The sequence below is a fragment of the Vanellus vanellus genome (assembly GCF_965231255.1).
Source record: "Vanellus vanellus genome assembly, chromosome: 5".
NCBI lineage: Eukaryota > Metazoa > Chordata > Aves > Charadriiformes > Charadriidae > Vanellus > Vanellus vanellus.
In genome coordinates this window covers 50197151-50445899 of record NC_138910.1, presented here as the reverse complement: position 1 = coordinate 50445899, position 248749 = coordinate 50197151, and the positions used below count along the sequence as shown (strand labels likewise).

General features: G+C 45.5%; 2 protein-coding genes across 3 annotated transcripts; both read left to right on the top strand.

Annotated features, from left to right (window-relative positions):
• Positions 1–28493: 28493 nt before the first annotated feature.
• COP1 (COP1 E3 ubiquitin ligase) lies at positions 28494–157457 on the top strand (the record flags this gene model as incomplete). Its single annotated transcript, XM_082483356.1, has 20 exons — positions 28494–28855; positions 35941–36000; positions 37558–37655; positions 39036–39112; positions 42173–42292; positions 44302–44370; positions 53558–53617; positions 55556–55632; positions 62210–62267; positions 65899–66013; positions 69567–69702; positions 84261–84404; positions 92891–92999; positions 94793–94874; positions 101313–101429; positions 119458–119575; positions 123242–123366; positions 124484–124644; positions 154299–154343; positions 156321–157457. 20 exons carry the CDS (start codon positions 28494–28496, stop codon positions 156336–156338), a joined length of 2151 nt encoding a protein of 716 aa, XP_082339482.1. The 3' UTR covers positions 156339–157457.
• Positions 157458–218772: 61315 nt separating this feature from the next.
• On the top strand, positions 218773–248494 carry TNR (tenascin R; the record flags this gene model as incomplete). Of its 2 annotated transcripts, none has more annotated exons than XM_082483298.1 (21): positions 218773–219268; positions 222034–222510; positions 222967–223230; positions 224033–224148; positions 226737–226887; positions 230260–230529; positions 232302–232487; positions 235376–235465; positions 235565–235828; positions 236488–236754; positions 236863–236982; positions 237531–237674; positions 238300–238419; positions 238995–239132; positions 239723–239853; positions 240854–240986; positions 243992–244143; positions 245112–245208; positions 245994–246155; positions 247765–247928; positions 248375–248494. In XM_082483298.1, 21 exons carry the CDS (start codon positions 218773–218775, stop codon positions 248492–248494), a joined length of 4062 nt encoding a protein of 1353 aa, XP_082339424.1. The 2 variants fall into 2 exon arrangements, with proteins under 2 accessions (XP_082339424.1, XP_082339423.1); XM_082483297.1 differs by having other exon boundaries at positions 238989–239132.
• Between the last annotated feature and the right edge of the window lie 255 nt (positions 248495–248749).

Below are 248749 nucleotides of genomic sequence, written 5' to 3'. Positions count from 1 at the left end.
GAGGCCCCTTCCAGGGTACAGGCTTTAAACCAGCGATGCAAGAGGGAAGGGATTTAAGAACAAACAGCAGGAGCTGGCTGTGTGGGGCTGGGGTTTTTTGTCTTCTCAAGGTGGGAGGGTGATGAGAGAAGGGGGGGGCTGGTACTTTAGTGGGGGAAGATAGAAAAAAATAGTGCTGGAAAAACTTGAGGGTAAGGAAGGATGAGCACAGTCCTTCGCTGATCCCCTGGGAAGGAGGAAGGTAGGTGTAAGCACACAGAGAGGTAAGGGCATGGCAAGGCTGGGCTGGACATGCCTGGAGAGGAAGGGAGGACACACAGGGGATGAACAAGGCCAGGCAGAGCAGGGATAGCTCATGCAAAGGACCTCAAGCAGCTCCCAAGGACCTTTGGGGCATGAATGACATCCAAGCACAACACAAGCGCCCATCACTCACGTGGAGGAGGCGAGAAGAGGTTTGCACCAAATGCACCAGTGCCCCTCCGCCAGTGGTGGGGATATATGAGATAACCCAGCTTGGCACGTGGCACTGGTGAGGTGGTCCAGCAACAGTGTTGTCATGGGGCCAAGGCCAGCAAGCATTTCTTATAATGCGTATTCATTCAGGAATGAACCGAGTTCCTGATAACCCTGTCTACCAGGGCCTGATAAGAGAGGATCCCATGGGATGGCTTATTTTGAATGGTAGTGACCTTATTAAGTGGTTATTAATCATCTTGCCACACAACACCCTGCCCTACACAGTCATCAGACCGGGTACTCCAAAGAAACAAGACCATGAGATCTTCAGCAGCGTGTGCTGCCATCCAAGAGGTTCGGCAGTGCTGCCTCCTTGGGGACAGCCTGGCTGGGATGAATCCAGCATCAGAGCAATAAAACCCTCCAAAAATGCACCCAAATGAGGCCTCTATATATAGGCTCTGGCCTGGGCTAAGCCACTCGCTTGAAAAAATTACACACACAAACAAATATCTCTGCTGTCCATTGGGCTGGTGTGGAGCAGGAGCTGCAAAGGAGGACTGAAAGCCCACCAAGGAGCCCCCTTTTTGGAAGGGAGATGGGTGAAAGCAGAGGAAGGCTCCTTGCCACGCCAAGCCCATGGCTTCTCCTGCCCTGCCCACCCAAGCCTGAGCCTGGCCAGATTTAAGGAACCACCCGAGCAGGCAGCTGAGTGCATTAATCATTACCCCGTGCTGGCTCCAGCTCAATCCACACGCAGGCAGGTTTCCCTCACAGCCGCTGCCAAGGTGGGGCCTGGAGAAGGCTGGTGAAGATGAGCAGTGCAGGACCATGGGGGCACCTCACCGGGCTGGGTCAGCACCTGGGGAGCAGAGATGCTGGGATGCTGTTCCCATCCCCAACACCACTGCGGGCTACAGAGCAAATCCCTGTCATTTTGGTAGTTTTCCTTTCTTTTCCAAAAAATAGGGGCAATTAGCTTGCCCAATGTGATGATTTCGCCACACGTAAAGCAAAGACTGGCCCCAGGGATAAGGCAAGGCACTCAAAGATGTCAGAGTGGTGGCAATGCACCCTCGGCGCATTATCTGTCTCTCGGGGAAGTAAGTAGGGCATTTGTTGGAGGTCCCAGCTCAGAGCCGGGCTGCCTTGGCCAGGGAATGCAACAGCCCTGCATCTTCCAGAGATCTCCTCATGCAGGATGTGGATGGAGATGCTCACCCCAGGCAGGGTCAAGCTGCAGTTCAAATCTGCTGATGGTCAGGAGTGAGAGAAAGGATGCTGGATGGGAGGTAGGAGGAGGACAAAGTGGTGGCAGAGCATAGGTTTGGCTGGATATTCCTCATCCCTTCCCCGCACGGTTTCCTTCCTGGCATGTCCCTGCTCTTTGGACCCTCTGGACTTGCAGGTCTCTGCAGTCGGGGTTATTGGGCAGGGGACACACACACACACACGAGTGAATCAGGCAGCTGCTGGCGCTGGGCAGGAGCAGGGAGCCCGTGTCAAGCCCCTGGCCAGGAGCCTCTGGGAGAAGGCAGGGGGGAATGGGGGAGAGCCCCATGTGCTCATCAAAGCAAGGCACCAAGCCAGGGCTGTGGGGTGACCCCAACACTGGAGCGGGGTTCCCAGTGAAGGCTCAGTCCATGCCAGGGGAAGGTGAAGAGCAGCATTTTATGTGGAGCAGAGGCTGAGACATACTTTTCCCCACGCCTGTCAAAAGCCATCAACAAAAGCCTTCCTTTCCCTCCACTCCTCCTTGGGAAGCCACCGGCGATCTCAACATGGGAATAAAGGCTCTGGGAGAATCCAGCTTTTTTGTTCGTGGCCAGGCAGCCAAATCCTGTGAGCCCAAGACAGCAAGCCTCAGCAATCAAAGCTGCAAGCGACAACGACCCAGCTCAGGGCACAGCCCCAGCCCTCCCTCCTCTCTCTCCGGAGTTTGCCTGCTTTTCCCAAGCAGATTAGGAGTCTGTTCAAACGCGCAGGACCCCTGGAGGTCAGAGACGCTGGCCTCCCGCACCAGAGGTTTGCTTGGGAACTCACTGAGTTTCCTGCTTCTGGTAGGTCTGGAGATAAGCCCTGGTGTGAGGTCGCCGCCGGTGCCAGCGCCGGCAGGAGTCCGCAGCCACACACTGAAAACCCAGCTGTGAAAATTCTGGAGCCCCATCTCTTGTGTGTTTGTGCCTTGCAGTTGGGCACATCTCATAAGGGACAAGAGACAACTGGGGAGCACTCCCACAGGCTCTCTCACTGGTATTCTTCAAGGTCTGGTATAAAGGCTTGGCTTCCCCCCCCCCCCCCCCCCCTTCCCTGATGTCTATTAGGGTTTCCCCACAGTGTTTGGTCCCATGAGTTTGGTGACAACAGTTTGTCCAAAACCCTGTGCTGAATTTGACTATACCTGCCTCAATAATTCAATGAGCCATGTACACAACCTCGACTGCTTTGGCAACGGAGCCAAGGAATGAACTTTAAATAACAGCAAAGAACAACCAGCCAAGGATATGTCTGCTCCATCATCCTCACACCTCACATCTGCCTCCCCACCTCTCCTCTGAGCCACACAGCCTGCAGACAGCAGGTGGCACCCCCACGGCAGCAGGGATGGTAGGAGCCCATGGAGGAAGCCAGCTAGCCAGACACTCATCAGGGCATCAGCTGAGGCACTTTGAAGCTGGTTTGGTGTATCATCATCAGGTGCAGCTATTTTGGATCAGCCTTGGATGTCATACTGGAGCCCTGAGCTGCAGCAGAGCTGTGCTTTGAAAGGCTCTTTCAAGCCTCCACTAAAAACCATTCACTTGCGGTTGGGAGGTAAGGACGATGCAGATGCTCAGCAGCATGCTCACATCTCTACATAGGAAAGCGTTCCCTAGACAATAGCCTCCAGGGGTCTTTCCGCACCCCAGAGTTTTGCACTTAAGAACTTGCAGGTGCTAAATTAAGACCATCCGGAGAACAGAGCATGACCTTTGCCAGATGGGGTGTCTCAGATATTGAAAATTATTCCAACTGCTCACAAAAGGCAGAGACTTAATCTGCCTTTACGTAATGTAGCTCTTCGAGCAAACGTGGAGGAAAAGCATACAAGAAAAAGCAAGGGGAGAAAGGGAATCAGCCTTTCCCTTCCATTCTGCCACTGTCTTTGAGGAGTTTCAGCCCCATTAAGTCAGGATTGTTCAAGTGCATCTCCTTATCCCAGCTGGGTGGGGAGCTTCTGCCAAAGAGAAGAAAGGTACAACACCACACGGCTCCCATGCCAGAGGCAAAGGCAGGATCCCAGAGGAGGACAGTGAACTCTGCAGGCACCTGCGGGAAGAACACACTGGTAAAAACACAGCAGGGACTGGGGCAGTCCAAAATCCCACCTCCAGGAGAGCACCACGCTCACAGCAAATTCACTGGTAAATCCAGGTGCAATAATTACATGACCTTGCTGCGTTTTCACTGTCCTCATACACGATAGCATCTCTTCCCTGGTTGAGCACGACTTTTCTTGCAGGAGCATCAGAGCAATTACTTGTACAAACAAGCCTCGGCACCTCCAGATAGCCTTCACTCTGCCTCTTGCATTTATATACATTTTCCACATGTTGCCCAGGCAGAAAAGCCCTTTGCTAGAGCCAGTCGATAAGACAAGAGTGAACATTTAATCTGGCACAGGTATCTGAAGGACAAGGGGAGGGGGAAAAGGCTCGTGCCACACCAGTGCAGCGGCTTTGCAGATGCAAAGCTCAGCAGCTCCTCAAACTCCTATTTTAACATCTTTCTATCTGACCTGAGCCAGGGAATGGCTGCTGCAAGAAGAAATGGAGTAGGAGCAAACAAGCACGTTGGCTAGGATGGGGGCAAAGGGGCTGTATTTGTTAACTTTGCTACCTCTGTCCTCAAGGTCAAGCAGTATCTTTTGGCACTGGTCGGCCCTGTGAATTAGAGGTGCCTCCTGTTTGCTCGTCCAAAACACACTGTCCTGTGTCATCCTCTACCCTGTTCCTGGGCCAGCGGGGAGAGCCTGCTTCATAATTTGGCAGCAAGCGATAAAAAGAAGCATGAAAGAGTCAGACTCAGCTCTTAAAAGCTGGCTAGTAGGGTTTTAAGTATTTGGGGTTTGGACATGTTCATCACAACAAGGAAACACCTCTGCCCTCCCCACTCATTTTTAGAAGAGGCAAATAAAAATAGACTTGCCAGGAAAGCCACAGGCAGGGGAGTGAGGGGGAGGAAGCCACGTGCCAGATGCCAAGGCAGCCCACAGCTTGCATCTGTGCCATGGACTGCACCACCCGTTTCATTTGTGTTCCACCTCAGGGCAGGTAGGAGACCTGGTGGAAAGGTGAAAGAAAGGAGGAGCATGCACACACATATGCTCTTCTCAAGCAAGAGGGAAAAGTGGTTATCCCAGGCTGGGGAAAAGACACCTCCTGGTTTTCACCGGACCAGGAATGAGATCAAGAGATGAACTCTGGCACCTCTCGTTATCCAGCAAGTTTCCAGTTACTTCTTAGTTTGTTTGCTGGACATTGCCTGCATGACTTTATAACCAGTTTGGTTTTGCACCCACATTGTTGGAGTTGACAGCAGCCTCAGGTGTGCAACCCCCGGCATACAAACACTCTTGCCAGCAGCATCCTGGTACCTGTGAGTCTACACAAGTAGTGGGAGCTGGAGGCACCAAGTTCCCCCAGCCTTTCCAACCAGAGTGTGTACCTCCATTTGCTGGAGGACTCACACTGGGACGTACCCTGCCACATTGTGCTTTCTGTGCCAGTTAGCTGAAGCTCACATAAGCCCTTGAATCTTTGGCTTCATGCTCCCAAGCCCTTAGACTTCAGTGTCTCTTTAGCAATGGGGCCGTGGTCATGGGCCACTTCTCTGGCCCACCTCAAAGCACAGAGACATCTTCTGAGAATGCTTGGCACCTTTGCTCCTGAGACTTTTGCATTTTTCACCTGATCCCAACCCTGGTGCCATCTCAAGACCATCTCAATCCAGAGTGCTCATGCTCACCACAGCTGTTGATCAGAGGATGGCAAGGCATGGGCATGAAAGCTTTGGTCAGTACAAGGTCCTTGCTGGCAAGGACCACCGCTTCCAAACCAGTGCCTTCCTGGGTGCTAAGACCCATTGCATCTTTGTAGCCTGCTCTTGTAGTCTTTATCTTGGCTCAGCCAGACCTAATTAGCTCTTCTAAGTTTCATCCCTAGGTCAGGCTTTCCCCTCAACTGTTTCTGTGGCTTCTTTTTGGAGCTGTAGATACCCAAGTGGTCCCTGGTGTACCGGGAGTTACTCAGGGCAATCCCTGAGCTCACTCCCGCGCTGCTGTCAGAGATGGCCGGCAGCACTTCCAGCTTCTGCCAGCCTTGCTGTGCCGGCAAGAATCACAGGAGAAGAGTGGGAGTCCTGGTCCAGGGTGAGCCAGCAAAATCAGTAAGATCACTTTAAACGGGTACAGACCCACCAGGCAAGGTCGTTCCAGTTAGGCATGGAGATGAGAGGGTGTTTGCTGGTATGCCCTTCCCGTGCAAGCCTCCAGTTCCTGAACCTGCTCCTCAAGAGTCTCTTGCAGCTCAGTGTGCCCCCTCAGCAGAGACCTATGCATTATCTCCTTCCTGCAGCCCACACCACTGTGCCCAATGCCTCAGCTCCACCAGCATCACCCAGAGTGGTCCTTTCCCTCCTTGCCTTCACCCGGGCCCTGGAGAATCTGGAAACACATCATATCCCACACTGCTCCCCACTATAGGGCTGGGGGCACTGGACCAAGCTGGAGGCGCTCCAAGGATGCAGCAGCCCCTTGAGGATCACCCATTGCCCAGATGACTCACCAAAGGCGTCCGTGGCTGGGTGCAGCCCCTTGCCAGAACATGCATCTCCAGCATCACTGCAGGGGACTGCAGAGGAACGTGCTGCTCCACAGACTAAAGGCAGCTGGGATGAAGGAGGATAAAGCTAAAGCTTCATCTTGCTGGGATATCGGTGTGCCGGCACTCATGTGACCTTCTTAGTTCAAGCTGGTTAGCAGTGCAGAAAATCTCAGACCAAACACATCCAGCAAAATCCCTTAGTATATATAGAGTTGTCCCCATAAGGGGCCATTTGGCAGCATCGCCGTCCCATGCCAGTTTGAGGGATTAAAACAAAAAGACCCTTTTGCTGGTACGAAGGTCCCCTGCCTTGGCTGCCTTACTCCTGGGAAAGGTGGTTAAACTGTGCTGGGGAAAATGTGCTTTTCCAGCTGCTTCTACCCATGGGCTGAGACGGGGTCCTGGCTAGATGGGTTTTTTGGCTAATCCTCTGCTGTTGCAGCACTCATTTCTCCCGCCAGCCTGCCAAAGTACCACCAGCAATCTGGAGGCTGAGACATGTCCCCACCCCACCATGAGGCCACTGTGAGCCCCGTGAGGGCTGGTGAAATGCCACAGCGAGGGAAATCCTCAGATGCCTACGTCCAAGGTGGGCAGTTGTCCAAGCACATCATGTGCACCCAAGTGCGGCAGCACAGTGGGGACCCCGACACCTACCCGATATCCAGCAAAGGCACTGCAGTTCTTGGTCTCCCCCCAGTGACCAGACCACATATAACAAAGCGGCAGGTCTGGCTCATGCAGGGGAGGTTTCCAGCCCCATGAGCAGAGCTCCTGGCTCCCAGAATGGGTGTATTATAACCAGGTAATTATACTGATAATTATTTCCCCGAATCCTCCCCATGAGCGAATCCCTCTCACTGGTGAGGCATCTTGCTTTTGCATTTTTGGAAGCAAGACCCTATTTCCCCCCATACACCAACATTTGAAATGTATGTATTCATTCATTAAGGAGCACCGACACTGCTGTGGCAAATGACCTGTCAACAGATTTACAGCAGGAAGTAAGTCACGGCCTCCAAGCCTGCGCTCTTAATGTAATTAAAGTCCTCTGTTTGGAATTCGTTGCTAATTAATATTCATGCTCTGTTCCCCATCTGCCATTCCTGCATTGCTGGTTCCTTCTGAGATTGATCAGAGGGTTATTAAGGCAACGAGCAGACAGAGAAAGAGGGGGGCGGCTGGTGGGAGGGGGCTGGATCAGCTTCTGGTAATGGAGCAGAATTGCACCCAGGACCCCAGCTGCTCTGGGAAGTGATGGCCAAAGCATTGTCCTGGCTTGCTCCATCACTGGGGGGAAATCAAAGGCCTGGTGGGAGTGGTGGATCAAGAGATAGATACCATTGATTGGCTCCCAGAGTCTTTCAGGGCTTGCTTCAGCCCTGGGATGAAGGTGAGAAGCATCTCTGGAGCTGGGATGCTGAAGACAAACTGGCAGCTGGTGGCATGAGCAAAGCTTAATTGAGATAGAGCCTAATTGCCAGCTCTTGTTGTTTGGCATAGGGGAGCGGCCATGGCAGCCCAACGCCATGAACCAGACCCACCAGTGCAGTTATTTGGGGGTGGAGTGTCAGAGGGAGTTTCTAATGAAGCCATACTCACCTGGGCATATGTAGGGAGGCCACAGATGTATGGGGTGTTCATGGGCACTAAGAACTTGCCTCAGCCCAGTATGGGGCATGAGAGGACATCTGCAGAGACACCCTGGCCAGCTTTGTGTGGGAACAGCCCATGCAGTGACAACACACCAGGTGCTCCTGTTAAAGCAGGTTGTGGGCTGCCCCTTGCCCTGGGTGAGCACTGAGAGCTTGCCCCATCCCTGCACAGGCTGGAGGTCTTGTTCTCCTCTGACCCGCAGCTGCTGTGGCACTTCCATACATCCTCAGCATGATCCTGAGAGGATCAGACACCCACAGGAACAGCCACAACTCCTGAACCAAAAATGCTTTCAGCTGAAACCGGGCATACACTGTCCACCACTTTGGGTGAGAAAGATGTCCTCATGTCACAGGCTGAGAGCCTGAGGGGTGCCACCCCACTGAGCACACCGGCTGCTGTGAGTAAATGCAGTGCTCTGCAGCATGAGGAGGCCAGTCTGGAGACATGTCCCCAATGATGGCCCTGTATCACCCCACCACCCCATCTCCAGATAACCCTGTATCACCCCATTATCTACCCTGTTCCCACTCAGATGCTGGAGATGCCAGAGCTGAGCATCCTTTGAAATTAAGGGCACTGCATGCGCTGCAAAACCTCTTGAAGACCCCTCCTGCTCTCAGAAGGCAACCCAGGATAACTGGTGGTCTGTGGTCAGCGCATACAGGTAGGCAGCTGGAAGGCGGGTCTTGCAGCCAGCTTCCCTTGGCAGGAGGTCACTGCCTCTCTCCGTTGCCTGGGCACCTCTTCTTCCCAGGAAGGGTGGCATGGGGACGTGGCATATCAGGACAGAGGTTCCCAAGGGACCAGAGGAACTGGGGCTCTTGGCACAGCCCTGAGTGCTGAGCAACTCTGGCTCTGTCACAGGAGCACTATGAGTGGGGTTTCCTGAATTAACGAAGCCCATTTCAGACTGCTTTTAGATCCTTAAACACAATTGTAGGGCACCCTGCTTGGATTCACCCCACTTTGAAAGCTAAGTCCCACTGGCACCTCCTGTTTATATATGAACAATCAAAGTGATTTATTCATCTGCCTAAAGCACGGTTGCTCTTTGACCGTCCATCCATTATCCTTATCTATCTGTCCTAGTTAGGAGCCAAGCAATCCATCTTACCCAACCTAATGTACGCCAAACGACTCCGCAAGCCGCCGTGCTCCAAGTGGGCTCTGCCGGGGCAGCCGACATGGGCCTGGTTTTCAGCAGCGCTAACGCAATTGCATTGACGTCAACCGGAGCTGCCCGCCATCACCGTCCTAGAAAATTAAAGCCCAGGATGGGCAGACCCAAGGCAGGTGCTGAAGGGATCTATGGTTGCAATCAAGACTGGATCTGCCACCAGGCTCGCCATGCAACGTGCAGACCCCATGCCATCAGCATGCAAAAAGCCCATTTAACCTGGGCTTCTCGTTTCTCCTGATTAAATTGCAAAAGGAGTGAGGTGGTGCAGTCTTGGGGCAGCATCTTCTCATTCATGATGGGAAGACCACTCTGCTCTTGTGCCACATGAGCATGCAACAGGGGTAGCTGCACACCGGGTCTCCAGCTATCGCCACCTGGGGTGTTGCAGAAGGGCAGCATCTTCTGCAATCAGACCTTAGGGGGTGTTGCAGGTGATAGCAGGCTGCAGACATCCGATCTCCCGGGGGAGAGAGGTTCCCCACCTTGTAGCAAAGGAGTAAGTGAAGCACCATGTGAATGTCCCATCCCTGGAAGTGTTCAAGGCCAGGTTGGATGGGCTTTTGCGCAATCTGATTTAGTGGAAGTTATCTATGGCAGGGGGATTGGAACTAGATGATCTTTAAGAACCCTACCAACCCAAACCATTTTATGATCAGTGATCTGTGACGATGAAAAATTAGCTCAGAAAATGTATTGCCACCTCTTCTTATCTTTCACCAGGGGCAAGCAGTTGTGACAGGCTGAAGGTGCCTGCAAGCCTCTTGTCTGCAGCAGGTGGGTGCCCAGCAAAGAGAAAGGGTTCCCTGTTCTCTGTCCCAGTGTCTGGCCCCATCCTGGGCTCTACAGGGACTGTTCAATCCCATGGCCATGGATGGGAGAGCACTGAGGCTCAGTCATGCAGCAGACATGGAGGGTCTCCATCCTGTAGGAGGGACAGCTCAGGGAGGACGGCACTGGAGCTGCCTGCCGTGCGCACCACTACAGTGCTGCCTGCACATCTTGGTCTGCAGGTCAAGCAACTGTTGCTGAGACTTTAGCTAAGACATAAAAGTCTACAAACTTAAATAAGCTGCAAAGGGCATTGTGCTCCTCTAAGGAAACCGGCATGGTTTTGCAGGTGAAAAAGGTTGAAAGTATGGTCCCACCGAGAGGGACATCCTTTGCCAAATTTCACCTCCCCACGTGAAGCACAGGGTGTCACATCTTTCCAAAGGAGGTTTGGGAAGGGCATTAGGCCGCAGACAAATTAAATGGCTTTCCCCTGGCTTTTCTCTTGGAAAAAGGTGACCCGATTTGGCTGCAATTTTCTGGAGAAGTTCAGGTTAAGGCAAATCCCAGGCAGATAATTTCTGCATTTTAGCATTGTTCTAAGCAATGGGAAACACAGTCCTGTAATGGGAAGTATTGGATAACCAGGGTTATCTACCGTGTCTACAATAAAATAATTAATTCTCATTAATTTGCCCTCTTTGCCTTTGAAGAGGATTTCCAGACTGAAGATAAAAAAGCTAAAAAAAAAAGAGGAAAAGAAAGCAATGGAATTAGCCAATCCCCTCCGGACTCGAATCACTCCAGATCTGTGCAACGGCATCTGGCAGAGCAAGGAGAGGTGTTAAGTGCTGTGGTTAGGAGATCTCTGAGCTCAACTAATAAACAAGAAAAAGGTTCGTGCCGACACCGTCTCTGAGTAGGATCTTTGATGGTTGGGTCATCTCAGAAGAAGCTCCTGGGTCATGGAGGAAAATCAAAGGGTAGCAGGAATAGGGCTTTGGCACTTCCAAAAGACACAGTCCTGGGGAGGTGAAAGCAGGTATTTTCACAGTATTTCAGACACCATTTTCATCTGTTCAGAGTGGGCAAGCAATGTTCTTGCATAAGAATTCTCCGTAACATCCATGAATGGGGTTCACAGCCTATCTGAAAGCAGGAGTCACGACAGTCTTGCAAAAGAGCCTGTTTTTGAAAGACTTCCAGCCCAAAAAATTCATGAGGTTTGGATTATCCATAGAAGCTCCAGGTAAGCATCTATAATTTGGGGAACCAAGGAGACCCAGACCCTCAATGCCAGTGCCCACAACTGGGTACCAGGATGCACAGTTTGTCTCCCCAGTTCTGCAGCCAACTTAATAGGTCAAAGTGAGGCAAGATTACCTCCCTGACTATGCCCCTTCTCCGCTGTTGCCCTGGTTGGATGGAGACATAGATACTGAGCATCAGTGCTGCCAACACTGCTGCAGCGCTCAAGCAGTGTGACCCAGTGAGCCACCAAGATGTTTTGAGCCATGATTGGTTGTCTTCTGGAAAGTCCTGGCCAGATCGTGCCAAAAGATCACTCAGATTTGACAAATTTAGTTTGCTGTAGTGTGGGATGACTATGCCTGCAAGCCAGGGTGCCTTGGTGTGTGCTGGTGTGAGTGTTGGGGCACTCACCACGTGCTTGGAGAGAAGTCCACAAGCCAAAGAGGTGCTTTTGTGCAATGAAACTATTTTCACTGAGCTTAAGTCAAGCAATGAAATATTCATAGGACACTAAAGCAGTGGGCTCACTGGCTGCCTTCTTATGGGAATTCAATAATACTGGAGACAGCCTTAATTCAATATTCAAAAAGCCTCTTTCTCTTTCCCTCTCTCTCCATCTCCCTGCTGTCTCTTTGGGTTCAGAGATCTTTTCAGAAACCTCACTTTTATGTTCTGCATGCATTAGTGGAGAGAGAACGGCGGAGAGGAGAAACAAGGGGAGAAGGAGTAGAAGCGCAAGGATGGGGACCACATGCAGGACAGCTGGGGATTTTGGGTCCCCAAACTGCCTGGTGATGCTTGGTGGGATGATCTGAACCAGCTCTTCCTAAAGGCATGTCTGCAGGACTTTTGGGGGGCCAGACCCACGCTTGTGTTCAGACATGGTTGGTTAGAAGTCAGCTCTGGTCCAAGAGCTGTGTAACCCTGGTCCCGTGGTCCTGTGCTCCCACCAACAGACCCACTGAAAACAGCCTGACTGGATTAACCATGGTATGATGCTAGCAGGACTGAGGCCATTTTTGACTCGGCATCTATCCTGTGAAAAAAAAAAAAACAAAACCAAAAACAAAACAGCGGAGATGGAGCATGGACTGGAGATTGGAAGAGCTGGGCCTAGATGTTCACGAGGGTAAAGAGCTGTGGCTCCAATGACATGGTTGCTGTTCATGTGGATGTTCACCCTCGCCCAGGGTGAGGAGACAGATGCTGGCAGGGCTCTAATGAGCCATTTTGGTGCTCCTGGCTTGCCAGGCTGTTGCTACAACTCTCGATCCCTGTCCTGGAAGAGTAGTGCTGACATCCTCCTTCCCGTTGCAGAGAGAGCAAGGGCCAACCTGTGAACCTCTTCCCAGAAGTCATGTTTTGGGTGGAATTTCACTGAGCTAATCCCCAGAAGCCAATACAGCCTGACACACAGCTACCCCATGGTGGGAGATGGGCACTGCTTCGTGCTGCAGCCATGTGGGAGAGAGCTGTAACTCTGCTGGTAGAACCTTTCTGTCCATTGTGGGGAGGAACGATACTCAAGGATGTGACCAAAGCTCCTCCAGCCATTGAGGTGAAGGGACTGCTTGCTGCCCCTCTGAATACAAAAAAAGGGGCGGCACCAAAGGATACAAACAGCAAGAGGTGGCTTTCCACACCATCCATGGACACCACAGGGGCAGGATGTCGTGGGTGCTGAAGTTTCACACAGTTCAGACAAATTCAGGGAAGAAAGTCCCCCCACAGCAACCCAGTTGTCATCCATAGCTTTGGATGGCAATGCTCTATGCGCTTTGCAGCAAAAGAGAGATTTAGAACAGCAGCTTTCCAAGCACTTAGCAGGTTTGGTTTTTTTTCCCTCCCTCATAAGATCCTTTCCCAGAGAGTATTTAAAATCAAATGATTTACTCCACAATGCACTGGTTATTTGGTTTCTTCTGGCATCTCCCCATCACGAATGCCCTCAAGCAGATCAGTTTCAACCTTCAGAAAACCTCTCTATTAGCATTTGATCTTGTCAAGCTCTTTATATAGCCACTTTTAAAGCTAAGTGGAAGCCGCTCGATGGCTATCTGCTGCGCTGGGGCATGCGGGTAGATGCCAGCTAGCACAGGCAGAGCACAGTCCCCATGCAGGAGGCTCCAAAGCACTAATGATGGTACAAATGATGCACAAAAATTGTTAGAGATGCACAAAAATTGGGTCCATGTTCTCATGCTGGTGTGAGGATTGGGAGGTCCTTACTGGTCTGAGATGCTCCCCCTTCTCCAAGGCCAGGTGGGAGCCCTTTGGGAAAAAGCAAGATGCTCCATCCCATTGCAGGGAGGGTGGCTGTGTGCTTGGTGGGTGCTAGCACCCTGGCTTGGGGACTGTGCTGGTGCATCCTGCAGAAGGAGAGGGTGAGTAGAATGCCTGCAAGTCCTTTCACACCTTTTGCAAGAGCCTGGCTTTAGCAAGGCCCTGGCCAAACTCTAGCAGGGACCTGACATGCTTGCCTCCCTTTCCTGCACTTTTCATGGAAAAAAAAAAAAAAAAGAGATTTCTTTCTTTCTTCCTTATTCTAACATCTCCAGACCTGACGCTGATCATGTAAACTCAGTGAAGATACTCTTTCTCCCTGTTGATCCTCTACAGATTCCAGTTCCAGCTGTACTTGGATTTTTTTTTATTTTTTTTTATTTTTTTAAGACTTTCTGGCAAATCACCAGTCCCACAGATGACTGTTTTGGAGCAGATGTCCCTCTGCATTTGGAGCCTGCACAGGTCTCCTGATGGGGTCTCAGGAAGCTCTCCTTGTCTCTTTGCTGGTGCTTCAGGTGCACCCCAGCCATGTCACCCATAACACCTGCTTCCTACCCCATCTGCCAACAGCTTGGGGCCTCCCTCTCCCTTTCATGTCTTCAAGCCATGTGGACCACATTTCCCAAGGGGCACAGGGGCCTCCTGTTTCTGGGGTACTTGGCACTGCCTAGAGACACCTTGTCCATGGAAATGAGCAGAGGTACAGTGCACCCAAAGGAAGCTCCCAAAAGGTACTGCCAATTCACTGTCAAACAGGAATTTGATAGTGTCTGGCTCAAACATTTCCCTGTCTGATGTGATATCTCAGATACCACAACCCTACCATAGATACAGCTATAGTGCCATAGCATCATTGTGTGTCCAGGCTGAAGAGGTAAGGCAGGAATTTTATCCCATGCCAATATGTGACTGAAGGTAGGTATTTAGCTACTGGAAAACTAGTTGTTTTCTGTTGAACAGAGATGAAGCTTGGTTTTCTCCAGATTTTGAGTCTTATACTTTGACTTCCAGTTTTAGAGCCCCAAGCTAGGATTTTTCTGTATTTGTGGTGTTGATTTTTTCATGACGACTCTTGGTGAACAGCAAGAATGTAGTTGATGGATCTCACAGACCACATTGGGAACTGAAATCAGAGATATACACTGATGTTTCAGGTGGGAAAGCAGGTTATAAAGCAGGTCTAAACAAGGTTACACAGGCAGCGTGTGACAGAGCAGGGACAAGATACAGGGTCTACAATAACGCCCACCACACCTCACCTTAATCCCTTTCATCTCAAGGACAGTTTGAAAAACCCAAAGGTCCCCCTTTGCCCAAAGCACCTATTGCACCATGGCTTTTGGGTGGGTGAAGCACTAGCTCTGCCCCCATGCAGCAACATGTGCCAGGGTGGTCCTGTGATGCCAGCTGCTCCCAGCTTCTCCCTCGATGAATCCCCCACAGGTGAAACCACCTGCAAACCCATAAACCTCCCAAGAAGACCTCTGCAAGTAATAACATCACTGATGGATGTTGCCTGTCTGCGTGAATTGTCTGCCAGTAGGTCACGAATTACTCAGATGTGTCTGTTATTCCGAATTATTCCCTGATTCACACAGCGGCTTACGCAGGAACTCCTTGATTAGATTCCTCAATATCGAACACCCTGGCTCATTGGCCTGACCTTCTCATCCACGTAAGCCTCCAGGCCATAAACCATCCTTATCCAAAATCTTGACCTCACATTTAATTTTATCTCCGTTGACGTTAACGGAGGTTAGTTAGGCTTGAGCACGCACTGGAAGTTAAGCTTTCCTGTACCAGGGCCTCCGTGCATTTCCCTACACTGACTGATGACCTGAATTCAAGGATGCCTTTTCCCTGGCTTCAACAGGCTTCAGCTTGGCACACGCATAATTCCTGGAATCAGTTCTCCACCACTGACGATGATGAATCAATCATTTGCTTTCTGAACGTGTTCCACAGAATTCCCTCAGCCTTCAACGTGCTGGCAGGCTTTTCCACTAGAAAATTAGTTGGCTCAACAGTTCTTGGGATAGTGAGCACCCTGAGTACAGTTCCTGCCTTGAAACAAATGGGTTTAAACTTTTGAAGTGAACTTTTGTGGGATGACCTTTTCCAGCAGTTCCTTGGTGAGAATCAGACTCAGCAAAAATGGGTTTGTGGGCAGAGGGTGGTTGAGGAGAAGGAAGTGTGCATGAGGGTCAGGGTATGGACATTGGTAAGCCCAGAGCAGTCTAGAGAGGATTTTTACAGGTTCAGTAGACCCCTGGATACCTGACCTCACCTGGGTGGTTCCATGGAAAATCCCTGTAACACTCAGGTTGAATTCATCAGATATCTGTACGGTTGGTTGGTTTTCTTGGTTATCTAAAGCAAGCAAATCCAGACACCCTCTCTGGTGAGTGAAGACATGAGCAAGAGTTCAGTCCAGAGACTGATTTATCCCAGGTATCTGAGGCAACTGGTTTAGATGGCATGAATCATTCTCAGACAGTTGCTCTTTCAGTCCTTTGGCCCTCAAGGGATCTTGGACAACAGTTCTTGCTGCAACAACTAGCTTTTGGATGGCTGAAGCTACCTAAAGTGAATCCTGCCCCTTGGTGCCCACCTGTACCTTTGCAAGTCTCCTCTTTTTTCCAAACATCCCTGTCTCCAAGATCCTTTGCCACACATTATCCTTCACAGCTGCTGCATGAGGAAGGACCAAGCACCTTCAATGAAGGGACAGAAAAGGAAGCAGCAGGGCATCCCAGTTCATGGGGCAAACCTCATTTGGCATTTCCCCCTTAGGTGCTTCAGCAGCAAGGTTGGATCCTCCTGCCAGCAAAGGGGACTCCCCAAAACAACATCTCCTATGGCTTCACCTTTTTTTTCTGTGGCAGAAAGAGGTTTCCTCAGGTCTTCCTAACTCATTTGCTTCAGTTTAAACCAATCACTCCTCACCCTTTCCTCAAGGGACAGTTTATTCCTTCTCTGGCAGTTTTGGAGCCTGTTTCTGTGCCCTCCCCTCAGTTGTCTTTGCTCTTGGCAAAACTGTCCCAGCCCCCTGGCCTCCCCATGCTGGCTAGTTTTTCCATACTCACACAGTAAGTTTTCAGTGTTTCTGAGACAGCTGAAAACATTAAGTTTGTTCCAGCGCCACAAACTGATTGTCAGCATCCAAAACAGGAGCCCGAACTCAGATGAATTGGTTGAGAACAGCACTGCAGAGGAGGACTTGGGGATACCGGTGGCTGACAAATTAGACATAAGCTGATAATGTGTGCTTGTAACCCAGAAAGGCAGTTGTGTCCTGGGTGCATCACCAGCAGGTCCAGGGAGGTGACAGTCCCCCTCTACTCTACTCATGAGAGCCCACCTAAAGTACTGCATCCAGCTCTGGGGTCTCCAGTACAAGACAGGCATGGGCTGTAACACGTCTCCTCTGAAGAAAGGCTGAGAGAGTTGGGGTTGTTCAGCCTAGAAAAAAGGAGGCTCAGGGGAGACTTTATGGAGGCTTTTCAATATCTAAAGGGGGTTTATAAGAAAAACTGAAACTTTTTATCAGGGCCTGTAGTGATAGGACAGGGGGTAACAGCTTTAAACCAAAAGAGGGTAGATCTAACGAAGAAATTTCGTACAAAGAGTGTGGTGAGACACTGGCACAGGTTGCCCAGAGAAGCTGTGAATGTCCCACCCCGGAAGTGTTCAAGGTCAGGTTGGATGGGGCTTTGAGCAACCTGACCTAGTGAAAGATATCCCTGTCCATGGCAGGGGGATGGACTAGGTGATCTTTAAAGGTCCCTTCCAACCCAAACCATTCTACGATCCTCAGACCATGATTTAGACTTTAGATAGACGCCTTTGCTTTCCTAAAGATGCCCAGCTCCAAAGCCTAGTAGGGAAGCTCATTGGGGCAGGGGATTCCCAGCACCTCTGGCAATCACATCACACCAGCTTGAGTGCCAAAATGGGGCTGGGGGAAGCTGAAGTCTCAACATTAGTCCAGGTGTGTGTGTTTATGTATTGGCATAACATAGAGCATGTTTGCAAAGAGGAAAGAATCATTTTTGCCTATCAGTTTAATTGTTGAACATTGCCTCTCTCTGCAAACTATTCACGAATAGATGACAACTTTCTCTAATTTAGTCATTAGTCCTAATTATTCACTCCATCTCTCCTATTAATAACATGCACTCAGCAGATTGACAGTAAACAGCCCCGTGCAATTATTTTGCTCAGTTAAGTTTGAAACACAAGCTGTGCCAGGTATTTCTGATGGGGCACAGATTGCATGGCGCATCTCTGTCTACCCACCGTGTGGCTATGAAATCCTAGAACTGCGTTTCTGGTGTGAATGCCCCTGTTTGCAAAATGAACACGTGCCAAAAAGCTGCTGGTTCCCAGACTCAAAGGCATTTGTTTGAATATCTGTGAAAAGTGAATACAAAGAAGGACCAAAGCAAATATATTTTAAACAGCTCAATAAATCATCAGTCTCAACTTTGCAGGAGACGGCTTTCTTTAGGTCCATGGTGTATCTTTATATTAAGTGACAGTGAGAGAACTTGCCACCTGAAACTAAGAGTAATTTATTGCAATGGTACATGAGGAGCACCTGATATTTAATTAGCACAATGTTAATTAGTTACATCACATTGCTTTCTTCCATCCAAACCATGACCCAAGCAGAGTCAGGCACCTAAGCAGTATGTGCAGCCCTCCACCTTTCTTTCCCTGTGTTACCTGGGCAAGGATCCTGGACAACACCAAACCATCAGCAAGTTACTTCGGGCTTAACAGTTTTAAGGCCATTTGAGGTTGTAGCCCTAGATTTCACCCTTAGTAGAGAACAGAAATAGGAATCTCCTTTATGAACATAGAGACCTAAATTTAAAGCCCCATATCAGGCAATATTGACAGCTCACAAGCATGCCCTCCTCCCCTGGAAGGGGCAGCTGCAGCATTAACTCCAGACAAAAATCCCTGCTAGAGAAAACATATCGACTTCTGGTGGGGAGAGCTCCTGTCTTGGTTTTAAATTCACTCGAGATGCAGAGTTTATTCAATTATCAGCCATCTAGAGAATGAAACATGGCTTCACTCCAAATACCAACTGGGCAGGGGAGAAGATGACAACCAGGTTAACCCTTCATTTACCCTGCAGCTAAACAGAGGGTGGGCAGCAGGATGGCACTGAGCGATCCTACATATATGCATCGTGCATCTCCAAGGTTAAAGCTATTGGCTCAGTCCCCCGCATGCAGAAAGGGCTTTTACACTGGCTATGCCTAGGAGGGCAGGTGGGAAAAAAAAATAATCAGTTTGATGTGGTACCCAATGGGAGGATGCTCTGTTCACAAGCCCCCTTTTGTAAGGGGACCCCATGTAGTACAAAGGGCTCTCTGTCCTCAGGGGAGACCCACGGCAGTAAAAACAAAGAAAGACACCGGGAAAGCGTCTGGTTCATTATTCCCCTCTGAAAAGCTCTCCAGCGTCAGGCTTTTTAAAGGAAGACTCTGGCCAACGAGGGGGGTGTGAATTAAGAATGAAATTCATTGGAAGAGGCAAAGGGGGGAGCTGGCAAGATGTAAATCCTCACACGGAGGGTCTTGGGCTGGCAGTAGGGACAACATGCCAGCACACGGGGCTCCTGGGAGAGGTCAGAGCTGCAGCGGTATAAAGCAGTTTGCTCCTCTAGGATGCATCTGAAGCACTTGAGGGGCACGATTCCCATAGACATTACCTTAATGCCACTGTTTTTGCTGGGGCTGTGCAGCCACGCTCACTGGTGGCTCTGGAGAGCAGCAATATGTTGGATAGACAGCAAGCAGCAGCCAGCACAACTTTTCCACACGCTGCCTAAAGTTAATTCTCAGCCATAAACACAACGTCTGCTGGAGGAGAAGGTGGGGAAGATTATATTGCATTTGGGATGCTAAAGCACGAACCTAGTGCTTTCTGTATTGCACTGCTGTGACTTGCAGTTCACAGCATCATCCTTGTAACTCGCTGCAGGCTGGGACATTCCTGCAGATCAAGATTTGCTCTCTGGAGAGCAGAGCCCTTCCTGGCAGCAGGCAGAGACGAGAAGCTGGATCTGTCCCCTGCGAGAGGGGCAGTAAGCGCCCTCCCTTTCCTTTGTCATTACCTGGAAGCAGCATCCTGGTAGAGATGGGTCTGGGAAGCAGCGGGCCGCAGTAACAGGGTATGGAGCATCTTCGCCTGGGCTGAGCTTGCCCTCTGATGGTAAGCCCTGGTAGTGAGAAGCAGCAGGTCTCTCCCGAAGCCATCCTTTCTTCTGGCGTCTGGGGGGGGGGTCCCCATCCTCAGCTGATTCCCCCGATCCTAATAAAGCATTTCAGTGCGCTTCTGCCATGAAGGCATGCTCAGCTCCTGGGATGAAGCTTTCCCAGTAAGGGCAGCTTCTCCAGGCAGACCCTTGGCTATGACATCCCAAGTTGTTCCCTACCTCAAGCAGGGCTGAAGAGACAGGGGCTGGTAGAGGGCAAGTGAGGCAGTGCAGGGATACTGCAGCAGCTCAGAGGGGGCAACAAAGCCACCAAATTATTTTTTTAAGCCCTAGTTTAAAAAAAGGAACCAGGGAACATGAAGGAAAAGAAGCAACTTCTGCTAGCCATCTACCAGCTTACCTGAACCCAGCAGCTGACTCTTTTGGATTAGTGTCCTTGCAGCACTAATCCCTGTGACCTGCCACCCACCCACCTTAGCTAAGAGAAAGCAGGCAGGAGAAACAGCCAGTGCCCAACCACATCTGCAGTTGCTAATGTCAGGGAGCAGAGGGCTGCCTCATGCAGGGGGACAAGCAAGGAGCTAAGGGTGACTCCAGCACAGCCCAGCACTCACCAGCAAGGGTGCAGCCTGAACACAGCAGGCAGGGCTGGGTGCTGGTAACAGGGTCCATCAACACCCTCAGACATAGCAAAGGAGTCAGGTCCTAGGTCCATCCAGGAGCAGCAGAAGATGAGGCAGGACTGGAGACCAGCTACCTGCAGTACAGGCACCAGGTCCAGCCAGAAGACAGGACTAAGGATAAGCACCATTGCATTACATCCCAGGCAAGGGGAGAAGCCCAGGCCTGACCTTAAATACAGCGCCTGGGCCAATGGCCAGAGTGTGGGGGTGGAGGTTCCAGGCAAGACTGCTCAGGGCAATCAAGGTTCTTTGGTACCCCCGGAGTCCGGGCAGCTGGCATGATGCTGCATGGAGGGGCAGAGCTTAACTCACCCCCACACCTTTTGTCTGCCTCTTCCCTATTTCTCTGCTGAAGGTCAGATCCCAGGGCAAACCTCCACAGTGACAGAGCTGTTGGCCCCTTGCTTTTCATTGGAATCTGCTTCCAAAACAGGCACTAAGCAAGGACTTTGCTCCCCTCCATGTTCATATGGGGGCAGACGCAGAGGATTTGACACCTGCCAAACTTTCTCCCGTTTCAGATTGAAGGAGAAGAAAAGCAGCCATATGAGCTCAGAGGTTGCACAGCCAGGAGAGGGTGATCCACGCGTGTGTCTGGGGACTCTAGGGTTGGACCTGGGGAAGAAGAAATGTATAGGGGGCAGTAAAAATGAAAGGGAGACCTGGCTGGGTTAGGGTGTTGGGGGTGTAGGTCGGTGGGTGAGGGTCAGGGGTGGTGAGGACTTTAGGTGCTGTGTTTTGCACATAGTCCCTGGCACTTAGCCTGAGCATCACACTGTGTTTCTCTGGCCATGTGTGCAGGGAAGGATGAGAACAGGCACAACTTTATGTCTTTTTTTAATGATGGCAAATCTGTATTGTATCTGGCCTGTGAGCCACAAGACAGCATCACCACAGGTCATCCTGGGCTGCAGGTGACAGAGGTGATGCAGGAGAGCAGACCCCGCTCCAGCCAGGCAAAGGAGCGAGCAGAGGGCAGGAGTGGTGCGTACCCATCAGCTCAAACACGGGCAAATGTGTATGGATCTTTGGGTTGGTTCAGACAGCCACTTTTATTTGCCAACTCCAAAGGCCTTAGGATGATTTTTCTCATCAGATAACCAGCAGAGACATCATTTTCCTTCCTACTTGCAGGAGGAGATGCGCCAGACTTTTCCTTGTGACAAGCACAGGTTTGATTTGGACTACGAAGAATAGCACATGGGCTAGATGAAAAAGCTCACCTGTGTGGACAGAGTTCATATCTGGCAGAGGCAACAGGGCAGCGTGAAATTTCCCAGGCTGGAAACCATCATTAGATCAGTGGATCACACCTTGAAATGCTCTCGCTGGTAGGTGCCTTCTGTGGAAGGGTAAATTTTTCAAAATCCATTGGTCTGCACCGGAAGAACCAACCCCAGTGAATGAAAGTGGACTGGAAAATATTCTGGTTGGTCAACCCTACTATGGTCATTCAACAGGCTTGAAAATACTGACATTTGAAATAGATTTCTCTATATGTGTTTCACTTCCTGATTTTTTTAATTCTTACAGCTCACTTTTTCTGGTCTGCCCCTATAACAACACAGGCCAGGCACCCACTTCCCTAAAAATGCCACAGAACAACATGGCTCAGGCAAACACCAGATCTAGACAGTTGGGGCTGCAAGAAAACATCAACTCCTACAAGCCATGTAGTAAATCCTAACAGGTGGACACTAAAGACAGATGGCTTTTGCTGTCCATAACATAACGGAGGGAGTTCACGGGAGATAGCAGCACATGCTAATGCTCAAAATAACCAATTGCAAGCCACTAAATAGACCTGCTCCATACTGTAAAGCCACATAAACTACATCATTGTCAATCATATTTTGTGGGAAAGAAATCACCCTGGACAGAGATGCCAAATTCATCTTTATTAAAATGATTAGTATAGTTACACAAGGAATTAATCTGATCATGGATGTATGTAAGCATGGCATATTAGCCGCGAGTGGGAGCAATAACAGGGGCTGAGTTTGGCCAGATTTAGGAGCAGGTACACCAGGTAAGGAATGGCTGAGCCTTGCCACTGCACTGCACGAGAACCAGCGAGCTTTGGCAGTGCTGCAGCATCCTGAGATGGACCTGGGGTTGCACAAACCGAGGGTGGGCCAAGCCTGTGTGAGGGAGAAACCGCCTCTAGCCCTGCTTACGCTGAGTGGAGGGTTTAGTTAATATGTGCCTAGAAAGCCCACTCTTTGAATACAAGGTCAAAGAGTCTCAGAGCAAAAGGACATGCCATAAGGGAACCTTCACTCTACCTGTGGGCACAAGCATCGCAATGTGGTGTTTAATAACAAGATCGTATCTTTCTTTTCTCCTTGTAAGGGAATTTCATAATTCTTAGCAGTGAATCAGGCATTTATGCTTGTGTAGGTCAGAAACGAAGTCTGGCTCCTCTGTAGCTTTGCCTCAGTGCACACACGTTGAAATGGCTGTTGCACATGCATTTCTCTTCAGGTCTCTGTAGCACCTGGAAACTTTGGAGACAGTATTTCACTATTACAGAAGAATCATCAAATCATTTTAACCTCATTTTAGTTCAGTCAAGTCAAATGCCTCTTCAGAAGACCTGAATGATGTGGTTTGCAGTGTAAAGATGACACTTCTCCGAGATAGCCTTTTTTTTTGCTTTAAATGGTCAGAGCTTTTTAAACACATTAGTAAATGTTAATATTTTATTTTGCTGATTCTTCATTTCTGAAAATGCTTAAACCATTTTTGCTCAAAATCTCTATGCCAGCTTGGAATTAGCCTGAGGCTGATGCATAAAATTCCATCTGCGAGTGGCAAAGTCGTTGTTATCAAGCATAGAAAAAAATCCTTTTTTTAATAACTCTGTATAATCTTAACTATAATAGACGTCACTAAGCATCCTCCCTCCTAGCACTACTTGCTACTGCACTATTGAACTAGAAAAGAAATTAAAAATACAAGCAACCAACCCGGTCCCCCACAGTTCCTGCTGTAATTGTATCCCAAGCAGCCTAAGTTAACCTAAATTGTATATTTTAATACACAAATATTCTTTCACAGTCAATTTTCAGGTGAGGTCCAGACACGTACCTGAGTAGCTATAAGAGCAATTAATTCCTACCCCTCTGTCAAAACCCAGTCATTAAGTGCATCATGTCCCTTTCTCGGTGGCTTTCGCCTGCAGGCACCAGGTGGGTACTGCTGCCCTGCAGAGGAGATGTCTGCTGTGGGCAGGGAGTGCTGAGCTCTCTTCCCTCGTCTAACCATGCCCTCCAGATCCCCATGTCTCTGTGTCTGACTGCAGGAATTGAAATTCAGAGATGTATTCAGGTTTCTCCCAGTAAACTGAGGAAGGAGTGTACCTGATGGGTAGGAACTGGGTCTCTTGGATAGCTTTGCTGCAGGTTAGCTGCAAAGGTGCTGACAGCCTAATTTTCAGATTTATGGAGCATTAAAAGCTCCCATTGACTCTGTAACCATGTGATGGATCTGTCTACACTTCATTTTTCTCAGTTATAAAATGAGAGAAATGGCATTTCTGTCACTGGCTAGCTGGGAGGTTAATGCAAAGATTATTAATAAAGCTCTCTAATGACCTCTGGAGCGGCAATTCCCAAGCCAGCATGGCAGTTCCTAGCAGGGGTTGCTGCGCTCTGAATGGACTAACAGACCCAGTAGAAATCAAATGGGAGCAACAGGCTCAGAAAGGGAAGAAGAAGTAATTTTCTGAATGAGTCACCAGCAGTCAGGACCTGGGAGGTGACAGTCACTTCTCCCAAACATTTGGCCCCTGCGTCACTCTGCATGAAAGTCTCAGTGTCCCTGCATGGTGATCCATGCAGAGCGATCTTAATGATTTCTGCGGCTGTGCTACCACTGAGCATCACAGCTGCAACTGCCTGTTGCACAGGTAAATGGAGCTGCAGTCATAAAAATCACAAACTTGGGGCTTATAATAAGTAGGATTTATGTACCCAGAAGAGCAGAACCTGTATTGCTATTAAGGTTCATTCATCCATAGACAGTACTCGTCTGCTGCTTCCTTTAATGTCATGGTTAGCGCAGCATCCCTCCTTGCACAACATCAGAACTGGTACTTCGCCTTTTAGGACATGGTGAGTGAGTGGCTTCGGAGGCTGGAAATGCAGGACAGTAAGAGTCGGATTCCTACAGACAGTCTTCCAAAATATACGTCTGTCATAAACATCAGTTTCATTGTATAAAGTAATCTCTAAATTTTATATCTGGAGGCAGCTTATCCCAGAGTAACTGATTTGTTTTCAGTATAAGTTTCAGGCCAGTCAGGCATGGGTTGTGTTTACTGGATGGGTAGGAGGTGCTTGCCTTGCTGTGCTCCACATACCTTCGAAGGCAGAGAGGCATAATATCTCCTTTGAGAGGAGGTACAAGGGTAATACCCAGATTAAATGAGGAAACACAAGCAATCCTTTGGGGGCAGGTTTGAACCTGAACAGGACCCTAGGAAGGGAGTGCTACATGAGGGTGCAGGCGTCCATACACCAGGACTCTCCCCTGCATCCTGAACCCAGCAGGAGTTGTGCTCAATAAGGGATCCCAGCCCCAAGGCAGTGTAGACATTTGGCACACTGCTGGCTGGAGGAAACAGAGAAAAAACTCTCACAGCTGATCTATTGTGTTTCACTCTTGTACCCCTGCCACTGAGTCTAATAACAGCATTGTCAATATTTGGACAGTGGCAAATTAATTCTTCGAGCTCATTTCATGCTCACGGAGCCTGGAAGATAACTGACGCACCACTGCTCCAGCTGCAGTGAACTTTAAAACCGGGAGACTTTATCCATGTCCTTTGTCCCACTACAATGCACAGGTATCTCCGGGAAGCAGCACCTAATCTTCCCTTAGGCTGTATACATTGATCTTGGAACTGGTAATGCCAGGTAACCCCAGGAAAGAAATGTCTCCAGAAGCCAGAGGCTGTTCGGTATTCACCAGGGCAGTGAAGAGAAGGTCTTTGCTTCAAGGGCCTCCAAGAGCTTGTAAAAGCTCATGTATTAGGGAGTAGGTCTTTCAGTGCTGAAGGTGCTGGGTGCCACACTCACTGCCAGGCCTGTGGATGAAGGTGTTGTTGGGAAGGCCAGTTACATATAGGCATAAGTGGGCATATATTTGATCTTTAACAGCTTTTGCCTGTGTCATTTATGCCTTCCTGGAGCACAAGCCAGTAATGGCATCCAATGATAGCAAGAGTTTTCAAGGACTGGCCAGTATTTCAGTAAGCATAAAGCATGTAGACATGCTATTGCCAATACTACTGCTTACTACTACTATGTTTGTTGCTTGGAAACCTAAAAGTCTATTGCAGACACTCATCCCTAAAGCTTTTGGTCCCTCTGGAAAACAAGGAAATGAGACTCTCCTTTCTCTTAGCAATAGGAAATATAATGCATACAGACACCAAGATTCAGGTTCAAAGAAAGGTATGTAGGCTTTTCTCTTTTGTTCCCACTGGAAACAGGGGGAATCAAAGTGTTTCAACATCTTTATGGAGTTAGTCCTGAGACCTGCCAGTCAGAAGGCTATTTATAGAAAGCAGGGAGCACAATGGCTAAAAAAAAAAAAAAAATCAACCCCCCAAAACCCCAAAAGAACCGCAAAAACTACAAAAAGGAAACTTTTTGATAACAGCAACTAAGACATAAATCATGGGAGAGACTATAATGGCAGATGTCAGCTTTTTAAGGTAAGACTGTATCTCAAAGAGAAGCTGCCTTTGAATTTCCTGGTTTCTACCCATCTACATTTCCACACTAACATTGCTCAGACAGACAGACTGGGTTTTGTTGACTGTCTTGGGTTTTTTTTTCAACATTAGGGGTAAACACACAGAAGCAGAAACCCAACAATATTCAAGCACAGTCAAGAGAGGAGGTCAGGAGGAACACTCCACAGCTCTCCAAGTGCAGCAGCATCTCCAGAGTAAATGAAGAGCTGTCTTTTGCTGGGTTCCCTGTTATGGTTTGAGAAACCCATAACAATTCATTGTCATTTAGAGAATCATTCTATCACCCAATGATCCTTCCCCACCCAGGAAGGGGAATCGGGAAAAAACAAGGAAACCTGGGAGTTGACATATAAACAGATTTAATAGAATAAGATTAGATAATTAACATCAATAGCACTAAAGAACCAATATTGATCCTGATACCAATACAGAATATGCAAAGATTGTATTCAGCCAATTATATCAGTAGGAAGCTGTGCACTCCCAGCAGTGGACACTAAATATCAGACACTGTGAGTGCTACAGCGTCGGGAGGAAGGGAAGACCTCAGGGGTCCGGCCCTGGGGCAAGGAGTTCTCAGGATGGCAGCCATCAAGGGATAGAGAGAGCTTCACAGCAAACTTTCTAATTTATATTGAATGTGACATTCATGGTATAAAATAACCCTGTTGGCCAGCTTGGATCAAGCGCCCAGGTGTCGCTCCTCCTAATGCCTGCACCTGGCAAGCTCGAAAACACTGCGACCTTGAAACCCACACACCACAGCTAGCTATAAAGTAAATATTTTCACAAATTCAGACACTAAAGTCTTCTAAAAGTGCAGTCTTCCCAAGTATTAGAAGATAAATTAGTCCTGCGTCACTCAAACCAGGACAGTTCCCTTTGGGACATTTGTGATTCGGTGTCCCTGCCACCCTGCTGTGTGCCAGAGAGGTCTCCTGACCAACACTGCCTACCTGAAGCCACCTTTTTTTCTATCAGACCAGTTTTACCAGCTCTTATACTGGTTTTACAGCCCACTGAAGGCTCACTCTGCTGTCTGTACTGGGAGGAGTGCTGCAGACCTGATCTCTTTGGGCGTTTTCCCATACCTAGGTTTAGGATTACCATCCTCAGGGAATGCCCTTGAGTTTCACCAGCTGCCTCTTTAACCCTAGACAGGTAAAACTGACTGCAGACAATACAGTTACTCAACGCAGGCAATACGTTTCTATAGGTTGTTGGAAGACAAATCAAAGGGACAGGTGTCTCTGCAGTGCTTCTGGCCAAGCTGAAAAGTTGGCAAGTGCTGTGTTTCATGAACCCTTTAGTTTGGGTTGCAAAAGTCTGGGTGTAGGGGCAGCATTTCCCTTAACACCCAAAACGTCTTTGGGGTATCATTTATTACCACTTTACTCATTAACTTGTGTAGAAAGCTGTCTGCTCTTGCGTCCGTAAATCCATAGGCTACTGTAGGGAAATGGGAACACGCTGTGGGCCTGGTTAGTGGCATTCCCACCTGCCCAGGCAGCCCAAGCCCAGCAAAAACTGTTAACTCATTACTGGACACCTTTTGGTGGGGCTGGACAACGTTCTGTACCCAGAGTAAAGCTCAGCAGGTGTAGAGCTGCTCTTTGGGGTACACATCTGAGGTGACAACTGCAAGCGAGAGCACCCTGTGAGACACAGATCAGCCCTGCGCCTTCACGGGACCCCCTCTGTGGAGCTGAGGGGCTGAGAGGCCAGGGACGGTCTCTGAGGGAGAGCCTGGCAGCCTTCCTCCTCAGCGCTGCCGCACTCTCCGATGGAGCTGTGGTGTCAGGGAGGAATGCCTCCCCGCTCACAGCAGGATCTGGGTTGGCCCCGTGTGGCCCTCACCGCGGAGGGGGGGGGGGGGGGGGGGGGGGGCAGGCTCCACGCCCACAGCCCCCGCGCCGCCCTGTCACACGACCCCCAACCTGCTGCCGAACCTCCCGGCGCGGCGGCTCGCCTGGGCTCGGCGGCACCTCGGGGGTGCCCGACCTGAGGAGCCGCTCGGCAGCCCCGAGGGAGCCGGGAGCGCAGTTCCCGCGGCGGTGAGGGGAGGCCGGGCCGGGGACTCCCCCGCCCCGCCCCGAGGGGAGCCCGGCCCCGCCCCGGGCCGCGCATGCGTGGCGGGCTGTCCGCTTGTCAATAAAGCTTGAACAAGCGACCGGCCGGGGACGCGCGGGCGGGCGTGGTTTTTTTTTCTTTCCTCTCTCTCTTTTTTTTTTTTTCTTTTTTTCTTTGAACGAACTTTATTGTTCCTACAGCGCCGCGCGCGCGGGGATGCACTGAGGCCGCTCCGCCGTCGGCCCCGCTCCGCCCGCCCCGGCCCGGCCTCGGCATGTCGGGCAGCCGCCCGCCGCCGCACCCCGCCGCGCCGCCCGCCGCCACCCCGGCCTCCTCCTCTTCCTCCTCCTCCTCCTCCTCCTCCTCCTCCTCCTCGGCGGCCATGGCGCCGGGCTCGTCCTCCTCGGGCGGCACGGCGGCGCGGCCTGTGCTGGTGGCGGCCGCCGTGTCGGGCTCGGGCGCGGGGCTGGCCCGGCTGGCGGCGGCGGCGCGGCCCGGCGGCGGCGGCGGTTCCTCCGCGGGAGGCGGTGGTAGCGGCGCGGGCGGCGGCGGCAGCAGCAGGAAGAGGCCGCTGCTCACCCCGCTCTGCAACGGGCTCACCAACTCCTACGAGGACAAGAGCAACGACTTCGTCTGGTGAGCGCGATATATCGCGATAGCGGCACCGGCGGAGGGAAGCCGGGGGCGCCGCCATGCCGGCGGAAAGCCCGGAGGGGAGTGTAAAATACCGGCGGGAGGACGGAGCAACCGGCAGCGGCACCTCAGGGGCTTTCTGAGGGGGAAGAAGCGTTTGTATGGTCCTCGAGGGGTTATGGTTTTGGGGGTTCCCCCCCCACCTTCCCTTGTGACTGTCTGTCTGCTTTTTCACACTGTGTCGTAGCCTTGCTTTTACCCTCTGTTTTTAAGCAAAATCAGGTTATTCCCAGCAGGTTCCTCCTTGGCAATGCTCCAGAGCAGCCCAATTTATCGGAAAGGACCCGCAACGCAAGGTGTTTCCTCATAACGTTTTGACATTGCAAGCATATGTCCTGTTTTCCTGGGTGATGTAGCTTCAGCAGGGGCCGGAGGGGCTCTGGCCACTGGTGGGTGAGGTGGCCCCTCCGCTGCCCCGCTCTCTCCTCTGGAAGAGGAGACAGCAGAGGATTTTGTGCTCCTGTGGACGGGGATCCAAGGAGTCTCGTGGTGGTTGATAGGTCTAGCAAAGCTGGCGTGGGTTTGCCTCCCTCGCTGGGAAAGGTTGTCTAGTTTGAACCAGCAATAAGGTTCGTGTCAGTCTGGCACCTAAAACCAGATGAGTGGGAAATTTCAGCATTGATAGGATAAAGATTTTTTTCTGAAGCTGTTCAGGTGCTGTCCTTCTAATGTTCGGCCAAAGCTGCAACTCGTAGCTGGGAATATGCTTTCAGCAGAAGTGGTACACCAAGGCCCACTACTATGTGTGGTTTGAGAACTGTTGGTAATTTGCAGTTTAAAGACAGCCCATTGCTCGTGGGTTTCAAACCTCCTAACATAAGGAGTAGGTTTAATTTTTATTGCTGGTTGGATGTGATAAAATGTGAGAACAGAAAGTAGGGCTAAGTGTTCACATCTGAGAGAAACAGTGAAAAGATACTGGAAAGAATCTTAACTTGTAGGAAAGTCATGTGTCGGAGATAAACAGGGGAGGGGGGAAAAAAAAAGGAAGAGAAATGGGCCACAGCTTCAAAGATGACTTTGTCTGACAGCTCTGACTTACAGGTGAGGGTTGGATGTTTGGCATCTCCACAGGACAGGCATTCTCTCAAAAACCTGTAGACTTGATTTTACAGCTTTGTCTAGCAAAGTAGATAGGAAATATCCTTGCTATTGAAGTGAGAACCTGAAGCTACTGAAAAGTTAGTTGCAGAAAAAACAGTAACTACTTCTTACTAGTAATAAGCAATAATTTTTTTATTATTACTGATTACTATAGGTAGTCATTTGCTCAGTGGCAGAATTGGGATGAGAGCACAGCTGTAATCAGTTGATGTCCTGCTCTAGCTGAAGGCTGTAGGCCATGTTAGGTGGATTTTAGGGCACTTGGTGTGGGAGATGGCTGCATTGCTGTTGGTCATGGAGGATAACTTGATTGCAAATGCCTGTGCCCTTCTGTTCCCTCTGTGGTTATACTTTGGCAGTAGTGGTCTGCAACCATTGCTCCCAGTCCCTTTCTAGTCAGCTGTCACTTCCCATTTTGTTGTCTGTCGTAGAAGTGAGGGTGTTTGAAGGGAAATGACACCCATTACCAGTTTGTAGACCAGTTGAAGAATTTTAAGATGGTTCAAAAAGCTGAGTTTCTTGTTGGGTTTTTTTTGTGTGTTTTTTGTTTGTTTTTTTTTTTTTTTTTTCCTGCGGGTAAGTACTGTGCATGCTTCAAGGGCAACATGTAATTAGCTGTTTTCTCCTCATCGAGGAGTGCTGCTGGCTGCATAAAGTGAGAGTGGTATTTACAAGAGCCACATTGGGCATATTGAACTGCAGGTCAGAAGCTTTAAGAGCAGATGATGGTTACAGTTAACTTATTTGTGTTCTTAGCTGCTGTGTATTTCTATGGGCTGTAGGGCTTGTTCTTGCTTATGTTGCCACTAGCTTCAAATCATAGTACTCCTCTCTTTGAGTTAGCAGTACAGTCAACTGGGCAACTCTGGAGTTTTGAGCAATGTCCAAGAAGACAGGTGTGTGTGGGGGGGTTTAAATAATTGATTTAAACAAGTTTTGGATATCCCAGTCTGAGAAGCAGAAGTTTTCTGTATGCCATTTTTGTTTGTTTTTTCCATAAGGACACTTGCAAGATGCTGCCAGCTGCAGGGAACACTTGGTAATTTTTCTGAACATGAGCTGTGAGTTGCTAGCATTAGCTACAGCTGTAAATGCAGTGGTAGATTCTGCCTGTACCAGATCGAAGGTGGGAAAGAGTAAAGAAGTTTGTGTGAGTTTCAAACATCAAGGTGCAAGTGGAAATCCCGTAAACATTGTTAATGTGTGCAATCTCCCTGCCTGTCTTCTGAAAGTGCTATCTCAGCAATGTGAGGCCTAGGCTTTAACGTAAATGTTGGCATATATTTCTAGTTTGGGTTGTGAAATGTTTAGCAAATGTACTCTCAGGAGTTTGCAGGAGTGTACCCTTTGTGGTGTATCAGCTTTTGCCTGGAAATGTGTAACTCTAGTCAGAAAGGCAAATAGGCCTGACTTACTGGACAACTTTATTACAAAAGGGGAAACTTTGTTTCTATTAGTGCAGGATAGAATTTCATGGTAGAGTTTGTGCTGCTCATGTAGCCAGGCCTGTTCCCAGTGGCCTGGAAAGTACCTGAGAGGGAATCCTCTAATCAGAGGATTTTCTTCTGTCCAGCAGTGTAATTGTGTATGGTTTTCCCAGGCCTTACATTAACCCTCCCAACTAGTGATTGACTAACCCTCTTTAAAACCAGTTATTATCTGCTTTGCTCACTGGACAGAGGGGATCTTACTGTAGGCTCTATTCAGTGGCTGCTTCATACTGGTGCTTGTTTCTGAGCTATGGCATAAATAAGAACATATGGAAGAGGGTATGTTACATACTGACCTGGAGAGGTACACTCAACAAACTCAGGTGTGGGAAGGGCTGTGTGCGCTACATTTAAAGATGGATTTGCACGTTCATGGGTTTTTAAAAACAGTCCTTTCCTCAGGTGGTTACCTGTAATGCCAGACATGGCCAGAGTGTAGTTGTTCACATGTTTAATCTGGCAAACCCCTTTAGTTTGGAATACTGCAAATTAACCCTGGAGGTCACAGACTGAGCTGTTTACATACCATGTACAATGATGGCTTTATAATCTATTGTTATATTGGAGCTTCATGTTGAGTACATAGTAATGGCAGTGATCTTTAACCTGGCCACCTTGCACATGAAGGACAGAGCCTGCAGCAAGTCCCAATCTCTGCGTAGACCAGAGAGGAGCCGAATAGGAGGGTGAAACTGTAGTGGGTCTTGTTTCAAATTTCCTCCTGGGCCAGAGCAAACATGTTTAAAGTCCATAGTGACCACTTCAGCCAGGTGTTTGGGTAGCAGTAGTGTGACAGTAGCACTCTTGAGAGATGCCTTAAAAACAGCTGGCAAAACATAGAGGCGTAAACTTGGTTAAAATGATTTTAAAAATATTTGAGGTCTACCCCATAGAGAAAGAATGGTAGACCTTTGCAGTGCTGGATAGAAACCTGTTTAGTAAATAAGGCATCAATATCTGGTAAAGAACAGTGATATTTTTGGCTTGGTGAATGTCCTGGTTTGTGGTAAAACAGAACCAATTTTCTGTTCAGTAACTTTACTTTTTAGCTAAGCCTCTTCTAACTACTGAAATCAACAACATATTGTGCAGAAACTCTACGCTTTCAGAGTGATAAGACTTATGTTTATAGCTGATGCCAAGGAATGGTATGCAGAGAGGCTCTTGCTTATATTTATTGCTGTAACAACCAAGGCCAGCTAACTCTGCCCCATTGGAAAGTTGGAAGTGGAAAAGCGTAGAGGGGTCCCACCTGTGGGGAGGAGCGGACAGGACAGGTGACCCAAAACTGTCAACAGAGTATTCCAGCCCATCTGCCTCGTGCTCAGTATAAAAGCTGAGGGATCAAAGGGGTCAGCCTCTTTCTTCAGTGGACAGCATCTGAGGAGGACTCTGTCTGTTTGTCTGCCTTTGATCCTGAATCCAGATCTGGAATTCGGTTCTGTCCAGTCTGGGACTTCCCCAGTGCCAGCCAGTGACATGATTGTCATCCTGGGAGCTTGATATGGTTTTGTATATATGTCACTATTTCCTTTTTATTTTATTATTATTTCATTAAAGTAGTTTTCCTTGTAAACTCGTAAGTCTCTTTCTCTCTCTCCTGCCTCTCTATGGAGAGAGGTTGGGGAGAGCATCTATTGTTCTGCCCGGTGGCCAATCCAGCCCTAACCATGAAACTGAAGTAATTTGCATCCTTTTTACCTAGCTCTGCTGCTTAAGACAAATAGAGAATAAGAGGTATCATGCAGAGAAGCTTTGATTTCACCATACCTGTGCTTCTCAATTTCAGTGTATACTACAAGCCATAGTATGTCTCAATTCCCCATCACTCCACAACTTTTTAAACCTTATCTCTGTGTTAGAATAACTTAACTGGTGCATAGCAACTTCCATGTGTTACAGCCAGCTTGGCTTCAGTAGGTATTAAGACATCAATCTTGTTTGCACTTGTAAATCAGTGAACATTTTGGGGGAAACAGTTCTTAATGGAAACTTCAGGCTCTGTTAACCGTGACCCTGGCACTGAATGGCTATGTTTGCTGGCTCTGATTGCTTTTTCTCAACTATTTTGGCTCTGTCACTTCTCCAATCAAACTGGTGTGAAGAAGGAAAAGTTTAGGAACAGTGGTCTTCGGTGACTGTTGTGTCAGAACGTAATCTTCCTCTTTTTAGCTCTAATTTGTGATGTCCTGTTGCCGATGGGGAAGCATTACAGCCGTGTTGATTGCTGTGCTTTTTGGAGACAAGGTATTAGGAACATGCTAGAAAAATTGCATCTGGCCCTGTGGGGAATAGCAGTTTTTAGCTTGATACAGAGAATGGGACTACATTATACAGCATGACTAGAAGGCGGTGAAAAAATTAAGCTGTTCATCACCAGTGGGGAGAAACCAGCCTCAGACACGCAGATAACCATAAGTCTTTGACTTTCTTTTTTTTTTTTTTAAAGCCAGCTAATAGAATGCACAGATGCATAATTCTCATTTTATTAATCCACCCTTATTGGCTCATAATTTATTCTGACTAAACAGTGCCTTGAAACTAAATAACTTCTAACTTGGAAACAGTGACTTGAGTAGCACCAAATTCAGGAATTAAAGACAAATTATGTGCAGAGAAGGGTGGAAGAAGGACAGGTGTGTTAATTATATTGGAGGCTTATTTTGAGGAACAGAATTGGTGGCTCAGTTGGTTCAGAGAGTAGCATTCTGGTTTGATTTGTTTGCCTTTAGGTTGTGTTTTTGCAGATGATTTGGTGGAATATTTAAGACAACCTGGTTTGTATGTGAGGTTGGACAGCTCTTTCAAGGCATCCATGTTTTCCAATTTGGTCATTTGGAGGGGGATTGTACTGGCAGGGCCCACAGCTTCCCCTCTATGGGCTTAGAAATTAGTATTTAAGAGATGCTTCCTCCTTCCTATTATTAAATGCCCAATGTGGTAACAAATGTTAGTACCCTCTAAAATAGATGACAGAAAGGGGGAATGACTTTTGTGGAGTGCTAACAAGTGGAGAAATTGAGGTGCTCTCCTCCCCTGCTCAGCCAAGCATTGCTTATTTCAGTCTAAGATCTGGGTTTTTGATCTTGGATTCAAAAAGATTCGTGCTTTTCAAAAGCTGTTAACAGTTTATTAACAGCTCATTGTGTGGGAGCTGCCTTGTTGGCAGAAGGTGGGAGGAGGCTGTTTCTGAAGAAAACAAATGCTGGTGAAAACTTCTCTGAACTTGGAGTGGACTTGTGGGAGTGAGAGGAGAGCATCTGGATCTCTGTAAGGGCTTGAAAGCAAGGTGAAGCTTGTGACACAGCTGATACATGTGCTACGTGCAGAACTGTGATGTTGCTATCCACAGCATCTCACTTGATAGCTGGCCAAGACCTGAAGGTGAGTATGTATGTGGCAGCATATCTTACCAGCTATCAGGGATAGCAACTGTAGGAGTCGCTGGAAGTAAGACGCATCTCTCCCCTGCTTTCATTTCTATTTCATTTTCTTTTCAAACATGTCATAGCCACTTGATATTGAGAGGGATTTCTTCCACTACCCATCTCACTGAATTCCTATGTCTTTTGTCTTGCTCAGGTTCCTGTGGAATACTACTTGCTTGCACATCCTTCTTTTCACCTCTTTGCTTGGTCCTTGGTGATCCCTCCCAGAGAGCTGGCTGCACTCGGGTCACTAACTAGTCTGTCTTATGAACAGTCCCATCTTCTACCTTTCCTGTCGTCTTTGACTTTGTAACACAATGCTTGACTGTTGGTACCCTCTTTTGGTTGCACCATACCTTCATCATGCTCTTCAGCAGCCAGCCTGCTCCCTGGCAGTGCTCTCCAGGCACACCCCCTCGTTGGCACCTTCTTTCTCCTCCTGATTATTAATTCTTGTTCTCATGACATCATTACTATTTCTGTTCTGCTCTGCTTCTTTGCATCACTTTTTTTTAATCATGGATAGCTATTGGCTGAAAAAAGAAAGGATGAACTAATTTTGGTGTCATGTATAAATACTGTATGTCTGTTCATGTAAAAAAAAAAAAAAAAAAAAAACAACCCCAAAACCCAGGCTTTTCTACATTTTCTTTAAGACCTAGTATAGGTGGTTAGGAGGTGCTTCTGCAGCCTTGATTGTTGAAGGTATTCTGGCTTTGTTTGGGTGGTTTGCAGCTGTTGAAAGCTTCAAGAGTGAACACTCACCTGGTTTCTAATTGTAGCAAACTGCAGTATCATTCTGAGTTCAAAGAACTGTTGATTGCCCTTTTGATCTTTATACTGCCTGATTGCTGTTGTGCTTGTGTGTCCTCTTTCATTTTACAAATAGAAAATACTACCTAAGTGTGTTGAGGTGGCTGCTTTAAATTATTAATTTCCTTCATTTTTTTAACATAAAAATACATTGTTGTGATTTTTTTTGTTGTTGGCTTTGTTTTGTTTTCAGCCCTATCTGTTTTGATATGATTGAAGAAGCCTACATGACGAAATGTGGACACAGCTTCTGGTAAGATTTTTTTGTATTGCGCAAAATGTCCATCTCTTACAGCGTATGATGACTGATGTTGCTGTGAATTCCTTTCCTTCAGAGTTTGTTACTTTTCTGTCTTCTGTCCCTGCACTGGAGAATGAGGTTGAAATAAAATTTTAAAAGATGGGTACCAGTTAGATTAAAAAAAATCTTATTAGTGTTTAAAACAAAAAATATTTTGCCACCATATTTCCTCTGTAAAGAAATAAAATGGTCATAAACTGCTTGGTAGCACCCAGTACCTAGAGTCAGAACAGTCTGTCAACTTATCTCTATTGGAAGTGGAAGATGTCTGTTACCACCTGAAGCAATGGATCCCACCTCTGTAGAGGTCATGGGAGTGAATGTTGGTGTTGGGAGGTCCTCCTTGCCTTTGTGCAAGACCATATACAGTTTGAAGTGGCTTGCACTTTGTCTATTGCAATTCTCTTAAACTTTTTTAAGAGAGGGTGTGCTTCAGGTTTGTTTCTGTTCCATCGAATTGGTCCAAGGTCCACTTATTTTTCAGTGTGTTATCTCTGGCTGTCATGGGGAGTAAATGTTTCATGCAGAAGTACAAGAACCCTCCAGGGGCAGGTGTGGAACTTTCTGCTGCTCCTACTCTCAACTAGTGATTGGAATAAATGTTAAACCATGATATTTTAATGTCCTGTGGACGTTATATTCTTATGGTGTTAACAAGAAATAAATTGCCTACCTCTTACAAGAAGTAATCTTTTAGTAGCATAAAGCACTTCCTCAAGCAGCAGATTTAGTTAACTTTCAGAAATTTTTTGACATGCAACAGGTAAGGTAACAGCTGATTTTGTGCCCTCTATAGCAACACTTTATCCCTGTGATCTGTAACTTTTTTTAAAAAAATCCATGAGAAGCATTCACATATCTTTATTTAGAAAGAACAGAACAATGTTGTCACATGATGTCTTTACCAGTGGTCAACATGAAGCTAGGTTCTGAGTAAGTTGCTTACACTTTAGCATCAAGTTTATCTTGTTACTCTGTCCCTCAAATAGCTAACAGCTCAACAGAGCACCTCTGAAATCACTTCTGGTAAGAACAACAGCCAGGGGATGGGGAGAAATGTGAGAAGTTGGTGAAGGTATTTCTTCTGTGTTCAATTACCCAAAATGGGCGATTTCAATGTTGCTTGATAAGTATTTGGCTAATCTAGAAGAATTGTCTCTGAATAATACGGTCTGTTTGTTAGCTCTGCCTGTGGAAGAGGGGCATAAATTTGAGATGGAAGTGTGTCTGAAGTATCCATGTTGCCACAATCCTCAGGGAAATAAGAGTAAAGTTCTTAAATACCTTTTGTAATCCTTGCCAAGAAACTTTGCTGTCTTTCTGCTGTAGCACGCTCTGAGTTAATACTGGAACATTTTGACTCCACTGTAAGAACTTGGCAATGCAGCTGTTAGCTGGCAACACAAAGTACACATTATCTAAGGTTGATATTATTTACCTTGTGTTTATGTTTTGTTCCTTCATGTTTGTTCACTTCTTTTGTTTCTTGTTTCTTATGTTTTTGAACAGCTATAAATGTATTCACCAGAGCTTGGAGGACAATAACAGATGTCCCAAATGCAACTATGTTGTGGACAACATAGATCATCTTTATCCCAACTTCTTAGGTGAGCTTTAGCCTCGCTTGCACGGGAAACCTTTTAGTTGTTAAGGAAGGCAGGCAATTGTAAATTCATCCTATAAATAACTGGCTTCTGGATATTGAAAATAAAATCCAAACATCAGTCATTTGGTCAACTGTGGTTTTTATTAAACAAAAAAGTGGTTAGTAGCATAAAGTGTTAATACTCCATTGCCTCCAGTGGTTCTGTATGCTGAGTTACAGTAGTGAGACTGACTTGCTGGTGTTTGCACACTAAGAAAAGCAAAATGAAGATGATGTTCTGATGTCTAGCCATCAGAAAAACAGATTTGAATCTGTTTAATTACTTTTGTTTTCTTGCACTGTTATCTGTCTAATAATCAAGAACATGCCCTGTTTACAAAGTATGGACACTGAAAGAGGGAGGCTGAATTACGTATTTTACTATTTTGGCTACTGCAGTGAGGTCCATGTGATGTATGTATGTGTGTAAATCACACACAGAAAAATATTCATACGCATATGTATATATGCAGTCCTAATCAATTGCTTCTCAAACAGAGGAGGGAAATCTTCCTAACTGGAAAAAGAGTTTTAAACTTTGTTATGGGGAGAAAAGATCAAAGGAAACACATTGCAGTGTGAAATATCAAAAATTAATAAAATCTGGATTTCATGTGTTGAGATACCCATTTAAGAGTAAAAAAATTAAAAGCCACAGTAGCCAAGGAATGCTTCAGAAATGGGCATCCTGATTTAGACCCAAGTGTGTTGTGCTAAAGGTGGTGCTGAGGCAGGTCTTGGAGGATGTGTTAGGCCATAGAGTGTTGCTGCCGTACCACCTACATTCAGGGGTTTGAGAGATGTACTGAGGGGGAATAACAGACATGAGAAGGGGGAAGAGCTTGTAATTGTGTGTGAAAGTTTGAGGTTATCTTTCTGTCTTTACACCACTCACTAAATTAGTGTTGAAATAAAACTGTAGCAAAAAAAATTATCTTCTAAAAATGTACATGGTGATTAAAACAAAAGCGTTGTTCAATTTACCTGCAATTGGTTTTGGCCTGTGATAAATCGGTTAATGTTTTCTCTCCCTCATACTCCTCTGTGACGTACTTCTCCCTTGGAGTTGAAAAACTTTGTCAAAGAACCATGGGTGCTTAGAAAAAGGAACTGAAGCAATTTGGGGAATGTGTAGGCATTGTATTTGATTTTAAAAAAAAAAAAATCTTTACATACTCTACAAAAAAAAAAGAAATAAATTGGCAAGAAAAAAAACAGACCTCAATTACTGAAACTTACTGTGGAGTTAATAATTAAAGTAAAAATATTAAGATTTTTTTTGTACTTTTTTGTGAACTTTAAATCCATCTCTTCTCTGACATCCTGTTTATTTGTGTTTTAGTCAATGAACTTATTCTTAAACAGAAGCAAAGATCTGAGGAGAAAAGACTCAAACTGGACCATTCAGTGAGTAGCACCGTATGTTCCAACTTTCTTACTTTATATTTATTTAATGGTTCTGTATTGCAATTGTGTCATGTGGCTTAATTTATAAGAAATTATACTATTGAACTGATGCTTTAACTTGCTTTACAAGGAAATAATACCATTATTAGTGGCACTAGATCCCTTCAACCTTATTAACTTGTTCTTTCTGCCAGCAATATAAATGTAGAGACAAGCTGTGTTAGCATAGCTGATTGTCATATGATGTATTGACTATAACCTGGGAAACTATCCATGGAAGCACACTTGTTTAAAGGTAATAATTTTCATTCTGTACTGGAAATTACAGCTACAATGAGAGTAATGGATGATTAGAAGTGCCACGGGCTTGTCTGATCACATGTGAGAAGCTGTGTTCTACAGGGAAATTTGAGGAAGGCTGATACCAACCACAAGAGGGAGAAGGATGCATTTGGAGTACTGGCGTTTTGGCTCTGATGCCAGATAAAACTGCTTGGATATCTTCTAGACTTGCTTCATGTCACAGAATTGGAGCATGATCTGTCTTCTCAGTTCATGAAAACCCCTGTACAGCAGCAGTGGATGCTCTCGTACATTAAGATCAAAGAATGACACTAACCAGGAAACTTGCATATTTGTCTTGCTTCTTGTCTGGCTTCCTTGGCTTCTGTAATTCATAAATAAGGTTGCAAAGTAATATTAAAAATAATGGAGACCCTGTTTTTTTCAGTGTTGTCATTTAACCCTAGCTGACAACTAAGACCACACAACTGCTTGCTCACTTCTTCCACTGCCCCTGCAGTGGAATGGGGAGAGGAATCGGAAAAAATAAGGAAAACTTGTGGGTTGAGATAAAAATGGTTTAATAAATAAAGCAAAAGCTGTGCACACGAGCGAAGCAAAACAAGGAATTAATTCACTGCTTCCATCAGCAAGCAGGTGTTCAGCCATCTCCAGGGCAGCAGGACTCCATCATGTGTAATGGTTACTTGTGAAGACAAAATGCTGTAACTCTGAATGTCCCCCTCCCCTTCCTCCTTTTTCCCCTAGCTTTACATCCTGAGCGTGATGTCACATGGTTTGGAATATCCCTTTGGTCAGTTGGGGTCATCTGTCCTGGCTGTATCTCTTCCCAGCTTTTTGTGCACTCCCAGCCTACTTGCTGGCAGGGTGGCATGAGGAGCAGAAAAAGCCTTGACTGCTTAGCAACAACCAAAAACATCAGTGTGCCATCAATACCACTCCCATCCCAAATCTAAAAGACAGCACCACACCAGCTGCCAGCAAGAAGGTCAACTCCATCCCAGCTGAAACCATGACAGTCAGTTAAAAAAAACAACTCTATTGAAGGGTTAATTTAGGGGCTTCACTGCAGAAACCGATGCTTTCAGCAGTTGTGTGCTTTAGAAAAGAGCAGGCTTTAAGGATTCTTTGGTTTACTCACAGTAAGTTTCAATATTCAATATAAAATGTGCGTATACTATATTCAATATAAAATATGCATAAACCGTACCTGGTTTAAAATGCACACAATTGACCTGAAGGCATGTACAGTAACTTCTTGGAAATTGGTTCTACTTTCTCATGGCATACCTTTAAAAACGATGCCTGTAAATGCATCCATGTTAGATAACTACCACTAAGTGGAAATCTACCATGACTTTGTGCCCCAGAAGTGTTATGTTTACCTCTCAGCAGCAAATAAAAAAAAAACAACAACTGGCATCTCTAAAAACAGAAACCTTGCTGTTGTATCAGCTCCTTAATGTGCCTGTTCTCCTCTTGCATTACTTCCAGTATTAAGAGAAATCATTCAAGACACGTTGCAGTGAATGCACAGTTTCTTGGTCATGGATTTGTCTCATTAAGAAATCAAGTTAAGGCATCTTTGAAGCTTTCCAAGTAGTTTAGCAGTAGTACATTTAACTAGTACATTAGTATGTTAAAGTTTGTCTTAAATCTTGTTGACTTGCTTAAAAATGATATTTTTGTTGTTCCAGATTGAAATTGAGCTTTTGCCTCTGTGGTTTCCACAGGTTCTGTTGAGACTTGTGTAAAATGTTGTGTTCTATATGGATGTTACACTTTTTATTGTTGATTTGCATTGGCTAGATTAAAGCTAATACAAATAAACTACAAGCTCTTAGAAAATGTCTGGTTTAGACTGGATGATGGCATTTCTACTTCTTGCAAATTTAAATATCTTGATCTAGTGTCATAGCTTTTATAGAACAGGATTTTTTTAATCCAGCTTTGTTTCTTAGAAGGCCTAAAGACCTTTCTGGTGTTCTTTTTGGTTCCTGAGGCTTTTTTTCTGTAAGGCCGTATTAGCATTAACCTATTATTCGGGTTTTTCCTGTGCTAAAAGATACTTTTTCGGTTTTTTTTTTTTTTTTTTAACCTTTTACTCACAATGAGAAGAGCAAATAGCCTCTAGGGAAGAATGGGCTGCATGTTAGTATGCTGGCTCTCTGAGGAGTCCTCCTTAGCTCTAACAGGTTGAATGCGAAGATCACCCTGATGAGCTCCGTCTTCTTTCCTGTTCTCACGTTTCCCATGAAAATACTCTTAAGAGGAGTAGTGTGGGAGGTGGGAATAGAGAGAGAGAGAAACTGATACTACATTCTTCCATTTGAATTCAGCATGAGGGCTTTACCTATTATTTGGTTAAAAAAATTAAAAGGTATTGCATCTTAACAGTATTTCAGATAGATGTCATCCAACTAAGCTTGGATAAACATGTTTTTTCTTTCTCCCCATAGATATATGTTCTCAGAAACTAGGGCACAAATCAGATAAAATTGTGGCTGTGAAATAATCTCTTCCTAGCAGCAGCAGCTATGCTCTCATAAAGTGTAAATATCTTTCAAATAAGATAAGCGGTTACACAGTGGGGCAGAAGAGCTATATCCTGTACATGTAGGAGTATTGGGAATTCTCATTCCTGAAAATTGTTTTGAAAGTTTTACAAAAGGATGAAATATTGCAATGTTGTTTTAATAGCTGTTGCTGGATATAGCCCTGGATGGCTTGAACTCAGTGTCTCTCCAACATCTCCCGTTTTCTTTCTAGAACGGCCATAGGTGGCAGATAATTCAAGATTTATTGGGAACTGATCAAGACAATCTCGACTTGGCCAACGTCAACCTGATGCTGGAGCTCCTGGTTCAAAAGAAGAAGCAGCTGGAAGCAGTAAGAAGTCTCTCTTATTTAAATGAACACTGATGTTTAGTTAGCTGTTTTTCTTTTCGTGCTTTTATCTTCTTGAAGTAAGATTCTATTGCTGAAATAATTGCTCAGAATTTTCTCTTGCATTTTGGTGTCGAAAAGTTGGCCATCTTGATGACCTTTGTAGCAAACTAACATTTCAACTGTGACACCCATAACATGCTTGTAGTGTTGTTACTGGCAGGGTTGTATAAACAAGCAGGGAAAAGGATAAGAGAAAGTGGCTAGAAGAACAGAGAAATGCATATGCAGATGTTTGCTAATTGACTGTTGCACAAGTAAATATCAGCTTTCTTGGTAATAAGTGTGAAGAAGTCTAAAATATAGGTTAAGCAATAAACTCAATGAGCATCTGAAAAAGATCACACCTTTTAGTTTCTACTGGAACTGGTTGAACCTGGATGACTGCCATCCCTGAAGACTTTTTTAGTATTTAGTGCTTGAAAGAAAAGTTCAGATGTTTTGTTTATGAGGCTGGTTTGAAGATTTATACAATATGAAGCAAGCTGTTCATATGATTTAACTGAAATATAGTTGGTTTGGGATAGTTCTCGTGTATTCGGCCATTCCATGCTGTTGGTCTCAAGTGACCATTTTCCAGTTATGAGAGCCAGACCTTCTAAATTAAACTGGATTACAAAATTTGGCCTAGTGAACTTTGGGTAGGAGACTGGGTTTCAATAGTGCTTTAAAACAGGTGAGGAAAAGTTGTATTGGAAATGGCTAATCTTATTTAATATTCACACAACTTGTGATTCTGATAGAAGGAAAGTAACCCTAAAATGTTTACTGTCTCCTAGCAAAACTGTTATGTTGCGTTACTGCATTGGGACTTGTACATAACTTTTTTTATTGTGGTTCAGTGAAGATATGGTGGGAGATGGGTTTCTAACTTCACAGTAAAACTGCCTTTTTTTTTTTTTCCTCAAGCCTTTTTGTGTCTTTTGTGACAAATTTGAAACAAAGGCGGCACAGGAATGAGTGTATGGGTGCTTTTGAGTAGGAATATATTTTAAGGATGCTAGTCCTTAAAAAACAAAACCACACCTGATACTTAAAGAACAATTTAAAAACATTTTTCCTTTCTAGTTTTACTTGCTTCACTTTCATTATCATTATAGGGGTGGGGAGGAAGAAGTTAATCTCAAAAAGGTAGTGGTTTTGCATCCTAATCTCTTTACTTGTTCTGTCCCATCTGCCTTTAATGGATTCTGCGTGCTCCTATGTCTTGATCCTTTTTGAGTGTATGTTCACAGTCCTTTAATAGTAAATATTTTAGTAGGTTGTGGAAATAAGTCTCAGAATGCTGGGATAGGATTAGGGCTATATTAATGCTGGAATATAGGTTTTATTTTTCTCATGCTTCTCTTATCTTGCCCTGTCAAGTTTTTGGCCAATTTGGGTGAAAATACTAAACTGATGGTTGAGATAAATGACCTGTTATGGAAAGACTGGAAAAGGATGTTTCAGTTTCATCAGTGACTTTATTGTTGTCTTCCACCCTGAAGAAATCTTCAGCAGTAATCTCTTTACATAAACACAAATGTTAATTTTGGTGGGAGGTATTTTTTTTTATATGAATACTTCATGCTTTAATATGTTAATCACAATGGCAATGCTAATGATCTTTTAAGGTAGAAGATGAGTCTGGGAGGAACATCTATTCCAAAAGCACTTTCAGATGCAGTAGTAAAAATAAAAAAGGCATTTCAACTTATTAGTAAGCCTTCAGTAAGGCATAAGCAGGAGCTGTTACAATGATTTCTGCCTTCATGTAAAAACTTGTCATAAGCCAATCAAAACCTTTAAAACCTGTGAGGCAAAGTAAAGCTACTATTCTTTAAACTGCCTTAGTAAGCTATTTTCTCTTCCTCACCTCTCTGTGCTAAGTGTGGACTTCTGTGTATAAAATGAATGTCTGTTTCTCTTTACCTATATCTAAGGGTTACACTTCCATATTTACTGTGTTACAGGAGTCCCATGCTGCCCAATTGCAGATCCTTATGGAATTTCTCAAAGTTGCCAGGAGAAACAAACGAGAGGTAACTTGCTTTGTGTTTCAGTGGGTGAGGTGGTGTCTGCTGCTTTCTACCAGTTAATTTCTGTTTAAGTGATGTGTTAGCCTGGCATTATCTCTGCAAAGAAAAAGGCAAGGCATTTTGGGGGAAATCTCAGGCAGAGGACACATGGGTTTCAAGGAAAATTAATCTCTTTACATGTGACAGTCTCAATTTTTGATCACTTGCCTTTTTGTCTCACACTGGTGAAGCATGTGGGAAGAAGGGAACTTGAGGATAGAGATTCCCCACTGTAAATTTACATCAAATTCTTGAAATGAGATTATTTTTCTTTTTATTGTGATGGGAAAACCGAAAGATGGGGAAGGAGTGAAATTGTTGTCCCTCTATTTATTTTTTTTTTTTCTTTTACTCTATCAAATACCATTACTAATGCTGTGTCATAAAAGAGTGAATATTCGGTGCTCTTTCCTTATTTGTCTCAAAATGGGTGTCTCAAGGAATAAGCAAGAGTTCCCTAATCACGTGCATGGTATTCCATGGTTTGGGACTTATCATTTATGCAATGTATAAACCCTAATACCAAAAATATCCCACAAACCCAGAAAAATGATCATGGAAACAGCAGAAAGACAAGCTTTCTTGGAGGTCATGGTTTCTGATTAAAAAAAATGTGAAGAATATAAGACCCAACAGTGTGACTGTAAGGTTAAACTTGAACCATGTAAAGGCAATGAGTCTGGACAAGGCCACTTGTCCAGAATGGATTGAGGGTCTGATTGTGAAGTCATACCAAAGCAAGTCCGTCCACCAACTAGATATCCATGGCCTTCTGAGCAGAACCAATAGGAGTAATGGAAAGGAACTAACCAAAGGGGAAAACTTGAGTCCAAGATAAAGTTGATACTATCTGTTTGATCCTTCAGGGTTCAGAATAAAATGGAGAAATATGTATTACTGTTACTTTTTGCTTAAACAGTAGACACAAGTGTTGCTCCAAACCATTGAGGTATCTTTCAGCTCTCACTTCTTGAATGCTGGTAGAAGTTATTTTATGGCAGCTTAATCTACAAATGCTTCTCAAATCTTCAGAATATCTACTTCCATTTTCTTATATTTCTAATATTTGGTATTATACAGAGAATTTTAGAGCTTGACCCATCTTCACTGCAGAACTAATGCAGGCTCTGGCCATTGTCCATTGGCACTCATTAAATGCCTTGCACTGAACCCTGACAGAGCTTGAAGGGACCATTAAGATATTGGGGAAGTTCCCTGGTAATGTTGCCTTTTTCTAGGAATCAAGGAATAGGTGCTCAGGAGGTTCATAAACAGCTTAGCTAGGGTGCTCTTTCTTGAGTAATCCTGTGATGATTCAAGTGCAAGGGTGTTTGAGGCAGTGCCATAAAGTCAGTGATGACTTTGCTTTCTCCTCCCTCAGCTGAAACTGAGTTAGAACAACTCTTACAGAAGGAGGGGCCGTTGATGCCTGCTTTAGTTTGCATGTGCTAAGTGGGAATGATGAAGGGAAGGGAAATTGCATAGCTTCTGGTTTTTAACATACTATAGCACAATGTTCCAGCCCTGACTATGATTTTCAGCACCTGGGAAACCTTTCCCATCTCAGCTGCACCTGCCCTTGACTTTAGTAATAACGTACAAGGATAGTGTCTCTTTTAAGACTAAAGAAACTTAATTTTGGCTGCAGATTCTCTGAATACAGCCTTGGGAACATCTTGAAGTCTATTGGGACACATAGCTTATTTCAGATCCTCTCTGTCCCTGCTTATGGGTTCCCTCTGTTGCCAAGATTTCATCTGATGTTATTTCTTAACCCCTTTTATATTCCAGTATGAAATGCAGACCATCGCATCTCAAAAAACATTTGTGCAGGCCTGTAAGTTCTGTCCTTGCCATAGTGGTTAGCATCTGGCCTTACCATTTATTTTGAGGGAAATAAGGACTTGTCAGACTAGCTAGCAATTCTTCTTTTTACTGGATAAGGATAAGTCAGATGAGAACCAGTGGGTAGAAGCATGGAAAATACAGACCAGTCAGTAGGATAGTTTTAGAAAGATACCAATATCTGTCTTCAGCAGTCAAGCTATACCTATAGAGTAAATTAAGTCAGTTGATGCTTCCTTTCTAGTAAGTCCCAAGGTCTTCCCTGTAGCTGGTGGAGCGTGTGACAAGTACTCCTCTTTGAAGGGAGTTTTCTGTGTGGATAATAGAGGAGCTACTGTTTGTGAAAGGGCACGGGTTATGCCAGTGGTGAAGACGTATCTAGGCTGCAGAAGGCCTGAGGTGCTAGTTTGGAAGCTGGGAAGACGGGTTCAGGGCGCCACCTCAGTGCAGTAAGCCATAGCTGTAACGTTAAGTTCTTAATAAAAAAAACTTCTTTTGTGTGTGACTGAGAGTGCTTGTTTCAAACTTTTGGCTTAAATATTTAAAGGAATGTAATATTGCCTGATAACTTTGTGTCCTAATATGCCTCTTTGAATATAATTTATTGCATGATATTATTAACAGGTTTTATTTATTACATACTGCAAGTTCTTACATAGAGAGTAGATACTTTGTTAGTACAGATATTGTCTTAGAGTTAGTGCACCTGTATAATATTTCATAAAAACATGTTCAGAGCATATAGTTAGCTACCTGTAACCCTCTTTGCTTACTTCACTCAAGTTTTGGCATTTTTTTTCTCCTGCCTTCATGAAATAGTGACTTCTGAGTTTATTGGAGGGGGTTTATATCTAGAAGAAAACTCTATCTTTATAGACTTGTACTTAAGAATTCAGAATATTGCTATAGTCAAATATTTTGACAAATGCCTCTTTCTTGTACTTTCATCATTTCTCTAGAAGATAAATGTGAGGCTCAGCACCTGCAGAAGTTTCTATTAGAAATCCTGTTTTGACGTGTTCATAACTTTCCAAAGCATTGATCTCTCAAGCTGAAATTTACTGTATGTTTTTTGCAGAAAGGTATTTGCAAGTCCTTTTTCTTTTAAGTTTATATATTTTGTTTTCTTTTTGACCTATGGCAGTGTGGCAAAAAAACAAATCCTTGGCAATAGTAATAGAAAAAAAAAATTGCTACTTTGAAAAAGATTGAAAACAAATGGCTAAAGCTTGAAAATACTTTTTCAACAAAATAACAAATAGTTTTGGAGGGGAGAAATGTATTGATCGTCCACAATAGTTGGCTGTCTCTGAGGCAAACTTACCATGGCTGTGTGCCTTTCCATATGTGTGCACAGTTAATTGAATGCACACTCTCCATCTTTTTTAATTTTTTTTTTTTGATCCAGCAGTCTCTTCTGTTGAAATCAAAGATCCAAGGAGTCAGGAAGGTCAAGTTTAATAACGAAAATACTTGACTTTGGGTTTTTTTTATTACTGTTTTCAAGGGAAACCAAATGCAACAACTTGTGACTTCTAAAATTCATATTTCATGCCAGAGTTTTAATGCTGTTAGCTTAGCTGTGTTGCATACTTCTGCAAATTTAACTTTTTTTACTTTTAAATGATCACATGTTCTTTCATCTTGATCACTTTGTGAGAGAGCTGATATGAGTTAATGCAAAAAAATCTCACCACTTTTGTATTCATTACTTTAAAAAGAGGCCTTACTAATTGTCTTGTCAGCATTTGGATGTTACCAAATGAAGTTAGACACCACCATACATACATACATAATTTGTCCTAAAACATTGTTAACTTGGCTACCTGATGGAGAGTGCTATTTCTGTGAAATAGCACCATTGCTTACTGAAGGAGGATATTAAGCTTAACAATTAATACCACAAATCAGATTCTACAACATACAGGTGATATTCCCTAAAATGCATTCATGCTTCTCTTGGCAGCTGTCACTTCATTCTTACATTTCGTGGGCTTTTTCTTTTTAGTAATGTTGTATTAAGTCTCTCATATCTAACAAACACGACCTCATTCATGCCTGCCAAAGCAAAGGGGCCGTTTTCAGCTGGTGGACATCCTGGGACAGAGAAGTAATCCTGCCATGTCTCAGGTTTGCTGCACTGAGTTCCTGCTTAGCATCTCACAATCACTGTTGTTCTTTTCAACCTCAAATGTACATATCTATCCAGCTGTCTTCACTTACTCCATATTGTGAGCATGTTAAATACTAAAAATAAGAGAAGTTATTAGTTATTGTGGGATAATTGCAGGGAATTATAAGCATGAATTCTCCAGGGATGTCATTACCTTGTGTTAATCACTTCACCTGTCAAGTCTTATTGTTCTGCGCATACACACATGGATGAACTAATGAGTAAGCAAGAGGAGGTGACAGAACTAGAAATCAGTCATGCTCTTATGTTGTCATATATTCTTGATTACGTTCCAGGACTCTTGAGGTGAATTTATAGCTATAGTAATCTCTTTTCTCTCTGCTGCACTTAAATAACTGGTGTTTTAAATCTATTTGCATTTCTAAGCTACTCAATGAGAGATGTGAGCTCTGACTGCAGTGATAAGCCAGGGATACTGCTAGTGTATGAGAAGCAAGCTAGAGATTATCATGTAAAAACCAGCATATAACAGCTGACTCTCCTTACTGCAGTGGAGAGATCTTTCCAAAGAAAAAGAGAGGGCAACCTAGTACTAAGAGCTAAGCAGCATGTACAGTAATATATTAAACTCTAAGGCAATTAATCTAAAAGCTATCTTTCTCTTGTGACACTTTTCTATTAGACCCTATCAGTAAGTCTTCAAAGCATTAGTCCTGCAACCCAAACTGGAAGATTTAAATAAGGAGGAGGAATATTCAAGATATGAAACACATTTTTGATCAGCCAAGCGTCTCCTTCCTCATACCTGTAGGAATGAGGACTCCAACCAGGATGTTGATCTCAAACCATTCTGCTAGCTCTTCCCCAGTTAATAGGAAACAGTTACCATTTGGAGGAAGTATTGATCAGAGAGATGAAATACTCCCTGCAGATGAATCTGTTATAGATGAACTACCCATGTGTCTAAAAGGCTTGGATGCCATATTCCACCAATGAAAGTAACTTGTGGAGGCTCAGGTGTTCTTGTCTTCATACTGAAAGAATCCTTCCATGTTTTTCCACTTGTGGAAAGGCTTCGTGACAGTGAAGTGTTATGTCCAAATAAGTGAGATTTGCAATTAATTTAAAAGGCTAAAATCTCTGTAAACTCTGAAGATTACTTCCTTGCCATAGTTGCCCTGTATGTTATAACAGGCTCTGTATCTGATGCAATAATGGAAGGAAAACCCAGAGACAGACAAGACTTCCAACTGGTTTCCAGAGAGAGAAATTGATCTTGCTTGCTGTAGTTGTCATTGAGGTATTGAGTTCTTTGGGAAGAAATTAATTTCACTGGGTACCTTTAGGAGAGTTTCAGCTCTTCATACCTAGGTTTACACTCAAGTTTGTTAGAGCAGTAGTTGATGGAAAAACAAGAAGTAGGAAGACATTGTGTTGGATGGATGAAGTTGTGGGATAGAATGAAGGGATTATCTACAGAGAATGCCTGATTTATCCTCCTCAGCTGGACAGATGATATTTTTTTACCCTGTCCTGGTTGGTGAAATGGCTATGCGTGTCTGGGGAAAAAAAATGCTTCCTCTGGTAACAGTCTCATTTGTTTGTCTTGATCTACAGTGTATATTATGATGAATGCATGAGGATATTGGATTGGAGCCTTGAAGATGTGTGATTGACCATAACATGACTTGTGACTTTCAAAAGTGTGAATCCAGATGCTCTGTTTAAGCTGCTCAGTGGAATAGCATTGGTGATTTCACAGTATTTCTGTAGAAAATAACTTCTGCTGTTCTTTGCTTCTGCTTTTTCTAGAATTGGAAAGGCAGTTGGTCAAGGGTACATGACTTCTTCCCTCACGTATTTTTCTAGGCTGTCTCTGTGGCACGAGGAGGCTCTGAGCTTTTAGTTTTTTGTAAACAGTTAGAACTGGCACTAGGAGACCCAGTCAGGACCACTTGTGTTTGTACAGCACAGACAACAACAAAGGATTGAAGTCAATGCCCCCTGAGGGGCACTCTGTCCAGAAAAAACAGGAAGCCCAAGAATGAAAACTCAGCACTGTGCCCAGCTACGCTTGTTAGTAGACAGCCAAGTGAAAACAAACCGAACATGACCTGGTGTTAACACTGTGTAAGTTCAAGTCAGTATTTCTACCCAAGAGTCTTATGTAGAAATTTAGTAGCATGGTGGGGTGTGTCTGAGCAACTCTAACCAGGGGATTTCGCTTCAACCACATAGTCCAGGGCTGAGAGTTGTCTTTGAAGAACGCTGTGTGTCTAAGATAGCTTCAGCCTCAAACTGGAGAGTTTTTGGGAGGACTGCCTTGTGGGTGTCAAAAGGGTTTGGATCTGAAAGATTACCTAAAAAGAATGATATGAGAGTCTGCGTTTCCTACTGTGGTAGCTTCTTGACTTGAATGTCTCAAATCCCTTTTCCAGAGATTATAAGAAGCATAGGCTATTTTGAGGTCATCGTTTTTCTTTGGTAGGTATGTGTTTGTGTGTAATGCAGGACCAACTTATTGTAGTTCATTCAGTGCAGTTGAGATTATGAGGTTTAACTGCTGAATTAAAGCCTTCTCCTTGTCCACATTGGCCTTTTCAGTTCTGGGAAAGCATCTGTGTCTGAGAAGAGAGTTTATAGTACATGCACGCTAAAATAGCAGCATCTCAGTGTCTGTTCTAAGTGTTTCTGCTGACTTAATCTGAAGTTTGACAGGTGTGATTCTGCCCATCGTTGGGACAGGACTTGGCTTGCTTTCTGTGCCCAACATAGTGAAAATCAGATTAAGGGCCCATAAATCTGGATATACTGCAAGGACTATAATTCATTTAGCTTTCGTTAAATGTCCTTCAATGGCTGGCAATTATAAATCAGTAGTCTCATTTTTCAAAGTTTAATTGGAATGAATATGGACTGATTTAAGGTCTTGAAAGATTAAAGCTAAACCATGAAACACTTGAGCCAACCTACCAAAAAAAAAAGTTTTAATGTGTGCATTAGTAACTCATTTGATACTGACAGTATGAGAAGACTTTTCCTAAAATAAGCATGAAACACACTTACCTAGTTTTTAGACTTGCTACTATCAGATAAGTTTATGGTATGTTCAAATTGCTTGCCTTACTGTAACTAGAAGGAAGAATTAGTAAATGAAATCCCAGATCTTGTACTTTTGACTCTGGCCAGCTTTTATTAACTACTGCACAATAAAAAGAAGTCTCTGCTTTTGTTCCTGTAAAAGGCCTCTTGTTTGTGATGTCAACCACTGTCAGTTATTTTTCCATTGTCCAGTTTGGCTGTAAGCCAGTATGTTGTAGAATAGCTGATTTCCACCTTCTAAGTGTTTTTGTAACTTTTTTTTAAATGGGATTTATGAAAGTGGGGGACTAATGGTATTTGTCTGCTAGAGCTGAGTACAGGCAGGACCCGTGCTGTGCAAGTGTCACTTAACTTTACCACTAATCTTGGAGCTATAGCACCACCTGCTATTCTTGCTGTAGGTTTCGCAAGTGAAAATAGAATTATCTGTTATGGTATAGTGGTTTGTAAATTATCTGTGGCAGTCTAGTTTTAAACCATTAAACTTCTGCTCTCTGTGACTCAAATTAAATATAAACTGAAACCTTCAGAGTAGAGAGATTAGGATATAAACACAATGTCATCTCATTCCAAGGAAGAAGCATCCATGTTAGAAATAGGTGTGGACACAGCAGTCCTTTCCCCCGTCTTCAGGGACAGAAGCTTTTTTAATGTTGAAAAGGTAAATTAAAATGGTGGATTATCTAATGCAGACCACACAGATATTTGGAATGCTGATCAACAGTAGAGATTTAAGGGGTGGGTGTGTTTTTCTTTAAGCAAAACTTTCTGCCATTTAAAGGATCAAGCTTTAGCACTCGAGGGAATAAGTGAGAATAGCTTGCCAAATGTTCTTGGGAATATGTCATGCTAAGAGTAATACATCTTGCAATACAAGTAACTTCGACTTTGGGCAATTCGATATTCCCTTGTAAATTCAAAATGACAAAGATTTGTCTGGCCTTTAGAGAATGTGTTGTGCTTAATAAGCTTTCAGTGGACTTGCCAACTTGGTAACAGCTTCTGGTCGCATGCCACAGTGCTAGTTGTCTGTAGGTTTTTACTGTGAGTTGAGGAGAGTCAGGTGGACTTTCAGTTCTCAATGTATTCGTTAGACTCGTGTGTCTTAGTGAACCAGACTTGCCTCGGGCCTGGGTTTTGTCTGTTTAGGTCCAGACTTGGAGCTCTCACCTGGAGAAGTGCATGCGTTTGAGTCGTGCAAGGCTGGGTATAGTATCTGTGGGTGTTTGGGTGGGACACATCTGCTGAATGAGGGTAGGAATTAGAGCTGGTAAGCAGATGATGCTTTTGCTTAGGGGTAAACAATCACCAAGTCTGGCTTCACAGTTGCTAGAGATGAGCAACGCTAGGTTACTGACTCACTGAAAAGGAAGTTCAAAAACCTGTAAAACATTACGTGTGACACAATGAGGGAAAGGGGATGTTGGCTGGTGAGAGGGGAAGTCCCATTCTGACCCTTTCAGGGATAGCCCTCAGATTGACTGGAGTTTATGGTGTAATCCAAGGTAAGTATCACACCTTTGAAAGAAATGCCTTGTTGTGCTAGCTTGGTGCCTGAAGCAAGCATCTCTGGTCTTAAGAGGTGTTTGCCAATCTGAAAATTTTGTCGATAACTTTAAATTGGCAATTGGCAGATAAACTGCTAGCAAGAGAAATACTCTTAACACCTTTTAGCAAAGCACTTCGTGCTTTGTTGAAGGGTGACATGATCGTTGTCTTGTTCGTGGTGCTTTTTGCTAATTATGTTCAGTGTTTTTAAACCAGTTATACCTTACATGGAAGATGTTAGAGGAGCATAAAAGTATTCATTTGAATAACATGGGTCTCTGATTGATATCAAAGCACCTCATGCTTATTTTTGTACTGTTTCACAATAACAACTTTGTCTTGAGTGTGGTTTGTGTGCACACTTATGTTAATCTATGCATATGAACTTCCTGCCTAGTGACTTTTGAATCATGTAGCATGCCAGTTAAGATAGTTCAGGTTCCTTTCTGAAAAGATTGTAATTTATCTTGTTGGTGGTGCAGTGCAGATTGATTTAGACTTCTCTCATTCTCTTATCCACAGCAGTTGGAGCAGATCCAGAAGGAGCTAAGTGTTCTGGAAGAAGATATTAAACGAGTAGAGGTGAGGTGCCCAGACATTGTTCTGACTCTGGCAATTTTTCATTTTCATCAAGCTGTCTGCCTTCAAGCTGTCTGCCATCAAGGCCCCCTTGTGGGGCTGCTGTGTTAAATTTATGGCATTTGAGTCAGTAATGGGAAAACGAACAGGTGATGGTCTGTCTTTAATTTGTTCATTTAGGTGATGTCTGCAATCTGCAGGTTGGTAAGAGGGGACATTGTTGTAACCTAGCTCTTATATAATCATATATTTCTATTTGTTTCTGTTGGTAGTAAGTATTTTAGAATAATTGCTACAAATCAACAGCTGGTGTACTGATCATAACTTAGAATTTTTGTGTTGCAGTGTTCTGGCTATTTTCACAGGCTATTTAAATCTTAGCAGCATGCCACTCTTAAAATGGAGAGGTATTGGGGAGTGTACAAGAGAGCTGTAATACAGAGACTGGGTAGGAACAGTGCCAACCTCTGCTGCTTGTCAAAACAGCAGTCTGCTGCCTCCTGATATAATTTTCTTAATTCCTTAATGATGGGGATCTCCTGAGATTTTTGTTAAGAATTATTCTCCAAGTATTTGTAAACTAGTCAGCTCAATCCTTCTGTCCTCATTGAGTCCTTAAGTTCCTCCTTTGTCCTTGTCTGTAATCATTCTAGTGTTTTGATCTTGGAGTAGGAAACTGATGTACAGGAATGCATCAGACTGCCACCTCTCAAAATAGCATTCCCTTGAATCTTCTTGGGAATCAGTTTGCAGGTCTGCTTCTCTCTTCTTGCTCATCTTGAGCAGTCAGCATGAGCTCTCAACCACTGCCCAAAAGCCATTTAGATTTCTTCACTTCCAATTTATACATATACTGTTGAATTATCAAAGTATAAATAGAACTGACAACTGCAGGAACTTCCCTTCAGCTTATAGCTATGCAAATTGTAACTTGGTAGATAACAGCATTTTTCAGACCTATTTCCCTAAATGTTTCTCAGCTCATGGGAAATAAATACACCTTAGTGTGTTTCCTTGAGACTGGTAAAATAGGTCATCAGATCTAGGAGAAGCTATTCCCACAGCTGCGGGATCCCTCGCAGAGTATCTAGCTACCTGCTTTTCTGCTCTTTAATCAGGCACTTCAGTGGACTGCAGCTGGGGTATGTATCTGTTGTGTGATAGTGACCTTGGTTCTGACCTCTAAAGCCTGGGATCTCTCTCATCACAAATATCCTATTTTCTACCTAACAACTAATGGGCACCTAGTGGGAATTTGAAAAGCACCAGTAATGTTGTCCTGGAACACTTTGCCCCCCTAACTAATGAGCTGCAGCATCCTGCATAGCTTCCATTTCTTGAACAGATGAAAAGTACAGTCTCACACTGGGTACACAGCAGTGATTTAGTCTGGCAGTGACAAAGCCAAGTTTATGTGCAAAGTTTTCTCTTGTGCATTTGCCCCACAGAAGACTGATAGATCCTCTTTTAAGTCTGGAGCACGCTACCACCTTTGCCCTGTCGTCTTATGACTGTTCTTGCTGTGACCAGCATTATTTTCAGCTGCAAAGATAAAAGCTTGGATGTATCTCAAAGATGCAGTTAGAGCTTGCCTGTTCTGCCACGTTTAAGGGAGATGCTGGGTTAAAAACAACTGCATGATAACCAAATCCATTGATTTTTGGAGTATGAACTCTGGAACTGCCTCTTTTGGGGCAAAAAGCACTGCATTTATAGGATTTCTGAAACCCAGTTGAAATCATAACAGGGCAGAGGGAGAATCTAAGAAAATCAGTGTTTCTTCAGGTGTAGTAAAGACTTCTAGGTGAGAGTTGAATAAATGTAGATACAGTTGGTTATCTGCTTGGAAAACCAAAAAATTACTATGTGAACACCGTATATTAGACAGTGCCTACTATTCATATTTTTTCAGCTTTGCTGTGATGTGGCTTTCTGTTTCAGGAAATGAGTGGCTTGTACTCCCCAGTCAGCGAGGACAGTACGGTGCCGCAGTTTGAGGCTCCCTCACCTTCACACAGGTATGGAGCTTGTAACTCTGAACTTGGGTTTCAAGCTATACATATTGCACTGTACTTGATAGTCCTCGCCATGCCAAAAATACAAGCAAAACTAGTTTTTGAGTGCCATACAGTATTTTCCTGTTCTGTTTTTGATTGGTATAAACTTTATGTGAACAAAGCAGCAAAGAAAAAGCTATCTGAGTCTGTAGTTGGATGAAAAGTCTATTTGAAACCAGATGCTGTGGAAAGCTGATGGTTTTAAATGTAGTGTGGATGAGTTAACTTGAGTCATAAGCCTTTGCTATGGTATGAAATATTACTGTTAAATACATGTTACCTGAACGTTATGCAGTTCTGCTTGGCATATGAAAGGTCTTAACTTTGTATGCTATTGGTGTCCTCTGGCTTCCCCACTCAGTGTGAATGGCTAAAGGTATGGGTTCACAGGGTCAAAATCTAAAATACACAGCCTATTGATTCTGTTTATCTGCTGTCTGTTTTGATTTAATGAAATGTCTTCCCAGCAACCTATTTTCAATGTGTTTTTTTTTGTCTGGAATACTGTGTAGTCTGGTTTCTTGATAAAATTGCAGATACTTCTTGTGTCCAAGTTCCATGTGCCAAGGTTTGAAGTGCTCTACTTCTTCGTAGCTGTGCTTTTTGGTTGTAAGAAAGCTCTGATTTCACAGGGCCAAGTTATGTTATTATTATATGATCATCTCTCCTACCTTTTAATAGTAGGGTTCTCTAAACTGCTGGCTTGTTTTATAAAATTGTACTAGTACCTTTTCTGCAATTAGCAGCTTTAAACCTAATAGGCCAGAAGTAAGTAGGAAAAAAATGATCAGATTTCCTCCCCTACAGAGATTTAGATATAGTGCTCTGGTAAGGAGCTTGGCAATATTGGTTGGGATTTCTTACCAAAGTGCTATTTCTGGACACTGAGACCAGAATCTCTAATATTTCTATGAAGGTCTGGCTGTCCCTGAGAGAAAGGACAGCAGTATGGCCAGGATGCATGGGAACAGTTATTCTGCTCTTTTCTGCTTGTTTAATTTTTTGGGTGCAGGTGCATTTTTTTGATGTGGGTAATTGCTATTTTGCCAAGAAGAAGTTGTGTGAAGTTGATGGGATTCTTTTCAGGTCCTACTAGTTTTCTGGTTATTGACTATTAAGTAGATAGCTTGTTGCTTGCTTCATGGTACTGCTACTTGAGGAAAACTTGAGCACTGGTTGGGCTGAATTTGTTACGTGTTGAATGCCTTCAGGCCTAGAAACCTTTCTTTTTTTAACAGAAGATTGTACTTACAAGTAGAAATGTATTTCTATTACTTGAGCCAAGCTCACAAGCAAGCTCCCAAAGAACTTTTTTTATCTGTTGAAAGCTGGAATAACATTTTAAGCCCAAGAATTTTGGTGAAAGAGTTGGGGGGAAAAAAATCTGCTGTGAGACCTATGCTGGTTTCAGTCTACTAAGAATTTCTTATTATTCCTTTATGCCTGTTCATTTCATGTCCTAGCGTCAATCATTCTCAGTTCTTGCTTTTGAAGATGTAAGTTAGCGTCCAAAATATTTTAGTGACTTTGGATTCATGTGCTTCACCTGAGGTCTGCTGGGAGATGGTGGTGGGTGAGACCATGGCGGGTGCGGAGACCATGGGTTCTCTCTTTCTTGCCCGATCTTCTTAGAATGGTTTAGGTTGAAAAGGACCTTGAAGACTGAGTTCCACCCCCCCTGACATAGGCAGGGACACCTCCCACTAGACCAGGTTGCCCAAGGCCACGTCCAGCCTGGCCTTGAACACTTCCAGGGATGGGGCCTCAACAACTTCTCTGGGCAACCTGTTCCAGTGCCTTACCACTGTCAAAGTAAAAAACTTCTTCCTAATGTTTAATCTGAACCTGCCCTCTTCCAGTTTAAAGCCATTCCCCCTCGTCCTATCGCTACGTACCCCAGTAAAAAGTCCTTCCCCAGCTCTCCTGTAGGCCCCCTTTAGGTACTGGAAGGCTGCAATAAGATCCCCCTGGAGCCTTCTCTTCTCCAGGCTGAACAGCCCCAACTCTCTCAGCCTCTCCTCATATGAGAGGTGCTCTAGCCCTCAGATCATCCTCGTGGCTCTCCTCTGGACATGCTCCAGCAGGTCCACGTCCTTCTTATTTTGGGGACTCCAGACCTGGATGCAGTGCTCCGGGTGGGGTCTCACGAGAGTGGAGTAGAGGGGCTTCCTTTGACCTGCTGGCCGCACTTCTGATGCAGCCCAGGATATGGTTGGCCTTCTGGGCTGCAATCGCACATTGCCGGCTCATGTTGAGCTTTTCATCAATCAGCACCCCCAGGTCCTTCTCCTCAGGGCTGCTCTCCAGCCATTCCCTGCCGAGCCTTTATTTGTGCTTGGGATTGCCCTGACCCAGATGTAGGACCTTGCACTTGGCCTTGTTGAACTGCATGAGGTTGGCATGGGCCCACCTCTCTAGCCTGTCCAGGTCCCTCTGGATGGCAACCCTCCCCTCCAGTGTGTCTACCTCACCAAACAGCTTGGTATCATTGGCAAACTTGCTGAGGGTGCACTCAACCTCACTGTCCAGGTTGCCGACAAAGACGTTGAACAGTACAGGTCCCAGTACTGACCCCTGAGGAACACCACTCGTCGCTTGTCTCCACTTGGGCATCAAGCCGTTGACCGCAACTCTTTGAGTGTGACCGTCCAGCCAGTTCTTTATCCACCAAGTGGTCCATTTGTCGAATCCACGTCTCTTCGACTTAGAGACCAAGATATCATGTGGAACAGTGTCAAACACTTTGCACAAGTCCAGGTAGATGACATCAGTTGGTCTTCCCTTGTCCGCTGCTGCTGTACCCCCTTCGTAGAAGGCCACTGAAATTGTCAAACATGATTTGCCCTTGGTGAAGCCATGCTGGCTGCCACCAATCACCTCCTTGTTTTCTATGTGCCTCAGCAGAGTTTCCAGGAGGATCTGCTCCATGATCTTGCCAGGCACAGAGGTGATACTGACTAGCCTATAGTTCCCTGGGTCTTCCTTGTTTCCCTTTTTGAAAATAGGGCTTATGTTTCCCCTTTTCCAGTCAGCAGGAACCTTGCCAGTCAGCCATGACTTCTCAAATATGATGGCTAGTGGGTTAGCGACTTCGTCTGCCAGTTTTCTTAGGACCCACGGATGTATCTCATCAGGTCCCATGGCCTTGTGCACCTTCAGGTTCCTCAGGTGGTTTCGCACTTGATCTTCACCTGCAGTGGGTGGTTCTTCACTTTCCCAGTCCTCGTCTTTGCGTTCTGCGTCATGGGCAGTGTGGCTGCAGTCCTTGCCAGTGAAGACTGAGGCAAAAAAGTCATTGAGTACCTCAGCTCTGTCTCTGTCCCAGGTAACCAGTTCTTGCATTTCCTTCTGGTGTAAGGAATGCTTGTCTTATGCTTGTCTGGTTCCATAAGCGTCCAAACAGGCATCGCTCGTTGCCGGACTCTTGTAACTTCTGTCCTCATCCTATTCTGACAGTTTTGTATAATTCAAGTAATTGAATTACCAGAATTGGTTTGAATTACCAGAACTCAGATTCCAGAAAGCTCTACTACTTGAAATTAATTTTCTTTTTCAACATTTAATGTAAGTTTTGGAGAGTATCTCAAAAACTGTAACTTTGATTCCTCCTTGAAAAGAATGCTGCAGAACAGCTGATAGGAGCTTTAAAATACACTGGTGTTTGTTTTTTTTTCCCAGCTCTGTTAACTGAAATACTCAATCTCCAAAGTACATTTTAGAGATGCTGTGAATTGCTAAGAATGAAATACAAATATAGTTTTGGATGGTTTCACTTCCATGTTAAAAGGTTATTAAACTTGCAGAGACTTTTTAACTTATCAGTGAATTAAAATGGTATCTTTAAATTGGAATATAACTTGTTAACATGCTTACACCCTACTAATGAAATATAATTGTATAAAATTTTACTAATATGTCTTATAAATAGTACAAGGTTATCACAGACCCATGCGAAGAGGAAGAAAAACTCTTTAGCCTTTGAATTTAAAGTTCAATAAAATAGAGTTCTTTGGAATTTGGTTTTATCTGGTCTCTAGTGACTTGCCCTTATTCATCTACTTCCTCTAAATCACAGGCTTGCTTCATTAATTCTCTGTTTCATTTCATTGTTTGTAGCTTTTTTCGCCACACTCTTTAACATCTTCAAAATGTGAAATTACTATGCCTCCTCATCTTCCTTCATAAGTTCTTTAGCAAAAAAACAAGTATAGCTATCGTGTTCAATGCATTCTCGGCTTCAAGAAACACGTGTTTTCTCTTATGCTTGTACAGGATATGATGAAATATTAAATTGGGTAATAGCACAGCACTTGTTTACAGCATTGCAGATTGCTGGGCTTGTATACTAATAGAGAACAAGAGGGGAAGAATAAGGGAAAAGAACAAATAGTTCTGTGTAGGGTTTTTCTGAACAGGCGCGTGTGCTATTTTTGCTACCGGTAAATGGTGCAAACAGGAGATACAAATAAGCAACTTCTCCATGACTGCATATTCAGGCAGCAACAGCAATAACAAACTATCACTCTAATAGGAGTTTCTGGGGAAAGATTCTGATCTAAAAATTAGTTTCCTGGTAACTCTGATTCAGTTATTGAAATCCTGATCTCTTTCCCTTCCATTTGTTCTAATTACCGCCTCCCCCCATAAGGGTATAACAAATGGGATTTAGCCTGCAGATTGCTGTGTTTTTGTTGTCGTTGTTCCAGGTTTTTTAATATGTTGTCTTAGTGTAGCCGAATTTTCTAATTGACCCTAATGGTACAGCTTTTTAAAAATAATTTGGAGGGAGCTTTTGTAATTTTCTGATTATTTGTGTCCTTTTTTAAAAGGAAAAACATTCAAGCATATGCCAGTTAACTCAGCTACAGGCAATTCACAGAAATGACTGTGAATTTGTATTCTGGTTAGGGAGATGACGTCTGCGCTCTTGAAGGTTTTACATCACCAGACAACCTGCAGCAAAACGAGACCAGACGCTCTAAGTTTGTGTGTTTTGTTGTTAATTGCCACTATACCTGTCTCAGAATGGAGTACTTTTTCACTGCTTTCCAACTGAGCATCTTACTCATGCAGGATCTGCTGTATGTGTTTCATTATTTCATGTGGCCACATTCTAATTTAAAGTTCATTGTCCCCGACCGTGCCTGAAACAGCTCTGCTGTTTTCTCCCTTGCAGTAGCTCACAGCAAATAATGATTTTTATCCCTCAGATTTTCTTGGTGTGCAGCTTTTGTCTTGCCTGTAACAGAAGACCAATCAATCTCATCTTACAAGTTAACCACTAATGAGACTTTTAAGTCATCTCTCATATTCTGTTTCTACTTCCCTCTGCCTCCAGGGGAGCTTTAAAACATTCACAGAAATATTGAAGCACTAGTACCACTGTTTCATCCTTCTAGACTTACAGGTGCCCCTGACCGGCATTTCAGCCAAACCACTTGTTTTATGACCAAGAATGTCAAGTCTATGCATCAGTTCTGGCAGCTGTTACATAAACATCAATAGGTACAATCATCTTTTACAAAACCGGGGCCTATAGCAGTGTTCTGGCAGCCTTTTTAAAGAAACCTTCAGCTTTCCCAAGCAATGCTTAAATCTAAGGTTACCTCGTACATAAGACTGAGAATAACAAACCCAGATAGTTTTTCTGTGCAAATCAAATGACATAGCAGAAGTGAGTTATAAAGACTTTTAGAATCAAATCATGATGATGTTTGTAATGTGTTCTCCATAATAAATGATGTTCTTGTGTACTAACCTTTACTTATCCTAAAAGTATCTTAAATTTGAGCGATAAGGGTGCTTTAATCTGGCTCTGGTGTCTTTTTGTGAGAACTAAATATTTTGCTCATATGTGCAAGAATACTGTTTTCTGCTTATATCAGTAGATCCTTTTGCAGTTTTTAAATTTAGATCTCTTGAGTTTGCATACGTATGCTATGTTTTGAAAAGAGTGATTTTAAGGTATGTTGTGTCATTATAGATATTACATAGCTATATATGATGTAGCATTTTCTAATAATAGTAATCCTGGCTGTCAGTATGCTTTTACTTTATTTCTGTCTTTCGTTACTTGTGTCTGTTTTGTGTGTTAGCAGAGATGTCTGGAATACTAGTATCTGTCTTAAGCTGATTTCTCTAGCTTTTTCTCTTCACAGTGCTGTTTCAATTGCCATGGCATTAAACTTTTTTTTTAAAGGAACTGAAAAGCAATGGTAGCATGTTATTTTCAGAATGTCTTATGCTGCATATTTCATACAAAAGATATGCTTTTGCATTCTAATTAGAAATTACTAGATTGTGCCTACACATAATTGTGTGTGACAGCATTTTGCTCTAGGAGATCCCTGTATTTAAGAAAAAAAAAAAATCCCTCCCAAACCTCCAAACAAAAAATAACCTTGTGTTCCCTGTCTAAAAAATGAATTTCAAAGGCAAGTATGCTGCAGGATGTAAAGGGGGGAATAGCAAACAGGTTAAAAATTATAAAGGATGATTGTACAGTGATTTAAGCAGACTATTTCTTTTGGTTTTGCAGTAGTATTATTGATTCCACGGAGTATAGCCAGCCTCCAGGCTTCAGTGGCAGTTCTCAGGTAAGATAATGCGTGTGTCTGTGCACAGGGGGGACGGGAGAGTGAATGCGGAGGTTAGGCAGAGATTAGGCAGAACTCTGTCTGTCTCCAGGGATCTCTCCTCAAGTCTTGCAAATGCTTTTAACTGGTTATATGGGCAAACTGGAGCCAAGACTACAGCTATAGGAATGACTGTGCATGATTGTGAGTGTCTGCACTGATGCCATCAAAGGAATCAGGTGTAATATATTTAGACATCTGACTTTGTTCCCAAAGCTGACTCTTCAATGGAAGAGTCAATGAAAGAGGGGATGTTTTTTGCTCTTCATCTATTCTCCCAAACATTGCTCACTTGGGAGGGAAGGTAAATCCGTGACCCTTTGCATTGACTTAAATAGCTTTGGATCAAGCTTGACTTTTAAAACAAGAAGCATTCATTCTCCAAACATACAGCTGTCTTGTAGTTTGTCCTTGTTAGGGCCTTACCAACTGTATTATAAATTCACATAGAGGGTAAAATGTTGCATATGCAGTGAAGCCGTTTGGCAGGCAGCCTCCAAACTGATCTACAGGGCCTCCTGAATGCCAAACAGCACAGCTCTGCTCTTGCAGCTCAGAGTGATTCAGCTGGGCTAGGAAGATGACACTGGTACCCAGCTGACAGCTTCAAAAAGGTTAAACAGTTTTGATTTAGACAGACTGGTTACATGTCAGCTCATGCCTTTGGTGCTCTCTGGTGGTGGTGGACTATGCATGGCACACAACCATACCAAACTGGTAAATAAAATAGAAGAGGTGTTGGATCTTATTTGATGGAGTAACTGATATAAAGAAAAAGCACATGAGTTTTGGGCTGATATGTGTGTATGTGTGCATGCAGGTGTTTTGGTTTTTAGCTGTATAACTAATTGGTGATTAGAAATTTCCCTCTATTAATCTTTAGAAAAGTGCTTGTCGTTCCTGTTACTGTGGTCTGAGAGATTTTTGCTTGAACAAAGAATTGTAGCTCTACCTCACTTCAGAGGGCAAGTGAAATGCAGTTGGAGATTGTATGTTCAGGACTCTGATATTATATAGTGTGTTTGTTCTCCACGGACACTACTTGTCTCTTCTTTCTATTTCAAAGACAAAATTAATAGCATAGCTGTACTTCTGGTAAGCGTGCAAAACAACTTGGACTTTCTAGTCATTCTGTATGACAGCTTTATTTGTGTGAGAATAATCTCTTTTGTCCTCAAATGCAATTTTTTTTTTGTCCTCAAGAGTGCAACATCTCTACTCTCTAGTGCAAATTTTCAAATTAAACTTTAATGTATGTTTGGATAGGGAGTTGAAAGAGAACTTTTGAAGTTAAGCTCTTCATTTAAAGGTAGTCTAATTACAGCAAGACTTTACCATAAAAATAGTTTGAAGAACATAAATTCTGTAGTGCTTTTTTCTGATTGTTGGTCACAGCAAAAATTGTAGATTGGGCACTGGTGGCAGAAAGAAGCTATGCTAGGATGGATAGCATAGCTTGCTTTCTCAATATAATTACTCTGTGCATTGCTCATGAACGTGTTCTTAGGGACGAATTTATATACTGCAAAACTACAGGACCGTTTTCTTCCAGGAGCCAAGCTTCAGAAGTAAATAGTGGACAAGTCACATAGGCCCTGGGGAATTCTGCAGGTAGTATTTAGTGGCAGTACTTTTCCGCTAGAAGGAAGGAGGTTGTGTGTAGCTGTGAAGCTTTTCCACAGTTGTTAGAAGACTCCTCAGAGCACCTAATGGATTTCAGACAGTAAAATCACTCTTGATGACAGAGCAGTCCTAAGTAATGTTTTCAACTAGGACAACCATAGTAGTTTTAGCAGTTGAATAAAAATTGCTTGGCTATGTTTTCTCTCCTTTCCCTTATTTTTTGGTTGTTTTATTTTTTTTACTCCTTTTTCCCAACATTGGTTAAGCAGGGAGCAGACTTCATAGAAACTCAATAAATGTTTTGGTAAAATATAAGCAGTTTAAAATGCTTAGCTGGGAGGATCTGATGAAGATGGGTTAATGCAGATTAATTCCCAGCACAGCTGGGTTGCCATGTGCCAGCCTGAAACGTGCTCCAGGGGTTGTTCCTCTGGAGACCCACCAGGTGTGTTGCACAGCAGGCAAATACTTACCATGATTGATTCCGCCTTGGTGTGGACTGAGCTCATCTGGCAGATCAGACTTGGTCTTGGGTTATATTGCGCATCACGTCTTAACTGAAGTGATTGCTCTTTGATGCTTGAAGTCGTCTTGAGCCCTAATCACTCCTGATGTGCTGAGAGAAGCTGGAGTCCTTGCAGGCTGGTGTGCAAAATTAATAGAAAGATGCTGTAAAAGTGTTCCATTAAGTATTTCTTAAAACTGTGAAGTTTTAGAAAATTGTACTTAAAAGGTGTCGAGGTAGGAGTGCTTTCCAGTGTTCTAGTTGTGTATTGGCATTGGAGTTGCTTTTGAGATGAAACAAGCTGCATAGACCACAGGTGCTGTCAATATGCAAGTGTGAGTCACAATGTCAATCTATAGCCAGGGGCTTCGTGTGGGAAACAGTGCCTGGAGGTTTCGTTGCTTGGGGCTTGCTTTTTCCCTAAAATGTTTCATTACTGTTCGTACAGGTGTAAACAGAGTTTGAGTAGGCTCTGAATTTAGTTTGTTCTTGTTGGCTTGCTTGATGGTTGTAATGAGGGCAGTCCATTCTCCTGTGTGGATTGAGGGGGAGTGGTATGCAGAGTGGGTTTTGTTAGTGCCACTGAGTGGCATTACAGACCTTGTATGTGGTCAGGGACGTTGTTCATTAGGGAACTTGGTGGTTTTCAAATCTTAAAATTTCCCCATTAGCTTTGAGCACGTGATATGTGAGACTTCTTAAATATAAACTAAAGCAAGGTGCTCTTCATGCTTCTTGTGTAGTAGAGGAATTGTTCCTTTTCCTTACTAGTGATTAAAACGAGAAGTACTGTATTTTCTGTTTTCCTTCTTGAGGACAGCTTACCAATGTAGTTTCAATGCTTTGCTTCTGCCTCTCACTATTGCTGCTTGGGTAGGTTGGGAAATGGCTTTAATGATGAGTTTCGTGGACTTCTTTTCAATTAACCTTTGAACTTCACGGTGTCTTCGGCTTCTATCCTTATTTGCTTAGCTTCACAGAGAGTTACTGAGTTGCTTCAAAAGAAATAATCCAGTAACTAACTCTTTAAAATAAACACCTCCTTTTCTTTTTAATGAGCTTTCTGCCAGGGATTTAGGATGTATTTGTTGTACGGTCTTTTTGATTTGTGAAGCTGGAAGCCCGGTATCTTTTGCCTCTGCCGTCTATCTGTATAAATGTAAGATGTGACTCCCCAAGGGTTGCTGCTGTCTGTCCTGTGTTTGAGGCCGGAATCAGTAGATTTGCAAAGGTTCAGGAAACAAGAACTGTCTAGAAGCTGCTTTTCTTGTTTGTCAAGTTAAAGGGTGCAACATAGGACCCTAAGAATAACTGTTGACAGTGGCAAGATCTTCATTTATTGTCATGTTACACTTCTAACCCTTCACATATAATGTAGAAATTGTTTATAATTTGGTAAAATCTTTTGAAATGAAACCCAGGCCTAGCTTTACCTTTCTGAAGTGTTCCCTCTTCTCCATTCAGACCAAAAAGCAACCGTGGTATAACAGCACACTAGCCTCACGACGCAAGCGGCTCACAGCTCATTTTGAGGACCTAGAGCAGTGTTATTTTTCCACCAGGATGACACGTGTCTCGGGTGAGTTCCTTTTGCGTGGTGTTCAGCTTCTGATGTCAGTTACCTCTTAACAGTGCCTAGTCCTCAGAAAGGACTCGCTTTTGAGAGAGCAGCTTTCACTTCTTCCCTGCATGGGAACATTGCTATACATCTTTGTGTGTTACTCAGATCATCTTGCTTTGCTTTTCTTAACCAATCTTTGAGGTTGATAAATTTAGAAAATTTGATCCTGTCACTTTGGAGGGGCACATTGCTTTGTAATCCTGTACTGTGAAGGGCATAACCCACGATAAATAATTTCACTGATGCTCGTTCTGAAGATGCAGATATTTGAAAGCAGTGGTTGGATCGTCTTTCTGCTAGATGTGGTATAAACACAGTAGTTAAAAATGTTGCTATTGAAATGCTGCAGAGGTGTAAACATAAATTGATAAATTCTCCTGTATTTAGCATGCAATAGGACACTTAGAGGTTATCCTTTATGTTGTCTAGATTGAGTCTTGGTTAACAAATGGCTTGGAGTATAGAAGCTGAGTGTGCAGCAGTGTTGTTGTCCCATGGGTCACACCTTAGATTTAAGGTTTCTTTGGTAGAATTAGAAGCTGTTTTCACAATTCCTAGATTGCCTCATTCATAATTGAGTAACAGTGTGACAGCAGCTAGAGTAATTCTTACCTAGTGGGTGGATGGTTCTTAATTACATGACAGGATTCTCTTAAGAAATGAACGAGTCAAATGAATATGTCTTGAGGATGAGGAGGGTTGCTCTGTGCCCCCTCTGGGAAAGAAACCAGATTTGGGGAGAAAAGTTTCACGCAATGGGCTGTGGCGGGGAAAAGATTTGTAGCACCAAGCTGTGAGCTGCAGCTCATATAGAGAGTGACAGGCTGCAACGGAGAGCAGCCAGTCCTCAGGGGATGGAAGAAATCTCCTAGGGACAAGAAGGGAACCAAGCAGAGGTTGCTGAGGCAGAATATCTTTATTTGTTGCCTTGGAAGGCAAGGACCAACCTCCCAGAACACAGATATCAGCAAGAGAGCTGGGATAGAAACCCCCACTTTTTTTCCTCCATTAATTTATTCTAAGTTTTATCCACTTTAAAATAAATAAAAATGAGTCTTGAATAATAAATTGGCTTTAAGTTTAAAGGCTGCAACATGTTTTATTGGAGCTTGCTCTTAGATATGTCTACATCTTCTACCTACTTTAGAGCAGTGACTGACTCAGGTCTCATCATGCACAGCAAAATAATTTTAACAAGGAGTGCAGCACGTTGAGAGGGTGCTTCAGTAGCTGGAAGATCTGAGAAGCTGGTTGTATGTGACCAGCCAGTTTCCTGTGAAGTGCTAGCAAGCACTTTGCAAACTACAGTCCTTCACAGATCACACTGAGATGTTTTCATGCAGTGCTAACTTGGTGATGCATAACTGTGTTTATGTTAAAATAATACTTACTAACCAAGGATAACAAATGGGGCTCTTCCCAGCATTCCTTTCTAGAAGACATCTTTCTTCATAATTGGAACTATAAATATGAATGCAGTGAAACTATTTTTTGTGTTTGTGGCTGTCAGCTGCACCAAGAGCAGAGGATTTGCAAGTGCAGTTTTTTTCCTAAATGAGGGATAGCCCGTGATACTTGATTAACTTTTCTCCTCTTAAGTCATTCCTGCTTTTTGACATATTTTAAATAGGATTTAATGTGGATTTAAAGCTTTTTGTAAGAGGTACCTATGACTGTTCTAGTAGGGAGTGGAGACATAACTGTAATTATGAAATGGCCTTGCACTTTGATGGGGAAAATGTCTTGAAATAACATTTGGTTTTCCAGGCACAGGTACAGAATAAATTATAGGAGGACTATGTGTTTGATCTCTAAATGAGGGAAATGGAAGAGTAACAGCTATTTGTTCCTATCAAAGTGTTGAAGGAGGAAAGCGTCTTTGAAAACCACTAACTGATGTTTACGTGCTTGTCCTCGAGCTGTTTCCTGTAGTGGTCAGGTGCTGATCATTTTAATTTGGAGCAGTACTTTGTTCCTTTTGCCCCTTTTGATCCATCTGGCATGGGTAATGTATATTCTAGTACTCTTAAACATGCTAATTACTAGCCTTCACTGATCCTTTATATGATTAAACATTAAATAGCATATAAGGGACACTTCAAAATGCCTTACAAGTGTAGAGCTAGATGATAATATCCGATGGCAAGGAATTACCAGAGTGCTGAAAAGTGATTATTCTCTCTGAGTTTTCCCACAAGAAATCACAGCTGTGTTTTGCTTGTATAGATCAACCTTTTCGTTTTTTCACCCCAATGTTTCCAAAGCTTTCTAATAAGTGGAGCTTTGTTGTTTCCTTATGCTGCTGATAAGGAAACAGATAAGGATAACTTAACCAGTGGGTGCAATTTGATCTCAGCCCTCTGCTGCTGCAGTGGATGCTGTGGTTTAACAGAAGGCAAGGTGTGCAGTAATGTGATTTGCAAACTGGACTACCTGTAAACTGAGGTGCTGGGTGTTAGTGCTGTGAGTACAGGCATAGCTGTAGTTCCTTTACATTGCACTGGTGCAAAAAGACAAAGTGAACGTGGGAGCGTTAGAGGAGGAAAGGGAGAATTGCTGCAAATTCTGGGAGTTGTTACAAAGGCTGAAGGCTCTACATAATGTTTGACTGCAGATGCATGATCATGTTAGGAAGGCTGGCTTGCCTATGTGGCATCACCATAAGTTAGGAATTTTTCCTTATTTAGGAAATACTAAATTTTAAAATGGTTTACATAAAATTCTGTTCATACTGAGAAAAATTGGAACTTCTGAGGGATTGGGAAATGACTGTTATCTACACTGCAATTTAGTTTTAACTTTTGTAGTAAACTGTTCTATTTTCCACAGAATATTTATCATCATTATTCAAGCTGGCTCAATTTCACCTTGTCTGCTGAAGGTCATAATTTTCACAAAACTTATAGTACAGAGAGTCTTCTGGTTTCATACTTGTCTTCCTTCTCCAGCCCTGAAACAACTCTTCCTTAGCTCTGTTGCTTTTGGAGTAACAAGACAATTTTATTTTTATTTTGCTAGTAGCATTTTGAATGTAATTGACACCAAATGTAGGCATCCTGTAACTGAAGTATGGGGAAAGGAATATACTTTCATGTCCATAGAAAACTAGGCATGTTCTTCACAGTGCATTTTGATACACTTTAAGGTTTTTTGTTAATAATCTATGTGGCCCATGGGCTCTGAATCTGAATAAAATAAATGAGCTTATCTACCAGGAAGGCTGTATTTCTGATCTCTAGGCAGGTTATCAGCACACTAGGTTCACCCAGCGTTGTGGTGGAAAGACTTAATTTGTGCTTGGAAAAATCATACTGCTTTCAGGGAATACTAGAGGTGAGAGAGAACCTGTTTTTTTTGGTTTTTTTTGGTTTTTTTTTTGACTAAGAATCCTCCCCAAATAACAAGTGGAGATAGTGTCACATAAAGACATACATCCTGATTTTTTTGTTTGCTGTTGAGTTTATCTTTTTACTCTGTTTCTGTTCTCCTCAATGCTGCTGCCTCTCCCTAGATGACAGCAGAACCACAAGCCAGCTGGATGAGTTTCAGGAGTGTCTATCCAAGTTCACGCGCTACAATTCTGTCCGACCCTTGGCAACACTGTCTTACGCTAGTGACCTCTACAATGGCTCCAGCATAGTATCCAGGTAAGACATACTGCGCCTCTGACAGTGCGTCTCATGCTGATACAAGCTGCTGAGGCTGAGTTAATAACCTGTATTAAACAAGTTATGGTCTGTACATATATAACACTTTGCAGTCACTTCCCAAGAACAGTTTTGCAAATGTGTGATTATCATTGATCTGTGAAGGCACTCAAGTACCACAGTAGTACCTTTTATTCCCATTGGTTTTGGGCAAGATTGAATGCAGAACCTTTGAGGTGCCAGTGAGTATCTGGAGCTGTTGTGATACAGCATAAAGCCTGTTGTCCTCTTCATGTTAGTATAGTTGTGTTGTAAGTGATGCAGTTCTAGCATTTTAAGAAACATCCATCTTGCTTGGTGTTGGTAGCTTTAAGAATCTGTGGTGGTTTTAAATATTGTTGGTGGATCCAATTGTAATGGCAAATATTAAATAACTGAGTTGTTTGTGATTGCTTGAGCTCTCAAGTGTTGGAAGCTCTGTTTATTGTGCTAAACGGTAGTGAGGAGGTGGTTGTGGTAAAGCCAACTCAACAGCTCCATTCTTGCCAACAACAACTCTGTATCCCCTGCCACGTGGGGTGGTCGCGTCCTTTGCACCACTGCTGAAGCACATCTGAGCCTCCCATGTACCAGTTTGGACACTTAAGCTGGTGAAATGCTATTGACTGTCTTTACACAGAATTAGTTTCTTCCAGTTAAGCTCCATGAACCAGCTCCCTTAGGGGCTAAAGAGAGCATGTGGGATAGGGAGAGGCTGGGACCTGCCAACAGCCCTAACCTTAAACTGAATTCAGCAGCTGTGGAAGCATACCCTGGGGGATTTAATTAGTCTGTGGTAGCTTGTTTTGAGCTAGTAGTGGTGGAAAAAATGATACAACATGTTAACTGGGAAATCTTTTCTACATGACATTTATGTAGGACCCATTAGCTTCTTGCAGGCACATTTCACAAATTTAAATGTGTTTGTTCACAGCTACCTTTTGAGGGAGAGAAGTAGTATCATCTTTATTTTATACATGGTGAGCAGGATATCCAAAGTAGCCATACCCGAGGTCTTGAAAGAAACATGACAATGACACAATGAATTGAACATAATTGAACTTGGGTTTTCTGATTCTTGATCTAATACCTTATGAAGGAGCCATTCGGACAGAGACAGAACATCTTGAATGTTTGTTGAAAGACCTGAAGAAATTTGCACTATGTGAAGAAATGGAGGCATGTGTAGCAGCATAGAATACCTATTTTTTTAAAAGCAGCATGGATTCCTTAACTACTGCAATATGTAGCAGGAATGTATAATGTCCGACTTGGCCACAGAGGTCAGAACACAATAATCACTGATCTGACGTATATTTAACCTGCACTGATTGGGTTCACACTAGCTGCAATGAAATGCAGATGGGAATCTCGCTGCAATGTAGACAAACTTCCTCAGCTTCCAACTTCAGCATGGATTGGATTTTGTTCTTTTGCCCTTTCTTCTCCTTGACATTCTGCAAGAGCAGCAGTTTTGCAGTATTTGGTTAGAAAATGCTGGAAGGGCAGTAAATCTCACTCCCATTTTGAAGCATTATAATTCTTGGGTGAAATACATGTTTGAAAAGTATGTATGTTACTGTTGTTAAAATGAAGATCTTGTGGGGCCTCTATCCAAGAGAGTGCTAGAATCGGTAGTTAAATGCATTTAACTGAAAAATAAGTTTGCTTCCAACTCAATGTTCTCCCCTTCTCATGCTTCTTATTTATTGAAGCATTTAAGAAATTTTTAGGGGTTTTAGTATGTGGGCTGAGTAAGGCTGTTTACATTTGAGCGTGTCCTTAAGTGCTTTGATAAAGCAGGGCTGTTGAATGAGCTGCCACTGTAAGTCTTGTTAGCTTCTGGCTATCCAAACAGCGCCTTTAAAGTTTGAATTTGTTTTACGTGTAATGTGTTGGCCAACACACTTCTGTGTTCACCATTGTTCTTCATCCAAATTAATAGTCAAGTTCAGAGAGAGTGTGAAGCTAAATGAGGTGTGCATCTCGGTGATGACAGCTTAAGATAATAGAGCAGCTTTTAGGTACCCATGGAGGGGCCAAATTAATTATTGGGGTGCTTTAAAAAGGTTTTTAACTGAGTGATATGTTGTGAAAGGTCTTATTATCTGGCTGACAGCACTGACTTCTGAAGGTGTTCTTGGGCATGTTGTAGGAAACACTGATGAAATAACAAAAAGTAGGTCTTGCTGCTCAGCTGTTGAGACAAATGCATTTAAATAGAAAGCAAATATAAGGTTAATAATTAAGGAGCCCTCAAATTTTTGAAAAAGTATTTTAAAGAGATATTTCAGTTATATTTAAGAATAAAAGTAGAATTGATCAGAAGTTATACTTCCTTATACTTAATTTGGTATGTTTTTTATAAAAAATAAACTGCTGTTACAAACAGACAGAATATAAGGGTGTTTGCTTTGCATTGCTTTAATCCTACATGAAGTTCATACACTGGACTCCAAAAGCTCTGCTGGTTTTAAATAAAGAGGGTTTTAAGATGTATTAGCTTTATGCTTGTAAAGGAAGAAGATGGAAATATGTTAGTTATCTGCAAAACCTTGATGTTTATTTAGAAGGGAAATAAAGCTGGGTTTATGGTAACAGGATGAAAGTGTAATTAAAGACTATATATAAATGGGCTGAAAAAACCCGAAACTGAGCAGCAACAGTACATTCCTGAGCACCTTGCCACAAGCATGTTTATGAGTGTCTGGACTTCTTGAGGACTAATAAAAGACCATAAACAACACTACGTAGGTTGTATTACCATCCAATTCTGGAAAAATTAGGAAAGCTACAGTTGCCTTTCAGGATGAGGGGACAAGCCAATGCTCTGCTTTCCAGTTCCAGGTTTCCCCAGCCTGGCAGGGAGCTTGCCCGAGGGACCCGTGCTGAGCCTTGCTGGGCTGGCGGCTCTGCCGTGGCTGTGCAGCATCCGCATGGTGGCAGCCGTCGGTTGCGGTGCCGGCAGCGTGGGGCTGTGGGCAGGAGGTGGGCAGGGGGTGAGGCACTGATGTGAGGCTGGTACCTAAGCTGTGAATCTTCCATCACGGGCTTACAGTCTTATTTGGAAAGGTATACACAGCGAGATTGTAAGCTCAGTGAGGGAGAGCTTTCTTACCTTGCTTAGAAATGTGCTCACAAGCAAAAGTTGCAACCTTCAGTCCTATTTTTTTTGCTTATTTGCTTCAAGAAAAACAGATTAACAGAGAACGATATTCAGTAAAACACATTCAAGGCTTTGCAATTGCTAGTTGCTCGGTTTTGCTTTAATATTTGGGGGGCTTTCAGCATGCTTGCAATGTGAGTGTAGGTGTACCTCAATATGATAAATGTTTTCTTTATACAGTCAGTTCTCTTAAGTAAAAAGTATTTACATGGCTTTCACAAGTATATTAAGTTTTGTTAGAATTGGGCCAAGGAATAAATTTTCCATTTATTATGCCCGCAGACATAGCAGTCGTCAGAGCTTAACTTTTCTTCTCTCTGCTTGCTGTGGCAGTAAATAGTAAAGGCTTTCTTTTAAAGATGGGTCTGTAAACTGCAGCGTTAGCATTACAATGATTTATGTAGAAAATTGCTTTAGCACTGTCAGAGGCCTTCAGAGAATAATGTGGCAGTCTTTCATATTTTAAAAAAAGAACAGAAAAATCCAAGAAATAGACTGCAGCAAGATGTCTGTCTGAAACCTGGTTATCAGAAAGCTGGTTCTCCCTGCCAGGTGGTTCCCAGGTTTGATGGAAACAGGAGTAGGTCTCTCCCAGAGGCCCTGAGGTTTGGGGGCAAATGGTGTTGGTTTTTGTCATCTGATCAGACCTGAAATTCTTCTGGGTTACCTTACCATTTCTCTGATATCGGAAGGGTTTTGGATAGCCAAGGCTAATTATATTTTTCTAAGAGAGTAGTGATTTACAGAGAGGGCAAAGAAACAACTTTGAGTTTTGGCTGCTGAAACCTTCCAATTCATTTGTTGAATCTTGAGACTGTTCAAAAACCGGATCTTACCTTTATTGTCTTTTTTTTCATTGCTTGCTTATTATTCTGTTGCCTCTAAATAATGAACGAGATATGAAGAAGTTTCTCTTAGCATTCAAACAGTACCATTAAGATGGTTTCAAGATTGTATTTTTGTTTGTGTTGACCCTTTCAATAATGTGACCTGAAATCCTTTCCTCAAAGGTGAGCTTAAAAGAAAAACCATCCATTAGGAGTATGCTTTCCCTGTATTCATTGAACCATTCTGGTTTTTTGTTTCCCTTTTTACTTTGGACTACAATTGCTTATCCATATAAATTCTCAGATCCAGACTTTAACAAGGTACCTTTTAGTTCTGTGTTCACCATAACAAGCTCCTTTTTTCCCCCTTTTTTTTTTTAATGCCCTGGTCTGGCTAGGATTAGATGAGCCGTTTTATTAAGTTTGTGACCAGCAATGCTTCTATCTTGGTGGTAAAGATAAATGAAAGAAATTTAAGTGGGTTTATGCTTCAGAAGATTATGTTTCAGAGTACAGTAGATGCTGCTCCTTGAGAAGATGAGAAATGAGGAGGGCTAAATTTTTCTTATAGGCTGTTAAATCGATCATTTTTTGAATGGACTTTTATTTACAAGTGGCAGCTCAAAACCGTGCATGGATCTATCTTCTTTGGACTGTTCCCACAACTGGAAGGAAGAGAGAAATGCTTAGATAAAGATACTTGAACTGCAGCCTGACTGAGGAAACTTGAAGTGTAATACCCTGAATCTACTTGAAGTTTGTGTTTTTCCTGTGGTTCTCTTACTTCATCTGAGGTTTTGGCCCATGGACCAGAGGTTGTCTGGGGCTGAAATGGGATTTTGTTTAGTTAGAAGTGAGTCAAGTACAGAGCCTTTCCCTTACTTTCTCTTCGTTTTCTCTGTAGTGCTGAAACTGATAGATTTCCTAGTACATAATTGTGGTCTGGATCCCTTGAGCAGATGCTAAATGTGACTCGTACCCAGCAGAAGGGTTATACAGATGTCAGTTCAGATCTATGAATTCAGAGTTCAGAGACACTCTCAACTCTGTAACATAGCCCTCCAAGTCCTCAGTACAGGCTGCTAGTACGAAAGGGACTCTGAAAACAGAAAAGAGCATGTCTGCTCACATCCCCAGTCCTGACCTGAAAAGTAAACCTGATGACTGCGGGGACACTGCAGAGAGAGAAGTTGGTTCTTCCATAAATATGTGTTTTCAATTTTAGGGGTAAACCTTAAATAACTTGAAATTGGGAAGTTAATGAATGGAAGTTGCATGGCCGCCAGTGGGACCTTTTTTTTTTTTTTTTTTTTCCCCTAGTAATTTGAGACTATTTGGTAGTAGGAAGATCTTTTTCCCATTAAGCTCTCTTAGTACTTCAAACCTGTGTCCATCTGCAGATAATTAGATGAGGTTTTTTTAGTTTGATTTAAACTTTGTGAGTGGTCTCTTAAAAGTATTGAATAGTCTTTTGATGAATTTGGGAATCGGCTTTTAAACCAAATGCATTAAACAATGATTGCTCTTCATGGTTTTCTTATTTCTTCCTTGAAGAAACTTTGTGCAGTTTACGTAAGCAGTTTCCATTTCTTGGCAAATGTTGTGTAGTGGTAACTGGCTGCAGCGTGGGACAGTCCAGCATTGGAGCAGACTTCCCAAGTACATTCTGCAAACTCCATCCTCAGAGGTATTCCAAGCAGGATATTGGACTAGAGACCTCCAAGTCTTGGGGACTGTACTCTTGCGATAAAGGTACATGATCGGCTTGTTAGAAGCTTGACACCTTGACTTTCTGCCAGGCATCTTCCTCTGGCATTAGGTTTTAAGGAGGAGGAAGATGGATGCTGTAGTGTCAGGAATGTCCTCTGAGAGATTAATATTTAGGGTAGGAGGATTGTACCACGTGGAAGTTGCATTGCATCATTGCATCCACCCCTTCTTGATTGATCAGGACAAAAATCTTTTCTGTGAGGCTGCAGGTAGCTGCCCTTCTGTTCCTCCTGATGTTCATGTAATAATGGCTGTCATCTGATGGTAGTGCTGTGTCTTGGCCTCAGGAATTGGACTTGCAAGCCATGAAAGCTGTGGTTTCACAGTGTCTTATATGTAGAACTTATATGCTGATAGTGTTGCTAAAAGGCAAAGGCAGATTTCCCTTAATTCCACCCCAATTTTTTAGCTTTCTTTCAATGTTGAGTGTTGATACAGTGAATTTTTGCATCTGCTTGAAGAAACAAGCCTGTTATTAATAGAACATGAATTTCTGTAGCTTATTACAGTGTTGTTTTAATTCCCTAGATGTATTTGTGGGAAATGCCTGAATTTGCTAGAATGTCATTATCTGGAAAGCATTAGCATGCCTTTGGATTTTCTGTTTTCTCCATCCTTGCTAACTAGAGGAGTTAGTCTGTTAAATGGTAGAGAGTTGAAAAAATAAATATTAAGGTGGTGTGTTAAGCCATGCAAAGGTGTATGGTGTGGGCATAAACAGTTCTGAGAAAAAAATAAAACACCTTACAAGTAGCTTAGCTCGAAGAAGATGCTGAGGCTAATGATTATTAATATTGTCTGTATTAATAAATGCAGACTTTAAGACAGAGATGCTTGGGATTTATATGCTGCATAGGTGTCTTGTAGAATTAGTTATGAAGTGACACTTATGTTCTTACTGGTTTATATGCAAGCATGTGTATACATTTGTGCAAATAAAGGTGGAAGATAAGGTTTCTATATGAAACTGTTAAATGAAGGGTATTCATCAGAACCTTTAATTTTTCTACAGAATAATTAAATAAGGTTAGCATACAAAATACTGACCAAAGAAGATTCAAAATGCCATCAAAACAGTCTCCTGAAACAGATTTGGCAGTTGGATGAAAAATGCTTCAAATGTGTTGTGTGTGTGTGTTTTTTTTTTTTTTTTTTTTTTTTTTAACCTCATTCCATCATTACCAGGCAGCAGGAGCATCAGAGTTAATTGTCCCAGCCTGTTCTTTGGCTCCTTAAGCCAGCTCATCTGCGTCATACAGACTCAGTAGTTATGAAGGCTGGTACCCTGACTCGAGGTGCCTGTTGAATTGAGCTGAGGTGTCTAAAGAGGTTACTGTCTCCAGCTGTCCCTCCTGATGCTCAGCTGTGGGGTGTCTGGCAGAAGAGCTGATAGCAGTGTTGGGTGAATTTGGAGGCTTGGGTTAATAATACAGCAAGCTGTGTACTGGGGCACTGGGCTGGGTGGTGATTTGTTCTGGGAAATGAGACCTCTGGCAGTGTGGTCAGGTGAAGGCATTAATGCCTTCTGCTGCTGCAGCTAAATCATGAAGGAATCGTTGGAGCCCATGGATGGGCTGTGTTGTTTACAGTCCCAATATTGATGGAGGCTCCCTGTGCTGAGCTCTTTCAGATATATTTGTTCCTTGGCCTCTTTGGCTCTGTCTGCAGCTGCCGTGCTCAATTTTGAAGAAACAAAATCCTTGTTGGTGCAGTAATAAATGTGGTGGCTTGAAAACAAGCTTGCAAGCTTTTGAATGACCTTATATTTAGTAGACACTTCAGTATCTCTCACAACTGATTGATTTCCTTCCCACTTAATGGCATAATCCTGATAAGATGGTATGGCTGTGCAGACAACCTTGTAACTCATTGTGGAGCAGGGTTTCCTACCTCAAACCTGCTCCTTATACAGCTTGGGCAGAGGCTGCAACCTGCTTTTCTGGAAGTGTTTCCCAAACTTGAATGCAGAGAGAAGACTGCTGAGTATGTTTGGAGACTTAAAAGCTCTTCCACCTTAGAATTTGGTAATGTTGAGGCCATGCTCCTGCTACTGTCAGAGCCCAGCTGGGCGAAGGGGCAGATCCTTGTTTTCAAATATAGATGGGTTACCCAGAATATTACAGCAGGCAGACTGATAATTTGGCTTGTCTCTTAAATAGCATCATAAGAAACATTCTGCCTTTAACTGTTGGCATTTTTAGTTAACGTTTCCCTACTCTAGCTTATTTAAAATAGTGTTTGTGGAAAAACTGAATCTAATCCTCATTAACTTGCATGGTAGTTGTTTGCAGCAGCTTTGGCTTATTGTACTTTTGTGTATCTGGCATATAAACCCTGGGATTGTCGTCATTTTCTCTTCAGCATGCAGAAGAGCATCGCCTAGCAGTAAAGTGGCTTTTTATCAATACGCTTTGTTCTGTTGCTTGCAAAATTCAGTAGTTCCCTATAGGTTTTCTCATCATTAGTGCTAATTAAGCCAGGTTCCCCTGAATGCGTGTATGAAAAAAACCTTATGCAGTAGAACAGGTTGTTTCTAGCTGTAGTGTCTTATAGACAAGGCTGGAAGTCTGCTAGGGCTTCCTGGGAGCTTTTGGGTTGTAGTCTCCTCTAAAAGGAGACTAGGTTCAGGATTTCATTAGGCAACTGGGTCTGCTGAACCTGGAACTGGAGTACCACAAACAACTCCAAGGAATGGGATCGGACTGAAATAGCTTGGGGTCTTCTGTCCTGTGGTGTTCATTAGACTTCCATTAGACTTGAAGCTGATCCATTGACAGGCCATAACTATAGTAGCGAAGGCAACTTTTTCTCAATTAGAGGACGAACCTGGCAACTTTCTGGTAATCGAGGGGTCACATCTAACCCAAATTAATTGATTCTTAGGGATGAAGGTGCTTGCTCTGTGATGATACAATGCATTTAAGTGGAATCTCATTTATACAATTAATTTATCTATCCATAGAGCAGTCTAGAGAATCAAAGGGTTTTTCTTTAAGTGGTCCTTCCTGATTAGAGATTGTCAAAACCTGACTGAGATTTTAGTATACTTGCTCAGTTTATATTTTGGAAAACATTTTGTAGTACAGGCATTTGAATCGGGGAATATATTCAACCAGATGTGGTCCATCCTTGGCCCTATGGCACAGATTAAGGACTTCAGGGTAGCAACAGTGACCTTATTTAGGTGGTGCTCCAGAGTAAGCAGTAACAAATGCAACTGTTTTTTATTGGAGTGGAAAAAAAAAATAAATTATTTCAGCCTGTCACAGCTCTAGCAAAACAGTCTTTTGCTACTGAAACTTCATATACTTTGTCTCAGTAGCCTTTGTTTTTATATGTGACAGAATTTAGACTTTGAGCTGATGGAGCACAAAATCTGAGCGCTGTAATAGCAGCTTCCTATGCCTGCATATAGCTTTGATTTTAAAAACTACAAATTAGTATGCTAGTGCATGCTTAGTGACACTAATTACTCTGCCTTAAAATATCAGTCTGCTGTAAAAGCATTCTCTCAGGTATGTGATATTAATACTAATTTTTGTATTAGTCCCAGGTGCTGAACAGTCTGCACTGGTGGTCATGATGTCGGGTTGTAACTTAAATTTCTAATCTCTGACTTAAGTGCCTCAAAGTGCATTGGAAATAGGCAACCAGGCTATAAGACAGTGGGATTTGGGATTGTTAGAAGTGACAGGATATCCCTTGGAGGCCAGGGAGTGGAAGCCTAGAGTGAGAAAGACTTCAAAGAAATGCAAGTGAAGAGCAAAATTGCTGTTATCTCTCCTTTCTCCCTCTAATTAAGGCCCCCCAAAACTGAGATTAATATATCCATGTTGCAATTAAATATGGGGCCACAGCAAGCTAGGAGTACAGAAATAGAAACAGCACCGTATTAGGTAGAAGTAGAATTGAAAGGCTTTGGTATATTTGGGGAGGAAAATATATATATAGTCCCTTGAGAGGGACTGAGTCATCTACTTTGTGGAAATGGCAACTCCTACAGCCATAGATCTCGTTACCAATTCAGGGCTCATTATAGTAACAATTGTAGAGCGTGTGTATGGAAAGGGGAGAGGAGCAGTTGGCTGCAGACCTTTAATTGTAACTAGTGATGCAGTTAAAGGCAAATGCAGTTAGATGCAACCGCTCCCCTCATCTCCTGATTTGAAGGAATAGATACAGCATGTATCCGTTTCTCATGGAAACTCGCTGGGTTTGGTGCCCCTCTAGGCTGACCCCTGGGGCGTTTCAAACTGCAATCTCGGGTATAGTGTGAGCTGCCCTGAGGGTTGGTTTGGAGGGCATCTAGCCCCATGCTGTCCCTGCAGAGGACCACAAAGCATGCCAATGTCCACAAGCATTACATTGACGATACTAAAGGGTGTGTCCATGTTTATTTCTGTTAATATCTGGTATGGAACAGTTGTTCATGAAATACTGTCGTCGGGTTCACTCTGCCACCATCGTGTCTTGCAGGAATAAGTACCTGGAGTGTATGTGTGGTTTTTAAAGTGTGAATGAGAGGGGGGAAACCCTTATCTGTCCCAAATCACTCCTCTGATTGGTGCCTCCTAGTTCTAATGTGGAGTGACTTGTTGAACACCAATATTGCTGGCACCTTGTTCATAACCTTATGGTAAGGCAGCTGCTGCATTCCTTGAATCAATTTATTTGCCTATCTGTATGCGTTCTTTAACTCCAGTGCATCCTCCTGGGATGCGGAAAACAACTGCCCACACCATCAGGATGTGAACGTAGCAAGTCTTTATACAATGGCACAACTGGCAAATATTCATTCTTTACTGTTTCCCTGCTGGTCTACCCTCGACATTAAGCCAAGCTTCAGACATGTTTCAGAAGCAGTTCGTTTCATAATTCCATTTGTTAGCTACAAGTGCTCTCCAAGGTCGTAGGTTTTAGCATTAAATAAAGCAATTGATTTGTAATCTCACAGATTGAGAATAAAGATAAGCAACCAGAACCCTTGAGAATGTGTTTACTTTCTAGAAGCTCTTAGTGTTATTTCCATAGGACACTGGTCATTAACTTCTTAGGAAAAAGAAAATGGTGACTTGGGAACTGGAGAAGTCTGTCTTACGTTTCCCCTAAAACAAAACAATCAGTTCTTTTCAATTCTGTTGCACATTTACGAATCAAATATCCAGGAGTTTGTGTCCCCAAAAGATTCCTTACAAAAATTCAGCTAGTCTTTGTTGGTCAGAAATACGCAGTTTAAAAATGGGTTTGAAAAAAAAAAAAAAAATCAAAACCAATTGCTAATTGTTTCTAATGTGCACATCTTCACATCTTTGAGGAGCAAGGACCACTGCTAGTCCAAAAGGGAACTTTGCTGGATGTTCAAATGATCTAAAATATGTCTTACCTCTAGTGCTTCCTTAAAAAAAAAAAAAAAAACTGTCTGAACTGGTCTCCTGTGTTTAGAGGAAGTTGCTTCATGCTAGGACTGAGGTAGGTTTGCAGCACGCACAGACAGTTGGTGCTCCATCTGCCCTCTGAGATGGTGAAAACATTCATCGTCAGTCCCATGTTAAGTGTACTTAGAATAGTGCTACCAAAGCACTTATTATTGCTCTTATTTTAGCAGGACGTTAATAACCATTGCATGCATGTTTTATGTGTTGCTTTGGCTCGCTGGTGGCACTGTGCCTCTCGCCACTTGTGAAGTAGATGCTGTTGTCTAGCTGGTTTATCTCTTGACTCCATGGCCTTTTTGACAAAAAGGATAAAGTATTTCCTGTTACTCTATTGCATGTTATCATTGTGCTAATGACTAATTCACTTTGACTGTAGAAATGTATCACCTGCAAAACAGAATGATGTTATTCTTCAGACCTGGCCCTGTTGTGTCTTTTGACAAAATAAAACTAAGATCTATACGAAAATTTGCAAGAGAAAAGCTTGTGTATAAGCAAACACTTACGTTGACACAAATATTTCAAGCAGTAAGTGACAGGAATACCATCGAGCTAGTTAAATGCAAATAAGCCTTGCTTAATATTAAATGTGTTTAGAAGACTTCTAGGAAAAAGCATGAAAATAACTGTTGCTATGCAAGTGGGCCGTTTGTCCTAATCCTGATTAGTCCAGGGGAAAGCAGAGCTTTGCAAATATTAGGAATAATTTTATATGGTAAATAATCCACTTGATTAGCTACTTAAGTTGTCCATATTTTTCTTTGTAAATTCCTTACTAAAAGCTGACTGGCAGAAAATGAGAACACTTGTACCAGGACTGTGTATAGGTGATGGAAGCCAAGGTGCAAGTGTGTGTTAGACTTGCTGTGTTGGGTTTGTCTGCCTGTGTCACAGGTAATGAACATCTGTACAGCTGGTGGTTTATTTCTGCATCCTCCTTCTCCCTGCAGTGTCTTTGATGCTGTTTGAAGGTCACAGGTCTGACAATCATTTTTCATTGGCTGATGCTTTTTATTAATTTTTAAATGGTGTGTTAACTTTTATAGACATATTGAAATACTCATTTGTTATGTCTACAGCACTTCTCTATTTAAAAAAAAAAAATTGAATTAATGCTAGAGAAGCAAACCCACCCCAGGTGAGAGAGGTTCTATTCTGTTCTAATAACTTGGCTTTTTACCAGACGATGTAATACATTATTTTTTTTTCTTCAGCAGCAGAAGGCTAAGGGTATAAATTCAATCCAAGTAGATGAATCGCTGCCATCAGTTTAGTTGCGCTTTACCTGAATCCACAGGGCAGTGAGCAAGAGCTGAGACAGCGGTTCAATTAAGATTGTGGTAGAAGTAAATCCATTGTATTGTTATAGAGGCTTTCGATTATAAAATTCTTCCATAGAATAGGGTGAGCTGACAAGACAGGCCTGAATGGTGCTTTCGTCCTGTTTATATAAAAAGTGATTAGACTAGGGTAGATCCGGGGTGGGGGTGAGCTGTCTGGCTGCTTAGATGACTTCTTTCACTCTCCTGTTTTATTTAAATAGATGCATGCTTGCTTCCTTTATTCCCCAGCCATAAGCACATTCCTTTTCTTTGCCTTTTTGGGGGCTTGCGATTTCGCAGACTTGACCCAACTAGCTCGTTTCTCCTCCAGCAAACAAGCAAGCAGTCGTGAGTGGGACCATCTCCTGCCACTGCTTTGGAGAAGTTTAGGTGCCTGAGTTAAAAGGCCAAGTTGCAAGCTGTTTCATTGAATTATTTTATACCATCAGACTGTGTATCAACAATCCTTTCTCTCCGTAGTTTAAAATAACTTGATGATATCTGCTTTACAAGGACTTGAAAACTCTGTTGGCATTTAAATTTATCTTCCTTTGAAAGCATTGCGGCGCCTGCAATTTCTCAGCTATGTTGAGGGGTAGAAAATTCTAGCTGTTATAGCTATGGGGGCAGCCTAAAGAGACCCCTCTCTTCTTGTAATTGGTTTAATGCTTTCTAATTTTAGAAAGATACCTTGAATACCCCTGCTCTCAGGATTTTTCAAGTTATATGAATGTGAAATCAGTGTAAACTGTTTTCTCTGCTGCCATTCAGAATTTGCTGCTGGGTTCACAAATGCTGTGGCTTATTGGAAAAAAAAATGTGATAGGGGCAGCGGAGATTGAAATGAATTACTGAGTGGAAGAACCACAAAAGAGACCTCTCAAAGTAATACATGGATTGCTTAGTCAAGAGACTTGAGGAGAGCTGGTTACTGATCATAGAAACCTAGAGACTGAGGGGGAAATGATAACCCCAAACCCTTTCTGGGAGGAGTGCCAAACTGGTGTCTTGTTGAGGCTAATGCTCCTGCAAGGAGGTAGGTGTATATGCACATCTGCCCTGCCTGCAGTGACATGGGCTGCAGGCAGGCAGGCAGGAGTGCCTTCTAGGAAGGAGGTTTACTTCCCTGTCTGCTAGGTGTCTAATAGATTTTTCTCAAGCCTTTCCAAGCTGCAAAGGTTGCAATGACATGAGCTGTTTATAACCTGCTGCCTGCCTTTCTCTCAGATGTATTTTCATGTACAACCTCAGGCTTTTCTCATTTGCAGCTTAACTTTGTTATAAGGTGACTGCTTTTACTTCCAACTTCATTGATATCTATTACAAACTTGCCCTGCAGTTCAAGAAAGAAGGTGCCTCAGTTTCCATGAGCAGCCCTAAGTGGAAGTTGTAGCATGCATGGTTTTTACAGTACTGATGATATATGTTTTGACCCTCTGTTGTTACTCAGGGAATTTAGAAGGTTTTTTCCCACAAATCCTGGTTTACTCTACATTAACACTTAGAGTTCACTAAGCTGCTGTATATAGGGGCTAAGGGATGCAGCAGTGTAACCGAGAGAAATCAATGGGCAGTCATCCCGTAGCATGTTGTTCATAGACCATACAGCTGAATGTTAAGCATGGTTCCAGGGCGAGCTGTCAGCTTTGACGTTTGGGTACCGCATAACGTAGATGGTGTAGTTGAACTGCAAAACCTCTAGAGCGTCTGAACAAAGATCCTGGCTGCTGAAGGGAGTTTGTGCTACCACAAAGTCCTATTTCAGTAAATGAAGAGTTGGGTGTGTTTGGAGGGGATTAGAAAATGATGCCTGAGAGCAAGAACTGCATGCTGTTGGCATGTGTGCCAGACCTGATCAAGGTGCTCTGAACGGGGTATTTGCTAACTGAAAATTGTGATTATCAGCTCTGCCATACTGATGTTTAGGTGGTAAAATACCCTGCTGGTAAGTACATGTGTTGTGTTTACACAGTTCTCAACCTGTGCTTTTGTTCCTCAGTATTGAGTTCGACCGAGACTGTGACTACTTTGCCATCGCTGGGGTGACAAAGAAGATTAAAGTCTATGAGTATGGTACAGTCATTCAGGATGCGGTGGATATTCACTACCCTGAGAATGAAATGACCTGTAATTCCAAAATCAGGTAGGCATTGACTTTGCATTTAAACTCAGAGGGCCTTTCTATTTGCTTGTTCATGTGCAGTAGCTGTTTTGCTTTCTTTATCCATTGTGGGAATGGGAGGGAAAAAGAGGAAAGCAGGATGGAGAGCTTGCTTTGAACTTGGGTGGGATCGGGTGGCACAAGCACTGTTACTTGTGTATGCTGGGCTCATCCAAGGTAATAGCATGCCCATATATCCAGTAGAAAAAGGGGAAATAGGGGTAGTGAACTGCTTTTGTATTCTTTGCAAATGCAAGTCAGTTGAAAGGCGAGTAAAAGCAGAGTAGCAGGTACGGTCCAGGTAAAGTCTTGACTTGTTTCAAGGTAACTTCTATGACCAGTTCTTTATAATAGCCACCGATTCCTTCATGCTCTATTCTCTTCATTGACAAGATTCTTTCCATTCTGCTGAGAGGCTGAGCGCCCTCAGGAAATGTGCCTCACTTGGACTTTCTGCCTATGAATTTACATCTGCCTGAAGTACTGTTGTGCTGGGCCTCATAATATCAAGCTGTTGGGAAAAGACCTTGCTTGATTTTTGCTTCTGTGCTGCTATCATTACAGTCAACCTACTTTTTATGTTTTTAGATTACTTAAACCAAAGAAATATATACCACTATGTCAGAACTTCAATTGAAAGAACCCGGCTAACATATCTTAAAAATCCTAATTCAAAAATTCTGTTAAAGCTCAAAAGTAAATAATACAGGCAATCAAACCAATTCAGTATTATAATACAAGTCTCCAGCATCTCCGTTGAACTAATTTGTTTTTATTTGGTACTGTACACTTTAAAAACAGTAAAGCACCCACGAAAGCGTAAGTAATAAATTTATATAACAATCCAGCTTCTATGAACACAAAATGTTGTGCAACAAGATTGATAATGTTTGCAAGCCTGCTTTATAGTATAAAAGTCATGCTTAGTTTTGCAGTTGACACGTTTCTTAAGATAGATCAGTCACTCCTGTATCATTCCTGCTGATTATTCTCAGGAATTGTGTAACACTATTTTAGGAAGGGCAAAGTGTAAATGCAACTGACCCTGGGACTGGCTTTCAGGATGGGTATAAACAGTCAGAGAGGGATTTGTATTGATAAGCCGTACTGATTATGGAGCTTGTGTTTTGCTGGACTTGAGAAACATTCAGCATTTTTGACTGAGTCATAGCAGAGTTGACACCGTTCAGCTTCATTGTTCTGGAGAGAAGAGCAGAAAAATAGGAGAACCATCTAGCAGTCGATTAATACCTCTTAGCTTAATTAGAGAAGGAAAGCAATGTGTATTCGGTATTTCTCTGTCTGAGATGAATTCCAAACTTGCTACTTCAAATTTATCAGGGATCTACCCTGATGATCCTGCCAGGCATTAGGTAGCTGTTTGTTCTCACTTCTCAAGCAGGTGCTGGTGAGGAGAGCTCCGTTAGCGCCTTCAGTGATGTTGCTCTTGTCAGCTCTGTGCTCCAGACAAGACACTGCTTGCATTCAGGATTTCCTCTCTTCTCAAATTTCATGCATTTATACATTATATATGTATATGACAACGCTAAATGTATTGTTCTCTCTGCCTCAGCAGAGGTGGATAGGGTCCTCTTCTTTCATTTCCTTGCCCTAGTTTCTCTCTTTCCTCCGAAGAAATGCTTTTTTTTTTTTTTTTTTTTTCCCCCCCCATTGGCACCTCCACATTATATCAGCCTTCCTTTGCCATGTGGGTGCTTCTGGTTTTGACAAATAAAGTTAGGCTGTCAGTCAAATGCATCCTTGCTATATCCATTAGCTGTGCTGCCAGTCACTGGTGCTGGGGCTCACTGGCGCAGTGTCGAGGAGCACAATAACTTGCTATTCTGAAGTGGCGTAGCTTGAGGGAGAAGTTATATGTGAAGGCTGTAATTTCATTATGGAATATTGCAGTATGCTGAAAATGTGCCTGTATTATAATAAAAAATCTAAACGAGTGGAGCCTGCTTTTTGTAAAAAAACCTTGGCTTAAAGCTGTTGATCTTAATTTGGGTGAAGGTACAGCTTCTTCCAGAGGCTTACTCTACCTGCTAATGCCCTTTCTGATATCAGGGACAGATGTATTTTTGTTGTGGCACATGAGTGGTACATCTCTTGTCTGTCATCTCTTAAGGATTCTGCTAAAGCTCTTGGTTGGAGTTTGGGGCCCCATCATGGTGCTGTTATTGAAAACAATCCTTGTATAATAGGACTGCCCTGCACAAGGCTTTATGCTCTGCCTAGTTTTTAGTAGGCCTTTAAAAAAAAAAAATCAAATAATATTGCTCAAAACACCATTAGGCACTGGGGTGATGGTGATCTTGCAGACAACTGAGGATACTTAGCTGTTGTCGTGCTTCATGAAGGGTGGTAGTGTGCACTGTCAGCCCCTGAGTACCCATCCTGGGGCACCCTCTGCTCCAGCAGGCTGAAGCCGCAGCAGAGATGCAGGGGTCTGTGTGCAGATAGGATGTGGTGACACGTCTCTTCTACTGAAGCTGGTGTGTGACACTGGCAGGGCTTGTAATGTCCCTTCCATCCTCGCACAGCGCCAGAGCTGTCTGTCCGCAGATGCTTTGGCTTTCCAAACACATGTCATGGGAAGCTCACCCTAAATTGATCCTGGTTAACCTTGTTCTGAGTGATGATGCTGGGACATAAATCGTTAGCGGTTATATTGGTGACTCAGCTTTCAGTGGAGCAGCAGCTCTGATGGGCTTTTATAAAAGCAGACAGGTGACAGCATTTGTGAGGACTTGTGTCTGGCCAAGAGTAAGTCTGCTGGCCTGGAGCAGCTGCGGGAAGGGAAGCCCTTGCCCGGGATGGAGCTGGCACCAGCCCAGCCCTGCTCTACCATGTGCCAGCTGGGCGCCTGCTGAAAGGTTGAGCTTCATGCCAGCAGTAATTGATTGTAGGCTTTTCTGGAGCAGAGCCCTGGTACCAGCTGTAGCTGAGTCTTTCTTCCTCTTTTCCACCCTCCTTTTTACACCCACCTGCTTCTTAAATACATTCTTTTTTCATCATCTGCTGAGCTTTTTCATCCCTATTTTTAAGAACAGGGAGGAAGTTGGTGTGTCGGGTTTCTGGTAAATGTGCATCACGTCCCCCGGGAATGACAGTGGCATAAGCTTCCAGGAAAAACACAAGATGACACATAAATCCTCATAAAAATCCCATTTACAGATTCATAGCTTCAGTACAAGAAACAAATCCTGGTATTGTGTAGTAGCTATAAACAGCACCCTGTGAGCTAATTATGACTTGCTGTGTCCCTAGCTATGGCAAACAATAATCTGTGGCTCCCCCCATGCAGGAGGAGATGGGAAAGGACAAGAAGAGGATGAATGGCTAGCAGGGAGCCCCAGCTCTTCTCTGATTTATTCAAGAGACAGATTTGTTGTTTTGCCATAGGTTGCAGGGGGAGAAAAATAAGGAGATCTAGCGTTCAGGTAAAAGAAATTGGCTTAAGGCCTCGTTAATCTACAATAGGTGATGTGCAAGTGTGGTTAGGTAAACATGCTTTTGAAATCAATGTTTAGTATTCTGCATGCTCACCACTGTGTGTTTGCAGCATCTGTACTTCAGTGATAGATGTTACTACAAAGCTCCAAAATCAACTGCATCTGTTTAATCAACTGCAGTAAAAGCAAAGCATCAGTAGGCTTTTTTTAGGAGGCTGCCAGTATTTTATTGTTTTCATTTTTTGGTGTCAATAAATCAAATGTGTGATTGGTCTATCCTAATAGCAGTTCATGGACATATTGCTGTCAGGTCTTAATAGTGAGAACTGACTACCATTTTAAGTTTAAATTAAGCAAAAGCTTGCTGTATGGTGTTTTTCAGCATAGAATCTTTGCTATTTGGAGAGGTACGAGCTCTCTTTATGCTGAAGAACCTCAGGAGTGGCTAGTTGCCCATATTTCCAATGCAGAAAATGTTTGACACTAAACAGGTTATAAGGAAATATACCTTCCACTTTTATTAATCATGGAGTTTTCAGAGTTGGAAGGGACCTCTAGAGATCATCTAGTCCAACTCCCCTGCTAAAGCAGGATTGCCTAGAGCACGTTACTCAGGACCGCATCCAGGCGGGTCTTGAAAATCTCCAGAGAAGGGGACTCCACAGCCTCCCTGGGCAGCCTTTGCCAGTGCTCTGTCACCCTCACCGTAAAGAAGTTTTTCCGTGTATTTGAAAGGAACTTCCTATGTTCTAACTTGTGCCCATTGCCCCTCGTCCTGTCAGTAATTCCAGTTTTCAGAGTAACTGCTTCACTTCGCAATAAGTTGAAATTTTTCTCTTAAAAAAAAAAAAAAAAAGAAAAGAAAACAACAACAACAACAACAAAAAACACAAAATAACCTCTTTACCCTACTAGAGGTTTTCTTTGGACTTATTAGGAAAAAAAAAAAAGCTTTAAAACATTCATAATGGTAATGTAATTCTGTATGTCTCTGAAGTATTTTGTTAGTGGTGTTATTCACATGGATGGCCCTTACAGTAATAGATCACACCCTTAAAAATATTTCAGTCCTAAAACTACTGGGCATCAGTTGACTCATGGTAGTAGATTGGATTTGAAGCACTTGGCACATGGAAGCAGGTCAGACCACAGCAGTTTGTGCCTTATTAAAACCTTTAACTCACTGCTAGAGGGGCGGTTGACACTGGGTAACTTGATCCTGGATTTGAGACATTTCAGCCATCAAAATACTGGCTCATGAAAGAAACATCAGCGTGACTGACAACACTAACCGAGCTGGCCCACTTGTGTCTCCGAATAAAATGAAGGATGCACGTAAATCTTTACAGGGTCAGGATTTCTATGTGTCCAGATTGGATGCCAAGGTTAGGAGAGTGTTTCAGAGGCCAGTGATAAGCTTTCAACTGGAGTTTCTCTAGGCTAATCTCCTGGGAAGGAAAGCTATCACAACTTATGGCAAGATAAACCTCTGGGGTGTAACTATCGCCCTATTTCTGGATTAAAGAACAGAGCAAAACCTGAAAAAATACAGCTTCTAGTATTTAAAATAAAAAATGGCCTTGCACAACTCCTTTTAATCCAGCACTGAATTATGCATTATCTCAGCCTTAGGTAGCTATTTTTTGTATCATATCTCATAGCCTCCACATTTCAATTTCTCCCTGGATGTGGCTGCAGGCCATCTAAATGTGGTCTACAAAAGGTTATTTTTATGTACTTGTGGGCTTTTGATGCTTAACTTGAATTGAAGACTATGTAAGCGGCATTTTTGGTCCATCTCACCTTTTGCCCTTTCCTTTCCGCCTCTCCAACTTGCTCACCCATGCATTTTTTTGAGTCTGTTACTCAATTTGTTACCCGTGATAACATCTCAAGGGAACTTAAAAAAGTAGATCTCTTTTAAGTTTCAACAAAATTGCCTGTGTTGGGCATGGAAGAAAGATCCATGAGTACTGCAGTAGCATCTCAACCCTTTGTAGGTCCCAGGGAAGTGAAACATTGTAATGTCCTAGCTCCAAGACAGCCTTCTTTCAGGTTTGTATCATCACAGGTGCCAGGAAATACAACCAAAGGACAGTCAGCCCTTGGTAAAAAGTCCTTTACCTGGAGAGGGAGCTCCCCTCTACCTGGCCCAACCTTGAACTGTGCTCTACAAAGGTTACTTTTGAAAATTTAAGATATAAAGAAGCTCAAGTATTGCAATGTCAGGAAGAAAGCTCTAGTTTCAGACTTGGTAAAGAGAGTTGGGTGGGGATGAGGGGAGAATTAAGGCAGAGAGCTGGAACAGGATTGTTTTTTGTCTTGTTATGATCCTTTAATCATATTCCTTAAAAATGAAAGATTTATGGTGTGTGTGACTTAAAAGGTGTTAATTGAACCACTTAGTGGCTGCAAATCCCTAAACATTTTTCACCTGTCAGTTCCTGTTTTCCCCTCTCAGTCTATCTACAAATGCTTTCCAAGTGAGTGTTAACCCCTTGTTAATACCATCAGACTTCAGTGGGACAGAATGCTTAGCTTGATCTTTGCTGTGCTAGACCTACTGGATGTGCTTTTGGGCACAAAACCCCTTCATTTTTCTCTGTCTATATTGATTGATCCAATAAAGTATTACCTCTCTCTACCAACCTTACACTTCTTATATCCTTAGATTATCACATCTCAAGCAACACTGTTAAACTTTGTCCTTTATATTTTTCTGCCTACTCGGTAATTTCTAATTTTCACTGTCTGGGGTGATTTCTTTTTTGACAAGACACAGTTACGTTGTTATCCTCTTCATAGTTCAGCTTGCAACACCCAGCTCTCTTCTGCCAGTCAGATGTGGATCTCATGCTCCCCTAGCATATAGCATCCATCCTCTAACCAGCCAGGATGTCACTAGCATGTCTGCCTTTCTCTAGGACTCTCTCTACCTGCTCATGCTGCCTGACATGCTCTCAAAGCTATCCAGATAGAAGACAGCCTTCTTTGAGGTTTGACCCTGGGCTGTATTCTTCCTGCTTTTGGTGATCGCTAAACTTAGATATATCTATTTTTTTTTTTTTTCCCCTTAAGCTCCTTGAGGCCCTGACTCGAGTGGAGATAAGATGGCAGGGGGAACAGGTTTGAACCAATAAACGTCTAGTGCAGTGTCTACCCCCTGCCATTAGTTGGAGACTGATCCCAGCCCAAAGCCTCCCTGTGTTGTAGCTCTAGGGTTCTGAACCGCTTTGCTTCAGTCAGTGACTGCTCCGCCTGGAAACAAGACTCCAGACGTCAGACACTGTTATCTCTGGACTGTTGCAACCTTCACCTTGCAGTCCTGGTAGGCAGTGCCTGCCAGCTTCATTTGGTCCTCAGGGAGCCACTTAAGCCTCTCCGAATGGGGCTTCTAGTAAATCAAAGACTGTCAAGAGCTGCTTTTCTATGTGGGTACCTGATGGTAGTAGAACTTGGATAACAGTAGCTCCTGGATGATGCATTTGAGGGCAGCCCTTGTGCCTACAAGGGGTGAGGATACTAACACTTCCTAATTAATGATGTATTGTGGAAGAGGTGAAACCAGGGAAAGCATTACCTGAGCTGTATCACCTTCAACCATTCTCTTAGCAGCTGGTGGTTAAAGATGATGACTTACACTGGGTAAATAAAACTTTTTAAGTTTCTGAACTTAAAACCAAGGGATGCTGTTGTAAGAAGGAAACGTGTGAGCGTGTGAACAGAGTATAGGTAGATAGAGGTGCACACAGGGAGAAGTGTTTGACAAGTGTTTAACTTAATAGTGTTTATATATTTTAACTCTGTTAAAAAAGGAAGGGTGGGTTTTTTCCCTTTCCTGTGTGTAAATGCTGTATTCCCAAGGAAATCAGCCTGCAGGTATATAGCAGAACCAAGAATTTGCCAAGGTATAATACTCCTAAGTCAGTATCCATGTATCTGCATCATATTTCAATGGGTAGCTGCACTGATCAAAGCAGTACTACAAAGTTACAGAATCGTGGACTTCTAGTTTATATTGTTTGTTAAAACTTAGCCCCAAGGCTACCATAATCTAGTTAACTATGTCAGAGCTGTTTGATGACCTGCATGAATTGGATCTGTCAGTTCAGCTTCTGCTACATGCATCACAGTTGATACCAACTGGCATGCTTTTGTGCCAGATGGTGCAAAATTGGTGAACAAGTATTACAAATTTTCTTACCTCTGTCATATTTTTGGGGAGTCAGAGTGGAGGCATAGTGCCAGAACACTACAAATGTGACTTGGCAGTGTCGCTGCTCTTGTTTTGTCTGCTGATGGTTAGAGTTTGGTGGAATTGTCATTTAGTTTTGCACAGCCACTTAATTCAGTTTAAAATATAAACCTATGTGATATATTTTGCAGTTCTCGATCAGAAAAATCTCCTAAACTGCCTATAGCAAACTGCTGTTTTCTTCTGCATAGGAAAGAGCGTCTCTTCTCATTTACAGAAAGCTGGGACTAGTTTCTCAGAAGTCCAGCTTTCATTTGCACGTAGGTACAGGTATAGAACGTTATGTATGTGGCAGGGGAGAGGTTGATTTCTATCTATGCACCTGTGTGTTTTACATATATAGTTTCTACTAGGTAATATCTTTATGGTAACAATAATAGTAGTAGCTATTGGCAAACGGCAAAGAAAAACCCTGAGCTCTGTGTGAGAATTTGTGTGCAATTCAAATAGCAAAACAAATGCAGTATTAGACATGAATACATTTTTTAAAAAAAATTCCAAGCCCTAGCACTTAATATTGAGGGGAGCAACATCACTTAGACCAATAAAGCTTTTCTTTTAGCTTGTTGGGGAAGGTTTGTTATATTTCTGGTGAGTTTTCATTTTGTCCTTTCCTGACTGTTTCAGTGGGGTGGCTTGCTCAAATGCTGCATGCTTTGCAAAGACGCTAATAGCCTGACGTATTGCAAGAGTGATTTTTGTATTGTAAGGTATAATTTAATATAAAACTGACCAGGGCTCTCTTTCGTTTTAAGCTGTATCAGCTGGAGTAGTTACCACAAGAACCTGCTAGCCAGCAGTGACTATGAAGGCACAGTCATCCTGTGGGATGGATTCACGGGACAAAGATCCAAGGTCTACCAGGTAACATGCAATCAGTGAGCAATACTTTCCCACACCGTGGACCACATCGCGGGGAGCAGGATTCAGTCTGAGATTCTGCTTCTAGTCCAGCAATAGGCTGTTACATTTGAGAGGGCGAAGTGGATGCTCCTCGTGTTTGTTAAATGTCTCATCCACACAGCTTTATTGAGCTGTAGTCCACCAAGGGAGGTAGCTATATCTTCTTGTCACAGTCATGAGGCAGTTGACGTTTTCTTGCTGCTGCTTTCAGGTAGGGAATCTGCACAGGGAGAAATGAATTTCTGAAAGTTGTTTGTCTCTCCTTTCTTTAGACACCTCTGTCTCTGCATACCTGTTCCACTTCAGTCTTTATCAAAAGCCTTTGGTAAAATCCTGCAGTGATTGCTGCTGCAGGTGCTCATAAAGCAGAAAAGCAAAATGCAGGCTTAAGTGGTGAGGCTGGGAGAATGGAGTGGTAGGCAGAACCCTTCCTGATATCCTCCTGTGCAGAGCAGCGTGCGCACGCAGGTGGGCTGAGCTCAACAGTGAGACCTGTTTCAGGAGAAGCTTCTGGCATTTTGTTTTTTCATGCAATTTGAACACTGTGTTTCAGTATAGTGGATTCTCAGAGGCTTGTGATAAGAACAAGGAGGTTGGAAGAGATGTTGGTCTGTTTAGGGAGAGGCTAGAAGTGCTGCAGGCTGTTGAGTAGGTAGCATAGTGCATTGAAACTGGTCAGTGATAATGAATGAACTGCAGACTGACCTCCAGTTCCCCCTTCTTGACAGTTCAAGATAAGTTTTAATTCCTATTGAAGCCATTGTTTATTTTTTCATTCTGTTTTGGCCATTTTATAATGCTTGTTTTCACTAATCTTTTGCATATCTCAATTAAAAAGAAATTATACTGGACAAAATAAATCTTGTCTGTTTTCCTCTCAAATACATTTTGCATTTCTTTATGAGTCTGAATAATGAACCTAGAGAGCACCAGCTGTTGCTTATGTTAAAACAAACTCATTTTGCTTCCTGTCAGATTACTTGAATTTTTTATTTGGATTTGCATAGAGGCACGCATACTGACATCTGCTTCGCATGTATTAGAAATTCTTTAGTGACTGTCCTGGTGAGCTTTTCATGTCATCGTCTTGGAAGCCTGTATGAAGGCTTTAAACAAAGGGTTTGACTGAATTTTGGGTTTCATTCAATGCAGTGTTTTGCTTCCATGTGGGGTGCGCCAGCGTAGCAAATACAGCTTTTCTGTGTTTTGGGGGAGAGTGTGCAGCCTTGTAAGAATATTTGAGTGGAAGAACACAGGATTAGACACCAGAAGTTTTGTTTAATATCTCAATAGGAAGGTGAGGGTTTCCTGGACTTTCAGAGAGGAAATGTTTGAAATGGCTTTGACCGGGCATCTAATCTGTATTGGGAGATAAAACTGTGATCCACTAGAATAAGAAGCAGCACAGAGTGGAACCACAGCTAGTCAAGCCATGCTGCATAAACAAGGCTTTAATGTATATTTCCTGAAAACATTATTTGTTTTCCTTTCAAGTAAAAAAAAAAATCAGTTTTAGTTCATAAAATTGCCATTCTACTGTTTTCTGCTTTCATGTCATGTCTAGCGTACTACAAGCATTGGTCAGATTGGGAGAAAAGATATTTTTTTGAGAAACTGCTAAACACAGTAAGCTTCTCTGTCCAGGACTCTCCTGACAATTTATACCAAATAGCATGTGGTTTTTTTTTTTCTTTTACTATTTTATCAGATTACAGCTCACTACCTTGCAATATTTTTCTTGTTTCTCTAAACAGGAGCATGAGAAAAGGTGCTGGAGTGTTGACTTTAACTTGATGGACCCAAAGCTATTGGCCTCAGGCTCTGATGATGCCAAAGGTATTATTCTTTTTCAGTCTCTGTGCAGAAGGTTTACACTTTGTATTCCTTTTGAGGAACAAAAATGTGATATTTCAGGTAGCTGTTTCCTCAGCTGCCTTCAGTGTTGTAGTTGACATGGTAATGTGTGAAGATATTACTGAACTTTTCAGATCTTAGTGAAGGAGGGGCTTTGTTTGGATTAATATTTCTTGGTGCAATGTTCACCTTTTTCGGGTAATATGCTCTCTAGATATCATTTTCCAGGACACTAAACAAAGCAAAATGTGTTTTAACATTACTTAAGCTTGTTGAGTTAAAGCCTTGGGGCCTTTCAAAAGAACAGCATGCGTTTATATTTCAAAAATGAGGTTGTTGGAGAAAAAGCAGAAGTTAAAAATGCCTGCTGCTGTTTTACCTGTAGCTCTGAATGTTAAAGACTGTGCACAACAAGAAGTTTCCCGCTTTCGCAATGTGCAGTCTGTTTCTTGGAGCTTAACAGTCGGATGGTGGGCAGAATGGGAGCGCTGGGAGCAACTCTCAGCTTTCCACACTGGGGTCTATTTGACACAGGCCTTTTGGAGAGAACCCTTAAGACAAGCCCTTTCCCAACATACTGGGAGAAAAATGTTCCTCTTCTAAGAAGAAACAGGAAACATCTAAAGAAAAACATGACACTGGGCGATATTTAGTATTCTTCATCCCTAAAGAACAAGATTTTATCTGTAATATGCTTACAATATCAAATTGGAGCTATTAAGCAGCAAGAGCTTTAGAGTTCCTTTCGTAGTCAGTGGGGATCAAATCTCTGATGGGCTGATACAGCTCTGGACAGAGCTCTTCATGATTTGCTTTGAAATGATAAATTAATTCTTCATAAACATTATACTTTGAAAGCTGCTTCTCCCCTCTTTTCAATTCTGTTTCAAAAGAAAGCTGTATTAGTGTTCCTTAATTGCATTTGGCAGTCTAAATGTAGCTGGTAATTCCATTTACAAAAGGCAGCTTTAACGATTATTTTATATTTAAGGTGTGTTTTAAATATTTTTTTTATATACTTCCCCCGCCTTTTTGGTGGAAGTCAGGAGTGTTTTCCATGTGCTTAAATGCAGCAGGAGTGAACATTCACCTTGTAAATTATCAACCTCTTCATCTCATTGCTCCCCATTCATGCTATGCATTTGAAAAAGCTTATCTGTCAGGTAGACATGCATTTATTAGCATGTTAACAAGTTGTCCAGTTTTGCAAAGCCAGCTGCAAGCAGAGCTCCTGTCTCTACTTTAACAGTTCACTTCTTCAGTAATAGTTCCTAAAAGCAAGTGTTTACTTTGAAATTATTGTAATAAAGTCAGCAGATATATATAACTTGCATTTGAATTCATGGAGGTCTTTTGAAGGTGTATTTAGGTTTTGGGGAGTAAAACAGGGCTGGAACATTTTATCCTTTACTTCTACCATGGTTTGCCAGTGATTTGCAAATGTCACAAGCCCATTAGAGACAAATGGAGTCCTGTGTGGAAGTACCTGAAATAAGCACAGATTTTAAAAGTCTTTAAGGTACAGAACAATATTAGCAAATATTCAAATTAGTGTTATAGTGTCCACATTCCTTTTCAGTGATCACATTGAAAGGGTTAAATGTGAGGAAAAGGTAATACCTGTGGTGAGTGTCTTAACTCAAGCCTGCCTAACTTAAATTTTTGTCCTTCTGCTTAGCAAGTTCATGAGTGTTTGGTTGAGTTCTGGCCAGCTTTGGGTTCATGTAATACATTTGGCCAGGTAAAGCGTCTGGTGGGAAATTCAAGTTCTATGTACCCTTCCTGTCCTCTTACTTCTCTGCCTGTGTGGGGCCACAGTGGGCTTTCTAACAAGAAATCTCAATACTGATAGATACTGGTGTGACCAGAACAATTTGAGCTAATCTCACCATACACACTTCCCTGGAAAGCACAAGTATAACATTTTCCTGTCAAGTGATCACAACAAGCCAACAAAAAAGTGACAGCTTTGCCAGTTCTTCTAACTTGCCTGTGTATCTGCCTGTCTCTCCTTGGTCTTTAAAAATTAGCTTCCAACTTGAAAAGCATTTGGTGTGCTCGGTAGGCATGTATTGGGGAAGGAGCTTTTAGATGCAAAATCTTGTGCTTCACAGCTGTCTCTGCCAGGGCTCAGACACAGCAAAGGGGGTGCTAATGAATGGAGTGCTATTAGGGATAAAATTATTCTGATACAATTAGAAACAGAATCCTTGGGTCTTGGATCCTGCATTGTCCTCATCGTTAGATGAAGATAATCCAGGATGCTTATTTATGGAAGATCTTTCTACTCTAATAGCACATAATGAGAGCGTAAAAACATTATTGTATTTGATTGAACTAACTACTGTGTGTATGAAAACCTTACTTTTATCTGCAGTTGTGATGCCCTTACCTTTTAAAGAGGCATAGGTAGTTGTGTATATCTATAGGGATCCAAACGTGTATGCCAACTAGACAGCAGTGAGCAAAATTAAAGCGTTTACTTGTGCTACAAGGAGTTTGGGGTAACGGCATAGTCTTAATTTCAGTTCTTTTATGCACATAGTAATGGCAGGAGCTATGATTCTCATGTAAGTATGAAAGGGTGAATTTCTGCTATTGGAGAACAGATCATTTAATTTTGTGATGGCGATATGATGTATCAAAGTGCCAGGATAGGCTGGAGCTAGTGCATTTCCCTAATGACTTACAGCTGTCTGTTCTGGATTGAGAATGTTGTTTAATGGCCATGGTAAAGTTAGCAGATAGAGTGAAATATTTTGTGATGCCATGTGGGTACAATTTAAGTCTCTACTGGGGTAGACACTTGTTTTGGAGTGATCAAGAATTTCTCTACTCTGGGATTGTTCTTGAAGCGCGCTGAAGCTTGAGGAGATACAATCAGTACTGGCAAATTCAATTGAAGAAAGAGTCCTGGCTTTATGTCCTTTCTGTAAGTCCCTTCACTATTCCCACCTCCAAATGGAGAGGTGGAGCCGAACAGGACCACCTGAGAGCTCTGAGCCGTAGCAAGAGGTTACTTTTCCTTGTATCATGGTAAGGAGGAATGCAAGCAACTGTTTCATTACATCTAAGGAAAGGAATTTCCATGCTATCTTGGTAAATGAGAACACTGGTGCCAGTCCTACAGCTATTTTTCTATAGTGCCCCTGAATTCAGAGGGGCAACACAGATTTGCAGAATTGGCTTCATAAAAAAGTATGGGCTTCTAAAGAGGGAATTAGCCTGAGAACTGCAGGTCAGAGTTTGCTCCTCAGCTTTGTTGGAGATTTCCAGAGGATTGTTTGGCGCTTCATTTTCAGTGGTACTTTGTTCCTTCAGCTTCTGCTGACTTTAACTGGAGGTATAAGTGTTTATTTCCTTTAAAATATCAGGTTGAACTTTCAGTTTGCTCATTTTCCTGGCTAAAAGAACTTCCGTAATTTCCTGGAGATTTGTGGAGTTGTTGGATTCAATTGGGAATACCTTGAAAGGTCAAGAAGATGTTGGTAGTTAAAATACCAACCAAAATATCTGTTTGGCTAACAAAATATTGTTAGTATCGGTGTACCAACTGTGTACACCAACACCTTCAGCTATTGCAGTACAGGCTTCTGCCTCTTTTAGTCAGTGTTTAGACACAGAACTGATGTACAGAAAATTAATTTATAAACTTACACATTTGGTGTAAATCTCCAACCAAATAAAAAATACCTTGAAAAGACCTAAACATTTTAAACTGAAAAAGCTGTTCTGAAGGCACCTTCTTACTTGTTTGATAAGAGGTAGACATTTGGCCACACAGAGATGTCTCCCTCAGCAGCTGCAAAATTAGGAAACATGCTTTGAGAACATGTATTTTAGAAATAGTCAATCTCAGATGGTTGCTTGTCTCATCAACACAATTCTAGGTGTTATCAAGACATCTGTACATTGTATAATTACTGCCTCAACCTCAGCAAAATTGCTGAAAGCTACAGCAAATAAACTCTACCCTTATGAATTATGCTTTATTAACCTGTCAGTTCTTTTTAAAAATAATGGGCAGTTCTAGGTAAAACTTGACATGTTTCATTACGGGTTGTTATATGCCGCATATATCTCTTTTATGGCATTGGCTAAGATACAATTGGAGCCTAGCATATCTCACAGCAGTTAGATCACAGAAATTGCAGACTCTAATCTGTCTGTTAATTGTAACATATATTATGAGGACTTTGAACAAACAGGTTGACTCTTCACCAGATTAAATGGCTCAGCTTATGGCCTGAAAACTTGAATGAAGAAAGGAGCGAGTTGAAACTGAGCCTGCAATTAGCTTTTGCTACAAAACTGAGACCAGATGGCCATTTGTTTATTAGAGGTGGTGTCAATGAGAGGCTTGGCGACTTTAGATGCAGTATTAAATATTGATACCTGGTTGGAAGACTTCAAGACAAGCCTGTGTGGTTTTAGTACTAGGTCTGGGCAGAGCATCACTCTGAACTGCGAGATTGTGTAACCTCCTTGCATGCCTCAAGTTGATGCAAAGTTGTCTGCCAACAGTGTCCTCTTGTAATCATGGTATTATTTGCTTCCTATACCATCTCATCCATAAACTTGATGTCCTCTACTGCCACTGCAACTTAGACTATACATCTCTTGGTGTCTGTTCATTAAAGCAAAATGCTAATGTTTTATTGTTTTGCAAAATTGTCTTTCCTGGCTTCCTTCCCCTCCCTGACCCCGAGCGCAAAACACGATGGAGGAGGTATATCATCCAGTCCCACTTGGGAGAAGAGAGCATCTGAAGCCATTTTTGCAAAGCTGTTGGTTTCATTTAGAAATGTAGCTAGATGTTTAAGATTAGTATTATAGCTCTGGTAAATGAGAACGGATTTTATTTCTGAAAACCAACAACGAGGTGGATGATGTTTTCATTGAATTTTACATAATGCTTATATGCAAATACAGTATGCATCAATGTTTGTATTTCTGGTGTATCTGTTATGTGTGTGCTGCTTTATAATGGTTCCAGGCAGCTGTCAGATACCCACACAGTCCTTGCTGTATTTAAAATGATTCCTTAGTGAGCTCTGAGCAGTCATGTATTTCCTTCATCCTTGAAGCAGTTCTCCTAGGTACGGTCAGAAATAGCGCAATCTTGTTGCTTTTTGTTTCTTGCCATACTATTAAAAAGTAGGTGCACTAGAACGACCCTGCCAGTATTCCTCCTTTTCCTTGACCATCTAAAACATCCTTCTTCGAAGCTCTGACTGAGGTGACTAAGAGGTGATACAGAGGGGCCCTCAGAGGGTGGGGGCACACATCATAATACTGCTTACCTCATTTATTGACCACAGGGAGCTATTTTTGCTCACTTGACCTCCAAAGTGAGCTTTCTGGAAAAAGACAGCAGAGGACCCGTTGGCCACAGATCTGAAGAAGCCCAGACAGCTCATGGCAGCTGTTTAGGGGAATTAAACCTTCATGTAGCTTCTGCATATTCAGACATTGGCTTCAGCCTGCTCTGCTTCCTGCCTCAGCATGCTGATCATGATTAAGTACAGCACAACCCACTCATCAAGAAAATGGGGGGAGAACATTTAAGTCTTATTTGAGTCTGCTTTGTAGGTATCAGTGTGTTGTGCTGCCCCTTCACCTGGACTGTGGGCAAGGGGTTTCACCTGTAGCTTTCAATACTAAGGTTGGCTGCATGGGGAGCACCTGGCACTCTTTAAGGTTAAATAGTACTTGAAGTGTTTGTGGAGGGTGAGGAAGGCTGTATTTTGAAAAGCCACTGGTGTTTTCTGTTGGTTGTCCTGTGAAGCACTGAAGTCAGTACTTGGGGAAAGAGGTCATTCTGTACCACAAAGCTTAATCAATGTTCACACGGTAGTCTCATAGAACAGTAGAGTTCCTTGTACCAAGGAAATATATCATCATAGGAAGCCAGCATACTGATTTCCTTCCTGCCTGTGCCAGTTTCTCGAGAATAAAACAAGTTGTTCTCACTCACTGTCCCCAAGCATACAATTAGGTGTATTTATTCTGTGCAAGGCAATTCTGCCACAGAGCGTGGAGTTCTTTCATCCCAGATAAGGGACAAGGAACAAAAAGGATGTAAGCCTTCCTGCTCTTGGTTATATGAATCTGCTGTCCAGTAGCCTTAAATGCTGAAATTCTAGCATGTGGTTAGTCACCTGTTCTGTTCTCAGCTGTGTGGGGTGTGGACCTGTGTGTATGGAGGTGGGCAGAATATTTACAGTTTACACTTGAGAATCTTCTTAAGCTTACCAGCCATCAGCACCAATTGACCCTTTATAATCACTAACATCTTGGCAACTGAGGCTTTTAAGAATCTTATATATGAAATAACTAGATTTTATGTCTTTCAGATGAGGTTGATTATTATTTTTTTGCATTTCTCATTTACTCATTTCTCTTTTTCTGTTTATCTAGTGAAGCTGTGGTCTACCAACTTGGACAACTCGGTAGCAAGCATCGAGGCCAAGGCTAACGTGTGTTGTGTCAAATTCAGCCCATCTTCTAGGTATCACCTAGCTTTTGGCTGTGCAGGTAGGTAAAAGGGGTTTGGGGCAAAGAGATACTGTTTCTTCCTTCCTTTGTTTTTTATTCCCCCCAAAGATGTGAGGTTGGCTGCTGCGCCCAGGACTGAGGTGTCTTTGCAGTTAAAATGCCTCTAAGCTACACTTTTCAAGTGTGCAGTCACCCAGAAGACATCATGATACCAGAGTGTCAACTTCATCCTGCAGCCTGACTTTTTAATTTGGGTGCCTCTATCAGAGATAAAAGCTCATGAAAGCAGGTTGCCTAGTGTGTTTATTGAGATCACTAAGGCAACCAGGCAAAGCTCAGCTTTGAGAGTCTCACGGCAAAGTTAATGTGTTAACATGGTGATAGTTGTTCTGATTTATAGCGTTGCTCTATAAATACTACAATGCCATACTGGGAATTTTAACTGGTTTTACCTGAGGCATGCTGTAAAACAGTGGCTGTACGTGTTTCCCATAGCTGCAACTACAATCCCCATGGGTGAGCTTGTGTTTTCCTAGGTTGGGCAAAGCATTGCTGTTAATGTGGTTTTTCTGAAGTAGTCAGTGGGGAAGGCACGATGAGCCTTTTATTCACTTAGATTAAATAGTTCTTGGTGATAATACAAAGATTTGAGAGCAGAGCGGGTATCGCTTTGGGGAGAAACTGTATCAAGCTATGCATGCAGCAACTGAAACTTGGAGGTGCCTATAAATGTTTAACCAACTCTGCATTTTTTTTTTTTTTTTTTTTTTTTTCTCCTTGGGGAGTTTTAATGCAGTTGTAACTAGATGTTGTGACGACATTTGCTGTCTCTGGACTTCAGGAGATACGTTGATCATTCTTGCAACCACTGGTTTGCCGTTTCATTTAGGTGTTCCAATTTCCAGGCTGGTTCTACTTAGATTGTGACTCTTAGGAGGGAAAAATAAATTTGCATTTTGATACACTGCAAGAAATGGATTCAAGTTGGAGTGTAAAATACTGACTTGCTTGACAGGCATGTCGCTGAAGTTTAGTGAATTACATGCAAGAGTAGAATTGAATTACAATACCTACTAGCAGCATCTGAATGAAAGGGGCTATCTGTGAAAGGCTCTAGGGAAAGATGAGAGCACCAGCTCCAAATGGATCAGCTGCTGATTAAAGTAGATATGTAAAAGCACCACAAAACAGAATTCTTCCTGATAAATCAGTAACTGTGATTCTTTTCCACCTGAAAGGCAGAGGGAGAATAAGGCACAGATAGATCTATGAAGGCTTTCAGAGCTGTACGGCACATGGGATGGAAGCAGATAGGAGTGTTTCTATCCCCACACTTATATCTAACAAACCACAATGGGTTCATCTTCAACAAGTGTGTTTGGGAAAGAAGCATTAGCGAGCACTAGGAGTTATATGGAGGTTGTAAATGACTACATGTGCATTTTTATGATTTAGAGAATGCTGAGGGGTAAAATGGTATTTGTACTGGGTAAGGTGTAGGAGGAAGACAAGATAAAATTTTAAAAGTGTTTACATCTGCTTGATGCTTGGTAATTGAGTCTCTAAATAAAAATTATAATGAGTATTTAACTATGATTGCTGAAACAATTACATGGAGTAATTGAACTGATGGGAATGGCTTCCCACAAAGGAATTCTAATTGATCTTTCAGCAATAAATACATGTGAAAATGGCATATGAAATTAAAAGAATTACTGGGGACTTGAAAGATGTTACTTCTGAACTCCTAAAAAAAAATCAGAGCAAAGAAATGAATTAGTGTCTACTTTCATACTCCATATAGTCAAACACTCCTGTTTCATGTGTTGTGATGGAGGCAAAGGTTTTTCTCCTCCATCAGTTTCAGATGGTCTTATTTACTAATTTAGTTTAGTCTGTGGGAGAAGCCATCTAACTTGTAAATAGTGTGATTTGTCACATGGGCTATAAAATTAATAAAGGAAGAGTCAAAGCTGGTTTCCTTGAGTAGTATTGGGGGGAAAAAAAAAGATGGATGGCGCACACTGACTTGGCCATTCCTGTTTGCACCCTAGTAGGAATAAAGATGAGCGATACAAAACACTAATTCAGTGACCAGTGTAGTGGGCAATTTTAGAAAGCTTCCTAGCTCTGCCTTGGCTTGTTCACATGCTCAGAGGATTTTCAGTTTTGAAAACTTTCAATTACTTATTCAGTGATTTAGTCAATGGTGAAAGAGCCAAGACCTCCTAGCATTGCATGCCCAACGCAGTTCTGTACAGTATTTAGGTAGAAGTGCTGCTCCTGTATATACTTTTTTATTTGTTGATTTGGTGGAACTTAATGCTATATATGCGTGTGTATATTTGTAGTTTAAGACTTGATGAGATAAGCAATTGATTAAATGGTTGGGGGGGAAGTATTGGTACTTTGAGATATAAAAGGAGGAAATAAATGGATTAGATATACCATTATTAAATTACTAAACATACATGTTTCAGTTCCCCCTCTTTCTCTGTATGCAGAATAGCTTGCAAGCTAGCATGCCTTGCTTTAGCAGTGCAATTCTGGCTGCAAGTCTAAATTTTTTCAGTGTTAACATTTTGAAATTATGTATTCTTTTGAATTTTCATTTCTTGTTTTTATTTTCTCTTGAGGATCTTTCTTAATCAGACATACAGCTGAAACACCTTTTCATAAGGCTTTGTTCTTTCACACCTTGTGTAATGAAACATTTTCCTCTGCCCTTGGCAAATGCATTTTGCCCACTTGCAATTGCCCATCTATTAGAAATGCCTCTTTTAAGTGGGTTTTCCTGATCATGCTTCAACTAGATCAGTATCTGTTTGAATCTCTGTGCTAGTTTCCCTCTCTGCATTCCCCACAGAAACAGGATGCCTGTCTGAAGGTCCTTTCTACCAGTCTCCAGTTTACGTATCCCTTTTCATTTGTTAGTAAAATCTTGACTGTTGGCTCACCTCTGCCAATGATGCTATATTCTGCATGGGTAAAATATTCAGAGAGGTACCTTTGTGCTTTCTCTCACTTTCTCCAGTTTTAGAACAATTCCCTTTTACAAATAAAAAAAATAGAAAGGAAGGTACTTAGAAGTCCCATAGAGGTCTACCAACATGTGGCATGAATTATGTGAGCTGATGCAGCAGCCTGTTAAAGTTTTCTCATTGCCCTTTTGTTCTTTGTGTGCCTCTATCTGCTGAGGACCTCTGGTCCTTAAACCAGGGGCTCTTTGGGGTGTATCTGTCACTTCTGCGTGTCCAATGCTGAGGGTGATGGGAGCTTCACCCTCAGATGAGTCCCTCAATCGTACTGCAGTGTAGGTAGTCATAGTCACGTACCCACAGCTTCAGGGCTCTAAGTGATCCTGAACCAGTGATCTTGGTTTTAAAAAAGCATTTCCAGCTGCACCTGATTTGCGTGCTGTATTGTCAAATAAAAGGAGTGAACCAAAGGACTGTGGTGGTGGATTTTGAAGCAAGTCCAGGCTGCAAACCCTGTGGCACAGCCAGTGAAATGGGGGTTATTGCTCCAGCAGCTTTGGCTGTGCTTTTCTTCCTGATGAGACTATATTGACTCTGTTAGACTGCTCACTGCTGTTCATATCATACTGCTCTTCCTTCACGGAGAACATCCCTTTCCCCCTTGTGCCGAGTCTGTCTGCGGGTCCATGCCTGTCCCTGGCAGCAGAAGGAGACCATGAAGCGACTGCTTTGAATGATGCTTCCTGAAAAGGACATGATGTGGGTTGGAATTGGGGATTTATGTGGATTTCTTGGTCAAACCCTCTGTGCTTCAGTATACCGTTGGTAAACATGAGTAGCGGTGCTGGAAGGAGTTACCGTGACACTCTGCTTTAGATGTTGCCATGGTCAAAAGTGTTGTTAGCTGGTGTATGTCCATATGGAGCACTTTCCTGTAGTAGAGAGTTCTGGGTTGGCTTTAGATACCATAGAAAACTGTGCTTTAGTTGCCACTATAGAAGCAAATCCCAGGATTACCATCTAATATGGATGATATATATGTTTCTCTTCTGGGCTCTTCACTCTGAAAGCTTTTAGATGACCAAAAGATCATTTTGGTAGCTTAAAACAGAACAAATGAGCAATAAACTCAAAATAGAGCCTATACAAGAGAGGAATGGGCATTTGGTTTGGGAAATAATTCTCTTAAAACCAGACAGGCACTTCAGGTGAGAAAGAAGCTAGTGTGTCTGGCTGCAGCCTGATAAAATCTGTTGCAGTGGAGAGGGCATATAAAGAAGAAAAGATTCCTTTTGTCTGTTACTTTAATAAAATATTCTATTTGCATGCTTACTGAATTGAAACATTGGGCAGTATAAACTGTAATCACTGCCGAATACAAAATCAGGTAATTTTGTGGTCTTTTCCTCTTTTTAAAAATAGATAGGGTTTTATTCTGAAATTAGCTATATAAATCATGAGTGAAGTTGTTATTGTTCTGCCTTAGCAATAGCACTGATGCCCTCAACCCATATATTTTCTAGCAGTACCGTTTCCCTGTTTTTAAAAAAAAAAAAAAAAAAAAAAAGGCTGAAAATGCATGCAGTTGGCAGCTTGAATGTCCAAGTTGTGCAGTCTGGGTGAGATCAGACTGTCTGCTAACTCTAGTGAGCTAAGCATAGCTATTGATGGTAGTGATGCTTTATTCCCAGCATGCTGTAATACTGTCAGCAGCTACCACTGACCTTTTATTTCCCATATATTATGCAGAGATCATGTCATCAAAACTTCAGATTCCTGAGTTCTTACACTAGATGCATCATCCTCTCGCATGCTATTTTTTTTTTTTTTTTTTTTCCCTGTACAACCCTCAAATCTAGGAGGTTGGATTGGGGGATGAGAGGGGTTCCTCAGGGCTGCAAAGATGCAGGACAGAGACTACCTGCTTTCCAGGAGCTTCACAAAATAACTGGAAGCAGCGGACAAGTATGGATGGACAGAGGAAAGCAACAGAACAGCTCCAACATGGTCAGAGCTTAAGGCTTTGCTGGGTTAGTTTTAACCTTGATCAGGTCTCCAACCAGCTTCACTGCATTGTCACAAACTCTTATCAGTGTGGTTTGAGATGAAGTGACCAGGGCAGGGAAAACATGGGGCGGTGCTGATTTATGGTGGTTCTACTACTTACAGCCTCAGAGTTTGAGACTACTTACATTGGGGATACCGTACAACCTACTAAACATTCACAATTTTGCTTTTCCATCTCTTCCTTCATACCGGCAGTTGTGTGGCCAAAACTGAATTGCCTTTTTTTGGATCAGCGCATGCCCTGATCGTAAAGCACCAGTGCCAGTCCCAGACAGGCTTTTGGCAGCCTGAATTGAGGTCAGCATTAGCTGCCAAGGGGCAAATCCTCACTGAACATGAGATCTCCCAGTGCTGAGGGGAGCACTTGCCCCCTCTGTCTCTCCTTACTCCCTTCCCCGCTTGTACAGTGATGCTGAGCAGGAGCACTTCCCAAGAAAGTGCTTTTCTTTCAAAGATGGTTTTGCCCTTCCCCAGAAGGTTTTGCATGCTTTTTAAAGATCTTCCCTGTGCACCGTCTTTGGCATTGCAGAAGGGTATCATACTCTGGCTTTGAAAGCTACTGCCTTTCTTTCATTGTTGAATTGGCCACAAAACTAACAATACTGATCCACAGCATCCCGTATGCCAAAGGACTTCTGTTGCTATGTCAACAGCTTTGTTTTCATTTGCAACTGTTTACCCACCCCTTAAGATCTCTGTATTGCCCTCATGCGCTTACAGTTCAAGGTCACATGTGGCTTCTTTATCGGTATTGTTCAATTTTGCTAATATATGTGGTGTCCAAGCGGGACCACTTTGGAGACCATCCTTGTCCAGTGAAATGTTGATTTTTCTGCTGCAGTAACTGGAGCAGTGATTTCTCTTTTCCAAACATCTCTCTATAGAGCTAGCCTTTCATCCTGCCTCAGATCTGGGTGTCTTGCCTGGCTTGTCACTCAGCTCAGAAGAATGATGTGATATTAATGACCAAGAAGGCAGTGTGCCTTTTTGGAAGAGAATTAATGTTTTCCAGCTGAAAGCAAGGTCTTACCTTAATAGATTCTCATGGGTAAGTACTCTGTTCTATTGAATCTCTGTAGTGACTCAGAAAGAATCTATTTGTGCGAACATATGACATGTTTAGGGTGGAGTTAGGCGGCTTCTTTGAGCTTAAGCTACAAGATTACCCTTAGCGTATGAATTGAGTGCAGTGTTCAAAGGCACAGGCAAAAAGGTTAGGCATTTCTTTCAAGCCCGTGGGAAAAACTTCACAGCAGTGCTCAAAATTCAGCCTTTATGAAATTGGTATGGCATGCAGCAGTCCAGAACCTGCCTGTTAATTGTATTGGACTTTACCTGTAGGGTGTCTTTTCTTTTTGTGGGTATTCAATAATCTTTCTATAGTCCATGATCTCTGAGGCTATTGGCAGGGGAAGGTAGGGGACAAGGTCTGTGTTCTGGAAGTGCATGCTCGTCACCTTAAAATTTAAACTTATTCCAGAATTCATTGCAAAGGCTTCATTTGTTGTAACTTTTAAAGCATCTATAGCACTTTAGTAAGTTGAGGGTTGTTTGTAGGAATCTGTATTTTTGGCCAGTGTGGCTATGATCATATTTCTGTTCCAACACTACTTATTGTGGGGGAAGCACTGAACGTAGTGGGATTGTTTAGGTTAGAACACCGTCTTGACAGTTTGACTTAAATGTTATCCCTATTCATGGGTGCTGGGATGTAAATAAAAGTGAAATATCAAACCATAGCTTCTGCTGTCCTTGCGAAAACAAGCTTTCTGGCACTAGTAGGTAGATCATATTCTGCTTCTGCTCAGGACGGACAATCAGGAGAACTGCAGCCATGCAGTTATTTAGGTTATTTAAACCTATGATTTTTTTCAGTTAAGCTGACTTGCCTGTACCTGCACACTAGAGATGCTACCAGATCAGCCAGACGCTGCACAGTGCTGTCCTGCCTTGCTGCTTCTGCTTCGTAGGAAATCATGAAGGGACATGAAACCACTCATAGGTGTGCAGGACACGTTGCATGTGCAAATTTCACATAATCTTCAGACTTTAAAAGCTTATATAACTTGCACAGAAAAAGTAGTCTTTGACTTGTGTTGGATAAAGCACTTGCAATGAATAGTTAGAGACCTATTGGGAGTTTCCTAGCTTTATCCCAGAGGTCATCACACTTCAGTAACAAGTGAATGAATAAAATGAACTTGAAAAGCTCCATTTGATTCTCTGGAGTAAAGAATAAATCTGTCATTAGTAGAAATGAGCATGCTAATTGTTTGCTTAAATATTCTTTTCCTGAACATTTTGTCTTACCACTGGCATAGAAGTAATTTAGTCAATGTTACAAAATTTAAATTTAAATTGAAATGAGCCTTGAAATTCAGGAACAGACAGGCAACTCCAAGATTCATCTTTTCCTCAAAATGCCAAACTGCTCTTGCTACTAGCTGTTGCTGTATCCCTTAGAGTTTAATCCTTTCCAACCTCGCGGTTTCCAAAGCTGCAGTTTTTCTCCTTATTTAAAGGAATTGCTCATTGGAATGACATCCTCTATAATGGTTTCCTGTGTTATGTCCTGTTCAGACTGCTGCATAGATTAACTGTTCCACCCTTTTATTTGGGTACTGAGCATATTTGGACTCTTATAACATGCACTATTCTTTCCATACAAACCAGTGAAGATTGTCACATTGCATAGGAAAATCTGTAACCTGCGAATGCTGTGTGGACTCTCATCTCGAAGACATCTTTTCATAGTGTCTGAGCACCATAAGTTTTTAAGAGAAGAGTTTTTGAAAGTTTGCACTAGGTTCCTCTAAAGATGCACTCTTAGCTATTTGAATCTCAAGATGACAAAAAGTAAGACTGTAGATGTGTATACAAATCTAGTCGCTCTTCACATGACTTAGGTCCTTGCCTAGCTGGAGTGTGCATAGCTTCTTTTCTGCATTGAATACCTGCGTATCATCATGTGCTTTCCTGTGCTTATTTTCTTGTCCACATAATCCACCATACCTTTGGAGTTTTGGTTTAAGCATTCTTATTAGAACGTTGAATATTAGTGATTGTGACACTACATTTAGTGTCTCTTCCAGTGGAGTCTGCTTTGAGGGCAGTTTAGTTAACGAATCAGATCACCATCTCCAGAACCTAGTAAAAGAAGTGTTATATATCCTCAGGCTAGTGAAGCAAAATGTAATTCTGGACTAAAATTGGGTTTAACTGATAATTTGGCAAACTCGGGTTCTCAGCTGCATATTGTAATGCATATGGCAATAGCCTGCACTTTCTCTAGAGCCAGTTTGACTGCTCTGAAGCCTGTTCGGTTGTTTTTGTATGATATTTGCTGATATGACAAAAACCTTAAAGCTGTTGCATCATAAATGCATCCCTAAAATTTTAAGAGGATGTTCCTTTTTATATCTACCTTTCTTAATGTCTCAAGCCCTTATCTACATGACCTTGACCTCTTGGAGCATGTGGTCCCTGGGAGTCTGACTGCGCTGCCCTTTCCCTCCATCACAGCTCCATGACACGCATAACTTCGAGTCATTTAAGAACCAGACATGACCATGGGTTTGCAGTAAGAATAAATACTGTGTGCAATAAGTATCTTGAATTGGGAGACGTCTATTCCACAAATGAGGTAGTACTTTTGGCTTTGATAGAGGTATCCAACACTCTTTGTACAAATGAGACTCCTGGTGCTCATGTGAGAAGTTTCAGCTCTTCAGTGTATTTAGACAGCATGGTTTGAAGCACCTTTTACTATAAAATGACTGTTCTTCACATGTTCTAGGTGTCTTAAAACTTATTTTGGACATCAGCCTACATGCAGTAGGGCATGTATTATCATACGTGTTACATAGTCAATGAGAAAAGTTGGATGAAGAGTCTGAACACTAATTCATTCTTTATGTCTGAAGGAGAAAAAAACTCTTCCAAAAGCTGCAGGTTGTTACTGTTATTGTCTGCATTGGTTTTGTAACATTAGTAAATCTTCCTTATGTGTACTGAATATTTTTTTTTTCTCCAACAGTCTGATAGAAGGCAATCTTTGGATTGCATAAAAAACCAGCTATTCCTTATTCCTGTGAGAAATCTCTGTCACTCTAAAACTATAAAGGTCAGAGTTTCAAAGGAGTTCTGGAGAAATCTGTTTTGCTTTCCCCCTCTCATCAGAGCCCTTTTCTCAACTGATTAAGATCTCTAATGTTTTATGTCTCCTCCTTCTCTCCTTAATACGAGACAAGTTATTTAGGGTGGAGGTTTTATGGGCTGCTGTGTCAAAAGCTTTAGACAAGTCAGTAAAAAATGTCCCCAGTGTGTAAAGACCATTATCCATAACCCAGCAAATGTCATCTGTAACTTCAAGCCATAGGGAATCTTGAATACAAAGGTTAAAAACCCAGTTGGTGGTTCCCATCAGGGCTGCTGTTCCCTTCATCTGTTCAGCAGAGGGAGATATAGATCTTTAGTGAAATGCTTGATATACATTCAAAAAAGGTACATTTGGTGTTAGTAAGAGATGAAAATCACTGGCTGAAACAGTGTATAGTCTTCCCTGCAGAGGTCTGTCAAAATATTTCAAGTGCTAACCTGAAACCCTCTGCTGTCACTTCACTGAGCCTTCCCTTGGTAGAAGGAAAGGTAGGAGGTGTTTATTGTGCTGTTGGTTTTGCAAGAGATTGAACTGAGGCTACCAGACATGTTTAATCTAACCTCAGCTCTCTTTAGATCAGTTTTCATGGAGTGGACCTTTCTCATGTTGCTTCCTTTGTCATCCAGTCTGCTAAAGAGAACACTGTTAGGTATTTTCCTTCTTCTCAGAGCTATGCTCTTCCTTCATTTAAATGAAAACCTGGGCTTTATTTGTGTTGGATTCCCTAAATATGATTTTTGGAGGCTGGTGCCCATCATCTGTATTGCAGTGTCGGAAAATGAGATTGAGTTGTCATCCCCAAATACCCATGTGACTTCCCCTGCTTTAGAAAGTTCCTTTCATCTTCTCGCTAACATCATGGGCTCTGTGGCTTCCTCACTTAAAAGGTACAGTTTTTAAGATTTTGCCACCAGCAAAATAAATCATACAGACTTAATCTTGTATAGTTTTCAGAGCGTGCTGTAAAGGAAGAGTGCATGGGGGAGGCTTTGACCTGCACGGAAAGTATTTATTGAATGTTTTTGCAAAGTTCACTCCTCCTTTGGGTGGCTGTTGAATTTGACACCTGTGAAGACAGGGTGTGTGAGAGCTCCCTGGCAGTCTGGTACAATGATGTTGTTGTCTAGACAGAACTTCTGTAGCAAACATGAATGAAGCACTGCATCCCAAATCATCTCAGGCACACATGTGAAATACAAAATAAGGGCATTGTTCCAGTTTATTGCTGTGGACCAGAGTGCTGCTTCTAGAAGAGATTGCTGAGATTCCCCTTGGGCAACAGAAAATGGTTAATCAGAGAAAACCCGTTTCTTTACTGCAAAGGAAACTCCAGGTAAAAAGAGGAGGAAAAAAGCGAATGCATCAAATGGGTAATTTTGTATTAGTTGTAGAAACAAAGTGCTTGCAATTTCTGCTGGAACAGAAAATTGCGAATACAAAGCCATATCCAGCAAACATTTTAATGTGCTTGTAACAAAGGCTGTTAGGATAAAATTTTCTTGGTTTATTTGTTTTGATGTTTTTTTTTTTTTTTTTGAAGGGAAGGTATAGACAGGAAAAATAAAAAAATACCAGTTAGCTTTGCCCATGCTGCAGTGTTCTACAGGGAGTTGTTGGGGTGAAATGGATTTATTTCTGCACTCTCCTCCTCATGTGATTTGTCATGCTGCAAGTGGAAAACAGCACACTGCATTCTTCAGCGAAATGGTCTGGATAGTTTTGTCTGTCAAAGGTTCTTTGCTTCAGGCTGTATCAAACCCATTTTTAATCTCCTTTCTTACAGTAAGGGAAATGGTTTGTAAAGAGGGCACTCATGTCAGCTCACTGCTGTCAATATCTAATTTCTTCAGAAAAATTTTGTGTTAATTTTTGGTGCTGGGATTTGTTCGCCCAAATTCAAGTCCACTTTGTTTCCCATCCCTAATACGTTGTTGCCTTTTCTCTTTTCCCAGAGCGTGTATTTCCTTTATGTAGTGGAAACTATCACACTGTCTTCTCTCCCTGAAATGGCTTGTGATAGGCCAAAGCCTGCTCTGATCATATCCCATCCCGATATTACTCTGTCAAGTGAAATAAATCTCTTTATAATGTTTCGTTGGCTGGAAGGTTCCCTCACCGTTCTTTGAATGCCCAAATGCCACCCTGTCTTTCTATTGCTATAATAAAGACCTTTTTTTTTTTTTTTTTTTTTCCCTCTCCATACACTCTCTTCTGCCCTAGAAGAGACACATGATTAAAAATAATCTTTTTTTGTTGTCCCTGCATGAAGGTTCACATGTCTTGTTGAGTTGAATTATTCCCAAAGATGGAGCATTCAACTGTCCTATATCCCCAGTCTTCTCTCCAGAGCAAGGCACGCACATGGATGTTCAAACTCCAGCCTGCCTTTCTGCCATAGGGGAGATTAAATCTGGACCCTAAACTTTTCATACAAAACCACTTCAGTCACATGAAGTTCTCTAAGTGCTATTGTTTGGTATTACAGACTTGGCAACAGTTAAAGTTCAGCAGTTCTCCATCTTTTACTAGTAAGGAGAAAAGAATGAATTAAAGGAGAACCAAGGTTGTATGGCAGTGCCTTGCGCCACCACTATCATGTGAGAGTAGGTAGACAAAACCTGAAAGATCTGAGAAGCCAGAAACTTGTGCAGCAAAACACAGCCTAAACATTAATGCTGTAATGCTGAGAGATGGGTTAATGCTTTTCCTTCCTTATGTCAATAGCAAATGGCTTAAGCAAATTTGGATTAAAAAAAATTCTCCCTAATCCTTTGACATGAGAGTACTTTTCAAGGCAGCTGAGGGAAGAGTTTGCAGAATCTCTGACTTTGGAAATGCTTAGAGCTTGACTGAGTAGGACCATTGAACACAATTATTTAAGTTGAAAGTTGAATACAACTTTGCAGTTGTCCATTCTTTGAGCAGGAAGTTGCGCTGGCTGAATTCCAGAGGTCCCTTCCAACCTACGTTATTCTATGACTTTCAGAGCCCTTGAGCAGAAATGGATTTCAAATAGAAACTGCACTCTGCGTAGGCTTAAGTTTCGGTTTGGGCTTCCTAGTAATTAAATCCTGAGTTGTCTTGTGACCAGCCTTTGATATCGCTGCCTTTGTGGGGAGGCTCTGTTTCCTGGTGTGGAGGTATGTAGAATATTCACTGGAGAGGTTCCACTTCATTATTAATAGCTTTTTAGTTAGTCTCTAAGTAAGTATGCAGCTTGTTAGATGGCTTTGAGGTCAAGAGAGTGTTGAGGCTTTTGTAGGTTTCCCTTCAAATGAAAGCAAATCTACTTTAAAGCATTTTGTTTTCAAGGTTTGGGTTGTGATAGCAGCTGTCTGTCTTTTCTCAGGTTTTTGAGAAAGAGCAGCACTTGTTTACCTGGCCCTGGTTCAGGTTTCTGTAAGGATTGAGCATCTAATGTGCCAAGTCATCTTCAGTGTACTGCAATACAGTACACTGTAGTACAGTATACTACTGTTTGTTTGAGTTTATTTTTAAATCAAGATGTTATACCTCTTTATCTCCTTCCTCTTTCTCCTCACAAACAGAAAAAGAAAAGTTTTTAACGGTGGCAACTGAGGCTGCATATGAGCCTTCTGATTCTGTTTCCATTTTTAGTCTAGCCAAAGACTTTACCTCTGAGGATGCAAGCAAGAAATCACACCGAGCCTGGCTGAAAGAGATGTTTGGATAACCCATCTTGATCTTAAAGTTCTGTTGTTCTACCACTTGTTTATCTATGTTCAAGAAAAATTCATTAAGGTAACTTGCCCTCTCCTTCATGGAATACCACTTAGGGGAATGAGAACATGTACTCTTTCCTTTCGCCTAGAGACACTTGAAACACAAGCTTTGGTTTGAGCCATTGGGCTCTGGACACTTGAAGGCAATAAGGATATCTTTTCCTGCTAAACAAGTTGCCTAGATGTAATTCAAGGTACCTTTGAAGGCTTCATTCTGTCCACTCTGTGTGCTGAGTAATTTTGCTTACACTTGGTATACAGAGGAGAAACAAGTGAAAGGAAAGATAAGTTTCAATAGGTAGGTGTTTAAATAATTGAATTTCAGCTAACCCCTTCAATATGTATTGAGCAATGTGGGCTTCCTTCAGGAACTCTGGAATAATTTTTTAACCAGTGACAGTAGAAATTGAATCAAACTCCACAAAATCATGCCCCTCATCTTTCTTTCTGACTAAAGATATTTTTTGGGGTTTTTTGTGCCCTTTTATTTTGTTGCTTTTCTGTTTTCTTCAGGATAACCTAATTGGAGGTGAGCAGAGGTATCTTGCACCAAATTTGCACTGACTCAGTTTAAATCTTGTTGAACAAGTCATTTAAATACACCCCTCAGACTATAAATTGTCTTATTCTTACTACTGATGCAGAGTTTCACTGGTGAAAACTGGCAGCCTTGATCTAAGCTTGAAGTTCATATGGAGGAAAACATAGATGAAGCTGAGGGAATCATCAGCTGAGGATATGAGTTACTAGATGCAACAAATCAGATCATGGTCAAAGAAGCACAAGAGAAACTCATTTAAAGGTTATGCTCTAGTCTGGGCTTCTCTTTCAGTAAAATGTCTGTACCATGAGGCATGCAGGACTTGCTGGCTGTAGCCAGAGAATTAATATGCAAAATTAATTTCACCCCTAAGTTTGGTATTGAAGATCTCATATTTGAAAAAAAAAAAAGTCAATGTGGTTTGATATCAGTAGATGTTTGACAGACCACTTAATATCTGGCTCCCTACTCTACAACTTTAGTTTTGAATATGAGCATCTCCTTGGCTGTAACATTCATCTGACCTGTAGCAGCAAGCACCGCTTATATTCTCAAGTCTATAAGCGCTGAAGAATCCAAGTAATGTAAATTACTTACTTTTTGAATGGATCAATAATCTAAATATTGAACAGTTAAGAAATATGCATCTCTAAATGATGGAAATAAGAAAAATGGTCATTGATTCTCCAGCAATTCACTTTTCCAGAGGAGAGCCACAGAACCTTTGTATGCAGCTCTTGGGGCTTTGTAGTCATTACACGCATGGAATATAAAACTGTTGCATTGCAGGTAAATTTTTCTATTGCTCTCCTTGCCTTGATATCCCTTTGAGTCAGTGGTCAGGAAAAAAGTCTTAGGGGATCTGCAAGTTAGCTCATACTGTTACACTGGTTAACATCTGTTGTGAAGGTGGGTGAAGCGCATGCCCTGGAATATGAAAGTTACTTGGAATTGCTGGCTACCTGGAGAGTTAAATCACTCTGCTTTTTGGGTTGTGTGCATTGCTATTCTGGATGTAACAGCTGTTTTGTGAATTTTATTGAGAAACCTAAGCGTAAGGAAAATAATTTTTGGTAAAAACATGGACTTTGCCTTTTTTTGTTTAGACAATGAAAAATCCAAGAGCAATTCCACCTTTCTGAACAATTTTGAAATTATTTATGATGCTGTTGGCTTCATTAGCAATTTCCAGCTTTTTTTTTTTTTTTTTTAGAAGGTTTTTAACCTGATTTCCTAAACGGATGATGTGGTTACACAATCTTGTTTGCTGCGTCCCCACCCCTGCATCCAAGCTGAATCCAAGGACGGAGATTGAGAAGGTGCTCATCTCCTCACCTTGTACATCACAAAACCATCCTTCCCTTTCACCCTGCTCCTGCCAGCTGGAGTCTTGTGAATTTATGAGCTGCTGAGCAGCGAGGGATGCCATCCTTTGCTGACGCGGGTTATATTTACTGAAGAGGTGGCGAGAATTTTCGGAAGTTTGGAAAAGTCTGAATTCTTGATTAGTTGTCACTAGATGGCTCAAAGGTGAAAGCAGTGGCGTCTTAAGGGAAGTAAGCAGTTCTTGAGTGTTCTGGAAAAATGCTATTTAAAAACTTAGGCTTGTGGTTGGAGACCTCTCAGCAGCAGTGGCAGAGCTTAGCTGCCCTTTTTGCCTTCTGAGATCACTTAAAAATATTATATATATAATAAAATTCTGCCTGCCAGCAAACATTTGAATTCAGAAGCACAGTAGCAGAATTCTGTTGTGCTCAGCTTCTGCAGTGACACTGAACTGGACAAGAATTGTTTCAGGGTGTTTAATTTGTTATAGTGTATATATACATGTTCTTTCCCATTATCTCATATATATTTCAATTAAGCCTGAACTCAGAAGAAAAAAAAAGAGCAGTGAGCTGTTGCTGCCCAAGGGTTAGGCATGAGGCTTTTAACTGTGGAAATGTCATTTCCAAGTTGAAATTGTTCTAAGTGAGTTTTCTGGAAATTGTAGAGCTGCAAAAGATTTGCCAAATGATGATTGTAATGCTCATGTTTGAGGAGCAGAACAAGAAGCAAATATCCCTGTGCATCACTGGTTAGCAATGCTCCATGGCTTTCCAGGGAAGTCAAGGGCAGGAGCCAGTGGTGGGATGCTGGATGAGCTTATGGGCTCTTGCAGAGTTCAGGAAGTGTTTAATTCCCCTCAATGCCAGTTCTGTTTTCCTTACCTTCATCTGGCTCTTAGGACTAATTCATCTTCTGAGCTTTCCAGAGCACCTTGCCTTGGATGTGCTGGTGTGCTGGGGTTGCTGCTGATCACGAACACTTTCAGCTCATCAAACTCCACCAGGCGAGGCTGCTGGCCGGGGTACCTGGGAGTTGTATTTTTCCCATTTAGTTTCATTTTTGGGCACTCTGCTTCCTCAGCAGATGGCATTTTTATCATGTTTTTGGAAAGTCCATATGGCCTACAAGAGAGAGTATCTCTTTAATTGTAAAACATGACCACCTGTTCTGATTTTAATGAGTGCAGTGAGCATTCATCTTCATATATCTGCTTAAAAATAGCTGCACCAATTGAATTTAAAAAAAAAAAAACTCAATTGGGCACCAATGCTTTGGCTGCTGAAATAATCAATTAATAATTAAGTGGCTAATTTTAGAACCCACTGGCTTTGCCCATTCCCTCGGACTCATTGTGATCAGAGCAGACAGTGATTGATTGCCCTGCCGATGCCGAGAGGCACACGCGGTGCTGGGGCCAGATGCCGGCAGGCTTCGAGCTGTTTATTGCGTTATTTAGAAGGTGAATGCAACTTCGTATCTCTGCTCAGCAAATGAACTTGTCTTTCCTGCTCTAGCTCTTTCCTCTCTGCATTGCTCCAGCTGCTTACACGCAGCCATCCGCAGGTACACTTTTCCCTGCCACCCTCTGAAGGATAAAATCTGGTGCTCAAAAGGTATCCTAATGACGGGCCAACTGGTGAGGAAGTTGAAACTGTGAGCAAAAATAGTCTTGAAAGGCTTACCCACTCCTAATAGCCTTGCCAGCATCGTTCTGCTCATTAAAATAACAATAGCTGCTCAATAGCTGCCTGGTTTCAACACAATGGGGTATTCGACAGTTCGGTGTAAGTGGTGGAGAAAACTTGCTGTGGCTGCTTGGAGTGTCTGCTTTTACAGGGCAAGGAGGGAGAGAGCCAGAAACCTCTTGCCAGAGAAGTCTCTGATCCGGTCTGATGCAGACAGCAAGATGCTGGAAGCAGGTGGCGAGGAAGGCTGCTTGCCTACTTACCTCGTTTTACTGAATGTTTCTGATACACCCCAACCCCGTCCTGCCATGGCCACCAATTAGCCTGTTAATACAGGGGAGACACTACTCTTGCCAGTCTGACGGCGGTTGCTGTAGCCTGATCGATGTAAATCCAGTTATCTCTCAAACCACATGGGATTTTGAGACAGCTGGGTATTGTTTGTAGGACTAAGAGTCATGTTTTGAAATGCTATGCAAATACAGAAATAACTGTAGCTATTGGCATTTAAATTCATTTCTAAGTAATCCTTGTGATAAACTTCCATTGGTGGGGTGTTATTTCAGTGGGAGGAGGGTCAGAGCAGTTTTCAGCTGATGTCTGGGTATTGCGAGTTGCTTGGCGAGAAAGGCATCCGACTCGGTTTCATTGCGTGTGTATGGCCTTCTCTCCCTACACTTCCAGAATAGCAGGGGATAATTAAATGAAGTTCAACATTAAAGGCTGAAAGTTGGGAAAGGAGAAGCTTATTAACCTTGTTGAGCTGGAAAGAGCACTGAGGGTGTTTGAGGCTTGGGTCTCGTGGGGTTTTCTATTCTTACTTTCCTATTTTCTTGGGAATTGAAATTTAGTTGTGCAGAAAATAAAATGTATCATTAATTCTGTTGCGATCCCTTTATTTGGTTCTGGCACTGAGGCACATCTGTGAATTAAATCTTAAGAAGAACTGGAATTTAGTCTGTTCCCTCATTAGCAGAGATGCTAATTCTCTTGATTGGTAATAAAATCAAAGGAGACAAGCAAAAAAAAACCAACCCAAAAGTATGGAGGTTACCCTTTTAGGGTAAGTGTGAGAAATTTAATCCGCATTTTCTATTATCTCATTTCAGTAGCAGACAGACTTGATTTTTTAGCCTTGGGTTCTCCAACAGTTTTCCAAGAGGGGACAGCTTGAGGAAGGAAGAGGAGGGTGCAGGGAATTAGAAATGGCAATTGGAGTGGCCAGGTGGGGAGCCAAGCAGGCAGGCAGGAGAGGCAAGAGTCCTTTAGCTGCTGGCTTGTACATGGGCCAAATGGGGTATGTGGGGGGACATGTGTATGTGCACACACGTGTGGATGCACCTTCTTCCCTCACTGACTCTCTGAAAGGCTGTTTGGACCCTTACGGACTGAATTTTAGGGCCGTTCTAAGAAGCCTGCTTAAATGCTCCTTTCCTGCAGTGCAGACTGTTTATCCTAGACAAGGCTTTAAGTGAGATGCAGAAGCTGCAGGCAGGATTTTTATTGTGAGCTGGCTACTAGTGGTCCCGTGATTAAAATCTGCCCCTTTTCTTTGTCATCTCTAGATCACTGTGTTCACTACTATGATCTTCGCAACACTAAGCAGCCAATTATGGTGTTCAAAGGGCATCGCAAGGCAGTCTCCTACGCAAAATTTGTGAGCGGGGAAGAAATCGTCTCTGCGTAAGTATTGCCTTTTATGTAGGCTAAAAACTTTGTAGCCCTTGCTTTCCACTGCTCTTCAGGGCCATCGTGCAAGTTCACCTGTGTGGGTGGGTGCGCACACCAGCTGCTGTGCTTTTGGGAAGCAGATTGTTGCTTTTTTCTTCTAAGACAAAAATAGAAATTAATTCCTGGTGCCACTTGGCTCTGCTCTGTCTTGCGGAGCTAAAATGCTTAAGAGGAATACAAAGACAACTAGATGCAGCTCCTGACCACAAGCCCCAACTTTGGGAAGCTGCAGGTGAACTCTTCCTTTACGAAGTGCTGTGTGCGCTGAGGATGCTCCTGATGTTCAGTCGCATGCAAGTGAGCATGTCTGTCAGATCACATAGTGAAAGGTTTGAATGACTGGCAACAAGCCTCTTCAATAAACCAGAGGTGAGCCCCTCTTACATGATGGGGAAAATGCAAGCAACTTTGTGGGTTGCAGGGGATTCTTTGATCTCAACGTACTTGCGTGTAACACCCAAGTGCAGCAGGGATGGATCACAGGGGTAGATCTAGTCCCAGAAAGTACGCCTGCTACCTGATACCGAGCCGCTGATTATCCAGCTTGGCTCCGTCCTGTGTTTTCACATGGTTTACTCTAGGAGCCTGGAGTCAAAGCAGAGCATTTTAAGGTGTATTCAGGCTGCTAGTGAGTTACTGTGAGCTGAGCTGTGTGATGGAAGATTCCCTTAGGCTTCTGGTACTGTTTATATTTAATCAGCTCCTCTCTTATTTCCATTAATGTTATAACTCTGTAAGGGTGCAAATTCATACCTAGAACACAGAGAAAATTTAATTTAATGCTTTGAACCAAATCTGGGTAAGAAGAAAGTGTTTAATAGAAGCAGGAGGAGGCTGGGAATCTTTCACAGCCATGATCAAGTGGAGCATCATCTATGGGATGTTTCAGGACAGAATAGCCCTATCCTGCTTGAGCTGACCATCTGAGAAAGCTTATCACACAGTCCTGGGAGGAATAGCAATAGAGCTGTCAGACTTGGACAGGCAACAACAGGGTGAGGGGACTAACTAGAGGGTTCGCCTGTCTTTCTGCATGAACAGAAAGAAATGTCAGAGCGAGTAGATTATTTTTCATCTCTGTCTTTTGCAAATTGAGGAGACAGCAGTAGTGATTCCCAAAAATCAAGCACTGATTTCTTTTAAGAAAAAATTATATGTATATTCAGATTCTCTAGATTTCTAGCTAAAGCTGTTTTATAGATTGCATTGATTTACTTTGCTTTGTAGAGTTAGGTTTTGACCTCAAGGGTGTTCAGAACTGCCTGATATTTAGCACAACACACTGATTGCAGTGCTGATGTACAGAGAGACAGACTTAACCGAGCAGTGCATCCATGATATTTTTTTGCAGAGGGTATGAAACAGGAAGAACAGTGTAACACCAGTGGGATCAAAGTCCTTTTCCTTGTGGTCCAGTGGCAGATAACTTTCTTCTCTTATGGAGTGCTTATCCTACATAATGCAAACATGGGTAGAGCTTGACGGGAATTTGTTAACAGTAAAAGTGCTCCATTAGTAATAGACTAAGTGATTTTATTTTAATGAAGAGATCTAGAATGTATGCTACTAAAAGACAGAGGTTAAGTGCCTATACATCTGAGGTCTTCTTGATGGGTTAGCTAATAGCAGAAGCTGTCACAGGAATCTGACAGCTTGTAGACCAGGGATTAGTCTTCTGCTGCTTTACCCTGCCTTCAGAAAAGTTTAGTTTCCAGGCAACTCTGAAGCTTTTAAAAGCAGCATTTTAAAAATCATAGAATGGTTTAGGTTGGAAGGGACCTTAAAGATCATCTAGTTCCAACCCCACTGCCATGGGCAGGGACACTTCTACTAGACCAGGTTGCTCAAAGCCCCATCCAGCCTGGCCTTGAACACCTCTAGGGATGTGCCTTAATAGCACAGAAGGCACCTCCCTGTACTTGTGGTCCAAAAAAGCAGTAGTATATACATTTTTGCCCTTTTTATGAGCTATGCTGCTACTGTGATGGTAAGGACAAGGGAAGGAAGAGTGAGCAGCAGTGTAGGGCAGGGGTGGACCTGGAAACAAGCATCAGGCAGAGAAGCTGAATACTTTTAGGGCCTCCCTTGGTCAAGAACTTGGGATGAGGAAAGCACTGCTGCCTAAGTCACAGTATTACAGATCAAGTTCATACCTTCGTTCTGATCTGACCTCATACTATTATTACAAATGACTAACAAATCTTGCTGCAGCTCCCTTATCGCTCCTTTGTCATTCCACCTGTCATTGAAGGCTGAGATAAGGTTTTTGCAGTATAGTATGAGGCACATCCCTACTTTTTTGTGCTATATTTTTAGGTAAATGTGACATTGGTGCAGGGCTAATTTGTTATATTGTTGGTAGTATTTGATGGATATTGGTTGGGGTTTTTTTTTCCCTTCAGCTCTTAATATTCAGAAAGCAGCAAGGTTGGGTGATGTGACTTTTAAGAGGTAAGCATTACATACCTCCCTTCCCTCTCACTGAGGAGGCTGACAGGTCCTGCTCCCAATCTCTTTCAAATTTAAGAACAAACCTAGCACTACCCACTTCCTCAAGGGTGGTTTCACGGGGCTCCAGTCCCACCACATCAAGTGTTTCTTCAACTACTGTGGAGTGTATTGCTGTAAGTCATTGAGTGCCAGTATATCAGAGCCTGGCAATTGCTAGAGAATAACGCCTGGGAAGTGAGAGGGGCTTGTGTCCCCTAGGTTTGGGGGGAGAAATTAATCCTACATCTGCTGGAAACCTGGTATCTTCCTATTTCACTTCAGCTCTGCCAGGCATAGGAGACTACCTCCACCTCCTTTCTTTTGCCAAAGGGAAAATGTTTGCTCACAGTAAATAGAAAAAGATTTTGAAGGCAAGTATGTTTGTATCTGAGGGAACAATGGAAAACATCAATTTTGATTTAATCCCAACAGTGTTTGTATGTTTTTAATAGTAATATTTAGCTTTGCCGTCAAGGTGAAAAAAGTGGAAGTTTGAGATCTGTATCCATGCAGTCTCAATTACACATGAGAAAACCACATCAATTTAATGCTAATAGCAACTCTGAGCCCCTATAGGTCTTTAAATGCTGCTGCTTGGTATTGGGCAGGAGGAGGAGAACATGCTTTCAGGGCAGCTGGAGAAGGAGGAGGCTGCTTTCTACCAGAGTTCTGTAAAGGCAAAGGCATCAATGAGAGTTGTAGCCAGCATGAAGGGAACAGATTTTGTCCATACTGTAGAAGTAAAAAAAAAAAAAAAAAAAAAAAAAAACCACAACCAAAAAAAAAACTATTGAGTGTGTCCTGGATCTGTGGGGATCTGGAGGAGGCAGTGATGGCCCAAAGGCTGTACAGTTCAGTGGAGGACTCTGTAATTGATAGGAGAAAGGAAGATTAACACATAGAGGAAGCTTTTTATTCAAACATTTAACATGTTTTGACGGGCTTCTAAAATAACAGGATACCTTTACAAGCTCAAGCTAAGTTGCATATGACTGAAAGTGGGATAAATCTCCTGGAGCACACTAAGACTTACTACATTTATATTGCAAGTAGGGTGTTAAGGAGCAGGGTTGCACGCAAGGACTACAGACCATATGGCAGCAGGGTAACTTTAGGTATTGTTTTCAGGTCAACAGACAGTCAGCTGAAGCTGTGGAATGTAGGGAAGCCTCACTGCTTGCGCTCCTTCAAGGGTCACATCAACGAGAAGAATTTTGTTGGGCTTGCGTCCAATGGAGACTACATCGCCTGTGGTGAGTAGAGCAGCAATCCTGACAAATGCTAATAGGACTCCTCAGAGTTGGTGCCTCTCCAGTTCCAAAGCACACCAGCAGTTGTGCTACGTAGCTGCGTGGGCTTTTTAATAGGGGATTATTCTGAACTTCCATGCTCCTTTCCTTCCTGGGGAATGGTGTAAGGAGCCCTGACTTGGTTTTCTTCCATTTCAGATGAGTTCTTTGTATATGACGATTCAGACTTGCTGTCACCAAAAGTCAACTGCTAATGTAGCCACTGTTGATATCACTTACATCTTTCAAGTTTATCAACTGACACATCCTCATGCATCTTTCTAAGGAAGGGCAGTAGCCTGGACCCCATGAGTGGTCCTGTACTTGTCACTTGGTATGGCATTCTGCCTGACGAAGCAGTAACGCCCTCATTGTGGAGAGCACCCTAGAAGACTAAATCATACTGAAGCAGTTACCTGTTTGGCAGTTTCTGTTTTTTTCACCACTTAAGTTGGACTGTTGAATGTCTGTAAATCCATAGGTCTTGGTGGGAAAGTAATGACAGGCTGATTGCTGTGGGATGAGCAGGACAGCTGTGCCAGCACTGAAGGGAGGATCTTAGTTTGTGTATACTCTGATCTCTGTACAGCTTGCAAGGCAGAAATTGGGATGGATTTCTAAATAAAGCCTGCACACTGTCTAGTCTCTCTTACTTAAACCTCCACAGACCAAACTGTCGTACTTGATTACGGCAAGCAAAACTGTGATAGCACTACCTGCCTTAGAGCTGTAACGCCGAGCAGGCTGGGTATAGCGGTGTTTCGCATGGTAGTGTAGATGCTCTGTTCTGCCCTAAGGAAGTTATGGGGGACGGTTGGGATCCTGTATGTTTTGCAAGGGCACTGCATACTGCAGTTGTCTTGTAAAAAAAAAAAAAAAAAAAAAAACCACAACCTGTTTCCATTATTAAGTATTGTGAAAGTTTGCTGTGGAGCACTCCCAGTTGCCAAGGCACCACAAGCATGATAACTACAAGGAGGAAATGTCTGGTCTTGTCTTAAACAATGAAAGAGCTAAGAAGCCTTATTTCTTTTCCTACTACCAGAACGTAATCTTGTATATTTATTTTCTTTATTTCTAGGAAGCGAAAATAATTCCCTTTACCTATACTATAAGGGCCTCTCAAAGACACTGCTGACATTCAAGTTTGATACAGTTAAAAGTGTCCTGGACAAGGACCGGAAAGAAGATGACACAAATGAGTTTGTGAGTGCTGTATGCTGGAGGGCACTACCTGATGGGGTAAGCTTTCTGCTCAGGCACCCCAGCCGGGTGCAAAATGAATGCCTCCTGCTTTCTTATGAAGTAGCATTATTGAGGGTTTGACAGCACTTGGTATTTTCCTGTTTATGGGTATTGCAGATCGGCACAAGAATGTGAAGATCTGTAGGGTAACTGAAGCGCTGGGGGATGCTGGAAGAGAAGGGACTGCTGTGCTGTGCTCTTAACTCTTCCACCTGGGTGTTTGAATTTCTCTACTTCTCATCTGAAATCCTAAAAGCAGAGTTGTATGTCTGGTGCTTGATGGTTTTTGTGGATGCATTAGCAGGTTTCTTTTGCTTTAATGAAGGCACCTGCAGATGCTTGCTGTGGAACCTTATCTCAATGTTGCTGTATCTATATGGGCTTGCTCATTGAAATACAGCCCCCGTGTTTAGATGAGTAGATATGTAGAGGAGGCAAGCAGTCACCTCAGTGACTATTACAGTGACACTTAATTCATATACATAGCATGTGTACTAATGCTGCAGGCAGACCTGACGCAGCTTTTGTGAGAGTGGCCTTTCGGCAGGAGGCTGCTCTGGAGAACAAAATGCTGCTTTTAAATTCAGAGTACTCTTGAAAACCTTGCATTAAAAAAAAACAACAAACCTTGAGCAAGTAACTCCCTTGTATGTACAAGGGTTTGCAGATCAGATACTTAATGGGCTTGTTGGAAGGCAAGGGAGAGGAGCTCATCCTAAATACAGTCCTCCAAGTAGCTCAAGTGGAACACTGCCTAATTGATGTCTTGAGATGTTGCGTTCACAAAGACAGTGTTTTGGAAGGGTAATGTCTACCAATCTGTTTCTGTATGAAGAAACTGCCCCCACAACTGTGATTCAGTTGTCACTGGCATAAGCTTGCTTCAGATAGGCACTTGTGAATCAAAATAAAAATAAACCCAAGTGTCTGAAATTGCACTTTAAAAGTAAAAAGTGGGCTGTTGTAGTTGAACGGTGGGCATGAGTAAGTGATGTAGGGTCACCAGCTTCTTTCTGGCTGGGGATTTAGGAGGATTTGGTATACACATGTCACGTCTCGGACGAAGACTGGCTGTTAGAAGTTGCATAATCCATTTTTCTGCTGGATAAAAATGTGCTGTGGGAACCTGTGTGTCCAGAAGCACCCTTCCTGAACTTTCCTAACTGCAGTACTTCTGTGTTGGGTTGTCCTGCCCACTGACCTCCTGCTCAGCTTTTCTACAGACAACAGACTAACAGTGATGTCTCACCCCTCGTGTTGTATCTGTTGCCGTCCACTGCTCCTTATAGTGCATCACATCCTCCTTATCAGCCTGTTCTGATTAACGTGCTTTACTCTGATAGACCTTCTGCTTAAGTGAGTGAGAAACTTTTGAGCAGTCACCAAGGGCTGTCAAGCAATTCTTCATAACCAGTATGAAAAATATTGTGCAAAAATGTAGTAATTAAATCGGACCCATCAAGATTGCACCAAATAATGTTCACGCTTCAGTCCATTAAGCAGCATTCAGAATCCATAGCTATTCTGATCTTTTTTTTTTTCCATCATTCCTCTGCTCTTCCCTGGGCTGCTTCTAAATTAGCCTGTTTCTCCTGTGGCAGCCACAGTACCTGGCTCTCATTTGTAAAGAAAGCAGCAAAAAGCTGCCTGAGATCTGAAAGCCACCACCTGAGTGGTTTTACCTTCGCCTGTGGTGCATGCCATCCTGCTTTACATACTGAGCAAGCAGCCTCACTTGCTTTTGCCAAGAGGCCTGAATGCTTCTTTGCACCATATCTCAAATCCCCCTGAGACAAGAATTACTCTTCACCGATGCAGCTGCACATTTCTCTTCCCTCTTGTACCCACGCAGAGGGTCCTCTCTGACCTAATTGAGACTTTGCTCGTGTTCTTAGGAAATTAAATTACTGCACAGCCAAAGGTCACTTATGTCCAGAAAGTCATGCTCAAACGATGAAACTCTTCTATTCTCCATTTTAGTAATGTTTCTTAAATTTGGCATAAAATTTTTCAAATGAGCTTTGTATATACAGACTTCCCTAAAAGCTGGTGTGTTTTTTAATGATGCTTGGATGAACTAGAGAAGGCTTTTGCCTCGCAGTGCTGTCTGCATCTGTGGGAATCGGGGAACCCACAGCCTATTTCTGGCTTAATTGCAGATTTTGATCCTGGGTGAGTCACTGTGCCTTAATATCCTAATTATAAGAGTTACCGTGCCTACCTTTCACTGGTGGCAGTGATTGTGCCTGCTCCGCTGAAGGGTGTGTGCATCGAAGCAGCTCCAGCGTAGCAGCTGTAAAGAGCCCAGCACGGGCTGGGAAACCTGCCCCAAAGCCACGGGGAGCACGGCAGGTAAGCTTTATACTGCTGTGGGCATGCTGTTCTCTGTGCCTTGCTGGGCTGGTTCAAAGCCGTCTCGCCTGTCTCCTTGCCATGGCTACTGGGCAGTAGCTTCAGTTTGCTAGTTGGAGTGTTTCCAAGGGAGGAGATGCAGGCGCTGCCTGTCAGCATTTCCCCAGGGCTCCCCAGTGGAGCAGACTCTTCTTGGTTTCCCTACAGTGTTGCTCTCAAGGATTGTTCTTTAATTAACCTTTCAAGATGAGATGAGTAAGTTTCAGATCTGTCAGTTATCTTGGGAAGCATGAGTACATGTACTCCTTCATTTCATGCACTTAAGTGCAAAATCTCGGATCCTAATTAAAACTTAACTAAAACTTTCAGATGAAATGTCATTGATTCTTTCTTAAATCTATTTTTATGTAATTCTAGCTTTTACTTCCTCCTGAGCCAAAGTTAAGCTGTGCCAGCAGCCCTTGCCAGAACCCAATTTTTTTTTCCTCTGCATTGGTTTTCCTTCACTCACAAAGATGCAGAGACCTTTTTGCTAGAGCTGTCACCTTTCCAACCACAGAGGTCCATGTGTGTCAAAGTCAGGAGAGAAATTGTTCTCCGTAAATACTTATTAGCATTTTGCATCAGGCTTACTCACTTTACAGCTATTAGGTGATATTTAGAAATAAACACTAGCTTGACGGCTAGTAGTTTCTTTAGGCTTTGGAAAAAAAAAAAAACAAACAAAAAACTTCTCAGCAGGTATATCAGGAAGCAAACCTTTGCTCTGCTTCTTTTGGTGCTGTTTTTTGAACAAAGGTAAATAGTCTGTTTGATATTTTTTAAATAGAACTTATTTATAGTTGTGGGGAAAACCATTTCTCACTTCTCATTTTATTCTAAAAATTGATCAGTATTTCAAAGTAGGGAAAGCTTCAGGACACTTTTGGCCTAAATGACCTGATAAACATGAGTTAGACGCACAGACGCATTTCAGAACCTTCCCTGACCCAGATCCTTTTATTTCCCAAGTCAAGGATTATATGATATACCTATGCCGTTCTTTTTCTGGCACCTTGACAAGATTTAGCCAGCTCAATTTGAAACATGAATCTGGTCTTGAGATTGGAAAATATTCTTCTATTTCATTAGCACGTAAGCAGATGATGCCCTTGCATATAGGGATGCTCTTGTAAAGGGAAAGGAAATTATAGTAGTGGTAGTGGCTCACAGCAGCAAGGTGAGTAGAGATGTTTAATTTATCTTGGGAGGGTCACTCTGGTTTCATGGATAATAGCTGGAAGAGATTGGTTTGTACTTCATTTTCCCTTGTGTCCTATGTGATGTTTTCCCCCTCCCTAAAGGGGACACCTTTCATTTGGACCTGCTTTGCCATATAGCAGAGTTCAAGATGTACCTCATACAGCTGTGTTAAATAATTGCAATAATTGAAAGTAGCCCCTTTCCCAGTCACAGTTAGTGTTTCTCAGAAAGAAGCTGTCAAAAGAGAAACCAAGGCTGAACCTGCTCCCAGGACAGCAAAAAGTATTACCACTGAACACAGAAGCAATTTGATTATGTAGATTAAGCATGGCTCAATCTATCATAATCACTGTAAAGAAGCCATTTAATTTTGTACCTGTTTGCATGAGTATTCATTACTGCTGATAAGCAGGTTAGCCAGGGAAAGATTTCTCAAGCAGAAATGTCAAGGCTTTGATACCGGTGAGGAGATGCAGATAAGAGCAGGAGAATGCCATGCAAATTAGCTTAGGTAAAGCTTTATGTACTTTTTTTTTTTCTTTTAAAGGTCTAAAGAAGGGAAATCCATTGCCAACAGTGCTGCAGACCTTAACCAAACTGCAGTGAGCGGGTGGGTGGTGGTACGTGCTGGATGGATGCGGAGGTCTCCTGGCGCTTGGGAGGAAGGCTCTGAGAGCGCTGGTGTGGCAGAGCTATGAAAGCATCTTCTCTGCCTGATAAGGGAAGGCAGAAACCTGTGTGTGTTTTCTCACCTCGTTGTTGCTCTTCAAAAGTAATTTTAATTTAGGAGAGTCTCGAAACAATAATCTAGCCACAAGTGAGAGAAACAGGCTCTGGGACTCGGGGCTTCAGGTTGCCTCTAGGCACTATCATGTGATGGAAGTATCTTCATAATAAGCCTTGCATCTCTGAACTTCTCTTTGTTAATCTAAGAGGATGGAAATATTGCCTTCAAATAGGTTTTTGGTGCATCTTTTCAGAAAATGAGCTTTGCTTCCATTTATTTTTCCTTTCCTCCAAACATTCAGCTTTGTTTCTTAATGATGTCTGGCTTGAATTCTTTAAATAGAAACCCATAATTGTACCACAGTAAGCTGGTCACTTAATAGGGCTGTAATCTTGTTCACCGATGAAAAGTAGCCATCCTTTGTTTCCCAGTAGCCTAATAAATGGTACACAACATACACAGGAGCTAGTCAGGGACTCTGATAATTTACAATCAGCAAATTGGCTCCCTTCACTGGAATTAATTTAGCCAATACAAATTATTTCAGGAAGTGATTCATTGCCATTTTAAAGCGCTAATTAATTTGGATGACTTATGAACATTAAAAATGAAACCTCCTTTGTCATTCCCAAATAACTAAATGCTTATTCAGTGTCATTCTTAAGTAACTTGTATCGACTGTAACTACATCTCTTGTAACTTGAAATACAAATTCCAATGGGGTTTGGGGGAGAAAACAAGTGTAAGACTTGATATTTTTTTGTTCTGCTTTGCTGCTGAAATTTTAAAGGCTTAAAATTGGTGAGAATTTTGACTTGCAGCTTCAACTCAGTGTTGGTTTATTTTTGCAGCATCCTCAACTAGTTGTTCAGATGTCAGTTAAGATATATCTAGGTAGTAATCTAAAGCTTATGAGATAAATGCCTGCCTGGAGTAATCAGACCCAAGCTGTCCCTTGCCTGCTTCTGATACTAGCTGCTGGCACACGTAGCAGCGTGAGTAGCTCCAACGGCAGTATTTTCAGGGAGGATGCCTGCTGTTCTCTGACTCATCCTTTCTTTCCTAGACCTGGGCTGTCCCATAGCATTTGTGTGCAGCATCTCCCAAACCAGCGTTCTTGCAGGTTATTCTCTGGTGCAGTACCACGCTACTGCTTCATCCTGGAAATGCGGTGGTCTTCATCTTCTCTCGTGATTGAAATGCACAGCAGTTTATTGGAGGCTGAGAATGAGCAGCTTTTAAGAAAAGCAAGGAGATGCAACTTTGATCAGGTTTATTCTATTGTTTTTTCTCCCCCTTCTGAAAATCTTCAAAGATTTTCCTCCCTCCTGTGGAAGCTGTCTAAGCCCTATAGCATGTGAGCTGTGAAACTCACAGCTGTCTGTGTGATGGCTGCCCAGTCCTCTTGACATGCCCTCTGCTCTCTGGCCATTGGCAATGCTTTAAACAAGTTTTCTTTGACTTTTATTACTTTGTTGCTTCGCACTTTCCTTAGGTAGTAAATATATTTTATTTCTCTTCTATCCTACCTTCTTCATGTCTATTCCTTCATTACTCTTTTGAAAATCTTAAATCTTCGTTAAAAACAAGTGGAACACAGAATATCAAAAGATACATCATACATCATGCATGCTTGATTTTTATTTTTTTTTTTCCCCCAAATCTTAGCATATGACTTATGTATGCCAACACACACGATAATATATTGTTTTATATGCTGCTTGAAAACTGTTTTCATATGCAGAATAATTTCTACCTTGCAGATAAAAGATGTCACAAGTTCAGTATGTATGCTTCTTTGTGCTGAACATGCTCATATACTTTCATGCCCATATCTCTTCAAATGCTTGGTTTGGGCTCTATTTTTTCTATGGCTGAGGAGAATTAATTAAAAAATACTCAGATGACTAACAATATTTTACTCCTCATCACAAACCTTGGAGTCCAACTGCAGAGAACTTTGGGGAAAAAAATCATGCTCTATTATTAACAGTTCATGCATTTTATTGAAATTTCAGTGTGTTGACACTTCGGTCCATGTGAAAGACCATCTTGATAATGTGATTATGCAAATGATAGGCATTAAGAGAAAGTGTTTACTTTTGAGTCTTCTGTAGAAGAGGAAAAATACTGGTAAATGTTCTTTTGGTATCGGCTCTCCCCAGTTGCAGGACACCCTCTGAGCTTCCTCCCGGTGAGAGCAGTCACTTGCTGGACCGCACTGCTGCCGCAGTGAAGCAGGGGTGAAGGGAGGCAGGTGATTCCCTGATAACCCCAACCTCTGTCTGCTGTGCTCCTCCTGTCTAGTGTGTTTGGGGGGAAAAAAGTGTATTGCACAATTTATTTTGCTGTTTCAGGGCTCAAGGTGGGTGGCTGGTACATCAGCGCCTATGTTAACTCTTCGTTTCCTAGATGCAGACAGAGCAGCTGGCTGTGCTGCCGACGCAAACCAAGGGGATGAGTCTGTCGCTTTTGTTCAGCTCTGGAAGTTCAGATCCCCTGTGGTATTGCAGCACTGATATCATTCTAGCTTCTATTTTAAGAATAGCTTCTCCAAGAAATGTAGGTGGCTCGGGTTTTTCTTCTTTGTTGGTTTTAAGTTTACATTTGCAAACTCAATTTCTCTCTCCTTCTGCAAGGTGAGGCTCTTTTTTTTTTGCCTGCATAATCGCAGAAAATTGCCAAGGGGTTGATGTTTTTTTGAAGTGAAGGCAGATCAAAGTCGCACATGTTTTGTGAACGAAGGCAGCATTTACTCTTTCAGACTTTTACAGCTGATATTTGCTTACCAATGTGTCTATTCCAATGCTAAGAGAAGTAGGGAGTGTGCTGCAGATAGGACTGAGGTCCTGCTTATTAGAGTCATCTCTTTCCTAGAGCAAGTGAATGACATTGTGGTTGACATAACTCTCAGTACTGTTGACATTACAGTTCCAGTAGTTGATCCCAATGGTGCAGCTGTACAGATAATGGATTGCAGTTCATTGCCGGTGCAAGCAGAGGTCCAAGCAGGCTCTCCTTGTTTCCTAGGCTTTAAAAAAAAAAATAAGAGCATCCCAATGCAATCACAAATTGTATTGCTATGGTACGCACTGTGAACTAGGGATGCAAAGAAGTCTCTGTGCGGCTGTCATTAAACTTCTAAGTGGATGTTTCTCTCCTGTTGGGACTCTGCTGCTTTAGTAACCATCAGTTCTTTATTCGAGTATGAGGGTTTTGTTAACAGATGAACCCGAGTCAGGAATTTACCTGGACTTCATTCCTGACTCCATCCCCAACTCCCTGCTGAACCATAATGTTACAATGTACAAGCTGAAGTGTAGCAATATGTATCACGTGGCCCTTCACATGAGCTATTTCCCAAACAGTACAACTTAATAGAAATTAATTTGTATTAGGGTGATACTCAGGGTCACCCTCATATTATATGTTTGGGTGGAGAGAGAAAAAGAGCAGATTTGTATTCAGAGACATTTGCTTTTAGAATTAAATAACTGTACAACTGTGCTTTTTCCTTTTCCCACCCAACTTCTGCAGTGCTGCAGTTGAGCCCCTTGGTCTGAACTCTGATACGTATTCTGCTGGGTTCTAGAGATGCTGATTAAATAATTGATTAGGCTGTTGTAAGGTTTGGGGCTTTTTTTCAAATGATGCCTGGAAACCTGCCTATCTTGGGTTGTAATCTCCTTTCTTCCCATGCTTGTTCTTAGTGTTGTGCCTTTATCTTGCGGGCATTTCACCATCTATTGCCCTAGGGATTAGAGGTGGCAGGCATGCACTCTATCTTCCCCCACAACTTTGAGTAGGAAGGCTCATCCCTAGTATTTTCTGGGGTTTTTGTAATGTACATTATGTATAGTGTCCTGGAGCAGAGCCCCCTGAAAGCAGTAAGTCACTGTAGAAGCCAGGCAAGTTTTGCAGGTGCTGAGTTAGCATCTATTGCCTGATCTCAAGCTCCAACCAAAGCTGGTCTCCTCTGAGTGAGAGCATCTCATACGTGAGCAGTGATTGCTTTACTTACTTTCCACTGCCAGGTTCATGCTGGCTTTTTTTTTTTTTTTTTGTGAATTGCCATCTATCTGCTGAAGCTCTGGTTGGCACAAAGTGCCAATGAGATGAGGTCTGAATGCTTGGCGCTAATCTCGGTAAGTCGGTCAGTGTTCAGTGTTTTATGAAGCAGATGAAGGGGGTCATTTAAGATAGGAGCTGCAGGGGAAAAGCTAGGTTTTTCAATACTTAGTGCTAAAGGATGACTCTGGTTTCAGACCAGCAAGAGCAAAGTGGGAGAGAGTGAAGTGAGTTTTGAAAAGTCATTGGCATTGGGCTAACCACCGCCTTTGAAGTCAGCTTCAATGCAGCAGTAGAATTCCCACACTGAGGGTGTTTGAAACCCTCGCTGCTGGTGGTCTGCTGTCACTGCTGTTTGAAGGTGGGTTTATAACCTCATTCCCTCCAACAAGTGTCACTGCTTCAATTGCAGTCAAAGCAACCTCACAATGTTGTCCTTTTTTTAGTTTTTATTATTATTATTCAGTGCATCTACTGATGGCAAGTCCTAACAGGCCACCACCATTCAGTAGTCACAGCTCATGAGCTGCATCAACCTTTTACTCTAGGACTCCTAATTAAGCAATTCTAATGCCAGGATTTAATGTTTTACAGAGTCTAAATGAAGTGGAAAAAATATGAACTGATTTTTTTTTTCTTTCTAGCACAAGATTTTGATCAGATAATTTAACCTTTGGTTGAAATCAAAGTAGAAGCATTTATGCACAGGTGGTTTTCTCTGCAAAAGCTTTACTTTATGTAAGTCTCTGTATTAATATAGTTACTGCTTGGCTTTGGGCAACTGTTCTGAAGGTTTTCATATTCTTTCTGCCCTTCTGTTATCAGTGACAAAACCCCAAAGCATTTTGAAACCAAGTAACTTGTGACCAGCTTAATGCCAATTGCATTGCATGTTAGTAAAGCAAGAATTAAGGCTTTTATGACCTTTTTACTCCTTGTAAAAACAACTGCTCAGACTGGTTTTCCAACAGCGACATGGATTTGTATCCTTTTAACCTATTTTAAATAAGACTTAGTTTCCTTTTGGTGATGTTCTGATCTAATTCTAGCTAGTGCTAGATGAGCTAGTTATGTGCACAGAGTGAAAACAGTCACTCCTTTGAAAGCAATCTCTTGTTTGAATTGAAACTACCTGTATATGTAATTAGGCTATGTAATTCTTTTATATAGGATACACACAGAATTATAATAATCAGTCCTTTCTAAGGAAGAGAAAGCTAGTATGGCAGAAAAGTTATGTTTAGTAATTTAATGAGTACCTTTTAGACAGATATGATACTGCTAAATTTGGGGTTGTGCAGCTGAATGGAGTTGCATTCACCCTTGCATGAGGTGTTTTGAATTCTGCAAGAAGCACAGCTTCGAACAATTACGTCTCTTATTGTATATCATAATCACTTCCGAAACTCTTATCTGGTTGCTAAAGCTGGAGAGAAGTGACCTGTTTGATGCAGTACTGGATTTTCTAGTTTTACTTTAGTATGTCTGAAGTGAATATTAAGTTAAGCTGAGAGATGTAGCTGGGGCAGCCTGGGGAGCTGGCAGATGAGACAGTGCATTGTTTCCCATTTACTTATAATAATGAGAGATACTGGAGGGAAGATAAGCAATATTACATATACTGGGAATAAAGATTGGTTCAGATCCATTAAATAAAAAAGAAGTTCCTTTTACCTGTAATCTGTAGATACCACATAAATTAACTGCAGCAGCAGGAGGAGGGGAAGCTGCATCCCTCTTCACTACCCGCACTGGCAGAGGCTCAGCATCACTAGCCAAGTTTCCTGGTGTAAATCAGGCACACATGATTATTTCTTCCTAGTTTCTAGGTTGATCAGTTGAGACCTTGTTGCCTTTTTCTTCCAAGAAAGACCTTCTACAAAGCAGGCTGTGCTGGCCAAGTTTCTTCCAACCACCAAATAATGGCAAGCCTGTCTAGTCTGGGGAGTGTGTACTCGAGGGATGTCCTAACTCATTTAGAGTGAAATATCCTTGATTAAAATAGGAGGTTAAAAGTGCTTTTGTGTGTGCCTTGCTTCACAACTTGCTCGCTGGCTCCAGCATTTGAAAAGATAAATTTGGGCCAGCAGGAGTAAAAAAAGAAAAAAAGGAGAAAAAAAAAAAAAAAAAAAAGGATTCATCTTGCTGTTGGCTTTCTGGTTTTGTTAGGTTCACGCTTGACAATACAAATGAAGAAATTCAAATTGTTGGGAAATGTGTGAAAAACTAAAGTCAAACGGAAGTTAGCAGCTTGTGAAACTTCTCTTCTAGTGTTATAGCAAGCAGCAGCCTGCTCTGGGAGCTTGTGAGTTTTTTTTGTTTCAAAACTTAAAAATTTATAAATTTAACTTTGTGGATCTTTGCTTACTTTTGGCAATGTGAAAAATCATTCTGCTGATGCTCAGATATTTGTATAAGAAAAATACCACTTCACAGATTTCTTTTGGATAAATGTTTGGATAGATGTACGGTTACAGGGTTAAGGGGTGCAATTTGACTGCCGCTTTCCCAGCGTATCCTTGAATGCAAACTCAGACCCTCTCCATGTCTCCTGGCATCCTCTGCAACCATCCCTCTTCTTCCCTTCGTAAGGCTCCTTGGTTTTCCCTTGAGAGCCAAGCTGTCTGAACATGGAAGTGGGGACAAGGACAGTGTTCTTGTAAGGCCACCACAATCACCACATCTTTGGCTTTTGTTACTCATCTTGAACCTGGGAATTACCTGTTCTGGAGTGAGGAGGGGAGCTATGAAAACTTGGTTGTTTTTTTTTTTTTTTTTACAGATTTTTGAAGTTTCCATTGTTTTCCTTTGCAAACAGGTTTGAGGTGGGTTTGTGACGCAGACAAGTGTATTCTTGGCTGGGCTGAGGCTTCCGTACTAATTTTGGATAACATGAATGTGGAATCTGAGCCCAGCTCACTACAAATCAAAGTTAATGATGTAATGAATGTGACGCATGCCAAACTCCATTGTCTCTTTCTTTCCTTATCCAAACAAACGCATACTGTGTGTGTGCTGTGTGTGGCTTTTTTTTTTAGAGGCCATTTCTTTATACTGTCATTTATTTCTTCCTTGGAAGCTATATCTAGGGCAGTAGATGATCATGAATTCTTCGCGGGAGCTTTTCTGTTGATGATTGTAGCAGTACACATGAGCTTGCTGTGACAAGAAATCAGTCATGTGTAGTTCTGAGAGAGGACAGCTATTTATATTTTCTTATAGCCGCTGTATTTTGTCCTGTATTTCTCACCATCTGTGCTCTGAAACGTTTGAGGCATCATCAGACCAAGAGAAGAGCGGGGGGTACCTGCCATACACTCTGGCTTCAGCTCTGTGGTGTCTGTTGTGAGTCAACAGCAGCATCTCTTCAGGAAAGACCAAAATCTACGGAGGATGAAGCAGAATAGCTAAAAAAAAAAAATCAAATGCCAGAAGCGTTTGTTTGTCTTCCCTCACCCTCTGTCAGCAGAGCTCGGGTTTATATTCTAATATTTATGTAGCTGAAGGATATTATAAAATCAGAGATACTGCGTCGCAACACAAGGGGGTTTGTTCACTCCTATAATCCCAGTAGGAAAATGACACGATTTTTTTTCTTTATATACTTGAGTCTTTTTAAACTTTTTTTTTGTTGTTTAGTGTCGTTGGTAGCTTAATGGATTTCTTGATTGTTGAGCTGCTCTTTTTGATACAGTATTGTTAGTCTTTGCATGCATTCAAAATGACAGGGAGCGTTAAAAACAGTCATTTCAATTTGAGATATCTAGAGATAATTTTTTTTATACCCACTATGTGAAAATAACTTGAACAGTAGCAGCATTATCCATTGTAAGCGAGATGATTTTACTTGTGAATTGGGTTTAAAGATAAAATCTGCCTACTTCCTGAGTCGTGGATTTCCTATTCATTGCTCTGTTAAGATTAATCGGGAGCAAGACTTAATTCAGAACAAAGATGATTGAATTGTCCTTAAACAGTGATGTAGAACATTACCCAGATCTCACTTTATTGAAAGCCTTTTTTGGTCTCGCAGTGCTGAGAAATCACAAGCTGCTTGTGAGTACATCATATGAAGAAGGATGCTTTTTCCTCATTTGCTGGCTCATTAGAAAGTAAAATGCCCGCTGGTTTTGGGGTTTGGTTTTGTGTTTGGTTTGGGGTTTGTGGTGTGTGTTGTTTTTTGTTTTGGTTTTTTTTTTTTTTTTTGAAGAAAGTTGTTGTGAGGCATTGTATAGAATGGGTTAAATCTGTGTAGTATATTAGCTAGAAATTATTTTGGCATGCAACAAGAAGGTCTCATTCCACCTGCAAAAGCCTCTGACGGCTTAAAGGTCTGCCATTAACGGAGCCGCTGCTGGGTTTGTGGAGTAGCCAGAACAGAAAATTAAGTACCTTAATGCAGCTTTGTTTCCTGTTTGGGAACGCAGACAAGGACAAGTTCAGGCTCCAGCTACCCAAGCCCATTGGGCAGGGTGTCCAGCAGAGCCACAGTGTAATCCACTGCTCCCCTTGCTGCCACCAGTCCCGGGTGTTCATTCCCAACGCAGTGATGCTAACAACAAAACCGTACTTTTAAAAATTAATGGTTTTCTTTTAATGTCCTATTCTCAAGCAGAAAGTGTATAGAGCCATCAGGTTGTCCTAAATCTCCAGTTACAGCCTAGAAAAGAGTAAGAATGTAATCTGGTTTTCGCCCTTTTGGAGCGCCAAGAAGAGAATGTGGGGGGAAGCATCTAAGTCAAGGATTTCCAAGCTATGACATGTGAGCTTCATAACCCCTCAATTCATTTCAAGAGTCCTACCTGAGAGCAGGCTGTGATCAATAACATTTGGGAGCTGGCGATAGTTATTTCAGATGCACTTACTGCATTTAAAATTAAAAAAAAAAAAGGGGGGGGGAGGGGGGCAGAAAAAGCAGCTTGCTGTTAAATGGCCTTGCTGTAGGGATGCTGGCAGGCAGCACACTGTTGGCAAGCTGTTCCCTGGAGTTTAGGAGCGTATTCAAGGCCAGGAGATTTAGGTACTTATTAACAGCACTGCAGCTTCAGGCCCTGCTGTTAGCTGGCAGTGGCTGAGCGAGTAAGAAAGGAACTGTCGGGGCTGCATTTAAGGCTGTTGGGTGTGCAAGCGTGCCCCGTGCAGCATCTCTTTCTTCTGGCTAGAATGATTTTGACCTTCTGAGTTAAACTTGCCCACTTAATTATATTTTCCTGTTATTTGAATCCTCTTTTCTTTAGCTTATTTGCATGCAGTACATCATGTTTCATTAGGATTTGATATGGTCAGAAGCCCAGGATAAAAGACAATGTAATAAAAGGCTGTTTTAATCATGACATTTTGTGAGACTGGAAGCTGCTGAGACCAGTCGTGGGCAAAAGAAATATGTTTTGTCCACTGTTGCAGTCTTCCTAGAGCAAAGTGGAGGTCTCTGTCCACTTTAGGAGAGCCAGCTAAACTGGATCGTTCCCCTCCATACATGTGTATTATCCTGTAACGTGCCGAGACAGCTTCTGCAGTGTCCTCAGCAGCATCTCTGCTGCCCAGCTGCAATGTCCCACTATGTGGGACAGCCCGTGAGCAGAGTTCTGTCTGCAGCATCCAGAGCTAAGTATAATTGCCAAGAGTTAATCCAGCTCAGTAGTTTAAAGCAAGACTGTAATCATAGTTATTGTTTTTTGTATTAAAATGCCCTTTTTTAAAAGTCTTTGTTAGTTTTAGCAAACTGGCTGTAGAGGTGATTATGTTTTGGTTGGAGAGGTGTGCATGGGTGGAGCAGGGCTGCACGTCCTGACGTTCCCCTTCCCTCTCAATTCTTCTTGCCGCTTCAAGAAACAGTCATTTGCTGTAAAGCCAGGTTTGCAGATTTGATTGAAAATGACTGTGCAAAACCCCATTAAAGCCATGCATGCCCCAGAATCATTAAAAAAAAAAAATCTAAAAGGCACCTTGGAGTGTGCAAGCTCCCTGGGATGCCAAGGGCCATCGCTTGTAGTTTGCTGGTGTCCCCAGGCAGGAACTAGTAAATCTTTGTGTGCCCAAAGAGCCCGGGAAGAAAGGGAGAAATTATGAAATTTCTCTCACTGAGGTCTGGGATGATTACGAAGTGCTGGCCCACTGCCTGATGACTGTCACTGGTTTGCAGAAGTGAAACAGATTTGGGAGAGGTGGCTGCATCTGTATAGCTGGGAAGTTGTGCTTTTAATTGCTAATTAAAGTTACCATTTGCATTTGGGGTTTTCCTTTTTGAAGAATGACATCGTATTACACAAGAAACTGCTTGCGCTGTTTATTTATAGCACAACCAAAGTGGCAATTTGCTTTTGCTGCTTTGCTGGTACATCTGTATTTCACCTATTGCATACTTTTGCTTTCCCATTTGTTTTTTATGACTCTGTCCTGACAACCCTTGTTCTTCTAGTCCTTGACTCCCCTCCCATGCAGACATATGATCCTGTAACATTTTTCCTTTTGTCTGTATAAACAATAGGCAGGCAGTCTAATAGGGTAAGTCCAAAGTCAAGGGAGCCTTGCAGATTCAGCTTGACAACTCCTCTCTCTGAATTATTTAAAGGCCATAAACAAAAGAAAGCCCATCTAGAGCTTCAGGTGATTTCTCATCTGGTATTGTGGAGAATGCCTGATAGTCCAGTCCTGCTAATTTTGCCCATTTAAATCCATGGGATTTAGTAGAATAGCAAATGCAATTAGAATTCAGGGGCTACCTCCTGGTATTCCTTAGGGGAGGGTAAGTTGCAGGGAGGTGAATGAGCAAGCCAAGGAGAGGGAAAGTATAAGGTGAAGGGAAGAATAAGGAATTTCTTTCTAGTTGTAAGAATTTGAATTTCTTCCCTTCTCCCCCTTTCCCCCCTTCCCCCCAAATCAGTGAACTTGTCTAAAGACATCCTATGTTTTTCTTTCAACTTTAATCTCAGTCCTTGGTGGGGTGGTTTTTGTTTTTTAGATCCTTTGGTTTTAAATCTAAAATGCTTTTCAGCAGCTGAATGACCCAGCGATTTCTGATTTCTCAGGTGCATTTTTCTTGCTGGTTTCGCTTGTCCTTCTGGATTTGGGAGTGTTTTAGATGGATGGGATCAGGGAAGCAAGCAGCAGAGCACAATTGAGTCCTTCAGATGATGCAAAGTTCATTATTATCTTTTGAATAGTTCATTCAGCAGAACAAAGTAGGGAAGATGTCATGCTTTGCATTTATTGTACTAAAGCTATAAAGCTGTACTCTTATCATTCTTTATACCTAAGGCATAGCTGTCTTCTCTTCCCACTCCTGTCTCCTCCCAGATAAATACAATGGAGAAAGCATCAGTAGTATGATATTAGAGAAGCAACCTCATATGTATCATCTGTAGTCTGTATGGTTTTGTTTAATGAAGTTCTTCACCTTTTATGTACAGTCAGACTTTATTAAAATTCAATTTACTGTACTGTCTTTTTCAATACCAGCCATATGATTTGGTAATCAAAGCTGATATTTTGCAGTGTGGCCTTACATTGAAAGCTGACCTGCAAAAATGGCTTGTGGGCTTCAACGTCAGGGATTCCACCATCTCTTTGTGTTTCCAAATGAAGGATCGCTCTCTTCCTGACAGCCTTACAGACATGATCCGGCTCAAAGTCCAGTTCAGTTTCCTTTTGTATACTGCCATATCAATAAGGATTTATAGAGACCACATTGACCACAAACCAGGCTAGCTCTAACCCTGTTCTCTGCTGAAGAGAAAAGGAGACAGTTCTGCTGGCTGGGGGACAGGCTCTGCTGCCCCATCCTTACATGCGCTTACCCTGTACCACAGGAACAGAAGACAGTAAACTTTAACACCATCCTATGGCTTGAATATGCGCAGGGAGAAGATTTAGGTCTAACTGGAATTTAACCTAGTTACTACTCAAGAGTAAACTCATGCTTGTGACATTAAATGCAGTTTTGAATATCATCAGAACCTGCTGGTGCAGGCTTTAGCAAATTTACATTGCCAATTTCAAGTTTATGGACATCTCTTCTCCTTCATAATTTTCCTGCAAACTTGGGCTAGTGAAAATATTTGCCCACTGCACTCAGGGTATTTTTGAAACAGTATTTTAGGGAGAGAAAGCTTCCTATTTCTCAAGACTGGAGAAGGCTACATGGTTTGGTACAGCTTGCCTGGCCTTGCCTGCATTGCAGGAGGTTTCAGGTACATAGTCCTGCACTTGATCCTGTTGAAGGAGAGCAGCAGGTTGTGAATTCTTACAAGATTAATGAAAACTTTTGTTTTACCTTAATTAAACTTCCATTCCTTAAATAAAAGTTCTCTTTCCCAAATAGGTGTATGTTATAAATAGCATTAGTATAGATATAATCTCATGAAACTTATGTGCATGCTGATGCTAATGTTTGTGCCTTGCTTTCTCTCTGCAAGAAACAATTTGTCCCTTTCTTTTATCTCACCAGGTCCTTGTGATTTCACTTCTGTGGCACACATATGTGTTGCATACAAAATACAAATATTTTTTTTTTCATCCCCCTGTAGTGGCTTATGCAGCTACAAGCTGGGCCACCTTGCAGGCAGGTACTCTTCCCTCTTCTGTTCTTACCACCAAGCACCTGCGTCCCTCTGGGTGGAAGCAGACTCCAGGGATGAGATATTTTTGCTCTTCTGCAGTGCCTTGCTTCCTGTTCCCTTGCTGTAGCTCTGCTTGCCACACAGATGTGTAGTCCCCTACCCTCCCTGCCTGCAGCCTCAGCTGGAGATGCAGCATCTTACGTATACTGTCATTTCCCCCCTACAGACAGCATCCTCAGCGCTGACACTTAGACCCATGATACTGTTCCTGTTGCTATTAAATATACTCTTCCTGGCGTAAAGAGAAATTAAGGCTTTGCTTTCCATGGCTGCCAGACTTGTGGCCCATCCAGTAACACAATTAGAAGGCTTGCAGATGCAGTGAATCCTTTTCCAGCTGGCATGAGCAAAACATTCAGAATAGTTAATGTGTTTTGCAAATACTGAGCACTCAAGTCCCCCTGCAACTTTATTCCAAGACCCATTAATAAAACGTTCAGGATTTTAACGTATGTCCATATCATATGCAGTATCAGTGTTTGGTTTGGTGATGGTGGGATCCCACTTAAAAATGGGTGGGTATGTTCAAGGGATGTTATTACAATTAAAGCATACAAAATAAATGTCAGAATTCAGGTTGCTTTAATATGACCCCTTTTTTTGCATCTTTTTGTCAGGCTGGTCTTAAAGGTGAAGGTGATTTTCATTAGGCCAGTGCAAAGAAGCTACAATCGGCAGGAGATGCAATTTACTAGGTGTTGCCCAAACAGACAGCAAGTGACACTTCCTGCCCCAAAGGAAGCCCCCAAAGGACAGCCAAACCATATAAAACGAACAGTAGCAGAGTATGAATACATTATCAGTTTTAAATAAATTGATTTCCTGAGTCCATCAGCCATTTCATGTGTTCCTGCCAAAGTGTTCCCTTATTGCTGACCCAGCCAGCCCAATTCAGCTTAGGTCCCTTCGTCATTCCTGACATCTCCTATGATTAACCCATTCTCCATTACTGATTGCCACCATCTGCAGTTGTAATGTGTTAATTGTTCTTCCACTTTTGCTTTGAGGGGACAGTGTCATGTGAGGGGTTTAGTATGTTTTTGGGTTTTTTTCCACCTCTCCCACTAACGCTAGCCAGCACATGTTCCTACCAGTTACATGGCTGCAAGACCTCTTTTTCCAGAGGTTAGTTTGGGGCTTTATCTGCCTGTCTTAAGCCTGTGGTAGCTTTAATACCTTAATATTAGTCAAGTCTGTCTCTCTCTTGCCTTAATTAGGTGAATTCTCTGTTATTTAATCTTCTGCACAGCCTGTCTCAGACTGGGGACCGTGCAGGAACTGGTGACTTTCTGATTACTCTCATGTAAGCAACACTTAGTACATCATTCTGCTTGGAGAGGGAAGGCTCTGCATCCTACCATCGCAAGACAGACTTCATATCAATACTTGAGTGCCTTAGTCATAGAGATCCAGTTGCCAAAGGTGTTGAGGAAATAAGCTTCTCTTGGTTTCAGTGAGAACTGAAAATCCATTCAGCTTTGCTGAGAGGCACACGCTTGGGTTAAAGGGACTGACAGTAGGCATCATCTGGGTCTGAAACATTTCATCACATGGTAATTGGGAAACCTAAAGTGTTTTCACAGCATGTAATTTGCATACAGAGTAGAATTCATTATTTTTGGAAAAAACAAGGCTGGATATGCCCCAGTATGGGCTGGTGGATTTGAATTTTAGGTGGCTGCCAGGCACTATCAAAAAAAAAACAAAACATCCCTGATACTTTGGGCAAATCAGTTTTGCTGTCAGCTATAGTCTCAGGCCCAGGAACTAGCGTTTTTCTATGCCAAATGTGTGAAGCAAACAAGACTGCTGGATCTAGAACTGTAGGTTGAGCGCACAGAGGAGCCTGTCCTCAAGTAGAGCTACCATGGTTGTGTGGGTGCCACTGTTGTCTGGGACCACAGTGAGGTTCATCTCCTGGGTGTGAGAAGGGAGGAGGAGATGGCAGGATGGGCACTGCATGGCCTGAAAGACTGGTTAAACTATGGGTTTGTAGAAGAGTGAGGATATTGGGACAGCTGATATTTTCCAACATTCATAACCGTTTAGTGTGTTGTGAGCAGAGTCAGTATCATTCAGGAATTTCTTACCCTCTCTCGGGCTTCTGACATGGGAGCCTGATGTGGAACTCCCCAAGGGTTGGATGAGTTGTTGGAGCACTTGGGAGATACCACACACTGATGTAGGTCTAGGACCTGTGAATGCTAGGTAAGTCAACCCATGAGCTTAGATATGTGCATAGGTATGAACTGTGCGTGGGAAGGGTCATGAAGTGTTCTTAAAACCCGTGGCTGGGTATCATGTTCGACCCAATGCATTCAGCCTTACCTAACAGACTGTTGCAGTTTAGGGTTGATTTTTAGCATGCTTGATAGCAGTGGCTTGTGCCCCTAGTCTGTTTGGGAGAGGAACACAGCTGGAACAGATTTCTCATCAGCAAATAAGTAAATACTGCAATTCAGAAAAGGAATGCTTATTAGGAGAGTTAAATCTCAGCGGTATTTCTCCCTGCTTTTTCTCTTCAGTGCCTCATTGTGAACATCTGGATTAACCTTGGACAAATCCACTGAGTGTGTTGCCTCGGTTTCCCTACATGTCAAAGTAGGATAATACTTAGCTACCTCACCAGGGCATTTGTTACACTTAATTAATGTTGTAATGTGTCTTTGGTTCCTCTGATAAAATGTGCTGTGTGAATGCTAAGTTGTTTTTACTGATTGGATTGTTAATTAAATGTGCACATATAAATGATATATTTGCATTAGAGAACTAAGACTTAATAATTTAAAACATTAACGTCAAGGTGGTTAGGTCAATTTTAAGCCTGTATCATTCAGCTATTTAGAGACTGAAACTAATGGTACTGGGAGAGTAAGGGAAGCGGGAGCTGGACCAGCTAACAGCTTATTCTGTGGTATTTCTATGTGGGGACTGATTTAATAATGGAATCTGAACTCCAGTGACTGGCCCAGGGAAGTCACTGGCAACATCAACGGTGCGTTGAGTTTGATAGAGCACGGGAGATGTCACCTCGCAGTGATCCCTCTTGGCCCAACTTGAAGTCATTTGTCAGCCTTTGGAGGAGTGTGCTCCAGTTCAGCATGGTAGCTGACATGTGGTATTAGCTCTTGTGTATCAGGAAAAAGCTTGAAAGAAAGGATATCTGGAGTATGTTTGTGTCTGCAAAGCTGCTGACATGGATCACCTTCTCCTGTTGAAAGCTCCTGGCCCAGCAGTGGTTTGTTCTCACAAATTAACATGGTGTTTCAGCCTCTAACCATAATGCCTCTGCCTCCTTATATTCTTCTATCCTCTGTTTTTTATCTAGGCAGATATTTCTCAGGTGGATGTGGGAATGAGCTGTAGTTGACAGCCCAGGCAGGGACCAGAGGAACAGATATGTCATCCTAGTGCAGTGATGAATTCAGGGATCTAGAATTACAGAGCTAAGAAGAGAAGAAGGTCCATGGGAGCACATACAGTTGGATGATTCGCTACTGGGACCAGAGGGGAAGGTTAACTATCATCTATTCCCTTTCTGAACCCAAGGAAAGGTGCACATTGGTATTGGTGCTAGCATGTTGGAGGCAAAAGAGTTGCAAAGAAAAGGAAAGTGTTCTGTAAGCAGGATTTTCAAAGGCGGATTCACAAGGAGAGGGAGGAGATGGGAAGATGTACATGGTGCTTTAGAAGAGGCAGTTGAAACTCAAGAATGAAGTGCTGAAAGTAGGGTTTTGATGAGAGATGCCATGCAAGGGACAATGATCTCACAAATACAAAAGTCCCAAAGGATATGGGACAGATGGTCTGGGGAAGATGAAAGTATTCTTGCAAAAACTAGGGAATTGCTGATTCAAGTGTGAAGAAGATTTGAAAGAAGGAACTGAGCAACTGAGTGTTGGATACAGTTGAGATGGAAGAGATAGTGCTGACTTAGCAAAAATGAGAAGGAAGAAGAAGAAAGAAGGTAAAAGGGATGGGAGAAACAAATCATAAGTGTGAAAGATAGGCATAAGAGAGCCAAATAATCATGAAGCAGGGCTTAAACAAATTGGAGTTTGCCCTTCACATTAGGGCAAGGAGTGTGTTGTAAATTAAAGAGGACTAAGGAGCTGGGAGGTATTGGAAAGGATGTCTTTTAGCATCTCTCAGGAGTTTTCCACCAGCATTCATTCCTTCCCAGTGCAGCAGCTGGGAGTGGTGGTCCTTGCTGTGTCACCCTCAAGGTAGGCTGTACTGTGGACTGCTTGTCGGTGTAATTCGGGGTAGCTTGGACTGAAAAGGCTTTTCACATTCTACTGATTTCTGTTTACGGCTCTGATCCCTGATGGTTTGCCATAGGTCTACACAAAATAAAAATCTAAATCTACCAGATTTATAGCACACTTCTGAATACTCTTATGCAGATTGGTGGCCATTTCTTCAGATCCACGTTGTGTTTCTGATGAGGGTTTGGAAGGGAGGCATAAGCAACAGTGACAGCTATAGTAACGATAGCATCTCAGGGCTTGGTTTTGCCACATACAGCACTCCTGGGCAGGGCAACGTGACCTTGGCTAGAGAAAGATTAAATTCATCACATCCAGCACGATGTAATGATTGACTGCAACAAACGGTAGAAGAGAAAGGAAAAAATGTATCGACTGTAGGAATGCAGGTCTTGGACTGTGCAGTTGTCAAGCAATGTACAGTATTGCATTATGTAGAATTGCCAAATGAATATTTGGGAACTTTTAGCATCTATTCTCTTAATACTTAAAGCTGTTTTCACTAATGCCTAGCCACTTCCTGTGCTTTTGCAATATTGATGCTAATGTGTTGCATGTTTATGTATACATTTTTTGTAGGCTTATTGCAAGCTATATTTATGTACTGCTGCCGCTTTGTTCAAGGCCTTGAGCATATTGTTTATGGGGAGCGTCTGAAATCCCAGGATATACGACCATAGGAACAAGTAGTTTTAGAGACCTTGTCACAAATACATGGGCAGTGGAGCTCAATATTCCCACACAGAGAGGAGGAGAAGATTTGCCATTTGGGGGAGGGGGGTTAATGCCAACATAATTTGGTTTTAATATATGTCTCCCTCCTTTGCCTGATGGGGAATGCGCAACAGCTGTTAGAGCTGTGTACTTCGCTTTGCAGTAGATGCAGAATAATAAGTGTCTGATGAGTTATTCTCGTCTTAAATTCTAAATAAATTAGGCACTCATCAAATCCAGTTTTGTTCCAGAACAACTAAATTACTGAGGCGGTCGCCTGTAATATATCAACAATTCCTGGGATGGGCTTTGCTGGCTGGCTCTCCTGCCTTTGCAGAGCTTTCTTTGCCCTCTTCCCATCAGTCTCACTGGCCTCCATTTCCATCTTGAATTCAGAAGACGGCGTAGAAACAAGCAACTTGGTGCCTGTGTGCAGCACCATACACATGCATGCTTCTATTTTCTCCTAGCCTTGTCTTCAGTTGCCTTGTTGATCTTGGTTTTTTTGAGAGCCACATGCTGAAAAGAAAGGTCATGCTAAGAAAAAGTGATTTCTCACTTGGCTGAGAGATAGCTTACTACTTATTTGAGTGTGTACATTGGAGCAAGGCTTGGATTGCTTTCCTCTGGGCACCCATGTGCTGTGAATACAGAGACCTGGATATATATGATAGCAAATAAGCTTCCAGTTTTACAGCATCTTCTTGTGCTGAGTTTAGTCTGAATAGGAGTAGAAAAATGCATTAAATGTAAAATTGAAAAATGAGAAGACTGCTTCTTCAGGGAGCAGGAAAGAGAGATATATTCATGTATTGAGAATTACAGTTAGAAAATACCAGATGTGGAAATGTCAGAAAACTTGATAAAAGCATCCCTGGTACAGAGGTTAAAGTCTGGAATTGCAGAAAAATGAGGGGAGGGATTCAAGATGTTGAATTTCTACCTGCACACGTTGCCTAGCGAGATGCGCTTCATCTTGAGCAGAAGCTGGAAACTCTGCGTGATGTAGGATGATAAAAACACTAATTTGTTTGAAAGCTTTTTTGCCCTTTATAGTGTGTCCATGAATTCCTACGTGAGAAGAAACTATACATGTGTGCATATGATAGTAGGCAAGTCTTTCTATAGAAAGCTACCCAAAGGAGTACCGTCATCTGTAAATCTGTGGGTTAACGCGTTAAGAAAATATCTTTATGCTGTGCGGGTGTAATTGTGGCATTTATAAACTTAAAAACCTCCAAAAATGTGTATTTGTAGCTGGATCTAGAAGGAAGCACAGACAAGACCTTTTTCAGATATATTGAGTTGTTGCTGGGGGGGGGAGGGGGCAGATAAGCCTAAGGAGGCTTTATCTCTGTGTGTACAAAGGAATTACCTTCAGAATGAGATAAAAATACAGTTTCTAAGGATTGAAAGACACATTTTAGGCATGCGTGTTCTGTTCCAGGTTTAAAACCTAAAGAGTTGGGTGTTGCTGCTCCTGAAATGTCTTGGTATGACATCTTTTGTAAGACCTCGTTCTTTAAGTGCGTAGTTTAAAGAGTAATTCATTTCTGCTTGGACCTGATGTTCACAGTATAGATAATATTCCTTAAAATTGTTCAGAAGGGGGTTAATGTTAGATCAGTGTGATGTCATATAAAGGAAATTCTGGCACACAGGGTGGGGTTTGCACCACTTTAACCATCCCACCATGCACCCCTTCATCAATGACGATTGTGTCGCAACTACGGAAAAAAGAAAATAAAATTCCATGTGCAACACATTATCCTGCTGGGAATAAAACTAATCTAGCAGTTTAGTTTTTAAAAACCTCTTGATTTTTGTACACTGGAGGTTCATCATGTTTCCTAGGTTAGAATTTGTAATTTTCTTTCAAAAACAAAAGCTGACTTGAGTCATACAACAAAAAAATAACTGGATCTCGGGGGAATTAGAGTGAAAAGCCATTAGAATCTGCTAATTACGAGATGAAGAGCAGTCAAGCAGTGGTGGTCTATTGGGGAACCGCTTTCACACATCTTGATGTATGAAAAGGCTTCGTGTGTGATGTCAGTGGGAAAAGTTTCAGTGAAATATCTTGCAGATGGTCTGCAGCTCAGTCCTGAAAGCCAGCACCTGATAATAGCTAGTATCTTCAGTAGGGATTGAGTAGTTTTACTCTTAAAGGGCTTTTTGTGCAAACAGCACTAGATTTAGTTCAACTATATACTTTTATTCTGACTATAAATAACATAAGACAATGGCCACTTGCATGCAAGCTTTCTCACCCGGTATATTTTCCCATTGTATCAATGACTGCTTAATTAGGCTCCAGTTCCTTTGACTGAGCGTTCAGGGTTTGTTGGCAGTGAGTCTGTCTGCTTGAAAGAGAATTGCTGATGAACTAGCCCTTCGTTAGCAAAAATGTCTGCTGGGGTGGGAAGGTGAGAAGTTAATTTAAAATAAGATCTTTAAGAATCCCAACTGTGAAACCATAGAACAAACCTTGCTGAAAATCCAGAAAATTCACGCTTACCTCAATGATGGCTGTGCTGGAAGTTTGAGGCGAATATGCTTTATTTGTGCAGAAAAGGGGAGATAAGAGGCACAAACTTCATGGCCTGCAATTATTCATAATACCATGAAAGTCCCAGATATGATTTCCAGTCCATCAGGTGAACACGTGCACATACAATTTGAAGAGAAACATCTTGCATCCTAATCTTCTTAATGAACAACTTCTTCAGCCCGTTGTGTTATTGCTGGTACCAGTGCAAGGTAGGAGAGACCATAAAAGTAAGAAATAAGTTCACGTTGTACCATTTCTCCTTTAGCCAGACTTTCTTCCTTCCTCAGCACAGGCCTTGCAAGGAACACAGTTGGGTAAGTTTATTTCAAGGTTAGTTTTGTTGGGCTAACAACATGGAGGAGTGCTGCTACATCTTTTAATGTGTTGGCTTACGTGGTCAAAGCCATGGTTGTTAGCTACCCAGTGCAATTCTCAGCCTTCAAGTAGTCTGACTGTTCCTGGTAAAGCTAGCTTTTGTAAAACTGCTGCGTCTACAAACTGTAAAAGTAGAGGTTATGTTCACACATAAATGTTCTGATTCGCAGTTTCACTCTCTACGGGGGGGGGGGGGGGGGGGGGGGCAAGATATTTCAAAGTCAGCATCCAGGCTCCTCCTCTTGTGTAGGCCATGTTCCAGCTTTTCCTTCAGGGAAACTTGCACCAGATGGTGCGAACTTCTGAAGTTGACTTTAAGGATTGATATATGTGGGGTAATGGAGGAGGAATGGTCTCACGAATTATTATATTAAAGGAAAATAAAAAAAAGATGTGAGTGATCTTGCCTATTTTAAGCCCCTTTGGGATGGGGTTGGATTTTGTGTCAGGAAAGGAAAACAATGAAATACTCAGCTGTGATTTTGCATGAGCCTGCTGGCGAGAGAGGAGTGCTTAACTCCTGGAGTACTGTGGCTGCAGGCGGGTGTTCACAGTGGCTCTTTATTAATGAAGAGGGATGAGAGAGATGAGCCTTGCAGTTACTGGAAGGATGTGTTTACAGCTTAGCTAGAGGGTCTGTCTGGAGCTTTTGCTTGCCCCATAGAGTTAAGTCTACGTGAATATCTCTGTGTGTCCCTCCAAGGAGATGCATGTGTGGTTTTAACAGCTGTCCATTTGGAGCGACTTTGATTTGCGCCCCCCAATGTTTTCTTGCACAAAGATGTAAAGAAAAAGTGGAAGAGCTACAACCTCAGCTGTCTTTTCACTCCCTATTGCACTGAAGCAGCTCTGACAATTTTCAGTTGTTCAGCTGAGTTTCCTCAAGCTTCATGAAACATCCAGAGCGTTTCTGATTCTCTTAATGCCGGCTGCTCTTGCATGAATACCAGCAGTCAGCCAGACTTTCCTTCTCCTCCCTTCCTTCCCTGTACAAATTGCTTCCCCAGGGCCATCCAAATACAGGGCTCATCTAGGAGGGAAAGAAATCAGTGTGCTTCAAAACCCAGCTGTCACTGGGTGAATAATTCCTTCAAATGATAAATGTAGCAGGTAGCTCATCCACTCAGGAAGGTCCTAAATTTGATTTTGTTTTTGTTTGCCATCAAGAATGTGCTGCAGAATTTTTTTTCTTTTGGCACAATCAATGAAAGTCCCTTCAAATCCCAAGGGCAAATGCTCCTAAGTTCCTGTGGGTGGATCAGTCATGTTCATCCAGTGCCATGTCCAGGAGATGTGTCAGGATCAGGACTGAGGTGCTTCTGTCTGATCTGTCTGTGCTCTCAGGGCTGATTTACAACTTCATTTTGCATAATGCCTACCTCTGTGTGGATATGCGTCCAGTCTGTAGGCAATAACAAAGATTTGTGGTAGAGTCAAGTCCTTCCCAATGTCAAGGAACTGTCCTTCAGACTTCCCATAATACTGTCTCTGCAGTCGAGGAAAAAGTTGGCATGTGTGGAAGGCTGTTTATAAGTCTTAGTACAGGACTTCAGCTCTGGAGCATCTTAGACCTGTTCTGGACCAGCACGCTCTGTTAATCTTGACTGACTCCTGAGATGCACCTACATTTGTCAATTAATCTTTCTAAATTCATACGTAATGCCAGGAGACAAAAAGATGCATACTTTTGACATCACTAGAGCCTTGCTCTTTTCTGTTGACTTAACAGGACCAAAACTCTTAAGCTGTCTCCCATCAGTTTTATGGCTGTCCCTGGCTCGTTGAGATGCCATGTTATCTCATCGCAGGGGACCCGAGTGCACCGCACCACATATCCACCAATTGCTCCTTATCTGCCTTGATGTGCAGATGAGAGGTTGCCACATTTCATCAGGTTTCGCAATCAGTGGCTTTCCACTGGGGTGCAGTAATACTTGAGATTAGCAGCTGCATGGAACAAAATGCTATTGCTTGCCAGGCAGGAAACCCTCATCTCTTGATTTTTGTTGTGTTTGGTTTGGTTTTGTTTTTTTCTTCAATCTTGTTTTAGCAAAGGCAGCTGGCACCTTCTGCCTCTCCTGTCAGGAAGGGCTACAGGTGCTAACCACCTATAGAAGGAGGTGTATGTGTAAAAGAGTCATTTCAATAACTGATTTCTTCAGAGCAGGACTATTCAGTCAGGGTGGATCTCCACCATACCCCCTGCCTCTGCTTTGGGAGTTTCTGGCTCCTGCAGACAAATTTCGGAGGCATAGAATCAAAGAATGGTTTAGGTTGGAAGGGACCTTAAAGATCATCTAGTTCCAACCCCCCTGCCGTGGGCAGGGACACCTCCCACTAGACCATGTACTCAAAGCCCCATCCAACCTGGCCTTGAACACTTCCAGGGATGGGGCATCCACAACTTCTCTGGGCAACCTATTCCAGCCTTTCAGCCTTCTTGCCCTACACAGTGATTATGGTAAAGTAAAACACGCAACCACAATGGATGGTGATACCTGCTTGTAGTGGTGCAGTAGGGGAAATAGGTATTCAGCCAGCTAAGTGGTCATAGTGGTTGTCTTTGAGCACGTGGTGACTCCATTCATCCACGTCCTGGAAAAAGGATTGGTTCAACATCCACACAGCTGTTGTGAGTTACAAACCTACAGATCTAAGCAACTTCACGACTTGCTTAGGTGTTTAACATGTTGAATATATTGGCTGTTTTACAGGGAACACGAAAGGACGAGAATTGTTTTTTTAGATGATCGAAAACAGGTTACTTAGCTATGTTCCCGGGGAAGCAGTGCTAGAGTGCCTTAACAAGCAAGTCACTGTTCGATGACAGATTTGGTGCTAATTTTGCTGCTGTCTGCTCCCGTTCGCATCTCGTGGTTGTGGATGAAAGCAGCAGAGCAGTGATTAGCTCAGACCCTGCTGAAAAAAAAACAGTGGCTTCTGAAGAACAAGGGAGTGAGAGTATATTACCCTCTGGCGTTTTTATTTTATTTAGCAGGTAAAACTGTTCATTGAACCAGAGTTCATTTACAGTGGTACCCCAGCAGACTGCAGCAGCAGGATGAATTACTGATCACTCACAGTGCAAACAGGAATCATTCAAGCCCTGGATCATGTGTACTCAGGAGTTCAATTTTCTTGCACTGCGCGCTAGATAGCTGCTGGTGTTTCCCCCTTGCCTCCAAAATCCTGTCAGGCATCCTGGTCTCTGTGTTAGTCCCCAAATCACATTTATATCTGTATTCCCCCCCGGTGGGTTTTGATTGTAATGCTGTTAACCAGAAGCCGGGCAGTTCACAGGATTAGACTCTTTTAGCCATCAAATTAATGGAAATTAGAGTATATGCTTGCTTTGAGGATATACTTTCTTTTCAGGAGCTTTGACTTGGAGGACCATTGGTGAGATGATATCAGGAGCCTTAACTAATCCCCTAATGACTGTACCAGGGTGAACAAGTCTTATCTATAACAATTAGCCCAGTGATCCACCACAAGGCTACTCTTACCTGATAAGTGAGTTTTTGCATTGAAAAGGATTTGTCTCCCTTTGCTTTGAAGCTGCTGGCTGTGCAAAGTCTTGAACCTCATGGTGAGGCAGCGTGCAACCCCGTTGGGGCTGGGTCGAGCTGGCTTTCTGCTCCCTTTGGAGCAGGGTGTATTCTAGTCACTGAGTTTATTAAAAATGCATGTGTTAAGTGATGGGATAATTACAGCAAGTTTGTCTTGGGATAGATAGCAGCAGAGAGAGAAATTGAAAAATGTGTCTGAGAAAAGATATCAGCTGTCTCTAGAGAAAACAGTTCACAGCGGGCAGTTTGGCAGCATACACTACAACTGCTGGTGCAAGGACAGATGCAGGACACCAGTCTGGGAGCAGTGGTTCAACCTTGATGTCGCCAGGGTTGTTGCCAGCATCCCTAGCACTTACGTGCTTTAGGTTTATTGGCACCATCTGGTTCCTTTGGATTTTCCTCTGTCTGAATGATTTTGTGGTTTGGGAGGGTGTGTCTGCACTTGCTGGTCGCATCAGGAATGCAGTTTGAAGGGTAGAGGCTGTCTTCTGTCTGCAGCTGGCACCCAGTTTTTGCCTGGGGGTTGCCTGACTGATGCAGCAGACCAGTAATTTGCAGACAACCAGGGTATATCCAAAGGCAACACCACCGATTGGCAGGAGGTAAATAGATGCTGCCTTTCGGAATAGAGCAGGGCTGGAATCCTGTTTATCTTCCCTTCCAAGCTGGGTGTATCTGCTGTTGCTCTCTAATCTCTTCTCCTTTTTTGTTTTACTTGTCTGAAACCTCTTGGCTGTGGGAGAGGTGGTGTGGCCTCGGAGCTGGAGAGGTTTTGTCATGGTGATTAGTCGGTTTAGTTAGGGCACTGGAGACCTTTGTCCATACACTGCCAAAAGATGAAAATGATTATTATTACTTGCCCACTTCACAGAGAGACTGTAAGGATTAATTCATGTTTGTAAATTGCTTTGGAGATTCAGAGCTCTGTACAAGCACTAAGGATTATTGCTTTCTAATTCTGCAAGGTAATATAACTTCTGTAAAGACTTTTAGCCTTGGAAGCATCTTGGAAATGGAAAGAGTGAAGTCCCTTTGAAATTAGATATACTTCTAATGTTAAAGATAAAAACAACTGCTGCTTCTCTGCTGCTTCTTCCAAAAAAAAAAAAAAAAAGAAAAAAAACCAAAACAATGAGATTGATAGTGCCTCTTCTTTTTTTCCAGGAATCCAATGTGTTGATTGCTGCTAACAGTCAGGGTACAATTAAGGTAAGTTATTTCATGCATCTCCTCTTTAAACGTTTGAATCTGTTCTTAGTAAAGAGCAAGGTCAAAGAAACCGTACAGCCAGGAGAAACCATTAGAAGAGGTCATCCCAACTGTAGAACTTTGTAATTTAAATGATGTATTTGCCTCTGGCACATGGTGGAGCGGGCAGACAGTGCACCAGCAATGAAACAGAGTTAAAGCAAGGTGTAGAAAAGCTGCTGGCAGCTGTCCAGCACTGGCTTTTCCTCCACCACTCCTCAGGATCCCAGTAGCACAGAGTCTGGTACAAGCATCTACTCAGGCTCGTGCTGGTTTTTGTGGCAGCAGAGGCTGCACGTTAACTCACCAGCGTTAACCAGAGCCTGTGCTCCTACTGCTGCTGCCGCCAACATGGGGTGCAGCAGAGCTGAAAGCTGAGCTCCTGATGTGCAGCCAGCTGGAGCAATGTTTGAAATGAGCAGGGATGCTGCCTCGCTTTGCTTACTCCTGATGCCTAGACTGGCTGTAACAGACAGCAGCTGCCAGCACGGGGTTTTGTGAAAGCAACAGCCTTTCTTGTGCACTGAGAAGCCAGCGTTTTGCCAGGTTTTCAACACTTGAAATAAAAGCCTTCCGGAGTATCTGTTCAATGTATTTCTATACATGAAATGTCAAGTAATAAGGAAAAGACTTTGGCATTCTTTACATGTCTATCAGATAGCCAAGCAAAACCAGTACCCAAACCCAGGCTGGTGCTGATCCTCCAGAGTACCCCAGGTCTGATGCCATCCCAAATTGTACACAGCAGCATTGATCTCCACCATGCATTTGAGGCTTGGTGGTCAACACTGCAAGCTTGTAGCCCAGAGCCCTGGCAGCTGTCTGCAGCTGCTGACAAAGGGGTTTACTTGCTTTTTGCAAAGTTACACACTGAATTGTCGCTCTCGTGAAGCTGAGGTCCTCATCCTGATTTCTCCTCGCATCCATCTGATGATAGCAGATCTCTGGAGCCAGACCAGAAAAATCACAAAAAAAGCAGGAGCGAGGGGAGACCCCAGTGGTCTGTGTTTGACTGCATGTCAAGATTTTTATTTTTTTTTTTCTCCTTTCTAGGCCACGAGTGGCCTGGTTACTCCCCCTCTTGCAGCGTGTGATGCTGTAGCCGCTCATTCCTAGGCAATTTATTTAGCAGGCTGTGGAACTGGTTGCTCATTACTTTGGTCACTTCCTTCTTAGTAAAATGGGCAAAATGCACAGATGCTTTTGATACCTTGAAGTGAATCCAGCAGCAAGAGAACAGTGATTAGAGAGGAGAGGTTTTGCTCATGCAGTTTGCTTGTTAATGAGAGAAGGTAGACAGAGGAATATGCAAACAGCCAGGGCTGTCAGAACTCTGGTATTTCCATTTGCCTTTGGCAGCAAACAGGGGGAAGGTGGGATAGTCTGGGAAACAACTGGGTTTCCACAAACCCTTTCCAATCTGGGGGCAGATGCCATGCCAGCCAGCACCCATGGGCTAAAGCTCTAGTCCTTTCTCCAGTAAGAGCACCCTGGGTTAATACAGGCTGTGCAAATCACTCTGCAGATGACAGCCCTCATAGTTACTTTTCTTTGGCCATTTCTAGACCATGCCTTCAGAGGCTGCTGCACCATCTTAGCATGGACAAGGGAAATGTGAGCACAGAGGGCTGAGAGGACAAAATCTCTGATCTCCATTACAAGATTTCTGAGAGCTGGTTGATTGGGATGAATGGAAATGAGACAACTGTGGATGGTTTTGCTTCGTGCCATAATTTATCCTAGTGCAAGCAAACATCAAAATCGGGATCCTTGCCAAGCGCTTATCCCATTTGCGTGATATTATTGCATGCTGGTGAATAAAGGGTAAGGGGTGGAGACGGAAAGGTCAGTCCTGTCTTAGTGATCTATATGCTGATGTAGGAGATAATGAATGTCATAAATTGCTATTCTAAATGTCTCGTCTTCCTTACTAATCAGGTACTGGAGCTGGTATGAAGGGTTTTCTCTCAAGGCATGAGGTACTTGGTCCTGCTGATATGCTACAGTATTCATCTGGGATCCTCAGCAGGACAAGAAACCGAAACCACCTTGATGTTCCTCTCCAAAACCATCATGTTTGGGTTTTTTTCCATTTATGGACTTTCTAGGACATTTTGAGACACTGGAAACGCCAGTGAACTGTCTGCCATCAACATTAACTCCACAGACTTTGCTGCTGCTGCTGGTGGTGGTATGGTTGTCTAATTTTTATGATAGGAAAACAAATTCTTTTAAATAAAAACAAAAAGGAATAATAAAATTTATTGAGCCACAAGCTGAAGCTGGAAGATTCTCTCTTGTTGCATATGGGAACAGATTTACTTGGGAAGGGAGCTTACAGGACCACACAGGGCTGTTCTCAGTTGCACATCTCTGGTTACTTTCACCTGGACTGTTCCTTCATTCCCATTGGAAAAAGAAAGTCTCTAAGCCTTACCTGGACATGCAAGCAATCTGCTTTGAGATCCCATAACGATATGGTTCACTTGTTCCTTTGATTTTTTTTTTTTTTTATTTCTTTTTAATGCATTAAATACTGAGAAATGTCACCCAGGTTGACACCTCTGGAGACTGAAGTCCTCTGGTCATCAAGAAGAGAAGGGCAGCTTCCCCTTCCTCCTCTCCTTACACCCCTGCCTCAACCGAAAGGGGCAGCTCCAAAGGAGAGAAGTATGTTGTCCTTTTCCACACGAGCCTGGGCCTCTCTGCTGCCTGCCACCAGCAACATGCTGAGATGAGGTGACCTGCAGTTGCCTGGGACCTGGACTGACCTCACCGAGAGGTTGTGGGATAACAATCTTACACACACTGACCTGGCTGTGTTTGACTATTTCAGCTAGAGGAGGAAGCTTCTAGATCCAGTTACCAAAGCCCTGCACCACTTAATCGCCCGTGTGGTCTGGTTGTGTTTGCCCCTCTCTGCACACCATGGAAGCCAAGCGTTTTGAATGTTGTAATAAGAGAGGGGATGAAGTTGGTTTGTAATGTGTTTCAGAGCCATGATATAAGTAGCCTTATTTTTAATGGTCATGCATACACTTAATTGTACATACGGAGGGGGAATAAACCATGATGCTAAGAGTCGTTGTTGCTTTGTTGGCAGGATAGCAGGAGGAGCGAGAAGGTGCAGACGGTCTTCGTGAGTAGCAGTCATGCTGAGCTGTCAGGATTGCTGCCAGAACTCATTAAGCTTGAAAGTGGAATTGGTGGGCGTAGCGTCTTTTCCTAGCTGCCGGTGACAAAGGTGCAATGTATACAGTGATACCTGTAGGAAGCGTTTTGGTTTGCAAACAGAATCTCTCTGCATTTGTTCATTGCAGTACATGTAGTCTCCCTTGCGCCTCTGAGGCTGAGGTTGCTGCAGGGACTTCACTCTCTATCACCAAAGCAAGGTCCTGCTGCAGTCTTGGGCCACTCATCAAGGAGCTGTAACTGATGGTGGGATGTGAAAGTTGTCTCGTGTCTTCCAAGTGTTAAAAGCCTGATTCTGACCTTCCTGCAAGGGTTGAGAGATCTTTTGACATCCCTTGGTCACAGGACAGAAAAGAAAAACAAGGATGCTCTTGTGGGTATGAACAAAGGAGCAGGGATGAAGCCTTACAGCAGAGTCAGGGCAGATCATGTCCTGATTCAACGCTAGTGACTGTTTCCAGTGGGGCCACAGGGGACTTAGATGCTCCTTCAACCAACAGCTGTGGCTCTCAGCTTAGAAGGGTGTGGGACACACTGAAATTGCTGTTGGCTTCTGGAGAGTCTTGTCCAGTGGGGAACAACATGATGCTCAGCTCCAGGAGACGTGTGGATGGCCCCCAGATGCTGCATGCTAGTTTTCTTCCATGGTTTCTGGCATGCCAGTGGCAGGTGAGAGCAACGAGAGGAGACCATGCTAGCACATGTCCTGCTCTGAGGTGCTATCTGCAGGTCTCCATCATGTGAGTCACCCGAGTCAGAAGGATTGTGGCAGAAGGAAAGGAAATTGGTTCCTTCTGTCTGATGGCAGCTGATGTGTCCCAGTGAGCACTAGCTTGATTTCCATTTTGCTTCATTTTTGAGAGAATTTGGTGCTGGGTGACTGTGCGGGGCTCGCAGAGCATTCTTCTCAGCCAGCCATCTCTGAAGGCGGGGCTGGCACAAGGAATAATGGCTACTGCTTTTGCCTCTTCCCCTGGTTTCAGGCATGGGTTTCCCTCAGCCTGTGGCTTGTTTATTGATGCCTACTCATTTATTTTGCAAGCTGTTGTTGTACCCATGCTCTGTGCCGTGCAGCCGTTGCTTGGCAGATGACCTCATTCCTTCTCTGCCCCTACTTGAAAGTCCTCCGTGTTTTAAATTGAAATCACTCCAATGAAGCTGAGATTTTAAAAACAGAAGAAAAAAGCAGCTATTTTGAATGTTGTAAGGTTACCCCTTGAATTAAACAGGGAAAACAGTTTAACATTGGCTGCCTTTTATTTTTTTGGTTTTCATTCTGTTTCAATCAAGATAAAATGCAAATTTGGTGTCTGGCCCTAATTAGAAACACAGCAGCTCATAAACACAAGTTGATGGCATTTTTTGTCTTTGTCTCTTTGTCACAAGTGGTACGCTTCTTATTTTAATCCCCTTAATTTTCTTTCCTTCAGGTAACTCTTTGCAGTTGACATATTAAGTCGCATATAATTACTTACTGTAATCTTTTTCTTTTTTTAACAGCATTTGTTCAATTTTTTTTTTTTTAATTAGTCGCCTCCTCAACAAATGGTCCCTATCAGGTTTTCAGCCTTTTTAGAGTTAAGGAGTGATAGAGTTTGAGAGGGACCTCTGGAGGTCTCTGGTCCAACCCTCTGCCCAGAGCAGGGCTTGCCTCAAAGTTGGATGAGGTTGCTCCAAGGCTTGGAGATGTTCACAGCAAAACTGAGCAAGGATCAGAGATTAATAAGACCCTCTGGGAAGCTTGTTCCCGGGCTTAACTGCTCTCCTTGCAGAAATTAATTGCAGATGGTGGGCACTTAGAGTCATTATTCTCATTTTCTTCATTTGAAAGAACAGGGTTACAAAGCCCTTGGCTGGAAGCTGCCCCGTAACGGTTTTGTCTCTAGCATTCTTGTCCCTACGAGAGGTGTTGGGTGAGTCAGATTTTTCTTTGAGAAAGGGAATTTAAAACCCTGCCTGGCCAGCCAGCCCCTTTAATTAATTTTAAAGCATTTAATAGAAGAGTAGGAGGAACATGCCTCAGTACTAAAAAGAAGTTCAGTGCTGGAGGGAATCAAAAATGACGGTCAAGGGGAAATTTAAATTAATATCAATATGTCAGGGCTCTTCAGCAGTGAGTGCAGACGGCTGCTAATGCCAGCATTCGACCCGAGCACTGAAGCCTTGTTTGTTTAGGGTAATTTTGTTTAACTATGGAAGGTCATAGTGACAGCAGTGGATAATTGGAAAGGCAAATCTAACTCCTTCCTTGCTCAAAAGTCCTCTTTCCTTTCTCACTGCTTTTCAGAGGCCAGAAACACCCCAGTAAGGACCTGTGCAGCAGTCCGAGGGCAAAGTAGAGCATTCACTGCAGCATTTGCCTTAAAGAAATCTTGTGTGTCAGCAGCATCCGTGTGTGCAGGGCAGCTGTGCTAACACTGGCGTCCAGCAGAGGGAATTGCATCCTGCCTCCTGCCAGTCCCTGCTGCTGCCCACAAAGATTCTTTTTCTTGAGGCCAACCTCACAAGATCCTCCTCCAAGAGGGGTTTGCCTTCCTTTCAGCAGTGCAGAGCCTGTGTGCTGCGCTTGGTTGTGGGTGTAGGGTTATTACGGAGCATCTGTAGGAGCTTGGCGACTGTCACCTGCTTTAAATGTCAAGGAACCGAGGGGTTTGGCTAGTGGGAAGGTGGGCTTAAGACCGTGGAAAGCCATGAATTGTAGCAGGATTCATCAGATGAGGACCAGAGCCTACATCTTCTGCCTTTCAGAGAAGCACCTGTAGCCCTAGTCCCCACATAGTTTGCTTTAGTTTTGCTTTCAGAGTGAGCTGCAAATGGGTTCCTGAAGTTGAGGGTCTTCCCATCCTTATCTCTGTTCAACAACAAAGCAGTATTTGGGTATTCTAGTCTTTAATGTCTTCATAAAGGAATTAAAATGTGGGTCAGGTTAAAACAAGACTTCTTCCTCTGGTCCATGTGTTAATGAGCCATTTGAGTTGAGTAGGTTTTGCCAACAACCTGTTTTGAATCTTTCCAGCTTAACTTTCACACCTTAAATCTGGCTCTGGCTGATGGCTGGCCATCATTACTCAGCAGGGGCAGGACAAGAATTCATCCTATAACATTGAGCAGCAGGAAAAACTCTTGGGAGGGGGAAAAAGCAAGCTTTTTGACACCTTTTAGAAATAAATTATGAGAAAGAAAACTAAAGTATGAACCTTCCTTGGCTGATCTGCAGTGCAAGGAGGGAAGATGGTTTTGGCTCTTCCAGGACAGCAGCATCTCACAGGGCTCCTCAGGTGAAGGAGGACTGCATGCACCCATCATAGCCTCTTTTAATCTGCCTGGAATAGCAAATGTGTGCGATGTGCCTGCTCCAGTCTGCAGTGGAAAACAGCTCATTGGGGAGCGGGGAGGAAGAACAATCTGGTCTGTGATAGCTGCTTGCCCAAAGCCTCTGATCCGTGCACCAGCAAAGGCAGAGAGAGGCAGGTTAATTTTTTCGTGTCCCGGTTTTGCCTTCTTTTAAAGGTATTGCTGTCTCCTGTCTCCCCAGTCCATTCAGGGAGATGTATTAACCTTGATGCTCTTGTTTGACTCCCAAAATGTAGTGGTGGGGACCATGGGACTGGCTCTCACCTGGAGACTTGAATGAGTAGTAGAGGGGTGTGAGCTCCGTGAGCATCTTTAACCCTGTTAACCTCCCCAAAATCCCTCCGGTGCCTTCATCCCTCCAAGGGCTGGGGAGCATGCTGTCACTTAGTCTCTTAAAATCCTTTCAAGCAGCCAAGGAAAATAATTTGGAGACTTTCAGAGAAAAAAAAAAAAAAAAAAAGTAAGGCCATCCTCAGGAGGCATGAGTAATAGTATGTGACAGCTGAAACCAAGCCAGCAGCGTGAGCTCAACATGAATCCCAAACCAGCAAGCCCTTCCAGCCTGCCTGCCTTCCCATCGCCCTTCTCCATGCTGGGAACCATGCTGGGAAGAAGAGCAGCCCTGGGATCTTATAATTCATAAATTAAATGTGTTCATTTAAAGGTTACCTCATTGTAACCCCCTCGGCATCATGAGCCTTCCAGAGGGGACTGGCCAACGTTGTGGTGTTGCAGAGAGCCATGAGCATGGTGTTGGGCTCCAATGGACAGAGCCACGGAGGTGTGAAGGCACCTGACCATCCCATCTGTCCCCTTCTCCAGACCTCACGATGAGGATGGTGACCACCAGAGGATGAGCAACTCATCCTGCAGGCACTTCATCCCACCACCCAACCCTCCCCTTGTGAGTTGTGCGGGGTTGAGTAGGGAAAACACTCAGCAGCTCTGATTTGTCCTCAGGGTCCTTATTTAAACAACAAGTTTGTCTTGATTATGGTGCTTAATCTGACTTGTCAAAATCCCCATAAAACCATTTAGGTGTTTAAGAGGGAAAACACACTCCTTTCATCCTCTTAGAGCTGAGCCGGAGCTGGTCAGAAGCCACCAGCCTAGCTGCTCCTGTCCCATCGCTGGTGTCCCAGGTCAGAGGCACATGCTGGGGTGCTGCCTCCAGGGATGACACACACCCCCCCCCCCAAGCCCAGTGCCAGGGCTCAGCTACACATAAAATAGAGAGAGTTGTTTTATAGAGAGTTATTTATTTTATATATATATTTTTATTGTTATTAAAAGTGTTATTAAGAGACAGCAGCTCTTCACTGGTTATGTGGTGACCGAAAAACATCCTGAAGCTGGCATTGATCTGTGGAGTGCAGAGCGATCCCTGACTTAATGGGGCGGGGGGTGTAGAGAGGAAGCAAAGCAGGGCTGACCCCTCAAAGTCATAAGAGCTTCACGCTCGAGCTGGTGCCAGACAGGCGCCTGGGCCAGGGTGAAATGGGCCAAAGCCCAGCAGACCGCGATGGCGCTGCCCCAGGCACAGCCCCGGCAAGGGCGAGTGGTGGGCTGGTGGCTGTGTGTCTTGGTGGGGGACATGGGGCGGCCTACCCAGGACTGGGGGGAAGGTATGGCTGCATCCTAACCCCCTCTTCTGTTCCCCAGCTCTGCGCAGAAAAGGAGTAGGAGAGCTAATTTCCAAGCTCTTTAAATGTGATATGCTGGGTTTACGTTGCTAGCAAAGGGCAGCGGGACTGGGAAGGAGCACTGCATCTATTTTGTGAGATGTTAAGATGAGGAGCAGCTTATGTCCGGATGTTAGTGGAGAAGACATCCCTATAAGTCCCAGCTCACCCAAAACGAGGAGGAGGAGAGGGTGGCACAACTTGTGCTCCCCCTTTTTTTCTCCTGTTCAGTTTTTTCACGTAGGAGATTAATGGGAACTCTTTGTCTTCTAACATGACTGTACCTTATGAATTCTCTGTCTCACCCTCATCCTTTAAATTATCCACATAATAAAATATGTATTCAGTGATTTCAGGTCATAATTTGATCTGCTTAGGGAAGAAAAGGAATGATGGAGAAGGGTTGCCGACATGCTCCACTCTCCTCCATTTATCTTTATTTATCATCTTTTATTCCTAACAACCTGTGCACAGCCAAGTGATGGAAATGCTGGTACCCCTGTTCTGGCTCCTTGCAGAACAATTTCCCCCTGGCACCCCCAGCTTGGCAGGACTAGCCGGTCTGTTGGCAAAGGTGATGATCAAGGTGGTCAAAGGGCTGAGCCATCCCGGTAATTCCTGCCTTGTCCTTGCTACCTCTGGGCTTGGTTTTACCCAGCTGTAAAATGGGCAGAAATTTGCCTCCATGCAACCACCATGGCGGTGGTTCTCACGGGAAAACAGTTCTGCACAGGTAAGCTGGAGGGGCACATGAAGCACCTGGGATGTGCCCAACCTGCTGGCAAAGGTGGGATGGCGCAGCCTTATCCCAAGGCAGAGGCATGGGGTTGCAGATCCTTCCTTTGTCTCATCTGTGGGGCAGCCGTAGGGCTGCTGAACAGCAGCAGAGCTGCCAGAGTTTCATTTTAATATATTTTAAGTTTGCACGTGGGGTTTGGTTCCTTCAATACACTCCTGTGACATCTAAAAGCCTTGTGTGTGGCAATAGCGGTGCTAAAAGGCATTTTGCATTTTAAAAACTCCCAGAAGGCTCAACATTTCTGGGGGATGCCGGAGTTCCCACTGTGAAGCTGCCTCTGCTTTACGGGGTCAGGAGGAGGAAGGAGAGGGAGCCCAGCACCGTGCAGCCAGCAAGGGGACATTCCCAGCACCATCTGACCCAGGCACAAGGCTCCCGAGGTAATAAGGAAGCAATTTGGGAGGATTTTTGGCCTCTTCTGCACAGAGAGAAGGAGACCCTCTCCGCTTGGCTGCACCATACCAGCCATCGCACTGGCAGCACGTTATGTTTGTTTGCAATAAAAATCAGGGTTTAAAATCCTTGCATTTAGCACGGTCCTTGGACCGATGTCTCCCAGGTGCCTGTTTTCCCTGTGGCTATTTACGGAGTTATTTGTCTGTCTGCGAGCCTGCAAAGCCTCTCCTTACAGGGATGCAAAGCCATGGGTTTCGGCGCGCTGACTACGGGGTTGGTGTGGCTCCCGGGGAGGTAGGGGATTCGGGGGAAGGTTTCCGAAAAGGAGGATTTGGGGCCTTCTCCCATGAGGGCCCCCCTGCCACCTCGCAGATGCTCCAAGTCTCCAGTGGCGGTTTGTCTCTTGCCTCCACTTTTAAGGGCTATTTATTCCAGCGATGGAGATGCTCTGTGAGTGCCCAGCGCTGCTGACAGATGAGAAAGCAAGGGCTTGTCACGGTGAAGATGCTTTAATGATGATGAAGTGTTAGCATCGGCATCACTTATCCTGGACAGGTGAAGAGAGGGAGAAAAACCAAACTAGTGCCACCCACCTGGGGAGGGGAGATTGCTGCCCCGGGTATTTCTGAGCAGCTAAGGGTGGCCTTGCTGCTGCACCTTCTCCTGCGAGCAGGGGCATGGAAGTGGAGGAAAAAAAGTGAAGGCAATGCCCCAAAGCACCCAGTGTGATTTGCAAATCTGGGAACCATTATGCGTTGCCAAGATGAGAGCAGCTGGGCTTAAATAAACGGTCTTTTTGGCACCCCTGCATTGGCTCTGGGAGCAGGGGGAAATTTCCAGCTTGCTTTGCGTGGAAGAACCTCAGCACACCAAAGAGGCTGGGTTGTGTTTTGCTAGCAGAGGAAGTGCTCAACCCAATGCCAGCTCTCAGTCCCTGCCTGCTCATCGCACCCTGCTTGCCCAAATCCCCTGCTGCTGCCTGCAGCCCCCCCACTGGGCAGGCTGGTGTCCCTGTCCTGCTAAGCATGGGTGCCACTGGTCACTTTCCAAGTTTGCAGTGTGTTTTGAGGCTACAGGGTGACAGCACCATGGCGAAGCGCTGTGCTGTTGGGGTAATGTGCTGTCCCATAGCACTGCCAGCCCAGCTTAGGTGCAAAGCCTTCCACTGGGGTCTGCGCTCCAAGAGGGGCCCTCAGAGGAGCCCTTGCAGGGTGGCACGTCTCCCCCCACTATCCCTATGGACCCATGGGTCCAGGCACCGGCCATCTCGAATGGGATGGAGAGGTAATTGGCAGCTCACCCACCTGTAGATCAGGGTGAAATGAAGTATGTGGCTTTTTCAATAGCAGCAACACCTCCATCTGAGGTGCTTTACTGTCTTTAGGGGCCATTGAATGCACTGGGATGCAGCTGATGCTGGGGAGGAGCAGAGAACTTGCTGCCAGCAGCACCCTGAAAACCCAGGATGAGGCACGGCTTCGCAGCTGTTTCCCCCAGCAGCAGTGACCAAACTTGGAGCTGCCCCATGGGCGACTGTCTTCTCCTGGGGCTCTCCCAGGGATGCTCGCAGAGGAGATGAGGATGGAGAAGGATGGACATGAGCAACACTTAGAGCCAGGGGATGTCCCATCCTTGGGGACTTTCACAACAAGCAACAGATCTCCATGCCCTCAGCAGCAAAGTTGTGTTCTTCCTTAAAATGTGAAATGAAAAAAAAAAACATTTGGTTTCTCATGTGCTGCCACTGATCTCTCAGCACAGATTTATTGGTTGTTTTCTGAAAGCTGTCCTCTCCTCATAAGCATTGCATATACAGCCATGTCAGCTGCCACTCGCCAGCTGCAGTAGTTGGACTTCACGGTGATGCTATACAATAATATTAATATTTATTATTCACATATGAAAGGTTAGACAAACTGCTTCATCATCAAAAAAGACAAATTTTCCCTGGCTTCGCAGCGAGGCCGTTTGCTTCTTGCCAGCAATGTCAAAGACAGAGGCACCCCCATGGGCAACACCAGTTGTAGCTGCCAGCGCATCTCCTACCTGAGCTTGTCTGCGTTTCCCACTGCTGGAGCATCTCAAGGTATTTCTCTTCTCCCTCAGAAACACAAACCCCTATAATAAGGGAGCTCTTTTCAGCAAGCTGGGGACAGACTTTCCCTGCCCATCACTGGGAAGATTAAGGTCTTGGTGCTATGGACCAATAAAGTGTCTGGGCTGCCTGGCTGTGAAACTCGCATCTACTTTGCAGTGCTGTTTTGTGACTCTGGCGCTGTTCTCCATGCCCCTGCCAGTGCTCGCTTTCATTCAACCGTTGCGTGATAGCAGATAATTTGGGGGTTTTGATTGTAGGGTGTTAGATGGATTTAAAGATTTGGGTTTATTGCTTTCACAATTACAGTCAAACCTTTTTAATATCACTCCTGGTTTATGGTAGGCTCCCTCTTATTATCCGTGGACCTGCAGCCCTGTGTGTGTTACAAGTTCTTGGGGAAGTGATTCAGGGTACTGTCAGCCCCCTGGGGCCCTGAGCATCCCTCTGGTGCACCAAGCATCCACCCCAGGGCTCTGAGTATACCCTCCACGGCCCTGAGCATCCCCCCCCCATGGCCTCGAGCAGACCTCTCAGGGCCCTGACCATCCCCCCAGGACCCCAGGCACCCTCCAACAGCCGTGAGCATCCTCCTGGGGCCCAAAGCATGCCCTGCCGTGGGTCTTACTTGGGCTGCAGTGCCCAGGGTCCTCTCCTGCCCAGGTAAAGTGCTGCGGACTGGAGACCTCTCCGGGGTTATTCAGCCTTCCCGGGGTCTCCGTGCGGGAAAGGCAGTGCCTGCCCTCAGCTGTAATTGAAGTAGATGGAATCAGGATGGATCAACGTCTATTTCCTCGCCTGGGTGAATGGGGACATATGTTTAATTTTCTGGTAATTCAGGCTGGGAGCCCCGGCTTGTTCCTCTGCGCACATGTAAGGATCACTGCTGCCAAGAGGTGGTTTCACTTCGTACACATAGGTCTGCATAAGAGCTTCCCCGCAGGGCCGCCATCCCAAACATCAAGGATGGAAGAAGAAATAAATGCCATTTCTCAAACTTCTTCTGCAAGGGCAGTTCCCATCACCCCGCACATCCAGGGCAAATAGTAGGGATGCTCAAAGCTGGGGGATGCCAGTGATGTGAGGGCTGTGCTGGGAGAGGAGCAGCAGGAAGGGAGGGATGGAAACAGTGGTAGCTCGCTGCTGGGCTTCTCCCCGAATGAGACCACCCAGGGAAGGGATCCTGGGGTTTTCAGGCCAGCCCAAAAGGTCTCGTTCACTACAGGGTGCTTTTCCCTAATGCACCGTGTTATTCCATCCCTGGAAACCCCCGGAGAGTCCAGCTGAGGCTGAATTCCCGCTAGCATCAGCAAGGCAGGCTTGGGGAGCGTGAGGGTGGCCGGGCTACATGGGTGGTTATGGCCCAGAGCCCCAAAGCGCTGGAAACAGCACAAGCAACACTGAGAGGAAAGAGAGCTTTGAAATGATCTCCCCAAAGACTTCTATAAGAAGATCTCTAGTTTTTCCCAGAGTGGTCCTCAGGGACCCCTTCAGACCATCCAAGCCTTTGCAAGCCACATGCTCTCCCCTCCAGAGGTGTACCTTGGAAAACTTCTTGTGTTGGCTACAAAACAAGCAAGTTTCCCTTTTTTGGGGGGTGTATTTTGCTCTGAAGTATGTTTAAGAGCAAGGGACTTTGTGTGTTGCTCCTCAGCTTCACCACAGGTTTCATTAAAGGTAGTCTTAGGCAGGTGGTGACAGCTTTGGAGCCCACTTGACCCTGCTTTTTCCTGCAGCTTTACTACCATGGGAATTAAAGCGTGCCAGTTTTACACCCAACCACCCTGCCCCAAGGGACTTGGGCAAGAAACCTCTCCTTCATGCATGCTTATGGTCAAAATGCCATGACTTTGGGGGATGTTGCCCTTGATTTTGACTTGCAAACTTTTCATCATGGCTAGAAGGTGAAGGAGAGCAGTGGCCTCCTCTTCTCCACCTGCTGTGATTTCAGCATCCGAGGCAGGACCCAGCCAGGTCCTTTTGCCCACCACAACAAGGAGTCTGGGTGAATAAAACCATGAAGGATACAACAGCTATTTCAATCTATTGCTTGAATATGGCTCCTTGGGTTTTTTTTCCCATCAGTGCGGTCCAAGGAACATGATTTTTTTTCTTGCTGGTACATCTGTAAAACCAAAGAGGGAGTTTTCCTGCAGCTGAAATACCTCATTTCCAACTCAGGGTTTTGCATTAGTCAGGAAGGTTGCATACCACCTTACTGGTGGCACCTGTTGGCTGTAGGTCAACCAGATTTAGTTAGCTCTGGTGTCTGAGGCCATCAAAAATTTGCTGCCTTCTCCCTCGGAGCCATGGGTTTCACTCCGTGTAGGATGTCTGTGCGTGTAGGTGCAGATATGTGACTCCCTATACATCTAAGTGGGCACTTATCTACAGAGATGAAGTATCTCATCATTATTAATGGGCTTTGCATCTCTCAATGAGCTTCCATTCTACACAGGTAGAAAGTAGATTAGGCAATTTACCCAAAGCGAAATTGGGAAATGAAATCATATCTCGAGAGTCATGGATACTTTCAGGTCCACCTTGTGACCGTGACTAAGGGAGGTCTGGTTTAACTCCTCAGGATGGGAGTCTCAGCTGATGGAGCAGCTTGCCAGGAAAACATTTGAGCCACCTGTGGAAACTGTGTCTAAAGTTGTATGCAGAATTAGATTGAATTGTTCTTTTCAACTTTGGTTCACCAGCTCAGCTGGGAAAAAAAACCAAACACCTCTACCATCAACATTGCTACTCATTGTTGAGCAAAAAGCTTTTGGAGGATTATTACTTTGAATATTCAGGTAGCTTCTGATGTTAAAAGGAATTAGAGCACTCCGAATATGTTAAAATATAACATTACAGCCTCTTTGGCATCTTTCCCGCATTATTTTGGCTGAGTGATGGTAATTGTGTGAATTTGTCAAGAATTCACTAATGGCTTCAATGGCTCTCAACCTCCAAAGAGAGAATTTGATGGAAAATTTCTCGTGGCTTTATTTGAGGCAGCGACCACTAGGGACTGAGACTTGTTTCTCATGTTCTTGGTGAGGCTGGACTCTGGCTGTACAGAAGCAGTGAGGAGTGCTGAACTCAGGTCTTTTTAACAAATTTAAGTAAGGACGAGTGTAAAAATACCTACTGCTGGGTTGACCATTTATCCTCCCACTTCCCCAAGGTCTGACGGCTGGTTGGAGGCAATGCATAATGCCAGTGTGTCTCTCTTTCTCCATCCTGCTTGGAAAGGAAGCTGGGTGTGACCCTCAAAGAGGGACCAGAGTGAGGAGGGTCCTCAGCCCCCGCGCTGGGACTGAGGCTGCGTCCCTCTCCTCCCCAAGCAGCTCTGTTCCCCTGTCCAGACAGTGATGTACAATTTCATACCCCAACCTCCCAGCTGGCTAGGAAATCCTTCAGAGGGGGGGCAAGACCCAAACTTTGTTGTCTGGGGTTATAGAATCATAGAATAGTTTGGGTTGGAAGGGGCCTTTAAAGCTCATCTAGTCCAACCCCTGTGCAATGAGCAGGGATGTCAATTAGATCAGGTTGCTCAGAGCCCCGTCCAACCTGACCTTGAATATTTCCAGGGATGGGGCATCTATGACCTCACTGGGCAACCTGTTCCCATGTTTCACCACCCTCCCCATAATTTTTTTTCCTTATACCTAGCCTAAATCTACCCTCATTTAGTTTAAAACCATTACCCCTTGTCTTATTGCTGCAGGATCTACTAAACAGCTTGTCCCCATTTTTCTTATAAGCCCCCTTTAAGTACTGAAAGGCCACAATGAGGTCTCCCCGAAGCCTTCACTTCATTAGGCTGAACAACCCCAACTCTCTCAGCCCATCATAGCAGAGATGTTCCATCCCTCTGATCATTGTTGTGGCCACGCTAGTTTTCATTCACAGCCCAGTAAGGCTGAGACCAAACTCATCTGGCTCTGACTTTTTTTTTTTTTTCATTTTGTTGCGTGACCCCTTTCTCTCCCCCTTCTTTTCCAGTCGCTTCGCTCCTTCGGGAGACGAGAGAGGACACCCGGCGGCGGGAGGTGCGTGGCCGTGGCGGGGGGTGCGGGGGCGGGGGGGGGGGTTCGGGAGGCCGGCGGGGCAGCCCGGCGGTGGCGGGGCCGGCCAGGGTGGGCGGTGGGAGGCGATGCGGCGGTGCCGCGTGGGTTTGCGGGTGGGATTTTCCTCCCGCCTCTGCCCACTAGGTGGCTGCGTGCTGGGAGAGCCCGGAGCGGGGAGCGGAGGGAGAAGAGGGGAGAGCAAGGGGGGGAAAAAAAAAAAAAAAGGCAAGGAAAAAAAACCCACCCAAGCTGCTGAAATTTAAGCAGGGGAGGGAGCGGCAGCGAGGCAGTCCCGGGGTCGCTCCTCTCCGCCGCAGCAGCCAGCGGGGCCGCCGGCGCCAGGCAGGGCGCCAGGCCGAGCCCGGGGACCCCGCCGGAGCGGGGCCGCCCCACTTTCCTCCCGGCGGCGGCAGGAGGCGCCGGCCCGGCCCGGCCCGGCCCGGTGAGTGTCCTCAGCACCGCGGACAGCTCCGCGCTCCGCGCTCCGCGGGCGGCCGTGCTCCGGGCTCCGCGCTCCGCGGGCGGCCGCGCTCAGGCTCCGAGCTCCGCGTTCCGCGCTCCGCGGCTCCGCGCTCCAAGAAGGACTCCGCCGCTCCGCTGCTCCGCTCCGCGGGCAGCCGCGCTCCCGGCTACTCGCTCCGGGCTCCGCGCTCCTCCGCTTCTCCCCTGCTCCGCGCTCCGCGGGTGGCCGCGCTCCGCTGCTCCGCGCATCCCAGCCCCGCGGGCGGCCGCGCCCCGGCCCCCGGCCGTCTGTGCTCTGTGTGTGTGTCCGTCCCTCTCCACCCCCGCGGCCGGGCAGCGAGGCGCGGAGTTGGGCGCGGAGGGAGGCGGCGGTGGGAAGAGACCCGCGGTTCCCCCGCCGCGGTGCGGCGTCTCTCCGGCCCTGCCACGGGGGACTGTGTGAGGAAAAGGGGAGGTGGGGTTTTTTTGGTGGGGGGTTGGGGGGGGCGAAGGCTGCTTGTACTTTCTGCAAGTTCCTTTTGTTGCTGGAATGGGGTTAAAGAAATTTGGCTCTTGGCACCTGCGTCATACAGAGAGAGGAGACAGTTTGGGGAGGGGAGGAGGTTTCTTGCTGCATACTCGCAGGCAGTGCTTTGGGGGGGCGAGGGGGTGGGGGGGGGGGGGGGGGGGCTCATTCACACCCTTTCCCCATCAAGCCCATGCTGCGTATCTCCTTCTCACCCTGTTCCCTCCCTCCTCCTGCCCACGGCCCCCCTCTGCTAAGGGCTGAGCGCAGCCGGGTTCCCCGCAGGGCCGTGCCGGCAGCCGCTGGGGAAGCAGCATCCCTAACTCCAGGCGGGGTGGAAACAACCCTGCGCAGCTTTTCCTCCCGCACACGGCTGCCGTCTGCCCGCAGATGCTGCTAACGGACACGAAGACCACCCAGGCCCTCTGCTGAGCCTTAACCCCAGCTTTCTGCTTCAATCCACCAAAGTTTGAATGTGATTTTTGCCCCCTCTCCTGTCCGCTCAGGAATACCTTGTGGACAGTGACGGTGCTTTGCTCTCGGAGAGCCGACCAATTCGGCTGCCCTGGAAGGGGCCATCTGAGAGCTTTGGGCTGAAAGATGCTCCCTGAGCCTTCGCTGAGCTGCGACTTGTAAAGCCAGGGAGTGGAGTGCTCGTTTGGTGAGGTTCCAGCTGAGCGGAGGGGTGGCCGAGCATCTGGAGGAAGGGGCGGCAAGGGTGTTTCCAAGGAGCACGTTAATTAGGCGTGCTTCGTTAGCAGTTACCTGTTACAGCTTCTGGCAGGATCCATCTGTCTGGAGAGGAGGAGGAGGCTGAGCCCGGTGGGAGGATGCTTCCTGGAGAGACAGAGGGTTTGCCAAGGTGCTGCGGAGCCTGGGGGGAAGAATCCCTGTATCCTGCCCTCCTGGCTGGAATCTGGGAGTGCCTCACTGATTAAGCTCTCCTCTCGTTGTGTTAGCTAAGACTAAACATCCCCTCCTGTGGTGGCATTGGGATCTCAAGGAAGGGCCAGATTTGGGGGTTGCTTTCTGCCAGATGCGTCCCTGTGGCTGTCCCCTCCATTGCACCCCCATGGGACTTGTGTCTGCAGGCAGGGAAACTGCGGTGCGGGGAACAAGCAGGAGGAGGAGACCGGGCAGGCAGGCAGAGGGGTCAGAGGAGGGTTTACCTTCACCTTTGGTGGAACATGAGCCTGGTTGTTTATTTGACTCTCAGATCCATGCTCACAGTGACGGGGTGTGATTCCCCAGGACAGGAAACTGGACATGCAGGCTCAGTGGGAAAGAGGAGCCATGGAGCATCGCCAGCCCTGCCAGCCTGCCAGGAGGGCAGGTCCCCCCCAAGGGTACCCGGGCAGCAAGAGGTGATGACTCCTCGAGGGCTGGGGCTTTTACTGGGGCCATGGGGCAGATTTGGGCCCCGGGGTGGTTACAGATCTATATGTAGATCCATACTGCCAGGACTGTAAGATACAGTGCCAGTTGCCAGGGCTCATCATGCTGGTGCCGGGGTGGGGGGATTTGGCTGTAAATCCTGGCAAACCAAGGCTGAGGAGAAGGTCTGGTTTGGGCTGAGGTTGGGGTTTCATCCAGGTTCAGCTTCTGGTGAGTAGATGTGGCTCCGCAGGCAGGGACAGGCTGTGTGCAGGGGGGCAGCTTATGAGGTACAGAGGGGCTCAAGCCACCCCCCTGGAGATGTCCCTGCCCTGTCCTGCACACCAAACCCACTCAGAAGGGCTCAGTGGATGGGTTTGAGCATCACCAGGGGGAGGACAGAAAGTTGCGGGGATGGTTTGTCACTGAAGGGCAGCAGCCGGGGGGGGGGGGGGGGGGGCACAGATATCTTGCGGTTCCCTTGATGGTGATGCTCCAGGCTGGCCAATCCCCCCTAAAGCGGCTCAAGGACCACATTAGGAAGCAGAAATAAATCCTAGGGGAGCCCTTCCCTGACACAGCTGCAGGTCTGGCTGCCAACAGCTTCATCTGCAGCTCGAGGGCCAGGGGGAGGCGGGGGGGATGGAAATGGCAGGGGGGAACAGGCACCCAAACTTGCTGGGCTGGCATGGTCTGGGGGTGCAGCTCCTGCCCCCAGCGCAGGGTGTCTATGGGGCTACCAGCCCTCTCCGTGCTTCCGTTCATCTTGCCGGAGTGCGTAGCAAATGCAATAAACGTGGAGAAAAATGCTAATTAGCAAGTACAAGCATGCAGGGTGTAAAGTAGATGTTTAACCATATTATATAAACAAACATAAAGGAGCCATAAATTAGGCGGGGGAAGAAGTCGATCCATTGATGGAACTGCCCAGGCAGAAGAGATAAAGGCAGTGTGCAGCAGCCGAGGGACAGGGACACGATGCGGCCGTCGCCTGTAATCCTCTCTTCTTTTAATTAGGCCTGTAGCGAGAAACGAAATGTCAGTGTTATTGGATGCTGCTTCCCCCATAGGGTTGTCCCAGCCAGGAGAGCAGCATCCTACGGCCAGGCCAGAATTAAAATCCCAGCGAGGGCAAACTCTCTCAGATACTCCCAGCTCTTGGGAACTGCTATCTAACCATGCCCAGTTTGCTGGCTGGGGTTACTGGGAGCTGGCTGCTAAATTTGGTGTTAAGTGCTTGAAGCTCAAGGTCTCTGTGGGACATACTCTGTGATTAGTTCCCAGTCTCCCCTAACCCACATCACGGCTCTCAGCCCGGTGTCACTCTCACTGTGCAAGAAATAAAGTAAGGAAATAAGAAGGGATAGGGATAGGAAATTAACAAATTAAACAGAAAATATGGGGCAGGTTTGGCAGGTGCCATTTGTCCGTCCCTTGTTGTGGAAGGGATTTCCCTCCCAGCACTCTCACATGTCTCCCAAGGCAGATCCAGCCTTCCTTACCAATGCGCCCGAGATGAATCCCAGTGTGCACAGCACCATTTCAGCTGACCTTTAGTTAAAGGTTGTCCCCATTGGCTGCCTCCGCTCCCACAGCCCTCGAGAGGAGCAGCTTCACCTGGGTTTCATGGGCATTGAAAGGGCCTCCTCTGCTCCATCCCTCCCTGCTATTTCCTAGCTGAAGGAGGGGGTCAGAGCGTGGGCGCTGAGGGCAGCAGCATCCCTGCACTAATTAATTGATGATGGTATTCTCTGAAATAGCCCCAGAGTTTGGAGCGCTTGGACTGCTCCAGCCCCGGGATGGGCAGCTGGAGCCAGCAGCTGGCTCAGCGCTGCCTGTTGAGACATCACGTCCCCACTCGCCTCTTGGCCTCCAGACCTGCTCAGGGAGTTTTCTGACCGAATAAATATTCAAAGGAAAAATCCTTCCTCACCAAAATCTTGGCACCAAACCTCCCGCCCACAGTCTGCCACAGGGTGCTGCGAGCCCCTCTCCTCCTGCACCTTCCGAGTCCCCTCCAGCTTGTCATCCTCATCTCGGAGCTTGATTTTATTTTCCCTTTATAATTGCTCACTGCAATCTCTCCTGGCAGATCCTTGATGAGGCTCAGGTAATTGTTTGGTTCTTTTTTTTCCCCCCCCGTCTATTTTCCTTGATGCTTTGCAATGTCAAAGCCTTGTATTTCCATAAACCGGCACGTTTCTCGCCGGTGAAGCATCTGCAGGGCAGCGGGTGCGAAACAGGGAGCTGAAAAGCCAGAGCAGGCGCCGGCGAGGTGCAGGCAGCTGCCTTGCTTATGTCTCCCAGCTTCAACCAGCTGCCTTCTGTAAAACACAATGCTTTTAATAAGCTGGCACGGTGAGCTCATCCTGCCGGCATGTAAGCATCCGGGTCGGCAGAGGTTGGGAAAACACAGGGCAGGTGGAGGTGTCACAGCTGCGGGTTGTCACATGTCCCCTCTCCTCCTCTTCATGCTGGGGACCCTCACAGGCAGCCGTTTGATACCCTATTGCCAGTTGCTGCCAGATTTGCTGTTGCAGTGGAAATCCCAGGGACACTAAATTCTCCCCCCACGCTCCCTGGGGTGGCTGGTGGTAGGAAGGGGTCCGGGTCCCCCCAAAACCCCCAGCAAAAAGGACAGCAGAGGCAGTATGGGCTCGCTGACGTCCTTGTCTCTAGGAGATCTGGCAAGCAGAGATATTTATTTGAGCCTTTTTCTTCTAAAAGCTCTTGGGTTTGGGGGGCAGTGTGTCTCAGGACAATCTAGGACCAATCCCAGCTACCACCTCCCTGCATCTCTCTCAGCTTTTTTGCTAAGGGCTTTTGGCAGGCATTTCTGCTCCCCGTCTCTTTTCCCAGAGTAGACAGAGCCCCAGCGCTTGTCCTCTACGGCAAGCCACCACGGGAAGACAAGGTTTGAAGTTTCCTGCTGTTACAGGAATCATTCAGGTGTCTGGGTGGCTGGTGGGTCTGGAATGCTGATGACCCACCTCACTTCCCTTGGCCCGGGGAAGCCCTTTCGGGAGAGAGCTCTTTTTGGGAGAGACTTCAAAATCTCTCCACTCACGAGAGGCGTCATTGGGGGAAGAAGTTATTTCAGCTTTCTGTTCTTCATCCTCAGGTTGGCTCCCTCCTCTTTCTCTCACTCGTCTGGGGAGAAGATCCCACTTGGGATAGCGCAGGGCTGGAGGCTGTGGATGGGGCTGGAGAGATGCTCCAGTGCGTGCTGGCTCTCCCTCTAAAGTGCAAATATCCTCCCTGGAGGAAGGAAAACAGCCTTAACTCTGCCTGCCCAACATCGCTTTCTGTTTCAGAGCCCTTCATCATGGGATGCGAGGCAATGTCCCTAGGGAAAACTGCTCCCTTTGCATTAGCTGGAGCTGGAGCGCACGGCTGGCTGGCGCAATTACTATTCCTTGGCCCCACTGCCTGGGATTTGAAAATTGATTGCTGAATCGATACCAACACGTTTGGACCATGCCAGGTTGCCCGCAGCAGGAGGCAGGCGCTCAGGGATGGCTGCCCCCACCAACAGCCGGCATGGGGACAGGCTGGGCTTTGGCCTTCCGAGCTCATCACTAGCAGGGGAGGTGACCTCTGAGCCCTGCCTGCACCGCGCTGGAGTGGGGTGGTGGGTGCAGGATGGGTGAGCAAGCAGGAGGAGCAGAGCATGCCCTGGGTCATGCAGCCTTTCATGGTCCCCACCCTTGGGGGTCAAGTCCCACCATTGCGGTCGTAGAGCATCATCTCCAACAGGGAAATGTTCCCCAGCGAAGCTCTCGAACTGCTTCCTGCCGCCTTCCTTCGTTTTGGTTGAAATCACGTTAGTCAGCAGAAATCACTGAAAACGTGGATTCCTAAAGTGTATTTTTTAATTTTCCTTATTTTTTTTTCTGGATGAGTTCTCTAATCCTCTCAGGGTTTTGCAGCCTCCCCTGCCAAGTGCCATGGCCAGGAATAGGTCCCATTGATGGAGCACACCCATGTCCCTGCTAAATAACATGGGGGACAGGAGCAGGGAGCCACACCAGGGGCGATTTCGGCTGCTGGCATCCTAGCTGGCACTGCAGACAGCTCAGCATCCCTGCAGCCAGTAATTAAAACACAAATTGATTTGGTTCGATCTGGTTGTTGTCCCCTGGGGGGGAGGCGGGAGGGGGGGGGAAAAGGGGCTCCCCAAGGGGACACGCTGGCGCTAACGGGACCTGGTGTTTCTCATGGGGGATCGGTACACTGCCTGGCCCTGCCTGGCCCTGCCTGTCGCTGCCCACAGCTGCGGCGCAGGGTTCAGCCCCTCCTCACACAATGCTCACATGCGTGTGTTTTTAGAAAGGATGCTTATACTTGCACGGAGTCTTAAAAGAAAATCCCTCTGCAAAGCACCAGCATTAAACTTATCTTTAATTACACAGTTAATTTATTATGTAGCACTAGTAACAAAGTAAACTGGGCAAATGGCTCTGAGATAGCACACCGAGAATTGCCTCATTTAGTAAATAATTTTAACTTAAGTAATTATTTCCTGCAAGGGGGACAATGCAAGAGCGCCCCGGGGAATTCTTCACTCCCAGCCACAGGAGGGATGAGACCTCCGTGTAATTCCTCACTAATTACTCGATGCCATCGTCATGTCCTCCCCACATCTGGCTGACGTGCACTCACTGCCCTGTGCACCCCGGGACTACTGACGGGGTCGCAGCGGGTGCTTTCGGTGCTGCCCACAGGTGATGCTGGCCCCAGGCTGGCAGCATCCCCAGGCAGAAGTTGGTTTTCATTTGGGTTGAGGGTGGTTTTTTTTTTCCTCCCCAATTTTAACCCATCCACTTGTCATTTTGCTAAAGCGGCATCTCATTTTGCTAGCCTTGCATAATGAAGTCTAATTGCAGCGGGACACTGATTAACATGCAGGGTGCTTTCCTGCTGTGCGGGTGGCAGTGGGCAATGACCGAGCTGGGGGCGGGTCATGTTACCAGCATCCCTGGTACCTGGCACTCGTGACACTGCCGCCTGCATCCCGAGGTCCTCCAGCAGCCCTCTTTTCGGTAGGAAACACGGTTTATACAGAGCTACTTCATCTCTGTTTTCCCCCCTCATCTTCTTCTCCAGCTCATCCTTTGCTCCCCCCTCTTCCCTGGCTCTGTCCCCGTCCCCCCCTTGTCCCTCTCCAGCTTCTCTCGCTCGCTCTTCCCCGGTCCGGCCTTTTGTTTCCCCTCGGGGCTTCATTTAAAAGCGCTATTGATGCTGTTAGGCGCTAATATGAAGAGAGTCTCTCTCCGGCTGCCCGCCGCAGATGGGGACCTCTGCTCAATCCACGTCCTGTTCTCGGCTGGGGAATAACAATGAACTCCGGCGCCGCGGAGAGACGGAGAAAGAGCAGCTCTGTGCTCCGGGAGACAGCCCTGTCCCCAGGGCCAAAATAACTCCACTTGTTTTATTTATCAACTCCGGGGGGACAGGGAGTGAGTGGCATACAGATGTTGTCACAGCTGGCTCTGCTGGTCTGACGTGCCTCGGACTGCCCCGCAGCGGGGTCCCATGCAGAGGGAGGGGATGCTCTGGAGTGTCCCAGTTCTGCATCACATCCAGAGCTGGAAAACCAGCTGGGGGGTGTTTTAAAGCAAAAAGCAAGATCTGGGCTATGGGCATCCCTGGAGGGAAAGATGGATCTTGCCAGCTGAGCCCCAAGCAGCGTTCAGCTGCCAGCATCCGACCTGCCCATGAATTTCCACCCTCCCCCAGGCTGGTACCCCAGTAATGCCGGTGTGGAGCCTGAGACAGCTCAGCATTTACCCAGCGGCTCCGGTGCTTGGAAGGAGAAAAGGGAACAGGGAAGAAAAGTCCTTCTTCATTGTTTATGCACGTACACAAAATGAAATGAAGGGCGATAGCAGCTGAGCCGATTTTTCCCCATCCCCTTCTCCCTCCCTGCCGTTACCCCCTGCATGCATGCAGGCTCCCTGCCTCCCACTCCTCTCTTCCTGTGCTCCCACGAGTGAATTGGATTAGTCACCTTCTTAATTAACTGTGCCGGTGTGAGCTTTATTAGGTATTAAATGTTTGTCACAATCCAATTAAAAAAGTCCATCCCAGCAGGGCAGGTGTTTGCAGCCCTTGCACCAGTGGCTCGGAGGTGTGAAGCCAGGTGGGACTGGGGGGGTCCTGGTGGCCCCCCTCAATTCCTGGATACCCCAGGGACTTTTTTTACCTTTAGGAAATGTCATTGTTGCCCTCTCAGCGAGGGGTAGACCCAAAGCTGGTGCTCTCAGGAGAGACAGGGATGTCCCCATGGCACCTCCAAAGCACCCCCCCAGCCAATGTGGGTTGAAAATCGGGATAGAGCTGGGTGAAAATCCACAATGGAGCTGTGATACACGATGGGGTCTGACTGGCAGCAGGTTGCCTGGTGGCATCGGTAAGGTTGAGCCAGGGTAAACAACCTTTTAGGGGGAGTTTAAGAGCTGTGCTTTTAATGTGCAGGCTGGATGCTGTTGAGAGGGAGATGGCATCAGCATCTTCAGCATCGAAGGCAGCTTTCGTTTTGAATGAACGCCCACACCAGGGATGAATGAGGTTTAGCTTCTGCTTTAAAATCAGCCCAGCTGCTGAGGACAGGCATGGCACATCCTCCTGCATCCCCCCATGCAGACCAGACAGTCCAGCTCCCTCTCTGGGGCACGTGCCCCATAGGACATGTCCCAGGCTCTGCACCCCATAGGATGCCTTCATCACTGCTCATTTCTTATCTTTTTCTCTGTCTTCTAGACCATTTCTGATCCGTAACAAACTTTCACCTCTTGTCTTAGTTCCTGTAATAGTCTCTGCAGAAGGACTTTATTAAAGCCTGGTGGAAACTCTGAATTCATTAGAGCTCTTTATGCTCCACCACGCAGCGCTTTGCTGGCTCCCTCAGGTCAGGGCTCCAGTAGTTTATAGCAGCCGTACAAAACACTTGGGCTGGTTTCTTCCTAGCCCAAATTATTATTTATCCTTTTTATGTGTTTATTAATTATTTATCATAATTTATTTATTATTATAATTTAATTTTTTTTCTCCCCACACCAAAAGCTTCCCAGCATTGTCCTGTGTGTGTTTTGCTGTAGAGGAGGTGAACCACTCACCGGATGGGTGGGTGAAGTGTTGTTTTGCACAGTGGGTTACATGTCAGTTGGGATTTTTAGTCCAAAAAAAGCCTCTTGAATGAACCCTGCAGGTACCCACGGGGTCTTGGTGGGTATCCACGACCACACGTCTCACCCGTGAGGTCCCACAGCAGCTGATGCAGGCCAGGAGCGGAGACCCCGATGGGGAGCATTTTGTTGGCAGCAGAGGCAGAAAGCTTAATCCCTTTAAATTTCTCCTTATCGATTGTGGCTTTACAGGTAAATCACTCACTGTAGCGATGCATGAGCTTCCCCACCACAACTGCATTAGCTGCCTGTGATACGCCAGCCATTGCACGATGCTGCACGGTGGTGCTTCACCTACTGTCCCTATCTCAGGGCTCAGCGGAGGAGCTCCGGCAGTGCCCAAGCATCCCTCATTTCAACATTAAATAGGAATTCTTGGGCAAGCCCAGGGAAGAGGAGTAGCATGCGATGGCTTGTGCGCATGGACATGGGTGCAGGTGCCAATGTGCTGGGGTGTGTGCCTGGGGAAGCAGCTGGAGGTAGTCTGTCACCCATGGGTGCAGCACAGAAGGGGTTGGTCCTTTGGGCTCTGCTCTCAGTCTCCCAGGTGGATTTATAGGTGCATTATATCATGTATCTGCTTTGGGTGTCATATCTTACATCCCATATCTGCAGGCAGGAGTCCCTCCTGCCTCCACTCTAAGGGGTCCCTAAAACACATCCTCCTCACCAGGATGGAGGGCTGGGGGAGGGATAAGAGGGATCTTGAGGTGGTATCGATCCTTAGAGCAAAGAAACCGCTGCTCTGGAGGATTTTTCTTTCCAGCAATCAATGGAAATGTGTTTATCAGGTAACAGAGTTTGACCCGGACAAGTGTTTTACTGATGTAAACAAAGCTGGTGAGAGGGACAGGGGGAGGAGAGATAAGGAGGGTTGGGAGAAGAGAGACAGTCACGGAAAGGGCCAGGAGGGAAGAGAGGAGATTGAAGGGGCAGAGATAAGGAGGGATCCTGCCCTGCCCTGCCCAAGCTGCCAGAGAGCAGAAATAAGGGTACGCACCCACTCTGAGCTTTGCACGGAGCCCCGTCAGTGGTGGGCAGGGGCTGCCAGGTACCAACAGGCAGGGGGACATCACTGCCTGCCCCGGTGGGATGTCTCCAGCCGGTCCAGGCAACTCCTCGGGGAGCAGAAAGCAACTGGTTCCCTTAAATTAGCAAGAGTGCAGGCAGGGGAAGGAGCGAGGAGGGCAGGTTTCCATGGAAATGGGAGCTGGCAGGAGAGGTGGCAAAGGCAGAACAAGGAGCCGTGAGCCCTGGCAGGGGCGATGCTCTGCCTGCCTGCCCCTCACTGCCCGAGGGAGGGCTTCTCCCTGCAGTTTTAGGATATTAATTGGAGCAAAAATTAATCTTTCCATGATGGAGATGTGCTTACGCCTGATGCTTTGATAATGGGTCTTCTCTTCCTCCTCCGGAGCACCATTTATACTATAAGATCCTCAGGAAAGACAAGAAGCAAACGCCCAGCTTTGAAATGTTGGGTTGGGAAGTGAGAGTAGGCAGCAGGTTTGGAAAAAAGAGCAGTTTCAAATGTCAGGGGAATTTGTGTGATGAGGATGTGGTTAGTGGAGGGCGGCCGGGCCAGCAGGTTAATGTGCCTACCCTTTGCAGAATGAACCGGGGGACTTTTAATGACTGTAAATAGCGAGGACTTGGGTTTTACATCTGGTCTTAAAAATACCTGTTAAATCCCAGGTGAACTCTTACTCATCCGTATTTCGGCCTCAGTCCATCTTTTGGCTTCTGGGTAGGAATAGCACATCCCCTTCAGGTCCCAGCGTAACCAGAGGAGAAATCCTCACACAGGATCCCATGAAACTAATGGTAGAGCAAGATCTAGCCAGGAAAAACAGATTTCTAACATCACCAGGGCGTTGCACACGTGTGTCCTCTGTAAGCAGCAGGGTGAGCATCCTGATGAGCGTCGCCTGGGAGCTGGGGAAGGCATGTGCCTTCTTTCAGCCAGGAGTGAACCTCTACTCCTCTGCCTCAGGCCGGGTAAAGCAAAGCAGAGATGGGGCTGATCGCACTACAGAGAAGAATAAGGCATTATCTTGATTTTGAATACAGCTGGAGGAGGGTACGTGTGCGCCATCACTGCGTCCCACACGTATGCATGCCCCTGGCAGGCTTGCTCATACCTGTGTCCTGTGCAGCCTGGCTGGGCACGGGGGGAGCTTAGGACCCCATTCAGCAGCCCATGGGTGATGATCCTTGCCTGTGCAAGCCCCATCCCAGCACCAGCGAAATTCTTCCAAATTCAGCAGGATTTGAGGCAGAGTGGTGATATCACTGCCATATGCCGTCAGGGACCACGGTGCAGAGCTATGCCCTCCTACCTCAGTGCTGGTCCTCACCCCCACAGTGGTGATTTGAAGCCATCCAGCCCTGTGCAGATCCCCAAGTGCCACCACCCTGGAGAAGGGTCTGACCCGCAGCACCAGTGGCATGGGCAGAGGGACCCTCCAAACCATGCCCAGGTGATATTGACACCTATCCAGCACATGGCCTGCAGCAGCCTGGCCCCTGACAGCTTTTTAATAAGCCACTGCCTGACATGAGGCCACCGAGCACAGTGGGTTGGGACCAGTGGCTTTTTTTTCCACTCCTCCCAGGAGTATGGGTTCCACTGTGCCCAGTGCAGACAGTCGTCTCATCGCGTTGGAGCACATGGTCCACCTCACTCACCCAGTGAGACAATCCTCCATTAGCTGGGGCAAGGCGGGAGGGATCCCAAATTGGCTCAGAGAGGCAGAGGGAGCTGGGGTGAGCAGCTCATCCCTCCTGCCTGTGTCCAGGTTGTCCTCTCCTGCTGCCTGTCCCTGCTGGGAGGATGCACACCTGGGACCTGTGGCAGCCAGTGTGGAGGGTGCTGCTGAGATCCAGTCCAGCGTGGGCTCCCCTCCTCCTAAAATGAGTGTATTTGAGGGGCGCCCCACCAGAGAAATCAGTGGGATTCATCAGTTACCTGGTCAATGACAATGTTCAGAGTCCTATTAAACAGGACACCAAGGGAATTAGAACAGATCTAGGTCTTTGGGGTATAAATGGAACCATTAACAAATGCTCAGCTGGATATGCTTTCTTCAAACCTATTTTCACTCATGAGTATTTTTTCCACTTGAACATCCATGCCTCACTACCGAAATTGGGGAAAACCTTGGCTTTGCTTCTAGGGAACAGTGCTGGTTACAGCATGCGGCCACAACAGTGTGCTGACAGCATCACACCTGTGGCCATAAATCACCCTCCCAGAGGGAAACTGCCTCCCTGACCCCAGGCAATTAGTATTTGCCTCGAGCCCTGATGCACCAGGGGCTTTTATCCCCTCTCAGCTTTTATCCTCTCTTGTTATCCCCTTCGGTGTTTAATCCTCCCTTGAGTCCCACTAATCTGCTGACGTGGCTGTGCCCAGACCCTGACAGCCATCCAGGGATAATTCCTGCATCCGAGGGTGGGATGCTTTGGGATGCTCTGGACCAAAATCAGAGCAGACTCAGGAGGGACCACCAGGCATCCTCAGCAAGCTGAAAATTAAACTGGAGAGAAAAATCCGCTTTTTTTTTTTTGGGGGGGGGGGGGGGGGGGGTGGGGGTCCTCCCAAATCCTGCAGACAGCTATAGAAATACATTCTCCGCCGCTTGACCTTGATAAAAGCATTTGCTCCAAATGAGATCGGAGGCGCAAATGCAGTTAACTGCTGGCTTGGGCTCTGCTCCTGAGCTGCAGGGATCGCTAGGGCTCGGTGGGTGACAGCGCGTGGGACAGCACAATTACATGGCCAGTGGCAGGTTGTCCCTAGGAAAGGAGCTACTCACTGGACCCTGGAGCCTCCAGGACCTTGCAGAGAGCAAAGCTCTCAGATCTTTGCTCTTCCCTGGAACTGCAGCTGCCCCAGCCCTGGGCTCAGCCTGGCAGAGGTACTGCAAATTTATGACACCTGTGGGTACCACCAGCCCTTCCCTGACCATCATCTCCAGGGAACTGCATCCCTTCTTCTCCCTTCCTTTTTTCCCCACCATCACTTGGAAAAGAATGTTTTAATGCAAAGAAGCTGGAGTTGGGGGGGAGAACAGGGACAACAACCCCTTCCATTTATGCCCTGGTGTATTTGGTATGAAAAATTGCACTTGGGACAAGACCAGAGGGGATAAGCCCAGAGACAGATCTCCAGCTCCTGGCCTCCAGCGGAAGCTGGTCCCACTAAACAGCTCATGCTCACATCAGGAAAAGTTTTAACTGCCAGGGATGTTAAAGTTTTAACATCCTCCCATGCCACACTCGGTCCCCACAGTGGTCACGCTGGCACCCTGTGGTGTCCCAAGCCCATGGCTGCAAGTGCCTCCCCGCTACAACACAGGCCAGGAACGTTAATCGCCCCTCATTACTTTGTACCTACCCAGTAATTATGATATCCTCATTCCCCTGCTTGCCTCCCTGCACCCCGCAGCCTCATCCCAGTTAGGGGCGCTTCTTGATTATCCCTAATGATGGCGTTGCAGCTGAATGCCAAAATCCCCATTTCCCTGTAATTTGCACTGCGGTAGAGCAGCCGGAGCTAAAGCCACCCTGACTTTGTGACTGCCAGGCTCGTTATTCACTAATTATCCTCTGGTCTCACCAGGATGATGGAGGAAAGGGGAGATGTCCCCTGGCATGGCCACAGGGGACCCAGAGCTGTCCTGGCCCCAGGCAGCTCAGTGGGGTTTTCTCATCCCGGACTAAGTGTGCAGGCAGGGGACAGGCAGCCTTTGCTGGCAGAAGAACAGCAGGAGAGCACACCGGTGTGGCTGAAACCTTCCAAATTCATTCCACCTCACGAGGGCTTATAGGGATGCACAAGGCACTTCAGAGCCCCTCCAGCGAGAAGAGGGTTTATCCAGGGCAGCTGCATGGGTTTCTCCGGTTTCTGTAGCAAACAGGAAGGCAAAGTGCCAAAGTGAAGCATTTCATAGTTTAGTCTCTTTAGGGGGTTCCTTATTCCGTTTATTCCTCATCCTGCTTAGGGAAACTGAGGCACGGGCACTGAGCCAGGGGCTTTGGCTGCACGGATGTGCCGCCATCCCAGGGCAAGGCAGGGATGGGCTGCATCCTGCTCTCTTCACCCAGGAGTGGGAGTCTGCACACAGGCTGATCCCTCATTCCCGTCCTGCCGGGAACCAGGTGCCCATCAGTCATTCCTCTGCAATATGGGATTTGGAGACACATCCTCCAGGTGGCTGCAGGGAGCCCAAGCTGAGTGGGCAGCGGCACTCCTGATCGGATCGCAAGGGCCAGCGAATCCCTTTGCAAAGCAGGAATTGCTTAGAATTGCTTAGAATTGCTTGGAATTGCTTCCCGGGCAGCAAGGTCTTGTGTGGTCCCCCTACACCTTGCCAGTGGGAGACAGGGTTACTGCTAGGGAAGGGGAGTCGGCAGGGATGCCGAAATTAATGGAATTTGGGAAGGAGGTAGCTTGGGTCAGATGCTTCGTGAGCCTTTTTAATAGCAAAAAATAAAAGGCAGCCTCCCAGGATAGAAAATAAATAGCAAGGTCCATCAAAAGTGCCCGTGATGGTTTGTTCAGCTGAGCATCCTTGAGTCACTGCTGATCCCACTGGGCGAGAGACCCCTCCACAGGGGATGGATCTGGCTGGGGCGTGAGGTGGAGGGAGGTGGGAGGAAACAGAGGGGAGGGGGAAATCCCCAGCAATGACTATCACAAGGAGGAATTAGCAGAGGCGAATGGCCAATCCAGCTGTTGAACCCCCCTAAAAAGGTGCTTGCAGTGGGATCTGGATGCTCCCTCTCCCAAAAACCCTTCCAGGGCTGCAAACAGCTTCATAGCTGCAGGGATGTGGGTGATGCCTGTGGGGCTGTGACGCTCAACCTTTTTCTTGCTACCTTAATGGCTTAGATGGAAGAGCCAGGGGATTGTTATACTAAAAAAAGCGCTTTTTTGAAGTTTGCGGTGTGTTGTTCCCAGCAGGGGGACTTGGTTGGGAGCGCAGCGTTCGGGCTAGGGCAGCGGGGAGAAAATGAACCCCAGAAATTTCCCTTATTTGACCCCAATGGTGGGAGTGGTTTGGGTTTGCTCAGCACAGGTGCAGGTTTTTGGCTGAGTTGGCAGCATGTGGCTGGCAGAGAGCCAGTCCCCGAAGCAGCAGCTCAGGGTTTTAGCCTTTCCCTGGGGTCAGCGCAGCCAGCGTCAGCGCTTAAAAAAAAATGACGCAACAGAGGTGTGAATCAGCAAGAGGAAAATTCCCACCCTCCAGGGAGGGAGAGGGGGCGGAAAAAATTACAGACAGGACTGTGCTGGACTCTGTGAGGCAACTTTATGAGATGCAGTGATGACGTGGGAATAAGGAGTCCAAAGAACCGCATGGAGCTGTGGTGCTGGAGCAGCCGGAGGCAATGTATTGAGGATGTTCAGCTGATGGTCCTCCTGGATTCCTCCTGAATTTTGACTGCTGAGACGCTTGGAAAAGCTGACCCAGGTACCAATCTCACAGCATCACTGAAATGTGAGCTTTCTCCCCAAACCGCTGTCCTCTGTGGGGTGGCCAGGCCCCAGGCATCTGAGGGTACAGGGATGCCGGAGGCTGGGTACCCCTGTGCATGTTCCCCAGCTGCAGGTTTCTTGATGCCCATGCGCAGGGCAAAGCCTAACCCCAGAAATGGGGCAAAAAGTGTGTCAGGGAGGGAAAGCATCGCCTCATGCACCTGTGCCGAAGTGTCTTCTTCCACCACATTTTGCTGTGTGGTGGAGCAAGAGCTTAGGACGGCTTAGGAGAGAGGGCACAGATACGGAGCTGTGTTAGCTCGCCAGTAATGCACCCGAGATGAGCAGCGCACTGGAGGCCATAAACAAGATTGATGCGTGGATTATAGAGACAGAGGAAAGAGAGGCAAAGGTTAAGAATATAAATAGGTAAAGCTTTAACCAGGAGTGCAAGGTAGAGGCTGGGCAGGAGAGACAGCGAATAAAGCAGGGACTGAGTGGCCAGAGGTGTAGATAAACATGCAAGGGACAGGGGAATCGAGAGAAGAGCAAGGTGGAGAAATAAGCAGCAAGATGAGAACAGTACCAGAGAACTGGGAGTTAGGGAGAGGTGGGGGCACGGGGTGGAGGGATGGGGATGTGGTAACTGCCATGCCGGGGCGCTTGGCATCTCCAGAGGGGAAAGAAATACAATCAAAACCCAGCATCTCCCAAATGCAGCTCATCTCAATTCCTCTGCCAAGCACTGAGTTACTTTATACGGCTTCCTATTTTCCCAGCTATCTGCTCAGACATTAACTTTATGGCCCGAGTTGAAAGAGCTATTCGAAACAAAGTGAGTGGCACCTCGGTGCTAATTCCTGGCAGCAGCCAAGCACTGTAAACCAGCACCACGCTGCCCTGTCTTCCTGCGATCCTTAATGAGCCCCCGTCAGGGATGCACTATTAATTGCATCGCCTTGCACCCCAAAAGAATGCTCCAAAATATATATGCATACACGCACAGCTTGCACACTTCTCCTATTAACACTCATAGTGGGGTTTTCTGCTGGTTTTAGGGTGACAGTGCTTCAGGGAAGATGCAGGGATGTCCCAGTGTTGGAAAGCTGGAGAGGGGCAGAGCAAAATGCGGGAAATCTTGCCCATGATGTAGGCATTTTTGACAGCCATACATCTCGCAGAGGAACAAGCCTCCCCTTAAGAGGATTAAATGCTCTTTTTATGGCACGGCTCTAAAAATGAGCTGGGGTGCAGAAAAAGCCCATCCTGGTGACGCTTCGCTCTCTGTTGGGTCCCCACATACCCCATAGGGTCGGATGCTGATGGGGTGGGGGACAGTCATCTTTTCCTGGAGACTGGATCCAGGGATGCTGCATCCTGGGGCACCCCCCCCCCCCCCCGACAGTCCTCTCATCACTGGAGACAAGTTTTTACCACTACTTGGACAGAGAGGAGTTTTTACAACAGTTTTTACAACTTCTAGAACCGCTGAGTTGCAGTTTTGGTGTCTCAAAATAGGCTGTCGTTAAAATGTCAGGATGGCGGGTCCCTTTGATTGTCAATTATTCTTCTTTATTATATCCAAGACACTCAGTGAAGGCCAAAAAAATAAGATAATCTAGGTGATTTACTCCTCTTTGTAACTAGAGTTAGTAATTAGACTCTCCTTTGTTAACATGGTGGGTTTGTGTCCACGAAGCATTGGCAACATGGATTTTTCAGCAGCCGTACCACCCCAAGACCCAAAACATTCTGGGCCATTCATGTGGGAGGACCATGGGGACATCACAGCAGTATCACCAGCATAGCTTCAGTGGAGGATGGATCCCCCAGCCCCCCAAATTTTGAGACCTTTCTCCATCATTGCTCCAGCTCCAGGACAGCCGTCCATGTCTGGGATGCCTCTTGTTCCGTCCCAAGATGGGGAGGACCTTGGAGTTGATGGGTCCTGATGAGACACAACGATTGCTACACAATAATAATTGAGAAAATAATTGGGAAAATGGCAACAACTGAAAAATAAGTAGCATCAGAAGGAATATTTGAGGCTTTTCCATTACTTGGAGACTTTCCTCAGGAGCTTGCTCCGATGGGGAAGGAGGGTGCCTGTGCAGCGTACAAAATGCAGGGTTTGCCCACCATTTCCCTCTCCTCAGTGTTCGCCAGAGATGCTGCTGGGGATGTTTTCTCTGGAAGCACACTAGGATGGGGTTTTGGTGCATGTATAAGAGCATCTCCCGTTGGCTTTCAATGCTCAAGCGTGGTCCCGTTGGGATGGATTTATGCGGTCGAATATCCAGATCTGTGACTTTGCACTTCCCTTCAGATATATTGATCACAAGGGTCTGCTGGGCTTCCTAAAAATAAAACAAAAATAAGAGGGAGATGTTTAAAAGCCATTTTAGCTGATTCCAGCCCTTCAAAAAAAGGGGTCTGTTCAAGGGGCAAAGGGTAGCTCATTTGGGTTGTTTTGATTAATCCATATCAGCATCCCCTTTATTCCTTATGACCCTTACATCTGGCCCTGTCACCTTGCTGTGGGGTGACCATGGTCAAGTTCCCCCATTCACCCCATCCCATCCCATCCCATCCCATCCCATCCCATCCCATCCCATCCCATCCCATCCCAGGTCCCCATCACCTGCTTCATCCTCAGGCTGCGGTGAATTAGGGTTGCGTTTGCTCTTGGGTCTTATAAGGTTGATTATTATTTTTATTTTGGCCTTGAATCGGAAAGGAGAGACAATGGTTTGGGAATTGTTTTCTGTTCAGTTTAATTCATTTTTAATCAGCTGACGGTAATGATTTGATACAGACAATCTTCCCCAACTGAGGTTAATCAGGACGGAGCAAGCCTTTCACTTGGCGTTATTTAGAGAGGCATTTTATAGAAATACTGTTAGAGAGGTTATTTAACCATATATTTGTTTTCATTGTGTACACAGCTTTTTCATGGGCTTCCCAGCATTTAATGCTGAGAGATTTTATTTATTTTTGTCGTTTAGAGGGAATTCAGGCCTGCCAAAGTGCCCGGGATGTATGGCTCCAGAGGCTGCAGTAATCTGTTCAGACCATCTGGGCTCTGGCTCCTGGAGCAGCCCCAGGGGGGCTGGAAAGCTTTAACAGGCCCCGTCCCCATCAGCTTGGAAAGCTGGAATTTTTTGGAGATACGGTGACAGAGAGATATCCCAATGGGGATGTGCCGGCTCCTGTCGGTCCCTGCAATGCAACGCTGCTCCCAGTGCAGCATTTCCCTGGTATGAGCAAGGTTTAGTGCCTGGGTGGCTGACTTTTGCTCTGGTGGGTTGGTGATGGGTTGGGGAGGCAAAATTAAAGCGGGAGATGGTACCAGCCCCATGAAACTTGAAATTTAAACCATGACACACCTGAGTGATCCAGCAGACAAGCTCCAGAGCAAAGCTTTCCAGTCAGCAGGGAGCAGCGGGCATCCACGCTGACTCGAAAAACACCCTCCCTGGGGCAGCAGAGAGCAAACCCGAACCCTAGGTAGCAGCTAAGCTCTTGTAAATATTAATTTACTCCTACAAGTAGGGTTGTACGTGGGTATTCCTAGGCCAGGCACACGTAGAAACCTGCTTGCCAGCAAAGCCCCCAGGGGCCAATGCTTTGCAAGGAAACACCAGCGCTATCGGCAGTGGTTCTTGACCCGTCAGAGATGCTCAGGGACTGGAGAGTCCCCCGGCGCGGGTGGTGCCTGCATGGGGCAGCGCTCGCTTTTGTTTTCGTCTTGTTGCAAGGAGTAAAGCATCTGTCTGGAGATGGTAAATTATCCCCTTGGCTGGTGTATAGCTAATGTAATTAAGCTGCGTTTAAATACTCCCCAAGGTGCTCCCTTCTCAGCCCGGCGGTTTGCAGCGTGCTTGCTCCTAACGGCAGCTCGCTCAGCCCAGCGCATCCCTCTTGGGGGACCGGCATCCCCGGCTGCCCTCTGCAACTGGTTTGGGGGTGGAGGTGAGTGGGTAAAAGCCGTTCTGCCCGGTGCAGGTCCCAACCAGGAGATGATGGATTATTTGCAGACCGCAGTCGTCCATGCATAGTGGAAATCACCTGCTGCTGGGGGATGTGGGCTGCCAAGCAGCAGGATCTCTGTGGAAAATGGGGCCACCCCAGTTCAACCCCAGAATTGTTTACTGACCTCGCCAAAAATTTCCAGCGCCTTGCAATTTGCAAAACCCTCTGTGCTCTACTGTCTGTTGTAGTTCTGCATTTTACAGCAGGGAAACCTGTGTTTCCTTTTAATTTATAAAAACTCCCAGATGTTCTGGCTCCAGCTGTTCAGTGAGCAGCCTGGGCACACAAAAACACTAGCGAGGGCTTACTGGGAGTGTTATTTTAATCCCAAAAATGTTTGCCACCACACTGCCCACTTTCTGCCAGCTCCTTGCTTTCATTAATTTAAAAAGCAAGGTATGTGTTCAAGCTGGTGACAGGTTGCGGCAGCAAGGCAGCTCTCTGGCTGCTTGCTCGGACAATCCCAGTTTATGTTTTTTAAGAGGCAACCTGTAGCTACAGATTAAAACCAAAAGCCAGGAGAGCCAGTCTCTGTCCCGGTACTGCTTTAAATACACCTGTCTGTACCTTCCCAATTCTTCAGTCAATTCCTTCCTCTTGACCGCAAAAGAACTTAAAGGTCCTGCCGCCCTGTGTTATATTCAGCCTTCCCCATGTGATCGCCGAGGTGTGGACAGGGTGCTTACATGCTCTCCCAAAATCCCCACAGGAATGTCATGGCCGAGCAAGAGTGCCAGCTGTCCCCATACCCTTCAGGGAGTTTGCACTGAGCTCAGTTCCGTCATGTGCCTTTACAAGCAGCCAGGCAAAAATAATAGGAGAGGAATGCTAACTGATTTGCCTCCCTTTCTCTGGTCTGGTTTAACCAAGCCAGAATTAGGAAAATCTCCCTCAAAGTCTGCAGCGCGGCCCTGGGGGCTGTCATCTGCCCTGTACGTGGCATGGCTGGATGGCAGCTCGCTCCCCCTTCGTTATTTATAAAAATAACGTATTTTATAAAAAGATATTTATTTATATCTTTTAATATTCCCTCTGAGCCGTATACCCTCTTAGCATTGCTAAACCAAACAGAGCACAAAATCTGATAAGCGCAAGGTAGCATTTTTCCCCCCTGCGGGATACATTATTTACAAAGCTTATCGATTGTGGGAAATAACCCAGGGGCATTCAAACACGAGCTACATCCTCTCTTACACCAGAGATGTTAATTACCTGCAAGCCGTTACCAGCTCGTCTGCTGCTGAGCATTGCCTGCAGACTGAGAGGCTTCAGGGATGCAAGGAAATGTCGCTCAGGAGGGGTTGCATCGCACCCTTTCCAGCAGCCTCCTGGAGCTGCTGGGAGAGGGCATCGCTCTCACTTTAAACCCCATGTGCTGCATCAGTCATCCAAATTTTCCTGCCTTAGCTCCCAGCCATCGCTCCTGCTCTGCCTTTTCCCACCGTCGTAAAAACCTCTTTAGTACCTTCTTTAGTATTTCCCTGCCTTGACAGTTCTTATAGGAAGTCATGAAGTCACCTCTCAATCTTCGTGATAAACTAAGCAGACCGAGCTCTCTAAATCCGGCAGTTCCCTCATCCTTGGGGAGTTTTGCAACTCTCTCTGTAACTACTCCAATCCCTCAACGTCCTCTCAAGGAGCATGGGCACCAGACCCACCAGCACAGCGCTTGTCCTCAGCTGCATCAGTGCTATATAGGGGATGAAATTGTACCCTGCTCCTCCCTGGCACCCTAAATTATACTCTGCTCCTGTGTGGCACCTCATATGATACCCTGTTCCTTCATGGTACCCTGCTCCTCTGTGGTGCCCTAAATGATGCCCTTCTCCATGGGTGCATCAAGGCTCTCCCTGTCCTTTTATCACCATGTAGCTCCATCACTGCCCCAGGGATGGAAAAGGCCATCTCAGCACCAGTTTTAGATGCAGCTTGTGTCTTCATGCAAGGAGGAAGGGTTGTGATTAGCTAATAAGATGCCCTGAGCATGCTGGATGAGACAGGCAGGCTCCTTCAGGAACCACACTGTACCCTGCATCACTCCCATCAGATCGGGAGCGATGTGATGCTGCCAGACCCTCATAACCGCTGAGCAAGGGGTGCAGCACTGCTGCAAGCTGCCCTGTGCTGGCCAAGAGGTTTTCTCCCTCCTCTTCATGCTGATGAAAGAGATGCCAAACACAGCTCCTGAGTTACCAGCATGGTTTCGGGAAGATGAAGGTGTTTGGGGGGCAGTACAGGCAGGTCTGGCAGCACAGCTGAAACCACAACACAGCAGACACAGGGAGGGCAATAGCGAGGGGATGCGATGCTCAGGGCCGGACCATGAGCTTTTATGAATGTTGGTATCTTTGCAACGAAAACACTTCTTCCACTAATATCACACAGATATTCTTTTTATTAAAAAGAATGAACAGTCCCTAGAGCCGTTGTCTAGGAAAATCAGAGAAGGTCAGGGATGCAGCTCCATGCAGACAGGAGAAGGGGCACCACCAGCTGGAGGAGGTGGTTGTGCCCATCAGAGAAGCTGCAATGGAGATGAGGTGAGGGATAACAGAAAGATAACATCAGTAACTGGGGCTGCAACAGCAATTAAATGCTCAAAGTACAATGAGGGACAGCAATGGGGTGAAGGTACCTGCTCAGAGTTGGTGCAAATCAATGTACTATCACCAAACTGAGCCTCATCTTACACCCCAGTACCCATCCCAACTTATGATACTTCAGGGAGAGAAGAATGGCCGATAAAGGAAGCAATAACAGCAAAAGACTATAAAACCGTAATGAAAAATAATTAAAATACGACCATTGGTATGGGGATAATTACGAATGCAGGGAAGGTGGCAGTAACTGCAGTAGATGATGAAGGCAATGAGTAGCGCCGAGCAAGAAAGCCGTGCTGCTGGTGATGGGGCTGATGGAGACACCGGCTTGTCTGGATGGAGACGTAGATCTCAAAATTGTAATGGGAATAATTATGACTGTAATGGGGTGGTAATAAAGATAATGGAATCGTAATTGAGGAGGGATTGCTATAAAGGAGGAGGTGCAGATAACAGCCTTATAAAGGAGATGATAAGAAAGATAATGGATGGTAATGGAGTTGTTGTTAAAGGTAATGGAGTTATAATGAGGTGACGACTGCAGCAGGTAGAAGGGCTGGTTGGTTTAACGAGGACTATGATGCAGAGAGGACTCTATTTCTAACTCGTCATGACAGGCAGTGCTGGAGGTGACCATGAGGCTAATAATAACTGAAGGGGTCAATCGTTAAGACAAATGCAGCCACACAATGAGCACAGCAGGACTGCAGTCCCTGGAGATGCGAGGCGGAGGTGCAGATCCTGGGGAAGGGGGCACGCTGTGCTGCAGCACGAGGTACAAGGCAGAGCAGGCTATAAAAAGCACTGTGACAAATGACCTGTGCAAGTCCTGCGAGGTTTGCTTTAGGGCAGGACTGCCATTCAGGGTCTTGAACCCAGGAGACAGATATGGGACAGGGGGAAGCAGCTAGTGCTGGCCACATGCCCCCCATGAGGGCAGCCCATGGGCAGAGATGATGGTGGTGGGGACCAGCTGATGACCGGGGGGGGAATTAGCAAGGGCAGGGCTGGTCTTTGCAGCATTGGGACAGAGACACAAGTGAGCACATCAGCTTGGAGTGAGATAGGCACTACCATAGAGGGACAATTCAGAAAGCAGTTGATGGCATCATGCATCAAGGTTCTCATTTTCACTCCTGTGCAATGCATCTGACCTTCACCTCCCCCTGAAACTCAGCCCAAGGTCCCCAACCCTTCCTGCAGGGCAGGTCACCCTCCCACAGCTACTTGCCACACAACGCCAGCCAAGCCCAACCCTGCCCTCCACTGCTCCCCTATCCACAAGCCCAAGTTATTCCGTCAGAAGGGAAGATTAGGTTGGTTTCACATGACTTGTTCTCAACAAACCCCTGTCAGTTGTTACTTTCTAACCTCATTATCCTCCAGGTTCTTACAAATCAATTGCTTAATAGCTACCTCCTGCATCACTCCCTGCTTTGAAGCCTCTAACTCCTGGGGTTGTCCTGCTGCAGCTCTTAGCCTGCTCTGGGCTCCCGCAGCTCTTGGAGAAACCCTGAACACTTCCAAGGTTGGGTTAGCTCTGGAAGTATGCCCAGGGGGGATTTTGGCAGGCCCTGCCAACACAAGCACACCTGACTGATCTAAATACCCTGGAAGATCTTCTCCCCTCTGTCCAAGTTGGGCTCCTGCCCAGTATAATCATCCTGTCCTAATTAGCTGGGTGCAAGGGAAGGCTAAAGCAAAGCCCATGTTGAATCCCTCAGTTTTCCTCCTCCATTGAAGCAATGTGCTTGAGCTTTCCTCAGCTCTCCTTCTCTTTCCTACATGTTTACAAAAGGTTTTTTTGCAGTCTTGAACTGGACAGCCCATTGGAGCTTATTCTGCATCTTCGCATCTCCAACTTCATATCTATTTGCACAGATGCTGTTCTGCTCTCCCCATCGCTGGGTCTCTGGCCTCAGCTGCCCTTTTCTGCAACACTTCTTTGGGTCTGAGGTCCATCAGGTCTCTGCACTGCCTTCCTTTTGTTCTTCTGCTTTGGGATGGATCATTGTGGTGCCCCTAATGCAGTCGCTTTAGGTAATTGCCAGCTTCCCTGCACTCTTTATCGCCTGGATTAGCTTTCCTAGAGATGTTACCTACTGGTTCCCTGAGTTTTTTGCAGCCCATTATCCTCACTATGCTGTTCTCACTTCCTTTCTCTTGGCACTGTGGGCTCCACTATTTTGTGACTTATTTCCTGAAATTACCCTTCTACTTTTTTTTTCAGCCAGTTCTGCTCTATTAGCCCAAATCAAGCCCAAAATAGAAGCTTCTCCAGTAGCTTTCGCCATCATTGGAAATGAGATGTTGTGCTAATGCGCCCAGAGAACTGAAAGGCTCTGTCCTGCTGTATCGCTCTCCCAAGAGATGTCAGCATGGTTTAAGATGCTGTTACCACCATGTTGTACCACGTGGAGGTAGCCTGGGGTTAAAGAGCGCCTCACACTCGTTTACCTTATTCCTGTAACTCACCTGAGGTCTGTCCTACCACGGTTTCACTCCTTTAAGTCACCCATGTTGAAGGAGCCTATACCCAGCCCCTTGCTAACCCTCAGGACAAGCATGAACAGTTCTTGGTGTACTCCTTTCTTTCTTTCCCAGCTTGTTCTTCTTCAGCGAGACTTGCTGGGTCCTATTTATCCAATCAAGTCCCTGTAATGCTATTTAAGCCCCAGTCTGAGCAAAGGTACTAAGATATCTACATCAGCCTTTTATTTTGCCATGCTCAGCCACCTGTGTACAGACACATTTGCCCTGTTATTTTCTTTCTCATCCCTTTTCTGATCTTACTATTTTTTTCCTGCCATTTGTTGGTGTTTCTTCTGTTCCTGCTGATATGTGGGACTTCCTCACTTTGATGGCAAGCTGGCATGACCAGGTGCCTTTCCTTATTAAGGGGATCCCAACCTCCCCCTAGTGAGGGCTCTCCATACATGTCAAGGGCCTCTGGTTCTGCTGATCCCCAACTCAATGGCAGATGAGAGCATTTCTCAACTCCTCACCCAAAAGCCACTGAGACAGTGAGCCTGTCTCCACCGGCCACCTCACAGCTCATTTCACCCAGAGATGCCCAGAACCTTTGTGATTCTGCTCCTGCTTCCAGGAGACAGGTTTAAATGAGTTTAAAGTACCATCTGCACATGCCTGAGAAGAAGGGGAGAAGTGTCCTTCAAATGCTCAAGCACTTGTGAAATAAATAGAAAAGCCAACAACAACAAATATTAAGAGTAAAAAAAAAAAAAAAAAAACAGGAAAAAGAAGAATGCAGGAGATTGCACTAACCTCAGAGATAACCCAGGGACATTTTTTATCACCAAAAGTCCATTTTCAGTCACAGATGGGACTTTTTCTTCTTAATCACTTTCCCAACAGAAAACCATGAAGTCACAATAACCTAACCCACCGAAGGACAAAGCAATTGCAAGCCCTTTCTCTCCTGGCCTGTCGCCAAATCTAACACTGCTAGATACAGGAAGGAAAAATACACTCCTACAGGTCTCCTGAAGGAAAAACAGGGAATGAGGGTGAAAGATAGGAGGGGAAATTGGAAGAGAAACTTGGCCCGGCTTCAGGATGAACTTGTACACAGAGCCCTTAATGACTAACCAGCCGTGGCTGCCGAGGGAATTTGGGAGAAAAACATTCCCATTTTTGTCATCACCAGAGCCTCCAGCCCTGGTAAATAATAAGTTGGAAAATATGTGACCACTGTCACTTAATAGAAATCAAGGAAGGCAATGGAGCCTTGAAGAGAAACTGTAATAGTTGGCTTTCACATGCCATTGCTTGGGAGGTTTGTGCTGGGAAGATGTCCCTCATCTCCAGTCCAGGAAGCTCAGGAGGAGTTTGCATGGCGATTTCATGGGCTCAGGATATTTGCTGGTCATTTTGAAACAGAGCTGCTTACAGCTGATGTAGGAGGAAAACCTGAGGGGGGGAGGGGGGGAAAGCTAGAGCAAAGGAGAAAAATTCAAAACCCATGCTAGTGCATGGGAAGGCACCAGTGACACGGTGTGGGAAAGGATCAATGGCTTGTCCACCAGGCTTAATATAAAGCATTTAAGCCATTTAGAGCCTGCTTTCCCACAGAGCCCTCTGCTCAGACAGTCTTTAAGTGCTGCAACAATATTATCCACACTGAGAAATACCTAGGGTTGAGGCCTGCCCCCCAGCCCAGGCCCCTGCATTTGTGGATGAGCAGCTGTGATTTCTTTCGGGGAGGGCAAGACAGAGACAAAGAGCAAAAGTAAAGGCTGAGGGGAAAAAAAAAAAAAAAAAAAAAAAAAAAAAAAAAAGAGGAGCTGACCTGATTCTGGCTGCCAGAGGGAGACTCTGAGCAGGACTTCCCTTCCTAGTTAAGGGAAACCCCACAGAGTAAGAGCTGAGCTCTCCTTTTGCTCTCTGCCACCTGCCTTGCACTAAGTTCCCAGTCTGGTACCATCAGAGCCTCCAGGCAGCAGTCAAACCCCCTCCAGGCTCCATGGTGGCCCAGGTGACTTTGGCCAGGGGGACAAATTTGAGTACTGGGGTGAGCGCTGCAGCAAGGCTTGGTGCTATGGGGCAAGGTGATGCACTGGGACCCAGAGGCACCAGGGCTTTTGCAGCGATGGGACCCATCTCATGTTGCTGATGGCATCATCTGCATCCTCACACCTCATCACAGGGACACATCCTGCCACCATCAAGGGATTAATCAGCCTTGAAATATGGTAGGAGGAGAGAAAACCAGTAATAGGCATATGGTGAACCCCCAAGGAGCTGGCTCCAGCCACAGCTGACTGCCCCAAGCTTGTACAAGATTACATTAACATGGAAAGGAACAAAAGAAAATTAAGAAATATTTAATATTTAAAAAAAAAAAAAAAACACACCACAAGATCAACTTTTTCAGGCATTGCATGCTTGCTTTGATCATGCCCTGTGCTCAGCAAGCAGCCTTACCTCACATAAGCCCACCCACTCAGGCAAGCAGCACTGCTGCCCAAGGGGAAAGCCCACACACGCACCACATGCCCTGTTGCATCACCCTGCCCAAGCTTGTGAAGGTATCAGGATCTGGGCATAACCCTGAGACATTTCTGAAATAGCTGGAGAGAGAAGAAAATAAAAAGGGAGATAAAATCCTTATTATGCAAGAGAAGAAGTGGTGTTATTTTGGCTTTTGGAGATGCCTGCCTGTCGGTGTATGCAGTTCAAGCTCCCTGAGAAACTGTACCCTGTGGGAAAAGCCTACACGATGCAATAGCAATGCAGCTAACGGAGATACCCTGAAATCTGCAGGATTTAATTTGTAGTAGTAGTTTTAACTGTAGTTAAAACTAGTAGTGGCTTTAACTGTCCAACACAGGAGGGATGGTGGGGAGTCGTACAGCAGAGAGAATTATTTTTGCCCTTTCATAGGGCATGATCCACAAAAACCCGTAAGAAACCATTTTGTATTAATGTCTGTATTCGTTTCAAGATGGCAAAAAAAACCAAACAGGGAAACATAACTCAAATTACATTTCCCTAAAGTTATAGTTTCTCTTTAATTCTTAGCTTAAGTCTTGCAAGGATTTGAGAGTTGGACTCTCCACTCCTGGCATCCACGGTTGCGTAGTTTGGAGTAAAATTCAGGTAATTCACAGCCAAGGAACAGGAGCTCACAGATCTCACTGGGACCTAGCTTTGGGCTGAACCCAGACATGCAGGTTCCAGTCCAGGGTTTGCCAGACAAACTAACAGAAGGGGTTTTCATGGCCATTGCTGTGGCATCCAAGTAGTGAGAGATCCTGACTGGGTGTTTTAACACAAAAAGTCATAAGTAGTTGGCAAAAATCAATTAGCATGCCATGTAAAAATTGGGAGTCAGGCTACTGCAAGCCGTGGTGCTCCTTTCCCCTCACCTTCAGGGATGACTGTGCCAAAGCCATCAGTGATGATGTTGCTTTCTACCAGTTTGTTGCTGGTGTAGTAGAAATTAAAGATTTGCTCTTTTGACCTGGAGGAGGTAGACTCAACAATAGTAGAGTTCCTATGATGGGCATCACTCGGTCTGTGTGTGTATGGATGTGTGTTCACTCCTCCCCCGGGACATAAGTTTTAAACTTTCACTTCATCTACGTGTCCAAAATGTTGATTTCTGGTGAACTCTTGGGCCATTCAGAGATCTGGGATCTGCCTGGGAGAGCTGGGGTGAAATGCTTGGAGAAGGAGGGTCCTCCGATCCAAAGGAGGAGTCCTGCAGAGATGGGGCTGCCTTACCCAGATTCTGCAGCATCACACATCCCCTCATGGGCAGTGGTACACGTAGGGTGACACACTTGGCTATTACATTTTACATCTCTCACTTGAAGCTGCTCAGCTGGATTAAAGTTGATCACACCCACACCCACCCACCCTCCAAGGGATGCTCCTTTGCAACCTCCTCACTTAGGAACATAAAACAGTTGTCACAGAAAGGTCCTGGGGACTTGACACCCTCCCACCAGAACCATGACCAGCCTGCAGCACCAAGCAGTGGTGCTGCTGCAAGCAGGATGGAGGCACCACAGAAGCTGGTTTTGGTGCAGTTAAGACATCCTTGCTGTCGTTGGTCACCTCTGCCTTCAGGGAGCATGACTTTCCCCACCTGAATGGTGCAAAGCACAAGTGAGACACAAGGGCTGCAGAGCTGTCCTACGTGCGGCTGGGGGAAGAAGCTGTCTTCTCCTAACACTGTTTTTTGAGCCCAGGACCATGACATCATCTCCCACAGCAGATTGAAGTGCCAGGACAGTGCAGCCTTGGACTCATGAGCTGTTTCACCTGGGCATCAGCCCAGTCTGAGTCAGTCTCTTCAGGCAAGCAGCAGCAGCTCTGACGTTGCACCATCAGGATTGGGTCTAAAAATAAAATTAGAAAGAAAGAAAAAAAAAATAAATATTCTCAGCCCCAACCATGTCCCAGAGCCTCCCAGAAGATGCAGTTATTTCTTCTGCCCTCAATCCCAAAATCCAGGAGGTTGGGAATACATCTCTGTATAGAACACACTGGGCGTGCAGCAACATCAGCTGCCTCCCACAGCAGACGGGGAGCTCCCCATGATGCTGTTTCCTTCCCTCATTTTTAAGGGGAAAAAGAAATTAAGCAAAGGAAGCATCCAAAAGACCATGCTAAGTCCCAGATCACCGGTGCACAGGGCTGCAACTGCCATGCCGTAAATCCTCACCCACATCCCTGCTTTTGTGTCACTTGCTGCCTCCTTCACAGGCTCAGCCATGCTCTCTGGAGCAGTATATTTGGGTAATTTAATCCTCCCCTGGCAAGCTCAGCTCATGGGCAGCACCTGGCTCTCTGCAAAGGTCACTCCGCTTTCTGATGCTTTTAGCATCAGCCCTCCAGCCAAGTTTGGCAGCAGGACACCAAGACCCACCAAAACCCTCACTTTGCAGCACTTTCTGCTCCCTCCCCTTAGACAGTGTAAGGTTACTTGGAAAACAAGTTACCCTGAAACTCGGCTTGAGAGATATCCTTAAAAATAAACATTTAGGCTTGTGGGACATTTTCCAGCTTCAACCATATGAAGTTAATTTCATACAGGTTTGTGGGCTGTTTTGATATGCCCCAGTTTGCCTTCACCAACCCACACATTACTCCGGCAGTCAGACCCAGACCAAAGCCAGGAGCTGCAGCAGAGCCTGTGGGATGCTCCACTGCCCTCTACACAGCTCGCAGACCTGCTGCTCACAAGCACATTTGCTCCCTCACTGTCTTACCTTGTCCCAGGTTCCATTTTTTTCCCCCCTGTGGATTTTGCAATATCAGGTGGTCTCTTCCGGCAGCCACAGTACTGCCTCGCGGCCCCAGGAAGCAGGGACTTCCACAACCAACACACTTTTATGGATTTTAAGATTTGTTTTAAGCTCCTGCTGTCACAGCAAATAGAAAAAATATTTTTTTTAACATGCCAAGGAAGTCTGACATGAAATGCAGGCGAGTTTCCATCAGCTATCCCTCCAAAAAAACATGCTAACAAGAACATAACTACAGACCTGAAGCAGCCAGCCAGGAGTGTGGGAGCACAGTGGAGCCACCAGATAAGTGTCGGATGAAGAGATCCCATCAGCATCAGTAATTTTTACTTAAGTGTTTCAGGCTTCCAAAATTAGCAAAGACATTTCTTTTTAAACCCAGCTTGACAGGAACTCGCATTTTCTTATGGTGTAAAGTGCCCAGTGAGACCATGAGTGTGTCTGCTGCATGATGGAGGGACCCACTATGGGTGCACCTGTGGTGATGGTCCAATGTTGAAGCATTTCCAGAGTCAGGTAACAAGTCATCATCTCTCCCATATCTCTGAAGTCTGCATTCGTCTCACGCAGCCATAAATCAATTTTCAGGCTTTTTCAGAATTGGATTCATAACACCGAACCCTCAGGTCACGCTTACTCGAGTGCTCCACAGGAATTCAAAGGTCACTGAAGTGCTTTTCAAAAAATATTACTTAAGCTCCTCGGAAAGGCAGATACTTCAGTGGAGGCTCTATCAGGTTTATAATCACGTAGCAGAAGCATTATCCCATGGTTTAAACGTAGCAAAAAATGCAAAACATGACATCCAGCAAGGGAAAACAGAGTTTGTTGAGTTGCTGACATGATTTTAAGTTAATCCAGAAGTTAATCCAGGGAGAAGGAGCATCACAGCTGGGGGGTGGGCAGTTCCCTGTCTGGGTATCCAGCAGCTTCTCCCTATCCAGATGCACTGCATCCAGCTGGAATGAGACCCCTCTTCCAGCGTTCACAGCCACCCTCACTGCTTCCCATGGCAATCATCCTGGCAAAGCACACAGAAGAAGCCCAAAGGCATATGGATTATGTTTGCTTAATTTGCTCAGGGCAGAGGTTTCCAGTATCTCCAGTAGAGCCAGCTGAGGACAGACCTGCTGCAATGGGAGCGGGGCAGCACCAGGCACTGAGCACCAATTGACTCACCACTGCCTGCAAGACACCCATTGTCCCCATCCCCACAGTTGCACTGCACCCCAAGATGCTTTTCAGAGGTGCTCCCACCCCAGCTGGCTTCCACCTTCACTGTCTGGCCAGATCTTATGGGAGGAGTTTTCACTCAAACCCAGCAGACATATAACAGAGCAACTTTATCTGAAAATAAATAAAACTCAGAAATCCATTATAAAAAAACCTTACACCCGCTGGATAACCCTGGCTGTGGTTGTGCCAGCTCAGGACTGTGCATTCTAGCGACTTTGAAAATCGCTGATTTACCTGAAAATTCTCAAAGCCAGAACAAATCTTTCATTATTCTTTTATTTTAAAAAATTAAATAAGTTTTGCCTCCTGGCTTTGGCAAACAAACATCTTACTGCATTCAACTGTTCCTCTAAGTTTCATTTCTATCATGTCAAAGTCAATATGCTCCAAAGCACCCACGCTTAGGAGGACAGAACAGCTCTGGGGTCACCCAAGAAGGGCAGAAAAGCCTATCATAGGCACTGGCATGATCAGAGCTGTGGGAGCAGCAGAGAAGAAAGAGGAATACATATCTTTCCTTAAGAATAACTGCTATGCCCTTTTAGCATCCCAGCTTTGCTTAGAACAGCGGTCCACCACACATCAAAAAACAGAGCACATATCTTTATATCTCTATATATGCAAATGTTATATAATCATGTAACATATATAAAAAACCCATGAGATACAGAAGACAACACAGGGCACAGCATTGTAGAGAAGGACGTACAACAGAAACCCAGCACAACAAGCACAGCTGAACTCCAGAGCACAGGACACAGCAGATCAATGAGCTTCCTCCTCTAAGGCTCCAAGCAAGGCCATGGTCACACTTCTCAGAGACCTCCAAATGGCATACTAGTAGCATGCTAACATACACTGGAACAAGGCAGAAACAGCCCTCCAGAGTCCTCTGGCATTTCTTCTGTGGAGTACCAAAAGGCAGCACTGCCATGGTTGTCCTATCAAACTTGGGACACTCTCCTTAGAAGCCTACTTCTAACAAAAAAAAAAAAAGTCAGCTCCCTCTTACCCACGTCTCTCTAATCTGTCCAGAGCATCACCAACCACAGACACTCATCATCCTCCAAACACCACAAAACCCCCTAGCCCCTGCCCTCACCATAGATGCTCCACTCCTGACCTGATCTCAGCTGACATAAATGAGCACAGAAATCAGTAGAGCCACCTGGAATTAAAGGAGCTGATCATCCAGACTAATTACCTATGGCTGGTACCGCCCCTTGCAATTAGCCATCTCACCTGTGAGAGCTACAGCAGCTTTAAGATGTAGAAGCACAGGGTGAAGAAGATGGGATTTCAAAATAGCTATTAGCAATGCTTGGCATTTCTTTGGTTTCTCCAGACCGGCCAAGGCAGGCATGCGTCTAGGAGACTAGATCTCCTGCAAGGAAACATAATGAGAATGGTTATAATGACTTGCAATCAGAAAACCTTCCATCAGAGCATCTTGTGGCACTGTACAAGCAGTAATGAGTGAAAGCCCCTCTACAAGGCACGCTACATTTCGTGGCCAGGACACCACAGGCTAAACACCAGCCATGCCCTGGCATTAGGGTGCTCATCTATTTGGGCAGAGCACTCCTGCAGGAGGTCTGAGTCCTGGCTTGTTGCCTGCCTCGGCCACGTGGTTTTGGCCCCAATGGCTCAGGCTGGAGAGGCAATTCATACTAAAAGCCCAGGACCTAGCAGCAGAGCTCATCACGTCCATATGCTGCATGAAAAGCAATGATTTTTTTCCTAAAGCCCTGCAAAACCAAATATTAGACAAAAACACATGTGAAGCTGCTATTGATCTTCCAGCCAAGCTTTGCATTAAAAGAACATTCTTTTGCGCTTGCTTCACTTATAAAAGAAGATGAGGTATCAGAGACATCGCAGCTCAGTTTTATCTCCTAGAGACCAGCCAAACACCACATTAGAGGAGGGCAAGGCCAGCCAGGATAGGAAGAGAACCTACCCAAATTTCAGACCAGATTGTAAAACTGATCTTTTTGCATAGTTTAGGCAGTGGAGTCGTCCCCAGCTAAGCACACATCTGAGAGGGTCTGTTACAAGGCTTTCTGTTTTCCTTTCTCACATGCACTTTAGTAGAGTATTTTGGACTTTGTGGAAGAAAAGTGTTCCATAGATAATCTCAGCAGAGTAAGAGGACTTTGGGTTATTAAACATCTATCTAGAGTGGAAAATTAGATTGGCACCTCTGCACAGAAATGAATTTCCACCATCTCATGGTACTATTCATTAGGCTGTCATCTCAGCATTTCATAGGGAGATAGCCCTATATTATTCCCATTTTTCAAAGGGGATAAGCAGCAGTGCCAGCAGCGAGAGGTATCCACGGCAAAACAACACAGCCAAGGTCAGGGTTGGGGTTAAATGCCTGACTGCTGCTGTCCACCCTACCTGCTCAGGCATACCAAACAAATTATATCCCAAAACAGTTGATCAGAAGTAAAAAAAAAAAAAAAAAAAAACATTCCAAAATTGAAATAGCTGTGCCAGAATATAAGCCTGCTTGAAAGCCCTACGGTGACCTCCTCCAGAAGGATCCTCTAACCCACTGCAAAATCCAACTGGAGACATGGAACGTGTGCAAAGGTTGGGATGTTACCTTGTCATCATTCCCCTCTCAAGGACGACCACTCTGAAATGTCAGTGGATCTGTCCCTTGCAGTGAGGAACCAACCAAGGCTGTTCCCAGGCGGGATCCTGCTTTGCCAGTTAAGGTGAACAGAGTATCTTCTGCCGTTTCCCACTCATTTTCCCGTGCAGAGCTTCTTGCAGAAATCTCCCGGAGACTTCAACCCCAGAGTCTTTCTCCTGCTCCAACACTTTGAACTTCAGAAGAACCACAGAAGTCCAAACAGTCCTACCATGATGCATCTCAAGCCTTCCCAGCTGGTGGCCGCACCAGCAGTTTTCCAGGGACTCCCAGCTTCCAGACCTGGCAAAACTGCCCCAGCCTCTGCAGTGCCATCCTCCCTGCCCCACTCAGCAGTCACAGCTTAGTGTTACAGGTATCAGAGGCACCACAGTGCCTAACGCTTCTGATTTTAAAGGGAAAATTGCAATTGTATAGCCCTCATTGCATGGCCCATTACAGGCTGGTGGTGGCTAAAAGAAGCCAGGGAGTGACCAGGTGCAGCTGTATACCAAGACATCACTCTGAACACAGTCCTATTTTCTTTATTTAAGGTGTGTGAGAAGCAGCACGTGTCCATCTCAATTAGTGGGTTGAATTTGCCTAATTTGACAGGGCTGTCCTACTCCCAGCAGGCATCAAGGGGCGCTTGCTCCTCACTTTCTGCAGGAATAGGATGCCGCCGATAATCCCTCGTTTTGAAATTGCTGCGCTCCAACGCTGCAAATATTTTTGGCTGTTTCCCGTCTTCCCACAGTGCTGCAATTGCTGCCCAAGTGATCTCGTTTCTCAGTTCAGCAAGCCCTACTCGGATGGCTGCAGTGTGTTATTTATCATTATTTATCCATCAGTTTGATCAGAAGTGGAGGAGGGCAGCAAAGGCAGGCAAGAAAGTGTGTTTCAACTGACTGTGGTTAATTTTGGCTTAGAAATTGTAAGAGTCTTGGAAATACAAGGTGCTGAACCAGCCTTCTGGGACACTGGGGACCACGGGAGTCAACAGAAAGATGAATTTTGACCCATTCATGAAAGGGGTTATATCACATCACTGTCTGTCACAGGACTGAAGAGGTCTCCTTCATCCTGAATCTTACATGTTCACGCAGTCCTTCAGCATTAAAAAATGGCCTTAAAATTGATTTTAAATGCTTGCTGGTGAACTGTCTAACCCCAACACTTACAATACTAGCAGGAGAACTAAAGTGAGCAAAACCAAGCTCTAGCTTAAAAAGCAATGCAAAGCAGCGGGCTTGCTTCCAAGATTTGTGCCCTGCACCAGCTCCAGGCTCAATGAAATTATGTTACACATTTATATCCACTCCTTAATGAGGTACTTACCTATTACAGGGCAATAAAAACCCAACCTGACTCAGATCTTCAGCTGGTGTGAGCCCCCGCTGACTACAGCTGTTTTCCCTTCCCAAGGATCTTGGTTTTCCCCACAATAAAAGCACTGAGGCTATTTCCAGTTCTTATACAGGGGTGTAAAACGGGGAGAGATACGGGTTTTCCCACTCACATTCATTAATAAGGTAGCCCAGGTCTTCCTGCAAAGTCCAACAGAAGCAAATCTATTTTTAACCAAATCATTCCAGTAGAAACGTTCAAAGCCTGCCATAAAAATTTTTAAAGAGCCTTATCTCTGCCGTGCCTTGATTAAAGCCATTTTATATACCTCTAGTGGCCCTGGGGGGTCTCTGCAGGCACCCAGCCAGCTCCTTACCCCCAGACATGTCCGTGGCAGCTGTCCCAGCAGGAAGGTATAACCTAAGGGAATCTGGGTTTTTGACTACAGTGTGACTTATTGTAGAGGACCCATCCTAAAAGCCCAGACTAGCTCTGTCCTACCCCTGTGAGCCCCTCCTGATACCTGGGGCTGGCCAGGCTCCCACGGGTTAGGAGACCCCTGACCCACCACGGCCACCAAGGCTCAGTGGGTGGCCATGGTCCTCCTCTCTCCTCCCCTATCCCGCTTTTCCCTTCTTTGGGAGCCCAAAAATGAGCCCCTGAAACATTAAACCTGATCTCCTTCTATGACAAGGTGACCCACTTGGTGGAAGAGGGAAAAGCTGTGGATGTTACCTACCTGGATTTTTGCAAGGCTTTTGACACCGTTTCCCATAGCATTCTCCTGGAGAAACTGGCTGCTCATGGCCTGGACAGGTATACTCTTTGCTGGGTAAAAAACTGGCTGGATGGCCGTGTCCAGAGAGTGGTGGTAAATGGAGTTAAATCCAGTTGGTGTCCAGTCACGAGTGGTGACCCCAGGGATCGGTGCTGGGGCCCGTTCTCTTTAATATCTTTATCAACGATCTGGATGAGGGGATCGAATGCACCCTCAGTAAGTTCGCAGACGACACTAAACTAGGGGGGCGTGTTGATCTGCTTGAGGGTAGATTGGCTCTGCAGAGGGATCTGGACAGGCTGGACAGATGGGCTGAGGCCAATGGTATGAGGTTCAACAAGGCCGAGTGTCGGGTCCTGCACTTGGGTCACAACAACCCCATGCAGCGCTACAGACTGGGAGCGGAGTGGCTCGAAAGCTGCCTGGCAGAAAAGGACCTGGGGGTGTTGGTGGACAGCCGGCTGAGCATGAGCCAGCAGTGTGCCCAGGCAGTCAAGAAGGCCAACACCATCCTGGCCTGCATCAGGAATAGTGTGGTGAGCCGGACTAGGGAAGTAATCATCCCCCTGTACTCGGCACTGGTGAGGCCTCACCTCGAGTACTGTGTTCAGTTTTGGGCCCCTCACTACAAGAAGGACATTGAGGTGTTGGAGCGTGTCCAGAGAAGGGCTACAAAGCTGGTGAAGGGTCTGGAGGACAAACCTTATGAGGAACGACTGAGGGATCTGGGGTTGTTTAGCCTGGAGAAGAGGAGGCTGAGGGGAGACCTTATCACCCTCTACAACTACCTGAAAGGAGGTTTTAGAGAGATGGGAGCTGACCTCTTCTCCCTGGCGACAAGTGATAGGACGAGAGGAAACGGGTTCAAGTTATGTCAGGGCAGGTTTAGATTGGATATTAGGAAGCATTTTTTCACTGAAAGGGTTATTAAACATTGGAATAAGCTGCCCAGAGAGGTGGTGGATTCACCATCCCTGGAGGTGTTTAAGAAAAGGGTAGATGAGGTGCTTAGGGACATGGTTTAGGAGTGGTGGTGTTTTTATCACGGTAGGTTAATGGTTGGACTTGATGATCTTAAAGGTCCCTTCCAACCTCACTGATTCTGTGATTCTATGATTCTATGATTCTATGATTCTATGATTCTATGATTCTATGATTCTATGATTAAGGGATCTGGAGTCTCAGCTTCTTCTTCAGGAAGGTGCACATTTTTTCTTATTTGTTGTGAAAGCAGTTTTTAAGGGCATTTCTCCCCCTTTTCATGGCTTCCTAAAAAGACCCACCTTCATCTTGAGATGTCAAAAGAGGGAGGAAGAGGGCCAAACCCACCAGTTGGGTTGCCCCACTGCCATGGCTGTTAGGGTCAAAGAGACGGCAAATTGGGAGGGGAGGCAATGCAACCACCTTGCTTCACGCTGTTGTAACAGCAGCATGGGATCGCAAAGGGAAATTCTTGCTCCCAGCGTTGTGCAGGGATAACCAGGGGTTATTTAGCTGGTCATATCCAAGGTCTCATCTTTCCCGGGGGAGCCCACCTGTGGGCAATGCCACATGCTCCTTGGAAAGCATGCTCGAAGCCAAAAAAAGAGATTTCAGAGGACCCTCCCCACCCTTACCAGGGGAGGGAAGAGGGAGGTGGTTCTGGGGTGGGGAGGCCGCATCTCCAGCATTGGGCTGGATTGGGGCTGGCAGGCAGGTCAGGGTGCAGCATCCTGGTGTCGGGGCAGCCAGTACCCACCTGCCCACCCAGGGCTACACGTCTCCCCTTGGCCATGTGTCTGTGACACACATCAACCTTGTGAGTTTTCCTAAACGCTGTGCCCCCAGTGCATCTCTTTCCTCCTGCAGTGCCTGCAAACGCCACCTCCTCTCTGTACACACACGCGCGGCTCGTTAGAAGTGAGAAAAGCCCCAGGTTAACCTATCTGACACAACAGAGCCTGTCACTGCCTGCCCTGCCTTCCCCACCACGCAAGCGAGCGCCCATCATCCCGTTAACCACCTAGAAGAAGAATATGTCCAGGATGTGTCAAATCCAGCCCGGCTGCCTGGGTCAGAAAAAAGCGGTTATTACTGCAAACTCTATATACATTATTTATCAAATGAAGTCTCTGCAGCAGGACTACAATTCATTTCTCTGCTCCAGCTTGCTCACGCTCTCTTTGGCTGTCTTTTTGATGGGAGATGATAGAAAACATTTGCAGACTCTTTGTGGTCACTGCCACAAGGCTGTCCCCTCCCAAGGAGACCCTGCAGGTCCTCAAAATGGACCTGGGACAATCTTTGCCCAAGAAAAATCATCCTCTGGCAAGAGCCAGCTCCACCGTGGCAGCTTTGCTCGAGCCCCAAATCTATTGCACAAGTATCTGCTGCTGCTCTGAATATTCAGGGGAAATTACAATGGGAAGGCGAGTAGAAAATATCAATTATTGGAGGGTTCACAGTGTGATCCCTGCTGCTACCTGCTAGGTTACATATGCGTGTAAATCAGCTGTATTGCACAGTTTAGTTTGAGCAATATATTAAAAAGGAGAAAAATTAGAATTTTCCCGTACGAGGGTTATAAAGCAGGTGGGGAAAGCCACAGCGTGCACGGCCTCACGATCACATCAGCTCTGCTTCATCTCTGCACTGTAAAAATACACATGTCGGGGGAAAACAAATGCAAAACCGCACCAGATGAGCATTTCTTTTCCATTCTCCTGACCTCGGGTCAGGGTGTATATGACTAGGCAAACCCAAAAGCAAGTTAAAAAAAAGTGCTTATTTGACTTCAGCAGGTGGTATTGCTTTTACCGAAAGCAAACTGAATTCCTGGGTGCCCCTGATCAGGGCTGACAGGGAAAAAATGCTCCAATTCCCTAATTATGGTTAAAAAAAGACATGATAATAGCATGGATTTTTCTTTCCCGGTCTGCAGTGCTGTTATCCATTTCACAGTCATACTGGTGGCGAGTAGTGATTATATGGGGAGATGGAGGTCTCGGCGCATCCAATTTCTTTAATGTGGCTTTGCACTTCATCACACGCTCCTCATCTTCATCAAGCTATATGCTTGATCTCTGCCAGGGGTAATGGGTGGCAGTATTTTGGCAACAGAGCATCCCAGGCTGGGTCATTTGCATCCGCTTTGGCTAAGCCCCGAGGAGGTCTGGGTTGACTCGTAGACTCTAATGCAACATGACAGCAAAGCATCAGATACACGAGCACAAGGACTTGCTGCCGGCAACCAAGCTGGGTGCAAACAAGGGGAAAAAAACTCATGCCTGTGGCCAAGAGTGATCCAAATCCCACCAGTTATGGGCTGTGGGTTCGCAGTGTAATTGAGGTGGGATGAATTAGCCGCAGAGGCTTTCACATTTGGTTTTCTCCACGCAGGAGAGAGAAATCCATCCCCACCACTCAGTCCTACCTTACCCTGATGTCCTCAAGTCTCTGCCTCTGTATGGATGGACAGACAGAGGGATGGAGTGGGAAGGTATGGCAAAGCTGTGGCTGTTGGAGAGTGAGACAGGAGGTTTCACCACCCTGGGTGGCAGCACCTCTGCAGTGCTGTCCGTGCAGGATCCACACCATGCCCATGTTCAGCTGGGTCCTACATTACCCTCCAAAATTAATTACTGGTGCCCCTGCTGAAGATAAAACTGAAATCATATTTATTTTTGTGCTTATATTCCAGTTGCCATGTAATTAAGTGCTACCACGTAATTAAAGAGGATTTAGAGGGTGTTTATGCCCTGCAATGCTCCGTAATTACGGTTAATTCCTCCTTTACGGCTTCCGAGCATCTCTGGTGGAGCTCTGGGAGCCAGCGGGGCAGGCAGAGCAGCCGTCGTGGGGCTCAGAAACGCAGCACACAGCTTTAGCACTGAAGGGTGGCTCCGTCCCAAAATCTTCCTTTAAAAATATAGTCTCTCCCCATGCCTGGGGCAGGAGCGATGACCCCTGGAGCATTGTTATGGGCAAATGGTGATGCAGGAGAGAGCAGCAGGAGTTTTCCCAGCCTCTGCCCCCAGGCTTTCCCTGGTAAAACTGCTTTAATGCCTGGACATGCTGCATAAGGATAAAATAAACCCTTCTGCAACATACAGGCCCACTGTGGGGGCATTATTTCTTAACTGACCATAAATAAATACATGGTGTGAAGTGCTGGACATGATACCCCTTCATGGGCAGGGAGCCCTGAGGTTTGGGGCTGTCCCAGCAGTGGGGCAGCCAAGGCCATCTCCAACAGACATCAAATCTTAGTGCTCGAAGGTCCAGGCCAGCAAATACTCACCTGCCACAACTCAAATCACATGTCCAGCCTCATAAGTAGGCATGGAAGAGCTCAGTTTTAGCAGCCAGCGACCCCCATAAAGAGCTGGGAGCTCATGCACTGCCAGACCAGGGTGCCACATATGGACCCAGGAGGGAGCAGGTCACCTTCCTGCGGGACACTGGGCACCATGGGTCTATATATTGGCTGGAGGAAAGTATCTAACCATGAGCCATGATGTGCTGCATCATGGCCTGGCAGCCTGTGCCTACATCTCAGCATGGCCCATGGAACACTGGGGCCGGTCGCAGCAAAGAGGCACGGCCAGTGGCTGGGCCACTGCCCAATCCTACTGTTAACAGCTTTCGTTGCGAAATTAGGTGTCCACCTTGGCTTTCATTGCAAAATTAGGTGCTCACCTTTGCAAGCCAGTCACATAAGTGAATTTTGTACCAAGCAAGCGTTTTTCATGGCATATGGTTGAGCCCAGTGGCTTTGAAGGGGGAGCTGATAACATACCTGCTGATGCCTGTAGATATATATAAATGAAGACAGTCAAGACCACAATTTGCTCAGTAAAATGCTAGGATGGGCTTGGATTAGAGCCTGCACCTTTATAAAAATGAGACTTACCCCAGCAATTCCCCTTTTTGCAGGGAAGCAGGCAGGAGGCAGCAGTCCAATGAGAGGACGTGAAGTCAGACACTCCAGATCTGGGCTTTACCTGTTAATGGGAAAATGAAAGGAGATTCCCCCCGAAACCTTTGTGCTAAGCCGCTGCCTGCTTTTCTGTGGGAGCTTATAGAAGCTATTGATATATGCCGTGGCAATTCAATAAAAGAATACGTAATGAAAGCAGGATATAACATACCCTGCAATCACAGAGGCGTGCATGAATTATTAAGCTGGCAGAATTTACAGTCAGTTGAGGGAACTATAGATTTCTTCCTCCACATATAGTTAGGGAACACTGGTAAAAGCATCAAAGTATTTCATCCTTAAATATGCAATTAGTCAGCGGGGCAAAAATCATTCCCTCTCTGAGGGCTGCTCGGTGGCGGCGTGAAATGGCTCAGTCAGCTTTCTCCAGCACGGTACAGGTAACAATGTTGGTCCCTACGAGTCCTCAGGGTCTGGCCTCTGACTAACTGACCTCAGGCTGAGGTCCAGCATTACAGAGGACACGATGCTTCACCCATCTAAGCTTTCCATCTCATTTAATTCCCACAAAAGTCCACAGCAGGTTGTGTTTAGAGGGAAGACAAGGACTGCAATTAGGCAGAGAGCGCAGAAGAGTTGATCAGGGAGAGATGTTTGCTTGCACATAGCAAGGACCTTTGCTCTGCCATAATGCACAGGGAACTAATGAAATGAAAACCTTTTTAAACAGACAAATTGCATGTCATTAAGTTAGCAATAACTGGGAGACAGTGCTCTTCTTCCCCCTGGAAAACTGAGGGAGGGAATAGGGTCTACAGGATATGCTGCATCTTTACATTTGCTCAGGAGGGTCCTACTGGTGCAAATCAGCCTCGTGAGGCCAAAGTTTCAGCAGTTTCAGGCTGCCAAGGAGCTGACCCAATTATTTGCACTAATTCTCAGTTAGTGGCTGATGTGACACAAGTGTTTTTTCGTGAGACGGGCAAATCACAAGAGTTTCTCACCAGATCACAAAGCAAAGGAAAAGCAAGGCGTGCACCTTCCATGCACACGTCCTCACCTGCCACGGCTGGAGGACTGTGGCACCCAGCAGCAATTTCAGTGCAGATCCAACAACGATGCTGATGCACGAGGGCAATGGGTTGCTCTAAACCAGTGAGTGCTGCAGCCTCTCTTGAGAGGCCTAAAAAAACCCATGGTTGGGCTGCCGAGCTTTCAGTCTACCTCATTCTCCCAGCTATGTGGTCACCTTGGAGTGGAAAGCATATGGCTGGGAAGCCAACCAGGGACTCCACAGAGCTGAATATCCTTCAGGAGGAAAGCTTGCATGGGCTGTGTCTCGCCATAACACGGAGCAGGCATCATCTGCACTGAGCATTTGGCTATATCCAGGGCGGTTTTGGGAGCCTTGAAAACCATCCAGTGGGGTTTTGGTTTTTTTTTTTGCTTATGGGAAACCTCCAACACACTTTTCAACATAAAAGCCCAGACAATACTCTTGGAGGCCTCCTGCCTGCGTCACGCACCCCCATGCACTGGGCTTGCTCCCACCATTAGCAGCAGCCAGGAGCAAATCCGTTGCGGCGGTCCGGCTCCTGCCAGCCGAGCGCTGGCAGGGAGCACATCACAGCTCCAATCAGCCAGCACCGACACAGCTCGGGGACCGCTGGGTGTTAGCTAATATCTGCCTGCTCCTGCCACGCCGAGGAAGCAGGCAGCAAACTCCGGCTTTTGATGGTTTGTTGGTCGGCATTAAGGATGCATCCCAGTCTAAACTCCAGATAAATCTGATTTTTCCACCTTGCCATCTGCACCAAAAAGCAGGGCTTGTGGTTTATCTGGTGTTCAGAAAATCAAAATGCAATAAATGCATATAAATATGTATATATACACATATACATCTGTGAGCTGTGGGTAGATTAAAGTGTTTCTCAAGCAGAACAAAACGTTCGCTTCATTTTCACATCTTTAGCAACTTTAAAAAAACATTGTAATACACAATATCTGGCTGGAGAAACAAATACTATAATTTTTCAAGCATCTTTCCAGGCAGTATTGGGGTTTTATTTTAACCAAAGCAATTCACCAAAACTGGCGTGGAAATAGAAATATTGTTGGACTATCCAAATATTAAAAAATTAAAACTGCTGGCATCATCCCCATTGTGCAGATCTGTTGTCCCTACACCCGTCCCGCAGCGGCCACTGGGGCACAGTTTGCATTTGCTACTTTCATATTGCTAAGCAGTAAAAAAGAGGGTGCAGATGCTGCTGGGGAACACAGCACTGCATTTCTGGGTGATGCCGCACCCCCAAAACCACTGCCGCACCATTAATTTCTTTCTCGGCACAGCTGCTCTGAGCATAACCACATGCAGGTTCCCTTTTGCATTCCCAGCACTATTTGCTCGCACAAATACAGGCAATCAGCAAAATGTAAAAATAGCCAAAAATATATAATTAGGGTGGATGCACTGTGGATTTAATAGGGTTTTTCTATTTCTTCCTTCGCTGGCCCATAAGACACAAGCCCTGGATGAAGAGAGGCTGTTCAGGAGGGAAAGAGAGTGCTTTGCTGTGGTATACGTTTGGCAAAAGCCCTTAAATATTTTTCCCAGTTTTATATTGTGTGTGGTTTTTTTATTGAGCACCACACACAAATTACAACAGATTGATTCTTTCACAGCTCCCCGAAGTTGAAATGCTTTGCAGCCGAGAGCTCAGTGCCTGCCAAACTTCATAATTAACTTTAATAACTCTTTAATTTGAACTTTAATTCAAACACCTATGTTTCTGGGGGACCATAAGGGGGAAAAAACCCAACAAAATAAAGCAAACCAGGGAAAACCAGGTCTGGTTTTCGAAGCACAGGGAAAGCTGCTTCTCAATGAATGTGACTCCCACCCAGCACCTACAAGCAGCTGAGGGAAAAACAAAACAAAACAAAACAAAACAAAACAAAACATGATATTAAAAATAAAGTAGCAGCCCCAAACTTGTGCTGTGCCAGAGGCAACTGGAGCTCAGACCCCTCACAATGGGTGCAAGCTGATGGAGAGGCATTGCCCCAGCCTGGTGGAAAGTGAAGGAGAAGGCATTGCTGTCTGATGCTGGGAAAGCACTGGACTCAAAGCTGCCTTCGCTGCCCCAGCCGGTAGGTTTTCCAAGGCCACCTCTAGGGATGGAGGGACTGAAGCCACTGGGAATACCACCACTTGGATTTTTATCTGAGCTTGCTGGCAATGAAGGAGAAAGAACAAAAAAGACTAAAAAGCATCCCAGATAAAGTTGCCCTAGTGCAACTAAGTTTACGTGTGAAATGACCACAGAAATTTGTTTCTTTTTCCTCATACAGGGAGAAAGAAAAAATATATAGTCCTGGATCTGTTCACTCAGTCAATGGTTCTGTCACTGCCCATGGGCAGTGTTAGCTGCTGGGAGGGCAAGAGGACAAGGAACCTGAAGCAGGAACATTAATGCAACTTCTTTTTCCCAGTCAAAAAGCCTCAAGCTGTCAGACCATGCATGCAGCCCCGGAGCACTGCCAGCCAAAACCCCACATTAACCTACCCCGGCTGAGTTCATGGTGAAGGGGTCCTTCAGGGAAAAGCAAATCATTGACAGGAGGAGCGGGAGACAAAGCAGGACCAGATAGGGAAGGGAGATGTCAGAACCTGGGAATGAATCCACAAATTTGGCAGGGCTTTCAGAGCTGTCAGCCCAAGCCTCCAGGAAGAAGTCAGGATTAACAGGGATTTATGACTCAGGCGGTCTGCTGTGGGTTGGAGGACACCAAGAAGCATCTTCCTGCCCTCCAGGACCCTGTGGATTCAGCCCAGTTTGAGCTGGGGACAGCCCGAACCAGGGTGACTTTTCACCATTTCACAGCAAAGAAGTGGCATTAAGCCTGACCCAGCACCCAGTCGAGGCAGGAATACTTTTTCTTATTTTTTTTTCCTTCCATGATCCTGATTATAATAATAATAAAAAAGAGAAAGCTCCCCTAGCATCATGCCATGGGGATGCCACCACCCCTGCAGCATCACCCGCTGCCCAAGGCCACCACATTGAGCAGGGCTGGAGTGGGATGCCGTGACTTTCTGCTCAGAAAGGAGAGCCAGGCAGCATCCCGCCAGCATCCCTCGTGATGAGTATACCGATAAAGAGATTCAGATCAATGGGCCTGGTGGTTTCTACCAGCAAATGAATGGCTTTCAGTGTATGGGTTAGAGAGTCATTAACCACCCAACCTGCTCACTGTCCTTAGCAGGCAATCTCTGCCATGCATCTGCTCACCCTGCTTTATCCACTGACCCTCCTGCTCCCTCATCCCTGCATCCACCTGGAGCTCTTCTCCCCCCATCCTTCCTAAACAGGCTCTGGTGCCTCTGTTGAGCCAGGCTGGATCTGAAGAGCAGGGAGGGCATCTCCCCATGTCTAAGATGCTCCTGTAATCCTGCGAGGAGGTTTGCTTTGAAGCTCTGGCCCAGCTCGGCGCAGCTGGCTCACAGCCACAATTACTTCCACTCTGAGCACACATAAAAAAAGCCGAGCGAGAGGCCAAGGAGCGGGTAGTTATCCTCGAACGCCGACAAGTCAATCAAAGGCAGCCAGCACTAATTAGTCCCGATGCCTCCCCCTGTCACAGCTGCCCCATTACACAGGGACAAGAAGTCTCTCCACAGGTCAGCCAGGGCCAACCAGGAGCTGCTGGAGAGCCCAGAAGGCAGAGGAGGATTTGGGGGTTCAGGGTATGAAAGTACATCCCCAAATCGCCACTTACAGAGCATCGATCCCACCACCTCACTCCCTCCCATTGCCATCTCCAGCGCCCTCCTTTCCCTCTTCTGCAAGTGTGGTCAGAGCCACCATGGAAGCCAAGGGGAAGGAGGAGGCCATCCCACTGCAAAGTGATTTCCATTTTTCTTGCTTTTCCTAAAACCAGGGGAAAAAAAAGAGAGAGTCTACCAAAGGAGTCCCAGGTGCCTGTTCTCAAGAAGCAGGTATTAAGCAGGGAGCTGAAAAGAAAAGTGCAGCAGAAACATTGCAGTAATACGGGATAATAACCCTGCGAATGCTGTGAGGCAGCTGAATAGTGATATTTTCTGGAGTAGTGTGGTATTGTAGGAGAGAAACCAGTAAACAAATATTTTCATTCAGCAGCAGGGGAAGAGGGGAGGCACAGCCATTTCCCAGGGAGCTGGCGAGGAGCTCCAGAGCAGGATTGTCATTAGAAGTAAGGGAGGGCAATTGCTCAAGATTATGGCACTGGCAGATACCAGCAAAGTCAGACTTGGCGAGCGGCTCTGAGGACAGCTCAGCTGTGGATCACAGCCAAGCATCATGCCACTATCTTCTCCCACCTCCCAAAAACCAAACCACTGGGGTATCACACCCACCCTGCCAGGCAAGCTCCCATTATTTGGAGAAGACCCCACATGTGTAGGTTGGAAGCATCCACCGAAAGCTATCAGGACATTTTCCCCACCTCGTGTTCACCGTGGCCAGTATTCCCTAGCATGGGCCAGCTGTGAAACCCCAAGTCCAGACCCTACAGGATCTGCACTACATGGAGCTTGGGAGATTCAGCTTTAAGCAGCTTGTTGGAAACACTCAACTTGCTAGCCCTTCTCACCTCCATTTCCCAGTTTTAGGAACCAGTATGAGAGCTACTGCAATGGGCAGCTGAGTCAGACCAGGTTGATGTCCAATCTCCTCTTGCCACCAAATGTCCCGGAAGAAGGAGCATGTTGTAGCTGGCAGATGTGGCAATTTGATCCTCTCCACGTAGCAGCCCTTCAAGGCAGGTCCCATCCAAGCGTGCCACCTAAGCACTCAGGTGTTTAAGTCCTCGAGGTTTTAAGTCCTTCTTAACCTGTGTAGTCCCTTGTACTTTTTCATAGTCTTCAAACCTGTATGAATGGCTAAGCCCTCTTACAGTCTGGATACAGAGTAATTAATGGTACCAAATACAGAGTTATTAAAATTAATTATGAATTAAGGGTGGACACTGCAAGAGCTATGTCCTGGCTTTGAATAATACCTAAAACCCACGACTTCTTGGAGTTTTGGTAGTTTCTGGTGATGAAGGGCAGAGGTCTTCAGCTCTTTGTATCTCTTTACCATCACTGTAAAGAGCCTGTTGACCAGATTTAATGTGCTTGCTGCATCTTTTGCACTGCTGGTACGGAAAGAACCACACTCCAACGTTCATCAGTCCCGGTCCTACAAACCCAGCACAGTAGGAAGCCGCAAACATGGCAATTTACATTCACTCCTAAAATGCTGCAAGAAATCCAATCAGACATTTCAAGGTTATTAACTGGAAATATTTAATTATAAATAATTATATTTAGTTAGCTGTCCTTACACCAAAGCAGTGCCAGGGCTCAGCTGAAAGCCTTTGACCACAGCACAATGTACCCTCCAAGCAGCCACGCTCCAGCAGTCCTGCTTGGACTAGTTTATGTGCAGTCCATCCTGCAAAGAAAACACAAGGCAAGCCATATCTTTGGGTGCAACAACATTGCAGACACAGCCTCCCCTACCTGTTAGCCCTATCCTCTGACGGACCAGGTGGCAATTCCTCGTGGCAATTCCTCATGGCAAACCAGTTGGTATTAAGCATTGGTCAGCACACCACAGTCCTGACAAGAGTAATGGGGGCAAATCCATCCCCAGCACAACTGGGCTGGCACCGGTGAATTTAGGCTGGAGATAAATGTGGTTCTCAGAGGCTGGATTACCACCTGGGTGTTCATGATCGATACAGGAACGAGAAGTTGTATTGCTCCAAATCAAGGCAAGGTTAACCCATAATCCAGAGCATGGGCAGGGGGTGAAGCCACTTTAACAGGAGGGATTTGTCTGCTCTGAGCGTCAACCTGAACAAGCTGGAGCCTGCATGGTGTAATTTAACGGTGTTTAACAACGAGGCTGCTGTTCCTATAGCTACTGGAGGAAGCTTAGCAACCCTGGGCGCAGCTCCTGGGGCACAGGAGACAACCAAAGGAGAGCTCAGGGATGCGTTACCGTCACCCATGTGTTAACCCTTTGTACCCTACACGCTGTATTGATGTGACATTGAAAGTCGATCCTATATGGGGTGTTTCTCCTGAAAACATGTGTATTTGGTGCTTTGTTAGTACCAGATTAACTGTTTCCTGTAAAAAAAAAATAATTATAGCAACAAGTATCTGCCTCTGTCACTGTTCAGGGGCTATGGCTGGGTCTCCCCACCAGCCATGGGCTCTGCTCAGGGCTGATTTGGGCTCCACCAAAGCCAGTAAGACTGTGCATGGGTCAAGTCAGCCCCACATCTCTCTGGATTACTTTGCCCAGCAGGACTTGCCTCTCTAAGCTGAGCACAGTTTCGGGGCTAACACCAACCATGCTCTTTTCCTTCTGTGTCCTCAGGTCCTCCCCGCGCTTGGCTGACCAACACTGGCTTAGAAGGCTCTTCCCTCTCCCAAGAAAATGGGGACTGACAGTGAAAACCCAGTCCTGAGGAACGTGCTCATCAGCTTCAATTTGCTTCTGCTGGGTGCTGTCCTCAAGCCTTTTGAGTGCCGGCTGGAGGTGACAACAGAGCCAGCCAAGACACCAGCGGTGGATGAGCAGGGTGGCCTTGCCAACTGCAGCCCACCTATCAAAGAGCAGCCAATGGTCTTCCACCACATCTACAACATCAACATTCCCCTGGACAGCTGCTGCTCATCCATGTTCAAGTCTTCGGCCGAGGAGGTGAGTTCAGAAGACGACCGGCTGGCGGAGTACGCAGAGCAGACCTCTGACAGCGAGAGCCAGGTCACCTTCACCCACAGGATAAACTTGCCCAAGCAGGCCTGCAAGTGCTCCACCTCCCTCCCGTCCCTGCAGGAGCTGCTGAGCAGGATTGAGATGCTGGAGAGGGAGGTCTCCATACTCCGGGACCAATGCAACTCCAATTGCTGCCAAGAAAATGCAGCCACAGGTAGTAATGCCATCCTGTTAGCTCTTGCTGGGGACTGAGGGCTTGAGAAAAAGGCAGGAGAAATAAATACAAGAGCCGTGATACCACTCAGAGTGGCGATGGAGGAACACCTGTGTTCACCCATGGTGCTGCTGTGGGTTTAGGGACAAGCCTGGCTTAGGTCCTTCAAGGCAGGAAAACCCCTGGGAGCGATTTGGTCAATTGAGACCACTGCAGAAACCCCGTAATGGCCAGAGCTAAAGCCCCTCGATAGATAAAATTACCACTCATAAGAAGTGAGCAGGGTGATCTCCCAACCCTGGACTCCATGCAACGCTGTTAGAGATCTGCCACTGCACATGGGACAGGGAAGAGAGATGTGGTTGCTGCTGTTCCTGTGCTGAAGGCAGCACCACGGGAGCCGGCAACAAACCCCTTCATCTTCTCTGTAGGACGAGTGAATACATATGAAAGGTTGAGTTTAAAAAAAAGAATAAAAAATACAGGGAATAACTTCAATTGCTATGAAAGATGCAAACAAAACCTATAACAAAGGTACAAAACCAGCAACAAGATATCTGAATAACAATATGTGCAGTCTGTGAAGCTCTCCGAGAGTCCCCATTAGGGTTACCCCATCAAAGATGGACCCTTGTTTCACCAGAACTGTTCCTCAGAGCCAGGGAAGAAGCACACAGTTGAAATGAGACGGGTTAAGAAAGGTTTGGGCTAGAGACTGCATTTCAACAGCACGGGAGCTAGCACATGATGGTTTTCCTTACGTCTCGGGGATGTTGGTAAGTGGGGCTGTCCCAAAGGACAGCTGTCCCTTGTCCCTTGTGCAGCCCAGCCCTGCTCGGGGCTCTGACACACCGGAGATCCTCGCAGGAAAAAGCCACCAAGTGAGAAGAGCCATGCAGGGTGTCTTTCCAGGGGAAAACTGCTTTTCAGGCCAAGAACCACAGCAGGGAGGAAGATAAATTAAAAGCAACTCTTTTCCCCCCAATGCCCACTGCCTTTTTTTTAAGTTTTGCGTGTATCAGTGTGAATTTTCCAGTGGTACCACAACTCGTCTATGTTGAGGACACATTAAAATGAAATGGAAGTGACCCACACTCAGGTCAACAGAGTTGGACCAAGGGTGTGTGTGTCGGGGAGGGAGAAACCGGGACGGCACACGCAGCGTGGTGACTCGGGCTGACACCTCCCGTGCAGCCAAGGGAGGTCAGTGTGTTCCCAGCCATGGGCTCAGCCCACTTCCCCCAGCGATGTGACAGTCATCAGATGCACTAAAAAAAGACAGAAAACACCCACACATGCCACCAGTGTGTGCAAAGCAAGGGTTAAAATCACGTAGGAAGCGCAATGGGAAAAACCTGTTTTAAAGGAATTAATTTGAAACTCTGATGGGCCTATTTGGGTTTCTTGCAACATACGCAGACGGTCCCATTAAACATTCATCGCTCAGTGGAGTCTCCACTCTGATCGCAGATGCACGCTGAGCTAAAACCGGAGTAATTTAATTCATTTTTACCTGAGTTGCTTTCAATTCACTGCACCGCAAAAGAGATCAGGATCCCTACCCCACTGCCTGAGGCATTTCCCTAAGGAAAGCCGCTCTCTTCCAGCACACTTACAAGCATCCTCTCTCCTCGTTCGATAACTTAACTAGGGGCTGAGATCTGAAGAGAATCTGATCGCCATTCTCAGTATTCGCAGTTTAGATGGGAAACATCCTGCAAAGTAACCCAAATGGTTCTGTCTGGTATAGCATGTAACTGAACCCCTTTTACGTGAGCATCTGCTGCACCCACCATGGGAAGAGCTTCTCAGGTAGCTCAGCTGGGACAGAAAACTTAGTTGGGGAATCACAAAGTCTTGTGGCTTTTGATCTTCATGGCACAGAGGCTTCCCAAGGGTCAGAGGAAGCACAGAAAGGGTTTCTGCTCTTCATTGGTTCATACAAGGAAGAAAAGCAGGAAAAATTAGCCTGGATGGGGTAAACCCTTAGCTGGAGCAATGGGTCCATGTTGAGGGGCAAAAGAGAGTGGCAGTGTCAGAGTGATTGGTGCCTTCGTCCCTGTACATCCGTCTTCACCCCAGTGTGCTGTGCAAAGCCACTGGGTAAAGGGGGAGGTGGTAGCCACTGTGGCCATGTGCTTTCCCCCAACCCAGCACACCCAAATACTTTGTGCAAAGCCAATGGCTCTGTCTTAATCCGGCTCACCAGGACAGGGATGAAGATCATGTCTTTGGGTACATACTGGCTTCTTGTAGGAGAGACAGCAAGCAGACCAGGATCCCTCACCTGTTAAAAAAAAAAAAAAAAAAAGGAACAGCGGGTGGAGGGGAGAAAACAGGAGCCTGCTAATTCATGGCTGGTGCAGAGGGCTCGGCTAGGGAAGGCATTTTCCCAGTAAGAGGTCTAGGGAGTTTCCCATCGACTGAGCCCTGAGCTGAAGAGAAACCAAAGGGAACATTTGCACCCCAACAAGGCTGATGTCACCCATAGACATGGAGGTCAGCGCTCCTGAGGGGACAGACAAACTTCTGGGGACCCCCCCAAGCCCCACCATGAGTCTATATCACCAATTCTGCCCCTGCCAGCCCTAAGGCCCCCAGCTCCCCAAAGCTGGGCATGCTCAACCTGAGGGAGGACCGTTCCCTACTTGCCCCACATCTTGCCCCCCTTCCCTACAACCCATCAACGGGCTGCCCTAGGGCCGACGCTGCCCTTTTCCACCTCCCACCTGGTGGGCTCTGACCCTCATTCCACATCCTTGCAGGGCAGCTGGATTACACCCCGCAGTGCAGCGGCCACGGGAACTTCAGCCTGGAGTCGTGCAGCTGCGTGTGCATGGAGGGCTGGGCGGGCACCAACTGCTCCGAGCCCCGCTGCCCCCGGGGCTGCTCCAGCCGAGGCGTCTGCCTGGAGGGCCAGTGCATCTGTGACAATGACTACGGGGGTGAGGACTGCTCCCAGCTCCGCTGCCCTGCTGGCTGCGGCTCCCGCGGGCTCTGCGTGGACGGCGAGTGCGTCTGCGAGGAGGGTTTCACCGGGGAGGATTGCTCCCAGCTGCGGTGCCCCCATGACTGCTCAGGGAAGGGCCACTGCGCCAACGGCACGTGCATCTGCCAGGAGGGCTACGCTGGGGAGGACTGCGGGTGGCTGCACTGCCCCAACGCCTGTAGCGGCCGTGGGATCTGCCAGGATGGTCTCTGCATCTGCGAGGATGGCTACGAAGGGCAGGACTGCTCGGCAGGTAGTGGGGGCATGCATGGGGAGAGACAGACCCTAATGTATGAGTAATGGCTTCAAGGTGCCCAGAGCCCCATACGAGCACCACGAAGCCTAGGAGAAACCCATACCTGGCAAAGCATGTCACATAGGACCTGCTCAGGCCCTGCAGTTTGACTCCCTCCCTATTGTCCCTGTCCTCAGAGACGCCATGGGGAAAAGTCCAGGACATGAGCAAAAAGCCAGTGAGGTTTGTCCCAATATCGGTGGTAAACCCTTGGTACAACAGAAGCTGCAGTTAGGTTCTCCTGAGCCTTTGTCTTGCTATAGCATTTAATACACCCACAGATAGTAAGTAACGCCCAGCTGAAAGTCCATACCCGAGTCCCACCAGGAGACTCACGCACCCCTCCCCACGGCCACGCAGGAGGATAAGCCATGCACACCCTGACGCTCTCCTTACATCTGCCCTTCCCAACAGTGGCTCCTCCAGAAAACCTGAGAGTGACAGGGATCAGTGACAGCTCCATTGAGCTGACATGGGACAGCCCCGGGGCAGCCACCGAGTACGTCATTTCATACCAACCAGCGGGGCCAGGGGGCACCCAGCTCCAGCAGCGGGTGCCTGGGGACTGGAGCAGCATCACCATCACGGAGCTGGAGCCGGGTATTGCCTACAACATCAGCATCTACGCAGTCATCAGTGATGTTTCCAGCATCCCGGTTACCTCCAAGGTGATGACCAGTAAGTATCCTACTGTACTTGCCTCTTGGTGCCCAGATAACCAGCGGTGAAGCTCAAGGTGATGCATATTTTCCATAAAAATCTTATAGCAGCAGTTGATCCTTCAAAAAAAAAAAAAAAAACTGGGGACATTTTTATCCCCATTTATATCTGTATAGGAATACAGAAAAGGGGGAAATGTGTCCACTCTGCAGAAAGACTGTCTGGATGAAAACCGGAATGACTAAAAATCAAAGAAACTTTCAGTGTTTGATTGAAGCCCCCAGAATACGGCCTAAAATATTACACTTTTTTCCTCATAGAAAATATTGCAATATATCACAGAAGTCACAGGTTCTCCTCCCACTCCTGGATGGGTTCTGCGTGGGGAATCCCCATGACATCAGTGATAGTGCAGCAAGAGGGGATGCTGCTGTGCATAGGACATTTGTAGTCCTGACCAGGACCATGATACACAGAGGAAAACGGGAGTATCAAGCTGTAATGGCAGGCTCCAGAAAGGATCCTCAGAAACTAAAGATGGAGAGGGCAGGGGGAAAATATAAACTACATATTTTGCAACCGCCTCACTCACTCTGTTCGCATGGTAATGTAGTGGGATGCTTCGGCATCCAACAGCCCAGGTATTTCCATCTTCTCCCTCCAACCTGCCCAGAGGGGGGACAAAGGTACTCTGCTAACAGCTACCAAGAGGTTCCCCATTTTCATTGCACAGACAAAAAATACTCACAGGGAGCAGGGTGGGGGCGGCAGCACCCACACACCCATCCTGCGTTGCTCACCACCTCCTGCTCCCTTCCAGACCTTGCCACGCCACAGGGGCTGAAGTTCAAGACCATCACAGAGACAACGGTGGAGGTGCAGTGGGAGCCCTTTTCCTTCCCCTTCGACGGCTGGGAGATCAGCTTCATCCCCAAGGTACCACCACCACATGCATGGCTTCGGGGCGTACACCTGGTCACCCTGAAAACACTGAGCGAGTGGGTCCCAAATTAGCTTCCAATTACTCTCAAAAAAAAACCCAAACCAGCTTCTGTTTGCAATTTATGCGCTTCACATCAGACAACCCCAAACACTTCAACCTCAATTTGCCACCTTGCATTTCCCCAGTAGTCTTTGGCATCAAGACATACATATCCTCAAAGAAATGTCCCAATAAAAACGAGAGATGAGTGTATAAATAAATAAACCTTTCAGTCTCGCTGCCTCTTGCTGTCACCCCCTCTTTTTCCTTTCCATCTCCTTTGTTGCAACCCTTCCTCCTCCTCCTCATCTTCCTCACCCTGCTCTCTGCATGCTAAGCTACCCAAAACAGCACGGATGAAACCGAGCAGCCACCGGCTCTCAGACAATAACCTTCAGCATCCCCGAGTCACAGGCACAGCTAATTCCTGCCACGGAATTCTAATCACAGTGATGAACAGGTAGAATTTGTGCCAGAAAAGATGAAAGGATGAAAATGTTGCCCTAAATATCGCATATTTTCTACGTGCGGCAACAAAAATTGTACATCAAGTATTTAATCTATATTCATAATTTCTACACCATTTAGCCATAAGTATAGCTTCAATTGTATATGGAGCCTCTTTACAAGAACATTCAAGCCCCAGCAGTAAAAGAAATGCTGATTAAGGACTCAATTATGCCATTTTCACTTGTACAAAACCCTCGATGGAGTCAAAGGCAGCTCTGGGCAGCAGAGAAATGCAGAACTTGGCCCCAAAGTTTTAAAAGCTCTTAACTGTAAAGTATCATTATACAGTGTAAAGCAAGGGCCCAATTGCCTTAAATAACTCGTTCCCTTATTTCCAAAAAGGCTGGAAGGATCTGGGTGCACTTTTCGGTATGTCCTCATGCGAATTGTGTTGGAAGTCGAAGTTCAGGTACTGCAGGTATAAACCCCAGGGTAATTTTCATTCACCGTCAGGATAAAAGCCAAAACGATAAGACAAAGTCAGGGAAGAGCTTTCGGTCTAGTAGCAAAAACCCAGCTATCTTTCAAACATTTCACTGATACTCAGGAATTAAGCTCAATATCATCCCCCTGAAGCAGATAAATGGGAAGATATCCATTTTAGGGTGAGGAATTGCTGGGATAGAAGCAAACATCTCCCTGCAGTGTCATAATCTCAAGCCACCGCATAAATACACACTGTTGGTCCACCTTTCCATTTTTAAGCTTAAAACTTCAAACCATGCAGAAACATTTCAAGATTTAAAGGAAGAGATAAAGCATCAAAGGATGACTGGGTTTGGATGCAGGTTTTTGGGGTGGGGAAAGGATGTATCTTGCCAGGCTTTGAAGTTCTCGCATCCATTGGTGAAGCACACGGTCCTGTGTCATAAAGACACGGTCATGCTCCTGCCCATCGGCTTCTGAAATCGGATTCTCTTGAGTCTCATTACCAGCTTTTCTCATAAAATAAGGCAGAGGGTGCTGTCTCCTTCACTCCCTGGAAGCTACGCTTGCTCAGGCAAATGCTAAACCATTGCCACACCCCAAATAAACCCAAAACCTAGTCCCAGAGGCTAAAAAAACCCAAAGTTATAACAATACCATCGCAAATAACGTCTACGAGCAAAATTGAGCTCACTTTGTCTTCCCCAAAACTGGGCAAGAGGATGCTAGTTTGGTCCTCAGTGTCCCTCAAGGACACTCACACCGTCCCGCAGAGCAATCCTTCTCCCATGGTCCCTGTGATGCCCTCACCCCCCAAAAGCCAGATCAGGCGGGGATTGCCCTTCTGCTGCATGCACTGGTGATGGGGCGGGAGGAGGGGGGGTGGTGGGTGTAGAAAGATGAAGCAAAGACAGATTTAGAAAATAAAATTAGGAAAGGTAAGCTGGCAATTCATGGCTAAAATGGAAGATTTCCCGTTTAATGAGAAAAGAGATGAATATGAATTGAGAGCTATGTGCAAAGATTTGTTTAGCGTGTTATTAGTGAAGACAGCGGCAAGAAAAGATCCTTTGTCCAAACACTGGCAGAAAAGGTGACATTTGCAGTTGCTTAAAGCCTTACAGTTTTTTAGAGCAAAACCGCAAAGTATAATGAATTTAATAAAGATACTTAAAAGGTAGGGGATGGCAAAATAAAGACCTTACAGTTTCATACCTATACGTGAACAACAGAAGGCTCCGGGTACCTGAATAGCATGGAAAAGGAGTCTAGCCGAGGCTTTGGTTTTATTATCTTTTCTCTTCTGGAGAACCGCAGACAAACAGATGGCAAAATACAGAAGGTTGGGGTGGGGGGAGAAGAAGGGATGGGGGAGGATTTCTCAGCCCAACAACGTGGGCGCTCCACACTTGGTGGGTGATTTCACCCTGTTTTTCTGCACCACCATAGTGGGACGTGCCTGGGCAAGGATGCAATTTCGGGGTGCATGTCTGGGTGTGGAAGGATGCAATGTGGATGGCATCTCCTCTCCACGCATCAGTCCCCCCAAAACACCTTTTTTTGTTGGTTTTTTTTTTTTTAACGCCTAATTTCTGCTCCCCGACAGAATAATGAGGGCGGTGTCATCGCCCAGCTCCCCAGCACCGTCACCACCTTCAACCAGACGGGGCTGAAGCCAGGGGAAGAGTACACCGTCACCGTGGTGGCCCTGAAAGAACAAGCCAGGAGCCCTCCCACCTCCGACAGCGTCTCAACCCGTGAGTGAGCCTGACCCCGGGCAGCATAGCAGTGCCCAGGGCTTGGTCCCCAAAATAAGGTCCCATCAGGGAGAACAGCCTGGCAACTGGGATAAAACTCGCACCACCTAACTGCCCAAGCTACAGGTCCATCGCAGCAACAGCTTCTTAATGCAGTGTTTTGTCCCTCTCCCTCCTGAATTGCTGCAAGCACAGAAACCGTGGCAAGGTTAATGGGGTTGGGAGCGAAGGCTCAGGTTTGCTTTTAGTATAAAGCTGGATAAATTCCTCTTCTCTGCTAATCTCACATTTCAGAGGCTGGACGCCCCCAAGAAACATCTCTATAAATGTATTGCCTACTCATATATAACAGATTAAAACTCCCACTTGCTTTTGTGCCACTAAATGCCCTCTACTCCCACCAATTCAGGCAAATCAGGCAGCGGGGCAGGGAGCCAGGAGCAATGGCACATCCACTCCTAACCAATTTATTTGGCCAGTCGCTGGTCTATCCCATAGGCTAGAGGAAATTCAGCAAGTGTGAAAGAACTGGGTCTTCTCCTCGCCGAAGGAGACACAGCAATGGGCAGAGCTCACTGGGGAGAAGATGCTCTCCACACCACGTCTGTTGCAGTCTGCTTTGGCAGCCAGGCAGATGTCTACCTCCATCCAAGCTGTTGCAAACGGAAACAGCATTTAAATAGTTGCTGGAGGGTTATAACGAGGTGATGCTCTCTCCAGGCTGCTAATTCGAGGCAACGGCGAGAGTGAAGGGAGGGTCCCCCCACCAGTAGCAGCTTGCTGCAAGTCTGAGCTTCCTCAGCACAGTCCTCTCCTCCTGCTTTGCCTCCACACTTAGCTCGACGTGGCTTAACAGAGACATCTCCTGGTCAAGACCAAATCTTCCTTTCCCTAGGAAGTCAGCAAAAAATAAAGAGAGAGGCTGGTACTTCAAACTCAGTGGTTGACCTTTGCAGGGGAGCGCAAATGGAGTGGTGGGCTCCCAGCTCTCTGCTCCATGAAGGCATCCCTGTTCTGGCATGTCTATCTTCCTCTGCAGCATCCCTGTAGCTTTGTCCCCATCATCCTCGTTCTGTCTCAACACCTTGTGCTGGGATTGAGCAGCAAAGGCATGGCTTCATGCTGAACAGCTAAGTAGAACTTGATACTGCCCAGCATCACCGATGACCAGACAACAAGGTAGTTGGAGATGCAGGGTTTGGATAAGTATGACCTGGTCCTGGTCAACCTGGACACCCAGCTTCTACCTAAACACACCCTGCTTCCCAGCTGTCCTCCCTTCTCCATTGTTGTTTTGTCCCCAGACCTCAATCCACTGCTCCCTGTTCTCTGACATGTCTTTTTCTAACCCTCCCTGGTCCTTCCCACTCCTGCCCACACACATGTCCCCCAGAACTTCCCACCCTGGGTTGCAACATTCAGCACATCCTTATACAGTGTCATTTTCTAACACATACAGTATATTAGATGTACTTGCATGCAGTATAGCCTGAATTACAAAACCAGCGTGGGGTTTTTCACCCACCTTGTGATCATGCAAGTGATAAAATGGGCTCCCAGCAGGCTCCATGCATCAAGACTGCCATGGCACAGGAGCGACGGCCAGGCTTGGCCTGTCCATTTATCCATGCAGCAGTTAGGTCCTGCTGGACTCAAAGCATCCATCAGGGAAGCTTGAGCCCATGATTTACAGAGGTCGAGTGTTGGGGCATGCGAAGAAGGGAAGGGCCCAATTTTCTGCGAAAGAAAGCAGAAATGTCTAAAATGGTTTCCCAGTAGATCCCTGGTATGAATTTAGCTAAAACCCCTTTATCTGAGAGTGCGTGGTGGGCACCCACCGTAGGCCCACACTCAGCTAGTTATGAAGACTCTCCAGAGCAGTTGCGTTTTCTCCTCTCTCCTCACTGCTGACTTCAACAGCTTTATGAGCTGATCCCTCAACTTAACAACAAACCAGGAGCTGGCACGAAAGCAGGAACATTTCTAGAGACGTTCCTCAGTTCTTGATGCTTGCATCAGTCCTTGGCCCCACGTTATTTAACACATTGTCAACACCTTTCAAAAGACTTAATATCATTGCTGATAAATTTTGCCAGTGATGGAAAGGCTCAGAAAAGAGTAAATTGAATGGAAGGAGATCATCGATAAAAGCAGTTTGAATGGCTCAAAGAGCTGAGCACAAAGGAAAATGATATGTTTTTCTATGCATTGCAAAGTACAAGCAGTTACTAGGAGCAAAGAAAGCGGACCACAGTTAGACGTAGGAGGTTTTATCCCAGGAGATGCCACCTGAAAAAGCCAGGGAGGCATTGTTGCCAATAACCAGCTCAAGAGAAGGGCATGAGTTCCTCCTGGGGAGGAATAACCACATGCATCAGTACAGGTTGGCAACTGACCTGCTGGAGAGCAGCTCTGTGGAAAGGGACCTGGGAGTCCTGGGGGACAACAGGATGACCATGAGCCAGCAATGTGCCCTGGTGGCCAAGAAGGCGAATGGCATCCTGGGGTGCATCAAGAAGAGTGTGGCCAGCAGGTCAAGGGAGGTCATCCTCCCCCTCTACTCTGCCCTGGTGAGGCCGCATCTGGAGTACTGTGTCCAGTTCTGGCTCCCCAGTTCAAGAAAGGCAGGGATCTGCTGGAGACGGTCCAGCAAAGGGCTACAAAGATGATTAGGGGATCTTATGAGATGAGGGGGGATCTTATTAATGCTTACAAATACTTAAAGGGAGGGTGCCAGGGGGATGGGAACAAGTTTTTTTCAGTGGTGCCGAGTGATAGGACAAGAGGTAATGGGCACAAACTTGAACATAGGAAGTTCCATCTTAACACGAGGAGGAACTTCTTTACTTTGAGGGTGGCAGAGCACTGGAACAGGCTGCCCATAGAGGTTGTGGAGTCTCCCACTCTGGAGACATTCCAAATCCGCCTGGACACCATCCTGTGCAACTTGCTGTAGGTGATCCTGCTCTGGCGGGGGGGTTGGACTAGATGATCTCCAGAGGTCCCTTCCAACCCTGACCATTCTGTGATTCTGTGAATTATAGCTCCCATCAATGGGAGAGCGGCTGGGTCCTGCTCTGGTGTCTGCAGCTTGGGAGAGATATCGGTGAAGTGGAGAGCGTTCAGGAAAGAGCCGGAAGATTGGGACAAGGGACTGGGAACCCACCAGGATCAAATCCCCTGTGTACCTTGGGGCAGAGGGTCATGTCTCTTGCCCATGCCACCTCCCTGCCTTGTCCCCAGCTGCTAATTTGGGACACTCTGAAGGTCAGGTTGAAGCATCCCTGAAGCTTGGTGTCCCTCAAAGCTTCCACCTTTCCCCATCCAACTCTCCCAAAATAACAGGTGCCCATTTCCCCCCCTCCTCCGCAGTCATCGATGGCCCGACGCAGATCCTGGTGCGGGACGTCTCCGACACGGTGGCCTTCGTGGAGTGGACGCCACCACGTGCCAAGGTGGACACCATCCTGCTGAAGTATGGGCTGGCAGACGGGGAGGGGGGGAGGACCACCTTCCGCCTGCAGCCCCCCCTCAGCCAGTACTCCCTGCAGGCCCTGCGCCCTGGCGCCCGCTACCACCTTGCTGTCAGCGCCCTCCGGGGTGCCAACGAGAGCCAGCCGGCCCTCGCAGAGTTCACCACAGGTAGCTATCTGGCTTTGCTGGGAGAACCGGCATGAATTTTTAAGCCTCCAGCAAGCGTGGGCAAATGGCTTGCTGCAATCCGCAGATGGGCTCTCCTGCAGGTTTTACATATCTGGAGCCAAAACCGATTTTTTTTTTTCATCTGGGATTTAGTGGTACCTGGTTTTTCCCCGGCATGAGTGAGCTGCGGTATAATCTGGTGTACTGGGAGGAAGCGGCGCAATGAAAACATAATGGTTAAGATGCGGGTCTGAATGAAGGTGTATCACATCCCGTCATGGTCCTGGTGCAAAGCAAGGCAGAGCAAATGATTCAGCTCACCCTAAAACACACATGCACAGCTCAAACCACCCTCTGATGCCCCTCCACTAGTGTCTACATTTCTGTTTAGTCCCTAAACCTCCAGTGCTCCATGCCCCTTGCAGATGCTCCCATAGTCCCCATGGCACCCTGGGTGACCCCAGATGCCAGCAACCAGACAGATGACCCAAAAACCCACATTTAAATGACAACCCTTTAGCAAACCCCACCTTGGCCACGTCCTGCTGCAGCAGAAAAGCTGAACCTGCTGCTGCCTGTGACACACATCCCCACCACCTTCAATGCCTATTCAGACCCACAGCTTAGCTTGAGCTCATGACTAGAACTTTAAAACCCAGCAGTTTACACCCTTAATAGCACCCATAAATCAACGTGCAATTCTCAAAAGCTCCAAAACAGCAAGCACAGGTCTGAATTTAAGACTTTGCTCGCTCCCATTCAGCATGAAGAGCCAAGGCAGATGCATTGCCTGAGGAATCAGCAGTCAAGCGGCTGAAAGCAGCCCAGTCAGAAACGTGGTTATCTTATTTTATATCTTCTCTCAATACCCTAACTGGTCGGTAAAACTTTAATTAATGTTAAGCCTGCAGATAGCTAACAGGTTTAATTTACCGTGCCATAAAGGAGGAGGTAGAGCGCGTATTTCAGTGCTGGTTTATGGTATATAAATTACTTGTCATGTACATTACTGGTGGATACTAGGCTCCTATTACAATGACTGCGGTGTGTGAATTGTGTGTGTGTATATCTCTATAGATATACGTTTCAGACGAGATGTTCACCCCGACTGATTTGCTGCACCGGCCTCCCTTGCTTTATTTCTAAAAGGCAACATAAAAAATCCCCACCTAAACTCAGATCCATCAAGGAGCAGTAATTATCCCCTGCCTGCTGGTGCCCAGCCCCTGCCCAGCACCAACCCGTCACTCACAGGAGATGTTTATCATGCAAATAAGAGCAGATCTGGTGCACAGCCCCAGCAGCACTAATAAACAAACCCTTTGGCCAATGTCTGAGTATGAATGAGCCTATAAAGATGCTCAAGGTTTTTGTAAGAGCAGTTCAGGCCAATAAGTGACTGCTACAGAGCCCTTTTTCTCTTATGCACACTGCTTCGGTTTCCCTTACTCTAATATAGGGGGGAAATGCTTTTCTTTTTCAAATAACATGCAATTAGCTCCCGAAGCAACTTACTGAGGGATGCTGTGAATGCCCCAGCACTTGCGTCGCTCTTGCGAGTGGCATCTCTGGATCTGTGCTAAGCAGGAGGTGAGAGTAGATGCCCCAGCCCCTGCCACGGTGACGTGCCCCAGGGAGGAGGGACTGCACGTGGGACCTCACAGACATCACACCCAGGTGCCCCTCCACTGCCGTTTAGCCATGCCAAGGCTACGGGATGTGTTCCCAGTGCCCGGCGGTGAGACGGAGCCTCTTTCCCATGTGTCACACAGAGATCGATGCTCCCAAGAACCTACGGGTGGGCTCACGGACACCCGCCAGCCTTGAGCTCGCCTGGGACAACAGTGAGGCCGAGGCGCACAGCTACAGGGTGGTCTACAGCACCCTGGCTGGAGAGCACTACCACGAAGTCCTGGTGCCGCGGGACACTGGTCCCACCACCCGGGCCACCCTCGCAGGTATGTGTGCACCCACACGCCCTTCTTCCCCCTCCTCCTCGCAAGCAAGTAGGGCAACGGAGAGCCCAAACCAGCACCAATGGTTGGTTACCCTCATGCTGGCACATATTTGAGGCTGGTTTGGAGTTTACTAGTTACCAGAGGGAAGGTTATCCTTGGGATGAAGATCATTTACCCTGCTGTGGGTCTGGATTTAGGTGCTGCTTATCCATGAGCTGAGTGTTGGACCTCCAAGCGATGCATCTCCAAGTGATGCACCTCCGAGTGATACACCTCTGGCAAGGGTCTGTCCAGGTTGCAAATAGAGCTGGCAAGGACCAAAGTGAGAAATGGGGAGAGGAAGGCTTTTTAGGCTGATCTAGAGCAAAATACTATTTTGCCCTTCTTTTTTTCCTTGCTGGGAAAGAGCTGCAGGCGCTGTTGCCCCATAGGCATCTATGGAGGATCCAGGCTGCCTGAGTTTGTTGCCTTTTTCCAAATAGGGTACAAAGCAGACCTGTTTCCAAGGATGCTATTTTTGAGCAAGTTCCTCAAGTTGTATGTTATTCAGGCCAACACAGGGGCTGCCACCGGGGGCTGCAAACACCACCCACCTCCCACTGCCAGGAAAGTCCCAAACACCCTTTGGAGCAACGCCACGAAGCACTATGTGAGATCTGGTTTCCTTTTTTTTCAACTACAACCACTTGCCTGCCAGATTTGCATCTCCAGTGGCATTTTTTTGAGCAAGGAAAAGACTTGCTTACACACATACAAAAAAAGATCACTCATTCAGCTTGAAGCTCTTCAGTATGGCAGGACATGAGGTTCTTCCACATTGAGTCTCTTTGTCTGCCTGGAACCTCCCCAGCCTGAAGAGATCTCAGGCTGTATGGATCTATAGGAATAAGTGCAGTGGGAAAGTCGAATGTGAAGTTACTGGCACACCAAGTCACAAGAAAGGTTGGAAGGCAGGAAAGCAATTAGACCAGTTAGCTTGAAAAATGTGGCGTGCAGAGAAAAGAAATGTGAGGGATAGTTTCTGCTGCACTCATGATGTGGACGCACACAGAGAAGTGGGATGAGATGGAGTGGGACACTGACAGATCAGGGACGTGGTGCTGGTTCCCTGCTAGTTTTCCTCTAGGCATTTACTGCTTTTCTAGGTGAGAAGGAGCATTAAAAATGGGCCAGATCCTTCTCCCTGGGGCAGAGGTGCAACACTACCCCAGTGGCCTAAACTGCACTGACACCCACAGCATGGCCTGAGCTTGCCTTGGGGAAAAAGACAGCATGAAGGCTCTCTTTTCTCTCAATAAAAATTTAAAAAGCTGCTAAGTTCTCTACCTGGCAGCACCAGTGCTGCCTGGCTCTGGCCAGACTCAGGCAGGGCTACAAGAAACACCCCCAGAACAAGCTCCAGAGATACAGAGGCTTAAGTCAATAGTGGTGAGCAATTTTTATGTAGTGCTTCCATCATCACTTAAGTGCACTGTTTCTAGCTCCCAGGGTACTATGTAATAAACAAACAAATTTAAAAAAAAATCTTATTATAGTAGAAAATAACCCCAAAAACATTCTGCTGGCAAAAAAGAAGCCAGGATAGCCATAATCTGGATGGCACATGAGCTGCTCCCATAGCTCCATTACGCACGTGGTAGGTCTGTCCTTCAAGGTCTTGTTGCAAGTGGTGCAAAGCCTGTTGGAGTGGTTTTCCAGCCACCCAGGACCTGGTGGGATCCATGGTGTAAGTGCAACCAGTGTTTCCTTCAGCTGCCTTCAGCTGCCTGCAGGAAAAGCAGTAAGGAACGACGCTGAGCAGAGCTTATAAAAGATTTAAGCTTAAAAATACAGCAAGCCTTGCCCTGCCCCATACGTCTCTCTTCAAAATCAGTATTTGCACAGAAATATCTGTAATTTTGCTCTACCCAAAATTGCTGGGAGAGAAAAGGCATCGTTTTATATGCTTCTGCTCATTTCTTCCTTCTCCTTCCCCTTTCTCCTGGGCTCTACTCCTTTCCAGGATACTTCTGACAGTTATTGGGCAGGGACAAAGGGAGTCCATCTCCACCCTGGCACCACGACTGTACCATAGTGAAAGGAGAGGAGCAGTGGATGGGGGTTTCCCTCCCTCCGGGCCTCTCAGGGAAGGTTTTGGTGGTTTCAGGGTATGCTGTCCCCTTAAGCTGGGTGAAGGTGAGGCCAGGCTGGAGGGTTTATGGCTTTCTCTAATCCAGTGGGAAAGATCACGAAGGGCAAGGAGGAGAGGAATAAAGCTGCCAGCAGATGAGCAGAAGTGACAGGCAGAGGCAGGAGATGTCCCACGGAGATAAAACAGCGATCAGCAGTAGGTGCCCGGGAAAGAAGCTGGATGAGCTGGATTCCCATGTCCTTTGAGAGAGCACTGCAGGATGTGTCTACCCCAAGGAGCAGAGCTTGATTCGGCTCCCAGAAAGACTGTGCCTTTCCTAATTAATGTGCATTTCATTTACTCTGCATAATTTATTTCTCTTTGAGACACCAGCCCTGTGACAATATTTGATGTTAAATCACTTTGGAAACAAATATAGCTACTTTATCGTTCCCATCTCAGCTCACACACACACAGTTTCTGTCTCAATGCCAGCAATTACAGCAGACCTCAGCAACATCTTAAAAATTGCTTATTTCTGAGCTAGAATAATCCAAATTCCCTGTCCAAAGGCATGCATGAGGCTTTTTAAAAAGTCTCAGCTCTTGTCCTATGCGTGGAAGAACCGCTGACTTGTGGGAGGGCTGCTCACCCCAGGGATGCTCAGGACGGTCCCCTCCCTGTCCCCAGCCATGGGAGGTGGGGGATGTCGCACCTCGAGGCCACTCAGCCAGGCGCTGCTCTCATGCTCTTTCATGTCCTTTGCATCCCATGGCAGATCTGGTGCCAGGGACAGAGTACGGCATTGGGATTTCAGCCGTGATGGACAGCCAGCAGAGTGTGCCAGCAACCATGAATGCCAGGACTGGTGAGTTTGGCCCCATTGCATGCTCCAAGCATGGCCGGTTCCTATGGCTCAGACATTCTGTGCATGAGGACAAAGGTCAGCACCAACCCTCTCCCACAGAGCTTGACAGCCCCCGGGACCTCCTGGTGACAGCCTCCACGGAGACATCCATCTCACTGACCTGGACCAAAGCCAAGGGTCCCATCGACCACTACCGCATCACCTTCACCCCTGCCTCAGGGATGGCCTCTGAAGTCACGGTGCCCCAGGACAAGTCGCAGCTCACCTTGTCAGAGCTGGAGCCTGGGACAGAGTACACCATTTCCATTATTGCCGAGAGGGGACGCCAGCAGAGCCTGGAGGCCACCGTGGATGCCTTCACAGGTAGAGAAAGACAAGTTGGGATGGGGCCAAGGGCACAGACCAGTGCTCCACACTGGCACCTTCGCCAGTCCACCACATCCCCAGCGCCAAAACTCTTGAGGCAGTGATGGGAATGAGACCTGGGGGCAACCCATCCACATGGGAGGAGGTCTGTGGGACCTCAGAAGAAGGATGGCCCTGCCAGCACGGGGATCCCATTCCCCTGGCCAGCAGCACTGAGCACACTTGCTTGGCTGGAGGCTCCCTTAAGGAAGAGGCAGAGCTGGGAGCACAGCCAGCCCATGCTGTCCTCTGTGGTCAGGATGGACTGTGTGTCTATAAGAAGGAAAACCCAAGCCTTAAGGGACCTCAAAGCACCTCTGGGTGAAAAAAAAACGCAGTTGGGAAGCCCAGACAGCACATACCATCTGTAGTGGGACAGCCCCATCACCCAACATATGGGTCTGGGATGGAGTGTGTTTGCAGGCAGAGCTGAGAAAAGCACCATTGTTCTCCTCCCAGTTCTGCCTCTCAATCCCTGCACAGTTTCAGATCAATGGAGAGTCCAGAGCTGCAGCTTTGCCACCTCTGTTGGGAATTTCATATACAAGCACTCGGAACAATGCGGAGGCTGGGATCTACAGATGGTCGGTGTTACATCTCCCCTCTCCATCTTGCAGGGGTCCGGCCTATCACACAGCTCCACTTCTCCCAGCTGACGTCCTCCAGTGTGAACGTCACATGGAGTGATCCATCCCCACCAGCAGACCACCTCATCCTCACCTACAGCCCCCAGGATGAGGAGGAGGGACAGCAGCTCACGCTTGATGGCACCCGCAGGCATGCCAGCCTGACAGGCTTGCAGCCATCCACTGAGTACCTGGTGTCGCTGGTGGCCGTGCATGGCACCGTCAGCTCCGAGCCTGTTTTGGGGTCCATCATGACAGGTACCATGGGACCCCCCTGCCGGGCATGGGACGCCACCAGGAGGGCAGGCGAGGGGACGGGGAGTGGACCTGCCTCCCACAGCTTTACTTTCTGCTCTGTCTCACCAGCCATGGATGCACCAAAGGACCTCAGGGTGGGCAACGTCACCCAGGAGTCCATGATGGTCTACTGGAGCCCTCCCATCACCACCTTCGACCACTATAGAATATCCTACCGTGCCGCTGAAGGTAATGGGTCAGACCACTCTTGCTCATGCCCTGAGCTCGCAGCTGCCAACCCCTCCCTCCATCTGCAGGTGCGAGCAAGCCACCAGGTCATCTTCACCCCAGGCAGCATCCCAGTGCCCCAGAAAATGCTACCAATAACTGACACGGTCCAAGAGGCTGCAGGGAGGGAGGACAGGGTGTCTGGTATGAGGATGGGCAAGGGCAACTGTAGCTAAGGGCCAGCTCAGCACAGAGGGGCACAGGGAGTGACCCCCTGCAGCGTGCCCTCCCCAGGGATGGTTAATTCAGTGCCCAATCCTGAAATCCCATCTCCCTCACCTGCCTCTTCCCAACTCATCTTCCTTAGCCCCAGTTTCACCAACGATGTTGAAAAGGTCGAGCCAGCAGAGTGACGGGCACGCAGCTGTGCACCCGCAGGCTCAAAATCCAGTAACCCCAGTATCAGCACTGGAGAGGGCTTGTGACATTGCCCTCCCCTCCTGAGCACCTCCTGTACTGCAGCGATGGGGCCGGCCATGATGCCAAAGCTCTTGACTCTGTCCCCACAGGGAGGACAGACAGCACTGCCATCACCAGCGATGCCACTGAGTACACCCTCCACCACCTGCAGCCCGCCACCAAGTACGAGATCGGGGTGAAGAGTGTGCGGGGCCGGGAAGAGAGCGAGGTGGCCTCCATCACTGTGTACACAGGTGGGAAGGAGTTCTTGGTGGGCAGGTAGCCATCAAACAGTGCCAGCCCCTACTTGCGCTCACAATCAGGCAGCTGAGAGAAAGCTAAACATCATGCCAGCCTGATGCAAGCTCGAGATGATGGGCAAGGCTCACGAAGGCCCAGTCTGGACTTTTGAAGTACGTCTAAGCAAAGCTTTTCCTGAATATGCATGGGCAGTCATGCCAGCGAGTGATAAATCTGTGTACTGGGCATAGGGAAGCCAGAGATATGATGTTGGGCAACCATGACAGCCTTTCCTAAAGGGAGTACAGACTTCCAGAAATAATCCCTGGGGAAGCCCTGACAAAAACAGTATCTACTGCAAGAATAAAACTCTTTGCTATCCCCAGACTCGTCAAAACCTAAAAAAAACCACCCTAACATCCCGGGCTGTGCATCAGAAAACCAGTGGAAGAGCAGCCCAGGTAGCAGAGTAGCACAAGCTATATCTCTGCTCCCCAGCTAGGGCAGCAATAACTCCTCTGCAGGCACTTGCGCCTGGGCAGCAAGGCAGGACCACAAGTGATGGGTCACAAGAAGCCCTTCCAATTCATAGCCCAGTCTCCTAATGCCTTTGACTCTCTGAATCTGTCCCCCATGCAGCCATGGATGCCCCTTTGGGGGTCACAGCCACCAATGTCACCCCCACTGAGGCGCTGCTGCAGTGGAACCCGCCACTCTCAGAGGTGGAGAGCTACGTCCTCATCCTCACTCGCCGCGCAGGTAAGCCGAAACCCCGACCCCTTCTGCCACAAGCTTTGCTGGGGCTCCATTTCAGCTCACCTACACCTATCCCCATCCTAAAGCCGGGGCTCAGCAGGTGCCCTCCACGGAGTAAGTATGGAAAGAGCCCTTGCTTCAGAAGGGCAGCAGCTGGCAGGGCTCTACCCCATACCCAGACGTCAGCTCCTCCTGCGCAGGTCCCATGGCAGTGCCCCTAACCAAGCCTCAGAGCGTGTCAGTCCACACAGGAGGGGACTGGGATCCTCCTGATTTACTAACTGGCTCAACAGCCCAGGGCAAAGCAAGTACTTATCCCACAGAAACTCAATATGCGGCAAATTCCATGAAACACACTTCTGAAGGGAAAGAAAGCATCAGGCAAATATAGGGACTGTAGGAAAAATAAGACCATCTTTCAGACCAAACACCACCACTGCAGCTCAGCTGCCACGCAATAGCTAATGGTGTTCCAACAGTCTAAGTGCTTTTGATCATGACATCATATCCATAGATACATTTTGGAGAACCACCTTGAATATCTACCCTAAATCATCTCTTTTGATTTACAGTTGCAGGAGAAACAATTCTTGTGGATGGAGTCAACCAGGAGTACCAGCTGACCAACCTTCTGCCCAGTACCACTTACACAGTCTCTATGTATGCCACCAATGGGCCTCTCACCAGCCAGACCATCAGCACCAATTTTACAACTCGTATGTACAATCACCTCCCTCACTGCCTGTTATGCGCCCTTAGCCATACATCCATCCCAGGAAAAGCAGCCAGCAAGGCTGAGCCAAAGCTCTTTTCACAGACATGTAGGTGTAGAAGTTGCCACATGCCGAAAGGACACCTAAATACCAGCATTAGGCACAACACAAGAACAGAATTTTAATCACAACAAGCATAAACCATCATTTTCACTTTCAACATCCATCCAACCCCTGGATGTGATTTCCCAAGATGACATTTGACCAGGTCTTTTTCTTGCCCAAGGCCATAGTCCAGAAGAGCATTACAACCCATTTTGCTTACAAGAAGCTGGACACAGCCCATAGCACATGGATTTCAGAGCCATTACCCTTCAGACAGCATGCAGGTAGAGGAAGACTTTTAGAGGGTTTGCAGAGCTCTGTTCAGAGCTGGGAATGGGTGATGAGGTCTGGAAATTGAGGGCAAGGATGGACTTTAGGCTGTAGCTCAAGGTTACAAAGTTGAATCCCAGTGCACTGAGTTGGGAAGAGGGCTGGGGTGGTTGTGTGTGAGAACTTGCGCTTCTTTGGGTCCCTATCCATCGTTGCAGTTTTGGATCCTCCAACAAATCTGACAGCCAGCGAAGTCACTCGACGGAGCGCCCTGCTCTCCTGGGTCCCTCCCCTGGGAGAGATCGAGAACTATGTCATGACCTACAGATCCTCTGATGGCAGCCGGAAGGTGAGTGAGTCCTCACAAAGAAAGGGGCTCGTTAAGTCAAGGAATAACAGGACCATGGAGAAATGAGCAGGAAAAACCCAACAAAGCAAAAAAACGATGTTCACTAGGTCAGGGGGAGACCAGAAAGGCAGACGCTACTTTCTGCATAAGCAATATTTTAGATAAACAATTGGAAAAAACAGGAAAAGATTGCCTAGGGCAAAATCTTTATGCACACCTGCAGGTCTGGGCACAGAGGGTATGCCTAGAAATTCTGGAAGAACAGGGGAAATTCACAACTTGTGAAATAAAAGCAAGCTAAGGCAGGAGAAAATAATCCCGTAAACAGAGATGCTAAAAATGCCATTTGCCCTTCTTGCAAAAAGGAAGATAGGTACAGACAGCTAATTAATCCCACAATACAATATATTTGATTATTTAATGAGTGTGTCCATATCTGTCTGTCTGGAAGAGCTGCTACAAACGCTATCAGAAATACGTCACTGCAAATAGTCTCATTTCCTTTGCCGGTGTGACTGTCTTGCAGTGACCAGAGGATAATAGCTTTGCAGAATGAGTTTGATATAATGCTATGTGGCATTGGCTGACGACCAGAAAAATTAACGTGACAGGAATTGACTAAGTCAAAACTGTTTGATGACCAGGTTTGGCCAGCTCTACTCCTTGCAATGCTTGGGTAATCTGTCATGGCCTCTATTGAGGGCAGGCAGATCCCAACAGAGTCAGTAAATAGAGCTTACAGACTGCAAACATTTAAATCTCCTGTGTCCAAACCAGCTAGCTTTCTCTCCCTTGAACCATCCCAAAAGGTTGAATATATTCATCGACCTCATGTTGACTTAGTCCAGGGTGTAAGCAGACATGCAACACTTCTCAGCCAGGTACCAAGGGCTGTGGTAGTTTGTGGCTTCCCTTCCCTCCTTGCTTGCTCTTTAGGCTCCCCATTGCTTTTCTTATCTGTTGCTCTTGGTGTCTACCTCCTTCTGGGACCCATGTACAGGAGCTGATTGTGGATGCTGAGGACACGTGGATCCGCCTGGAGGGGCTTTCTGAGACCACAGAGTACACCGTGCGCCTGCAAGCTGCCCAAAATGCCATGCGGAGCGGCTTCATCTCCACCACCTTCACCACAGGTGAGGACTCGCACCACATCTGCTTGGCCAGGGGAGGCTTGGCCCACATATTGTGCTGGTAGACATAGACTGCTTTTATGGGCTTTCCCTTCTCAGGCAGCATTTTACCATTATCCACAGAGAGGTACGTTCATTTCCATGATCCACAGTGCCACTCTGCTACAAAAAGTTAACGGCTGAAGGACCTATAATACAAACACAAGCTCCACCCCAGGGCAAGAGGATTTGAGCTTCAGACCAGGAACTATCTACCAAGACATTTTCCTTGCCCTTGCCCCTCCTCAAATGCATAAACAGAGGAAAAGAAAACCCACAAAAGTCAACAACATATTATCAACAGATATGCTTTTGTAGTGAGTGGGGAGAGACCCAGTTGGTCTCTCCATGCTGTAGATATGGTCTGATCTCTCACTAATATCATCGAATAATAGAATAGTTTGGGTTGGAAAGTCATCTAACCCAACCCTCCAGCAATGAGCAGGGACATCTTCAACTAGATCAGGTTGCTCAGAGCCCCATCCAACCTGATCTTGAATGTTTCCAGGGATGGGGCATCCCTGGAAATATCAAGCAGGTGCATCTCCACCACCATCAGTGGAGTCACAGACAGCAGAGCCAGTACACCCGCAGGACTGTGGTCCCACTGATTTTATCTAATTGCGTTATTCCTCCCCCCTCTAAATCTAGAGAAGTCACGATCCACTAAGGCAACAGGAATGGTTTCCTTTCCAGATCAAATGGTGGGCATCCACAGCCACCCTAACCCTCACAGACAGAGTGCTTACGCTTGCATGAATGAAGATCGCATGAAAATGTCACCATTGCCCCTACCCTTTGTAGCCATTCTTATTAGAAAGAGTGCAAAGCATATAGTCCCTCACTCTCTTTGAAAAGCCTTGCTAAGCCAGGGCACTTAAGAGACAGAGTGCATTTTGTTCAGGGCTGAATCCAATTACGTTTCTCTTGGGCTTCAAAAGCACTAAGAAACATGAAGATGATGTCCACCGAAATTCCTCCCATCTGCGGTGCCAGTTCGATTAGGAGAGTTTTTTTTTAATCTCCTGTTGATACACTTCCCCATCCTGGTTACATGCAAAGGTCCCTTCACCTGCTTTTAAGTGATAATAGAAACTATTTATGCCAACAAAAGAAGAAAAGATTCTTCTCTAATGCATCTACGGATCAGGCTTTCCTGTTATTCTCGCCTCTTATGCGGGCACATAACGCCAGTGCACGTCAGGCAGGTGATGGGAAAATGCGTGTAATCTTTGAAGCTGTTTGGGAGTCAGGGACGAAACTGCATGGCGCTGGCTTCTCTGCTGGGATAAAGCAGCAGAACCCCACTCACATCAGGCAAGGAGAGCACTGTTTCCATTAAGCACAAATGTCAGACCTCAGCAGTGTTAGAGACACCATTGCCAACTGATGCAGCATCTGAACACAGGTTTCATTTGCTTTTAAGATGAAGATAAGTATCAGCAAGGAACCGGTTTATCTCCACTTACCCCATATATCGATGAGACAGGAGCACTCAGGAACAAAGATCAAGGCAATGCAATCCATGGGCAGCATCCCTCAGCAAAGAATTGGGGTCTGGGATTCAATTCACTCTGGCAGCATATCAGGGCACTTTGCAGAGAACAAGGGCTTGTCTTTAAGGAAACAAAAAGAAAAGAAAAGAAAAATAAACAAACACCAGGCTTAATTTAAATTGTTTTGCTTTCTTCTGCTCACAGTACACATCCCGTGGTTCTTCTTTTCCCTCTGACATATTAATAGCTCAGCCTCTTTGTTTCATGTTTGCATAAGGTTTTGGGGGAATTGTATACAGATGGGACAAAAGGAAGAAACAGATACAGTATTTATAATTTATAGTAGCTTGAAATGTCTTTCAAGGTCTCCTTGGCTCTTAAAGATATGAATATAAATTAAGAAACAAGTAATCTCCGCAGAGCTCAGGGGAGCTTGAAGTGGTTGCCTTTGAAGCAGTTTTCATTGTCGGATACTATAAAATGCAAACATTGTCTCACCAGACCTTGCGCTACAGACCACAGAGACAGGGAAAAAATAGGGGATCGTCAACATTTGGACAAAGCAACGACCTCCGAGTCTTCAGGTCACAAGACTGGGGGAGATACACCCAAATGGGAAATTACAGACAAGGGTCTGTACCCCAGTCCTTCAGGATATTACACAGTTGTGATGGACACACACAGCACACCCTTCACACCTTCTCAATGCATAACCAAGACACCCTTGGAAGCCAGATCTACGTTGCCAGCTCTGAACTCATTTACCCCATCATCCATACACACCACCAACAAAGAAAAAGATGTATTTCCCCCCTTTTTGTGTTAAATGAGAAAAATAATGAACCCAGACTCGAGACCCCAATACTGCTGAGATCTCATAGTTAAGACTCTGTTTCAGAAACATTAGTTTAAGAAGCTCTAACCCCCAAATGAGATGTTTCTTCATTAGAGGACACCACACAGCCCACGCTGCCTGTCTCTAGCATCTTGCACAGCCTAATTCCTGCTCAGTTTGCAAGTCCACCATCATTTCCAAGGGCATGGATCAGGACAATCTCCCTGGAATCAGTAAAGTCATAAAATTTGTTTGGAGTTGGCAATCCTGAGAGGAGAACAGGTTTTGGTATTTTCACAGCTGTCTAAATACGTCAGTGACAATTTAAACCCCAGGGTTTCAGACACGGTGCAGAAAGATGGTCCAAGAAGTGACGTCCCTCATCATTCACAGTGATTTTACCATGCACCTTTCCAACATAGGACATATAGGAGATTAATTAATATATGCATGTATTTTTTTTTTTTTCCATTAAATCCTCTGATGTTGTTGGCAGATGTAAAGTCCCACTGCCTCACAGAATAATTCAGCTTGCAGAAGCCAAGTTAGACTCTTCCTGGCCTGCAATCAGCAGGGCCCGAGGCACGTGGAAAGGATTTCCCTTGGCTTAAACTTCGCTTTTTTTTTTAATTTTGCAGGTGGCCGTGTCTTTGCTAACCCTCAGGACTGTGCCCAGCACCTGATGAACGGAGACACGCTGAGCGGCGTCTACACCATCTCCATCAACGGGGACCTCAGCCAGCGAGTGCAGGTGTACTGCGACATGACCACCGATGGAGGCGGCTGGATTGTGAGTAGCCATGCAGTTGTCCTATGTGTTGCCCCCAACGCAAAGTAACCCAGCCTCATCCAACCAGGAAAGCCAAGCACCACGCTGCACAGGAACGACAGCAGGCTTACTATCGCACGCTTCATTTCCCACGCCATAGGGAATGGCCCACACTCCAGTAATAATAGTTACACTTGGAGAAATGCCCTTTGATTTATTTGACATTTGCAGTGCTTCTGGAGAGCAAAATCTGAGAGTGAAGCTGATTTATTGTTCTAGAAATGAAATTAATGGCCAATAGCTTTCATGGGGAATGATTCACACTGCCTGCAATAGGAGGGTGTCAGGCATCACCCCGATTGAGTCTGCACAAGACCATTTTAGAAGCAAATGCCTGTTTGGCTTTTGAATTGCACAAACACTGCTTGTCTTGACATAGATGGATCGACAGCTTAAGTAAATAATGCTCTGATGCTTTGATTTTATTTGTGTCAAATGCTTACTTACACGCATTACACAAAACCCCGCTAGATGTATAGTCGAAACAAAAAAAAAAGAAAAAGGGCTTCCTCAAATGCTGATTTCTAGCATGGATGTTATTTTAGCCAGGAAGTTTCCCTCCACCTCACTCTGCTTCTAAGCATCCCCTTGGATATCACAGAAAGAGCCAGCTGCAAGCAGAATAACATGCTAGAAAACCAGAGGCACCATGCATCAGGTAGAGCAGAAAGCTTGAAGGCTGATTCCTTCCTATTAAAACATTGATTTGCCTTGGAAATCATCTAGCATCTCTTCAGTTACTCCATCTGCACATTAATTAATTGCATGACTGCAATTAACACTAATGGGATGGACATTGCCATGTTCTTGCCTGAAAGGCACAACGGAAGGACAAAGTATTGTCTTTATTTTGTGTATCCAAAGCCCGAAGAAGCTGTCCCTCATCTCCTTCACACTGATTTCCCCACCAATTTCTTCCTCCACTGCAGGTCTTTCAGAGGCGGCAGAACGGGCTGACCGATTTCTTCCGGAAATGGGCAGATTACCGGGTTGGCTTCGGAAACTTGGAGGATGAGTTTTGGCTGGGTAAGACCTTCACCAGTTGTCTTTCATCAATGCATCAAACCCAAGCTTCCCATGCACTGTGCTGCTCACCTATGCCAGCTGTTGGCTCCTTGCCTTTCACCCCACTCCTCTACTCTCTCCCTCAGGCAGTTTTCCTTCCATTCATTCCCTGCCCTTCACATTAGAACATCGCTCATGGGCACACAACACAAAAGCACTTTGTGAAGACCAGCAGCTCCCTCCTAGGAGAGAAGGGGGTACGCTGGGAGTTTTCATGGACCAAAGCCCATCATCCTCCTTTGGATGACTACAGGTTGCATTGGTGACTACAGCGCATGGACCACACCTGGCCTTGGCCAGCAGGCCAGTTGCCCAAGGAAAGTAGGAAAGGGGTGAGTGGGAGACCCAGCATGGCTCTGAAATGGAGTCTGCTCCCCCAAAACCTGAACGTGAGCCAAGGCATAAACACATTCTGGTTTGTACGGGAGCCTAACAGCAACATGAGAAACAGCAGGGCTCCACAGCTGAACGCGCCCCAGCTTCAGCAGCATGGAGAAAGCTGGACCTTGGCCTTGAATCCACCTCTCACAGCTATGGGGATGTGAAGCTTGAGTGGGGACAGAGAACTCAGACCCCACCAGTGCCAGGAGAGACAAAGACTTAACCAGAAGTGCTGCTGTTCTCTGGTTCCTCTCCTCACTCTCATTTCCCACACCTGTTTTATTTGCCTAGAGCTTTTTTTGTTTGCTCACAGAGCGGATCCAGGCACTGGGTCTCACCGGATGTCTTATTGCTTGCCTCACCAGGCTTGGACAACATCCACAAGATTACATCCCAAGGGCGCTATGAGTTGCGAATAGACATGAGGGACGGACAGGAAGCAGCATATGCCTACTATGACAAGTTCTCCATCGGCGACTCCCGGAGCCTGTACAAGCTGCGAATAGGAGACTACAACGGCACTTCAGGTACAACCTCAGTGTTAGCGAGTAGTAGGGAAATCCTGGGACCAGTGGGCCTGAAACTGTGAAGGAAATCCCAACATCATAACTTACTTGTCTGGAGCAGCGAGACACAAACCAACCCATAGCCCTTTTTGCCTTCCTGCAGCGCATCATGCAAACCAGGCTGATAAATCCCTCTAAGGACATGGGGAATTTTCCATTGGGGATTAGATATTTAATATCAGAGGCATCACTGTTCAAATAACCAAGTCAATCATCAGAGGTGTCACCTCACTTGGCAATAACCACAGCTCGCTATTGATGCTGGAGGCTGTATTTATCGCCCTCCCACAGCAATGGAAAAATCTGAAATCCTGTGCATTGTTTCCTCATGCAGAGGCCAAACACAGTCCAGTTTTGCAAGGACACTGTCACACCTGCTTGCTCAGTTGATGCAGCATTGCTAGGCTTTGCCCACCAGAAAACGGTGGGAGATGGAGGGAGGGCACAGGGGTCTCTTCCCCAAGAAGGGGGAGAGGAGTACAACTGCAGCCCCTATAGTTGGGATAGACATGCCCAATGCAAGCCTCCATGATCCATACAAAACTTCACCACCATGTGTTTAGCAAGGAACCCCACACCATATCTAAGATGCAAGAATTCTCCTATACATTATCTGGTAGTTGCCACTGGAAAAGAAGCAACAGGGATCTTGGTTGTATGCAACACAGTACTTGCTCTGACCTTAAGTCCCGGAGCACAAGGCACCCAACCTATTGCTGAAAATGCCAGTAACACTGCTGCAGACATGACTGCCTCCCCTTCCTCATGCAAGCTCTTCTTCTAGCCATCTGACTAAGGAGCCACTGCTCCACCTTGAGCAGAGAGACCCAAGACTCACCTCTCATTGCTGAGCGGTTTTCTACCAAGCTTCTCAGTGACTGGACTGCACACAGATAGCACGGGTCCACTTGTGTTTTCCTAGGGACCACCAAGGAGCATATTAAGAATGTCTCCTGTAAGTGCATCACTCAGTTGTAATAACGACCATATTTCTGTTTGGCTCTTTTTTCACCCAGAAGCCACTCTCTTGTTTCTTAGTAAGGACGGGACATGAGGTTGGTGGTTTTGGTGGAATAAGACATCACACACCTTCCAAAAGCTTCTTCCCCTTATCCAAAGGGAGAAAAGAAGGCCAAGCATCTTGGTACAAGAGATGAATGCCTGGCTTCCTCTGGGAGAAAAAGTTCCCTTTGGCTAACAGGAGGGAAGGAGGCTGAAAGCATCCTGAAGTTATGTAGCAGATCCAGGCTTCAGGAAATCAGGGATGCCCAAGTCTAGGATTTAATTGATTTCTGAAGCACTGAAATTGAGATCCAAAACCATATAGCATTTTCTCTGCCAAACACAAGCAGCCTCTAGGATTTGCTATGGTCTGTACTGATCCTAAACTGACAGCAGAGGACCTCAGATGAACCAATTGTGAGCAATTCCAGTGAACATTACTCCCAGACCTTCAACTGCTTGAGCTCTTGATTGACAGGATACCACACGTACCAGAATACCCTAATCTCCTTGTGAAAAGACCAGATGATTCAGGCTCCACCACCCCTAACAGCATCTCTTTCTGCAGGGGACTCCCTCACCTATCACCAGGGCCGCCCCTTCTCCACCAAGGACAGGGACAACGATGTTGCTGTGACCAATTGTGCCATGTCCTATAAAGGGGCCTGGTGGTACAAGAACTGCCACCGCACCAACCTCAATGGCAAGTACGGGGAGTCCCGGCACAGTCAGGTAAGGGCAGAGCTGGGCTGAAAGCCCTAGACATTTCTTCTAGCAGTGCAACCAAGCACAACAGCAAGCCCAAGATAGGGCTGGGGCAGCATGGCCAGTGCACCAGGGCCAGGAGCACCACTGGTGTGACCCAACACAAGCTGGAACAAAGGTAACAACCTTCAGTTGGGGTGGTACTTTATGCCTCACACTGGCTGCCTTGGTCATTTACCGTGGCACCTTATTAAGTTACATTTAAAAAAATACATACATAAAATTTGATCAGGAGCCTTTGAGCAGTGGGAAAAACCCATTCAGCCAGAGAAGCAGAAGAGTTTCTTGCTCCTTCTGTAGCAAGTTCTTCCTTCTGGCTTCTCCATGACAGTCAACCTTGTTTCCTTCCTCTCCCACTCTAGTTTTGCATTAGGGTCTTTCTTTACCCAGTGCCTTTCTCTCCCTCCTGCCAGGGGATTAACTGGTACCACTGGAAAGGCCACGAGTTCTCCATCCCCTTCGTGGAAATGAAGATGCGACCTTACATCCACCGGAACATTTCTGGGAGGAAGCGACGGTCCCTACAGCTCTGAGCCAGCTGAACCCCCTCCCATCTTCCGCCACCTGACCTTTTCTGTCATTTGTTTGTATTTTATAATATGAAAAGGGAAAAAAAAATTACAACTCGTCTGAGATAGCAACCTGCCCCTCACAAGTGCTGGAGGGAACCACGGCACAAGCAAAGCCCGTGGGAAAGGAAAGACCTCATTGCTTTGCATCTGCCCCAGAGAAATACCAAATTTCCAGTCTCCCTACCCCAATACTCTGGCCCTTAACATGAGAAGAAA